This window comes from Chrysoperla carnea, chromosome 1 (assembly GCF_905475395.1).
Source record: "Chrysoperla carnea chromosome 1, inChrCarn1.1, whole genome shotgun sequence".
NCBI classification, from domain to species: domain Eukaryota; kingdom Metazoa; phylum Arthropoda; class Insecta; order Neuroptera; family Chrysopidae; genus Chrysoperla; species Chrysoperla carnea.
In genome coordinates, this window is record NC_058337.1 from 117,449,132 (window position 1) to 117,727,538 (window position 278,407).

The following is a 278,407-nucleotide window of genomic DNA, read 5'->3' on the forward strand; positions in this document are numbered from 1 at the left end:
AGCATACAATTCCATTATAATTGAGATTCTCATATAGCTCAAATCAAACTTTGGCGTTTTCTCGTAAGATTCAAAATTCCAAACTATCGAGATTTTACTGTGTTATTAAAAGAACTTTACGAAATGAGAACATTTTAATCAAATTCTTATTTCAAATTGAAGCAATCTTCCAAACTTTTGAATAAGGGAGAAACGATTAGTGCTTCAGGTAAAATTTCTGTTATTACCCACTATTCTGATTTTCAAGAACTCTGATTCCGTTTATTGGATCTATCCATTGTAACATTATTCTTTGGTGGAAGCGCAAGTAAAACAAACTTTTAATTCCATGATTTGTCATGAATAGGAATAATAGGCGTTAAACCTTAATATTGTATTGTATAAAGTGACAGTGGTGAAAAATCACTTTAAAAAGTAAAGTAAGACTTTCTTCTTACTATTCAGTGAAACAACTTTTTATAGTTTATCCAAATGCACTTCATATTAATTTACGATTTTTTCTTTCCTAGCAAAACTTATTTCAAATCCAAAAATGTTTGCGAAACTCTAAAAACTTCAAAATAGATTATCTTTTAAGCTTTTTTTTTTTTTTTTTTCACTTCCGTATACCTTTTGTGTCCTTTTCATATGATTTTGACTTTGAGAGTTTCTGAAACGCTTACTGTCTTTTATTAAAATTTTACCATGCTGTAAGAATTATAAGAATAAGACTGCATACTTATAAAATTCATTTTATGTTTTCTTAAAAAATTTTCACGTTCGCATCCCTTTTTGACCTCAAGCCAGTAGGCACGTGCTTACTTTTCTTTATGTATCATCATTCTTTGAAAGTATGCAATACAATTTGATTCTTTATCTAGAGACTCCGGCTCAGCCCGGATGGTTCTTGCTATGATCGATGAATATCTGTGTCGGTGTTTGAAGCTCATCAGTACTTTTCCTAGTATTGAATGTATAAGGATCCAAAACTGTGGAGGCGCAGGGAAAAAACTAATCTATAAATATGTTTTTTATCGGGAAGTTGTGAAGTTTAGTCCAGAAACCACAAAAATATTTGATTGTCAATTTTTCCCTGATGATGCACAAAATATTTTTCTTGTAAATTCTGTGCAAGTGGAAAACTGTTTTGTTTTGTGAGAGTGGAAAAACGGTCAGTCTCACACACACACACACAAACTTGCACACACACACATGTATACAAATACACACTCACTAAAACATGATCATAGAGAACTGACATCGGGAGTGGTATGAGTAGTTGGAGCATACACAAGAAGAGGAGAGATCTATATAACACACACTGTATAGTATTCTAGGTAACTCCGCCTCTATGGTAGAGTGGTGTTTACCAATGGTAATGAGAAAATGTACACGATATACTAGCACGATTCACAACGAACATACACGATACACGTTACCAGGGTAACTGAAACTCTAAGTTTGGGGTAGGCACTTAGTTTGGCTATATGGTCCGTCTGGTATACCTCGTTGTTGTGGAACCTGTTCGATGCGTGTTATAATATTTATATATTCATCATTTTAATAAAATTATATTATTTGTGTTTATTAAATGTTGTTTGTGTTTTGACTTGGGAAACTTGCTACAGAAAATTTATCCAAAAAAAAGTGTTACCGCGTTATGTTCACAACCGCGTGAAAATTATTTTCGGCGGAAATTTTTTTTAAGTGAATTGTGTTTTTTGTAAATTTTTTTCTTGTTTTTATCGCGATATCATCTAAAGAAAAATCATGTTCGTTGCTACGTTACGATTTAAATCGCGGTTACGTTGTGATTCAGTGAAAACTATTATTTATTGTACAAAGTTTTATGAAAATTGAATGAAAATATTTGTATGGTAGTGCTTACTAATGGAATTGATTTTTTAAAATATTTTTTAAGAAATTTTCTTTTTGTTTTTATTTAAATAATTTTTTTGTGAGTGCTTTTATTCTTTTGTTTTCGTTTGAATAATTTTCAGGTAAGTCATAGACTAATTTTCTTTATTTATTGTTAGGAAAATTGCCAAAAAATATTTCTTGATTTGTGCCCAAAATAAATAATGAAAAATAGGTTAGCTCCAAATATGTTTGCCAATGAATTTAAAAAAAAGCGTGGGAGATCCGGGAAATAGAAATTCAGAATTTTAGGGAGATCCGGGTAACAATGTATTTACAATTATAAGCGTCTGACCAATCAGCTTGAATCAAAAATATGGCGGTGAACAAATTTCAAACAATTATGAAATTTATCTTAAGCGACGGTTAAATATTTTTAATATATGGTTAATTTTTTAAATCCGTGTTTTTATTTTTACAATCTGTTTGCTTGATTAAATAATCATTAAATTATGTACAGATGATTAATGACATATTGATTAAATACATTAAATTTGTAAATAATTAAAGTTTTTTGGTTTCTTGTTATGATGTTAAAAAAAATCTTCTTTTATCAACATGTTTGTTTTCATATTTAAATTCTTTAAGATCATATCACGTGATAATTAAGATTGATTAATATTGACATGTAAGGTACAGAGTGTACCGAAACCATTGAGTCTATGTTTATTTTCTATTTTGAGTATAACGTGTATTAATACTCATCTGGGATAATTTTTTATTAAGGAAATTCTTACTATAACAATGAGTTGAATTTATCGGGAATTTTGTTTTTCTTTAAGCAATTACAATTTTTTTGGGCTTAAACTTTGGCGGTTAATTTTCCATGAAAGATTTCTTACAATAAAAAATTCGAAAATATGTAGTCAAGGATAACGAAAATTATTTTTTATTTATCAGAAGAAGTTTAATTACGGGAAAAAATGCGAATTTGGTTTCCATACTATTTTGAATCTCTGAAAATCTTGCTTATCATTTTTGGTTCTTTGAACTTCAATCCACATTCTTAGTTCATATTTGGTGCAAAATCATCGGTAAACCAATTACCTAGCCTATTTTTCTTGATGAAAACTTTATACTTTTTTTTGAACATATTTTGATGCGATTGTCTTTATAAATTATTGGAAATATTATTTTTAATTATCACAATTCAACTTATGTTTTCAACAATTTTCATAGAACTTTTTCTGCAACCGAATAGCAAATACCCTCTATGCCAGTAAGAAATTTCGATTGAAGATCTTTAATCATCGAAAAATTACGAGATTTTAGGCCATATATGCATTCTTTTTTCTTTTTTTAATGTATAGCATTTTAAATATGAAAAAAAAAAAACGCTTTAATGGAATAGGAGCTAAACTGAGCTTTGAAATAACTGACTCTACTATTGAGTTTAAATCGTAGCTTGAATTTAGTTTCTTTTATATAAAAAATTGTCTTGGACTTAAATTGATATTTGGCTAAGTTAGAAATATGAAGTTAGACTTTTAAAACATAAAAATCAATATTTCATACTAATCTCTGTTTAAATTCTATTAAAACTTCGATTTCGTAATTTCTGTCATATTTTTGTAAAGAATTGTTAATTATTAAAAAAAAATGTTTAGAAAAAAATTAACACATTCTATAAAGAAATGTTTAAAAGTTTAGATCCAAATTGTTAGATGTGACCTAATCTTTGAGAGGTGTTTTAAATTATAAAAAATTTTATTAACTGATTAAATTTTTACGTCTATGTATAAAACCACAAATTAGGCATGGCTTCGAAACGTTTATTTTTGTAATATTCAGTTTTTCTAACCTGTACCGGTCAAATCTTTTTCTAATAGATGTTGGCTTTTGGTTGTTTGAGATGTATTTTTTAAACTAAATTATTGTTCATCGAAAACTTAATGATCGGATTTTGATTTTGCATCATTTATATTATGAAAAACTTTTGCAGGGAGTTAGGCTGATCTTTCTGAAGCAAAAAACGTAATAATAGTCAGTTTTTGTAAAGGTATAAAGATTTAAGCTTTTTAGCAAAATCTCTTAGCTTGGGAGAAAATCTTAATTCTTCTCTGAAATTTTCTAATATTTTTGACTCTTTTTTCATGAATATTAGAATAAAGTCCATTCTTTTGGAAAATTTTAACAAATTAGTTTTCAATTGAAAATATTTATTTAGTAATATTTAAAAATCTACCCTTCCGTTGAAATCCAATACTTCAGTAACAGTAAAAATTGAGAGAAATAGCTAAAATTAAAAAAAAAAAGTGTCCTTAAATTCCACCTTCAAAGGGAAGTCTGCCCACAAATTTTTCGTTTTGAAAACTGTAATAGATAAGGAAATTTCAACAAAAAACCTTCTTTTTGAGTCGATGTTCTTTAAGTTATTTTACAAGTATATCCAAGATATTAAAATAATTTAGTATTGCTATTTCTAATATTTTCATTTATACTGAGATATATTATTTTCAAGTCTTTATCTCAGCTGTTATGCCCTAGTGTAATAACCTCTACATGGAAGTCATGTGATTTTCACACCATATATTTTCTTAAAACATTAGATCCGTGTGTAAATATTTATACATGTTATTTTTAACACATATACACATAGATTAATATTTGTAACACTCTTACATAGATCAAAAAAAAAAAAAAAAAATTTAGTTTTTTTTTGTTTGGTGTTGTTGCTATAATTTTATCAGATTAAATAAAAGATTGATTTTTTTTCTGTGTGTGTGTATGTACGTACGGGTACCTCTTATATTATAAATTCGTCGAACTACACACATTATAAAAAAAGCGTAAATGATTAATGAAGTTTTAATTTGATTTAATTATGTAACTTTTGTATGTTTTTAATTTATTATTTTTAAATATTTCATATTAAGGTGGTTTTCATTCTTAATCACAATCCCTTAAGGACTTGTTTCAATATTGAAATACTAATAAGCTAACTGCTCTTAATTATCAATTAAATCATCGATTTTGAAAATAAATATTTCTAATGTAATTGATATTGAATTACACATCAAATTGTAAAACATAGACTTTAATACCATATCAAAAATTGAAAAAAAAGTTAAAATTGACTAAAAAAATAAAGAAATTTTAAACTTTCAAAAATGACTGTTTATGTCTTTTTGAGAAATATAGTTTAATCTGAAAACTCCAGGACAACTCATAAAAGTACCATCACTTCTATAAAATTCCTCTTCTGGTCTAATTAGGAGTTTTTAACCGATCATGCGTTTTGTGTACTTCTAAAAGCTCTCAGCAACTTCGCTTGCTTATACGTGAAGTAACAATTCTTCACTTGAAGTGTTAAAAGAATTAGTGGCCATTCTTGCTTAAAAAGCTTTGTTTCAACAGTCTTTTAAATTTGGAAAATTTTAAAAACGAACATTAAATTATTTAAAATATCGATTGAACAATTGTCTTTCTTCTATGGTTTTAAGAGCCTGTTGAAGAAATTAACAAACTCGAAACGTTGTGAATTATTACAGAGAAATATAAGTTTTATCAAAAACACGATAAGAAATCAAAATTTTGCAGTTTTATTATATCTGAATATCACGAATATACTACCTTAAAAAAATTAAATCAATATTTATAAATTTTTGAAATTTTTTCTGATTAAATTTACATGAAATTTAAATTTTATTAAAGTCAATTGATTTTAAATGTGGGAATATCTGTGGGATTGTGATTTTTTTTTAAAAATATTACAAATCGGTTAAAAAATGGTTTTTATTTAAGAACTTTTTAATCTTTTTGTTTTTTAACGTACGTTGTTTTATATTCGTTGTCTACAAAGTGAAGTAAATTTTTTTTAAAGGTCGGTTCTGCATAAAAAATCCTTCAAAATATAAGGAAACCAAAAGTTACAGCAGACTAATATATTTTTTTTTTAATTTGAAATTTTTAAAATTATCAGGTTCTTTTTATCAATTAGTAATATTACAAGACGAACGCAAATCAAAATTTCTGAACCCAAATTTCTACTTTTGCATTTAACAGATGTAGTAAATTATACTCAAATTTATTCTCCATAGTTTTGCTTCTGCTATACATTTCTATATCAATAGATACTAAAACCAAAAACATTAAATATATTTTTTAAAATTTTAGACTTAGAAAACATGATCAAAATTATAATTATTTATATTATCCTATAAATAGATCCATTTTATAATAATTAAATTAGAAATTTAATGAAATACCTTCTATTCTTAATTTAACATTCTTAATAGAAAAAACTAATTTTTTACAAAAACAATTCAAATAATTAAACAACCAGACAATCGTTTATTTGAAACGTTTCGTTTTATTTAGGACTTCCTCAAGCTTAATACAAAATATTGTAAATAAATTGGATTTTTACAAATTTCGCACTCCTATAATTAATTAATTTTTATTCAGCAATTAAACATAAAATTCAAATTCAATATAGAAATTAATCCATAAATAAAATTTAAAACAAATTATTTAAATTGTTTTAAAAATAATTTAAATAAATTTTAAATTAAACAAATCTATTGATTACAGTACGTATTATTAATAATGTACATACTATATACAATATATTATTGGATATTATTATAATATCAAACTGTAATTATTATATTTTGTATGCAAAATTATAATTACATTGATATTATATGATGAGTCCTGTTTGGTAATAATATTCATAAGGATAATGGAATAATATTATTAGTTATAACAATATCAATAAATATTATTGATTATTTATTGATTTTAATGTAGTATAATGTCTTTTATCATTATCTAAAGTAATCAATTGTATTAATGTACTTTGATCAAAATCGTTTTTAAATATTTGAATTAAATTTGTTTCTTTTTTTTAAATGAGAATGTAGTCTGAGAACAAGGACTTTAAAAGTTCATATAAAAAAACTAAATGATTCAAAAAGTTATTAGATCTTCATGAATCCTATTATACATGACAATAAGCTTACTTAAATTTTACAAATTTAACTTATTTTAAAAGTTTTGAAATCAAGTTCGATATTCTCCTAGGTCAAATATCTTAAAATATAAGGACTATTTTGAAAGGTTGAAGATTGATCTTATCTCAAAAGGCGTTCTAGGAAAAATTTCTCCTACATAGAATTGTTCCCCATGAAATATAAAAGCATAATTATCCAGAGATTCTAATAAAATCATCCAGAATTCTATAAAATGTATGTCTGCTTCTCTGCGCCTACACCATCACACTGATAGTAATAATAAATAGGTATATTCAACAAGTAACTTGGTATTTTCGAAAATAAATACCGAAAAATTTAGTAAATTTACAATTTGATAGAGGCAAAACTCGTCTAAGCGGAATCAGATGGTGGAACCTTTAAGTATTTTAGAAGCTTTGAGTTATAAATAAATTTTTAAGAATTGGAAAATGCAATCATAAAGAAAATTATTATTTTTCGTTTACGAGAAACCTACAATGAATATTTTCAATTTTCTAGTTAAATTGAAGCAAATTGGCAATCAAAGAGTGTTTGCAAAATAATTTTGGTTAAAATAAAAAAAGTTAAAGAAAAATGCAAAATGATAATTTCTTATTTGTTTAAATCTAAATAAAAATGGTATTAAATAAGAATGAATATATTTTGAGCCTAATCCTAGAACAAATTTTAATTGCTCTACAGACAATTGAATTTTTGAAAACATATAATTACTTCGAATTTAATTATATTTAAATTTTCAAAAAATTTCGACCTTCAAATATAATTATTATGATTACATTTTAATACTAATATATTTAATCAGAAAAATTTTAAATAAATAATAAAAATTGTCAAATATATTCAAAGGTAGCGCGTTTCTAAATATTTATTTTTTTTGTTAGTTTGATTATTGATATCTAATAAAGTTATTGATATCTGAACAAGGCGACGGATATCTGTTTTAAGATAAACTTTTACATTGTATTTGAAAAATGTATGTTTTTAAAAATCAAAAACGACCTTTTGATAACATTAAATTTTATCATAATTTGTTACTAGGTGTAGAAGTTCAATCGAAATTTATTGAAAATCAATAATTATTCACAAAAATTATCCGTTCTTCTTAAATTTTTAGAAAATACTAAATAAAAACTGTTTGGATTAAGAAATCGATATGAGATGTTGTAATTTTTGTCATTTTTTTGTAAATTGAAACTAGGTTCAAATAAATTTGAAATCATCTAAATACATTTGTTTCAAAACACACAAAGTTTTAAGTTTTCACTTCCGTCGACAGTCCCCATGACAGATTATCTTTTTCTTTTTACTGTGGATATTTTTATAATGCTCGATTCCAATCAAATTTTTAGCTTTTTTTTCTCAATTTTTAGCTTTGACTATCCACTTAATTACTTAACAATTATTTTTAGAATTAAAACAAAAAGCTTAATAGTGACCAATTGATAACCGATATCAAATCACAAATAAGCAATTGAGATAATTTAGAGATAAAATAAAAAAATTATCAAAAAAATAAACTTCTTGATGGCATTTTTTTAAAAAGTATTATTACGGCTTTAGTTTTACCGAAAAAAATTAATTTTCACTTTTTTTTTTAATCAAAAATTTTTATTTTGTATTTCAGACAAGACAAGATTTCCACATATCGACAATTTTTTGTATACAAGTGGTCTAGTCAAACAAAATTTTTCATAATCCGGTCGAAGTAAAAATTTCGTTTTTTTTACTGAATAATGTGATTATTTATAAGACTGAAACAAACAAAAAATTTTGAAAAATCTACCAAGAAAAAAAATGGAATTGTTTTTTGTGTAAATTCTGGAATTGTAAATATTTTGGAATTGTCAACAAATTTTTTGGAACATTTTTAACCCGAGCGCGTGTTAAATTTTTTTCGAAATAAACGAAAAAATGTGTCGATAGCCAAAAAATCAAAGAAACTGATTCAGTGACTTTTAGTGATTTTTTTTATTGTATAAACTTTTAGTGTTAAAAAAATACAAATAAAACTATCAACCATGGAAATGTCAACGGAAAGTGTACACCATCGTTGGTACGAATCCCCACGTGTAAATACAACAACTAGTCCTGTACAAAGTGGATCGGGTGGACAATTAGACGGTGGTGTAGGACAATCAAATACGGGCACTGGTAGTGATTTAAATCCAGCCGTCGCTGAACATATGGGTGCATTCTTTTTAGATCCATCGAGTTCACATCATTCAAGAGCGGCGGCTGCACGATATTATCACCAAAGTATGCATTCACCGTATGCAGCGGCTGCTTCACATGGTGAGTAAAATTTTATTTAAGTCTTACGGATATACGAGCACCAGGGTAATTTTAGTAAAAGACTGGCTAAAGTTTTATAAAATACGAAAAGTAAGTAAGAATAAAAAGTTTCCATGTCAGGAGTAATTTTCAAAAATCGAAAATTGAAAATTGTGTTTAATTATTTAGCTTTTGAACCACAAGTCTAAACTTGCCTTGGCGCTCGTACAACCTCGGTAAAAATTTTTAGCATTAATATTTTCAGCGTAAATATATCAAAATTATATGCCACAGGATTTAAGCGATTTTTTTTAAAATTGACTGTGACTATTTCATTGGTTGAAATAAGACCCTCTTTATGTATGGAGACACCCCTGAAAGCTGAGGGAGGGACTCGAACATATGGCTTGTATAAAATTTGTGACATATTTGCATTAATAATTGTCCCGCATTTGTGCGTCTCATATTGTCCCCTTTCTAAATTGCTCAGCGTACGGTCTTTTGTGTCAGAAGGGCAGTGATACACTAATTTTTACTGGAGTTATCTCGTTACATTTTTTCAATAGTTATTAATCGTTACGTCAATAAGCCTTCAATTTTTGTCGTTTTGGTAAATATTACGTCTTTAAAAACGTCCAACGTCTTTCTTTCTTGGTAAATATTCTTGCAAAAATTCTTGACAATAGTAGCGACACTGCTTTAATTAAATTTCCCCATAAAATAAAACTTGATATCTTATCGCAACAAGTTTCACAAAAATATTGATCCAAAATCTCGATCTTTAAAAAAAATTTCAATCTTTGTTTAAATTTAATGATCATGCTTGATCTTCGGAAAATTATGGAACTATCTAAATCTGGCTAAACGTAAACATAAATAACTCATTTTGGTCATGCTTTTATGAACACAGGAGCTTTGATTCTTCGTACGAACCTTTTCAATGACAAGATCGAAGTGTCTGATTTCACTTAATTATTCCAACAACTGTTTGCTATAATTTGCCGTGTAATTCACCTTCTGCAAAGAAAAAATGGATATCTTAAAGCAAGAAATTTTTGATTGCATCAATAAATTATTTGTTCTTGAAATAAGAATTGAAAAAGAAGAAAAAATGATTTTTGCAAGATTTTGTTCATTGTCGCAAGAGAATTTTTGTTTTCTTTTTAGCAATCTCGAGCGAAGAATACCATTTTTCTTTGTGCTCTTCATTGTCATTGGGTTAATTGCTTTTTGAGTCTTTGAAACAAATACAGAACGAAAATTTAAATTTTTTTTTACATTAATAAAGGTCGGTAGTGGTCGCATAACCTTATCCACAGAAAAACAGAGAATAATATTACAAGGTTTCTAGAAGAGAGGATGGGAGAGAAGAGAAGCTTAATGAATATACATAATTTTTAGAATTAAAACAGATTTACTTTTCTCAATTATTATTACTAGTTAAATAATCGTAATTGTCCGGCGTGGTTTGCATGTCATGCACTAATATATAAATGGCGTCTTCTGTACTCGTATATACGCCATTATTATTAAATAAAATCAGGTTAAAATTGTAGCGCGCAATAGATTGTATGGACGGCTGAAACAAAGTCTGTTCGTTTTAGCTCAGTGTAATGCACAAAATATCAGTAAAACAATTCAGTGTTATTCCAAGTATCTTTTATCTACACTTTAGCTTATTACACCGTGCTAAAAAAAGAACAAACTTGTAAAAGATCGTGTAGGTACTTGAAAAAAGAAATTACAGTAAAATAGTTTTGTACATATAATAAATAGTAATTCGCTAGACAATTCTTATATATAATAAATATACTACTTGGAGGACAATTGAATAAATGATTTTGTCTGTCCGCCAACGCAACGTAATTCCTCAAGAAATTCCATTAAAATTTTTTATTCTTAACAATAGAGAAATATAGAATAATATATAATGTTTATACTACCAGTAGCAAAATACAGATCATGAAATTATATATATTGGGTGTGCCATAAAATGTGCTTTGAGATGTTATACTCTCTAAAAAATATTTGTCAAATTGTAATGAGATAAATTTTTACTAAAATATGGAACACAAAAGTGTAAACAAAGTATGAGGATTTCAATAGTTTTTTGGGATTGAGAATATACAACTACAAATATCACGATGGTCGAAACAAAACTTCCTAATATTACAATTCTATTTGCCATAACATTTATTTAACTATGTCATCTCAAATCGAAGGTAACGACATTTCAATAATAATTAAAAATTATTAGGTTTTTTTTCCAAATTCCAATAGTTTTGTAATTTAAAGGGTAAAATATAATTTATTCAATATTTCCCATCGCTTCCACCAAATTTTGAACTTGACAATTGATTACATTTTTTATTGTCATCAAAATTACATATATTTTCAATCTTTCAAACTAATATTACAATTAGAATTAGTAAAGAATGGTTTTAAAGATTTCATTATAATATTCGGGCAGAATAAAATTATCAAAATTTTAAAATATTCTCACATTTTAAAAATTTTAATCGGAATTGTTTCCAATTAACGTCAATCTTATCTTTGAACTGATAAATTAACAGAATTAGTAAGATAGTAAAATCTAAAGATTTTTCAAAAATATAAAAAAAAAATTTTTACTACGTGATTTTTATAAATTTTTTTATATCACAAATAATGTACTTAGCATTCAATTGAACATGAAATAAAACCAAATCAGAAAAGGTTCGTAAGTTCTAAAGCATCACATTTTTCTTCTACATTTTTCTGTTACATTTTGTTGAAATGGTGCTCTTGAACCGTGAGAACGAGCGTTTACCAGTCTGCGTCATGTTAAATCTTTGTTCACAAAACCTGAGGAATAAAAGATAAAAAAATATAATTTTAATTTTGCATGTTCACACTTCATAAAACAAAATCAATTAAAATAATTTTTAAAAAAATCGTACATGATTTAAAAACGATTAGAACGACTTTTTTACAATTTATATATTTTACTCAAAAAAAAAAGCAGTTAGACTTAGAGCCAGGCGTAGTATTTGACAGTTATTTCAGAAGAACAAAAAATTAGAATTTTCAAATCAATTCGAGCCAAATTAGTTCAATTTTTCCATTAAAGAAATTGATAATTATTAATTGAGTCTCGTTGAACAAAACTTTAATGTAAGCTTCAAAATAAAGCACAGTTTATACTTCCATAAGTTGATTTAATTTTTTATTCAAAATTTAAAAATAATTGATTTTAAAGAAAGGCCCTTTACTTTTAAATATGCAATTATCATCAATGGATTTAAACTTACCGAACAATTAAAAATTTTCCAAGCCTTCTAAAAGAAGGTATCGGCTATGAAGTCTTTTGTAGAGGAAAGAATTCTTCAGCATAACTTTGACAACATCCTCTCAAATTTCTAAACATTCTGAAATAACCACGAAGTACTACACTTGCTCCTAGACTAATATTTTGTTAATAAAATAAAAAAATTACAGAATACTTTTCATAAAATAACCATTAAAAACATAGAATATCTTAGGACATGTTTGTTATCTTATCGATAAATTAACAATTATTGTTTAAAAATGATATTAAAATTCAAGTGTAAACTGGTTACTTGAAATAGTTTTGTAAAGTCAAACAAAATCAAACAAACATTTAAACAACAAACTGAACAGAATGATAGTCTTATACTATAATAATAAGATAGATAATCAAATTGAAATAGTTTTAATTTATTTTTGTATAAATAAATAGAAGTTTTATAGAGTTGCAAACATGAACTTAGTTAAGGTAGCTGTTTAAAATTATCATAATAATAGTTAAGGTAGATCCAGCATGACAGAATAATCAGAGCCACCGTTAAATTGGTTGTTAAAGAAAAGTCACTTCATTTTGCTTTTCTTTTGGTATCTTTTGGTATAATAATAGGCACTAAAGCATTTAGATAGATTATATTTCAAATTGTATTATATCTTGGATACAAAATTGAAATAAATTTGTAAATTTATTTTAATATCCAAATGTAAAATTTGTAATAATTATTCAGCTAAATTTCAAAGCAATCATATACATATTAGACTTTTTTCATTTACAAAAATTTGATAATTTTTGGGATTAAATTCATTCGGGAAAAAAAGAGAAAGGAGAAAGGATTTAATATATTTCAAAATAGCTGAACGCAATTAGGGCATATATTACAACAATGTTTAAACAAGATGAGATTTTAGGGGGAAATTAAGTTTATTCTAAAGAAGATTTATTCTGAAAAAACGACGTAAAATCTGTTGAAAAGTGGTCTCAAAGTGAAACTACCTTAAATTTGTGAGAAGTGCTTCTTTATAGAATCTATAAATTTCTACAAAACTGTTAATTGCAAATTGAATATTTTCTACATAAATAATTATTTTGAAGATTAAAATCAAAATGTGTTAAAGCAAGGAAGAAAAACATTTAGCAAAATCTTAATTTACTTGGAAAAATATTTTTTTAAATTGTACCAGTGAACGCCACCCAACCTCACGCAACCTGTATGTACTGGCAATAAAGTTATGCACTTATAAGTGTAATAAGAGTCTAGATAAGATTTCGACTTCTCTTTTACAATGTCATTTGAAAAGAGAGAAAACATTTAGTTTTTTGGCCCTGATGATAGGTACGTATGGGCGATGATAGCTTACATTCGATTTTACTAGATCGTTTGTTTTTCAAAGTTAATTAGTGGGAAAACGTTCAAGGAATCTAAAATATCGTTTGGATTTTTTTTGAATTTGTAAGTTTTGATATTTAAATTTTGAAATCTAAGCAATTTAAAACTTTAAAAATTATATAATTTTACGAAAAAAAAAATAAATTTTTAGTGTTCTGGACCGAATCCCACAGACAATGTGCACACATAATTGTCACATTACAATATAAACAAAAAACGTTTTCAAGTTAATTAAATTTAATTAAGTTAAAAATAAAATAACTCTTTTTAACAACTTCTCCAAATTGATGACATTACCTTAGAAAATTTTTTTATTTTATAATTCGTACCTTATAATTAATTGTAATTATTATAAAAATATTTTAAATATAAAGAAACATATAAAACTAAAACTTTTGTACCGAAAATATTTATAAAAATATATTAAGGTGGCTGGTGTATATTGAGTGTTCCAAGCTTATAGTATAAGAATGGCAAAATGATGTAAAAACTAAATTTTTAAGTTCCTTTGCTGCTATTGCCGAAATCTCTCCAAAAAACTTTTCTAGAGTATGCCGATAAAAAATTTTCCCCCCTAAATTTGAGCTCTTATGTCAGTACCAACTTACAGTACTGTAAGAATTGCTTGGCGTTTACTACAATGTTGGTATGGTTTAAAAAAAGATACAATAGTACCTATATTAGCATAAGCAAAATTACAATATCGGGCTATCCACCAGCAGAATTGTAGGTATCACCTACCAGTAAAAAAAGAAATCATTGAAATTCCCTATTATCCACATACGCTATAAATGTTTCTTGAAGGGATTCTAAGAATTGATGGGACCTGGCGTTCAGATCCTCGATCTATTTTTCTAGGGATTGACTTATATCTAAACATGAGCCATAAAACTATAAATTTTTCTACTTCACCAACCACCTTAAACACCATATATTTCTTTAATTAATATTTTTTAACATACACAGAAATGTATGGTAATTAATAATAATTTTTTTATATAATAATATTATTTTTTTTGAAAATAATATTAATAATGGCTTGTTGCTTACAACATTATTATAATCAAAAGACACCATTATAACTAAATATAAATGTAATTACGTCCAATTATAGAATATATTTCACAATTCTTTAGACATTTATATCCGTTGTAGGTATTGTAGATATTTATTTTATCATCTTTATTGCAAATTTTTAAAGTTTTGTTTAGTACAAAGATTTATTAATCATTTTAAAAACATCTTAATTATTATTCTAAATAGTCATAGGTATATTTTGTATACTTTGTTCGACATAATTATTAAGAAATTTGTGCTAAAATAGGAGTATCCTGTCAAAAAAATAACTCCCCCAATTGTCAAACGGGGGGTGTTTTAAGTATAACGTGCCATTGTATCTTAATGTCTGTCTGAGGCATCCTAAATGATTGAAATGAACGACGTTTCCAGTTCGAGTTTAGGGTTCCGTACCGAATAACTACTAGGAAAGAGATCTTCAAACGGCAGATCAAAATTTCTTGAAACTGAGCTAAGAATGCTGTCGAAAAAATTACTTATCCAAAGTAACTACGAGGGCTGCGATACCACAAACGAACCGATCAAACCTGATTTTATGTCAATATGTTATAATATTATATCTGAATGCTTAGATCTTTAAAACTACAAAATCGATTTTGATGCGGTTTTTTTTACTAGATAAAGAGATTCAAGAGGAAGGTTTATATGTATAATACATGCATAATATAGTAGATAATACTGATAATTTTAAAGGTTTCTAATATGATGTCGTAAATACACACATTTTTATATACAAAGACATTCTGTATTATATTTAGTGTCAACATTGCACCCGTGCGAAGCCAGGGCGGGTCGCTAGTTATCATTTAACATTAATAGTACCAGCTAGACCTAATTTTTTGAGAAATACTCGTTACTACTGCAATTAAAGGCAGTAGAAAATAATACAAAAATCTGTATATGTTAAACTTTCTCGTAAATTATCTCAAAAATGCAAATTCGTCTTTAATAAAAAATTTAAAATTTTCTCCTACAAGTAAAAGATGTCAACAGACTTTTAAATTCCATAATTTAAACGCACTAAGTTCAGGGTTAACAATTTTATTTTCTCCTACTAAAAAACATGTTTTTAACACACAAATACAAAAAAAAATCTAAGAAGTTATTCTGAGTGATAAATTTATTTCCTATCGAGTTGTTTTTTTTCTTTTTTTTCTTCAAATATTTATAAAATATATTATAAAAAAATATACAATATTCTACATAAATAAATCATACGAATATTAATATGTATACAGGAGAATGTCGGCAATTGTGTTTTGTAAATAAATTATATTTCTAAATAACTACTTACTTACGATCGAGAACTCACCGTTCAACAAAACGATATGTACTTTATATAGGTATATACCTATGAGCTAGGCTGCAACTGCTGTTTTATGTTGGAAGTATTTATTTGTTCATATAGGTGGTTCAAAGAATCCAGAAGTTTAAAATTTTACTTCTGTTCGTATAACTGACAAACGTCACGAAAAAGTTCATTCGTCCCGAGTGTTCTTAGTCCCGGAAATGCCACGAAAATTGCTGATTTTAAAATCATTTTAGGATCATTATTTTAATGTTTTTAATGTTATTTTTGATAACTGGGAGTTCCAATCCACCAACTAGTGATAATAATTCGTACTAATTAAAACAAGAATTGGGCCAGATATCAGTAATTTCAATTTAGACTACTAGATAGCAATACTTGTACTTACCAGTTTTAAAGTCAAATCAAAATATTTAAATTCAAATCAGATAAATCGTCCCAGCTGGCGATAAAAATTCATACTAATTAAAACAGGAAGTGGACCGCTTATCATTCGTTCCAATTGATACCACCAGGATACATTTATCATTGGCTATATAAATTATAATTTGAGAAAGTTTTGCGGTTTGTTAATTACATTAATCCAAATCGTTTCAGTAGCCGAGCGAGTTAAGATACTTTACTTGCTTTGACAACTGGCTGGGACGTTAAGGCTTTGAATCCAGGCAGCGGCAGTGTCAACAAAAATAATTAATAGGGCGTTAAATTGATCACACTGTCGTCGCTTAAATAAGAACGAACTAACCGACTCCACCCGCATCGTAGCGTGGTCTGAGAAACGAAGGTTAAACCCCATGTTATTATTATTAATTAATTCAATGCGTAATTTTAATACGATTTTGACAGAAATTCGATTGCTTTACTGGCGTATATCAAGCGTTAATTATGGCAACCGCTCTTGAGTGAAAGGCAAACTGTATCTCTAGATAAGAAATAACGAAAGAAATTTTCGAACTTCAGTAATCTTAAAACAAGAAACTATCGATAATTTTGTCACCTCTGCCATATTTACTTACTTTCAAGAACATACATTCTATTAATTAGTACTATTTAATATTGTGTTCTATTATGAAAAGCTTGATTTTACCAAACGTAAATTTTATTGAATAATGGAAAAGGCTTAAAATGTGACACCGATGGTTTTTCTTTGCTCTATTTACCATACACTCTATGCAATAGAATCTGTTGATATTTTTGAATGACCTATACATACCATATAAAGTAATATTACATTTATCATATTGATATTAATAATGTCATAAATTTTATGAAAATAATAAAATAATTCCTTTTCTATTGCTCGTTTATCGTTTTGCTTAGCTACTATAACTATCATAACGTGTATTAGGTATTATTATTATATGATCATATATGTATATAAAATATAATATATAATATATGTAAAAGATGTACCTGAAGACGTTTGTGGTATGTGCATTTAGTTGTAGTCGAAGTCGAAGACGAACGAATATTTTATCTATTTTATATTTTATATTATTTTGAACAGATAGTTTAACTAAAATTTATGCTGTTTGTTTGAATCGTTTTGTTATTGTTATGTTTTTATTTAAATATTTTATTATTTGTGTTTATAATAAATATACTTTGTTTAAGCATAACTGGAGCTTACATTATTATACATTGTCTCCCATGATTACTAATTGGAAAATCATTATTCCGCCAAAAAGTCGATTTTGCAGTCGAAAACAGGCTTGATTCTTAAAAATGTAGCAATATTACTTGAAATGACTAGACTAACGTGTTTGTTTTCTTACAGTATTGTAAAAAAGTTTTGGTTTATTGCACGGTGCATACATATAAACCAAATACATGATTTGTAGTCAAATAATGTGTTATTTTTAGCTTTTCAATACCATGCAACTACAAAAATATGTAATTTATTTTGTGCAAGTGTTGCTTATAAATTTAATAATATAGATATCTCTCTTCAATCGTCAATACTCTAACTATAGTCGTCTCTGTTCATTAAATGATGGATCTAAGATGAACTCATGATTGAATTAAAATTTTCTTTGTATATCATCGACAACCTTATATTTTTATGGTATTATTATCTGTGAGCTACAAGATTGTCTTAATATTTTACATAGTTTTTTTATCGCATTCTATAGATTTTTTGATATAGAAATATCCAATTGAAAAGGATAACCTATGTGATTCATCATTTTTTCAGCCAACTTTGAAGGATAAAATAATAATAAAAAGCCCGATGACCTAGGAATTCTCCTTAAAAGAGTTATCAAATATTTGGCCTTGTAAAAGACCAACCCAGATGCCCCACCCACGAGAATTTTGTATGACAAATACCACCGCAATTATATCTTTAAAAATACTGTCTTTGAACGCATTTACCAATTTTCATTGTCTCTAGGAAAAAATTCGGTGAATTAAACGCAAAAATTCATTCCAAATTTCATATCTTACACAATATAAGAAAAAATAAATTGAATTAAAACCACTACGCACTTCATAATCCATATTTATTAAAATTGATTAAATAATAACATATCTCTGAAAAAGTCGAACGCATCACGAACGTGCGACATACCCAGACGTCAAATAATGTGCGGGCGCGCGCGTGTGGTATATAGATTGTCACACAAAAGTGTGCCATATATTACACCATTTAATAAGAAGAAAAAAAAGATATTTTATAAATAACAAAAAAAAAAATACTGTATATAATACTGGTATTAAATATGTTGAAATAAAATAAATAACTTATGACGATTGATGGTGGCGCGTCAGACGGCCACTTTTTCAATTAGTGTAAAAGAAGATGAAAAAAACAATTGCCGGCGCTCTATAGTCATTTATTATAATTATGAATAATATACACATTCTTGGAAATCATTTTGCTTCGTTCATTTGAAATGATTAAAGCTATATAATATTACTTAAGCTATATTTTATTATTATATAGCTTTGATATTTATTAATTGTATTGTGCACTGAGTTATACTTTTTTTTAAACTATCAGATCCACACATAACCTCCATAAATAAAAGTGTAAATCTTGAGTAACACCAATTCGAAAATCGCTCTTGGAATTAAATTTATTGAATTTTTAAATGCTCCTTATGGCACGATATTTGTTTGCTGGCTAGGAGTTAAAGCCAAAAAACTGCAACAGACACCAAAAACCAACATCTAGGTTACCTAGGACACTAAAACTTTTTCAATTGATTCAGGTTGCCATGAATTTTGAGAAAATGAAAAAATCTTTTTATAACTGTCAAAGTTATCAAAAGTTGAGGAAAACAGAGATAATTTAAAATAAGTAAAATGCAATTTTTTTGTTTTGTCATAATAAATATCCTAATCAAACCAAATGTAATGTACTCACATATTGGGTTGACTACTAACTCAGAAGTATGCCTTTTTTAATACTACAATTATTTCATACAGTAAAAACTAAAATTAGCTATAAAATGAAATTATTTAAAGAATCAAACAAGTATTTTATTTCTAAAATATAATATAATACCTTAAGTTTTTAGAAAAATATCTTGCAAATAAAAAAAAGTAAGCGCTTCATTTATAGCCCCTACCGGATGTACCACGAAACCACTCGATCTTTCTGTAGATAGAGGACAAAACATGAAATTAATAATTATTAACTCTGTGCGTGTGTGTGTGTGTGTGTGTTTGTGTTTTCAGTATTATCTTACTATTTATTTTTATAGTTTTTAAGTGATTTTAATAGATTTTGACAAAGTTTGATTTAATAGTGTTATTTGTATATAAAGTATTACTGTCTCTATAAGATTTATAGTTATATAGATTAAGATTATCATTTTTGTAGATCAAACACAAAATTTATATTTTGACAAATTTACACTCTAAATGTTCGACTTAATTATATTTTAATGCTAATACAGATTATATTTTTAAATGATTCTAAATATTACTTAATATCTCCGACCACCAGAGAAGTTTTACTCTAAAAAATTCCAAACCAAATTCTAATTTCTATTTTAGGGAAAGTTCTTGCAGTTAAAAAACGTTGGTAATTATTTTGGAATATCGTTTTCTCTGCCCAGTAATTCAAAATGCTTACAGATATCAAGAGTTTATTAATTGAACCTACCGACTGCGCCACTTAATTCCAAAACAATTTTTACATTTAAACGGAAACTTTAACTAAATCCTTTTCATCGCTTTCATAAAATAAAATTCTTTTTTTTATATTAAAAAAGGAAGCCAAACTAATTTTCAAAATCACTGCTTGCAATTTTATAAAGATTATTAACTATAAATTTATGGGTTCGCGTAAAAATACAGATAGTTGATCATGATTGTTTTATTAATAATGAATAATTTGAAAATGTGCAGTTTTATTTCTTTACGGAAACTCGTAAATACGAGTCCTTGATGAGAACAGTAAAACAGTAAAACTATATTTGGAATAGTAAAAAGGTAGCAAAAACAATAAAAAAATCACTGATTTCAATATTAAAAACGATTATAAACTATAAATTTATGAGAGCGCACTGCACCGCGCATACAGACGGTTGTTGCCTTGTTTAATATTATCAATGTACAAAATCTATTATAAAGACATTAAAAAATCTAAAGTATAAATAATACTTAATAATAAAATATTTTATTAATAATAATATCCATAAAATCAAAACCAGATCAATAATAATTTGTGCAAAAATATCTTTTTTTTTTAAAACCATATAATTATCTAATTAACATAAATTGTAATTTGTCATTTGTGTTGTTTGTTATAGATATTATATACTTTATTATATATTTATTATATAGTATTATTATTATTATATACCATAAATGTGACCGGCTTTGTGTAGTTTTATGACGTAATATTTATCATATCACATGTAATCAATGTACACTTATGTACTAAATTTAATGGAATACTATTAATACTTTGTAATCAAAATATTTTATTTATGTTTTTGCAAAATTTTTCTAAATAATTTTCACTCTATAATGTGTAACTTTAATTGTGGTCTGTTTTCTGACACACCATTGATATAGGAACTGGAAGAAAATGAAAAAAAGCTGCGGAATAGCTAATTTTGCATGCCTTTTTGGCAATAAAAATTATAACTCGTGGATATTTTGTTGTTGCCAACATCGCATCAGATATTATTCTTATATTTAACCTGTCAACACTCGCGTCAACCGTTCGCTAATTTTTAGCCGCTTGATGAAAGATTTACGGACGGCTTTTGCACATGCGTCAAATAAACTAACGAAATTACATGAACAGGCCCGAAAATTTTCGAAGTTAATATTATTTTGCTTGCAACTTTACTCTCGTGATGACAGAATTTCTCATAATTTCTGACTTGTCTTGAAAAAAATGCATTAAAGAAAAGTGTAGATATGATAAAAAATCTAAAAATTCATAATTAGAAAATAGATAAAATAATACGAAGATAGAAAAAGTTTCAACCGAGCGTGAGAAAATGCTTGTAACGTAAGAGTTGGGGGTTAAAAAAAAGCTCATTTACTATATTATATTTTGAAAGGGGTGCAATTAAAATGAACATGATTGTACCTTTATGAATATAAAATTTGTATTTAAAATATAATATGAATATTATAAGGAAATTAGAATGTTTTAGCATTAAATATATGTACGCTATATAGCTACAAACATTATTAATATACTATAATAGAACCCATTATATGATTGAACAAATAATCTTATAGGATATAATCTTTTAAAATAATCTGTATATTTTTTTTAAATTTATTAAAACAGTGATTTACAGTTACATTGGAGTTACAACTAATATGTAATCATGAATAATTGTTTTGTAATTATTATATTAGTTATTACTTATCTTATGATATGAGAGATATTTAAATAAAAATGGATAAAAATAGTAATAAATTATGAATTAATAAAAAATCTTTGGTTTTGATTCAAAATAAGCTGTTATTTAAGTAAGTTTGAAAGCAATTTGTCTGCATTTGGAAAATTACAGTAGCTTTGAATTTTTTTAATTTTTTCGTAATCGATAAATTGAATATAAAATAGTTTTTATAAAATGATGCCAAGAAAATTCTTTGAAAAGTTTTTTTTTGCAGTCCTGTTAATATTTTCTTTATGAAAAATCAATTGAATCCAATCGCGGTTAGATTGTTAGAAGGAAACTTTAAAATATCTGACTTCAAAATTGCTACATCTTGCAAAAATTTCGCTAAAACAGTACTAAATCTCTTTGCTCGTAAAATAATTTATTACAGTAAAAAATCCTTAACTTAAATTCTATTTGTAGGACAAGGTGAGTTTCCCAAAACTTGATTTCCTAAAATACTGATATGAAACCTGTGAGTGCGATCAATTTTTGAGTCGCAGTGATACTGTTTAAAATAAATTTAGAAATCTTTTAGACAAAATAAAATGTTTCCCTTATCATAGACAAGATCTTGTCCTTGTTGTTCAATCATTACATTAATAAAACAAACTATTGATTGATTTTTTTTAACAAAAAAGTAAATGATATAAAATGCAAATTGATTTTAGTGGCAAGGACCCAAGAAGCAGGGAGGGGGTTGATGCATGTGTATCAAACATTACGGATTTATAATAATGTTAGTCAAACAAAAAACAATATAATTCTATAGAATAATATTATGATAAAGGTTACAATTACTTCAATTATGAGACTTCGAATATAAAAAATAGTTTACTTAGAAACAAAACAGGTATGTCAACTAAAGTACAACAAACCATGATGGATATGACCTTTAAATATCTGGTCTCTAATATTCTGATTAATTGAAGTATTTTATCTATTCATTCATTCTGATTAAATGAAGTCATATTTGTTTTCTACGATTAATAAAAATAATTTTCTTAATTATTTTCTTGAAGGTTAGGTTAAGTTAGGTTATATTTTCTGTCCACGAAGGACACACTTAGGTTATAGCGCCCATTGTGATACCATATATGTGTTTTACCAACTTTTCCGATGATAATTTCATTTATTAGCTTTTTAATTTCAGAGACTTAGTGCACCTTCTTCATGCACTACACCAGCCCATCACAACTATTAATTAAATTATATTTTGTTGCGACGGTGGGAATCTAACCCGCTACCCTGATCATACCGCGGATGGAATTGGTTACGCCTTTACCAACTGAGCTACCAGGGCGACTATTTTCTTGTAACTGACTGAAAAATTCCAAATTAAATGTTTTGAATATTCGCTAGAATAAACTGTAGTACAATCTAATTAGGAATCTTGATATTTTATTCCCGTTAGAATGGTAATAATTCTAGAAGATCATCGAATTACAAATGAAAAATCAATGTGTTCGACATTTGATAGAATGGAGTGTCTCTTGTCGATCAAGATGGATAAAATCATTTTCCAATTGGCTTTTCGATGTTACTATAATGAAAAAAACAAACATTCATCAATTTCAAGAGTATTTAAAATATTTTCGGGCTCCATAAAAGAGAACGGCTCCACCTTCGTGAGTTTTTTGTATCTCTTTTGTAAGAAAATAGACTATCTTCTTATTTCTGGCTAAAGTTTTAACGGGGTGAGGTAATAATAAAGTTTTTTAAGCATGGGCTAATAATGTGTGATTTTCGAGATGAAAGCAATCACTTTCTATGTGAAATTTAAAAATAATACATGTTTTCGTTATTTGAATTGTTTATTCTTTATTCTTATTGTACAAAAGTAGATGAGTTACGATTCGTATACACGAAGCACTTATTATTATTAAAATTTATCAACAAATTATTTATTCTAAATAATATTGATGATGCAAAATTTATTTAAATCAAGAAAACAACTCAGTTAACTATTTTTGGAAAATTGATTACCCTTTTATGTTTTATTTGATTTTTTTTATTAAAAAAAAAAAAAAAACTTGGATGTTCTTATTTGATTATTTTTTATTATTTATATGCCAAAGATTTATTTATTCAATGTTGAATATCTTTTGTACAGAGCTGTACTAAGGATTTAATTGTTTTTTCTGGCAGAGAATTGAGTGCTAGTAAATTTGCCACATTACACATCTCGTTATTAAACCAGACATCATATCATAAAATTTGCAAAAAGGTAGAAGTTATAAATTCTCAAAGATTGTAGTTCGACTATTTCTTACAAAATAGAGTTCTATATGAAGTCACTATGGCGATTATCACAAAAGGCGGCAGTTTTAGTATATCTCCCTCTTAAATTCACAACCCTATATGAGAAAAAATTCTTCAACTTCATGATTTGTATGATATTAGGCGAAAAATGAGTGACTGTCAGTTCTGCTAGTCCTACTCGAATCGGACATAAAGATTTGCACATAAAAAGGACACAATTTCTTTAAACATAGTTAAGGAAGCAACTCTTGATCAAATAACATTTCAAATAAAAGAAAACTGAATCAAAATCGGTTCATCCGTTTAAGAGCTACGATGCCACAAACAGATACACAGATACGCAGATACAGGATTTAAACTTATAACACCCCTCTTTTTGGGTTGAGGATTAAAAATATATCTGAGTACCGGGAGCTCATTAATAATAGACGTGCAAAGAGTTGAAATGATATGAGTTTGTCGGGATTTTCACTAATTAAATCGGATATTGACAATTTGTTGATTGATTGTTTATAAATTTTTCTACTAAAATTCGAAGAAACAGTAATAAATTGTAAATTGAAAATAGTGAAAAACTTTGAAAATGTATATTTTTTCTTTTTTAAATTCACTAAAATAAGACAGAAAACATTACCCAGGTATTGTAGACAATGTGACTCTCTCTTCCTTTTCATGTATATAAAATTGTTTATTTATTATATTTAATACAGGTACCTTTAAAATCAATAAATCTTGCATGGAATTATTTATTATATTTTTCATGAAAATCAATAAATTACAGTTATTTATGATTATTTTAATTTATTTTCATAAATATAATACATACATAGATAGATATTATATATTTATTTTAATAAATCTATTTCAATATTCATAATAATTCTTCTTGCTTTTATTAAATAAATTATATTATTTTATATCATTTACCCATTGTTCGTAGACAATTATGTTCCAAACATAACTACTCGTTGTGTGCGTAGTCATGGTAGGGACAATAAAATCGATGCCAGCGCTTCCAGTGAAAAATTTAGAGGTGATAAAGGAGGCTGTTATGACTAATTTGCAATTCTTTACATGTTAATCTTATAGAAAATGTCATAATTATTGAAAAACACTAATTAATTAAACTTAATGCATTAAAAATTGTGAAAATAAGAAATCAAATTGAACAAATATTATTTTTCAAATGTAAATTATCATAAATATTTATTTAAATTTGTGAGACAATAATATAAAATTTTCAATGTAAGTCATAAATGCAATCCATACAATTATATATGCATCCATACAATTCTATAATTAAAGAAGTGTCGTAACCATGGAAACGTCTCCAATAAAACTCACGTGCGGTGCGAATATCGAGGAGATTTACTTCGTTACAATTAATTTTTTTCCTTACATTCTAAAAAATCTTACGAAGTTAGATAATTATGCAGTTGCAAAGGTAATTTGAGCTTGGTGGATTTTTTTTCCTAAAAATATGTACCCAAGCAAAGAATAAGTAATTTTAAACCCTGTTCCTCGTACATTTTTCTTTGTGTATTAGAATTTAAAACAATTTACCTTATTTGTTCAACGTTAAAAATATTCATATAATTTAATTTTATGAATTCTTTGAATTTGAAAATGGAGAAGAAAACAAAAAAAAAACATACGAACAACGTACCGAAAGAAATGATTAAATGAAATTATTATGAATCGCGTAGGTTAATTTCATTATAAAAATTTTTTTAACATAATAAAAAATGATAAATTGTTATACAATGATAATGTTTCTTTTTGTAACTTTTCTTCTTTCTTCTATCTTTTTTCCTTTTTATTTTAATATTCATATTCGTTTTATATATTCAACAAACCAAAAATTGTATAAAAATAAAAAAAAAAACTTTTTTCTTATTAATATAATTATTTACGATATGTTTTTAATATGTCTCACGTGGTTTGAAATTATTCAAAATTGATTACCACTGTGCCTAAAGGGTATAGATGCTCAATTGGACCGGAAGGGTATAGCTTCTCAAACAATTTTATCCTAATCGGAAACAAAAATATAATTGAATTAGAAAATTTTTAACCATAAAATAAAAAAATCAGGTTCATCTAATAATTGAGTCAATAGTTTTTGAAATATCGTAACAAAAAGCTTAAATTTCGGGACAGTTTTAGATATATTAGGACCGTTCATCAAATCGTCAAAGAACTGAATATTTATCTTTTTTCAGTCCTAAATATTCTAAATTATACCTAGACGGGAATACCTTGTTGATTTTACAAAAAAAATCTTGAATTATTTTGTTTTAAGTTCCAGATAATCAACTGTATTATCATAAGAAAGATATAAATAACACATCTCCTTGCAGCCAATCTAAGTCTCTTAATATACTTCAGAGCCTGTTTCTCGAAATACATCAGCCTCAGCGGTTCTTCTAGGTTATTGAATGCCTTTCCAAAGAATTTCTAAAAACTTAAAATTTACATTTCAATAGAATTTTATATATTTGAATAAAATTTTTTATGGGAGTTTCAATTCACTCGGGTATTATTAAAAAAAGAACAGAATCTTTTTGAAACATATTATAAGAAATTTGAGACAAGCACGAGAGTAACTTTTGTTAAACAAAAATAAAGAATAAAAATAAACCAAAAAACTTAAATGATATTTATACTACGTATAATAAAAACTTCAGTAACCTGATATGCTTATAAAATTATTTCAATTGCCGACATTAAAATGTCTACAGTTTCAAAACGAACTTTAATATTAAATATCTACATGTTATTAATTATGCTTACACATAATCTTATCACTTTCTATCTTTATTTAGTAACTTATTGATTAGATAAAGATAAGTACAATATATTTAATTTTTCTAAAAAAATTGTCAAAATTTGAAATTTTAATCGTTACATAAATAATTTAATTTCAAAATTTTAATTAGATTCCAATTATATGGGCTTGTATTTAAGAGTGACGAAATATTTAAAAAATATGCATAGAAGTTTAGTATTTTTTGAAGGTTGTTTGAAGGTCAGTATCTTACGTTTTAGTACAAACTCGCGGTTTCAAAATTATTTATAATCGACGAATGTTATTGAATTTGAAATTGATGATTTTTGGTTAGTCATTAAGAAAACATATCATCGCTAAATTTTACTGGGGATGGAAAAAATTCAGCTCTCAGAATTCAACAGATTAAACTTTCGATTCACGTTATCGGGTGTGTAACAAAATATTTGAAGCTCGTGGTACTATTAAAAACCAATATTTAAAAAAACGGCGCGTTGTTAATTTATTTAAGAATTGCTTTACGAAAATTTTTGGCTTGTAAATAAATCCAAAAAATATACACTTATTACTTTAATTAAATTGAAACTTGCCTTCTAGCATTATTTGAATTACCGATAGCACCCGGATTAAAAGTAACCATCGAAAAATAAGCAATTCTTAAAAACATATACCTCTGGGTACGTTTAAACACCACATCAAAAACCTGATGACCTAATTATTTGTATTTGTGTATATGTTTATATATAGCGTGTTTAAACGCAAGATGTAGTTGAATATCGTTGAAACGCAACAAAAAGGGAAAATTAGAAAGCATTCATGCGTAAGAAATGCGTGCGTGATATTTAAAAGTGTAAGCATTAATTTCATTTCTTACAGCACAAAAACAAAACATTTAATCATTAATTTTTTCTTTTTCTTATTAACCGACGTATTCTTTTAAATTATGCCTTCCCATTCATCATAAAATATCATTCCGAGTATGAAAAGTTTGTTTTGTTTTTGACAATTAATGATGTGCGAGCACTAAGGCAATTTTGATAAATGGCAATAGATAAATTACTTGAAAAGTAGTCATATTTACCCTTGGTCTGGTGGGAAAGTAATAGATGGATGATATGTTTTCATAGATCTCTCCAAAACTAGTCGGTGGGAAATAAAAATAAACTAATTAAATTAAAGTTAAAACTTTAATTAATTATTGCAATTGTATGAACACGGTAGTGGGGACACAAATTTAAAAAAAAATTATATATTTTCAAATTTGATGGTGAATTATGGTATAATTGACAAGACGAAAAGTGAGCATACAATTTTTCGATATCTGGAGTATCGTCTACATTCATAAAGTTATAACAAAATGCATATTCAAATTTGAAAATATGGTACAAATAATTTCAATCACAAGTCTAAACTTGCCTTGGCGCTCGTACAATCTTAAAGAGCAGCGATGCTTATTTTCTTCTTGCTTGTAGAAGTGGAACAAAATATGGCCGAAATTTAAAATTTAAATAACGACTCATGACTCTAAGAAACTAAAACGTTCACTGTCTTGGCGGTTAAACATAGCTTAAACTGCTTGCAGGCTTCTAATTATATCAGTGGATGCCCGGTTAGTATTTTTGGTTCGCAATAAAAAAAGATTAAAGAAATATTCAACCCTACAAAGCTCAACACAGCAAAATTCTACAAAAAATTTTTTGCCATAAGAACAACTCAAAATTTTTGTAGTAACAATCTAACAGAAAATGTAACAAATTATTATCTTTACGAAAGTCAGAGTCAACAATTTTAAGCTTAACTTTACGTTTCGGGTGTATTTTACTGCCATAAATTTGAGAAATAAGAGAGAAGATACATAGGAAAGAAAGAGTTTACTTTTGGTGGAAGCGACGATAAGTTAGTTTCATATATCCATTCAATTCACAAGTATACTCTGCACGACGCTTCCACCAAATAATTCGTAAAAATTATAATAATTATCTGATAATAAGGGAGGAGATACGTTGCAAAGAAAATTTTCAAAATTTTCTTATTTCTTAGTAAAAAATTGATTTACTATAGAACAAGTAAAAACAAACAATTGACTGAGTTAATTGTTGAAATACCATGTATAGACAGTGTTGATTACTCTATCACATTACACATACATACATGTCACACATATATAACTGATATTCAAATATAATAACAATACATATTATACAATTTACGCCTAATTTGCGCCCTCACGGGTAAACAATGATGTTTACGAAAAAATGTTTCAAGCAAAAGTTGGTTATTTTTTTATAAGGAATATTTTTTACATTTAAACTTTTGTTCTATCTCTAACGCTTTTGAAGATGGGTCCTACGATGGACCCAAGACCCAACTGACCTATGTTGCTCATTTGAGAACTCGACCTCACTTTTTACGTCCTGAGCACGCTGTAAAACCAAAAATGGACTAATTAGGTGATTTTATAAACACCTATACCAAAATTTTGTTCAAAGTATCAATATTTTTAAGCGTTACAAACTTTGTACTAAACTTAGTATACCTTGCATATTACATATATGCATGTATAAAAAGAAAATGAGTAAACACAAAAAGACTTCTAATCCAAAAAAACATACACTTCTCTATATAAATATAAAACAAAAACTGAACTACAAATAAAATTGAAGTAAACTTTTACACAAAAACGTATAGAAAAACATAAAAATCATTAAAAAAAAAAAAAACTAAAAAAACTAAAATAAATATAAAAACAAAAACAAATGAATATCATGTTGGAATTTCATATATAAAATAAAATAATAATAATAAACTTGTATGTACATATTTATATATTTATGTTGGTACCTATTTATTGCAGATACCTCTTTTTATATTCATGTATGTATGTATGTATGTATGTATTTTATTGAACAAGATGGCTGCCATCGACTCAAATAATAATAATGATAATAATAATAATAATAGTGTGAGTACTTCACTGTTTAGTATAGAGCTAGGCTAAAAGCTATTCTCTAGTACCAGCTAAGGTAACTAATATTTTGTGTATTATAGTAATCATCTATATAGAAAGGTCTACACTCTATATAGAAAGGTCTAACTGTTTTATCTATGTCTATCTGTAGGCCTTTTGTGTAGCAGGGATGTTATCCTTGATTTTCAAAATGGGAATTTTCTCCAAATGTTTCGCTCTTTTTTTTTTCAGTTTTCTCAAACAATGATCCAGTAAAAGCCACGTGAATTTCACCAACGAAATTCATTCACGATTAGCATAGTATATTTGTAAGGCCAAGAACACACACTAAAATTGAAAAACTTGTGAAAATATTACAGAATGTGGGTCATATGGAAAGGAAGATATGCCCTTTATCTACCAGGCAAGAAGTTTTTGTTCATCATTAGTTTTCATCTTCGTATAAATTCTTTATAGATCATTCGAAAAAGTATCTAAAATTTAAAAAATTAACATATTTATGTATAAGACTTATTATTCTTAAAAACCATTCATTAAATAAAAAAAGCTTTCTCTGGATATCGAAAGAGAAAGGGGTGGAAATCGCAGACTGTGGAAATGATTCAATTATCGAATTAAAATGTAAGAGAAACAGTTTTATATTTATTGGAAGTGAAATAAAAAGTCAAAGTGAAATAAAAAAATGTCATCTTGTCAAATGAATACTTTTCTTCCTATGAAAATTTATAACTCCCGACTAAAAAGAATAGTGATATATGTGTAACAAGTCTGTGTACCTGTCGGCGGCATCGTAGCTCCTAATCGGATAAACCAATTTATATTTATTTGGTAATTTGATCGAGACTGTTCTTGGCTCTAACAACTAGAAAAGAGGCAATGATCTTATAACGGATGTGCAGATTTTCTTGAAATATAGCTAAGAACACTTTAGATCAAAATAAATATTTAAAAAAAAAAGTGAAAGTTGGTTGATCCGCTTTGGAGCTACAATACCTCAAACAAATCGACCAGACATCATTTTGTGTCGGCCAGATATAATTAGAGCGTTTAAGACTAGCAATTAAACAAAATGAATAAGTTTACTTATGGTGGAAGCGACGATAAGTTAGTTTCATATATCCATTGATGTGGTAAGTGTACTCTGCACGACGCTTCCACCATTTAGTAAAAATTATAATATTTATCCTATAATTTAAAATGAAGAAAGATAATTTAAGTGAATCAAAGAATTTAAAAATCAATCGATAAAGATGAAATCATCAAACATGTATGGCGCCGTTGTAAAGCTGAGTCAATAAATTAGACTTTTTCATATTCAACAATTTAATTAAAAGCATTATATCTATGAATTAGAAGTATTAACCCACTGTGAAGTCTACATTCATTTTCTTAAATCTTTTTGACATGTAATCTTAGGTCATAGTGACACGCGTTAAGAAATCACTCTGTCTTTAATATAAACAGTTCACATAAATTATAATTTTATTTGAATAGGTTCTCTATTCAGTGGTTCACTGTCCACCTTCTTTTTTATTTTTTTTTACAAAACTCAAATACATACGTCAGTCAGTTCACTAAAACAATACACACATGCATACATACAAACGTACATAGAATCATGTATACCGCGTGTATTATTAATATTTGTGCACGACTACTAAATACAAGAGGGTGTAGAGACGTGCTAGACAGGAAGGAAACTTGATTGTTATCTGCATTACCGATTCATCAACATCATACCTATATTTATTATCGTTTCTATGCTATATCTATCCACTCTATACAGTGTATAAAATATCAGCAGCTTAGCGCAACAAACACACGTTTATATATGTATTAGTTAGAGAGCTGAATGTAAGAAACACACTCTGAAAACTTTTTGTCTAAAGATGCTTTGTATACTCTATACCATTAAATTCGGATCAGTTTAAAACATTCCTAGTGTACTCATAACAGGTATTGTTGTAGTAATGATACTGTGGTGCGATTTTAATGACATACAAATATATTAATTCCAAAAATAATTGAGTCTTGACGTAGGATATGGCGGAAAAATGAAATTAAGTAGGGAGTTTTATTTAATATGCAATAATAATTAATGCATCATCCTTCAAAAAATAATAATCTGTTTAATAAATCGTTTATGCTTAGGAAAAGGATAAAATATTTATGATAAGTTTTACATACACCAACGATAATTCAGTGGCAAAAAAACATATTGTTAGAATATTGGAAATAACCAAACCAACTTAAATAATACATGGTTATTTTAAATAAAAATGATGACTTCATTTCACCTATAAAGCTCAAATGTAAAGTTCGCATTTCAAATATACCAATAAACCTCTTATATCTTTTAAACTTATGTTTAATAATATCCAGTTTTAAGAAAAGCTCATCAATTTCACGGTGTTCATTTTCATCTGTCTTCTAAATCACTTAGAAGGTCTTTTCCAAGATTTTTAGGTTTTTCGTTACCGGAAATCAATACAGCTGATGACCTATCATCTCAACTCAAAAGTAGTTGAGCTACACGACTGTGTTACTTTCTTTGTAGAAACTACGAAAAATGAATTTTGTTTTCATGTAGAGTTTTCTACTCTCAGCTCTTGGACTAATACATAATATAGTTTAGCTTTAGAATTATCTATACTTTTATTTCGATGCACTCACGCACGCATTTTAAATTGACGACTCTTTGCTTGACTCTCTTTACTCTTGACGTTACACGATGCGGTCTTTGCCGTTTCGTTTTGTGGCTGCTGTTTTCATTATATGTAATAAGTATATATATATATATTATGTATATAGTACTCTTAATACATTGTATCTATGTACTGTTTTTATATCAGCAGGAATGAGTTTTGTTGTTAACCAATCAAATGGATAAATTTATTGAAAATGATGGTTTGTGAATTTATTTAATACGGAGTAAAATTTATTGTTCTTTGTTAATATTACAAATTTTTTATTTTTTTTATTTGCTACCATAAACTTATTACGTGGTATACTAGACAGGGCTATATATGAAGTTAATGCTGTAATTATTGAGCCAAATTTTTGACAGAAAAAACTCATTGAATACTCATAAAAAAGTATAGCAATCTTTGCAAGAGATTAATTTTGTGAATTTAAGTTAACTTAATTTTCTTTAAGTTAGAATATATTTACTTGCCATGAAAATATTTTCTTGCAACTAGTACTTTTGTTAACAAGTGAACTCTTTTCATCTATCACGATAAAAACTAGGGCGTTTTGATAGCTTAACGTAACGATAGCTTTTTGAATTTTTCATCATTTTTAATGAATTTTTTTGGTCATTATTTTAAAATTGATTTGAACGAAGCTCATTATCAGACTGACAATGAATGGCTACCAGCAAGGAGGAATCATGAATTTGTGGCGCCTTGGGATACTACTTAGGGGTCTGGCTAATTACTCAACCAATCTTGTCAGAAACTGTTTTCAATAGTCATTTAGGTATACTCTACAGGAATAGATAGGAAAATAAAATATCTAGGGGGACATTTGTACCCACGGGGCCCTGTAAGCCCTTATATAAATCCGCCTCTGGCTAATAGCTTTCGAAATTCAGAGAAATACATTAGAGTAATCTGATGATAGTTAGTTCTTTTATTCAATATCGAGATGATTTACTCAAACTTTGTGGATATTTTAAACTGGACGTATATTAAGAAATATCATAAAAATCTCCGTCTCAAGATATTTTATCTAAGCTTTTATAGTCTATGGTCAGCGATCAGAGGATATCAGCAAATATTTATCATAATTTTATTCTTTAAATCGTTATTTTTTGACTTTTCAAAAGTGTTTTATCTAAATTTCATAAATAAATATTTTTATTGAGAAAATATCTCTAATTAATATTAAATTCAAAGATTTTTTACCACAAATAGCTTAAACAGTTATATCAAAGAACTATTTCTTGCATAAGAATTCTCTAATTTCTTTATCGAAATGTTTTCAAATTCCAAGGTATTCGAAAATCGAAACACCCGCTGATATATCTATGGTATACATTAAACTTTTCAAAATACGTACCAAAACAAAAAAAATAATAGCAAGAAATATTTTGAATGGATTATGGCAGGCACCAAGCTGATCCATACAACATACACCTTACCCAAAAATATTTGTTTCAATAATCGAATTTAATTCACATTATAATAAATAAAATATATATTATGTAAAAATATTGATAAAAAAAGAAGTTAACAGTATTTTTATTCAATCGATAAATATCGATATATAGATTTTACTACATATATAGTGAATGGTATCGATCGAATTCACTATGTTGAGTGTGTATTATATGTTTAGTTATTTTTATTGCTGTTCATATAATGTTTTTTTTAGAGTAAAAATCCGCGCCGGTTTCGTTTTTACTTCTTTAAAAATTTAATACATATTTATATTAATTTATAATAAAACATTATATTCTTTATATTATTTTATATATTTGATGATTTAAGATATTATATAAACTGGGAACTTAATATTGATGATTTCTAAATTTAAAAAAAAAACAGTAAAATTTTTGTATACCTTTGACGTACCAACTTTTGGTCTGTGAATGATTTTCGCCAAGTAGCTAATTGTTCATTTAATGTTCCAAATTAACTCGCCCTTTGGTCGAATAAGAATGATAATTTTAACAAACTTTGTGCATTCCGTCAACCGTTTAAGATTTCAACTTTTAGATGCAAGTTCATATCTTCATGTCTCCAAAATCCACTGTACCTTTTTTCGTAAAAATATATCTGTGGGTGTATACAGACTTCATACTTTGAGAATTTGTACCGATTTCTCATTTAGTTATTGACAATGTAATTCAGTAAACAAAGTATCCCGAATAGGGAAATCTTTAATAGTTTCTTAATTTGATGTACCATTAATGACAATTCTCTTACTTTAAACTACGAATTTATCCCAAATTTCGTATTTGTATTATATAAGTACGCGTTTCGACCACCATATGTAGTCATCATCTAATATGAATTAGCCAATCGTAATTATTCTTATAGTGTATGTTACTCGTTGCTAATTTAGTGACGGTCGTATTTCCATAATATCTTGAAAATTGAGGAAAAAATAGAATTTTAATTCGAAAAATTCTAGGCTTATCATTTATTATCTACAGACAATACTTAGAATAATTTCAGTTAAATTATTTGGAAAATATCTGTTTTAATATTTATTAAATTGACTAAATTAAATGTGATCAATTTCTTGCACAGAATATTATTGATCACTTGTGTATTTCACAATATTGAATAGAAATATGTCTTAAATACTCAAACTCCAATTATCAGCTGATCAATAGCTGATGAATTGTATTCACAAATGAAGCTTATTGTAAAAGCGGAATCGAAAAATTAATATCTTTCTCTTAGAATCTACAATCTTTGTGACTGTATTGTCCGATTGCAAACTATATCATTTAAGACAAGGTAGACAAAACGAAATTTTTGGTTTTATAAATTAAATATTTATGACAAGCCAACTTGACGAAAATTTCGCTGCAGTTTGTCAAGGGTTAAGCACGTAATTAATATTTAGGCGGATCTTCAAAATTTGTGCGGTTTTCAAGTGTTAAATTTAACTTAACTTTTTTCCATATTTATTACTATTTTGTTAGGGCTAAATTTAATTTCCTAGACTATACTCAACTAAAACAATACATGTGTATTGTATGTATTTATAAAAATGATATTTGAAAGAAGAATTTTAGAAATGTACGTTATAAGCATACAATAAACATTAAAAAATTAATAATGAAAATCAATTATTTAAACGATCCATGCTGTTTGTATATCATGATAATACCTTACTGTTTTGTTACTAACTAACGAACTTATCGTACCTATATCGTATATGCTATGTAAGCGCACACAATTACGCAATCGTATCACGTGAATGTACAAAACAACTACTATACTACCTATCTGTTTCAAATATTTATTAATTTACCATGTGAGAGAAACAAGAAGAAGAAGCAGAAGCAAGCAATGTAGAGAGACAAGTCTTTTTTTATTTATTTCTTTTATAGTTATCAATCGTAGATTTTAAAAATTGTTTTTAATATGTCTATTGTGGTTTTATGAGTGGCACTTAAGTGACTTTTTAGTGAAATTAATGGCTTTGTACGCAAACCTTATATTCAAAAATGTCCAATTGGTGGCATAAAATCATGATGGAGTTGCGGATACTTTAATAAAAAATAGTTTTTGCTCCTTTTCTCTTTTAGAAGCTTAAATAATTAAGATTAATGCTGCTTAAATGCTGTTTTCCTTCATGACACCCAAGAAATTTTCGATTTACGAATATCCCTAGAAAATCTAAGATCAGTACATTTTTAATCAAAATGAGAAACTAAATTGATTATGGTCAAGATCAATGTCGCCTCTTTTAAGACAACCATAGGATTTTGAATTACGTCCAAGTTTAAAAATTTATAAAAATCTTTTCAAATAGTTAATTAAATTTCAAAAAGACAAAAATAGGAATTTATGTCCCATCAAGAAAGACAAAAATTGCAATTAATGTGTCACCACGCTGATTCTTGAAGTAAATGGCCAGTGGTAGATATATTTTTGAAGGAAAAGTGAAGAACGCAAATTCAAGGAAAATAACTCTGAGATATTACAAATTCTCTTGTTTCACAAATAGCTCATTCAGTGCTTTTGGATAGGAACTACTTCTTCACTTATTTTGTACGACGATTTAATGGTTGCCACGCCTATGTAATAATCATACTCAGTTCTCAAAAACGTTAGAATTTATATAAACCGAAGATTTTGCAGGGATGATTTTGATAAAAAGACTTAAGAACTCGAAAAAATAGTCCATATCTCCACACAGTTTCTGTTACCTGATTATTAAATTAAAAACAATTGTATTTATAATTAATAACGAGATAACTTATTGGTTATTTTAAGTTTTTTCTCATTGATTTATAAAACAAAACTTAAAATCATGTTGTTGCTACTACTACTAATAAAATAATAATATGTTCGTTCCATCCAAGTGCATTGCAATGGAATTTCAAATATGAATTTTATTAAAAAATCTATATAATATAATAAATTAATTATTTTTGTGTTTTTAATTGTGTTGGTTTGATTTCAATGATTTCGTGTTTTTTTTTTCATCTAATTTTTTAAAATCATTTATTTAAGGATTCTGTACCCAAAAAAGTGTAAAGTATTGTGACTGTCTTAAAAATTTCACTCTACCGAACCAATATCGTAGAAATCTTTATAAATGGATTAAGTTAGGAAATTCGAGTACTGCATGTTTTAATTTTACCACAAATAGGCATTTAAAGCACTGACTTGCGTTCTATAAAACTAGAAGGTTAATAATCTTTCACAAAAAAAAAACCTTATTGAAATCGGTCAGTAAATTTGGAAACTACTATGCTGATCCTTAAACAAGCACGAAAAAATTCGCGTCAAACATTACAGTTCCTATCATAATTTTTAATAGTCCATAGTAAACTATGGCACCTTGATGAAATCAATAAATGAACGCAAGCATTATGTAAATAAAATTAGTTAAAATTTAAATAATTGTGAAAAAAAATTGTTCGTCATATGTAAAAAAAAGAAAATTATAGTTGCAATAAATTATGTTTCTAACATAGTAGCAAGAAAATATTTCCTCGATTAAATTTTCTGGCATTAAGTGTCTCTTTGACTTAAGAAATATTTACTTGTTATAAGAACATCAAAAGTCAATCAACACATCCACTTTATAGTTATTGAAATCAATACCACAATACTCGAAATAAAATTTCATATTAAGAAATTTTATATAAAAAATATAAGTAAAAAACATACAACAGACTCACATTTTGTTATATTTCGATTATAACGTAACCATCGTCAGTAGCTTAATTTATTCATAAATACATTATAAATATTCTTTGCAAAGTTAAGAATAAATCTGTAAAACATCATTATGCAAATTACATTGTCATTTTTTTACCGTTTATCGTTTCATGTTTTCTAAAAATATACTCCAGAACCACCAACTATGAATCAAATTCATACTTTTCGTAAATTTTTTACATGATTTTTATGATCCCGTTACATATATTATACCTATTGATATTTTCGTATAGGTATATTTTAAAAATTTATTTAACAACATTTTTAGTAATTTAAATTCCAATATCAATTGTTTGAATTCATAACAATTAAAATAATATTTCTTATCAAGAATATTAATTAATAAATTAATATCGATATTTGTCATATGACACTGACTGACATAACCAGACACAGGATGTAAACGCATATTATCATACAAAACAAAAAAAAAACTATTTACCAGAAATTATTTTGACAATTTTATTTCATTATATACTGTGACAGTCGGGAGCCGCCCGCCCAAATCAATGAATGAATTGTTTTTCTTGATCTAAAATATCGAGAGAATTCTTAGATAATTGATTTTAGAAGAATTTCCGTTTCTAATTAAATAGATTACTCTTGCCAATAGTAAGTGAGTTAGTATTGTTTAAAAATAAATTGACGGTAAAGTTTGGAATTTCCTTTGATTGTCTAATCGAATTATTAGATAAGACACGTTTAGAGTTTTTATAGGGGGTGAGAGAATGATGATTCAATTGTTTTCTACTTTTCTTGTTAGAAATTCTATATTCGTGTTTTGTAACCAATTCGTTCAAAAAAATATTTTTAATAAATAGTTTTGAAACAAATTGTACATATTATTGTAACAAAAAATATTGTCTACTCAAATCTATCCTCTTAAAGTAACCATTTTCAACCTTGAAATGGTTTCTGAAATTAACGATGTTCCAGCATGGTATTTGCAGTTTCTATGTTAAAGCAATGGTACAATTTTTTTTTCGACAGAATTTAACGAAAAATTAAATTTAAGAATTTAATAATGCTTACTATTAATTCCCAAAGTTTCAGAAATTTTGACCGTTTAAAATGGGAAATAATTATGCCAACGTCCCAATTTCGATCAATTTACGTCAAAATTAATATCTCGAAAGTGAAAATTAATTTCTAAATTTTTTTTTAGAATTGTATTGTATAAACATTTTTTTCTACTTTTTCTTCAATATATAATAATATCATAAAAAATAGTGGAGAGACCGGACATTTTACATGCTTTAAATGGGACATGACCCTCAAAATCGCGAACTTTGTCTTTAAATATCTCGCGATCTAAACGGTCAAAAATTATGAAATTTTAGGAATTCATAAATAAAGCTGTTATAAACCCGAGAAAAAAAATTCGGCCAAATCTGTCGAAAAGTGATTTTATGCTGGTACTACCTTAATTTTAAAATATATTTTGGTAAAAATTAAAAGTTAAAAAATCGAATACTAGCTGGAACAACTTGCATTTTCATCAACGATTCATTTAAAAATCTATATTTTATTCATCAAAAAATATAATGAACTATATCCTCTCATAAACTATCAAAAAATGGTTTCTATATATTATTATTTTTCCTAAATAACATCCGGTTTGGTCATTAATATTATATTAGTTTTTTGAAATGAAGAAGTTGTAATAAAATAATTAACCTAACTAATTAGACCTCTGTTAAAAAAAAATTAAAAAGATGATACCACCTATTGAGTACCGGATAAAAAAAAAAAGATCATTTAAAAAAATAACACACTCCTACTCTTAGCACGATCAGAGACCCAACCACAATAAGATTTTGGTTTTGTGGTTTGAATTTGGAATGATTGACAAGGTGTTAAAAAACTGTTAAGAGCTATTATTAACTCATTTATTTAACATAATTTTAAAAAAATATCAATCAATTTCTTTCCATTTTGTTGCATACTTACTTCGATTTTCAAAGTAATCGTAGACCAATTCTGTGATAATGGCTAATTTCGACGTAACGCCTATATGTACACTGTTAAAACATGTTCTTAACTTGATTTTATATAATTTCTTGGCTTTTTTTGTTTTTTTTTTCTGCTCTTATCTTTTCGTACTCGAAAAAATTCGATAACTCATAGTTCAAATCAACTAGCTGTAGAATGGCGATGCTTGAAATCCAGGACTGTTGACGTTTTGACTACCTCTGAATCCAGTAATCTCTGTATTGTTTCCAACTTTTGTGATAAACTTCGAAATAAACCGATGAATAATATTAAATTCAATATATAATCAGATTTGATCGATTTGCTTGTGCTATCGTAGCTCCTAAACAAATGAACCGAGGTAAGAAGGTAATTTGATCGAGAGTGTTCTTAGGTATGATTCAAGAAAATCTAGTACTAGACGTTTGAAGACCATCAACTCTTTTCTAGTTATTATCGAGTATGGACCGCTAAACTCGAACTTCAAACATAGCTATGAATTGACAAATTGAATCACAGGGTTAAGTTGTAAACAGGATTATCCTGTTTTACGTAATTATATTCTAATTTGATAATAATAATTTGTAGTTGCTGAAGAAGTCTCAATAAAGAGACAAAACGTACAACAAGATTAATTGTAATGTTCTGATTTATTATTCCTAGCCCAATTTGCCTGCGATTCAATTTGTCAATATACTTTTCGTTTTGGACGTGATAAATAATTTTCAATAGCTATAAATATTGTCGATCAAATTTCCTATCAAAGTTTATCCGCTAAGGAGTAATAATACCACAGACAAATACGCAGATACGTTGTAGTACCCCTCTTTTTTTAGTCGTGGTTTAAAAAGTTATTTAAGCTCCTGAATAAAGTTGGGGGAAACGTGAGTGTTTCTCACCAAACGATTCAAGTTTCAATCAGATGTCAAAAATACCGTGACTGGATAGTTGCAAGCAAGCACCCCATGACTATCAATTTGATTTATTCACAATATGTTTTTTGATATATATATATATTTTTTTAAAGAGGACCTATTTAATTCATATATCATACATCCATAAAAAAATTGTATGGTATGACATAATAAATCTCCATTATCATAATTTGGTATATAAAACGTATCCCCACTACCTTCACCGTGAACCAAATCTCACTCATACAGACACACACACACACAAAATAATTCAAACAATGTGCATTCATTCATTTATTCAAATTATGGAATTATGTATAATTGTACCCAATTTAATAATATCAAACAAAATTGCTATCACAGATAAATATCTCGAAATCAAATTGTATCTTTCCGTAAATATATTTACAAAAAGGTTGATTTTCGCGCGCAAAACATTTATATATATATATATGTACCGTATATGTATGTATGTATATACTCATGATCCGGATTTCCGTTAAATCTACCACTAATCTGTGGGTTTCGTTTTTAGATTGATGTATATATACAAAACTTACCTATGTATATATGTATATGGCAGATATAAATGTGTATTGTATTTATATAAAAGTAAATCGGATTATTGTACTGGGTGATCGGTTTTTATTATAAAAAAGATTTCGTTAATTATCAACCATTTCTCTTTTTGCATTATACTCAAATTACTTAATCCCTTACCAGATCTTTGTCTTAAAACATTACCAGTTTCTAGCTCCTAAAGTTTATTATTTGAAATATATCAAAATACTCTGCGTCTAGGGTTGCCGCCTCACCTGATTTTATTGGAAGCTCCAGAAGCTGTGTAGTTTCTCTCAACTTCTGATAAATAAAAATATTTTTCGGTTATTTGTTTCATATTTAGGTTAATATGGCAGTTCTAAGTAGCTTTTATTTTAAATTTGAAGGATATTTTTATTTAAATTTTTAATAATGGAAAAACTGGGTGTATAAAACATTAAAAACATCGTTCAGTATTAATTTCACTATCCCCACTTTCTGGTGTATCTTCCGGCTTCCCGGAACTTGAGATGGTAACTCTAGCTGCTTCCATCACCCTCTTAACAAATAGTTTTCCCCAATGTTTCAGAGTATAAGTAATTTGAAGTTGATATCGACACGAATAAATATTCTCTACTTCCTTTTTTGTTTTCTTAAATTCATCCTTAAGGCACAGTTTCTTGTGATAATTCCAGTGGAATTGTTTTGTGCTTTTGTGAAGCGGTTGTCGGTCCAACTGCTATCATTCCAGCTTCACAAATTTCGAATTGAGATTCAAAATCTAGCATGGGCGAAAGTATTCATGTGCTATTCTTGAAAGAATTCATTAGTGAACAGATCGAGCTCGATCTTCTCCCCAAAAATTCTTCGGTCCTTAACCATTCTAGCCACCCTACCTACATGTTTATGTGAACACAAACGAACCTTATTGCCAGGTTTTTAAGGAAACACCTGATTCATAGAACTCCCTAGCATAATGATGCGCTCCATAATATAAGCAAACTGTTGCTGCTATGGGAAAATTTTCTTCGAAACTCACGAATATTTTTGTATATCTCTTGTAAGAGATTGCTCTTACATATGAAAATGCTGAATGCATACCTGGCTTTCACCCAGGAGGCTCGGGTTCGATTCCCGGTATCGGAACCATTTGATAACACCGAAGATGTATATTTAAATTATTTATTCATGTATATAAAAAGTTACATAATGTTTATGTATTTGAAGGAGATGCTTGCTTGTCGACATAAATGGTCGAACTAAATTATTAAATTTAGAATCTTATTGATGTAATCTTGGTTTCCATATAAACTGTTTTTTAGTGGATAACTTGATTCCATTACACTCTCAATCATCAACGAAAAGATCTGGGGCGAAATGTACTACTTCTGGATCTTAAGTTAACCACCTTGGACATATGTATTAGCCTGTTAAGAAGTAGCAATGTTGCCAGTATAGCTCTCTGATACTGAATATTCCAAGATGATTGAAGGGTTTTCCAGAATTATTCACATTTTTCGAAACATGATTAGAATGAATTCGACAATTAATTATGATTAATTGAGATATTATATTATCTTTGATTTATCTTCCGGAAAAAAATTTGACTAAATCATCCAATGAAAATTCTATAAAGGTAAAACAGACCATTTCATTATCAGATCTAACAGACAGACAGACGTACAGACAAACAGTGGTGAACAAATAGTGGTTGGTGCTATATATATATATATATAGTAGTTTATATCAGTTATCTAATCTAGATATCTACACACGCGATAAAGGCTATAATCCAGTGACAATAGCACGCTATTGTGGCCTTATGTACATAATTTCATTTGTCCTTTAGAGGTAGAGGTAAAATACATGGGAGTTATATAAAATGGCTTCCTACTGTATGTACGTACACCTTTTTATATATTATTTAAAAGTCCTCACTAATAATAATACGAAATATTCGCCCTGTTTTTTGTGTATGTAGTATTATATTTAGACACAAAACGGGTAAAACAGCGCACACCACTTGAGAACGACGCACCACCACTCACTGTGTGTATGTTGAATGAATGACGAACAGACAGACAGACTAACCCCTAAATATAGATTTTTCACTCTAGTATTCTTTTTTTAGGGTACACACACACAAAGGGTGGTTATATAAGGGTTAGAATGTATTTTTGTTAATGGTGTGTAGAGTAGTATCCAGGTGAAAAAGACTATATATACTGTGTTTGTATTTTTTGGGGTGGGAATTTAATATCAGAAATGAAACAGTTGGTATTAAAAAATTTCTTTGTGTTTCGATGTTATATTTTTATAATGGATTTTATGTGATATGAATTGTATGTCGTGTTTGGATCTTTATGTTTTTTTATTTTTTTTGACAGCGAAAAAAAAATGTGAATTTTTGTTTTTTTGTTCGTTTTGAGAAAATTGATTGCAATAAATTTTTAATTTATTGGAGAAGTTTGTAACGGATTTTCGTTTAAAAAAAAAGGAAATCGTGTGGGTAACATAATCGTTATTCGTTTCTTTTTATAGTCAATATAGGTTCTAAACGGTAACAAATAGAATATTACTATAAATTAGAAAGTTCATCCTCCATTTTTCTAAAAACGTTAGCTTCCGGAGTTAATGTGTCTTGAAAATATGTCATTATTGCTTTTGACTGAAATCATTTTTTAGTATTTGGCTTTCTAAAATTTCTTAATAATCCGATATTCTAGAAGAATATAAATCGTCCGGGTATCCATCTGTATACATTGACATTGATAGATACACTTCTAGAAATTGCTGTGAGGCTAAATTATGCGTATTTCAACTAATTTATCTTGCATGAGGCCCGGAAAGTTTTGATCGCGTGTGCAAGCTTCAACTTGTCGGATATTCGTCATATTATGTTGTTCTATTAGATAATTGAAAAAAAAATGCAAACAGTTCCGCATTTACCATTTAGATAAAAAATGAAATATTCAACATATGTAAAAATTGAGTAAAAATTCTCTAAACATATTTCTTCTGATATGAAGAAATCTTTGAAGGCTGATTTCTTTTAGTAGCATCAAGCCCTATAATTTTTAGCAATAAAATGAACACACGGTTTCGCTTGCACTCTTCTGCATTTTATACGATACCAATATTATTATTTATAAGAGCGAATATTATTATATTATATGTGATCTCAAAAAATATATAATATTCAATAGATATCTTTAGGCTCTAAAATATAAAATTTTATATTATATACAATAGTCCAACATAATTTATGTAATATATTATATATTCGAATCAATTATTAGTATTTTATTTGTCAGTTGTAATATACATCAAAATATTATGCTGTATATAAATTATTAAAATATGTTACATTATATTACATAGTCAACAACTGATAAATGTTTTGAATCTAATTTTTATAAGGAATGAACTACAAAAATATTTATAAATAATCGCAATTTTTAATTTTTTCTTAAAATCTGTAATCTTATATATTCGAAAATATTAATTAAAATAAAAAAATTAGTAATTTAAAAAAGATGTATTTTCCAATCGCCATATATCTGCTAGATTTCAATCGCCCGGTAAATTTCTTGCATCAGTGTCAATATAGGTACACTGTAAAAAAAATATAGTATATACGTTAGCTGTTTGAATTACGAATGGCATAGAATGGTTTTACGAGTCACGCAATCTTTTCGTTTTAAAAAGATCGATTTATGCAACAACTTAGTATCTCGAAACACTGAGTAGAATGTGTAATTTTTTAATTATTGTGATTTTTATTTGTCAGAAAAGGCTTTTGCAAAAAGAGTCACTAAGCTTGGTGCTTTAGTGCTCCAACAAAATATCTTTAGTAACAATAATAATGATATCTATTAATTACGCCATTAGCTCTCAAACTAAAATAATTGAACTGTAATTTTATAAAATACAAAAATGTCTTGTCAAAATGAAAGTTGTCGCTTTGAATACAAACAAATTATTCAAAAATACTAATTGATTTTTAAATAATCAATTAATATAAAATAACACAAACGAAAACAGTATGTGTGTTACAGAAAACACTTAATAATATAATTATAAAAATATAATTATTATCATAAATAATAATTATTAAATAATATACAAAACTCGTAGACAACAACAGACACTTATACATTACCCAGAGAGACGACATTAATTTGTTTAAATTCTAATTATAGTTTTATAAACACTAAAAATATTATTATAAAATTATTTTTTGTAAAAATATTTATTATGTGATATTATAAGTTGTACGTTCAATACTACTGCATGTACAAAAACTGGATGGCTCTTAAAATATAAACAGTATATCACAAATTAATCTGTATACAAAATTATTCATGCCACACGTGAATTTTATTAATGTACTAAAAAGACAATCTGAAAATTTTGTGAAAACAAAAATCCTATTTTAGTGTCGGTATGAGACAAGCAAACAAAATTTCCCGTGGAAAAATTAAGGGTCGCATTTATCGGCATACAATTTTTGAATATACCTGAGATGGAATTTAATACTCATTTTAATTACACCTTACAACTTTTTTCGTTTCAAAAACTTCTATAGAGCCGAACATTTTCTTTCAAGAAAATGTTACGTCAAGGAGATGTTTGACAACGCGAAAAGTTGATGAATATCTATTGAAAACTATGTTCAAAGAAGAAGGCCATTGTCTGATACTTACATTCAATTGCAATTTAAAAGGTTCGAGCGCCAAAAACCCCTGTTTATTGAGTGTTAAACAAATTGAATTCTGCGTTTTTTTACTAAAAAAAAAAATATTTCTTTTTATTTTAATTTATTAGTTTGCTTTCTTTAAGATTGAGGCGCTATTAAAAGTAGGTATTTTGGACTCCCTGTAAGTAAAATCATGAAAGAAAAGAAGTTGAAAATGAAGACAATCGTCATAAAGGAAACTTGATATGAAAATAAACCGTCATTTCTTAGGGAAAAGCTTTTTAATCGAAATATGAAGTTCACTATCGATCGAAGTCAAAACAAGACGATTCTTTCAAATCTTCTTCGTTTCTCTTATTCAATATGTTCGCTCTTATTATTTGTTAACTTTTTAGTCGAACTATATACTAGAATATTAAAACTAAGCATTTGACATAATTTCTTTATTTTTCGTGGAAAACTCGATAAATCAAATTCTTATCTTTCTACTAAAGGTAGTAAAAAGTGTCATTCACAAAAAAATAAAAATATAAGGAAAATTCACTTAATAACGTTTACGCAGGGCGACAGTCTGTATTTTCGATAAACAATAAATTTGTATGCACATACAAAAAGTTATTTATAATACATTTAAGTGAATTAACACTAAAGGGCATATATTGACTTGAATTATTTAGCGAATATGTAGTGGAAACGTTTTTAAACAAAAAAAAAATATCTCAAATATGCAACCAAGCAACACAGATAATAATGCACTCATATGCAAAAAAAATGTGTAACGTAGTATATACCTTAGGGCCTATAAAAAATTGTTACTTGGTTGTGCGCACAGATATTGACGGATAGATGGACAGCCGATCGATGGATCTTTTCTCTTCTGTTGCGAAGGCAAAAAAACAGCGATTTCTTCAATATATGATTTAAAGATCACATAAATATAGTAAGCAGGCTTTAAATCATATCAACCTGAGACAACTACTGCTGGGGAAAAATTATATCGAATATAAATGTTTTTTTATATATTTTTGAAACTGTTTAATCGGTTGTTTTATTTCTCTGGTTTTCAAGTTCTAAAAATAATGATAAATTATTATGATTCGCGTTTGTTGAACGAACGAACATAACTCTGAAAGCAGGTGTTTTTTGTTGTTGTTGATTTTCTGTATATGAAATGACGTAAGCACGTGCGCAGGTGAAATTTTTTTTGTTTCATATACGAATCATTTTTATTTCAATTCGTGACAAATATTATTTACGACAAATGTGTTCTCATTTTTAAAAAAATGTAAAAAAAAAATTATTTGATGAATATGAAAAAATATTATAATAAGTAGGGGATCGTTATTCTGCAGCTTCCATTGAGAGGACAAATTTACAATATCCTTAAAAAGAAAAATTTATAGACAGGTCTCTTGCCCGAAAAATAGACCGAGACTCTGGAAGCTCTTCATAAATTATTAGAATTCCATTTAAAATTTTATTAGCCTACTCCGATAATATATATAACTGCTAAAGCTGCTTCAACTTTATTATTTTTAAAACCTTGCCCAACACCACGTTCTTATTTCATCGAGTTCCATTAAAAAACTGCCACCTGTCACGCTGCTTCTGCTTTTCCATTTTCAACATTTTACCACGCAATTCAACTAGACAGTATGGTCTTGAATCCCATACTTTATTGCAGATACCACAATGCATTTACCCGGCATGATTTTTGGTTCGTTTAACAATACGCTATGTTTGTTGTCACATGCTCGTCATTCTATTATCCTTAACCTATTTTCTCAATTTTAATAAATATTACTGGTATGCCATTAGTTGCATCAGTGACATTACAGTGTTAAATACTACTCTTCGCCAGAAGTATTGTGGATATCACCACTCAAAATGGGTCTGACACCCATACTGACATCGGCTCAAGCGTCTTAACTGTTGGTCATGTTCCGATACATTTAATGATAAAACCATCCATGTTTAAAGTTTTATGAAGATCAAATCAAAATCATCGCAACATCGTGATATCAGCAAAAAATTTCTTACCGTGAACACTCAAATCTCGCTTTAATTTAGGGGGAACCTTAATTTAAAAAAATTTTATCATAAAAATAGCAAAAACTATTTACTAATTGAGCTTTATTTTCCATTTGTTTCAGCAGCGTCGAGAATGTCATCGAGCAATGTATGTCGGCCGCACTTTCACACACCATTACATCCATGGATGACAGACACATCAAAATTACATTCCACACCATGGGTGCCGTTTGGTCAATCGACTGGTGGAAGCGGTGATCCAGATAAATCACAATCACCTGGTTCACAATCCCAACCTACACAACCACATAATTTATTCAGTTTCCCCCCGACGCCACCAAAAGATAGTACCCCCGATTCTGTGATACCCACCTCATCCAATGCAACTTCGGCGTCAAGTGGCCAAAGTGGGCAAGAATATCAAAGTGCTGTAGCACACGCAATGGGTGTGTTTATGCATCATCCAGATAATCAAAATAATGGTCAAAATGGTAGTTCAACAAATTCGGGCAATACGTGTTCGATGGATGTGAAACCTTCGGCAGCGAATTTACTGAATTCGCAACAGAATGGTGTGAAGCAACGTGAAGGTACTACTTCTAGTAATCATTACGATAGAAATAATTTAGATGGCATGTTCGGTGGGTCTGGTACAACTAGTAGCGGGTCAAATAATTTACATACGGGTAATTCGTCGTTTGATCCAACAAATTATCATGGTACATCACCATACCATAGTTCAATACATCATCATCATTCGTTACATAATGGTATTTACGGTAGTAATTCAACAACAAATCATTCGTCGTCAGTGACTTCCATGAATATTAAACATAATAATAGTTCATCGGCACCAAATTCAGCAATATCACCAAACAACAAAGCGAATAGGAATAAATCGCGAACCAGTGCTGGTAAGCTATTAGTTTTTTTTTTGTTTTTTTTTTTTTTTTTTTAAGTTCTTTTAATTTATTTTTTAAGTTTTTGTTTTGGGTTTTTTTTTTGGTTTAACATTAATTTTTTTATGTTTCTGTACAAATTGATCTATTGGTTACCAAAACGGGAGATTTTTGGCTAATAAAATTTTCTCTATATTATAAAAACGAAACTCAAATATTAATTCTTGCCAATAAGGTTGGTAGATTACCAACTTTGAGTAATTCAAAGTAAATAGATCTAAGATTAGATCTACCAACTTTTAAGCAAAATTTGCTGAAAACAAACCTTTTTAAATCATATCTACCACTTGGACAGATTTTGGGTTGCCAACACTGGGTAGCACTATCAAAAATTATCTCGACAATTATACCACGTCTAGAAATTTCTGCAATAATAAAAGTTTAAAACAAATAATATAATATGTTTTCGTCTTGGAACTATTTTGATTTTTTCCCTGGCATATCCAACTTTTATTTAATGGGGTTATTTTATAAACAAATGCCCTAATTATTTTGTCAACAACCATAGCTCATTCTGTACTGACTTTTAATTCTATTTTAAATTTATTTTAATATTATTTTTTCATTTTTATTGTTTTTTTTTACAATTCACATTTTTAATGTGTTTTTTATATTTTTTATTTGCTTTTTGGCTTATAATTTTATGATTTTTAAATTTATTTATGTTTTTTTCTTCTTCTTTGTTTTATTGAAAAATTTTTATTTTCTGCTTACTCGTCGTGCACTGGTTGGTTTACTAACAAACAAAAAAATTATACATAACAAAACAAAGAATCGCTTTTCTCGTTTGTTTGTGTCGTCTAATATTATCTTTTTAGTTCGATTAATAAATCACCTTTTTTGTGTTTTTTTCGATGTGACAACTTTTTGTGTGTGACACACTGTAATTGTTTATTCTTTTTGTATTGCACAACACATAAATATTTTTTGAATGTGTGTGTACACAATTTTTTTTGTTTTTTGATTTTTGGTAAAATTTTTTTTTAATTAATGGGAATTCGCTTTGGTCCAACCCAAATAAATGTCCGTAATGAACGCATTCAGGCAAAACAGTGACATACAAAATAAAATTCAAGCCAGAAAAAATCTGAATAATTCGATAATTTCTTGGACATTTTCTGCTTAGAATTTTATTTCTGAGTACTTTATTGTTTGAGTGCCTATATACTACAAAGAGTCTTTACTTAAATCTTTTATTTATAAAGTCAAATGGAAGCCTCAAAATAGGGACACGAATTTGAGTTATTTTTACAAATTTGCAATTATGCCAACTTTAATTCATCATTTAACGCAGATGGTGTCTCTCTTCGATAGAGTAAACGAGTACCAATACCGACATACATGAAGATCCAGTCGTACCAAATTTTGACTGTGGATTTGATTTCTTGCAAGGCATGTTGATTAAATCTTTTTGCCACTTCAGGTGAAGAATTCTCATTTCACGGCCAGAAAAGTCATGTTGGTTTTGAAAATCTTTAGAAGTACGAACGATCAAAATTTTGCAGATTTGTTTCTTGGTGTATAACAATCATAGATCGTCTTTTACAAACACAATTTTTAATAGTTCTTTTTTTGGATATATTAATTCTTTTTTTATAAGAAACTTATGTGTTTAACAAACTGATTAACTTAATTACTTTTTAATGTAAATTAAAACAAATTTTTATTGTTTAATATTTTTAACTAATTGTTAACTTAAAAAAATGTACTTAACTGACAACTGACGTGATTCAATTCGCATAAATTATAAAAAATCATAATATAATTGATTTTTTTTTTTTAAATTACGATTGAAAAAATACTTTGAGGTATTTGAATTATTTTTTATCTCTTCATTAAAAATTGAATATAGTGTTATGAGTTTGACCATCTAAGTACTTATCAAGCTTATAATTGCATCATTAGTATTTCAAACAACTTTAACCATATATTTACGTTCGAAAAGAATTCGTTATCATGGGAACTCGACTTTAGATATCTATAGTGATACTAGAGTGATACCCACCCGCTTCGCTGGGTTAAAAGTAAAGATTGATAAAGATTGTTCTCGCTTATCCACTTTCTATAACACTCGAAATAATGGTAAGGATTGTTTTACACAGTTAAAATATATGTATGGTTTTCTATTTTCTTAAATGAATAATAGTCGTAATTATACATTGAGTATATCAGAAAAGATGGCCGTGAAATATTTTATATTGACTATTTTTACAGAAATCTGTAATTTATGGTAATGTCAACTTAAATTATATTTAATTTTTTTTTTATTAATATATCTAAATAAATTATATCTCATGTGTTATTCTGAAGTATGAGCTATATTGCTGTACAGTTTCATTAAAAACCATTCGCTTGTTTTAGCGTGAAAGCTTAACAAACAAACAAACAAACAAACAAATATGCTTACTTTCGCATTTATAATATATAGAGATAGAGATTCATCTACTACAACTTTTATTCTGGCCATATTTAAGCCAGAAACGGTATTTGGAATAAAAATTTAGCTGGAAAGATTGAAATGAGACCCTCTTTTAATGGGAAAGTTATTAACCAACTCTGATTTTCAAGTCCGATACTTCACGAGAGTGTTTAGGTATGGAGAGTTACAGTTTGTGTCAACTTATTTTCCAACCTAGCAGATGTGTGCAAAAACATTATATTCTCCAGTTGTTGTAGAGTATTTATAAAAACTACAAATTACAATAAATATTATAAGTAATTATGAAAAAAATAAATTACAATAAATATATGTGCTAAGCATAAAATCATATACACATAATTTTTTTTTTCTTTTTGTAAAAAGATATTTAAAAAAAAAAATGAGAATAATTAACATATTTAAATAAAAAAGAATTAAATGAATAAAAATACTTTATACGTATGTATTAATAATTTTTTTCTTCATATTTTAATAATTTTTCCTTCACACCTAAAAAAACAATAGCTTAGCGAAAAAAAAAAAGAAAAAATCTACACAACAAACGAACATATAACAGAAAAATATTAAAAACACAGAACGCATTCTACCATAACATTTCTGACATGCGTTTTAACAATGAATGTATCCAGGTTTTTTTCTCTACAAAACACTAATAATAAAATTATTAAAGGTTATTCCATGAATTGTATATTAACCGTCTGAAAATCATCTGAAAATTGTGTGAAAAAAGAATTTTTCGCTATATAAAGATGGCGAATATGGAGCGTTCCGAAACTATTGAAAAAAAAAACTTCCAGTGAAAAATTTTGGCTATAAAGGAGGCTGATGATTTATGACTAATTTGAAATTCTTTACATGTTAATGTTATAGAAAATGTCAAATGAAAATTATTGAAAAACACTAATTAATTAAACTCAATGCATTAAAAATTGTGAAAATAAGAAATTAAATTGCACAAATATTATTTTTCAAATGTAAATTATCATAATTATTTATTTAAATTTGTGAGACAATAATATTAAATTTTCAATGTAAGTCATAAATGCAATCCATACAATTATATATGCATCCATACAATTCTATAATTAAAGTAGTGTATCGTTACCATGAAAACGCCTAAAATGAAACTCAGGCACGTTGCGAATAGACGCATGTATTTGATATCATACGATTCATTCCCTGATAAATGGAATGAATATACTTCTCTGTATATACACACATATATATTTATGTATTATTAATTAAAAATGTATATACCTACAATTTTAAAAAAGATAGATAAATTTTTTAAATATCTTAAATTGTACAACAAAATATGAACAATTTTATTGTTTTATAAATATAATTTTTTTTTTTTAAATTTATACATAACAATTTTAAAATGATACAATTTTATTTGCCATTTGTACCTACATACATACAACGTTAATGGCTTTGTTCTTTACTGCCATAAAATCATAAAATAATGATTTTAATCTTTAAAATAATAAATGCATTTATAATAATAAAGATATCGAATAATTGCTACGCAATTGTTTAAGTATACGATATGGCTTAAGCATTTGATGTACTTCTCGAATTAATAATTGACCTAATTAATTACTGATATGGAAAATTATTTAATATTAAGATGCCAATTATTACTATTTGCTTAAATATTTATGAATTCATTCCTTCGATTTATTATCAAAGCTTAATTTTTCATTCCGTCTATGCTCAATAACAAAATTTGATGCATAGTTCAGAAAATGGGCCTCAAATTAAAAAATGGACCATAACGCGTTCATGCGTCTAATTGACAGCAATTTTTTTGTTTTGTTTTTCTTCCAGAAAGATAATGGAATAACAAATGAAACATTATTTTACCCGAACTTCAATATAACAAACTGTTCGTTAAACGACAATAAAAAAATTTCTATTTTTGAGGCTTTAGGCAAAACTCCGTTTTTTAAACGTCAGGAAAAACTATTTTCCATTTTTTGACTTCCGAACTTAAAAAGGGGTGTTCTTAGTTTGACCGCTATGTGTGTGTGTCTGTCTGGCATCGTAGAACCTGAACGGATTTTTTTGGTTTCATTTGAATGGTAATTTAACGGAGAGTGTTTTAATCTATGTTTCAAGTGCCAGAGCTTAGGTTTCCGTACCAGAAAAAACTATAAAATTGGTGATGATTTTTAAAATCGATTCAGTTTGGAAAAGCCATGACATATAATTTTAACATATAAATAATTACTATGGAAATGAATGGTCAAATAAACCTAGCTCAATTAATTACTATCAAAAAGTGAAATGGTAAAATAGTTAGGTAATTCAAAACAATAATTCAAATGAACAAAGTCAACTCAAATATTTCAATTTTAATTAAAATATTTGCAAAAATTTGTCTCAAAAAATGATAGCTCTCTAAGTATCATTTTTATCTCATCTGATGTCCTTGACCACCACTTTGATATTGATTAAAGAATGAGAATTGTAAGTTTAAAGTTTATCTGTGTGCCCGTTTGTTTCTCAGTGGCATCGTAGTTCTTAAACGGTCGAACCGACTTAATTGAGAACAGAAGTTTCCAAAAATCGGTTTACGAGGAATAAATTGCATTTATGGGGGGTTTTCTAAATTTTGTAAATTTCACTTGTTATTCGATTATCATTCTGTTAGAATTGCAGAAAAACTAATATTTTTATAATTAGGCTACAATCAAAAAATTCCAAAGCCCGGTGAAAATAAACATTCTCCGCAAGAACTAGTATTGTTTTCCTACGGCTTTTTCATTGTTTTTTGTTTCTTAATCATTTAAATTAGTTAACTTAACAAAAAGTAATTAAAACAATATACAAGGTAACAACATTCAACTGACTCATCCATCATATATGCCAGAGCTACGCTACGCAATGCCGACGGAAAGTCTGTATACGATGGACTTGACTGACTTGACTACTGTAAAATAAAAATACATATCATCATACTACACCTTCGCTGGTGAAAATAAAAAATTTAATTTACGATACACATTAAATAGACAACATAAGAAAACTAGCTAATAAAAACAAAAAATAGTATAGTAATGACGTAATATCCGTTAAACTATATAAAATACACAGAATCACGTTGAATATATTTTAATAATTATAAAAAAAAAATTTCATAATAATTATTTTATTTTTTAAAACATACTTCAGTTCAACCAAGCTTGTAAAAAATAATTATTTATACAAAAATATATTTTTATTTATTAAAATTGAAATTGAATTGCAAACATAAAAAAAAAATTATTTTATAAAAATCTATTTAAATGTTTTTTAAAAATGACTTTAACTTCTCTGTTTTTAAAATAATGTTAATTAATTCGATGTAACCTTAATTACCCTTTTCATTATTTGAGTACTGTTAAAAACTATGCATTTTTTTTTAGTAAAGACATTCTTTATCTCTTATTCCTTGCTTGATTCTCAGTATTTTTAGGTAGGTACTCTGAAAATGATTTAAACGAAAACGCTACAATCCTATTTTTTTGAAATTGTTAAGGACTTGAATTCTTAGGTATACTTTGTTTAATGTTCAATTTTTAGTTTATGTAAATTTCAAAATAATCTGATATCTCAGATGATTTCAAATAAGTTAGAAAGCATTTAAGAATTGATTCCTAGCAGATGTTTAATCTAAAGCCTTGTTAAAATTTCCCCAAAACAATCATGGATTGTTTTGAATTGTGTGGAATTACGTTCCACATTTATTCTATAAATTTTTAATCCACAACATTTTCCAAAAATTATATAATACAAAAAATAAATTATATTTTTTGTTACAAAAAATTTCTTACATAAAATTGGAAACAATTTTTAATTGAAAAAAATAAAGACCTTTTTATCCGATAAATAAAATTATATGTTTAGAAGTCTATTATTGCTTACATGTATAAGAAACACCCAATTCCGGATTAATATAGTACAAAAATCAATCAATATAATATACCTGCTATGGTACACTGGCCCCTTTAAATACAATAATATACTTTAAAATAACAGTTTTCAATCTCTTCTGGTTTCAATTACGTTTTTTGTTCAATTTTATTGAACTAGAAATTGTCATATAGAAAAATACATTTTTAACAAAAGAAAGAAAAAAGTAACCACTTTAAAAAATCAATTGAATCGGAATAAATCGATATTTAAAATATATACCGGTAAAATCGATTATTATTAGAAATATCGACTCTCAACTAATCTGCTACGTTATTTCTATTTTTTTCTTTAATAGGATTTAATCATTGTGCAATTTTGTTACTTTCGTTAAAAAATTTAGTTTTAATCCCAGGGTCAACTTAAAATGTACCGAATTTTTATTTCCTTCCAAAAAAAGAATTACTTTTTACTGTATTTTATGGTGGCAAAAATAATTGTTTGGATAGTAAATATAGAAATAATTTTTAATTCGGAAGTCAATAAAAAAATAATTATTGGTTGAAAGACAGGCATACAGAAGCGTGTTTTCGTGATGATGAGTAGTTGCCAATAATCTATTCGCACCGTGTGTGAGTTTTATTGGAGGCGTTTCCATGGTATTGATATACTACTTTAATTATAGAATTGTATGGATGCATATATAATTATAATGATAGCATTTATGACTTGAAAATTTAATATTATTGTCTCACAAATTTAAATAAATAATTATGATAATTTACATTTGAAAAATAATATTCGTGCAATTTGATTTCTTATTTTCACAATTTTTAATGCATTAAGTTTGACCAATTATTGTTTTTCAATTTGGCATTTTCTATAACATTAACATGTAACGAATTGCAAGTTAGTCATAACAGCCTCCTTTATAGCCAACATTTTTCACTGGAAGCACTGGCATCGATTTTATTGTCCCTACCATGACTACGCACACAACGAATGGTCAAAAATGAATATTCAGTGAATACTTGGATAAAAACCGATGTATAATATTTCGAATTTTTCTGCTATGTTTCTAAAAGAATGCATTCCTTTTCCATAAATGATGTATGCAAAATATTCAAAAGACAAATTTTCCAAATAGTTTACCATATTCAATCAAAAATTAAAACTTATACCTTTTGTCTTTATGATTGAAAAAATTATCATAGATATTTATGTAATCTTTGCAACTAATTAAAACTTAACTTACAATCATTGACTAATTGCAATTAAAAACAATACCCACCGCAGCAATAACAACAACTCTGGCTAAGATGGACAAGAATGACATTACATCAAATAAAACAATTACTAATAAAGCGAGGCGCCACAATACTGCCTTAAATGGTAACAATAAATATGTCTTACCGTACGCAGCGCTGCTAACTCTTAAATATTAATAGAATTACGATTTAATTGTATTTTATAAAAATTAATTATTATAAATTTATTATTTATAATAAAATAAAAAAAAATACGAATAATAATTGCAACATATCCCTGCTTTATTTATTAATAAATAAATTAAAATATGTTTATTATTTTTATATTAATTAAATAATTAATTTATTATAAGTTCTTTCAATTCCAATCAGTATATAATTGTATAGCGTACAATAAATGCATTTGATCAATTTTAAGGATTCCGTTTCATGATTTCACTCGATTGTGGAATTAGAAATTTGTTATGATCAAATGCACGCATTATGCAATATTTTTTTTACTCTCCAACCAAATGCGTGTGCCTGTCTGTCTGTCTGTGGCATCGTAGCGCCTAAACGATTGAACCGATATTGATGTTTTTGGTTCGTTTGAAGAGTAATTTAATGGAGAGTGATCTTAGCTATGTTTCAACTGCGAGTTTATGGTTCCGTACCTGGAACAATTAAAAAATAAGCAATGACCTTCAAAAACGGATCAGTTTGGAGAAAGCTCTATGGAAAAGGAAAATCTAATGGAGAGTATTCTGTGTGTTTATGGCCCAAAAACATAGAGACTTTTACCTCGTTTACATGAATCAATCAAATTGTATGAAGATGTTACAAAACCTATCAAAAACGGTTCTAGTTCTTACTTAATCGTTTTGATATTTGAAATTTTGTATAAAAATAATTGTTTTTACAAATAATATATAATAAAGTCTTTATTATATATTATTGAATACCTAACGGTAAATAATTTATAATTTCTGTTTGTTTCTGTAAATGAGTATTTAATGTCATTCCTTCATGTAACTTAAGTTAAGTAGGTAAGAATTACTTACACTACTTAATTAATAATTAGTAACAAAAAATATCATTAATTTGTTACATAATTATTATTATATTTCTAATGTGCATTAACAAACATTAATTAAATGAAATTATTTTGTAAATGACTTTATAAATATTTTTAGAAATATAAAATAAAAAAGAGAAATTCACTCTTTGTTTGATTTTTGTGGTTTGATGATGGTTTGAAAATTAATTTACTGGAAATATTTGATTGATTTAAATGAACAAAGACAGAAACTATGTCATTTCCTCTCCGAAAAAGGTTACATTTAATACAGAAAAAGCAGTCTAGGTGCGACTCGAAAGGCCCACACGACTAACTTCCCAGTGGAAAGGATTTTTTTTGTAAAATTTTTTTTTCATTTTCAGCGGAGGCTTCACCCCCTGCACCCCCCATGACGTTAAAACTATATAAATGATAAGTGATAATAGTGACTTTTATACAATTTTTCATTCAAAAAACGACTTGATCGATTTTGCTCAAAACCTAATCAGGTCTAAGTTACATAATTATGCGTTAAATAAAACTGGTCCCATGTCAATATCATCATTTGTTCTCGAGATATAAAGCTTATGACACACAGTAAAGTTATAACAATTGTGACTTCGACTTAAAATTACACGCCCATACCTGCTATAAAGTTGTTGGTGTCCAAGTTTGACGTCTTATGGCGACCCAGAAACATGGATACTTTGTCCTTTCAAAAACTTTCAATTAAAAAATTGATCCTTAAATTTTGTTGGAAAAATCAGTTTGTCATGCGACAACCGGTCCATTAATTTCATGGATCACTGGATTTAAACCTGTTTAAATCTTACTGCAATATTGACTGCATGATGTCATTAGCGATTTTTCCTTAGGAACTCTAACTTTAAATTATATTCAATCTCTTATGATTCTGAATTGAATGAATTATGAAATTATTAAAGTTAAAGTCAAGTTTGAAATAGAACTTGGGCACATTTTTTGGGCAAAAAAATATTATTTGATAACAAATGGTACAAGTTTGGTTCATTCATTTGAGTTTATTGAGATCAATCTCACGACCACTATATAAAGTAAAGTAGCAATTCATGACGAAGAAAAAGCCTTTAACAAAAAATATGCGCTTAAGATGATATTCTGTATTCTGAAGTGATGTAACGTTCTCATGAATAAACACGGTTTAAAGAAATAAAATGCGGGTTTATTTTGGTTTAACAAATCTCTCTAATAAATAACAAAAATGTATTTTTCTTTTGGAAGGTAATTTGATAGTGTAATTAATATGTCATCATAGTTATTAATTATGTAAATTTATAGACTACTTACTTAAGCCGATCTAAGATTTATTGATAAAAATATACACTAGCTATTATTTATATGGGTTTTATATCAAATCGAGTGTAAATATTAAAACCTATTTAGTGTCAAAATTAATTTAGATTTAGTGGAATCTAACGCTATTTCTGTTAATGTAGTAGAGAATATTGTTTAGGAGGAATCTGTTAATGTAGTAAAGAATATTGTTTTGGAGTTTAAAGATTTTTTCGATATCGACAGGTGGTTAGCTTATCTATTTCATCGGTAGATATGCTAAAGGTTCAAAAAACAATTAATATTTTGTAGTTTTTCAAGAATTGTTAAGAAAGTTTGTTGACAAAATCTCTGAAATTAATATTTTTGGTTATTATTTGGGATATCATCCTACAGGCAAATTTATGTTCAATCTGGGTCAAGGGTCTAATATAAAGATTAATACAAGAAATAGAATATAGTATCGTCATTTTTTCTAAATTTTCGATCTAAATCGTCATTTTTGAAAACTCATAAAGATACTTTGAAGTGCTGAATAGTATCTTCTGGTTTTTATTTTGTACAAGTAGCTTACAACTTGTAAAACAATACCAGCGTAACAACAACGCATTGAAAACTTTGATACTCACTTCATAAATAATAAGTTATATTGTTTTTTTCTGTATAAAATTATAAGTATGTGTTTTAAGTTACATAACACTTACTTTGAAGTGTTTGTAAGTGTGTATGTATGCATAATAAATTTCTCATAATTTATTTTTTATTTTTTTTTTTACATAAGTATCTAACTAATTAATTTTTATATACAAACACAAGATTTAACCATGGCCGTCTTAAGCACGTCCGTGTATTTTTATTATTATTTAAATAAGTACATACTCTTATAGCCACCTTCGGTCGGTTTCGAGGTATAATTAGATTGTTTATCAATGACTCATGGCACAATAAATATATGAAGTACAATATATTGAATTGTGAGTCCGAAAGAAACAATCTAATTGCAGTTCTGATTTGACTACATTATTTTATCTAGTACAACTTTTTACTATATAACAAGTGAAACTTACAAAATTTAAAAAACCCCCGACAAATGCGATTTATTCCTTGTAAACCGATTTTTGGAAACTTAACTATAAATGTTCTCATTCAAGTCGGTTCGACCATTTAGGGGCTACGATGCCACTGAGAAACACATAGATGTACAGATAAACACTTCAAACTTATAACACTCCTTCTTAAATCAATATCAAAGTGATGATCATAAGGACATCCGATGAGATCAAAAGGATACTTAGAGAGCTATCATTTTTTCGGACAAATTTTTGGAAATTCTTTTATTGAAATTGAAATATTTGAGTTGACTTTGTTCTTTTGAATTATTGTTTTGAATTACCTAATTATTTTATTATTTCACATTTCGAAATGAATTTTGCCATGTTTATTTGACCATTCATTTCCATAGTAATTATTTATATGTTAAAATTATATGTCATGGCATTTCCAAACTGAATCGATTTTGAAAATCACCGCCAATTTTTTACATTTTTCCGGTACAAAACTCTAAACTCACACATGAAGTAAAACAACAAACCTGTTCCTATATTTACATTTTTAAATTTTTTCAAAACTCTCTCGATTAAAAAATACAAATTAAGATAAAAGTTTATATTAACAGCTTAACAGCAATTCTGAGAGCCAGTAAATAAACCGGAAATCACCCTTTTTTTCAAAATTCCATTTTAACAGGTTCAATTTGTTCCAATTTTATTGTTTTACTAACCGAGATTTAAGACTATAAGGGATTAGTTAGTACCTTATATATAAAAAAATTAGTGCATTGCCTCAACATTTAATTATGAATATTATTTATTATTTGAACGTAGCCCGCCCACATCATCATATCCTATTAACACAAACAACACTACACCATATAATTTAGTTATTTTGTTTTTTTTTCTTCGTATAATAATTAAAAAAAACAGGATTTTTCACACAGTTTAAGTTGATAGACCATTGTATTCAAAATTTTTTTAAATGCATTTAACTTGTTATTGTTTTTTGCTACAAGAAGAATTTTAAAAAATACAAAGTTAATTCTTCACTAAACTAAAATGTATGTCTTTTGTTGTTTTGTTTTTTTTGTATGTTTGGATCATAAATCAGTGAATTGTTTTAGATATTAAAATGAAGAAGGTCATTTTATAAAAAAATTAAAAAAATATGAAAAAAAAAAATTATAATAAAATGAATTAATTAAAATAATAATACTGTTTTAAATATATTTAATTCGTCATCTTAAGAACAAACATCATTTCTATTACTAGACAAGATATTTGCCAATATTTAGTTTACGCAGTATGTATCATATTAAAAACATCAATTATAATCGAGAGACCATGATGTTAATAAATATCGCATACATGATTAAAAGTAAATAAAACGAAAAAGTAATAAACATCATTTCATTTACATGCACATGAATGGTTGATTAATAGGGAATAATTCTGATGTCAAACTGGCCATATTTCCTATAAAAATGTAAATTTGATACCATTAAAAAATTTGATAGTGAAAGTAATATTGATTAAGACGAAGAAGTAAAATGGAATTTTTTCGAAATTCAAAAATATTTCTGTTTGAAGAAATATGATTAAATAATTCGAAGAATAAAGTTATAATGGAAACTTTAGTAACCTGTGTTTAATTATCTGATGATGGTGGAGGTATCGGGAAGTTAAATTTTCCCTTAGTAATGGTGAAATTTTCCCTTCTACCTAAATCAAAAATTGTTCAATTTTTAAGAAATTTTTTTTAATCTAAAAATTTAAGTAAAGTTGAGTATTTTGCAATTTATAAAAAAAAAAAGAAGTATATGAAATTAAAGAAAATTGCTATATTATTAATTTTACGAAATTATTATTATTATTAAAATTTGATAATATAATTATTTATTAAATGCCTAAAATTATATTTATTTATATAAACCTTAAGTAAATTGCTTTTTTTTTAAATAAAAGGGGGAAGTATTTTAAACCAGATCTGTTTTACCTATGACCATTGTGAATATTAAAATAAGAAATTTAATGTATTCATTCGTTTAGTAAAAACGCGACCCTATCTATTTATCAAATATATTTATTGGCCCTACACGCAATATAATATCTGATATACTAAGTACACTACAAGTTTAATATAATCAAGAACAAATCGCCGAAGAAAGCCATTATTTAGGTGACGAAAATCATAATCATTTCAAGAGAATCAAAGAAACAAAACGAGATAATTTTTGATAAGATAAAAAAACAAACAATTAAAGATGTATAAACTACAAAGACCTTAAAATAAACATACCATTTGCTTGTTTAAAAAGAAATAAGAACCCTATATTTTAAGGCATCAGGGTGATGATGCATTAAGTTTTTAAAAGCGTTGGTGTTGCTGGTTTATTGGTATGTAATTTGTGGTTTAACTAATTTATATATTTTTGGTTTTAAGGGCTTATATAATAATGTATGTAAGGGTTCACGTTTTTTTAAATTTTATTTTCTGTTTAATACACGCTAAACTAGTGAAACTAATTGTTGTGGTTTTTAAAAGGTCCTGTTTATAACTTTTTTTTTTTTTAAAAAAGGTCTATCAAATCGATTTTGAAAGTTTGTTTGAAAAGCAAATTATAATTTTGACATCTCCATATGGTGGTCGACAATTATTTAATACGTTTTTATATCTTGTTTTATTAGTTGAACTTAAAACTACTTAATTTCTTGCGGTTAACTGTGCTGAAAATGTACTCTCAATTTTTCAGGTTTTTATACCATGTATATGAAATATACATAGTATATTAAGTTTAGTCCCAAGTTTTTAACGCTTAAAACTATTGATGCAACGAAAAAAAATTTGGTTTAGGTGTTCATAGCATCACCTAATTAGTCCATTTCCGTATGTCTGTCTGTCTTTCGTCTGTCGTCTGTCGTCTGTCCGTCTGCCATCACGATTACTCAAAAACGAAAAGATATATCAAGCTGAAATTTTTATAGTGTGCTTAAAACGTAAAAAGTGAGGTCGAGTTCGTAAATGAGCAACATAGGTCAATTGGGTCTTGGGTCCATAGGACTCATCCAATAAACCGTTAGAGATAGAACAAATGTTCAAGTATAAAAAATGTTTCTTATAAAAATATAAACAACTTTTGTTTGAAAAATTTTCTTGTAAACATCACTGTTTACCCACGAGGGTGCTAATTAGGTGAAAATTTTGTAGTATGTATTAATATTCGAAAATCAGTTATGTATGTGTTAAATACTGGCTATTTTAGAGTGGAAATCTTTCTTTATTTACGTGACGTAAAAAAAACAAACGATTGCGTCATCAAAACTGGTATTTCAACAATTAACTCAGTCAATTGTTTGTTTTTATTTGTTTTTTGTTTTTTTTAATTTTGTAAAATTTTCTTGCGGAATGTAAAATAAATCTTAATTTAAATTGTTTTAAAGGTAAAAGCAAAACATATTATTTTGTTACTTTTTGTAACAAAATGTGACTTTTTTTTTGTTTTTAACAACAAATAAAATTCATCATCCAATAGTAAGTAAAACTTTTTGACAAAGCTTTTTCCATTAAATGTCTAATTTAACATGGACTAAATTAACAATAAGATAAATTTATTTAAAGAATTAATATTATTAAATTTAACAAAACTACTTTTTAAATACTATTTACATTTAAAATTGGTCAATTTTCTAGTTCATTGATTCAATAAGTGGTTACTGCTGAGAGATGCTGTTATTTTGTATTATTGTCAGTAGGGTAAAATATACAGAATAAGGGATGTAAGTTATACAGAAGACAAACATATCATATGCCCTTTTTTAAATCCATATACAAACACACATGTACTCTCATTTAAGTGGTTTCTTGTAGCATGTTTTCTAGTTATTTTGTTACATTACTTATTTATTGTGTATTTATTGTATTCGATATAGAAGTTTTTAAGTGAAAGTTTATTGAACAAAACTAAATTGTTATTGTATAGAGGGGAATTAGAATTCATTGAATTTATGAACGACCTTTTAATAATCAATTTTATTTTTAATTGGGTTTGTGATTTTATTAGCTAAAAATTATTTTACCTCCAATACGGTATAAAACTATGTGCTGAAGGTAAATATGTTGGTTTTTAACAAGTCTTCTTCATCTTTCAGTATCCGAAGGTGATCGTTTTTTATCCCCGAACCAAAATAGGCCATATGTGCGTATCTGTCTGTCTGTCTATCTGTGGCATCGTAGTGTCTAAACGGATAACTCTTGTTTTAGTTATACACTTCTTTTTTTAGTTTTACTGAAAGATTGTCAAGCCATACCATCATTTCAATAAGTCCAAATATTGTATTTCTTCCTAAAGGATAACACATTAACCAAATACAGTAGAATCTCGATAAGTTAAAGTCCAAGGGAAACACAAAATATCTTAAGTTATAGAGGTTTTAAGTTATCAAGCGTCTATGTTAGGTAAAGGTTAATATAGAGGTATGTACATGTTTCTATGTACGCTAGTTAATATAGAGGTATGTACATGTTTCTATGTAGTTACTGAGGGCCTATACAGAGATTATTTATTTAAGTTATAGAGGTTGCGTATTTTAAGTTATAGAGGTTTTGGGCTCTGATGGGAAGGGAACATAGTATTTTTTGAAGTAACAGAGGTTTTTATGTTACCGAGGTTTAAGTTATCGAGATTCTACTGTATTTCTTCTCCCTCTGCTAAAATGGCTCTAAGCTAGCAAAAACCGTCAACATCGGTTTTGAAACCATAGAAAACATAAAAAATGTAAGAAATTTCAAGGCATTCCTATAATCGCTAGCATTTTCTAGGTATGTAAGACATTTTTTTTAAAATTCGTTAGGAAGACAAAAAACGGCCCTGCCTTGACGAAAACGAAAATAAGTGTAATTAATTTGCGAAATGATACAATTATCTAAAATCTTACGACCGAGAAAAATGATCTCATTGGGAAAATCAAAGAATAAAGTCTAGCAGTCTAAATATCAGTCATGAGCAGGCTTGAATCTTACAAGAAACCGCCATCCATGGAATAACTAAGCTTAAAAGAGTGATGCTAACGGTATTGTTATACATTACTATGGTTTATTAATAATCATCTATTTATTCAACTCCTGCATAAAATCTAATATAAGCTTGTTTGTCGTTTTTTAAATTTCAGCTAAGATTTGTCGGATAGCAAGATAATTTCTCGATAGATAAAAATTCTGACGCTTTACTACTTGGACCCTACAAAATTTTCGAACCTATGACTTCCGTGCATAGAACACGTAATAAGCTTAAGTACGAGAAGAGCGAGTTATTTGGCCTAAGTTCACGACATGGAACTGTAGACAAGTATATTATTGTATTGCCATATAAAATATTTTCTTCAACTGTTATCTAACTTGAATTATTTCCTAAAATATATAAAATTTAAATACATCCTGTACATATTATATTTGAGGTATAGTTAAGTAATAACAATCATCATAATATACATAGGTGACCAATAATTATGTTATCACTTTATCAATCTATCGAGTTGTAGGTAGATAGGAATAGCACACACATATATATAATGATTATTCCTATATATATTTATTTTATTGCACACGCTACCAGTACTATACGATATGAGGAATAATTATACGTTGAACGTCATTATCATTATCATCATCGTTATATGGTTGAATATCTAACTATTTATCTGTCTGTCTGAATGTCAGTCTGTCTGTTTATCTGATCTATTTGTTTATTTAATAATACAAACTGCTTTGATAAATATTAACTTAAAACATTTGGATATATTTTATCCATATGGATAAAATAACTATATCAATGGAGTTTTAAAATTAATCGAATTTGAAACCCCTTCAGTATTTACATAATTAAACCAAAAATGAATAAAATATGGATAAAAAAGATGTCGAATATAAATCTAAATCTTTTTTAATTTCAAGAGAGATTTTGAAGCTATTTAATTCTTTAGGATAAAAAAACCGAATATAAAAGGCTAATGCGTACTCCAAATATCACATATCAGTATTGACCTCTTGCTATAAATAGCACAATGCTGCCGGATACAAACATCAATAGATATCCGGGAATTCCATTTGCGAACTACAAGTTGCTCCTGAAAGAGGATACCTTAAAAAGGCCAATCTTATTTGGAAAGAGGAACGTTCTTGTGATACTAAAAGTCATATATGGTCTGAGTACAATCGTAGACGTTCCAAAGATCTTATATCACTTCCTAGAGCCTATATTAGCAAAATTGTTGCAACTATTACAGGACACTGGCTAGGCGGCAGGCATGCTGAAACTAGGAGCCTGACAGTGTATCATGAATATTGCAGTAGCTAGCACAGCAAGGAGGGGGAACAAACGATGTCTCATCTTCTCTGTCACTGCCCAGTGCCCAGCTCTTTCCACGAGAAGTTGACGTCAAAGCACTCCTGCTGTTCCTAATTACCTTTAAATGATTCATGGAGTAGTGGAAATGGAATCTAAGTGTGTCCCACCCCAGGACAGTCCCTCTAGGCTAACCAAATCTACCAGTACTGATTGATCAATTTAAACTTTTATTTTTCTTAAAGAGCCTGATGACGAACTATATGAAGTCGAAACTTTGCGTTTTATGATAAATTTTATTCAATGTTCAATTTTCTACCAACGCTATCATTAAATTTATCATGGGCAAGACAAAAAACTCAAATTTTATTTTTCTTTTCGAATAATTTAATCTCTTCTTACAAAATTCATCGGTTTCTAAATAATTTATGAGCTTGATAAATATTAAATAAATTCTGATACATTAAAATCCTAAGTTTCCCATAGTTCAATTTAATTACCCATGAATTCTACCATTAAGATCTATTTTTTCGAATATTTGAATGTTTGTAATCTTGAAACTGAATTCATTAACAAATTATCAGTTAAACACCAAAATTATTGGGTGTTTCAGATTTCCTATTCAAAAATTTAACCATGCAATTTTATATAATTATATGTATATTTTTTTATACTTGCTATTAATTAGATATTCATTATCTAACATTAACATCACGTGACATATATGAGAATATGTTGTTATATTTATATATCTATAATACAATTTGTATACATATACATATTATATGTATGTATACATGAATATGTATGTGGCTGTCTGTATAATAGGAGAAATTCAATTACAATAAAATTATTATTTTAATTAAATTGAATGTGAAATTGACTGATTGATTACCGTATTTTTGTGATATATATATTTTATTTTATTTTATTTTATTTAAAATTAATTTAATTATTAATAGATATTATATTCGCTACTATGGACATTATTATATAATACAAGGTGCTACTTAAAGTAATCAAATAATAAATATAATTGAAAAAATTTAAAATAAGATAATAGTTAGAGGAAACATTTTGATTTCGAGATATTACCCTGAAAAATATTGACGATGAAGTTTTATCTCAAAAAAAAAGTATCTCGTTTCAAGTTTTTTAATTTTTGTAAATTTTACACGACTTTAGGAGGTTTTGAGGTGGAGGGTTGCCGATTTTAACTTTTACTGTCTTTACTAATTAATTTTACAAATTCTTACATTAACACTTCTTCGCATCATCTCAAGGTTTGTATGTAGCTTTTAATCTTACTTTTGCATGTTCTAAACTAATGTCTTGCTTTGAATATAATGAATTGAGAAATCATTTTTTATTCAGGAATTGATTCACATATGCTAAAGTGGGCTGAAAAGGAAAAGTCTTAAAAGTTAATTTTAGCGAATTGCCGAAGAAATTGGAGCGCAAAGCACAAAATTTGAAATTTTTTCAAAAATAATTTTTTTTTTTTTGTATTTTTTGATCAGTTTTAAGCAAAAAATACTCTTGTGATTTTTTCTCCTGACGCTTAGTTTTCGAAATAAAATTCGATTTTATGAAAAATTTTTGAATCAAATTTGATCAGCTCAACAAAAATTTTAATCAAAATAATAGTTTATTTTTCTATTTTCCACGCATTAAAAGCAATGCAATTTTTTGTTAATAATCTTAATCAGGTAATATATTTTAAATATAATAATTTTGTATGTTTTATATCATTTAAAATAAGTGTGACATGTTTCGATCACATGACCATTATCAAAATAAATGATTAAGTACTTTAATCATACTTTATAATTCTTGTTAGTAAATGTTTGTGGAAAATAGAGAAATAAAATTGTTTACAATCGTAATACAAAATTGTACCTATAATGCAAAAAGTATATTTATAGAATATATGTGGTATAAAGTTAACAACTATTAATTTATGTGATTAAATTGCTATTTACAACATAAGTTGAATCGATTTGAGAGCTTGTAATTATATACATGATAATCATTAATAATATAAATACCATAACATGAACTTATGCTATGGAATATATAGGCTACATTTTAACGTTCATGAAACGCACTCGCTGTTATTTCATGTACAGTAATGTACGATAAATCTGAAATACTGTATACGTGATCAAAAAGAATATTCTTAGAGTGTTATAATTCTAAAGAACAAACTCAACTCAAATATTTCAATTTTGAATTAAAATATTTCTAAAAATTTGTCCCAAAAGAAGCAGGGTTATAAGTTTAAAGTGTTTATCTGTGCGTCTGTGTGTTACACAGTGGCATCATAGCCCCTAAACGGTCGAACCGCCATGATTGAGACCATTTTATAGCTAAGTTATCCATTTTGTAAATTTCACTAGTTTAATCTTAAATCAATTGAATTTGATAAAAAAAAGTTTCCTTAGCCAGAGTTTTCACGTTAGTTCGATTTTAATGCAAATAAGTGTACTAGTGTACACTGGTAGGTACAATTAATATAATATTTATAATAAAATTAATAATTATTTTCGATTATAAAATATTAAACATATTTTTTTTATAAAAATATACGACATCAATTTGGCTTCTTATTATTGGTTACATGAAAACTGTGTATATAAACTTTAAAAGATATATAATTAGTATTTTTTTACTGTAAATTGATATTAAATAGTAATGAGAGTTCGTAATATATTGAAGGGTTAAGTATACAATGATCCAAATACCAACACGTGATCTAAAAATTAATTCTTTAAATATAAATCAATCAAAAATTTACTTTGCCCTGTTTTAAAAAGAAACACAAATATCAGTAAAAATCTGGTTTAGATTTTCTAAAATTGGTAATTCTTGAAATCGACTGGAAACGTATGAAAACCACACAGATTTTGTTTACCTTCGAAGCTAAAACTTCCAAAACCAATTATTAAATTTTTTATCTAGAAATAAGATTTAAATCATCGATAATTAAAACTCCATATTGTATAATTTCATTATGATCACTTATATGTGTAACAACAGGTCTATACCCGTGTGTTCTGTTCAAATTTAATTGACAATTAAAACAGTTTGATTCATTTGTTGTTAAATTGTATAATTGAAGAACAAATCATCACACAATAATACAATTTTGTTAAAATACATAATTCATTCTTGAAATGAAAAACTACATCATAATTTATTAGACATTTTACTAATGAGAATTTGTTTTTTTTTTCCTTCTAAAAAAAAAAAAAAACCTGTAAAGTTACTCTTCAATGTGATACTGTCTTTAGAATTATTTGATCAATTATAATCAGTGAGGTTTTAGTGATGTAACGAGTATATGACTTGTTGAAAGACCCAAGTTTCGATCATAAATCAGATTTTATCTTTTAGGTTCTAATTTTCAATGTTCATCAAGTTGAAGTTTTTACGCAAAAACTAGCTTTTTTATTGCCTTTTTTCTAAGAAGTGGCAATAATTTTTCAAAATGATGGTCAAAGACATCCGATGAGATGAAAAGGATAATTAGAGAGCAATCATTTTTGGGGACAAATTTTTGGAAATATTTTAATTGAAATTGAAATAATTGAGTTGAGTTTGTTCTTTAGAATTATTGTTTTGAATTATCTAATTATTTTACCATTTCACTTTTCAAAATGAATTGCGCCAGGTTTATTTGACCATTCGTTTCCATAGTAATTATTTATATGGTAAAATTATACGTCATGTCTTTTCCAAATCGATTTTGAAGATCATCGCCACTATTTTAGTTTTTTCGAGAACGAAACCCTATGCTTGCACTTGAAACATAGCTAAGAACACTTTCCGTTAAATAACCTTTCAAATGTAACCAAAAAAATTAAAATCGGATCATCCGATTAGGCACTACAATGCCACAGGCAGACAAACACACAGACACACACAAATTACGGTCAAACTTATAACACCCCTTTTTATATTTCGGGGGTTAAAAATAGTGCACTTTCTCGTGTTTTGAAATCTTAATATCTACATTTTTAGTTGAAACAAAAATGATTTTTTAGAGAAAACAAAATAACTTCACAGATTTATTTACTGCTGACTGATATCTACGGTTCGTCTTATAACTTTTATCATCAGACATAGATCCGTAACACCACTAATATTCTACCAATATATAAATAAGTGTGTAGATATGTTTTTAAAACTTGTTTCAATTCTCGTATACACATTATATATGAATTCTGTATCTATAAAACAACATATAAACCTATAAGTATTATACATATATATGTTATAAATATAAAATAATATTTATCTATAATGTAATTTATATCCGTTAACGCCAGTAGTCAATTATAAATAATATAACTACATATGTTTTTATAGACTTCATACTTACTACAATTTTTAAAATATAATCATTTTGTAAAGTTTTTATTTAAAAAAAAATATTATAAAATTTATTGAAATATGTGGTGTTTGATCAACTAACGTGTCTGTGAAGTTACTTAAGGACGTTCCTCGGGAAATACCAAAAACATCTCCTTTTCTTAGGAAAATCTTTAAAGCGTTTATATGAATTCTCATTCATGCCTTTTATAAATAGGTGAATTTTTTAATACTCCTTACGGTGTTAAATTTTTAGATTTTGTAGATAAAGTTTGCGTTGAACTGTTAAATGGCTTATTTGCTTAGGAATAATTTGGAAAACTATAATATTCATTAGTTAATAGCATGAAAAATATTTTCCTATAAAGAAAATTTTAGCAAGCGGTACTCATTTTTTCATAAAATTCTTTTAAAGTTATGAATCTGCCTAAATTTGTGTGTTATTTCTTCTAAAATCTTCTATAAGTAATTTTCCCTACTTATTTAGGGGAATATGGTATAATATTTCAAAATTCCATCATCAAGATTTCGAAAATCTATGGTATATATCGAAAAAGCTTACTCTTAATTTTCGTCTAACTCTCCCAAGATCTATCATAGTTTTTAAATAAAATTTGAAACAGAAAATTAGTCTAAGGGAGTGAAAATTTCTTCAAAATAATAAGTTTATAATAGTTCTTAAAAGTTACGATAAAACATTTTTAGCTAATTAAATTACCTTCCTTTAAGTATTTAATCTCTTAGAATCCGAGATGTTGAAGTTAGTTCAATTTTGCGTAACTTTTAATAATAGTGATTCCGCAATTGTAACCTGGGTTCACAAATATTTCTGTCCAAACAAAAATCTCTTTTGGCTAATATATTTCGTTCAATATTTACGTAACGTCAAATTTAAACAGGTTTTTGTTAAAATATCAAATTAAACTAGAAATCAAAAAGATTATTTTGCATTTAGTAGAATTTTGTGAATTGTCTACGAATGAATACTAACAACCTTAAGGTGGCTTTACACTATGATTATTTATGCGAATGGCTTATGGAACTTTAAGGCAACAACCTCTAATTAATTCTAAACTGCATAAATATGAAACCTACTGTAAAGACAATTATAATTTTCATAAATTAATTTATACATAAAATATAATAAATATTATATTTTTACTTTCAAATATTTATTTATTTAATACCTATACGCAAATCAATTTCTAAAAATTGTTACTTTTATTGCTTTAAGGATATTGCAAAGTAAATTTATTAAATTCAATAAATTGTCGTTATCACTTTTACATGTATATAATTATAATTAAAAAAATTTTTTTTTAATAAAAAATTACTTATTTGTTGTTAGAGACTTTATTAGGTCCTGTAAAGTAGGTCCAGTTCTCAATTTAGACCGAAATTATTCATTTTGCTAAGAAAATACACTTGGAAAAATTTTCCGTATTTTTACAAGGAATTTATTTTGTTTAAAAGCAGAAAAAATTATCTAAGAAAATAAGTCTGCTAGTTCTAATAATTCGTGTTTTTTTAAATTAATATTTTATACACACAGGGTGTAAAAAATTGATCAAATACCAAGAATATTTAGAAGTGTAATTATATCGTGCATCAGACTGTTTGATAGAAATACTGCACGAATATTAGAACCTTGATATTTTAGAAAGAATGGTGATGTAGGAAAAGGCATGCATTTTTTACCCACTTCATTCGACTTACTTTCCTAGCAAAGCAAAAATAACAACCAAACTTCTCTCGAATCGATTCAATTAAGCTTTATAAAAATAAAGAAGCTATTTTGATTTTAAAAATTCAATTTTTTATTTTCATTTTTCAACAGAGGGTCGAGAATGTGTAAATTGTGGTGCAACGAGTACCCCGTTATGGCGACGTGATGGTACTGGACATTATTTGTGTAACGCTTGTGGATTGTATTATAAAATGAATGGACAAAATAGGCCGCTTATAAAACCAAAACGACGATTGGTAAGTATTTATTCTAAATTATTTTATTAATTTAAGTTCTTTAGATTCATTTTTCTTAAATATTGATAAGATTTTTATTTTGGACCCATTTTAAATATGTCAAAATTAACTTTGCTATTGATATTTTAATTTATCAAACTAGTGGACTGATTTACAGATTTAAATTCATAATGGTTGATGAAACCAAAACTATACTGCTGGAAATAAATACATTTTATTATAAAAATAGATAGATTTAAAAACTGTTTGAAAAAATTCATTTACTGCCCTGCACCACCAGCAAAAATTTAATCTTAAACTTACATCATCATGAAGGATTTACAACGGAACTTCGCCAAACTTGCTTGGCGTAGCGAAATTCTTGCTTCAGCTGTTCCAAGGCAATGAGTAAAAGGTTTTGTCCTTGGCAAACTCAAGATTCGATTTTGGGTTTTTAAAAAAACTAGCCACAATTTTCTTTTGTATTTCTAAACCTTGCACATTATCTTGAATATTTAGCACAGTTTCATTATTTTTCATCGTATTCGAAGATATCGACACATATACAATTAGATAAAATCAATATCTATAAATATCGATTATATTTTTTTTATATCGATAGATAAAAACAATTATATTAATAAAATAAAATGCGTATACCTATAAATAAATAAATTTCATGTACCTACGCTTGTTAAACATTTTATAGAACAAAACTCACCTCTCAGAGAGTACACTTCTCGTACTCAGATCCTCTCTAAATAATAATAAAAAGAACTCATGATACAGATCTTTTTTGCTTGCTATACATACACCGTACAATATAGATACAGATACAGTTGCTCTTTGACTCTTATCGATACGTTTAATCTTCGTTTTAGTGTGTGTACACATTTTGTTATAAATGTAACTACTAAAAATATGTTTTTAATTTTGTAAAACTACTGTTGCTCTAAAACATTTTTTATATAAATAAGTATATTCACTTAATAGTTTTTTACTTGTTTGCAATTCTTTAAAGACCGAAGAACAGAGAGTTCTATTCATAAAATGTAATAGTTGATCTATTATGTTTAAGAAAAATGAGTAAAAACATCATATTTCATGAAAGTATGTATTCGTTCCGTGTATGAGTTTTATTTCAGGGAATTACAATAGTAATGACACACTACTTTATTAATATATTTGTATGAAAACGAGCGTCAAGGCAAGTGACGACTTGTGATTAAAATTATTTGTACCTTATTTTCAAATTTGATAATGATTTTTGTTATAACTTCATGAATTTAGAAAAATAAGAAAACAATTTTTCGTTATCTGCCTTGGTTTTCGAAATATCGAAAGCTAAATAATTTAAAAAAATTTTCAATTCTTGATATTTTTAAAATTACTGCCGGTATCCAAAAATTTTATTCTTATTTTTCGTCCTACGATGTTCCCGAACACTTCCACCAAACATGTTCCCGGCCAATAGTTACATCTGATTAAAAAAGTATTCTCACATTTACTATAAATAGTTGCAAGTGTACGTTTCGTGACAGTTTGTCAACTCAGTTTGACAAGAAGAGACTTTTAAGAGGTTGATATCATAGTCTCGTCAAACATCCTTTTTATCCTTTTATAACGGTAATAGCGCAGGAGTTCTCTTACAGACTAAAATGAGAAGTTATTTGTTATTTTGTTGCGAATTTATAACTTTCTTAATACTACCTACTTTATTCACATTCCCATAAAAATTTTCGAGGTCTTTCAACTTCCAAAACAAAAACTTCATCAAAAAATTACTCTGTGTAATATATTGTGTAAGATTATACCCGCACGTGCTTTCACTTGCATGATTACACATTTATAACCTTTAAAAATTAATCGTCTATAATTTCTCTCCGTTTTTTTGCCGTGGCCTTTCTTAAAAGAAATAATATTTTATAATAATAAGGGATACCGAACTGTTTTTAACATAATTTATTTCCGTATGGTAAGCGAACACTTAAAAAAAAACGTAACAAGGGGCCAGCAGCGCCAGTGTGTGGCGGCTTACACACACAAACTTAATAGGTAGCTCTAACTGTGCATGGTGCGTTCACAGATTACGATATTTTTTTTTTTTTATATTATTGATCAAAATAAAACATAACCTAATTTTTTATTATTAACAAACCAATTTATTTTATTTTTTTGTAGTAAGTAATTGATTGTAATTGTATTGAATGATTTGACAAAAAAAATTTTGAAAAACATGATTCCGATCAATGTTTTTTGTTTCTTTTGGTTTAGATGTTTATCGGGAAACAGTTTGAAATACAACAAAAATTACTTAATTATTATTAATTACTGGCTATTGTTTTTTATTTCTTGTCTAAATATCAAAAAAAGGAAATTTTTGATTAGTCATTGCTATCTAATATTTTTTATATCGGTAATATTGCCGTGTAGTCTTTAATTTATTTTGTCCGATCAATTAGAAAGACTGAATTTTTGTTTTGAAAATTGTAGGAGACTTAATTGTGTCTGTCGAATTTTCTTAATTATTTTAAGTCCCTGATTGATAAAACTCAAAACGTGAAACTTTTTTGTAATAATTACTTTTTTGTAATAACTTTTAATAAACAAATGATTAATTTCCATGGAAAGGAGCCATTTCACTAGGAAAAGGCACACACACACATGAAAAGAGGCACACAAAAAGAAACAACCGCTGCTTTTCTTTATCACTGATAACATCGAGTATTGTTTCTTTTAAAAACACATTAATCCTTAAATGGTTACAAAATGTTCGCTTATGTTTTTTGTAAACAAAATTTAAAAAAAAAAACAAGGCTATTTTATTTTGTAAATTTTTTTGCATGCCAAATTCATATAAAAATTATCAAACAAATACATACGAATAATTAATTAGCATAATATTTAAAGTAATTAAGTACAATTATATTAAAAACTATCAAGCTAGAGAGCCGCGTGTAGCAGCAGGCGCAGTGTGATAGTATACGATTTTCTATTAAGATTGTCTGAATTGTAAACTTCAATAAAACAAGTCATGTTATTTTGTGTGATATATTATTTTTAAATACATAACCGCAGAATATTGGGAAAATTATCACGTAGCATTCCATCGAACAAAGCATGCAAATTTTTGAACCTTTTTATCAAAATGAGTGCTCAGTTTGAGAACTGTACGGTTTTCTATCTACGTCAATATATTATTTTTTAATATGTTTATATCAAAAGCTTTATTGAATCAGACAAAGTAGTCCATTACAAATCCTTAAAATTAAGCACAAAGAACTTCCCAGGGAAGTTGCGATAACTGTATCTGTTTGCGATAAAAATCAATGATAACTATATTTGTTTCATATAAGTTTATAGTTTGGACATTCGTAATAGAAAACCCTGTATTAAAAATTGAATAATAAAATAAATATTTATATAATTTTTAATGTTTATAAAATTATTATATTATATTATATTTTTATATTTAAAATATATTTATCATATTAATTAACTTCAATTAATAATAATTTTGTTTGAACATGTTAATTATAATTATAATTCATTTATTACTCGTACTAATAATTCATATAAATATGAAATACATTTTTATATTATTACTAAATCATACAGTAAAAGTGAATAAATCATTATTTGTTACCTCTGTGTATTAGAAATATTTGAAGAAAATAGTCGTATTTAAGAGGTTATGGGCCCAGGTTTCATAGTCAAACATATCCTTGCATGTGATTTTGTTTTTCAATTGTATCATTATTATTGGCTATAGATTCTTAAATTGGGATTTGGGAAGTAAGGTCTTGCAGGATAGAGAGAAGAAATTTTATTTTCTTATTTTAATTCTATAAAATTTTTGTACCTTCTTCAAAGTCAAAATTTGTCCATATTTGTAAATTAATTTCGCCGTCGTTTTTTTCAAAGTTTGTTTTCACACAACCTAATATAATAAATCATATTTTAAATTTTATTCATTCAGTTTCAATAAACGATATCATACACATTTGAATTGGGTTGTTGAAACCCACCTAGATTGGTTGCATGAAATTAGATATATATTATATTTGTTTTCCTCAGACCCTAGGCTTAGCATGTCTAAAAAGCCTTATCTGAGGTTAATTTTTCCCACAACTTCTAGTAGTGCCTTATAAATCATGGAACGAAAGTATAATAAAAATTCTAAACAGAAGTAAAAAAATGCTGTTTGTTGGCGATCTCGAGCGAAAGACTTGACGAATAACTATCCATAATACTATCCTAATATATACATGTTTAAGCTATGCTTTCTGAGCCTGGCTCTAAAACATTATACACATAGAGGTTGTTTTGCGCTCACCCAATATTTTTTACATATAAATATCAGTTATTAGTTACTTAGTAGTTAGCCGAAGCGGTATAGTTTTGGGTTTTTTTTTTTTTATATCAGATTGTCAAATAAATATTAAATTGAAATTCTTATGTATATTTAAAAATGATTTATTTTTTTAGGTTACTTGGTTAAATTAAATTATTAATTATTAATTTTCTGAGGTCGTTGTTTTGATAAAGATACCGGAAAACGACTTTTAGAAAATATATAGGTAACGGTTTTAGAAATACATTTGTGCAAGTGAAACTGTATATTCGATGTTTATAACGAACCTATACAAATTTTTCATTGAATATCATAGATAAATAAAAATGATATAGAAAGTACATTCGCTTGAATTATTATCTGTTAAAATAAAAACAGATATATTTTTAGTAATAAATACTTTATACTACGTACGACACAAAGTCAGACTATAGTGTGTCGGTCTATTCTATTCACACTACTGTTACTAAAAACTGTTCCGTATGAAAAACTATCATTAAATATAAAAAAAAGGTAAAACTAACACACATACTTACACACACACATTTCAGACTGATGTGTTTTGTGATAACGATCTCTTTACTTTACTAAAATAGATTATTTGGTAAAATGTGTTTTATTATAATCTATATTCTATTTAATAATCGTAATACATCACATTATAACTTCCATTATTGATATGTATAGAAAATATTGTTATTCGTCTTTTTATTATCCTCGAGAATCATAATGAGCACCACCTCGCACAAATATGGAACTATATAGGCTGTACCTTTATGCAGGAATTATTAATATTTTAATTTACTTTATATCCTTGAATTTTTTACAAGTAATTACTAGTTCACTATTTAAATATGGTCTGTACGCATTATTTCCTACCTTTGATTCAACTTTAGCTTGGTATTTAATGAATTATTGTCTTTATTTTTACATATTAGTTGGACTTGTGAAATCTTGTTACAACTAGTTTTGCTAAAGTTTCGCTGAGTTGGCAAAAATCGTGAAAATAGTTTTTAGAACCATAGATAGTATATAACAACTATCGAAATTCAAAACATCTTTTTGGGGTTATCATTTTGAAATATGAATTTATCTTTAAATTTAGATCGATTCAGTTCTCCGATATCAAGTAGTAAGTGAAGAACGACCGTTCAAATAAATTTAAAAAGTATAAATTAAATTTAAAAAACAATTTAATGGGGGATATCCGAATATCAAATTAGCCATATTACCCATAAAAATGTAAAACTAAACTTAATACCATGACAAAATTTAAAAGTTAAATTCAAATTTATTAAAAAACCAAGAAGTTATAAGCAATCAAAGATTACATTCAAAGGTTGCCTATCTTCTTCTAGCATAACAAAGCTTTATATGTAATCTCTATGGCAATACCCACGTATGACCTCACTAGTGGGTATCTTCCACTTTGTTTAATTAGGAATTTTAAACGTTCATACTAGTAAAGATTTTTAAAAACCAACTTCACTTTTCTATTCGTGAAGTGAGAATTCTTCATTTTAAGTGGAAATTTAGTCCGATCCGCTATTTTAAAATAATGATTTAATCAGTAAGGACTTCCATATACTAATATGATGGAAGTACATCAATACTAAAGTACAACATTATTGTAAATTATAACAATTAATGTCGCTCAGCCTTTTTTTTTTGAAATTTTATACAAAATAACTAAAAAAAATAATAATACAATAGACACTATAAAAAAAGAAATATGTATTTTATTAAATGAATCGATGTCTGTAATAATAAAAACAATCGTTAACGGTTTAACTTTTAATACCAGAAAAAATATATAAAAAAAACCTATAATAAAAATAATAATAAATAAAATTTGAACTCATTATTTTACCCTGATTGATGGATTAATTATGTTTTTAAATTTGCATTTCTAAATAAAAACTAATATAAAACTCAAATAAATTCAGGTCTTTCTTAATTTAGAAACATTTATCGCTGTATACTTTAGATGGAGTCGTTAAATTGTCATTCAAGTTGAATATTAATGGTTAATAATTTTTATTTTAGAAATAAAAAAATAAATTTATAAATAAATAAAAAAATACAATGAAAAATATATTTCAGTTCCGTATTTCCAAATTTAGTACGATTTAATTTTTTTTTATTCCATAGATTTAGATTTAAAGATTAAATTGTTAAAAAAAAGAAAGAAATATTTTTAATCGTGAATTATTATCAATATGTCGACTTGTTTGGGGTGTAAATTAATTTGGAGTAATTGTTTACTTTTTGCAATTAATTATGTGCAGGTGTTTTAAATGTAATTAATTTTTTTTTTGTAATATTAAAGAATTTTTTACTTTTAATTCGTTCTTCTAAAAGTAGGAAACTTTATTGTTGGACATAGCGTGAAGAATAGTAATAATGTCGTTTTAGGAAATGGTTGCACACACAAATGGTTTTTTTGTCGTCTATGAGTTATCATTTCAAAAATAAATAATGATTCAATTTTAGTTTCTTATGTTTACAACTCTGTAAATTAGAACGCTGTGAAAACTTACGCTTGTTTTAAACGTCAAATGTTAGTTTGAAACATTCCATTTACGATATTAAACGTTTAACTAACGTTCAGCAACGCTCAGATTAGTTACTTGTTCTGGACTTTTACCGAAAGAATATGGAGCCCCAGTGACCGAAAAATTCCCATCATTTGCGAGGAAATTGTAAGCATTGCGGATAGGGTAAGGTGTTTGTATGATTGTACCGTGCGTTTAGCCAAGAATACGCCAATTTCATTTCTTTTTGTAGAATTTTCTCTAGAGTCACGTCTATATCAACAAATCTACAATGTTGGATCGCCTAAAAGCTAATATTTGCCAAGTTATAGCTGAAATAGCACCTCCAAAACTTGCGAAAAGTTATAAAAAACTACCTTGAATGAATAAACCGCTGCGTAAGGTCCAGCGAAGGCTATTTGGCTGATACCATCTTTAAAACATAACAAGATATTTCATTTTGTATCTGCTTAAAAAAAATTAAAGTAAGGAAATTTAATTTGGATCACCTTTTTATATTAGCAAAGATACATAAACTCTAATGAAAGTGCAGGAATTTAGGATCAAAGAAATAGCACCGTTAATTTTGTCGTCTTAATTTTAAAACATTTTCATGCTATGAATAAAAAAGGTTGAAAGTTATATTCTTGTGTTATTATGATGATTATTGTTGAAATCGATTGAATATGTTGCTTAAACCTATAAACCGGACTGTTATTTTATTATCGCACACAGTTAACTTCACTACACTTCACTTCACTCTCGTGTGTATTAGTGTTAGCTGTGAGAATGTATGGTGGTTTTATTTTAACAACAACAAAACATTGACCACAAACATTATTTAAGTATTAAATCAAATTAAACATGAAATTATTTAAAATGTACCCTACGCCATCAATATAGTCAAAACATCTGATACTATTTATTTTTTGATTCCTTCAACGTATTTTTTGTTTGATAACTAAATGAAATAAGTTGATTTGAATTATGGTGGAAGCGCAAATAACTCGGATATAGTTATATATAAATATAGCCTATAAGTTCTTCCTTGCACCTCCACCAAAAATAATTTAATTAACTTTTCTCTAGTATTTCAAACTTAAAAAAAAGATCGAGAAGTGTCGTATGACACCTGGTAGGAACTATATTCCTTTCCTAGCGCTTACTTTTCTAATTTACAGCATATTTTTCTGAAAATTTAAGGTATTAATTTTAAAAGTCAAATACTTGTTTGATTCTTTAAAGAATTTAATTTTATAGCTACTTTTAGTTTTTACTGTATGAATGAATTTCAGTATTAATTGAAAACAGACATACTTCTGATTTAGTAGTCAACCCACTATGTGAGTAGGTTCCTTAGATTAGGTAAGGTTAGGTTGGATTAGGTTAGGGTTTTAGGGTTAGATGTCTGTTGTAGTTTTTTTGGTTTTAAGTCCCAACCAGCTAACAAATATCATGCGATAAGGAACCAAGTTCCAAAAACAACTTTTGTTTTAGACCAGCCATTCAATAAATAACTGCAGTTTTTCTATAAGATTTAAACCTGCTTTTGACTACCATAATTTCTTGTGAAGGAGTTGAGATTATAGCTGTGATGTAACGTACATTTTTCACAATTTCATGTAAAATTTTATTGATCGTATGTTCAAGTCCTATATATTTATAATAGCAAATAAAAAGTATTAAAAAAATAACATGATTCTTCTCAGACCAGTGCAATGCAATGTGTGTACCTTGTTTAGATAACTTATAACAACAACATATTAAAATAACAATAATAATAATAATAACATAGCATCTCCATACGTTCAACGCTTCAATATAAATACGTACCGTACACGTATAAAGTAGTGTTTCACGCTTACTGCGAAGATATTTTATAGCCAACGTTAATCCAACAACCTGCCCAATAAAAATCCGTATATACTTTCTTTATTTTATATAGGATGGTCCACAATAAAACTTTTACACTCTAAGACTCCTTTTAATCGATTGTAAGCAATTAATCTATGTCAATATTAAATTAATAGTCAGGAAAACCAAATCTCATGTTTTAGCGGATTTCATGTACTATTTTAGGTTATATCATAAAAAATACACTAATCATCAAATAAATATCGATTTTTATTGTTTTAGGATTAAAATTAATCAATATACCAAATTTAAAGAGTACACTACTGTCCCTTTCAAAAATTGGAAAAGTCACGAAAACATTTAATTTTGAATTTTGGTTAATCGTATTTTAATGAAGCTGTTTCCCTCAGAAAATGCGCTATAATAATAATAATAAATCCAAAGAGGAGTAGAAGTCCAGACGCCAATGTATCGATATCAATGTATATTTAAAATCGATTGATAAATATGAAAGATATAAGCAATTAAGTAATTTTAACCATATTTTTCTTGAAAAACAATTTTTGATATGTAGTCTCTGTGGCAGTTGCAATTTATGATGTCACAACGTGCCATTTTCCTCTCTTTCTATTTGTACATTTAAATCCTTCATATTTTATTATTTTTTTATGTTAACCAAAAATAGATTTCATACCATTTCTTGGCTCAATGAGACAGTAAAAAAATTTTAGAACAAAGGCCTGTTGGAAGCGTTGTTTCCAAAAATCAATATAAATCAATATATTTATTCTTGAACAATTGGAAAGGCAACTTTTCGGAGAAAAAAGGAATACAATTTTTAGAAAAATCACCTGTATATAAAGTAATAGTTATAAAATACTATAATGGCATTTTATTATTACAATTATTATTTTATCGTTGAGATATCAATATTTAAACTTGAGAGAGATCAAAGTATATGATGATGGGTTTTATTATTTACATACGTGGTTATTGCAAATATTGTTGAAAAATTTTTATTTTATATAAATTATTATTTATTTTATTTTTTGTTTTTTTATTTTGTATTTATTGTTGCGATTGTTGGTTGTTGCACAGAGAATTATATTGAATTTTATTTATTTATTGTTATTGGTTTATGCAGAAGTTCAAAGAATTTTTTTTTATTTATGAGTTTATGGGAGTTTTAAAATTTATATAAAATTCTTTTGGATTTAAATTAAATTGAAATTTTTTCAGTTTGCTTCTTTAAGATGAGTTTTAGCCTAAACGGTTTCCAACAACAAAAATTTGATGAGACTACTGAGGATAATAAAAACCCAAAAAATACTATATTTAGAGTATCAGATCAAATTAAGAGTATCAGATCAAATTTTAGAGTATCTCATCAAATTAACAAAACATGGATATTTATTAATTTGAAAGTGGACAGGAAATTAAAATGTAACCACCCCCCCCCCTAATCGTGGCTTTTTCAGCAACCCCGTACTCAGTGTTATTGAACACAAATTATTGCCTTCTTGCAAATAATTCTAATAAATTTTTAAATTTTGTAAATTTGATTTGTAGAGAGTTCAAACATAAATTAAACTTGTAAAATTCCTCAATGAATTGAAGATAAATCCACCTTTTTAAAAAAAGTTTAATTGCCTAATTGCTAGAAGCGTTATATTGACCTCTTTCCAATAATTTTATTGTCATTATAATGTACGGTTGTTACAATATCCTAACACAAAAACAGTGCCTAAAATTATATATCGTATTATGCAAATGGTCGAATAGTATTTTTTATACACATATGTTAAAAGAATAAGATACATAAGCTAGCCGCCTCCAAACAATCTGATTATCGACTTAAATATTTAAAAAACATAACTAGCACCTTTCAAACGCACCACAGATATTAAATTTATTGATATATTTATGTTTAATTATTCACAAGTTGATTACCCTCCAGCTATTAACTAGTTTTTCTTTATATTTATAGCTATCATAGAGATTTTTTTTGATATGTAGCTATTATTATAACTGTGACTATTAGAGTGTTTATGTGTGCACTTAATATTATTAAGAAATTTCCTAATCATAGTTTTATGGTTGATCGTACTGTAATCTGAAATTTCACAGTATAGTCGATTTATTATATGAAGTTGGAATTGTATCGAAGATTTATTATATCGAAATTTGAAAATTTTGTTTTATTATTTACTTATTTAGCTTTCGATATTTCGATATTCGTCATCGAAGTGGAAAGTAAGATACAAATAATCTTGGCCTTCGCGGTCGTACTACCATAAATCCAAAATTTTTCTAAATAAAAATACAATTATATATATTTATTTATTTTTGATAATAGTTTATATTATAGGAATAGTACCTAATATTTATCTATCAAATTATACTTATTAAATATTTGTAAATTACAGGGTTTTCTGTTAGTAAGGGCATTAACTATTATATCAAAATAGTAAATTTGATATATGTAAAAAAAAAAAGTACATTAATCAAATCGTCTCACTTATAATTTAAAAACACTTGTCGCGTTATATAAAAAAAACTACTTAGCAGTGCATAGAAAACATAAACACACTTCATAATTTATGAACAATTGTATTGAATGTACGCTGGTCGATGTTCAGAAACATATTGGATGTAGGTACAAATTTATTTTCACGAAAAGTATTCCTGATGTAGTAAAGTTATTAGAAAGAGAAAAAAAGTATTTCTTTTTGTAGCAAAAACGTGAACTAAAAATGTTCCAAAATTTCTTCTAACTCGTTTGCATTTCTATCCTTTGAGTGTTAAATATCGACAACTTTGAAAATTTAAAGCAGCTAACAAAGCAGATCAATGCGTCTACAACTTTTTTTACAACTTTATATGTCGTTGAAAACTGCCTCGTTTTTAGAAATATCTTAGGTGCTATAATTTTCGACATTTTTGCTATGAAAATAAAACTATAAAGAACTCTAATGTTGAAAGAGTCTAGCCTAAAATAGTGTACTTTTTCTATAAAAAATTTTTTAAAATATTCAATGACTTTTACAAAAATATTACTATTTTTAAATGAATGAATATGATATCCTCATTTTGTTGATTTTTCAACGTGTTTTCTCGTTAATATTTTAATAATATATCATCAAATCGATTTAAGTAATTGAATGTTTTGGAAATACATTCAAATTTGAAATATTATCAAATTATGATTTAGGTTTATTATTTTCTATTTTATAAAATTGATTCATTATGTAAACAAATTATAAATCATTTTTAAGTATATATTATCATATTTAAATTATTTTGATGTATAAGCAAATCGGCGCCCCTTTATTTCTATGTCATATATCGAAAATTTCACTTTACTATTAAGGGGTATAATTTAGTAAATCAATAAACGAAATACAATGAATATTAGAAAATGTTGATTATACCATGTATATGAAATATATCAAGGTATATTAAGTTTAGTCTCAAGTTTGTAACGTTTGAAAATAATGATGCAACCAAAAAATTTTTGATACTTATAGGTGTTCATGAAATCTCCTAATAAATTCGTTTTCGGTTGTCTGTCTGTCTGTTTGTCAACACGATAACTCAAAAACGAAAAGAGATATCAAGTTGAAATTTATAGCATTTAATTCATAAATGAGCAACATAGGTCAATTGGGTCTTGGATCCGTACGACCCATCTTGTAAACCGTTAGAGATGTAACAAAAGTTGAAATGTAAAAAATGTTTTTTTATAAAAAAATAAACAACTTTTGTTTGAAACTTTATTTCATAAACATCACTGTTTACCCGCGAGGGCATGAAAACCTTTGGTGAACAAATTTTACAGAACAAAATGGTAAAATAAATTATAAATCTTTTCCATTCGATTTCAAAAATTATAACTTTAAAATTAAAAACTAAGCGAAGGAAAAATCATTTTTATGGGTACAAAGCTCTTTTTCCCGTCTCCATATCGTAATAAAATTATTAGTTTGTTATTACAAGTGTGTGTATGTTATTACATGTTACAGTAAAGTTATTTTTATTAGATTTCAAATAAAATTTATTGTTATTTAATTCAAAATAACTATGTATTACAATCATATTATATCTTTTTCCTCTTAATAATAATAGATACAACTATTTAACTATCATAGCTAGCTATACAATTGAGCTAACATGTAGTTAAAACTTACAGTAGAGAATATAAATAAATATGTTAATGAAAGTGAATTATTGATTTAAAATTGAATTAATGAATAAATTAATTAGAATAATAGCATATAAATGATGACAGGGCTTACACAAATTTTTATTAACTACAAAAAAATGTTTACACCGGTGTGTTAGTTTTTTATATAATAACTAAATTTTGTTAAGATTGTTAAGATAATCGGCAACTGTCAATTTGTATTTTTGTCGAAATTTTTTGTTTTATCAATTAAAAAAATTGAGTTGTGAAAGTTATCAGAAGTTAAAGAAAACAGGGATAATTAATTTAAAGCAAGTACAATGCAATTTTTATGTTATGTCATGATAAATATCCTAATCAAACCAAATAATAATGGAATCACATATTGGGTTGACTACTATTTCAGAAGTCTTTTTTAAACTAATACTATAATAATTTCATATAATAAAAACTAAAATTAGCTTTAAAATTACATTCTTTAAAGAATCAAACAAGTATTTGAAATTAATACCTTAAATTTTCAGAAAAATATCTTGTAAAGAAAAAAGTAAGCCCTATATTTATAATGTACCAAGATACGAATAGGATATAGTTCCTACCGGATGTCCCTCGATACATTTTTCGATTTGCGATTTTTCTTTTTTTAAATGAGATTGTGGCCTTAGTTCAGGCAACCGAGCATAGAGACTAACTGTTTAGTATTTAGTGATGTCCAAATGTAGACACTTTTGATTTAGTATTTAGTGATGTCTAATATATTTCGTATTTAGTGATATTCAATAAATGTAGACAAATTTTTTGATGTGTTTGTTCCTAATCTTCATAATGAATTTAAGTTTTTATAAATTTTTATAATTATAATCGATCAATTTTGTTAAACCATGAGATTACTAATTAATATTGCTTACTATCTAATGTAAGAACGACCATATTAAGTATATTGTAAAATTAATAGTACCTAGTTGTAATATCTAGGTGTAACTTGGCTAGTTCAAGGTTTTATTACTCCTATTATAATATTTTTATTATTATTGTTGCATATTTAAATAAAAACATAATATATAACAGTATGTATATGTTTTTATAAAAAAAAACATTATTATTAAATAATAAAATATTTAGATATACATTACTTAATTACAATATTTTGATTTGTTTATAATTATTATTTATTTATTTAAATAGAAAAAAGTACTAATAAAATAATAATAACAATAACATGAATATATTATTATAATATTTAAGTTAACAAAAAGATTTATTGTTTTGTTGAATTTTTATATATAAAAACTAAATTATCTGTGACTGACTGGGATTAGGGGAATCTATTTCTATGACGTGATTAAATTTAAAATATTATATTTTTAAATTTAATTAGTATTAAATTAGTAATTTTGATGTATTTGTATATGAGTTTTTAATGTTTCTGTTTATATCCTTCAATTTGTATAAAAATATAAACCTAAAATCTAATGTTTTAATATATTCGTTGTGTGTCATGGTAAAAATAATGCCAGCGCTTCCAGTGAAAATTTTGGCGATAAAGGAGGCTGTTTGATTGATGACTAATTTTCAATTCTTTACATGTTAATGTTATAGAAAATGTCAAATTAAAATTATTGAAAAACACTAATTAATTAAACTTAATGCATTTAAAATTGTGAAAATAATAAATCAAATTGCATAAATATTATTTATCAAATGTAAATTATCATAATTATTTATTTAAATTTGTGAGACAATAATATTAAAATTTCAATGTAAGTCATAAATGCAATCCATACAATTATATATACATCCATATAATTCTATAATTATAGTGGTGTATCGTTACCATAGAAACGCCTCCAATAAAACTCACGGACGGTGCGAATAGCTAAATTATGTAGGTTAATTAGTTCACTAATGAGAAACTTCAACAAATTATTTTATTAAAAAATAAAAAACTTGAACTTGAAAAAATAATTACTTTAAATGTTTCGTAAGGCTTCTTCGACTAACTTTAATTTCTTCAACTTTACACATATGACAAAAATATCCATGCTGTTACAACTATAAAAATTTAGGAACATTTGACATTATAAAACAATAAAATCGTGATTTTTTGGTGATGACTTCGGAAATTCGAAAAGCTACATTACGAAAGCTGAAAGTGAAAAAAGAACTAATTTCATTCTACTTTTTAAATATTATTCAGAAGCATTAAACTCTTTTATGGAATGATTTATCATTGTATTTAATAACAGGAGCAAAAGACCTAAAATACCTGGTGAACCTACATGCATTGGATAAATAAATCATATTTGATATCAAGTATTGAATTAAAATAATAACATAAAAATTACATATAATTATTAAAACAAATACTTTTACAATATCAGGTAATTATAATTATTCTTTATTGATTATACATGAGATCTAACAAGAATACAAATATTTCTTCAATACTTTTTATATTGATAGGTCTAGGATCAGGCGTTGTAATTGAAAGCCATTTCAGAATGATCGAGAACTTTCAATGCGATTGTTTCGTTCTTTACATGTTTTATATTCAAGTGAGAAGATAATAGGCTTTTTTGTACTAAGAAGAAATCGGTTGGATAAAAGTTTCTAATGAATAACCATGAACTATAGATAACAAAACACAATATTAATTTTAATAAAATATAAGGATTAATATAATTTTAAAAAATAAATTATTTAAAATGGTACATCCATTCACGTGACAGCAAACACTTATCAGATGCACTTTGAAGGTGCTACATCACGCCATAGGAAGAGCTATGAAAGTATTGTATGTCACGGTTTGATGTCATTCAGACGGTTTCCATCAATGCATATCGTTACGTAAATCGAGCCTTGGACTAAATATATATATATCGTATTTTTCATTAAATTACTTTTTATCTTAATATCATCCTTGATAAATGTTCGTAAATTATTATTATTCGATGCACTAAACCTTTTTACAGACTGTCTTACAGGTAATGAAAATTGCCTAATCAGTTTCCAACCGTTGGGAAATAACTGTCAAATACTACACCTGGCCCTAATCCCATTACTTGTAGTAAGTAACAATGTAAGTACGAACGACATGGTATGTAATGGTATTAAAATTGGTTTTTATTAAGTGTTATTATGTAAGATTATTTACAAAAAAGAAAAAAAAAAAACTAACATCAATATATATATATTGAATATGTATTTATGTATACACGTGACTTTTACAGTATATAATATAAGGCTTTTTATTTATTTTTTATATTTGGTTTATTGTATGTGTATATATGGGTATAATACGTGTACGTACGTGTGTGCAATCGAATCGATACTTTACAATCAATAAATATGGTTAATTTTATATATAGAATGATTTTCTTACAAACCATTAAGAACAAAATATCTCTCTTTTATAAAAGTATAATCAGAATAGTTCCCTTACTAAAAAATCTCATTGATTATAACGTAAATAAGGCGCGTGAAGAAAGTTTTCTGCGGTGTCTGCTCTGGAAATATAGTAGAAAAAACAAGTAACTATACGTATTAGTTCAGTAAAATAATACATTGTGGTATGCAAAAGGTCGGGTAGTTTTGATTTTTTCCTATGTTGTTAGTGTTAGGCCCATGACTTAAAATCCAAGTTTTCCACCTCGGGGTGCCAAGGCGCGCTGCGGGGCGCGCCACTTTTTAATGAAATATCGAAAGTTTGACCATTCCTAAGTGAAATCTCGCGAACGGTTTATTTTACAGAATATTATTTTAATAAATTAAAGGGTAATAAATTTGTGACAGTTTAAGCCCAACACCAGGTTTGTAGCGTAAATAATGGCTGAAATACAAACCTTCAAAATAAACCAATTTTTCAAAGATTTGTGAAAATCGTGATTTTTTAAAAATATTTCCACAATATAATTGTTTAAATCAAACGCCGTATAAATTAATTGTGTATGTTAGTTTATTTGCTATAAAAGAATAAAAGAAAGTATTAATAAAATTATGAAAGAAAGAATGAAAAGTGTGTTTTTAGGAGTTATATATTAACATTTTTTTATCAATGAATGTCCTATTTAGTTAAAACAATACAGTACACTTTGGAAGTATTTGTTACAAATAACGATAACAGTATCTATTTAAAGTTTTCGCATTTTTGATGGGCCAGAATGGAAATGCTCAAGCTCTGCCTGATGCTCCTTGTTCTCTTCATCCAGTGGAAAATTTAACTCTCCTATATCTTCATGTTTAGAGTTATTTATTGACGCCAGCATGTCGTCTTCGTCTTCAAAGCTCCCCTCAAACGGATTTATTTCCGAAACGTTTTCGCAAGATTCTCCTAGAGAACAGGTGCATAGAGAAGAACATATAAGACCAGCTTTACGGCAACCACATGAGTTCTTGCACGCTTTTTTACAATTGCAAGATATCATTTTAAGAAGGGATTCAGGAGCTGCATCTCTGTCCATTTTGAGGGGAGAGAGCCCAAATCTGGTAGATACCCAGCCCCATTCAAGAGGGTTTTTCTCTTGACCTAGCCACTTCTGTATCTTAAAAATGATACTTTTAAGCAATAATCATGCACGAACATTCAGATCATTTTAAACAACAAATATGACAATAACATGACAATAGAATTAATTTGTTTTTACTAAACTACTAACACTCAGCTGATCAATTAATAATGCAGGTTTACCAACCTATATCATTGATCCCAATTATCTTAGTTAATTTATTTTGAAGATCTATAATTCAGCCATTATTTACGCTACAAACCTGGTGTTGGGCTTAAACTGTCACAAATTTATTACCCTTTAATTTATTAAAATAATATTTTCTCTAAAATAAACCGTTCGCGAGATTTCACTTAGGAATGGTCAAATTTTCGATATTTCATTAAAAAGTGGCGCGCCCCGCGGCGCGCCTTGGCACCCCGAGGTGGAAAACTTGGATTTTAAATCATGGGCTCAACACTAACAACATATCCAAAAATCAAAACTACCCGACCTTTTGCACAGCAACCCCATATTTTCATACATATTTACTGGATTATATGTCAAAGATTGGCTATCCAAAATACTTCGAAAACAAGCTTTTCTATAAACAAACATACATTCACTCTAATCGAGTACCAAACTTCACTGTATAGTATCAAGGTGGAACATTTAAATCTATAATCGCTCTAAGCTCGTTTTGTAGTCAAACAATCAAAAAATAACAAAAGTTGCGGAGTTTGATGGGGGACTTCATGTTCTGACATCAGATTGGACCTACTTCTTTGGGTTTCTTTGATAGTCAATTTAGATTCTAAACGATAAAAGATAGAATAACACTTTTAATTAAAAAGTTGATACACATAAAAACCTAAAATTTTTCATCTAACCCATTTTTTTTGATAGCTTCCGTAGAAAATGAGACCTAAAAATATGTCATTATTGCATTTAATTGAAAGAAAACACGCTTACTATGGAAAAATGCTTAAGTTAAAGTTGTGAAGGGCAATAGAGAACATTTGCCTGTGTCCATGACTCTTACCTACAATTATCAATAATCTTTAAGCGTATTTTTTTTTCGATTAAATACAATAATGACATACTTTTAAGTCGTCCGGAAGGTGGCGATTTTTTGAATGGTTAACTACAAAACGAGTTATTAGCCGTTAAAGATTAAAATGGTCCACTCTGTATGTTATATTCATTATGTCTACCTCACTCTATTTTCTCAAGCTTTTGGAAAATCATGCCTTTCCTCAATGAAGTAACTTTATTCAACAGAAAACAAAAGCACTCTAAAGACTGAAAACAAAATTGTCTGTGTTAGAAAGAAAAAAAATCTAAGTAACACCAAAAAGAAAACTTTTAGTTTTCATCTCTCCACAGTATCTTGTTGGGTTTTATAGTTTCTATTTTTGATAATAAATTTCTCGCAGCAAAACAAATTTAAATTAAATGATGTATCTTGAATGATCAGCACCATTAAAAGCTCCAGAATTTCGATAATGATTTTCAAATTAATCTAGTCCTTTATCAAGAAAAAATATCCATAAAATTCTTTAAAGAGAACACATATTTTCGTGAAAACTTTAATGTTGCTCCAAATAAATATTTAAAAGTAATATTTCATGATTTCTTAAACGAAAACTTGACAGCATCCCCTGTATATAAGAACAAAAATTAAAATAAACAATCAATATAACATAATTTTAATAACATATTTTGAATCTATCTTTCTGGCATTAAGTAAAGAAATAAAAAATGATTATATTGAATTGACTATTCATCTTACAATATTGAAAATATATGATAGTTATTGAACATATACACTACACAGATATAATTACATACCTGTGTGTAGTAACAAACAAACCAATATTAAAATTACCAGGTGCACAAACAATATCAGTATCTGTTTTTGCGTTCGATTCAGTCAGTCGATGCATTTTAATTCGCCTACTTTTTATACCATGTATGAAATATATCATTTCATAGTATATTAAGTTTAGTCCAAAGTTTTTAATGCTTAAAAATATTGATGTTACGAACAAAATTTTTATATAGGTGTTCATAAATTGATCTAATTAGTCCATTTCCGGTTGTCTATCTGTCAAGAAACAAAAAATATATCAAGATGAAATTTCATAGCGTGTACAGGTGTTTTTTTATTGAAAAAAAATTTGATCCAGATTCTGAAATATTTTTTCGTTCACTTTTACCGTTATAAATCTTTAAAAGAAAATATGTTTTATGGCATCAAACATTTCCGATCACTTTGTACTTTAATATAATTCAAATAATATTCAGTGTGAATTTATATTATTGCAAATATGATTATTTTGATGATATGAAATTATCATGTATCGTGTTCTTATTTTTTGTTTATATGCCAAGCCAAATTTGATATGCTTCAAATATTATTAACTTATTACACAAATAAAAAGTTGATTTATATAATAACTCCTCTTTGGAGATGAATATTATGAAATATTCCATATTTGTAGATGGTAATAATTGAAATTTCATTTCTCTTGAAGCATCATAAATATAAAATAAATTTTTAAAACTAAGAAAAATTTTAAACAAAATTTTGTATAAATTAAATTTAATTTCTTGTAAATGAAGTTCGAAAAATTTTGAGATCAAATAAAAAAACCTGTAGTCATATACAATTATTTTTATTATTTTAATTATTTATTAAAATATAGTATGTACTAACAAAAACCTAATGTAAATTCAATTAAAAAAATTTTGAAATGCAATTTTAATGTTCAGATACTATTTGCACCGTAAATGAGTTTTATTTCAGCAGTTTCCATGGTAATAACACACTACTTTATATTTTATTAAAAGACATATAAGTCTATGGTTTTGATATATGGCTTACATTGAAAATTTCATTCTATTTTCTAATAAATTTAAATAAGTTTATATGTTAATTTACATTTAAAAAATATTATTTATACAATTTCTACTTTGATATTTACTAATACCAATTACATGTAAACAATCGAAAAATTGGTCATATTCAAAATTAAATAAGTACCTTATTGCATAAGACAGCAGTGTTGCGATCGATTCAATTTTTTTTAAAAATGCGAAAAAAATCATCGATATTTCTTATTGTACAAAGTATTCAAAAAATTATTTCCTATCAACTACCGATTTTTATTCACCTAGTAACTACAAGAAGACCTTATTTATTATTACCAAATCAAATAATGAACCTGTTATTAACTATATGGTTATTACATATAAAGTACATGTTTTGTGTACATCAAATAACATGGTACATCAAAATTTTTGATGACCACACATATGTTTATAAATGTATGAATATAATTCATATTTTTTAATATGGTACTTGTGTGCTGTCAATGTACTCCGCCTACAATCAGTCAATTACAAATATTATTGATATTCCCCTCGTCAATCAAATGAAAAAAAAAAAGAATTATTGTTATTACATATACATATTTATTATTATATAATACTTTTATGTTTATTAAAAAAAATAATCATAATTCGTGTTGTATGTGTGTCCCTTTTCTAAATTTTTATTTATTTTCTATCGATTTATTTGCTACTGAAGATACTTGAATCGTAAGAATCGTTGAAAGTTCTTTAAAGTTCAATCTTCATATCACAAAAGTCAAATACGTCGAAAAATATAGCAATATAGAGACTAAAAGCTCTTTGCACGAAATTGTGCAAAGAGATAGTTTTCAATGACATAAAGTTGTAAAAAAATTGTAAATTTGTAAAGGCATTGAGCGTCTCTGTTAGCAGCTATAAATTTTCAAAGTTGTTAATATTAAACACATAAAGGATTGAAATTCATAGTATTTAGAATACATTTTTGAACATTTTTAGCTCGCGTTTTACAGAAAGTAACATTGCAAACAAAACTAGATTTATGTAAATAAACAAATTGAAGATGCTTTGAGTCTAAATAGGATGTAATGGACCGTTTTGTTTTCGAAAAAACGAACATTACTTTTTGTCGAATATTTATTCAAATCAAGAAATGAACTGTTCAAGCAGCAACGTTGCTCAATTTTCCTATGTGCTGTGACCATGTGCTGCTTGCTATACTATGTGCAAAGATGAGCAATATATGAGAATTTTTGTTTCAGCGGATGTTTTCAATTATAAACAAGAAGTTGTGGCTATGGCCGCTTTGACTTTGATCATTTATTCAAAACATAATATTAACCAAAATTATTTATAAAAGACTCCAATTAGGATTATAATTAATAGTGTTTTTCGAAAAAATGACACATTAGGAATAAAAAATCATTATACTTTTTGAAGTTCAGAAACAAATCAAAAAAAATCCAGCACAAAAACAAAAAAAATAATTTCAATACATACCAAAGAAGAGAATGTGATGGTAGTACCTAAGTATGTATATTTATTATACAAAAATAAGAATAAAAAATTTTCACATGACTGTTTTATAAATCTAACAGTAATTCGAAGTGACCAAGCGAAATATGGTATGAATACAAGACATAATATATTTAAAAAAGAATTGTTATGTGTTTGTGTCTGTTTGATGTCTGTATATGTCTGTCCACTAATATCATATGTAGATATTATTGCTTTATTTTATTTTATACAGGGGTGTTAATTATATCATCGTGCATAAATTAAATCATAAGAGTATAACAATTTATTATTCTACAAAAAATTTCATAGACAAAAGATTCTTTCAGTACGGAGAGGGGTGGGATAAATAAATAATTGAAAACGTTTATAGCTTTTATAACTACCCCTGAAACTAGTTGGACAACTCTATTAAATATATACATAAAATAATTATCAGATAGCACTTTTTATGGTCTCTATAAATACCATTAATAATCCGATATTATTTCCAGCAACCCATGAAATACGCTTTTTTAAGCTTGAGGTGAAGTTCAAGCCTTTCTACTGCCTAGAAAAGTGCAATTTTCAAAATATCGATTGCATACTTTGAAAAAGAAGTACAAATAATGGTAATCTCGAAAATTATCGAAAGGATTTGTTTTTGAAAGCAATATACTTCAAAATTCATCAAAAACTACCTTTTTTCGAAAAGACATATTTTGAGATATGTTTTTTTACCATAGTTAAAGAGAATTGAAAAAAATATAAATATACCAGGAGTCAAACCCGGGTCAAATCCATGTCAACTGTGCCACGAATCCAAAAGACCAGGGTTCGACTCATGATATATGTGTATTTTTTTCAATTATTTGTCTTTATCCTTTACTCCATTGTATCATAAAAAACACCAATAATAATCAAAAGACTTTGACGTTTAAATTTGTATACAAAATTTAGTAAACAAACAAAATTAATTACTACTTTTTATCAATCAAAACCACTCACTTTTTTTAAACATAAATCAGATTAATTTTGCAGATAGATCACAATATCTTGATTAACACTGTATACAAAATTGTTTAATATTAAAAACATACCAATAAGAGTTTAAATAAAAACCACAAGAAAGAAGCATGCCGCCTGGATTCACCCACAGGTCAATCGACATGGATAAGATGAGCTGAAAGATGTTTGGTGTATTATTGGTTAGGACGTAACGATACGTTGTCGTTTCTTTAGCTCTTATGTTAGTTTAATGGTTTTATAGTTTAGACTTATTATATTTGTGAGTGTATGTGAAGACCTGGGCATGAGATGTGATACATTCAGCCTTGACTTTTCTATCAATCGATATTTATAAATAATAAAAGAGATACTTTTTTTTGTGTGTTTATTTAAAAACGTTTAATTTTTGTTAAATCATCATTGATTACAAAATTCTAAATTTTTTTCTTCGTACGTTGTATTTTTGATTAGCCATCATGAGGAAGTGGAGACCGAGGGGGTATCAATAACTCATCGTTAATATATTTCATTTGGAAGATGTTTTAAGAATATGATCATCAACCACAAAAACATATTATGGGAACAGAATAGTTTTTGCTGATTAATTCGTGGAAATTTTTGAATAATTTAAAGACTTAGGTCACATACACATTGATTTTAACGGCGGTTGATTTAAGTAAGGTCCACTGCATTGGTGTTTATTTGGGGAAATATATTTATCATTTCCAAAATGGCAGGTTAGGTTAGGTTAGATTATATTAGCTGTCCACGAAAGACACACTATAGAGCCCATTGTGATACCATATATGTGTTTTACCAGCTTTCCGCTGGTAATTTCATTCATCAGCTCCTTAATTTCAGAGGCTGAGTGCACCTCCTTCATGCACATACCATGCACTACACCAGTCCATCACAACTATTAATTAAATTAATTTTGTTGCGACGACGGGAATCGAACCCGCTACCCTTTGCATACCGCTGAGCTAATAGGGCTACTAAAATGGTAATTTTTTCAAGAATTTTGAATGTGGGTTTTGATTAGCATATAATTTGTCATTTTTAGAAATAAAAGATTGAAGATAACAATTCAAGATTAATCAAAATAAAATCATTTAAAATATCCATAATTTTTTTTTAAAACAAAAATTTATGTCAATTCAATAAAGTTAGTTGTTCTAAAAATTAATAATAAAAAAAAATACATGAATATTTTCTCTGATATATAAAAATTATTCAAATTTATTAATCTATAAATAAAATCGTCACCTATAATCGAGTGATTTGTTACTGATTTTATCACTGATATTGTTTTGAAAAAAAAAAAAAAATATATTTATAAAATTATTATTTAAATATTCAAAAAACAAAACACATATTTATCAACACAAGAGAATGTGACACTTTTAATTGGCTGTTGACTTCAATTTTTTGAGTGTTCAGCTAATTTATTTGATAGGAATGAATAAATTTTATAAAAATTCGTGCTTGGAATTAGTGTGTGCTGAAGAATTCTTAAAAGTTTCTATGTACATTTCGCCAAAAAAAAAGAGTTAACTAAAAAAAACAATCATAGTTTTTGAAATTACTATAATTTTTAAGTTTGACCGCTATGTGTGTGTCTGTGTGTTTGTCTGTCTGTGGCATCGTAGCGCCTAAACGGATGAACCGATTTTAATTATGTTGGTCTCGTTTGAAAGGTATTTTAACGGAGAGTGGTAGCTATTCAAGTGCGAGCTTAGGGTTACATACTCGAAATAACTAAAAAATTAGCGATGATCTTCTAAATCAATTCAGTTTGGGAAAGGTATGTCGTATAATTTTAACATATAAATAATTACTATGGAAATGAATGGTCAAATAAACCTTCCTCCATTCATTTAGAAAAGTGAAATGATAAAATAATTAAGTAATTCAAAACAATAATTCAAAAGAATAAAGTCAACTCAAATATTTCAATTTCAATTAAAATATTTCCCAAAAATGATAGCTTTCTAAGTATCCTTTTCATCTCTTCTGATGTCCTTGACCATCACTTTGATAATAATTTAAGAAGGAGTGTTATAAGTTTAAAGTGTTTATCTGTGCGTCTGTGTGTTTTTCAGTGGCATCGTAGCCCCTAAACGGTTGAACCGCCTTGTTTGAGAACATTTTATAGCAATGTTCCAAAAATCGATTTACAAGGAATAAATCGCATTTGTCGGGGGGTTTTTAAAATTTTGTAAATTTCACTTGTCAAATAGTTTGTAAATTTACGAATTTTTTTTTATTTTAACATGAACCGTTTTCTTAAATCAAAATTTTATTCCCGTAAAAACTTGTTCCAAAGACCGAATATTTGAAATTAGATCTTGAATATAAAAAAAATACAAAAATAGAATCGTGAGAATTAATAATTTAAAAATTATTTAGAATTTAGCGGTTTTATACAGAATATATCCATCACAAAAAAATCTAATACTATTTAATAAAATATTTCTTTCAAAAAATTAATTAACGGATGACTAAATTTCTCAATTTAAAAATCAGAATTAAAAAAGGTATCAATTTCATATTTATTTAAAACAAAAACAAAAAAACAGACATACACTTAAGGTCATAAATTGGACCAAACTGGCCGATATAGATAATATAATAAAAATATGATATGCGTATTATATGTAAATATGTATAAAGAGAAGCTGGCTGGCCTCTCTCTGACAGAAACAAAAAAAACAAAAATTGATAGACCTCAACAGTCACACAATAATTATTATTTAAACTAGTTTTTTAATTTTCGAAAATGGAAGTCCAATCTATCAAATTTCACTAATTGAATTTTTATTTTGAAATAAAATAATATATTAATAACATAATTTTTTATAAAAAATAATTTGTCATGTTACACAAAAGACATTTTAAAAAAAATTGTTGATAAGAAATCTTGAGTTTTGTGACAATTTTTGTTTTTGTTGTTTTTGAAAAGGTCAATTTTAACAAGATATCGCGTATAGTTTGTTACGCATTCATATTTTATATGAGGTCTTTCACAATTCTGTTGATTGTATTGAAATTGGGTCCAAGAATTTTAATGACGCATCTGATATAAAGCATAAACAAATGAATCATATGTTCAAAAATCGATTTTGAAAAAAATTTGTTGTTATTTGCCCACGTAAATTTCGTAAATCTGTTGCTACTTAATTACATTTCGCCCTATTAGCTCAGTTGGTTAAGGTGTAACCAATGCCGTATGTGGTATACTTAGGGTAGCGGGTTCGATTCCCGCCTCCGAAACAAAATTAATTTAATTAATAGTTGTGATGTGATGGTGTAGTGCATGGTATATGCATGAAGGAGGTGCAATCAGCCTCTGAAATTGAGTAGTCGATAAATGAAGTTATCAGCGGAAAGGTGGTAAAACACGTATATGGTATCACAATGGGTTCTATAGCCTTAGTGTGTCCTTCGTGGACAGCCAATATAACCTAGCCTTAACTAACCTAATTTCATTTCAAAAGACAATAGTAGAATTTACAAGAAAGGTAGAATTTACTTTTCTATGAAAACTTTGACCCCACTTTCTAGGGGATCGAGTTATAGAATTCCTTTCTTCAGAATAGAAGTAAAAGTGTAATAAAATTCCCGCGTGTACAAATGAACCAACAATTCTACAGGTTCATTATAAACTGTAGATTTATTAAATTAATATTTTTCGTCCTATATTTTTTAATTAATATAAATTTACTAATCAAATTATAATATCAAATTAATAAAGTTATATTAAAAACATTCATAGAAAATATTGAATTATATTTATTTATTTATTTATTTAAAAAAAAATAGAAATTTATATTTATATTATATACTCGAAAATTTTATCATATAATAATAATCTTTATAATTAAATTTAATAATATGTTGAAAACTGTGTTATCGACAATATTAAAACACTCATAGATGTCTACATTAAATGTAGATAGGTAACATATTCAGATTCAAGGAAACAATACGCATAAAATTATAAAAAAAAATTTTTAACGAAAAGAAAACCGACTTCGAAAGAAAAACTTTTCCAAAACAAATTAATATGCACTAAAAAGTAAAAAAATAACGATAATATAAAGTAGTTAAAATTATTTTTATTTTTGGAGTCGGTGTCAGTCAAGTCGGCTAAAAAAGATAAATAATGCATAAAATAGAAATAAAAAAAATTTGCACACTCAACTTTTGGACGAAATATCTATTCACCAACCAAGCAAAGATTTTACTATTTTTATTACTTGTAGTAGTCATCAATCAAATAGGAATTCATGAGAAATGAATTGGGAAGTGAATAGAGAAAATTGGGAAAAAAATAAATAATCAAATTAAGAAATATTTACTCAATAATAAAATAATAAACAAATTATCAAATCTATTGTTTATGCATGACAACAGCATGGCAATAAATTTAATTTAATTTTTTTTTTTTTTATATATATAAAGCTTGTTAAAAAAATCAAAATCTACATACATTTATTTTGACATAAGTATCAAGATATAAAACAGATAAGTAATAAGATAAAAACAATTACTTAATTAAAAAAAAAATTAAAAAGTAAATAAATAAATAAATATACTACTCAAATAAAAGATTTATCATCTTTCAAGGTCATCGTTTAACATCATTTTTATATTAATAAATTTTTTTATTATAATATTAATTTTATTGTTTTTAAATCCACCTTCTTTTATAATCAAGTGTAAATTGAGTAATAAGTTTTTGAGACGGTTTTAAGTATATAGAGTTAACAAGTGTGATAATTTATTTTATTTAAATAAATTAATATTAATAAATTAAATAAATGAGACAAGATGTCTGACATTAATTATTCTAAATTTTAATGCAGTTTTCAAAATAGATTTTGCAAGAAAATTTATTACTCTGAAAGTAAAATTTATGTGAAAATTTATATCTGATTGTGGTCTATAGACTTGAAAATCTTGCTTTTTTTTTATACAGATTAAACCTCATAATATCCATATTTCTTCATTATATTTTTTGTAATTTTAAATATGAGCCCAGGAAAATACGTAGGTGCTTTTCAAAACATTCTACGCTATTTTTAAAACTGTTGCCATTGTATTAATAATTTTCCCTACATATTTCTGAAATTTAATGATTCTGAAATTGATGAAATTTGAAATTTGACGATACTGTAAAATAGTCATCGATTATCTGTCCTCGAAAAACCTTTTCAACTCTCTTAAGAGAACAAAAAAAAAAAATCTAACCTTACTCTGTAACATATCCTCAAACAAACCCTCTATACAAATAACGCCACAACATTTTATACCAACAACCATACAGGTATTGACTTTTCGTTGCGTCGTCGCGACAAATAACACACAAATACGACGCCATTATTGTTTCATACATGTGTATGTATGATACCTATACAACAAGGCGTCGTTTTTCACGATTATTCATTCCTATAATATTTTATTTACAGGTTGTATACGATATATCTACGGCGCATACTCATTATTTATCGTAGAAAAACGTTTGGAAAAAATATATATATCTATACGGTTTATATCATAAACATATGTGCTTTCAAGAAGCGTATATTTAAACCGCATCTTAAGGGGTTCATAAGTCATTTAAATTTAACTTTCGAAGGTATTGTTTCCTTAAAAGTGTCTATATCTGTAATTCATTATTAAGACAGAATGTAACAATCGTGATAGACGTGAAAGCAAATTTAATCAATTTGTGCATAAAAGTTATATTTGTTTTCTTCAAGAGTTTTTACGACTGCGAACTAACACTTCTATGAATCACGTTTACTTCGTTTTTTACCAGTTTCTAAAATTAGCACCTCCGTAATAAAACTCCATCAATAAAAACATTTTTTTTTTATTTAGTTTCAACTTCTTTATTTCTTAAAACCTGTACAAATGCTTTAGTTGTTCTGGGCAGATCTGGAGCTATCATTGTTTAATAAGAACCATAAAAGGGGTTAATTTATCAAAAGAGCACTTCTCTTAGTCCCAAAAATACATCATTACTAGCATTCTTCCTCTATTTTGAACTTTTTCAGTGTTCAAATTGATCGATTTACTTAAAAACGAAAATTTACTTTAAAAATTGCTGTAAAATTATTCCTTTTTTTTAGTTCAACCACAAGTCTGTTTATTAATACTAGATACACTTCCATTCTAGATCCCGACCAGAAAATGAAGAAGTAATGTCTTCGGCAGATTCATCAGCAGTGAGCTTTCTCTTCCGTTTCCTCTTTGTTCCCTTGTCATATTCTTTGACTATTACTATTTTCATTCAGTTCGGAAATTTAATTATATGTAATAATGATTATTACCATTTTTGGACAAAAGTGCTTGGCTACGGAGATATATGCCGAAATGGTTTTTTCTTAAAATGGTGGCACTCCTGTTCTACAAATTTCTTGGGATTTTGTGAATGTACATCCAACTCCTGTAATTTAGTATATTATGGACTGGCAACAATAGTTGCCAGTCCCATTTTTCCCATTTTTCCGATTAGAGGCTTTTCAATGATTTTACATATTGCAAAAGTTGCAAAAACCTTACAGTGATGAAAACTTACACAGAATTAACGCATCTTCGTTATAGATACACAGATCAATATTTGTATGCGCCTCACTTGCTCATCTTGTATCCAATATTATACAATGAATGACGCTTTAAAACTTTACTTAACCCATAGCGATAAATGAATAAATCACTTTATTGAACAAAAATTTATATATAAGATATTTTTTGGGTGAGTAGCCCAAGCGAATATACACGCAGTTGTATTAAATGAGGTGTAGTACAGTTAACGCCTTCTTATGTTACGCCTAGACCATTATTTCTGTATTTTCGAAAGTGTCAAGAATATTACCTTCTATATATAATATAGGTAAGTAATACTTACTTATATTTGTGTGTATTCAATTCAACTTAAGTACCCTAAAGGCAGAAGTATCAAAAAAAAAAAATAATAATAATAATATTAAATAAAAAGAATTAATAACCAGCATTTGTGTGACTATACAATAGTAATAATTATTAGTTCCTTGAATTTGGAAAATTTATTATCATTGGGTTTTTAATTCATAAACTAAGATGGTTTTTGTACGTACGTGGCACAATAAAAAAAGAATTTTCTACTTCTGAGTTCAGCTAGCTAAAAAAGCATGTTTTTTAGTTTTTTAAATTATTATTTAATATTACGGAAATTAATTTGCGCTTGCACCAGAATCATATGAATTATTTGCTTGTATTATAGTTAAAATCGTGATTATAAAATCATTAAACCTGAAGATCCTGATCAAACTTATTAAATTTTTGTATCGCTAATAAGCTAATCGCGTATAAGCTAATAAAAACATGTTCAAATACACGTACGAACAGGATCTTTGAAAACTTGGACTGAAATATTCTTCCAAAACTAAGAAAAGTGGTAATATTCAGAAAACAAGCTTGAATCAAGTCATATTTTCTTGAACCAGAAATATTAGAATAAAGAAAAGGAATTTCTCAGTGTAAAAGACTATTTCTCTTAGATTTTATGAAGGGAAAAATAATCATTGAATCTTGGTTTTCCTGTACATAAAGTATAGGTTTGTTTAGAGAAAAATTGGGTAGTTTTTTAAAGATAAATTTGATAAATATATTGAAATAGCTAATTAGTAATTAAGCTCTCGTTTATGAAACGTTCGTAGATGAAAGCTGTGAAACTAAATGACCGAAATATATACAATAAGCTCAAACCGTTTTTGATGCCAGATGCTATGTTCACTTTTTTTTTGTCTACACTTTTATTGTCTAGCTAAGCTTCTTTGTGTCTCTTCCGTTATAAAAATAAGCTACGAAAGAAGTAAGTATCTACCCACAAACAAATCGTTTGTGGGTAGACCTTAGCCCCGTATAAAACATCTTTTAGTATATAAGACGAATCAAGGAAACCTTAAATCATTTTCAATTTTTTCTATGATTTATTAAATATTTATTTAAAAAAACTTTCAATTTCAATGATGTAATTATTTTAAAATTTGATCGTTTTATTATAAGGTTAAAGTTTGCAATATTTTATTAGTCCCAAAAAAAAAACACATATCTATTTCCATCTCTGTTTTATAATTATAAATATATGGTTAAAGAGAGAATATTTATTGACAATTGATGTTAATTATTACACTACCTAAGGTCAAACAAACCAACAAAATATAAATTTTTTCAATCATTAGTGTTGGTAATTATGGGCGGATAAATTTTTTTTTTTAAACAAGCTATTTACGCGTTTATGATTTAACTTCTAGTATTCTTTGAATCGTGGCTGCTAATTTATTATTTGAAAAAACTTTCTCCCTGTCGATTACTTAAAACATGTGAAAAAGACTTGCAGAGTTTAACTTGCAGAGTTTACAAAAGTGTTTCTTTTTGACCTAAAACACTGAAATAAGTGCTACTTACCCACCGGTAGCAGGAAAACGGTAATTTGCTCTTAAGTTCAGCCAAATCAAATTTTGAGTAACTTGAAAACTCGAATTTTTGTAAGTTCTTGTTGATTTCCTACAGTGTTTGCATTAATTTTTGTGTCATATTTGCAAATAAAAGGATGAGACGAATTTAACTGTTTTCAAAATCCGTGGAAAACTTTTTAACGTCGATATGTTGACCGCAGTATCTCCAGAACGTTCGTTGTACGCACAAAACAATCCAAACGTAAACGTTTTCCCTCTGCAAAGATGCGTTAGGTTAGGTTAGGTTAGAGTGGCTGTCCTGAAGTAGGACGCACTTGGACCATGGAGTCCGTTGTGATACCGAAAAAAGGTTGGCTCATCCTCGGTCACTGCTCTATGAACCATTTTGAGCTGTTTAAGAACAGCAGGAGTGCTTTGACGTCAATGGTCTTTAGGTCAGAGAGGTCGTCAAAGAGAGGCTGGCTCAAATGAGCTTATCTCCTCATGGAAAGAGCTGGACAGTGACAGAGAAGATAAGACATCGTCTCCTTCTTCTCCACACTGTGACAGCTCTTGCAATAGTCGTGATACACTGTCAGGCCCAGGCGTCCAGCATGCTTGCCGCTCTGCCAGGATGCGTTGCTCGGATACACATTCATGAATATGTATGTGTTTCATTTTTTAGTATGGTTTGAGTTTTTTGCACATTACAATACACAAAATGCAGTTTAACCAAATTGGCAGTTAAATTGCATATTTATAAAAATAAAATTAATAAAACAATTAATTAAAATAAAAAAATTCGACTTGTTGGTAGGTATGTTATATTTTTGGTACAATTATGTGTGGTATAATTTTATTTTTAAAATACTCCATAAAAAAAAAACTCCTCCGTTTATTTTTTTTAGAAGATCAACAAACCAGATGATCGATCAAAGTCATCAATATTAATAATCAAAGTCAATTTGATATTAAATAAAATAAAAATTAAAAACAAAAAAAACCAAATAAAAGTTTTTAAATACTTTGTGGCTTTTGTATATACACAATCAATGAACAAAACTATTGGCGTTTGGCTTCTTAAGTCTTTTGTAAATTTACCCTTTTCTTTAACCAGATAAATATACGTGCAAAAGGTATTACTAATGGGGTTATTTATCGTCATCTTTGTCTTACTTTATTATTCAATTAAGACTTCAATTTTAATGTGTCATTTTTTTAAATATGATTAAAATTTCTTTCACGATAACTGATCGATCGTTGGAGTAAGAACGGTTGAAAGAACAAGTCATGGAGAATGTGACTTTCTTAGAAATCAAATTTTTATATAAAGGTTCTACCATGGTTAGGTTAGGTTATAATGGCTGTCCACGAAGGACACACTTAGGCTATAGAGCCCATTGTGATACCATATATGTGTTTTACTACTTTTCCGCTGATAATTTCATTTATCAGCTCCTCAATTTCAGAGACTGAGTGCACCTCCTTCATGCATATACAAGCATGAAGGCATATACAAGCATAACGTTTACGTTTTCAAGAGAAAACGTAAACGTAATAAGCTCAAAATGAACATCTGGTTAAGAATCCGTGCACCAATCAATTTAACAATAAAAAGATATCGGAAAGATGTGCAACATTCATTTAATTCGATTGAGAATGTGAACCTACATAAAAACGGATTCAGGTTATATGAAAAGAAAAAGAAAACAATAAAATAGCCTGAGGGATTAATTGACTATTAATTAATCAAATATTACTTTTATTTTTTATATAATTATTAAATATTATGACCTTGAAATCCGGTGCATAAACTACCAGTGCATGTTTCATTCTTCTGTTTTAATATAATATTTTAATTGACTATGAAATAAAATAATCTTTTTAAACACGTCTCGTTTTTTTATGATTACGAGGGTACATAAATCTTTTCTACTTGGTATCGAATTATTTCATTGAAGTGAAGATATTTAGGATGTTCTTACGTCATTAAAGAAGCATCAGAGCGAACAATATTTGAGAATTATTTTTATGTATGGGTTTCATTTTTTATGATTAAAAGTGTACATTTGGATAAAAAATTGTCAAAATATATTTTAATTAATAAATGGATTTTTTGGTCTCAAATGACATTTTTATATTATTTTAAAATAAAAATTTACCTACATTTTTCGGTAATAAATTTAACGAGGTAGTTTAGTCCCAGGGCTCTATAGTCAGCCAAGCTAGCATTGGATAAGTTTGCTTATTAATTATTTTTGTATATTTGTGGAAAAAATAATAGATGTTTTGTGTCATCACTATACATTTTTATAAGGCAGTAAAAATGGAAAAAAAAAAACAATGCACTGAAAAAATGGAATCAAAAAATTACTGAAAATTCGTTTAAGTATGAAATAAGGTGAAAACATTAATGGTTCGATTGTCTTTGTTTCAAGCATGAAAAAAGACTGATCTGACTTTCAGTGTTTCCCAAATTGACATGAGAATGACGATCATGAATAAGTTTTAGAGTTTTTAGAAACAATATATTTCTTGAACCCTGCTTTTAAGGTATTTTCCATTTTTTTTAAATCAACTAATTTTCTTTTATAAATGGATTTAATTTAAAATCACTTTGATAGAATTTGAAAAAAAAAAAACGCCATAATGGGGTGTCCTGAAATAAAACTGTAGGATGAAGTCGTCGTCCATTTTTTTACCCGATGCACTTACGTCCGCCTATGATGCACATGTGAGCCTACGTACACGCCATCGTAACATTGAAGCTCCCACGTTCACTCTCGCAGTTTCTTACTACCCCCCCCACTATCTTACCGCTACAACGCGCTTCTGATTGGCTTCCTATTTTAATTAATAGCTAATTATCCGATGCAGCATGTACGTTCGTAATTTCGGAGACTCCCTGTATATTAATCAACTTTTTAATTTAGTTTTTGTGCTAATTTACTCGAAGTTCGAAGTTAATAAAATCAATTGAATCAATAATTTTCCAATCTGATTTCCTTATATCCATGTCGTTGTTTATGATACGGAATACCATCGATACGATTAACTAAACGTATATAACGGATGATGAGAGCGATTCATTCAAGACAATATTTATTTTTTTGAAGAAAAAATAAAAACACAAAAAAACTTAATAAAAAAAAATATATATATAAATAATATAAAATAAAAAAAAGCTTCGTTTTTATAAATTATCGATAAAATAAAAACAATAAATTGCAATGACAACAGTTGAGAGAGCACTAGTGAATCAGGTAACAAGTTTTTATAAAAAAAACAACAGTTTTTAGTTGTTTTACGTTAAAAACACACAAAACTAACAACATAAAGCCAAAGAAATCGTATAAAAAACAACAAAACATCAGTTTTAATACGTTTTTTTTTTTGTTTATTTTAGAAGATATGGCTCTCATAGTTAGAACAACTGAACGAACGGATACGATAGATCTTTTTTTCTAAAAATAAAAAAATAAATTTTGATTTTTTTTCCCTGTTAGTTTTTGAATCCAATTCTTCTAAAATTGATTTTGTTCTTATTCTGTGTTGTTCTGGTTATCTCTGGTGGAACATTGTGTAACATGGAATAAGGACTTATGTTTTTAAGTTTTTTTGAATGTTCACACAGTACTACAATCTAACAATATGGTTGGCTCAGTTTGATTTTTTTTTGGGAATAATTTATTAATAGAGAAGTATTAGATGCATTGTTTTATAACATTTATACATATCTACTCAAAAATATACAGGCTGTTTGTTTTAAGATGCCATATGTTTAAAACTCGAAAAACAATAAAAATTCTTCAAGTGAAAAATGTTGTGTGAATAGGCGAAAGTTTAACGTTGGCCTATGTTTTCAAGCTCAATGAATAGCTCAATCTACTCCATAACTGGTAATTGGTCGATGAAATCTTTAAATTAGAAAGTTGTTATCGATTAAAAAAGTAACATTTTTTGTTCGAAAAATTTTTCCGCAAACCGTATGGTTTAGGTAAAACGGACTAAAAATAATAATAATTGTTTCTGCGAAATCAAAGCACTCTTCGAAAAAAACTTTCCAATAAATCCAATAATAGTGGTTTCTTTTTTGCTATAAAGATAGGCGAATTAAATTGTCAACTAACGAACTCTGCTATAAACATACATTGATGAGCTCGAGAAACCAACAGTGTTAACCAATCCGAACAAAAGCTTTGAGTAGCTTATAGTAGCAACTGCTTGTAAATCTTAAAAAAAATTTTTGAAATTGTAAAAATATGGTAGATTTAATTTGCTGTGTATAATGACCTTCTTTAGGAAATTATATATTGCGAAAGGCAAATTGGGAGGATATTAGGATATAAATTAATAATCAAATTGCGGATCTTATGCTTAAAAGACTTTTTTTTTTATAATTTCCTTGACATTTTCATTTATTAAAGATATAAACATATTATTTTCAGTCCTAAATCAAAATCAATAAAAATTTTTTTTAAGATAGTGAACACATTATCAACCTTGTAAACAAAACTTTAGGTATAGTAATTATAAACTTTAAAAAATATGATTTATTGTAATCTGCATACAGTAGCAAATGCATACCTTCAAATGTACAAAATGTACCAAATTGAAATTTGTTATGTAACAATAGCGAAATATTTGTGCTTACTTAAAATCACGGAAAACTTTTTGATAAAAATTTTATGCTTTAAATTGTCAAAGCTCGGTTGTTGTCAAAGTCTTCTCAATTTGTTGTAAAATTATTTTACAACCTAAGAAACAAATTTTTCATATTTTTACAGTCATTAATTCGAAATTTTGAAAATTTTTATGATATTTGATGACATCTTCGTTTTTTTCAAAATAATTTTATATGCTGCTTTATAAACTTTAAATTTATGCGTTTTTTATGTGAGACAGGTGGTAATACAGTTTTTTTTTTGTTTTTGTGTAACGATACTTTTTTATTGACTTTATTTTTTCAAAAAACAAAAAAATACATGACGCTACATAATTCTGTTTATTTTTTATTTTGTAATTAATTTTAATTTTATCTTCATTTATTTAATGTTTTTTGCTGTAACTTTTAACGAATATATGCAAATTACTTGTAATAATAAAATTATATTTTAAAAAAGTATGTCGAAGTATGTCACTAAAATTTTATAGCGCAAATGTTGACATGGTAAAAATTATATTTTTAAATTTTAGACATAGCATAAAATTTAATGTATTTTATAACAGCTTTTCGGAACCAACGAAGAAACGGCACCAGGCATACATATTATCAAAGTTTCCAGATTCATAAACCATAGATTTTTTTATGTAAAAACTTGTTTAGGCGGCTTAGACGATATTTAATAATATTTGGAAGAGTAAAATTTTATGGTTTCGCGTCAACAACATGCTATAACACCGTAACCTAGGAAACTAAATTTTTTCAATCGGAAAAGCGACACCTATGTACAAATAATTAAAACTATTGGCAAAGTGATTCTGATCTTTGGTAACTTCTGATTAATGTTCATAGATGGCGTTTATTATTCATACTATGAAAAATTAAAAAAAACACAGTTATTCCAAAGTTTCCACATTCGTCGACAGTTCGCATTACTGACAATCCTTTCTATTTTTGTAAAAATTTCTTTTAAAACATTTCAAAATTTTATATCTTTTATACCAATCTTAACTGCTAATTTAATTTATAATTGGCAAAAGAATTCTTAATTTCCAAAAAATGTATGTAAACACAATAGAAAAATGCAATATATACCTCTGTTTTTATGGCGTAGCGTAGATGTGTTTTGAAGAAGTGTTTTTTTATTATTTAAACAATTTGGTAAGGTATGTATGTTTTTTGGGTTGTCACATCAAAAGTTAGACACAAAATCAACTCTGACATTGATGAACACTTTTAAAACCGAAAGAAATAAAAATAAAAATTTAAACTTTTGTTGTAGATATTCAAAAATTTAAATTTGGTAGATACGATCAAAAACACACAAAAAAACAAAATAGATTATAATAATGCAGCAAAGTGGCTACTGAGGAAGGCATTGCACTTCTTTCATCTCTATGGTGATCACGTGGGGGCCTTGTTATCTCATTAATATACACAAAAAATAGTGCAGAATAACATGAAGAAGTCTCACATACATAAAAAAAATTTGATTTGGATAAAATGTGTTTACAATTATAAATAAAAAATCGGTGGTATGTAAAATACTCATGTGACTTCCATATGCATTAAGGTTAATGTTCATGCGAGCTTCGAATTGTAAAATTTGTTAATGACTGCTTACCATACAGTGTAATACTATAAAGTTCTCACATAATTTGCGCCCTCGCGGGAAAACAGTGATGCTTACGAAAAAATGTTTCAAACAAAAGTTGTTTATTTTTTATAAGAAATATTTTTTACATTTAAACTTTTGTTCTATCTCTAACGATTTACAAGATGAGTCCTACGGATTCAAGATCCAACTAACCTATGTTTCTCATTTACGTACTTGGCCTTATTTTACGTCCTAAGCACGCTAGAAAAATAATTTCAGCTTGAAATCTGTTTTCTTTTTTGAGTTACCGTGTCCACAGATGGACAAACCGACCGTGTCCACAGATGGTCAGACAACCGGAAATGGACTAGTTAACTGATTTTGTGAACATCTACACCAAAATTCATGCATTCGTAGCATCAAGCGTTACAAACCTAGGACTAAACTTATTAAGTATACCTTGATATATTCCATACATACATGGTATACAAAGCCGTGTGAATCGTCTCATAGAAAACGTATCAGAAAAACATGCGAATACTATTTCAAAGTCTATGTATTACACGATTTTGAAAATAAGAAAAAACAGCTTGGTTTATGGAGAAGACGATCATGATCGTTGAACGAATCGTATACACATACCGCGGTTATTTTTATTTGTTTCGACTTTAAAGACCCTCTCCATTTCATTGATTGACACATGTGAAGTGATTGACAATTGAAGATTGATAGAATTTGATCTTAATCGGTTCAATACATACGCAGTAATCTTTGCCATTTTATCAACAAAATATATATTATCTGTGTTGTGTGTTTTGTTCGTTTGTTTGTGTTTTGAATGCTTTTGTTTTATTATTATTATTCACGTATTTGTTTTGTTTGTGTTGTGTAGTGTTTGTTTGAAAACATTGAACCCCCATATTGTAGGTAGCATTCAATTGTTTTTGAATTTTTAATAAAGTAGTATAATTCCAATCTTCTTCCAACACTCAAATCATTATTCTCTCGTAGGGGGCAATGAATTTGAAGGGTTAAAGTGTACACTTTTCTAAAATTAAATATTTCTATAAGGAATAACTTTCTTATTTAAAATTTTCATCTATCTCTAATTAATTATAAATTTGATTGATTGCTAAATGAATCTCAAATTAAACATCTAATTCCACAACGTTTTGCTTGGAACATTTTTTTCCAAAATTTGTTTTTCTGCTTACTTTTTTGTTTCAAGAAAGGCTTTTTCGATAGTAAGTATTCATTTATAAATTTAGATTCAAAAAAATTACTGCATTAAATTGCTTTGTTTGAAGAACACTGAAGAAGCAATTACACACTGATCATGCCAAAGCGTCGTTATACAAATCGTTTTGTATAAAACTTCAAGTGAAACAAAATACCTTTTTACCGTGAAGAACATTTTATCCAAATGTAAGTAAGTCAAGTAAGATATTAATTTACAACACTTATTAATTAAACGTTTTTATACAAAACGGCTTGTTTGATGTTACCCAACACCGATCAAAAAATTTTCTTTGGCAAGTTTTATAAACGGAGAGACAGAGCCGAGTTTTGCTCGTGATCTGTAGTCTTTCCATTGTAGTTGTTATTACGTAAAGGGGTGTGAGGGGTTTCTGTAATGGCGGATAACAGCCCTAATACCCCTGATACGGAAATGGGGGGTGCGAGGATTAAAATGAAAATCTGCTCATGATATGTTATATTTCTGGCCTTTTTCTAATATAATATAAGTGGGCAGATGAGTAGACTTTGCTTAAGGAGTAAGAAAAAGAATTATAAAAATTATATTTATTGCTATGACACTTCATAAAACAAGGTGAAGGAGATAAAATTTATGGCCATCTGTTCAACCAAGGTATTAGACAAGGTTATCTGTAACGATTTATTTCATACGTTGAGATGAAATGTCCTATACTTCTCTGCTAAACTCTGAAATCAAGATCTCGATTAAAAGAGTTGGGATATGATCAGCTTAAAACGTTTCATAATATTTTTACAAAAAGTTTTATTAAAATCCTTTTTTTCACAGCCAATTATGGTCTAAAAAAGTATGCCTAATATCCTAAAATTACCTGTATACCGTTAAAACAATTATTATTGATCACAAAAATTGAATTTTTATATAATCGAATCCATTCATAAAATTTCAAGGTAAACTAAAAAAAAAAAATTTTTATAATATATCCTCCTCACCAAAAAACTTTTACAATATTGTTAATTTTAAATTATATATTATTAAAGTCCATCGATGAATTTTAATAATAGTAATAAAAATCGATAATCCTCCCCAAAAAAGGTCACTCTGAGATTTTCTGTAAAATTAAAAGACCTATAGTCTTTTAATATATAAGACCAAGCAAACATAACAAAACGTCACTTAATTACATCCTTTGATAACTGTTTCTCACAAAAGAGTATGCTGTAAAAAAAAAAGGATGACTCTTTCAGAGCAAGTGGTTTTATTTTTAAATCAAAACACAATATGAACAGTTATAAGACAAAAAAAAAATGTATCGTTCGATTTTATAATTAACTTTAGTTGGTTGTATTGGATGAAAAAAAATCGATATATATTAAAAATTTCGATCACAACTATTTTTTAAAATAAAATAAAAAGTATAAAAAAAAACTTTTACTAATTTACTAGGGTTGCTCTATACTTAAATGGAATTCAATTTTCATTAATTTTTCGATTTTTGTCAAAAATTTCCATTACTTACGGAGAATAGAAAATTATGCAAAATTGTATACCCTGTATATATGAAATATATATCAAGGTATACTTATTTAAGTCCCAAGTTTGTAACGCTTAAAAATATTCATAAAAACATCTAATTAGTCCTATTCCAGCTGTCTGTCTGTGCGTCTGTCCGTCCGTGGACACGATAACTCTTAAAATGAAAAAAGTTACCATGTTGAAATTTTTTGGCGTGTTTAGGACGTAAAAAGTGTTATTTAGTTCGTTAATGAGCAACAAAAGTCAATTTGGTCTTAAGTAAGACCCATCTTGTAAGCAGTTTAGAGATAGAACAAAAGTTAAAATTTTAAAAATGTTTCTTATAAAAGAATGAACAACTTTTGTTTGAAACATTTTTTCATAACATCACTGTTTACCCGTGAAGGAGTCATTAAAACAAAACTTTGTTGTTTTCATTTTCTCAAAAAACTATAAAATATAAAGAGTTGAAAATTTGTCAAAAGGCCGCCATAGTTGTGTTGGTTTTTTTAACTCTTCTAATTTATACAAAATAATGCAAGGACTGACATTCAACATTTTCTATGCAGGGTATTTCTTCAATTAAGTCAATTAATTGTTTGTTTGCACTTGTTATTCATTAAAAAGTGGTTTTGGATTTATTAGCAAACACATACAAGTCAGTTTTTGATTGCGTTTTCCTCAGATGCAGTGAAAGATAAATTTTGATAATGAACTATTTTATAGAAAATTTTACGTCTTCGATCGGTATAACAAGAATTTTATTGCAAGTAGTATTCTGCAGTCAAAGTCTTGCAGTTGGGCTCACTTGATTCTACTGATTGAACTCTACATGTCACCAAATTTTACCTCGAAATAATCAGTTTTAAATGATTTTTTTAGTAAAGCATGTGTACTTACCTTAGTGAAAGGGCAATCCTAGTATTTAACCCATATCCACGATGTTAGCTGTTGACTACAATAACATACATATAGCTCTATAGAAATAAGGGCATGATATAACATATACACAATATATTAATAGTGTTCCGCCTATCTATTTAAATTTTGATTTATGACAATAAACAGGTGCTAATTTCGTATATATTGTATGCGGTTACATTTGTGGTTCATTTCTCTGCTATAGTTTCTTCTGCTACAGGTCCTAGTATACATAATATAATAAATAAACAGTTTTTACTATCATCCATATGTGACGTCAAAAATGTATGTATATACGACAACAGACGTGGAATTTATTACGAAGACCGTACGTACGTATACGACATTGCTCTTCACATGTAAAATGTCATTCGAATTTTTTTTTCTTTCTGTGTAGAGGAATAAAACAAATATTAATTTTATTGCTTCCGTATTAAATCGTATGTCGTATTATTTGTTACACGGGTGCGTTAATAACATTGTTTTTGTAACAGTTTTTCTGTTTTGGAATTTGAAGAATTTCGTATTTTATTGATGTCAGTAAAAATAGGATCTACAAAAATTTGGATTCTATTCTAGAATTTTTTTTTATAGAAAGTTGAGTAAAAGTTAATGTAGATATCACAATATTTCTTTGAGCGCTTATAAATCAATCAAAATGCACATCTATTCTCCATCAGGGAAAAATTGATTGCTGATTTAAAATCATTTTAAGGACGTTTAAGCGTGTATCATCCAGTAATTTCAGGTAAACAAATTGAAAAAATATTTTTGTAAATTTCGATAGTGAATTATGTTATACTTTGACGGTGTAAGACGAGAAGAACTTATTTTTAAGAACTTATCTACAATTATTTTAAAGAAATATTTTTTTTTTTAAATCTGTCCGAAATGTTGAGAATTTCTCTCATCACGAAAGTAAAGGTGTAAGATAAAAAATATTTACTTTGGAAAGTTTCAGAAATATGGTGAAACTAGTTTGAAACCCGCCCGCTTCACTGAGCTTAAAAGTAAAAAACACCGCTTTATAGCCTCCAACCTCTCTTGGTATACACAGTTTTCAATTTTGTTAAATGTAAAATAGTTATAATTTAATGAGTATATCAGAAAAGTTGTCCATCATTTGTTTGACATTTACTATTTTAAATTTTTACAGAATTCTTTAATTCATGGTTCAAAATGATCATCATATATCTGTTCCAATCTATAATCATCATTTTGAATTATAAATTAAAGATTTCTGTAAAAATTTAAAAAATGGGAAATGTCAAATAAATTTATATATAATTTTTTTTTTAACATATCTTTATAAATTATATCTCATTTGTTATTCTGATATATCAGCTATATTTCTGTATAGTTTCATTAAAAACCATTCGCCAATTTTAACGTGAAACCGTAACAAACAAACAAACATGCTTACTTTCACATTTATAATATATGGATAAGTTTATAAATTTTTATAAAATTGTGTAGAGGTTATGATTTATATAGATAAAAAGTATTTAACGCGCGAAATACTTGACGATTATGCAGAACGCTTGAGAAAATCACTCATCATGCGATTAAAAATTACCGAACGGTTTACTCAAGTGCTGACGGGTTAAAAATTCTGTTGCATGTTTTATATGAAAATATTAAAAATATGATGAAAAAAAAAACACATATTGCAAAAGTTATACAAGACAGCTTTTAATAATATTTATAACTGTTGATTGACGCAAAATGAATAAATTGTGGATGGTAATTTATTACCCCATATAATATTGTGTTGACTTCACTCACGTACGTTTTGCCCTGTTCGTTCGTTAGTCTCGAAGGATATTATAAATTAAATGCGTAACACGCAAAATGGAAATGAAACTACAGAAAAAAAAATTATTATTATTATTTTTTTTTTATACTAAAGCAATGCGAAGTCACAAGTTATGGCAAAGTATAATATGTTGTTGTAAGGAAGATTGTTGTGAAGGGGTTCTTGATTCTCCATTCTCGTTTCACCGCTCCATGATCCCGGATATCATATGTTAATATCAAATATATATTGAAAACGAAATATTTATAAAAAAAAAAAAAAGCGGTTACACTTTTAATCGGCACGCTATTTCTCGTTGTAAACCCAACAACAGTCTTTAGTAAATTTATTTACATTTTTTAATAATTCTTCAAAGTTTTAATGAAGTAACATATTTTGTATTGTATTTTCGTGACACTAAAAACTTGAACCATTCAGAAAAGTCAATATTTTCTGCAGCCCAATTTTTTTTTCAACAAAACAATATATTCTTGAAATTCCTGAATCTTCAATTACAAGTATTCGCTCCGTGCATGAGTTTTATTTCAGGGAGTTACTACAGTAACCACACTCTACTTTATTAATATTTTTGTCTGGATGACACATATAAGTCTATGGATTGTATGTATGTTTTAAATTGAAAATTTAATACTATTTTCTAACAATTATTTATGCAATCGTTATTTTCAATTATTTTAATTTGACATTTATGATACCATTTACATGTAAGCATTTGGAAATTAAAATTTAAGGAAAACACATTTATTGCAAATTTTATAAGATATCAGCCCTAATCCCCTGCCCCTATAATTTCTCCAGATATAGGTAAGTTTTTTCGATTTTCTTCCAAAAAACACCAAAAATTCCGTGGGTGCAGTCTTTAGGTTGAAAAAAAATTCTATATAAGGCTGTGAAAATTTGGGAGTAGAATGCCCTAATCTTAAATTGCAATAACGATTATTACAAGATCAAAAATGTCTACACAGGACATGTTCCACTAGAAAATGAAAAAAAAATTTAATTTTCGCATTAAGCTGGAATTGTAAAATAGGATAAATCGTATAGTAATGGTGCACTCGCACATCCAACGTAAAAAATTTCACTTATCTTCATATACAGAAGGTTCTATTCTCACAAGTAGTATGTTAATGAAACTAAATGTGGATAAGGTTATCACAAGATAAAAATTGTGAATTGTGTCTACAAATTATTTTGAATTTGTGTGTACCTACATTTTTGTTTTAATTATTTAATTTGAAATAAATAATTTGTATTTTATTTATATTTTTTTTAAATTTTATTGTAATTTAATTGTAACAGGAAACGTTAAAACTATTATAGAAATGAATAATATTTTTAATTGACATTTTATTTTTTACTGATTTGATAAAATAAATATTAAAATATTTTATTAAAATAATATGATAAATATTATGTATTTGATTCTCCGAATTTTAATTTCTTAATTACATGTTTGTATGTTTTTCGATCATTCGAGATTTCCTTCTTGAATAAAAAATTTCAGTAAGAAATTTTTGTGATAAGTTTTTTTAATTTAATTCAATAGTCTTTTAAATTAATTGATTTTCTCACGTTTTATGTTTAGTTCTTATTCTTAAACTGCCACGCCGGTTTACTTTGGCTATTACTTTTTCATAATTCACGACACTTGATGAACTCAAATGTTTAAGTTTTTAAAATCATATTACTCTTTCAACCATTTTGGAACAATAAAAGAAATTTGACTTCAACAGATTGTAATTCGGGGAGGTTGTAAAGAAATTACTAGTCCTGAGAATCAAAACAGAAAATAGTACTCAAATCTTCAAGAAAATTCACTTTTGCCACCATAAATTGTATATTTCAGTTCGGTAAAGCTATTTCTAATTCAAAATCAGTTCATACCGCCAAATAAATACCGCTTAAAATAGCTGAACCTCTTAAACATACACTCAACGAACCAATAGAGCCTTAAAAACATTCTATTTAAAATATTCATTTCAAAACATAAAAAAAAATAAATTAAAATGAATCTTTTTTTACCGCTCTGCATTTTAACTAAAGTGACGAATCCAATAAATAAAAAAAATTGTATTAAGCAGTTCAAAAAAAATGTCAAAATGCTTTTAAGATCACAATAGATTTTTTTGAGAAATGTCAGTTCATTTCTATTGTATAAGAAAGTTTTTTTTTTTTTATAGATCTATCATAGCAAGAAGACCTTGCTTGCTATGATGGTTATGGGTGTTTATTGAAAATTATTCTATTAGTTAAGTGGTTTATTATTATATACTTATATACTGGAACTCTTTAATACTTTAATGGAATCTCTTTAAAGTTATGGAATCCATTCACCTTATATGGAACGCTTAGTGTATACAAATACCAATAGTTTGTTCATAAAGTTGTTGTTTGTTTTTATCTGATCAATTTTTTTTTTAAATATTGTTTTCTACACTTTTTTGCTCGAATAATTAATTAATTCAAAAAAAATTGCAAGTATTTCTTGATGAAGAATATTTGTAAAAAGTGATATATTTGGTTTGATATCTACATTATTTGAATAAAAATATCCTTACTAGCACAAATACTTTGAATACATGAAAATCTTATTGATTTTGAAAGCAATTGGTCAAAGAGATTAAATTTGATTTTGAGAAAATGATTTTCACCAAAATATGAAGCAAAAATTCCCGATTATTTGCTATTTTCTTAAGGAATGTAAAATCGAGAAAGCTAGAGAAAAACTGAATGAAACCTGATATGTATGGGATAATTTTGATCGAAAAGATTTAAAATAGATGAATTTTATTTCGAGAGTTGCACTACGAAGATATACGAAAAGCTTTTATTCCAGAGAGATTCTTGAAATATCTTGGAAATACTTCTGATCTCATCGGCTGAATTTTTATTGAGCAAGCTGGATATTTCATTTGACGATTTGCTGAGTACAGTGTCCAACAGTCAGAAAATACACAAATTTAACAAAATTAAAAATTTTTTGTTGGACATCCCGTATTCAAACTGCATATCCTGATGCACTGAAATATAAACATTTTAAAAGTTTTAAGTCAGATTAAACACCCACTTTAACTTCTGTAAAGAGTCATAAAATTTGACTTACACCTTCTATTGTGACAGTTTTTATACTGGACATTAAAAAATAAATAAAAAAACATTAAAAGCCATGAATCTATATAAATAATATTAAAAAATATAGATCATTATTGATATTTGATCATTTTAAAAATTGATTTAGACATTAATAGGTGTATATTATGTTTTTATAAATATATTAAATTAAAAATTAGGTCATTTTTATTGACCAAGGGACACTTAAAATTCTTCATAAATTATATTTTAATATATTATTTGACTATAAAAAAATATTTAAATAAGGCAACTTTAAAAAGCAACGTTCAAAACAGTTCATATATGCTCATTAAAGACTTGGTTCATTTGTACTTCTCATAACAATATTCAATATATCGATAACTATAAAATTTATTAAAAATAAATAAAAAATACAAATAAGATATAGAAGAGCATTTCAAAAACATGATGAATGTTTTTGCCGGCAAAATAATAAACAGCAAAAACAATAGACATTTATAATAAAATAATAAACACACACACACACAAACGTTACCCACACCCAACAAATATACTGTCACACTCATTTACGTTTATAATCAATCAATGTGCGCCCAGACACATAGGCATAAACTAATATATAAAGTATTCGATCATCAGCTAAACTATAAACTAACTAACCGTATACGATCGAAGAATGAGAAACGCATAGATTTTTACAATTGATTATTATATGAAACTGTTTCTGTGTTTTTTAGTTTCTTTTTTTTTGTTTTTTTTTTTGGGTAGTGAATTTTTAGAGTTGATTAGACATGAAATATTGATTGATCGATCGGATTTTACAATTGCAAATGCATATATCAAATACCTATGTACGATTTTAGTTTTTTTTAAATTAGTTTGAATCAAGTAGGCTTAGATTAATTGATAATCGACAATGCAATTCATGAGAGCAAACCTACTCGTTGTGTGCAAAGTAAGTGTATGGAGAAGATAATTTAATAGTTTACAGTGCTTTTTTCTAAGGAAACTTACAATAAATCACACTTTTTATTGAAAATATGGCTATTTTTCAATTGTTTACATATAATCGGTATAGCAATAAGTTAAACTTGTTGCTTAGACATTGCTTTAATACTATTTTTCAAATGCAAATTAAAGCTTATTAAAAATTTTTAGAAAGTAGTGTTGAATTTTCCTTGTAAACCATATATAAAAACCATAGACTTATATGTCCATCTATAAAGCTAGATTTATAAAGTAGGGTGTCATTACCAGGGAAACTCCTGAAATAAAACTCAAGCACAGTACAAATCGTTTTAAGAAAAGAAAGTGGTTGTACACGTCTGTCCAAAGCTCCATTAGTTATTACCATTCAACTTTCGAGGTTATATAGAATTAAAAATAGAGAATGTAGTTTGAGTGTCCGCTCTATGAAATTTTTTCCAAAAAATTTTCGTAACGTAAATTTGGTATTCTCTTTCACAAATACAATACTTTCTGCAGTACAGATAAATTGAAGTGTTCCCTGCCCGAAATCTTGAAAATTATTACTTCAAATCTACTATCAGTGATGTAAAAACATTCAAATCAGTAAAATGGTATTACATAACATAATATAATGTAACTACACTCCGTAATCAAGAAAAACAATAAAACGACCATAAACTGAATGATATGCTGACTAAACAAAGATAATCTTGATTTCTAATAATAATTAAATAAAAAAAATTTTCTACACAAAACGATTGAAAAATTTGTATACAAGTGAGATAAATATATAAAATTCAATATAGCTTTCACACTCACACAAATGTCATGAACAGAAGAAGAATATATAAAGTTAGTTGATTTACAAAAAATAAAAGAAGCAATATTTTCTTTTATATATTATGATAGCTTTATCTTTTTTTATCTTTTATGCATGATACAGTAAGAAGTAAGAATAAGAGCTATATAAAATAAGATAAACACTATTAAATACGGGTGGATAGCTTCTTTACTTCTTATAGCTTGCTTTAGCTTTGCTATTGTGAATAAATATAGTGGAGAGTGTTGTACCAAGTACCAAAATTTACATGTATGAGCTTTTTTCAGTCCATATTTAAAATATAACAGTGGAAATCGTCTTTATTTATAGCACTACTATTCCCACTACACTATACAGTTTCAAGAAGAATTAAAAAATGAACCATGGGTATAGAATCATATAATGTATGGTATTGAAACATTGAAAACCTTATAAATTTCTCGTACGTCGTATTTTCTTTATTGAGCGCTAATTTACAGCTTCAACTGGTATTATAACAAGCTCGGTGCCAATACACTTTCACTTATACCTACGCTAAACTGAACATGGTAGCTCAATTAAAAGAAGTACATAATTGTAATATTTACTGCGTACCAATTATCATTGATTAGTGGTACAATACGTTGTTTGATTTAAGCTACATGAGTATGTGTCTTTTCAAGCTTTATCTTCTCGAAATTTTAGCTTGTGCTTAAATTGAAATAACAAAATAACCAGTGATTCAGGTAGAATATGATTTAAAATACAAAAGCTTGTAAAATACTGAAAAGGGTTAATTCTATTTTACTAAAAAAAAAAAAAAATGGAGCATTCTCTCTCTCAAATAAACCTTTTATTCAGTAAATTTTGTCTTCCTACGCTTGCTACCTCATAGATACCTCTTTCGATTGAAACTATATAGTGATTAAAGGTACATTGTATCCAAGGTATTACACTTTCCCCTATATTCTAGATTGGAGTGTATTATTATTGTGTTTAAGCTTCGTATGTGTGTATGTATGTATGTATGTATGTATGTATGTGTTATCAGTATTGTGAGATCACTATCCAATTAAATCTGACAATAGAATAATGTTCGGTGACATCGGGTACACTCCATGTCAAAACAATGTTATATACAACTGAAAATGCTATAAACATCGATTCGATTTAGTTGGGTAGTTAGGTAGATGGACACACACAAAAAAAAACCATTTTAGGTTTCACTAATTTTTAATTGCTAAAAATAAAATTTTGATGGATATTTAGAGACTTTAATTAAATTGAAAATAAGAGATAAGAAATATAACTTTTATTTTTTGAATGACACAAATGTTAGGGAACCTATTTTCTGTTACAGATATGTCGTTTAAAAGTATCTGTCAATATTCAAGGGGAATTATTATTAAATCTTTTTTTTAAATTTAATTATAAACTCAAATGTTTTATTCACTTTAACTCATGTTTATTTTTGGACAATTACTGTTTGAACACGACGAGACGAAAAGTATATTTCAGTTCTCGAAATTAAAATTGATAATTATTTCTCAATTATGAAACCTTATTTAGATTAGACAGAAAGCACATTTTTTTAAGACCAGCTCAACTATAACGCTGTAGTTAATACCTTCCAAATTTGCATTACCTGGTAAATAAAGTATCTTGAAAGCTAAGTGAAATTTTTGTCACTTTTCATAACAATATATCACAATAGGGAATATCGATAATTTTTTAAAAGTGTCATATGTTACATAATAAAAGCTCATTCATGTAACATATGACAGAGAAAAATTATTTTTCTAATAACTATAAAAACATCTAAAATTAAAGCCAGCAAAGGTTTGTTAGTATCTTTTTCTAGTGAAACAGAATTAAGGATGAAGTTCTTAAGTTCTCTCTGTCTAATTAGTAGTTTAAAATGCTTAAACTATCTAATTTCTTGGTCAATTTTAATTTTAAATTCACTTTTTGTCATTGTTTTTAGGGTATTTTCATATTTTGCGAAAAAAATCATCGAAATTCGTCAGTGCTTACCATTACTTACTTGCGCTTCCACCATATTTATAAAATTACTTGTAAATCAATAGAACTTCAAAGCAATGAATAAACATAAAGAAAGAAAGAAGCTTATTTTAGATGAAGTGATTTTTACAAATGTTTTCTTATTAAACGTTTTAAATTTCCTGCTAAACGAAAGTATCGAATTACACTGTAAGATTATAATTATTAGATCATTATTCTTATTACATTTTCAATACATGTTCAATACATTTTAAATATTAAAATTGATTAGTTTCGATTTATAAATAAATTGTGTATCATATAGTATTTACACAAACGATACGCATATAAACGATACATATATATATATATATAAAACCTAAAACAGATACTATTAAAATATATAATATCCGCAGAAGCCTGTTTTACCTACAAGAAACGCAACTAAACAATACAATTAAAAACTGAAACAACAACTATACCATACAATACATGAATATTTTAACTATGCAGAAATAAACTACAATAAAAAAAATGTTATTTAAATTTTGACACACCTACTATAAAAACATAGGTATATAAAATAATATATTGATCTATGAGGTTTGATACAACATAAAAACTACAGTCAAAAATATCACTCATTCAATGTTAAAAAACGTCATCGAAACTTAATTGTCGAAAAAGCAATATTGGCTAAATAAAATTCCAGTCTTCTTATTAACACCCGAAATAAAAAAGGGATGTTATAAGTTTGACCGCTGTGTGTGTGTGTCTGTGTGTGTATCTGTCTGTGGAATCGTAGCGCCTAAACGGATGAACCGATTTTAATTGTTTTGCTAAGTTTTAAGTGCAAGCCTTTAGTTCCGCATCCGAAAAACCTAAAAACGTGGCGATTATGACATATAATTTTATCTTATAAATAATAATTACTATGGAAATGAATGGTCAAATAAACCTGGCTCAATTCATTTCGAAAAATGGTCAAATAATTAGGTAATTCAAAAGAACAAAGTCAACTCAAATATTTCAATTTCAATATTTTCAAAAATTTGTCCCAAAAAATGATAGCTCTCTAAGTATCCTTTTCATCTCATCTGATGTGCTTTACCATCACTTAATATTGATTTAAGAAGCAGTGTTATAAGTTTAAAGTGCTTATCTGCTCATCTGTTTGTTTCTCAGTGGCATCGTAGCCCCTAAACGGTCGAACCGACTTAATTGAGAATATTTTATAGCTAAGTTTCCAAAAATCGGTTTAAAAAGAATAAATCGCATTTGTCGAGGGTTTTTTTAATTTTCGTAAATTTCACTTGTAGTGAAAATTGTTATTTCTCAGTTGATAAGTGAGTTTTCGTTAGCATATTTCTACTTGCACCAAAAATTCCATACAATTACAATTATGACTGAGTGATTCTTTTAAATACAACATAAATATCACTTATTGGCAATTTATTCAATTATATTCTTGATTGATATAAAATAAAAAATATGTTATCTTGTCGCAAATAACAAATTCTTTTTACACAATTTATACCTAGTTAGTAACCTGTTTTACCGACATTGCCTGTTTTTTGTGCTTCAAGTATTCAGAATCAACCTATATAGAAAAAAAAGGATCTTGTTTTGTGCTGTTTCATGCTCCATATTTATTAAAATCAGCTAGACTACTTATATATAAATAAAACCAAATTATATTTCTTTTTCTACATATATAAAATATAAACAATAGACATAATACATACACAATTTACAAAGAGAGCTGCTCTACGCAAAAATATCTTTCTTAACCCTTAACTTGCAAAGTGTACTCAAAGTACCAACTATCCTAATTATATCATTACGCAACATTGATACAACAATACTACATGTAAACTGTTTTTAATGAAGCAGGCCGCCGTTCTTCTTCTTTAAAGAATTTTATTTTATAGCTGCTTTCAGGGTTTACTGTATGAAATTATTGTAGTATTAGTTTCAAAAAGACATACTTCTGATTTAGTAGTCAACCCAATATGTGAGTTCATTAAGGTTGGTTTGATTAGGTTATTTATTATGACATAACATAAAAATTGCATTGTACTTACTTTAAATTATCTCTGTTTTCTTTAACTTCTGATAACTTTCACATTTCAATTTTATTTAAGTAATAAAACATAAAATTTTGACAAAAAATACAAATTGACAGTTATTAAAATATTTGAATTTTCTCAAAATCCATGGCAACTTGATCGAAAATCGATTGAAAAAGTTTTAGTTTCCAAAGTAGAATAGATGTCGGTTTTTGGTGATTGTTGCAGTTTTTTTTTTTTTTTGGTTTTTACTCCCAACAGGAAACAAATATAGTGCGATAAGGAACTTAATTCCAACAGTTTCAAAAATTATTTCAGTGGTGACTAAAATTACAGAAAAAAAAAACTGTATGGATAGCATATCGAATTGATTTTCAATTTTTTCAGCCAAGTAATAGGTATTAATTACTTGGCCATTCACAAACCTTATGGCAGTATTTTATAATGTCAGGATAAAGCTTTAACCTCAGGATAAGTCAAAACTTTCACCGAAGTTCTTTGTTAACGAAACAAAATTCGTTGAAGTATTTTTATTATAAAAGTAATTTAATTATTATATAAATAATAAAACTTTTAGAGAGTTGTATTCCATTGATGCTTCTTAGCATGTGTATAATATTGCCAAGTAAAATATTATCCAGTTATGATTTTCAATAATATCTTATAATAAAAATCTTTAAAAAGTAGGTATGATTATTTCAAATAAAGATGATTCTTTCTACACAATACCATTTAAGAGTTAAAAACAATATTATATTTTATAAACTTAAAGTAGCTAAAAACTATAGCTCCAATAAACAAAGATAAAAAACAACTTATAATAATACTACTTGTGTTTTATTCCACTTGTTATTTGTTTTAACCATTTGTTAAACAAAACACTGTTTGTTATAAAATAATATTTACTTTTTTTTTGTTTTTTATTTTTATTTTTTTTGTTCAATTTATTTATTATTTTAAAATGTTTATTTTATTATTTATAAAAAACAACAAAAATAAAAAAAAATGTGTGTATAAGAAAAGAGATAACAGTATATTTAAGAAATAATTTGCTTGAATGTTCGGTGAATGAGATTCAATCTAGATAATTCAACAGATATTTTGTCAACATGGGAATTTCTTTTTCTTCAAATTCATAAAAATTATCTCTAATGGTTCAATTAATTATTCGCTGTTTTGCTTTAAAGCTAGATCTGTCAAATTACAAACTGCTACAGCATTTTCTGCCTAATTAGAGCTCTCTAAGTTCAAACATTTCTCTAGAACTCCATCTCCAAAACAAACCTAGCAGTATACTAAATAGAAATATCGTGTTAATGTGATATTTGATGCTAGAGAATCTAGCAGTATACTAAATAGAATTAGCGTGTTAATGTGATATTTGATGCTAGAGAATCTCTCGTCGATGTATGAAACTAAGAATAAGAAAGTTAGGGAAAATACCAGAAATTATTCATTTTCGTACGTTTATTGTACTGTCCAATACAGATAACAAATATTTTTCGCTATGAAAATGACGAAGCAGTTAATTTTCAAAGATGTGAAGTGACACAGCAGTGCTAGATAGCGTGATAATATCTGCAAAGTGCAATTACTGTAAGTTCATGCCGGCAATGTTTTATATAACTGTCATCATTATCCATTTTAGAAAGTAGAGATCGAACTTTACAAAACTCTTTCAATAATCCTGTTGTTGAATTGGCCATATTACCCATAAAAATGTAAAACTAGACTTGATACCATGACAAAATTTGAAAGTGACATTAGAATTGATTACAAAACGATGGAGTTGTAAGCAATCAAAGATTGCATTCAAAGGTTGGCCATCTTCTTTCAGCAAAACAGTTTTATATGTAATCCCTATGGCGATACTCACGTTTGCCATCACTAGTAGGTATCTTCCTCTTAATTTAATTAGGAATTTTAAACGTTCATATCTTGCATACTAGTAAAGATTTTTAAAACTAACTTCAATTTTCTATGCGTGTAGTGAGAATTCTTCATCTGAAAGTATAAAAAATTTAGGCCGATCTCCTAGCAAAAGAGCTACCACAATTTTTCAACAAGTTTCTATCTATCAATATTATATTTTGTGTGTAAGTTAAATTTAATGTTCGTTTGTTGTATATAAATATCGCTATATTTGCTCTCAACGCTATAAAATAATATAGTTTAGCTACATTTAGCTCTCTGTATAGTAGTTGTTACAAAAGCAAATCTTTAATTGCAATTTTACAAATGACTAAACTCATTTAATTGCAATAAATCTGTCCTTTTCAATTACAATTTATGTGGTAATGTATATTATTTTATTTAGTTTATGTATTACTTACTTTATTATTGTTTATCTCCGTTTATCTAATTGTATTTACCATGATATTATTTACGTATTTAAGGGGGGGGGGTGATACTACACTGATTTTTATATGTAAATTATAATTTTTGTAGTTTACATAAACTTTATCTTAAGGGAAAAAACTGTAAATTTGTCCTTAAAGCTCAATTATTTAATTAATTTTACAATCAAGAATGCATGCAGGACAGATAGATCTTTTAAAGAATATAATTTATTTAAACTATTCTTTTCTAAAATTATTATTGCTTTGAATTGAAGAAAATCCCTTGAAAATTGTCTTGGTATGACACTTAATTAATTATCGAAATGCCTTTCTACATTTTACCAAACGAAAATAACCACTGTCGAAAATTGAGACAGAATTCTCAAAGTATAATGAAAATGCAAAGCTCATTTGGAGAAAAAAATACTCGCTCGTTTGGAATAAAAACAGTGATTAAGCAGAAATCGGCGGTTCCTTCCTTCGGAGGATAACGTATTTCACACAAATTGTTTTCCATTGAAATAAAAGTATAAACAATTGATGGTTTTTATTTAAAAAGCTTCTAAGAAAAGTCTTAAAATTTTTATAAGAAAAATGATTATAGATTCTGGTTTGGGAAACCTTATTGGTTGATTTTGAGTAAATCAGTAAAATCACGAATAATTTGCTTAACTATATTTATCATTAAAGTTGTTTTCGTAGTAAATAAAACTACAGTAAGATGCGTAAACTAAGTATCAGAAAGTGGTGAACAAATAAATAAATATTAAAAACCATAGTAATTTACAGCAATACTTTTCAAGGATGGGCTTTCTAATAAAAAAAACAATACACTATTTTAATGGTCTAGACATTCTAGAAACCTTTGATGAGTTTGTAAGATTTAAGCGTATTTTTTATTGCCACAATGAATTCTTAACATCATTAGTGAGTTTCCCAATAGGCCAGTAGTTCACTTTTTATTAAAAAAATGATACTTTTAGTCACATATCAGTTTAAATATCCTTTCTTTGTGATAATATTTCCCATAGTTATAATTAATTTTAAGTGATTTGTTTTTGTAATGTTAGTTAATTTTGTTTTTTCTCTTTTTTGAATTTGTTGCAGTCATTACAAAGTGCGGCGCGAAGGGCGGGTACATCGTGTGCAAATTGTAAAACCACAACGACAACGTTATGGAGGCGAAATCAAAATGGTGAACCTGTTTGTAATGCATGTGGATTATATTACAAATTACATAATGTAAGTTTTTAATTTTTTGAATATATATATTTATAATTAGAAGATATATCTTGGGAACTCTTTATTACAGCATTAATTTGTTTAATTAAGAGATTAATTTTAGATTCGTTTGGAATTCACATTAGAGAATAAGATGTAAAAATATCTTTCAATTTATAAAAATTGATTATAACGTCATCATCATTTAATCGGAAATTTCTTAGTTCAATTAAAAATAACTTGTGTCCAGTTTATTAACGTCATTAATTTTATTACGTCACCTGACAACATTTGGAATATCGTGCTATGCATTTTTTATATTTAATTTCCTAGGTGGAAAATTGTTGTATTTCTTTTCGAAAATCATAAAAGTTATTCTGTTTTGTTTTTTCACAGCAAAGCAAACTTGAACCAGTATATTTTAAAATAATATCTAATTACTTTGAAACTTTTATCAAATTTATATAAAGAACCACTTTCTTTTATTTCTATTTTATGTATAATTTACCTGAGGTGCACTCAGCCTCTGAAATTGAGGAGTTGGTAAATGAAATTATCAGCGGAAAGGTGGTAAAACACATATATGTTCATGTTTACCACGACTTGTTTTTTTCTGAGATGATATGGGTGGCCTCGAACTTGACATTTATAATAAAATAAAATATGAATAACAATAATTTTTCAATATAAGAAAAACACAAATCATTTCTATAAACATGAAAAAAAAAAAAAACAAAGTTATTTTATTTCGAATTTGAAACCTGTTGTTACCAAAGCAAAATAAAGTTTTGTTAGCTTAACTAACTTCTGTCTCTAAGTGTATGATTCAAGGGTTTTTAATGCACGTTTTTATTTATGTAAAATCGTGACAGACATATGTAAATGAAGTGATTCTTTTTTAATTTAATTAATACAATTACGTATATATAAATAAAATAGAATGAAATCACACAAGTATTTATTTATCACACAGATGTTTATAATAAATCGAGATCACTGACTGTTTGAAATGTTCTAACATGATCAATAGCTTCCATATGTAACATGGTTAGCGATGATTCATTCAAAAACTTCTTTTAATTGGTACAGGCACTGGGAAAAAATAAATGCTAGTGAAATATTTTCAGGAATTAGTTACAAAAAACTAAAAACACTAAAAAGCTTTAAAAATACTGTAAAATCAATTTTATTTATCCTTCGAAAAGTGTAGATTTTCCTGTTGTAATGTTAAAGCAGTATCAAACAGCTTAAAGCAGTATCAAACAGCTTAAAGCAGTATCAAACAGCTTAAAGCAGTAGTGGGCTTGCAAATTATGGCTTTCTGGCTCACAATGGCTAACTTTCTAAGATACTTAGATTAAAATATAATAATAATTTATAATTAATAATCAATTCCGATATATTTTTTGGTGGAAGAGCTGAAAATAACAGACAAGAAATTCAGTAAATAGGTAATATCGATGATTTTTTTGTTACCTAGTAAAACCTACTAAGAGCTCATTCATGAAACAAATAGCAGAAAAAGATTATTTGTTAAGATGAACAACTATAAAAACAACCTGAAAAAAGCCATCAAGGATTTGTTTGCATCTCTTTCTAGCAAAACAGAATTTAGCATGGGGATCTTATGGCAAAACATGACGTCAAATATTATGCCCGATGTCTCTGTCTAATATCTGATCAATTAGTACCTACTTTAAATTCTTCTGTCATGCGTATATCTAGGCGGATTTTAATTAAACTTTTTGTCATCTCTTTTACGGGAATTTTACCTATATTTTGTAGAAACGAAAAAAAAATTATCGATATTCCATATTTCACATAAATTCGCAGCTTGCATCTCTACAGGCATATTCAAGATCGCAAACGATTGATTGATTGAATTTCAGCCAGGACGTAAATCTATTAAAACGCACAGGATATCAAAAACGACAGGAACACATTTTAACAAACAATATGCCCTTTTTTTCGAATCAAAATACCATAGTACCATTTTTTTCATTGAAATATTTTTGTCATATATAATTGCTCAATTTAATTCCCCTCTTCACTATACAACAATAAAATAATAAGTTTGCTATAGTAGTATGCCCATTTTTTTTGAATAAATAAGTTAAATACAAACAAAAATACATTTGTTGCATAATAATGTGTCTTTTGTAACAATATTTCTTTGTAACAATAATAAAACATTTTGTTATAAATAATAGGCAAATAGTTACCTTAACGATAGGTGGTACCCAACTTTACTTTGTTACAAGAAAAACATATTAAATTACCATACTTAAGTACCCTGTATAATTGGTGGGTACTTACTTACTCTCTGTAAGTGAGTCGGGTACTCTTAAAATGAATTTGATAGGTATTTGTTTATTTTATAAAGGTAGGTTTTTTGATATATTCTTCAAGTATGTTTGCTTTTTGAATAAATGTACCGACAAATCATGTTTCAATTTCATCAAGTTTTTTTGATATTTTGAAGTGTTTTCTTTTATATTGTAAAAGATCCAGGAAGAATAAAAGTTTATTTTATTATTATTATAAAAATGGTTGGTGAATTTAGTCGGAAGGCTTTTATATGTAATCGAGAAGAAAAATTTGAGCATATATGGACAGTTTGTCGCCCTATTAGCTAAGTTGGTTAAGGCGTAACCAATTCCGTCCGCGGTATGCTTAGGGTAGCGGGTTCGATTCCCGCCCTCGCAACAAAATTAATTTTATTAATAGCTGTGATGTGCTGGTGTAGTGCATGGTATATGCATGAAAGAGGTGCATTCGACATCTGAAATTGACGAGTTGATAAATGAAATTATCAGCGGAAAGGTGGTAAAACACAAATATGGTATCACAATGGGCTCTATAGCCTAAGTGTGTCCTTCGTGGACAGTCAATATAACCTAACCTAACCATACCTATGGACAGTTTAAAATGTGAATGAGATATGAATAACAATTTTTATAAATTATCGAAAAAATATTAGCTTTGAGGAAAATTAAAGCTTAATTTTCTGTGGAACAATCTGTATCGCATGATCTTATTCAAACTATACTGTAATTAAAACTTTGACTCCCTTATGCTTTAAATCAATTATTCGACACGGGTCCGTTATATTTAAAACTCCAAGTTGATAACAGTAGCTGGATATCTTTTGTAGATGATTTTTTAATTGGTAACCCGTCAGCACTCGCATCAACCGTTCTTTAATGTTTAGTCGCGTGATGAAAGATTTACTCACGAGTTCTGCACATTCCGTCAAATATTTCGCGATAAATATTCTATAATCTTAACCACTACATAATTTTATATAATCTAGCTCGACTCGTGAGGAATTCCACTCCCGTAGGTACCGCAACCCGTGGTAATTATTTTTTTGCTTTACAGCTTACATAATGAGAGGAATTCTCACAATTTCTGAAGGAATTGAAATACAAATATTTATTAAAACTGTAGATCAGAAAAAAGCATAATTCGAAAATAGATCAAATTATACGAAGATAAAAAAAGTTTTAACCACATATACCATTTGAAGTTTTAAATCGAGCGTGAGCAAAATGCTCACAACGAAAAAGTAATAGTCCCTGTTGATTTTTTGAATAATTTTTGCTTCTCGTCTTTTTGAAATGTGGGAATATTTTCGAAGAATGTGAAGAACCACAGTCGGTGGCAATCTAAGACTATTTATCTCGAAATCAAAAAGGAATCTCTTCATTAATATCAAAACAAAAATGAAAATTAGATATATTTCGTTCATACATATAAAATAATGATTATAAATAAATAAATATATATATAAATTGTGTAATATAAATTTCAATGTTTAATGTAGCGTTAAAATCGCCTGCTGGCATGTGCTGCTTGGCTTTTAGCTTTACTCACTCACTGTTAGTAAGAGTATATTTACTCACTATAGTCACTGTATATATGAATAAAGTAGATTATTATATGTCCGGATGTTATCAACTAGCTGTTGTGTATACACCATACATACATGTATGCATACCCTCTCCCGGAACAATCCAGAAATAAACAAAACACTTGTATACATTTCCTTCTAACATCATGTTATATTGTATAGTTTAGTGTTTTCTATGTGTTTGTATTAATTGGTTTGCTATCAAAAGCATTTTGTTCACACTTCTTATCATACTCATTTACTCATTTATTATTCTTTTAATAAATCGATTTTGATTTGGATGGAAATTTTTCATCGAATTTTCTTTAATGTCATTTTGCGTTATTAACAAGTAACAAGTGTCCATCCAAATGTTTAAATTAATCGAAAAGGACAAATATCTTGATAATTAAACGTAGAAAATAAATTTTCTATTAAAAATCTGTACAGCAATATAGCTCATATATCAGAGTAACATATGAGATATAATTTATAAAGGTATATTAATAAAAAAATTAATAAAAAATTTAAAATTATTTTAATTTGATATTACCATAAATTACAGATTTCTGTAAAAATAGTCAATATAACATACTTCACGGCCATCTTTTCTGATATACTCAATGAATAATTACGCCTATTATACATTTAAATACATTTAAATGAAAAGAAAACCATACATGTATAAAACAATCCTTATCATTATTTCGAGTGTTATAGAATGGGGATAAGCGAGAGCAATCTTTATCAATCTTTACTTTTAAACCCAGCAAAGCGGGTGGGTATCTTTCTAGTTTATTTAATAATTAATTTAATAATTTTATGACGTTAATATATTTAGTAAAATATTTTATTGATAGATTTATTTATAGAATAATAATAAATAAAGAAATCACTTTATTTAAACAATATAATTATAGGTAATAAAAAAAAATAATAATAATTAATTTTTTTAAACTAGTTTGATGGTTGAAAGATACATGGAAAATTCTATATAAAATATAAATGGGAAAAACAAAGGTCAAACATGTTTAACCTTTATTTTTATGTAAGAAGAATAATGATGTTAAAATAGTGACATCATTTAAAAGCAATTGGAGGTGAAACTCAGTCCTTTCCTTGCATTCTATATGATACATACAATTTGTGTTCGATGGTTAGAACTAGAAGAAAATTCGATGGTTAAAACTTACTTACCTAAAAATTTTCTCTAATGATTTAAAAATTATTTTATTCTATTCGTATTCTCTTAGAAATCAGGAAGTGGTTTATCTGAAAAGTTTGACTCACACCTTCATTTACCTGGAAGTAACCGTTTTGCAAAAAGGCTTTTCAGAAATTCCGAAAAAATCGAGAGATTTTTTTAATTTATTTTTTCCATAAAACTCAAAAGAAATTTACTAATTTTTAACCAGAAAACTACAAAAATCGTAATCAGATTCTTTTGTATCAGTACATCCAATCAACTGATTTTATGATATTTTATGAAATAAGATAGCATTTCAAACAGAAAAAACCACTTTTCAACACCGATATTATTAAATATTACTATCATAATTGGTTAATTTCGATAAAATCATTATACCAACAAAAATTAAAAAATAAAAAATTTCTAAAAATACTTAAAAAAACAACTACCTATAAAATTCCTTTCAATAACTCCATACAAATAAATAAATACCTTTGTAAAAAAAAACTGAAGCCCGTTAATGAAGTATTTTAATTATTTAAAAACAGTAGAAGGAAAAACAGTCATAAAATATCTACCTACCTTTACCGTCCAGTGATCACTAATATTTGATCTCCATCTTGATAGGAACCACAATCAGAAAGTGTATACAGAATGTTCGATTTACATCTAGGCATATAAATATCACGAGTATGGACAGAGTACATGCGTTAAGCAATGAATCTAAGTAAGAGGTATTAAAGGTGTTATATGAAAGTGCAAAAATGAATTGTATCGCGGATTATCTGTTGTAGTTCATCTATTCAACTAAGAAACTCCTACTCTCGAAGCGCCTTATCACTATCTCAACGCATATCGAAGCTTCAACACATGACTATAATACCTCTCACTTAGATGCATTGCTTAAAGCATGTATTCTGCCATACTCGTGATATTTATATGCCTAGATGTAAATCGAACATTCTGTACATATATAATCGTATTTCTATCTTTATCTTACACGAAATATGTGTTGACATGTTTATAATAATATGTATAAACAAAATATATATTCATATATAAGAATCCTGTCCCATATATGTTTTTTATAGATAAATATTTGTTGGTATTTTGGGACATATCCAAACATATCTTACATGATCTTAAATAAAGATTATTACATTATTTTTAATATGTGACTGACCATTGGGCACACATATAATTTTGTTTATATAAAGTTCAGTTGTGATGATTCACTTGCATTTAAAAGTTTGAAATTATATACACACGGTAAACTCTTCTCTTCTCGTAAACGGGGCTGTGAAAATTCTCGTAAGCGGGGCTGTGTTTTGAATTGTTTTTTTTTATTCTCCTAGAAAAATATTTGAATAAAAAATGTGGTTTTATTCGATAAATATTTCAACATATACTAAGTTTAGTTCCAAGTTTGTAACGCTTAAAAATAATAAAAATATTGATGCTACAAAAAAAATTTTAGTATACGTGTTCATAAACTCACTTAATTAATCCATTCTCGGTTGTTTGTCCGTCTGTGCGTCTGTATGTCTGTCTGACAACACGATAACTCAAAAACGAAAAATGATATCCAGCTGAAATTTTTACAGGATACTCAGGACCTAAAAACTGAGGTCAAGTTCGTAAATGATCAGCAATTGTTAATTGGGTCTTGAGTCCCAAGGGCTCATCTTGTAAAGCAATAGAGAAAAAGTTTAATCGTTAAAAATTTTCCTAAATATTATACAAAAATAAATAACTTTTGTTTCTAACATTTTTTCGTAAACATCACTGTTTAACCGTGAATCCGCAAATTATATAGTATGTATTATATGGGAATATCAGTCATGTGTGTGTGACTTGTATGTACCTATGTGTGCCTATCTAAGAGTAGCTATATCTCTTGACTTTTTATGGCGTGAAAACACAAACGATTTCGTAATCAACACTGTCCATACATGGTATTTCAACAAATAACTCAATTAATTGTTTCTTTTCACATGTTTTCCTATTCGATTTCCATAAAAAATGGCTGAACGTCAATCTTTAACGTTACCTTTGGTAAAGAACAGTTTTTTCGCAATGGAAGGAAATTAAAAAAATTGAAAAGCTACCTTTTAAACTGAATTAAAGATAAAATAACAAAAAAAAATTTGCATTGTTCAAGAACAAGAAATTTTTGTTTGAAACATTTTTTTCATGAACCTTAGCTTGTAAAAATATAGATTTGGTACATTCTTACAAGTATAGTTGCACTAATATGTTAATGATTAAAACGATATTTCTAACTATTTTGAATTGAAATAATTTTAGTTCAAAAATCTATAATTTTTGCTTCTATCCTAAAACTTATAAATTGTTTTAATAAAATGTATCATCTGAACATAGCTTTATAATAAGTTATATATTAAAATACATCTGATATTTAAATTTCCAATATTTAATTTGAAAAATCCACCTGAATATTTGGTTTCAAATTTTTTTTATATTTTAAATAAATAAAAAAAAAATTCAATCCATCTATTTGAACCAATAGAAAGATAAAAACATCTTCTATACATGATATTAAATTCATAAAATTTAAACATTTATAAGTAAAAATAAAAGTCTCTCACCAATGAGAACATCAGAGAACAGCGTTTATGTGTACAAAGATGTGGTTTCACTGATAATCTTTTGTGATGATTACTGATAGAGCTTCTGTTTTTTTTTTTTCTTAAATAAAAATAAAAAATTTAAAAATAATTTTGTTTAAACAAATCATTTAAACTTATTATTATTATGTGATAAACAAATCATTTAATTTATTTTATTTATTTATTTTTTAATAAAACCAGTTTTGTTTTTGTTTTTTTTGGTTTGGACATTTAATTATAAATTCTGTTTTTAGTCACCTCCAAGAATTTTGTGTATAATTACTATAACTATCGTCTTCAATGATTTATTGAAATAGTTTTCAGAAGTTAAGTTTTGATTTGATGGGAAATTGAATTTATTAAAATATACCAAGAGCCAGGCCTGCCAAGTTTTGATCGTGAACTTCTCATGAACATCTTGTATTAGTATACATTAGTATACATTGTATTAGTATAAATTAGCCTTGTTTTATTATAAAGTATATCTTTAAAAAGACTTTAGTATAAAATTTATACGTTAAAAACTCAAACTTTATCAGCTCAAATCTAAAATTTTAGCACCGTAAGGGTATCAAAATTTACGTGCTTATAAAGGACATTAAGGAGAATGCATATAAATGATCTAAAGACGACCTTAAGAAAACGTGATTCCCGAGAAACGTCCTAAAGAAGTTTAGAAGCTTATCCAAAAATTTCTTGTATTTTCTAGATGGTTGGATTTTATACTCAACTAAGTGGCGTGCCTGTAGTACGACACTTTCAAATTTTAAAGTAACGTACTTAGTTTAGTGTATACGGGCAAGAGTATACGGTCGGAGGATGGTCAATTAACTTCTTAATAAAATAAGAAAAGAAGCAGATACTAATAAAGTTTTAAGCTGGAGAGACAATTAAAATTTTCCGGGCCATTATAATTCCATGCAGTTCTATTGCTTAAAATACTTATAAAACTGTAAAATACAACAGTAATTAACGAATTCCCCTGCAAGAATTAAAAAAAATGCAAAAACTGTGTTTTTTTTTATTTATTTTTTCCTTAATTAATTTAAAAATCATTTAAATAAATCGTTTAAAATAAAATAATATTTAATTTTTTTTTTTTAATTACATTTTAAATGTTTTGCAACTTTTTTAAATGTGTTTCAATATTCAGTTTCAAGCTTCGTAGAACACTTTTAAATAAAACATTTACAACTACAATCATGTATTATGAGTTTGTTAATTATCCAAACGACATGTGCCGCATCGCACAATTAACATTGGCAAAGTATTCAAGTATTAATTTTTTTTTTTAATAAGTGTACTTTTTTCACTTCTTTGAGAAAGAACATATAATACACACAGATGAAGATGATGCTGAGACTTTCAGCAGAGAATGTGACTATATTATAAATATCATCTTATTATTTTAAAATAATACAATCAACACTACTGTTCTTTAAAATGTATAAGGGTATTTATACAATTAAACTGTTTGTAAGGTCTGTTTTGTCTTGTTCAAATTTAGTAATTAATACAGGTTTAATAGAGAATATATCGATGATTTTTTTTATCTAAAAGTTAAATTAAAATTAAAATCGGACAAGAAATGCGATGTTTTAAGTATTTTAAATTACTCATTCAACTGCAGATATTAGACAGAGGTTTTATAGCTATACGAAAAATAACTTTTCTCTGTTGTTTGTTACATGAATCAACTTACATTAAAGCAAAAAAAGTCATTGTTCTTCCCTATTGGTTCATTATAAACGGGGCCATATTTAAAACAAGGCCAGGGCCCTGACGTCTACATCACGGCGAACAAAATTATTCATTATTTTTGGTGCTTCGCTTTTTAATACGACAGTTTTCATCATGATGTAGTTGTCAAAGAACTTTTATGTCACGTTCGAATTTCCCGCTCGATGCTAATGGGTTGAAGAATGTATTCTGAATCATACTTGTGTAAAATTCATTTCTAATAAGTAATATTTGAATTTTCCACACATAGAATAAGAAGATGCATTGAAGATTTGATTTTTTTGTACTGAATAAATTTAAAAACTACTGGACGGATTAAATATTTCACCAATAGAAAGCTACATTATCAGCGAGTAACATCGGCCGTATTTTATTTTCAAATAAATTATGATTCCCCACCAAAAATTAAAACTCTTGAAGATGTGAACAATAGTGGCAATAAGTTAGAGAAGGGGAAGTGAAGTCTATAACGCGGTAGTCTAATTTAAACGGTTGAAAAACTGCTAGTATACAATAAATTATGTTTTAGACTTTTTTCGAAAACGCAAACAGCAAGAAAGAGCGTTTATTATTTTTAACTATTTGCAACAAATTCAAAGCTAATGTAGGAGTAATTTTAAGATAGTTCGAAAGCACTGAACAAGTGCACAATTAACAAAGCTATGCTTTTTGAGAACTGTGACAAACAGCACTTGATATCTGAAAAAGCGATATGTTGTAACGATGTTTATTGTGCGACAATAGAAAACTTTTTCGTACACGTCGTTTTTGTTTTGCTGAACAAAGAGTTGAAATAGTGTCTTAATAGAAAATTTCATTAATTTTCTTTGACAACTTTCTCAATGTTATCGGATTTTACAAATAATTCTTAAAATATACACAGATTTTTATATCTACTACCAGTTAACGACGATTAGTAATTTTGGCGTATTGATTCCATTTTTAATTTTGTATAAGATAAAACACACCTAATTTTTAATGCAACATTGTATTACAAATGATGAGCCCATAAATAACATTATTATGATAATTAAGACAAAGATAACAGATATAAAACTAAAATACGATAAACATATATAAAATCATGATTAATGTTATTTCGTTGTCTTATCTTTTTATCAATTTTCAGTAGTTTTAAAATCACACAAAATCAGTGACTGAATAAATATCTTTTTAAAACATCTATTATAGCACACGGGGTGATTTAAATATGCCAATACACACATAAATATGCCTACACAATAATCGATTTTTTTTACACTCAACTGGCGCCATATTAGTATGGAGGTAAAACCCCTCAATCGAACTGTAATTATCTCTCTTGATCAGAAGTAAAAAAAAAAGTGCTGATATATAGCATTTTACTATCTAAGATATTATCTGCACACACAGTCAAGTGACTTGTGTGTATATAAGTTTTAATATCTTCCGTATTCAAGTGTTTTGTCGCCGTCAGCTAATCAAAATGAAACGGAAACTTTAAGTATAATAAATTATATGGAATTGTTATAAGTAAGACAAAGAACGCAACATGTATTTTTACAGAATGTTGCAGAAATACGGAATGTTATTCCTAGCTATAAGTTGTTTAGTTGGTACAACCATCTTGGGGTTTCACCTCTCAATTTTTCCATACAAGGAACTTTTGGTAGCATGTAGACTTTGATGATTCAAGATATTTGAAATAAAAACAATTAATCCTATCGATTTAATGAACATAAATTTCTCTAATTAAATATTAGTTGAAAAAACTATTTTATACGATATATAACAACGATTTTATCGTAAGAAAGCGTGGGGTGTTAGATTTCAATTAGTGTAAAAATCTTATTGACAGATATTGATAAAAGTAAAGTCATTATAAAATATCTTAAAAAGTAATCCACGGTTTTTCACGATAACATTATTTTTTTCTTAATCACGTTATTACTTTTTTTTTAAATTCATATACATTATTTCATATACATTATTTTCTACTTTTTAGTTCTGATATGTACAAAAGTTTTTTTTTAGATTTTTAAAACTATTATTTAATTTTTTACTTTTTACTTCAGCCAGCTACAATTCGTGTTTTAAAAACTATTATTAATATTATGGATTGTTATCTGCGCTTCCACCATCAACGATTTTTTAGTTAATCGTTGATTCTGAATATCCTGATCAGGATAATCGAACAAACTTATTAAATTATTTAATTGTCACCGGTTCTTCGTAACTGTACGAAGTTTCAATTCAATCTCACTTTTTAAAATGGGTGAAAATCACGTTCAAAGATTCCGTTACATAGATTCAAAGTCAATAAAAGCTTGTTAATAAGGAGCAAAAATTTTGTATTTGTATAAAGACAAAATTTATAAGACAAATGTGTTCCCAAATTCAAGAAAAAAAAAAGAACTTGTAAGGAGTTGAATTTAGTAAAAATGCTTGAATGCTTGGTACAGAAAAATTTACTTTTAGGACTACCGAGCTAGATTTTACTTTGCCATTATGTTTGAAAATGTGACTAAAAAATAATTTTTGTCGGTGAAATATTATTAAACTTGATTTAAAACATTATAAATTTTGATTTCTGCATAATGAAAAATTTTTTAAAAGGTGAGGACAAAAAATATCTTAGCTTAAATTTTCATTTCATACTTATTTTTAATTATTTATTATTTAATTCTCGGGATATAAAAAAAATTATAAGTTTAAAAACTTAAAGTAGAAGAGTGAGTTGCAATTTATTATTAACTAACGTAAATTTCAAATCAATGATACTTCGATTAGGAGTGAATGAATACTGCCAAAGTTTTTCCGACCAAGAAACAAAAGCCCTTTTCCTAAAACACTCTGTAGATTTGTATCCATTATTATATTCCTACAACACTATACAAACCGGACATAGATAAAATGTACGCCGGCTCTTTGTGGAATGTGTTTATGTATTATGTGAATATATGTATGAATGTATATGAGTGACTGACTCTAAATGGTCACTATTGCTGACCGATGGGATCACTATGATGTGTATTTGTTAAATAGGAAATAACAAACATTCTTCAAAGGAAAGGAAAAAAAAATTAAACTATTTTTGTTTTGTGTGTTGGTAGTAAACTAACAATAAACATTGGCACTAAATTATGTTGACGGAAATGATGAAAAATTAAAATGTAAACAAAAATTCAGTTTTCAAATTTCAATTAGAGTACTAAAAGCTATTAAAGATTCCGAGTAGAATATTTTTCATTTTAGAGTGTAGGCAGACAGATTCAACTTTTGGTTTTCGACCGAAGATGGCACCAAAACTTGAAAAAAACTTGGGAAAATATATTTTTTTTTACGAATTAAAATACGGTTAAAGGCTTAAAAGATGCTATGGCGTTGAATATATAGATGATATTCAGAAACTATAGTAATTTATTACAACACGGTTCAAATATACGAATTAACTGTCTAATAACCTTTGCTACACCTTGATGTCATCACTGGATTTATAAATACAAATTATTGTAAAAATCCAAAAATATAAATAATTCGCAAATTAAATCAGCAAAGTTATTTGTTCGACCCATTTGCTACTCTGGCCAAAGTTTTATTCGTTAATTGGGGTAGTTTTCTACTTCTTAAGTTCGTTCTTTTCTCTTTAGTGAGTATTGTTTTCGAAACAAATCTATTAATTTTCGATTTCACCAAGGATTTTTGAGCAAATGAGTCTTAAATCTGTCCTTATTTAATTTAATTAGACGTTGAAACTTAACCACAAAAACAACTATATTTAGAAATTTTAAAATTTCTTAATTACAATAAAACATACACCTTAGTCCACAAAAAATGAAACGATTCAATTCCAATGTTTACCCAATACTTTGCATGAACATTATTTGCATTCAATTTTTAATGAACATTAATATATCTACTTACAATTTCATCTATCGATTTGAAAAACATGTTTTTGTATTTCAATTATTTTGTGTATCAAGTTAAATATTTTAAATGGAGGTATTTGAAATGTCCGTCTAGTATTTTGTAAGATGAAATTTTTTTTTAAAAATTATCTGCAGCTTGTTTAATATTATGAGAATAAAATTCCAATAACAGTAGCTAGAAGAGAACTTAAGTTTAAGTCAAATAGCTACTTGCTTTTAAAAGTCATATACAAACCATATGAGTTTAAAGTCTGAACGACAGCCAGTCAAAGATAAGAACCCATTTTGATCGTTTTAATAAATATATTTCCCCATTCATTCTGTCGTATCTAATTTAAATCCGTGTTTTATTCAAATGTTTTATTATATTCTGTGTATCATATGATCGATTTACTCTTATAAACCATACATTAAATACCACTTATTAAAATTTAAATAAATAAATTCATTTTTTACTAAATCAAGTAAATCATTTTGTATTTTCAGATGAGAATTATTTTCTATTTTAGACATTAAAATTTTTGTTACTTTAACTGACAGCAAGGTGTTTTTTTTGAAAATAAAACTGTCCTTAAAATGTTTTGTAAAAGTAGAAGTATTTTGACCCAGACTATTGGCACCAGTAGCATAAAGTTTTCGGATTATTTGCAATTAATCGAAAATTTGTGTAGACGTAATTCTTTAGGAACTTCGATAACACTGATAATAAGATTTACCGCACTATAGACTCGATACAAATAAAGTGCGATCTAATGAATAGGCTTACACAAATTTTCGGCTTCTTGTAAATGATTCTAAGAATAGTTTGCCAGCTTTAAGACTATTCGGCCTCATATAAATTTAAACAATGATAGTCCTTCTTTAATTTTATCGAAGTTGTCAAATCAAAATGCTTTGAAGTCTGTTTCTAAGTTTCTAACAATAAAAAAAAAAAAACGTATTTTTTTAAAAGCATCTTTTTAACAACTCTTCCCAACGCTTCCATAATGTTTCAGTTTGATTTCGTAGTAATACATTTCAAAATTCTAATAATGAGTGCTTGAAAATCAACTTTTTGAATTTTTTTACATAGTTTCGAAATTACGAAAATTAAAAAATATTTCCGGATATTTACTTCGCGTGAATCGGACAATTACATTACATTTTTTCAACACTTCTACCAATTTTAATTTTAAACATATACCTACAGAAAATTATCATCGATAGATAATATCAATAATAATTATCTGTAAAAGTGGCGGTAAAAATTCCTTTCAAAAAGTTAGTTTGAATAATCAAAAATTATAAACATTGTCAACAGCAATAAACACGATAAAAAAATGTATTTAAAGACATTTAATCGAAATTCTTAAAAATTCTTTTTAAAAATTATTATTTTCATAAATTCGATCGGAGACACCGACACAAGTCTCCCCTTGAGAGGTGCGTGGTTTATTCAAAACCAAAAAAAAAAACAACAACATAAATATTGAAATTCGGTAGAAGAAGTTTTCAACAATTTCATTTAAAATAGGTAACAACAGATTGTTTGTGTTTTTGTAGTTTAAAGTTTAAATTTAAAATATGTGTCATTACTGAAAATATCTTTTTAAAATCTTGATAAGACTTTAAAATTTATTTATAAAATTATTATATGACTACATTTCATAGCTTATAGTGTCTTTCTGTTTTAAAGATGTTCCCTTACTTACCGGCATACTTATAACAAATTTAATAAAATTTCTAAACTATAAAAATTTTTACACGACCATTTACAGTCATAAAATACATACATATACAGTCATTAGAAAATTAAAACGGATGTTCTCCGGTAGTATTAGAAAGTAAATATTTGCGAAAATGCAATTAGAATAATATAAGTATCAATGAAGTTTCATCAAATTATTTCAACTCCCTTTAATGTTACCAGTCCTGGAACCTATTTAGAGAATTTATTTTATATTGCTTATTGAGCTTGGGCAGGGACAAAGCACGTGTTGCACCTGAAATATCCAAAACCGTGCCGCCTTGAAATGAATTTTTCCATGACTTTGCTAGTCATTATATGCCATAAATTGTTCTTTCCCCTTATGATAACACAAAATCATTGTGTTAGAACTGAATAGTCTATATCCAAAATAAGGCACGATAGTCTGTTGTGAAAATTTTCAACACTAGACATGCGCGAACCTTCATTTGTCAAGTTTGAGCGAGAATAGTTGTGGTCCATATTAAAAATTACACAAAAGAAAGTTTTAACATTTTGTTTAGCGTCATAAAACATTTATTTTACATTCTTTCAAAAAATATTTCTCTGTTTTCAACTTTTATATGACACATAAACTCATTTTTGTCATTTTAAATCAGAATCCAAGATGTATTACAACGAAAAATATAACCTGTTTATGTCAAATTATTTTGATATTCGGACATCATATTGTTTCGATTTTGACTATGGCTTCATGAATGATTCATACATTCTTTTAACCTAAATGATTTGTAGTATATCCTTAGATTAAATTTGATTTTAGAATCAGTCTTAGTAGATCTTTTGGCTTCAAAGGTGCTCCAGAAATCCTGCAACTCATATTTATTTAATTCACTTAAGTGGAAATTAATCCATCCAAAGTTATGGTGTCGTTTCCAGCTTCCCGATCTTCGTGATAAAATACTGAGATTGCTATTGGTAAAATTGTATACGGAATCCTTACCAAAAAATATTAATTTAATTACAAAAATTAAATACCTCAGCACCATTTGCATTACAGTTTTACCGTCATATATTTCTTACATGAAAACACGATTTTTGTCACATAAATTAAAAACATATCACGTTTTTTGTTTCATACATATCCTTGGCAAATATTACTCACCCATTTTTTCAGTGAACATATGTATATATAAATACCTGTGTACACTGCAAACATATCGAACACATAAAATAATAAAAACCGCAAAATAAATTTTCTCACGGCATATTTTTATTAGTTCTTCTATGAAATGATCATCTTCTCCAAAAAAAAGCAAGCCATGATGGAATTGATATTTAGACGTCTGACCACTAACTTTTAAATTTTTAGAAAATTTACTAAACTAGGAACGAAACTAGAGAAGCTGTTACCAAGGTAACATCTAACAACTTTTTCGTGAAAATTCCTTTAGAAAATGGATTTTCTTTCAAGCGTCGTGTATTTTCAAAGGTAGAATATACTGATTATTCAAATCAAATTCAACAATGATTTTTTCCGAAATTTGAAAGAACGCGATGTTTGTCATCAAACATTTTGAATAAAGTCTCCCCTGAAAGCAAATCTTTCGGCTCTTATAGCTGAAATTTCTGTCCTTGATAAAACGAGTTGCTAAATTTTTTTCCGACACCATTCGCTGTGTGCAAGGTAGGTGGAGGTATATTATGAAATTTGCAATAAATGACACGTTTTATTTAAAATATGACTTTTTTTCGATTGTTTACATGTAATTACTATAGTAAATATCAAATGTTTGGAACCTATTTAAATTTGTAAGAAAACAATATTAAATTTTCAATGTAAATCATATGTACATTGTATACAAACCACAGACTTGTAAGTCCATCCATAAAATTATATTTATAAGGTAGTATGCCATTACCATGGAAACTCATGCACGATGAAATAAAACTCATGCACGATGCGCAAATCAATTAGTAAGACCAGATAATGGGATACATTTTGCTAATTATGAATATTTCAACTCAACAGAATTTTAAAATTTTATGCTTTAAAAGACTAAAATCGTAATTATTTTAAAAATATTTGCCACTAACAGAAAAAAAAGGTTCGGACTCTGTATTCTGGACTCTGACCAGGATGTATTCGATAACATATTGACAAAACTCCAAACGAACAAATTTTTGATTTTGAGTTTCGGAATCGAAACAGCAACTTTTAGCATGGCAGAAAGTTAAAAATCTATGTCGCCCGTACCCATGTCTACAATATTTCTTCTTTAATACCAACCTTAAATCATATACATATCATATCATTTCATAATAAAAAAATAAAATTTATAGTTAATTTTATTATTTTAGAGGTATCTCTCAATGTGATCATTTATCTCTTGTGTTTTGAAGTATCGATATAAAATAAAATGAAAAAAAAGTAGTAATAATAATGATAATAATATTTATTAAATAATAAAATATAAATAAACTTACGCTTATACACGCTACTAAATAAACATTCATTCTATCAATCGAATTGATTCTTCTATATACAAGTACAACGATCAGTGTTTTATTGAATTGAATTGTTATATAAAATTATTAGATAATAAAAAAAATACCAAACCACTAAAATATTAATAATTATTTTATGGATTTGTGTTGAGTGTATCACATTTAAAATGTGTTATGTAAGACAAGTGACTCAAACAATAAATAGTCCTAGTACCATTTCATTGGTTTTGTGGTAAAACGGTAGATGGATGACGATTTTAACTAGTTGGTTAAAATAAAAAAAATAAAAATTATTTAAATGAAAGTTAAAATCTTAATAAATTATTGAAAGGAAAAAAGAAACCGTTCTGCCCGACTGAAAACTTTGCTTTAAAAAAATATATTTTTTCAATTTTGATGGTGAATTATGTTATAAATCAAAAATATAAGACGAAAAGTAAGAATAAAGATATAACCCATTTACTTAGAAATTAGGAAATATAATATAAAATTTCTCTTACGTAATGTATTTATATTTGGTACACCCCATATCTCTCTATACAAGTGTATATGGTATTATTAATATTAAATTCAGTGTATACATAAATTTTTTTAGTATGTTCGATAGATATTTTTAGTTTGTGTGTTGTATCTTCCATAAAGAGGTACATTTGATTGACATATTATAATTTAATATGATGTTTAATATAATAAAAAAAGAGTTTTGGATACTTAAAAAAGAAATATATATATGAATGTATGTATATATAGATGTACAGAAAAAAAAATAAAACAGGGACACAACTTACACAGAACGCGACGTTATACAACATAACAACAAAAATAATAAAAAAATTTGGACATGTCTTTTGTGAATGTAAAAGTACAGTGTGATTTACTAATACTTGATCTGAAATCCATTATACTTTGTATATTAAAAAGAGTAATTATTTAAGGATACATTTAAAGGCTTGATTTTTTTCTATATGAAGTTGAACTAAGTTTAAATGAATTCTGAAAATTTTATAGGGCTTGCCCGATTATTTAAATAAATAAACGACTTCAAATGTAAGCATATTTGACGTCTTATGGGAAAACGGTAGATGGATGATATGTTTTAATAGATTTCTCCAAAACTAGTTGATGGAATTCAAAAAAACTATTTAAATTAAAGTTTTATTGAAAAAAAAACACTTGCACCCATCTAATTAAGGATGTTGGAGTACGGAAGTGGGGACTTTATAAGAAATATATATTTTCAATTTTGATGGTGAATTATATTATAACTGGACAATATAAGACGAAAAGTTAGAATAGAATTTTTAGGAATATGGAATAAGTTTTAAAATATCGAAAATTTTGTGTCATTTTCGTCTACATTCATGAACGTTAAAATTCATCAATAAAATTCATTCATAATAAAATTCATGATCAAAGTTGAAAATAAGATACAAATAAATTAAACTCTAAGTCTAAAATTGCTCTAGCGCTTGTTCCACCTTAACAGCACTATAAATTTTGTGCATAATGAAAGCTGTTCGTTTGAAAGAGTATTTAACGGAGAGTGTTCTTATATATGTTTCCAGTGCAAGTTTAGGGTTCCGTACCATAGAAATTTGTCGCGCCTTTTTAAATTTTGTAAATTTTACTTGTTAAGTATAAAAACAAAAATTACTGTAAGTTAAAACTTTCTAACTTTCTTCGATTTGTAATTTTCGCTTCTACATTATACATTTTAAAATATATTCTTTTCCAAGACTTGCATCATAAAATACTAGTATTTTAACACCTCAATTCACGGTTGATTTAATTTTCTAGAACTGTATCTCAAGAATATTGTATTTCTCAAACATACTGCTTAAATTTTGATTGAATTATAATAAATTACCCTGTACATACTATAAAAATAAAATACCTTGTTACAACTATCAACTTTATTTAAATTTAATTGAGGAATATACATATCATACATTATATAAAGACTATAACATAAATAAATAATATGAAAAAAAAGATGAGATATTTTTTTTTTAAAAACGTTGAGGCATCTCAAAACTATGTCACTCAAAATACTTGACATTATATTCATATAGTATGGTATGGCTTTATATCATATTTTATTTTATATTAAAAATATTTTTTTATTGCTTCTTGTAAAACTTCACCTGAAACACACAACTGTCGTGCTACGTTATTTAAATCATAAAAAAAATGAAGTCAGTTTGCAGTAGCGGAACAAATTCTCTAAAATGAGACAAGAATCAATAATTAATTGTCAAAAAAGTGTTTGAGTCGAGGAAGACGTCACGGTTATAAAAGTACAACAGAAAAATTGCTCGCTAATTTTGTTTGGGCAAAGCAATTTGTTCCCTTGGTGACAAGGAAAGGACTGAGACAAAGTTACAATTTGTATTCAAGCTCAGGTTTCTCGTATTTACAGAAAAAATTTACAGCCAGCGGCAGTCTGATCAATTATAATTAATGGTCTGATCAATTACAATTCAAATTGACACACCTTGAAATATGATCAGTTTCAAACAAAAGTTGTTGTTTATTTTAAAGTGTAGTAAGATTTTATAGAGAAACCCTATGGTCGACTTTTCCTTCAAGTCATCTTTTTGCCCTAAAAAAGCTCTTGACTTTATAGCTTTTTTTTTCGTTTCTAAGCCGGGTACACAGATTTGTGGAAGTAAACAATATTCCTACTTATTCAAAATTTAAAAAGTTATAAATCCGTAACAAAAATTGCAGAGTAAAAATATTTCAAAAATTAAATAAATCTCATTAAATATTTTTATTAATTTTGTGTCATTAACAATAAATTTTTCAATGGAGACAGTCTGTATAAATTGTTAATGACCTCTAAGTAGATACTAAAATTAGATGTTCAAAAATGTTTGTAAAATAAGTCATTAAGGATTTTTTAGTCAAAAATTATATTTATAAATGCATAAAAATTCAACAGACAATAGAAGAAATATAATTTACCTAGGTCATACTTGTAAAATTGTCTGAGTTTTAATTATTTTTATTTAAAAACTTTCACCAAAAATTTTATTTTAAACATTTCGATTTGTATAATTATACAGAATTCATAATAAAATCAATGATATTAGGAAAAATGCAATAAAAATTATGTTTCAATTGAATTTTGAAAATTTTCGGTTAACGAAAATTTTTAAGGTATTTCTATTGCAGTGAGAGAAAATATAGCAAGCAACACGACAGCACATAAGTAAATTGAACAACGTTCTGGCTTGTACAATTAATTTTTGCATTATACTGAATATTCGCCAAAAGGCAAATCATTCTTTATTGTTTTTTCTTAAACTAATTACATTCTATTTAGACTCAAAGCATCTCTAATTTGATGATTTATAGCAACGATACTTTCTGCAGCAAAACTTCCTTTAGTATCATGGCGTTAGAAATACCTTAAAAACTATTCTAATAAGGATGAATTAATTTTTTGGTGTGTACGCATTGTTATAATTTGTCAACACTCCACTGTCTACGTCAACTTGTGAAAATGTGAAAGTGTTATTTTTAACACATATTATATGCACAAAGAGAAATAGTTTTCTAATAATAAAAACCATAATAAATTAAACTAAAACTCGATTATGACATATTAAAATAATTAAAACATTAAAAACTTTATTTTTTTTTTATACATTTTGATATTGTAAATAACCAGGCCTTACATTTTGATAAATCAATCATTAAATAGAGATACCTATTTAAGTTGACCAAAAAAAAAAAAAAAAAAAATCGACCACACCTTAAGCTAGTTTTTTTTTTTTTATATGAATGAAACTTTTTTTGTTCGTAAGTACTCTATTTTATTAACTTAAATATCTTGTGGTTTCTTTTATGTGGTTAAAAAAATAATTTTTTCTTTCATCGGCATCATTGAATAGTGGTTAATTTGTGAAACCACAAAATTTAACAAAACAACCTGTTTACAAATTTTGATTTTGTTAAAAATTTCAAAAAATCGCCAATGAGTATATACAATACATGAATCGACTAGCTAACGCGAAGTTGTGTCGAAATGCATTACTTATACTTTTAGATATTAACATGTGCTCCTGCTCTGGTATGAAAATTGTACAAAATGAGGCTTAATTTTTACCCTTTCTACAAGAAATTCTAGTTTCCAAAAAAATATAAAGTAATTGTTTTGTTTTTATAAGTTGTAACTGCTTTTTACTAGTGAAATTTGATAATAATGAATGGTAAAAAAATGAATATATTTGAAATGCCAACAGTAAAAATTATAAATAAAATAAAATATTAAATAAAAAATAAAAAAACACAGTTATTCCTAAGTTTTAAGTTTTCACTTCCGTTGACAATCCCCATGACTGACTATCTTTTTTTTATTCCAAATCGCTACCTTTGAGATGTAAAAATGAAGGTGTAATTTAGGCATTAAAAAAATAGATACTAATTTTTTCATTTTTTTCTTAATATAAATTTCTTCTTTAATATTCAAATCGTAGATCATAATTAAATTACTAATTCTTTGCTATTAACAAGTTGCTTCGATCGCGCATCACACACATGGATTAGTTTGTGGTATGTGAAAATTTCCTTATAAATATTTAATTCAACGATTCAAATAATACTTTGTGTTATTAAATGTTTTATTGATCAGTTATGGATTGGAATGACATTATTTAGTATTTTAATGAATATATTATTAATTGAATAACTAATGAACTTAACATTACAAATACATACAATAAATACTTATGGACCGTGTGCTCATAATGAAGCGAAATTATCAACATTCGTTTTACCTGCCGTTTTGAGAATTGAGAATTGCTGAAGGCTAGTTCGATAAGTTAGAAATTTAGTTTGAACCGTGATTCGTGATTTCTATGATTTTTTTTGTCTGTCATATTTGTTGAAAGAAAGTTATTGCAATTGTCGAAATGGTTGAAAATGAAATAGGAGATTGGATTAATTTTTTTTTATCACTTCAGATGAAGAATTCTCACTTTACAAATAGAAAAGTGAAGTTGGTTTTTAAAAATATTTATTAGTATGCAAGATATGAACGTTTAAAATCCCTAATTAAGGAGATAGGCAACGTTTGAATGCAATCTTTTATTGCTTATACCTTCATCGTTTTAAATTTTTATGGGTAATATGGCCAATTCGACATCAGGATTATCTTCTATGATAAAATACAAAACCATATTTCTACCCTCATCAGATGCAAATTGTCGTCTATCTTTTATCATATGAGGCAACTCCTAAAAAAAAAAAATTCAAATCACGCTAAAGCATGGTAATTTTAAAACTTGATTTCCAAAATTTCAAAAAGACTTAAAAAGGGAGAATAATGGAGATTTCGCTTCGTTCTTGGCACATGATCTATAACAACAAATACATACTTACAAGATATTATGAACTAAAATCTAAAATTTTACATCAAATAAAATATACCAACATAGTGGATGTGTAATGAATTCTAATTTAATATTCTAAAACAACATAATAATCTAATCAGGTAATAGCAAGTTTATGTAAATTATGTATTAAAAAATTATGTATATTTCATTCTAGACATATTGGTTCCAATATTTATAATGTATAATAATATAATACAGGTTGCTTTTGAATCGAGAATCGATTTCAAGAAGCATTTCAACTTTCGGAGTTTTTTTTTTAATCACCTACATTGATTTCTTTAAGCGAGAACGCACAGGCAGCAATTTTTATCAAACTGATTGTCTTAATGCAATTTTTTTAGTAAAAAAGCTTCTTATAAATCTTAACGAATTATAAATGCATCTACAAGAGTCGGATCTACCAAATTTTGATCTTACACTGAACTTCAGCGAGTTTGTTCAAGTTCTACATGAGTAATAGATGAAAATCATCCTTTTATATTCGATGATTCAAAAACTTAATGCATCTCCTTAAATCATTAATAGCATTATTTTAAAAAGCGCTCGTGATTTAGGATGTTACCATCGATTGGCTAGAATTTTATTAATAATTTTAACAAAAAAGCCAAAAAAATCGAGCGAAATGAAGACTTTTAAACAAACTGTTCATGTGAGTGTAACCGTTGTGATTCAATCCTACTTTAAAATTGTCAAATGTTGAAAATAACTTTCCCTGACTGTTCTAAATACGGCTATATTAATTAGTTATTGTTTTAAAACATAAATCTGTGACTTAGAAGTAAAATATTCTCACTGAGTTAAATATTATTTTTATTAAATTCAAATTCAAAAAATTAATTATAGTCAATATATCTTTAAATATTAGTTTTTCACTTGCGTATTATTACCAGAGGGTTTTTCTACCTCTAACCCCTAAATTCTACGTCCGATTTGAAGCAATCATTACACAAACACGCATGCGTACACACAGATATCAATCTAAAAGTGGCGTTAATACGTTGTCCTAACAATGAAACGTAAAAATATTCTGAAAATCTCGATTTTCGAATCGAAAACAAGAACTTCCTTACGCTTGGAAGTTAACAATAATTGCAATATTGTCTTAATAAATTTCTATATCTTGAAGGTTGACTGTAATTTCGTGAAGAGTTTGTATATACCGCCTACCTTATCGACATATACAAGAAGTTCAGCGCCATAAAAATTTTAGCAGATCTAGATCTTAATTAATTGAATTTTTTTAGATTAACAAGCCAATTAAATTGTTTTAGATGTCAAATATATAAATACTAAAAAATTTATTGTTAAAATCATATTAATAATTTTTAATGATTTACGCTACAAGTTCGTTAATTAATTCATTTGAACATTTATACATTTATACATTTATACATTTGAACATACATTTGAACACAAAAAACAATGAATTGTTTTGAATGTGTAATTAGGTATGTTTTATCACCTATTAAAAACAAAGTTTTTTTTTTATTACAGTGAAAACGGTACTTATACATACATTCTTTTAAAAATCAAAATTAAAAATTCATTACGAGATCTATGAAGGACATTAATTTTTGTTGTTTTAATTTAAACTTTAAACAAAAAAAGTCGTAAAAATTTAATTTTTTACGTGTGGGTTATTAAATTCCTATAAAATTTATTTTGTGTTATTTTTTGAATTATTCGTTGTAGGTAAAAAATAACTAAGTAGTAGTGAATTTGAATCACGTTCAAAAAAAATAGCTATTAAATAGTGTTTTATTATAGTTTAAATATTTTTATTTAATTTAAAACGGATATTAGTTTTCTAAGATATTCGAAGAATATATCAATTAAATGTGTTTCTGTCTGAGTCTGAACTTATGACTCGCTTCTTTACGCAATTCTTCCTTATTTTCACAACACCTCGCCAAATTTGTCGGAGTGTTTCAAATTGTATCGAATTTTTTTCTAATTTCAAGCTATTTATCGTTTATTTACCCGATAGTGAATTACAGATTAGAGAATCATTATATGAAAATTGTGAGTCAAAAGTATGGAAAATTAAACTGTCAAAATATTTTTTCTTATTTGTTTTTGCTAGCAAATTATTTATAAAATTTAAAATTGTCCTTCAAATGATATGCCATAAATTTTTAGTTAAAAATCTGTCTCTAAATAGTATTATAAACATAAATAATTCACATAATTATTAGCTTAAATTAACTAATTTACAACTTATCTTATGTACTAATTAGTTATGTTTAATAATAATTGACCTTTACAATGATTTAACAATACACAATGAATACGAACGAATTCAAAGATCTAATATCTAAGATCCTAGTTTAAAAAATATTAAAAAATAACTGTTAATGTCTTACAACAAAGTTTATTATATTTTATTCAAAGGCCAGATTGTCAAATTAATTGAGTAACTCCAGGTTGTCAAATCTTTTTCATATAGTCTTATACCAGTAAAATATTTTCCACGGGTTATAGAACACTTCCTGGAGCCTTCACTTACAAACTAGGTAAAAATACTATTATTTTCTATTGAAATCTGGAAAACGTTCAATTTTGAAATATGGACTAAAGAAAGATATCCACTTTGATAGCCACACATTCATAACTGATATTCCCATATAATACATACTATAAAATTTGCACCTTATTTGCGCCCTCGTGAGTAAACAGTGATGTTTACAAAAAAATGTTTCAAGCAAAAGTTGTTTATTTTGTATAAGGAACATTTTTACGGACAGACAAATGGACAAACGGACAGACGAGAAGAAGGACAGACAACAGGAAATGGACTAATTTGGTGATTTTATAACAGCTATATCAAACTCTAGGTGGTATTATCAATATTTTTATGCGTTACTAAACTTAATATACAATGATATATTTCATATATGCATGGTATAATAACACTGTGATCGATGAATTTCGTAAAAAGCTTAAAATTATTACCGATCGCTTGATCATTGAAAAAGAATTACAAAAATTGTTCTAACTCAATTACAAAAGTTTATTATTAATGTTTATAATAACAATAATAATAAAAAAATAAATAAAAATGGCTTAAGGCTGACCACAAAACATAGTATCTAAATAATAATAATAATATTAATAATGACTATGACTGCTTTTGTTTATTGTTTAAATAAAGTAGTAAATTTTATAATAATAGATAATTATTTTATTAATAGTTAATTTTTTTTATCTACTTCGTACATAGTGTTGTATTTTTATATATTTTTCGGTTGCATAATTTTAAAGTGAAACTTTAAAAAAAATATAAAATATTTGAAAAGGAAACAGTAATTCATATTAAAACTAAAATTATATTATCCATGTATGAACGCATATACTTTTATTATCGTGAAATTAAGGTAATTCGTATGAAAACCATTTTTTAATTAGTTTATTTTTGTTTATTAGGCGCCATAGAAATTTACCTAGTGTAGAATAATTTTGTGAGAAGAAAAGTATTTCTTTGCCACACATATCGTGAGGTAATAATGGCCAAACCGTTAGAGAGAGGAAAATGGTGACGAAAAAGGTCTTTTTTGATGAGTGTGTTGTACTAATTCTATCTGTGTGGAAAATGACAAAACTTTTGTAGTTTCGTAAATATTTTTAAAATTATTAATAACATTGATGAGCACCGAGTGAAGCCAGGAAGATAGGCTTTGATTTAAAATTTTTTTTTTCAAGTTTTAATAATGATATCAATTTAAACAAAAAAAAATTAGCTTTGTAAATCACTTATATCTATAAATGTGAATAACCAGTTCATTAAATATTTGTAAAAAAACATGTCCAATTTATATATTGAATATTAATAATTAATAAATGTATGAAGCGAACAATTTTATAAATAAAAAAAAAAAAATAAATAAATAATAATACAGTTTTATATAAATGATATAAAGTAATTAATTATATTAATATAAAATTATTAATAATATTAATGATAGGTGTAATATGTATAATATACAGTTTAGTTCAAAATAAATAATCCAATTTATAATTCAACTAGCTTGATACCCACCCGTTTCGCTGGATTTTAAAGTATAGACTGGCACAAAGACCATCGCGTTATAGCTTTCACCTTCCTTGCTCTCACTTATCCTCCTTCCATAACTTTTATAATAATATGTACAGTTTTCAATTTTTTTAAATAAAATATTCATAATTCATTGAGTATATCAGAAAAGATGTTTTTTTTTAAATTTTTATTGTTTAATATATCTTGATAAATTATAGCTCATGTGTTATTCTGATATTTGAGCTATATTATTGTTAAGCTTCATTAATTCATTATTTTTTGCGTGAAAGCGAAAACAAACAAACAAACATTCTTACTTTCACATTTATAATATAGAGGGATGCAAAATTAGAAGTCTTGTATGTATTCTAGGATTTCTAAGTTTTGCTATGAATAAAAGGCTAAAGTAATATTTTATAATTGTTTTTAAACACTTCGTTTATCGACGTCAAGTAGTTGTTAAAGAAAAATAGCAATCAAAAGCGCTTTAATTTTTAAAAAGGGAAATTTTTTTATGTATGATTTGTCTTCATAAGTGCATTAAAGGATGTTTTAAATAAATTGTGTTCAATTTTATAGAACTGAACTATACATTGAACAAATAATATTACATATTAAAAATTTTTTAAATATATTTTTGTGTTTGCTATTATAAATTATGTGTCAATAGTAAAGTCTATGACATTTCAATAAGTTTTATTTTAATATTTATTATTAATTATATTGTTCTGATTTTACAGTTCTATATTTTATTTATTTATATAAATAATCTTGTTTGCATTACTAAACAACAACAATTTTAAGTAATACAGAATGTTTGAGAAATAGTACCATAAGTAATGTGAGATTACTTACATCGAATAATCTGTTATTCGAAGCCAGCATACTTTAATTAATTAGTTTAAAATTTGGATTTAATGATGACGAATATGTTATTTTTATTTAGCAGTTTGAATAACTCGAATAGAAAGATTTGAAGATCATCCCAGAAGGTGGTTGACTGAGTTAGATAGAACAGAAAAAAATCTTAGAATGGAACAATAATTTTTTTTAAACTGAAGTCTTCAAGGAGATTTTGATGGTTAAAACCATACAAATGGAGTGAAGATTAATTCAAGTACCTAGTTTGAATTTTTTCACACATATATTTTCTGAAACACTCTGTTCAGAATTATTAATCGCTGCTTTTCTGCTTTATTTAAAAAAAAATACTTGTAAATTGCATAAAATCATTCAACTATGTAAATATTATTAAATAAAGATGATTCTATATCAATTATTAAGATTATTTTGATTTATAGATCATTATATTTAAACAATTTCTGTAAAAAAAATATTTTCAAGATTATTATTACAAAGATTTATTTTCTTCCTACGTTAATTAATTCTAAAAACTCATTAGAATATTTCTTTTAATAAATAGTTCAGAGAATACCATCATTGTCGAAGAATTATAGCTTATTAGAGGCGTGGAAAATGCTTTTCTTCTTAAATAAAAATTTTCCTACAAACAAATTGTTTTGTATGTAAATTAAAATGTATCTATTTTTATCTGAATTCAAGTGAAAATTTAGTTATTTGTATAAATATTCATAATTCTTAAAATTTTATTGTATAAACAATTCTATAAATTTAAAATTTTCTAGGAAGTTTTTAGAAAACATTTTCAATTATAACGAATGTTTATATTTTTCTTTTACCTAAACATCCCTATAAAAAACTACAATAAAGGAGGTTTTCTCCAAGATAAAACCAAACTGATTTCATTCCTTTTGCTGCTATGGAAATTTTTTCATGAATGCAAAAAGAACCGAAGTCGTGAAAAATAGCTTGGGATGAAATTTATTGTCTAAGATGTAGTTCGTTTCAGAAAAAGTTTATTGGCGGAAAAAATTGGAACGATTAGATGGAAAAAAGAGAATTTATTGCCAATTTGTCGATCAGACCTTTATTTTTCTAATATATCGGTTAATTTTAGTGAAATTTTTAATTACTCTTAAAAAGGAAAATTTTGACATACTCCTCGAATAATCTTCATAAACAATTAGGTAAGGTTATATTGGCTGTCCATGAAGGACACACTTAGGCTAACACACCTTTCCGCTGATAATTTCATGAGAATTGGTTACGCCTTAACCAACTGAGCTAATAAGGCGACATAAACAATTAGTTTGGGGCAATTATAAAATTTACTCGTTAGTTAATTTTGCGAAAAAACCGCTTATTACAAAATACAGACAAGACAGGAAAAAATTTCAAGCGATTTTATTCAATATATACTCATATTTATCCGTATCAGAGATCAAAGTCCTCTCTCTACAATTACAGAATCATATTTATTTATACAATAAATTCTTTATGACTCAGAATCATTAATATTAAACAATTATTTATAAACATTTATTATTTTTTCTCTATTTTGTAAATAGAAGAAAACAAGTAGCAAAATACAAATATAAATAATTTTATTTATAGTTTTTATAAAACTATTTTATCTATGATGTATTATCAATGAAAAAATATTTATATATATTTAAATTTTTAAAATATAATCAATTCTGACAAATGTCATATTGATATCAATGATAAATTAATCATTTTACTTTTTATTTCATTTTAAAATAATTTAATAATATCTTCGTATCATTACATTGGTTATTGTGATGTAATCGAACTAACGTTTACAACTTTTGTTTGTATCTAAATAATGAAAACAAAAAAAAAACAAAAACGAAAAATAATTTATTAACTGTAAAATAGTACAATATTAATCATTTGAATATAGTTTTTTGAAAATTGAATCATTTAAGTTACAGAATGTAACAGAAATAATGGCATACATTTTTTTTTAAATTCGTTACACAGGTTAAAAGTTTTTATAACGAAACTACTTTCTGGGATAGAGGAATCTGAAGTACCTCGAAACGAAATTTACATTGATTTGTTTCTTTATGAATATATGAAATATATCAAGGTATACTAAGTTTAGTCCCAAGTTTGTAGCGCTTAAAAATATTGATGCTACGAACAAAGTTTGGTTTAGCTGTTCATAAAATCACCTAATAAGTCCTTTTTATTTTGTCTGTCTGACAATACCATAACTCAAAAACTAAAAAAGAGAGACGTAAAAAGTTCGTAAATGAGCTACATAGGTAAATTGGGTCTTGTAGGACTCATCTAGTAAACCGTTAGAGATAGAACAAAAGTTTAACTATCAATAATGTTTCTTATAAAAAAATAAACAAATTTTGTTTCAAATATTTTTTCGTAAACATCACTGTTTACCCGTGAGGCTGAAAATTAGGTGCAAATTAAATAGTATATATTATATGGGAATATCAGTTATGTATGTATATGTGGCTATCTACGAGTGGCCTTGTTTCTTTACTTACAGGACGTAAATAAAACAAATCGTAATCAAGACATGATATTTCAACAACTGACTCAACCTTTGCGAATGAAAGTGGTCAGAATATTTATGGTCTTATTAAGATTTTTTGTACCAAAATTTTGGTGTGTACTTCATTTTATTATGAATTCAAGTGTACCAAAACTATCAAGTAAAACATAATTATTACATATTTTTATTTTAATAAATAATTACAAACGGTAATTGTAAGAAAAATGAATATGTATGTATGTATAAAGAATTGAATGTATTATATTTTATACATCCTCACTCTCCGTCCAATTTATTGCTAATGAATCTCCTCAATTTCAATCAGGCCAAGGGCAGAATTATTGTTTAACAATTATTATAGGACGATCAAACTCAACAAACAACAAACAAATATAATATAAAATAGAAACAATAGTATAGTTGAATACTATATACTACGATTGAATAAACAAAACATATATAAATTTTAAAAAAATAATAAAAAATATTAAAAAGCTACTTTACCTTCTCTCTTGAGAGTTCAAATAGCTATTTAGTACTTACCTTAAGCTACATTTCTATAGTTAGTTAACTAACTTAACTTATTGTTAACGTTGAGTTTTAGCTTATATATATCTAAGTAACGTATCTCTTTTGATTACTTAATTTAGTAATAATATTATTTTAAAACTATCGTTCTTTTAAATCTGTTTTTACTTTTTTCTCAATGTTTTGTTTTCTTCTTATTGTGTGTATGTTTTAGTGATGGGTATAAATCACTTATCGTTCGAGCTAACCTTTTTTTTCTTTATATTTTCATACTTGTCATTAAACTCATATTTTTTCCTGACAGAAATTTAGCATCTCGGAGCAAATAACTGAAATCTTGGCGATGATCGAATATCCGGTGACATGCTCCTATATGTAAAAGTCAGTTTTGCGCGGTACAGATGAGTATAGGTGAGAATATGAATGGCACCCCTCTTGGTGTCTCACCCTTGCACCAGCAAATATCTACGGCTCTATACTTGCATAAGTATTCGAAACGAATTACATAAAAGCCGTACAGAAAAAAATCCAGTATCAGAAGTTTCAAATCAAAAATTTTTTTCATTTTCCGTCAATTTCCGATGCCCTATGTGATTTATTTCTTTAGCATTTATGTAATTTGCATTGAAGAGTTAATATCTAGCAACCCCGCAGATATTTGCTAGTGCAACATTCATATTCTCACCCTTACTCACCTGTACCGCACGAAAGTGACGCCATAGTGCTTAAACTTACTGTTCATACAGGAGAACCTTTTTCCTCATAATTCCTGGAGGGTCATTGGTGTGAAACTTGAATGTGCCAAAATGCAAAGTATTATCTTATACTCCAGAGGGTTGGTTGCGTTGTACTTGGCGCTGGTTATATGACTATAAATTGAAATATTTATTATCTATCGGGATGAATTTATATTTAGCGCTCTAGACCAAGCATGGGCGAATTATTTTAAGTCGAAGTCACCATTGTTATAACTTTATTGTGTGCCATAAAATTTATTAGGTGTCACTTTTTCCAAGTCCGCATTGCTCATACAGGAGGAAGCGAGACGGAAATACGACTCTTCTTCCTACCTCAGTTTTCCTAATAGTAAGGATATAGGTAGAAAAAAAATGTTGTCTCTCTGTCTTACTCGTATTTTTGGTTGACACTGGTTAGTTGATCACTGTCTTACTCGTATGTTAGTTACAGAAGTATGAGGGACTTCTCTAAGCCACGTTTACCCATGCCTGTTCTAGACCCATCACTAAACAACAACCATACGTATACATTATATCTTATAAAAATGATTTGCAGTTAATACAAAAACAATTTGTTTTTATGACAATAAAATTATGAATGCAAGTGGCATATGATGTCGGAACACATCAAATACTGTCTGTTTGTTAGGTTTTTTACTCTTTACTATTGTACATTTTTTTTAATGCTTGTATAATGTGCGGGTGGTTATGTTAGCTTGCATATTCAGTATTTCAGCCAAGCAGCACACTGCATACTGCACAAACCATCCATCAGGCATCAGCCACAAGTGCATTGGCATTTAATTTTACACATTAAACACGTAAAGTTCATCAATTTTATCACACAAGACAAGAGTTAATAAAATATTTAGTTATTTAACGTATGGGAAATTAAAAAGCACACAATATTATGCGTGTCTGGTCTGTTTGTTCTCTCAGCCAGTCCGTTTGTCTTGTGTGTATGATATTGGGATGAATGAACGTACTATAAAAAAATACGCACATAATTTTATTTTATTAGCGCGTTCGATATGCAATGTCAATTGTCGTCTGGTGATTGATTTTATTGTTGTTTTTTTTATTATTATGACGGAATTTTTTGGTGTAAAAAAACAATCGTCTATGAAACGTATCCATGATTGATATCAATTCTGTAATTTTCAACTACCCTTTTCTAACATTCGTAAGCTGTATTCCTATTTATGAAGAAATCACTTTTTTAGGCTTACACGATAAAGTATAATCGTTTGTAGTTTTAATTTTGCAAGTTATGTCATTTAATGCGTCGTTTTCCTATAATGTCATACTGATTGAAGAACAAGAACAAAAACAATCAATGATATTTTTGGGGAATTTGATCGTTACCGAATCTCCTGGGTGAAAGATAACAATATACTTCTTACGTTTTCCTTCCATTGAAACAAAAACTGCTATTTATTACTACGATCCTATAATAAATATTCCATTATCAGACGCCAGAAATTTTCCCAAGCCATTTTTTTAAAAGCAGTATTCAAGTTTTAACACGCAGGATTAATGTTTACTGAACCCAAATATGTAAAGCATAGCTTAACACACTTAATTAAAAATATTTGTAAATAAAATGATATAAATATGTCTAAATATGTAAATGAGTGTCCGATGTCTCGTCAGATTTAAAAAAAAAAAATTAAATTCAAAATGTACATCATACATGTCGACTCATTTCCTTGATAAAAACAAAAATAACTAATGAATTATTATTTATTGTTCAAATTCAAATCAGTGTTTTTCTTTTCTTCTAAACTCAAGTTTAATTGACAAAATATACTATACTGAATGGCACGGCGAATGAGATAATAAAAATAAATAATAATGTGACACCATATTTTTAATTTTAAACATAGCATGAGGAGATAAAATTTATAAAAGCACACCATCAAGTATCATCAATTAAAAAGTCTTGTATCACTAATCAATGTATAAAAGTACTTAATTCGAGGATTCTTTCGTCCTTTGTCATCGATCAGCATGCAACTTACCCATTGTCAATGAAATAATTAGGATGCGGCCGCGGCGTATTGTATTAGACAATTTAATTCCGCGGTTACCTATTCGAAAAATTGTGGAGTTTCCAATGTTTTAATCGCGTATTACTTGAGATGTAGTATTTTTTTGGTCACTGTCATTCCGTCACTCCGACCTGAAGTCCATTAACGTCAAAGCGCTCTTGCTGTTCTTAAACAGGTACAAATGTTTCATGGAGTAGTGGCTGGGTATGGGCCAACTCTTTTTCAGTATCACAACGGACCCTATGATCTAAGTGTGTCCTACCCTAGGGTAGACACACTAACCTAACTAATTAAAAGGTAATTCAAAGTGTAAAACTCTTATTTTTTTAACCTTCGTTAAGGTCTGTCTCATTTGCTGAATCTCTCAGTGTAATTACCCAACGAATAACACCTCAAGAAATCTTCATACAGTACGAACAGCAATAAAAAGAAGGAAAAAACATAACCTTTGTTTTTTTTTAAATAACCTTTTACATTACTCATTAAATACCTAAATAAAAGTTTGTTGTAACTCTTACAGGAAATTTCGCAAATGTACGGTAGATATATGAATAATAACATTAATTTAAACTAATTAACCTACTAACTTAATTATTACATTACTATTATTTTGTTTTTGAATTTTATTTGTTTTTTTTCTTTTTTTGAATTATTGATTTTAGGTGGAGCATATTTTTTTTCTTTTTAAATATGCTTTTATTTATGGGAAGGCATAAATATTGTTTAATAAATTATTTAAATGTGTTTATTACTAATTAAATGGACAAAAATATATACAGGACATTTTAAGCCATTGGTGCAGGTTTTATTAAAATTTTCGACTCTTAAAATCATTGTTTTCTTTCTGAGGCTTCTTTAAAAATTTTAAAATGCGATTTCAAGCATATTTGAAAGCCGAAATAAAATACGTTCAATTAAACTGTGAGCCTTAAAAACGCAATTTGATTCTTCTTTTACGTACTTACCTCAAATATTTTCAATAGACCTAGAAAAAAACCCTGATTCGTAGAATTCCGCTATAGAAGGTTAATTTAAATCCTTTATTCGTTCGAGTTGTCAAATTTTAAGTACTCAACACATCGTATAGATATTTCCTCTTTGATTTTGAATATACTACAACATTTTTAACCTTTAAACCAAATAAAAGATGTTATTAGTTTGATATGTCTGTGGCATCGTAGTCGTTACACGGATGAACTGCTTTTGGAATTTTTTGCACTGACTGACCTTTGCCTACCTTCACCGTAAGCCAAACAAACAAGCTGGTCATGTGTCTCTTATGGTTCACGTCATCAAGTTCCCAGATGATGAAAATAACTTTCTATAAGTGCCTATAATTTTCATAAAATTGTTTTTCTGTATATATTAGAAAACATTATCATCATCAAAATTTCCAGTTTCTTAATATTAACATGAGACCATTCTTCAAAACTCAACAACTATCTATACCTCGGCTGCTTGGAGAGGTTTAAGGCTTTGTGTAATCCTTTATAGCGTCATTTTAATAATCATCCTGTGTAAAACTAAAACTATAAATATTATTTATAAATAATAATAAATATATAAATAAAATATTAAAAGACTACTAACTCTGCTCAGCTACTAAACTAAAGGTACCAACTTACATTTGTAAAATAAATTTAAAGGCGTTCTTGTTCGATATAAATATAACATAAATAATTATTGTGTTTTTTTTTGTACACAGTCTATACACGGTCTCTAATCTAGTTTCCAATTAAAATAAATCAAAATTTCCAATTTGAAATTATTATTAACTAACTAAAAACTAAAGAGAGTTCAACTTCACTTACATAATAATTCAAATCAATTAAAATTCTATTTGAAATTATTACCTATTTATTTATTTTTAACAAGGAGCTCTCAGTTCTTACAATTAGTTCACATAAGTTTAGAGTCAGACGTAGTATTTGACACTTATTTTGTAAGTTATTACCTATATTGGTCATGTTTTTATCATTGTTTAGAATACTTGAGTTAAAAAAATTAACAAAATCTTTTTTATTCTTACTTATTATATGGCGACGTTTCGTCAATACTTTTCGACTTCTTCAGGCTGCCTACAATTAACAATAATTTATAAAATACTTAGACAATAATAAGAATCAGACAAATTAATTTTTACAACAAAAATTTTCATAGCAATGGACTTTTCTCTGATTGATGAATTTGCATTTAAGGCGATATTTAGATAAAATAAAGACATTTGAATAAAAAACGTAAAAATCATTTTATCCCACACTCTTAAAAGCAAGGTTCATGAAAAAAATTGAAATTTTTAAAAGGTCAGAAGTTTTTTCTAATGTTGGACAAAATAATTTTTGGTTTTTTTATTCAATTATTTTCTTATTTGAATATCGTCAATTTGTTGTGTGCGTTGTCATGATAGGAACAATAAAATCGATGCCAGTGCTTCCAGTGAAAAATCCTGGCGTTAAAGGAGGCTGTTATAACTAATTTGCAATTCTTTACATGTTAATGTTATAGAAAATGTCAAATTAAAATTATTGAAAAACACGAATTAATTAAACTTTATACAATTATATATGCATCCATACAATTCCATAATTAAAGTAGTGTAAATATTAAATTTGAAAATTTTATTAAAACAACCCTTTATAGTGTCAAAATTCCTCTTAAATTTCTAGTCGTTCTAAAACAACAGTCAAATACTACGATTGACTCTAGATATATAATTATGTATAACAAGGAGCTAGTTCTCAGTTCACAGTATTTATTTATATAAATAATAATTTTTGAGTTGTCCTTTCATAAATCATTTGAATATTTAAAATATTATTATGAACCAATGTGTGACCATAATAATTCATTTACTGAAATTGAATTGTTTATATTTATTTTTTTTAACTTTCTATTTATGTTTTTTCTGATTACCTTCTGTAATTGTAGCATTTTGTACCGAAAAACACAGTGTTCAATTTTCTTTTGTTTTAAAAAATATTTAATATTGCTCACAGAAATTTGGTGGTAGGGAGTAATCAGTAAAAAAAGTTCAACTTCTTGCAAATTCTAATAAAAATAAAATTAAACTTGCTAATTGAAATGAATAGAAATTGAAATAATTGAACTTGAATAAACAGTCGGAAAACCGAAAAAATATAAATATCCTATGAAAAGCAGAAATATTGGGAGTATTTACTCCGTATCGTATTATAGAAGTATTATACTCTTCAAAAAGTTCGAAAAATTGTTCGGAATTTGGAATTTATAAATGGAATTACAGATTCAAAAATATTTTATATATGATATTCGACACAACGATGTGTTTTTTGTCTGACACAAAAAAATAGAGAACTTGCATGTTTCTTAATTTTATTTTTTTTCAAAAGTTGACTAAAAATTACAAAGAAAGATATTTAAAGTGCCGTAACTTTATACCTACATGTTTGTTTCATTTTTTCCGTCGGTGAACAAATATGTATTATTTTTATGTAAAAGGGTCAAACCAGTAATAATTCCCGTAGCATTTATTTTAAAAACGAATACCGTATCTTTGACGTATTAACCTTGATGCACCACTTAATTAATTTTTTTTGTGAACACATACAAACAAATATAGAAATATAAATTAATAAATTTTTTGACTCATTGACCACTTCTTGAGACCGCTGCCTGTTGTTCTTGTCTGCTACCGTTACCTTCATATATATATACTTTAAACTTATACCTTTTAAATTTGATTTACATGTTAAGTTTAATATTTTGAATTGTTTATGAAGTTTTTATCTATAAATTATGGTAACCAAATTTTACTGATAGGCAAAATAAGTTTAGTTCATTATTATTATTATATTTTTATTATTTGTTGTTGTTAACTAGATAATATTTATAATAAGTGAATGGTTTTTTATGTGTTCAACCTAAAGGCAATTATGTCATTATTAAAATATCATTTAGAGAATTAGGTACTATATACGATTTGGATCAAGTAACTATATTGAAAAATCGGCGATATTGTTTTAAATTGCGACATCGATTTGTGGTCAATCATTACAAAGAAACCTTAAATGTAATTCGATATCTATTAATATAGACTAATATTGTATTTGTGTGCAAATACCAATTCCTACTACAATTTTCTTTTAAAATATCACCAAATTAGCGACGGGAATTGTATATATTAAATAAATTATTACAATTAATTGTTTCATACTGAAGATGACTACATTTCTGTCGAAATACGCATTTCAAATTGAAACGAATTTGATATATTTTCTCTAATACTTTGAGCTCTCATTAATTATCTTTGAAGGTTATTTATTATATCTTTAACTTCTACCATTTAAGGTATTTAATGTTTATTTCCAAACGAATCTATTTGGAAGTTATTTTTGTTCAATTTTCTAAAATTTGTTTTTTATTTACAGGTAAATAGGCCGCTTACAATGAAAAAAGAAGGTATACAAACCAGAAATCGAAAATTATCGTCAAAATCGAAAAAGAAAAAAGGAGGTTCAGCGTGTTTATCATTGGGTGGTGTAATGAGTGATATGATTAAACCATTGGATCAAAAGGGTGCATTTGGTGCAACCGGTTTTGGTGCTTCAATGGGTAAGTTAAAAATAAAAATCATTTTATGTAACTCTTCTCGGGTGATTGTAAATGTTTCGGTAAATCTACGAAGATTAAGGTGGTATAGACATATCGATAGACAAATGTAGAGTCATGAGCTATTCTATTGTGGCCATGAAAGATTCTTATTCATCTGCCTACCAATTAAAGAATAATTTTGTTCCGAAAAATTTTCACGCCACAAAGGGGGTTTCTAGTTTCTAGCAAGAATTGATCATGGACCCTTTTGTTCAGTTTGTTTTAAAGAATTTTTGTCACCAAAATATTTAGCAAGTTGACCACAAGCCCGTAAGTTATCGTTACTGTTTTATTACTTAAAAGGTGACAACATTTACTGTTATGTTTACAAAAAAGAAAGCAAAACAAACGAAAACACTTTGGGCATATTTTTTTAACTAAATATTTATTTTTAATTTTTTCAGGTAACAATCATCATCATTTAAATCCTGCAGCATTACATCCACATCATGCGCACGCGATGAGTCATTGGTATCATAACGGTGGCTCTGTACATCATCATCAAGGTTTTGTTGCACCCGGTCCACCTCCACCAGCACCTGCATCTGCGGCTGCATCATATCATCATCATATGACAAGTTTAAGTGCTGCAGCAGGTCTAGGTCTAACTGGTGGTAATGGAATGGTAAGTTATAATTATTAACACAAAAATTTTAGCTAAAAATAAAAATCCATTAACTCTCAACAACAACAAAAAGATTCGATCGTTGTCTAAAAGTAGTTATTAGTAAATATTTGGTTAATTGCATGATCGACAGTATGATAGCTACTGTGTATGCCAAAAATAAAGTTCTGCCAACAATAAAAAGTTATATAATTACCTGTATATATTCGCTCAGTCGTGAATATTTATTTTGTGATCTTCAAAGTAAGGTAATGGAACCATTTAAGGCCCACTTAACTTCAAAACGTCGTAAATTCTCTAAATTACTTCCACAAAAGGTTTTTCAGCACGGTATTTGCAGTTACTATGCTAAAGCTGTTTTAGAATTTTTTTCGACCGAATTTTACGAGAAATTAAATTTAAGAACTTAAATTAAAGGCTTACAGCTAAATCTCATAGAAGAAGTTTCAGAAATTTTGACCGTTTAAAACACGAGAAAATTATGCCTACGGTCCAATTTTGACCATTTATTTTGTTCAAAAGAAATTCCTTTCGACTATTCTATTTTTTTTCAATTCTGTAGAGAGAATTTTTTAATATCGTAAAAAATAGCGGGGAGGGTGAGTTTTACTTGCTTCAAATGTAGAAATCGCGAACTTCGAGGCCTCGCAGTTAACAGTATTCTGTGAAAAACATAAGCCAAAAAAAGCTTAAAAAACTTGTTTCAAATTTTTGAATTGCAACTTTCGATACTTAATTGGCAGAACTTTGAATAAGAGCGTTGCCCTTTTTTTTCTTTTGTAAGGAACTCGAACTTTATGATAAAAATGTAGTTGAAAATTGCAGTATAATAATTTTTATTTATTTATTTTTTCAGACGGGCTGGCGATCCGAATACACGTGATAAGGCTACGAAAATAATTAAGAAAAATATGTAAGTGAATTTTTTCTAACAAAACAAGAAAATTTAGAACATTTTTATTAAAAAAAAAAAAAAAAGAAGTAATTATTTTATTGTAATAAGAAATATCAAAAAAAAAAAATTTTAATAAATCGCAAAAAAAATTATAAAAAATTAATAAAAATAAAAAAATATAAAAAATAGTTGAATTTATTAAAATGAAAGAATAGCCACCGAATTTTTTGTTTTTAATTTTTATTTTATGTCATATAAAAAACAAAAAAATGTGTAAAATATGAATTTTAATGACGTTTATTTTTAATTATTCTTAATTTGTACAAAAAGTTTTTGTGTAAAATTTTATTTAATTAATTTTTAAAAACTATTTTGTAAATAATTCAAAATGTATAATTTAAATAAAAAAAGCAACAAAAAAATGGAAACAAAAATTATTAAATTAATTTTTTTTGTCAAATACAGTACAAATAAAAAATAATATTAAAATAATAAATTATTATAGGATTTTATTAATAATTTAATTAAATAAATTATGTAAAAAATACATAATTTTTTTTTCCGCAAAAAAAATGGAAATAACATTTTTTTTTTGTCATATCATGATTTAAAAAATTCATATAGTTATTGTATTTTCAAAATTTCATTCCATTTACGACCGTTTGAATCGATTTCTTTTGCGATATTCTCCCTCTGGGGTGTATGTTTTGATTTGATTATGGTCTTGAAAACTGTGATGGATTTCATGTCATAATAATTGGTGATTGGTTAACAAAAAAAAGCTCTTTTACTGATGATCGATTTAAAACTAAATTATCGTATTATGAAAATTAAATTATCCTATTGAACCAAAATTTCACTTCAATTTGAAGGCGGAAAATTTAGTTTTAATCCACGATTATTTTTAGTAATTGCAATCGGTTCGACTTGTAATAGTATCATCTGATTTGTTTTTACAATACCATCATCAATTTTGGTTCCCGAGGAATTCACTTTATCCAGAATTTAGTAAATGTAATGAATTTATTGACTGAGAAAATTTGGGTTAGTTGTGTTAACAATCTGTAAGCCTAAGAATCGTTTTAAATACAAACGAAATGAAAAAATTCCTCTTCTAAGCAAATGTTTTATAGATCTCAAAATAACCCCAGATTTGTATCAAAGTCCTTATAAACTTTGTTTTTAGAAATGTGCAATTTTAAATAATTTTTGTTTTAGATTTTAAATAAATATGTTTCTTTTATTATTCTTATTTAGAGATATGACGAGTTTTTATATTTTCCCTCATTTTAGCACAGATATTTAAATGTGATATCTAAAGGATACTTTTTTATAATTATTAATTGTGTGCCATTAAAAAAAGATATTCAGATAATAGACATCTAATAACCGAGTTAATTATGTCGATTGGTCTTAATTAAGAGTTCAAATTTTAAATCTTCTTAATTTAGACAACAAATTTTTAATTGGGCATTAATTTTTAACAATGCCAAATAAAATGACTATTATGAGAAAACTAAATTGATATTTATTTGAACTCATAACCAAAGAAAAATGAATTTAAAAATTCAATTTTCTGCATAATAGAAAACTCATTTTATTTAGCATTTTCTCAAGCTTAAGACTTGTTTTTTCAATTAAAATCGTCGTGTCGGTAAAACAGTTAACAAGTTCTCTTTTTTAATAAGAGTAATAGGAGAAAATATGATTAATTATAATTATTTATATTCAACAGAAGATTAATTATCATGTACACTTTATAAAAAATAATTATTTAAAAAAAAAAAAGTTTTGCTATAGTCAGGTACAATTAATATCATCATACTCTAACACATATTTGCAGTGAGCACTAATTAATTAGGTCCCTTTTTGGTGAACTTTTTTAGAAAAAAAGTGTATTTATGATAATTAAAATTTTTAAAGGCTGTACCTTTTTATTTTTGTTTTGTAAAATAATTAATTATTGTATTTTTTTTTAATTTTTGTAAATATTGTAAAAATTATTGAAATAATGACCAAAATTATTGTTAAATACAACTTTGCGCTCTTTTAAACAAATTTGAATTATTTATAAAATTGAAAACTGTGTTAAATCAAAACGAGTTTTTCACATAAAAATAGACAAGTGGATTTTAAAAAGAAAGGAACTTAACAGCCGTTTTGTCTTTTAGTTTTCGTGGTTTAATACACAATTTTTACAGGAGGAATACACTTGCTATTTTAAAAGGATTTTTAATGCCAAACTGCTTTTAATATTTGGATACTAGCGGCCATAATTTCTTCGATAGATATTTTTTTATGGGAAAAAACAAAAACATTTGCTATATTGATATTACTTAAAACATAGATGTCTATCTTGAACCTGGATTTCTAAAGCAACCAAGGTAAATTATAAGACATCCATGTAATTTTACGTACTTTAATCACTATATCAGTACAGCAAGTAATTTTTTTTTATATAAAACAGGGTAGAATAACTGATTTTTTCCCACAAAATATATCTACAAATATATTTTTAAACAAAATTTTAAAAAAAATCTTGCCAAGGAAAGAAAAACGAAAAATATTTGCACAACACTGTTTTGAAGTAAAATGATTTTTAGACTTAAAAAAATTGTTTGATTTTATGGTGAATTTTGTAGAAATATAATTAATTGAACCAGAAGCGAAAAATAGAGGGCTTCAGTACCTAATTAACTCAAAGACTCAAATTGCGCAACAGCCCCTCGCATTTTTTTATGCAACATTCGTATTTTAATTATTCATTAAGAGCTTGATGAAGAATGTGATATATCCGAAACGTTGCGAATTTGTAAAAAATAGTTAAATCGTGAAGATGAAAATTATAAAATAAAAAAATAATGTGAAAAATAGAAACGCCCAGTTTTGGTGCAAAACACGCGAGTTTTAAACAAATTGTACATTCTACAAAAGTCACCATCCCGATCGTAAATGCGGTTGGGTTTTTTTTTTGTATAAAATTCCCTGCAAATATATGCAAAAAAATATGCAAAAATATGGAAAAAATACATTAATTAATAAATTAATTATTAATTATTATTATTATTATTATGTAAATGTATATTGTAATTATATTATTAATTATTATATGAATAAAAAAAAATTGTAAAATATTAAAATAAATAAATAAAAAATTATATGATATTTTATTGATATTATTAACTGTAATAAAATACAAAACAAAAATCAATGAATGAAATTATTAATTTGAAAATAAAATAAAAAATTAATAATGAAAATAAAAAAATAAATGATTATTAATTAATAAAAGAAAACAATTTGTAAATAAAATAAAAAAATGACTCGATGTATGTAATGATTTTTTTGTGTGATAATATATATGGATATTATTTAAAAAAGTATTTTTGTTTTATTATTTTCTATTTAGAACCTTAGACATCGAAAAAGGATTCTGTGTACTCCTTTGACTTTTATTATTTTCTATTTAGAACCTTAGACATCGAAAAAGGATGTTGTGTACTCCTTTGACTTATGTGTATTCCTTCGAACCAAGTATAGGTGCCTCGTTTGGATCCCTGATGTGTTAAGATGTATTTCATTTAAAAGAAAGTAAAGTGAACTGCAAAGACAAAAGGTAATTCTTCTTAGTAATTATGAGGAAATAATGGAATAAAAAAATGGGTTAAGGGATGTAAGAGGTTTGTATGGTGGACAATAGAATTACATTTTTTTCTCAAAAACATTCCTATAAACCAAGGGCGGTAAGGCTAATTTGTAATTACACCCTATATATTATAAATGTGAAAGTAAGAATATTTGTTTGTTTGTAACGCTTTCACGGAAAAACTGTACAACAATATAGATCATACATCAGAATAACACATGAGCTACAATTTATAAATATATACTTTTTAAAAAAATTTCTAAAATATATATATTTTAAAAAGAATGCTGTACAAATTTTTAATAGTAAATGTAAAACATTTCATGGCCCATTTTTTTCGGTATAGTAAATGAATTATGGCTATTTTACACTGAGAAAAATCAAAAACTGTGCATATATTTGAGCTGTGTAAAACAATCCCTAAGTGTTATGAAAGGGGGATAAGTAGGATCAAGAGGTGGAGGCTTTAAAGAGGTGGTTTTTGCTTTTAAACTCAGTGAAGCGGGCTGGTATCAAGCTAGAATTAATATATTTGCTCGTATTAAAACATAAAATATCGGAAATAATTATGTATAGAAGGCCCTGATAAATAATTGACTCTCAAAGTGGGTAGACGACGAAATGAATTTGAGAAAATTTCTGCTATAAACGTTTCCATGCTTTGCTTACTGGACTACGATTTTTACATTTTGACTGTATCAAATCGAGCTATTATCCAGTGCTTGAGGAAATGTTACATAAAGATGAAAAGTTGAAAAATGGCTTTTTGACTTAATCATGCGGTATGTTTTATCTCACTTGAACCAATTTCCTAGTAAGATTTTTTTAAGAGTTTAAATGGTAAGTATAGTTTAAAACTTTTAATTTAAGGTTTTGATTAATCGTTTGTTGAGAGACAAGGAATATTTACCAAGAGAGCTAATTTCGTGTCTTTCAAATAAATTTGGATTGGTAAGTATAGAATATAAATTACCAACGGTAAGTAAAATTTTGATGCAAGAAAAAAATGAAGCTTTCTTTTGAAAAAGCAATCTATCGCCATAGCGATTCAACAACAGCGCTTCCAGAGAGACAGGAGGTAGGAATGATCACACTCGTAAATACATTTTCTATGTTATAGTTCTCTTTAATTATTTTGATTACCGAAAACACTATAAATGTTATTTAATTTTTTTGTATAAAGTTTAATATCATTACTACCATGCGTGTGTTATCACATATAAAATCCAAATTTGATGAACTTCCAAGTATAATGGCTTAAGAATACATATTATTTCTGGATCATCAAGTTTTTGATATTATTTTTGATTGATATTTATATTTTTTTTTTATTCAATTTTAATAGAGTTTTGATATTCATTTTGCTATTATATTACAAAAAGCAGGTGTATTTATTATGAAAATATGATGTTATTTATTTTTATATTTTTTCGAAAGGTGGATGTATTTTATAGGTTTTGAATCAAATAACTTGGGTATAATAATAATTAATTATATAAATTTATATTTATATTTATTTAAAAGACGATTCAAATTATTTAAAATATTTTTGATTGGGGTTCAAAGATTTTTAAACACGATTAAATTTTCGGTTGAGTTGTGATCAATTTTTTAAAATAAAATTATCTTACTAATATTAATTACTCAGGATAAAAATTAAAATTGCGTGGGCTTTAGTCAAAACGGGAACTAGTAAGTGTTTCGAACATAAGAGAAAATTAATTTTTGTCGGTAGAGGAAGCTAAAAGTTCTCACTGCAAAACTAGTGAACTTTTTACTTTATGATTTGAAAAAAAGAGAAAAGTCTACATCAGAATAGGGTCTACTATAAGTACTTTAAATAGGGTTTTTTTTTTTTTTTTTTTTTTTTTTTTTTTTTTTTTTTTTTTTTTTTTTTGTAAGGAGGAGGGGAAATCTTGCATAAGACATCCTCGTGGATAGTGTCGAGATTCCTACCGACTAAAACCCCTCCTCAATCTAGTAGTTCGCATTGGAACCGCGTTAGCATTACTTCAATGCGAGTACTGTCTTTAAAATTACATCAGGTTTTCTCTCTGCCTTCTTTTTCTTTCGTCTCTATAATGACACGCACTACTTCATAGGCCTTTATCCATTCGTCTCGTGACAGTAGCAAGCTTTTCATCATGGATTGCGAGGTGAAAGTCTCCCCTGTTTTCCTCTGGAATGTTTCTCTGGCTGCTTCCCATCTAGGGCAGAAAAAGAGTGTATGTTCCGCGTCATCTATCTGATTGCAGTAAGGGCATTTATCGGTTTCGGATCTTTTTCGGTCAAACAGAAACTTTTTGAAGCAACCATGACCGGACAGGGCTTGAGTCAAAAAGTAGTCCACCTCTCCGTGTGGTCTTTCGATCCAGTTTTTGATATTTGGAATTAAATTCCATGTCCAGCGACCATGGATCCCAGATTCCCACCTTTTCTGCCATTTTTCCATTGTGCTAACTTTGACTTCTTCAGTAGGCCGACCTTCATAGAGTTGAAGTCTTTCATCCACTAATAGGTCTATCGGGGGTATGCCTGATATAACACCAGCACCTTCAGCTGAAATTGTCCGGTATCCGCTGCACACTCTGATGCAAATGATCTTTTGCAGTCTCACCATCTTTCTCAGCAGGTGTTGTTTCTTCATCGCTTGTTGCCAGGCAGGAGCTGCGTAAAGTAATTGAGAATGAATTACGCTGGACAATATTCGTCTTTTGGAGGCTCTGGGTCCTCCCAAATTGGGCATGAGGCTCGATAATGCTGACATGGTTCTCTCGGCTTTCTGTATAGTCTTGTCTAGGTGCACTCCAAAATTAAGTTTGGTGTCCAACCAAACACCTAACTGCTTTAAAACCTTGCCTGGACGGATTGAGACCCCTTGAACCTCAAACTCAATGAGACCAACGTTTCTTTTAGTTGTTAAGAGAACTGCTTCGGTTTTCTCTGGTGCTATTGTCAGTTTCCTCTTCTCCATCCATTGGACCACTCTTTGAACGGCAGTATTTCCGTGATTCATTAGAGTTTCCTCGTTGGTTGCTACCACAGTCATAGCTATATCGTCAGCGAAACCCACTAGCTCCACTCCTATAGGAAGTTTCATTTTCAGTAGGCTGTCGTATTGGATATTCCACAAGGTTGGGCCTAGTATAGACCCTTGTGGTACACCACTACTGACTTCCTTCTTTGTGACCTTTCCTTCTGCTTCTAGTATTATTTCCCGTTCCGACAGATACGACGCTATTAAACTGATAAGGCTTTCATCAATTTTCCTCACCCTTAGCTCATTAAGAATGATCTGCCACGAAGCACTGTTAAAGGCATTTTTAACATCGAGTGAGATAACCGCACAGAGGCGCCGAAATGTCTTGGAGAAGGCAGCTGCTTTTTGTGCTGTTTCTATAACTTTTCGAATAGCATCAACTGTCTGTCTACCCTCTCTGAAGCCGAACTGGTTGTCTGCTAGGCTTCCGGTACGGTCCAATTCCCTTTTGAGCCTTATGAGAATTAAGTGTTCGTACAGTTTACCTTCGACATCGAGGAGGCATATAGGTCTATATGAACTAGGGTTTTCAACTGGCTTATCCCCCTTTTTCAATAAAACAAGCTTGGCTCTTTTCCATTCCTTTGGAAACTCTGATCTTTTTGCCAACGCGTTGTATATTTCAAGAATATATTTCGGCTTAGTTTGCGCTACTTCTTTTATTATTTCAGGTGGTATGTTACCTGGACCAGGAGCTTTGTTTTTTTTGATCTTACTTGCTGCCACTTCTAGTTCTTCTTCCGTGAAGTTTCTGAAATCGGATCCTTTAATGGTATTAAAGTTTACGGGTTCATGTATCGGAAAAAGATATCGTACAACATTCTCCGTGGCTTTCATAGTCAGTTGGGATTTAGGTGGGTTCCCAACGAGTCTTTTCTTCACAATGACGTATCCCTTACCCCAGACGTCCCTATTAATGTCGTCAAGTACACTTTCCCAGATTTTCTTTTTCGATGTTTTGATGCAGTTGCGTAGTCGTTTTTTGTAAAGGGCGTACTCTTCCTGCAGGACTGTTTTAAGTGCAGTATCGTGTTTTTTAGCAACCCTCGTAAGCTGTCTTCGTTTCCGGATGCATTTCTTGCGGAGTTCTGCAATTTCGTTGTTCCACCAATACATGGGCTGTCGCGTCTTTGTCAGTCCTTTCTTTGGCATGCATGCATCGCATATTTTGGATAACGTGCCCGATAGTTCTTTAGCCGGTTGTGTGATTGTGGAATATTTTACAAAATCTTGAATGGCTTGGGATTTTTTGTCCTCGTCCATTTTCTTGGTATTCCAACCTCTTACTATTTTTTTCACATGACGGTTCTTTATGTCTTCCCTCACTTCAAAAATGATATAATTATGGTCACTCAGAGATTCAATGTCACTTACTTCCCAGTGAGTGATTTTTCTTCCAATTCCTGTCGTTGCTAGAGTCAAATCAAGTATCGAGCCGTAGCCATTTCTTTGGAAAGTCGGTTTTTTCCCTACATTTTTGACGATTAGGTCGTGTTCAGCTATCCATTCTGAAACCAGTTGTCCTCTTGCATCGTTCGCCATCATTCCCCATTGTGGGGATTTTGCATTGAAATCTCCAACAACTATTGCCTCAACGCCTCTTGTTCTTATGCAGTTTCCTATCTGCTCTAGTATATCCGATAGTTCCTCTATTTTCTTGTTTGGAGATGCGTAGCATCCATAAATTGTAAATGAGGGCGTAGTAACATAGCAGAAATTTTTACCACTTCCTTGATTCTTAACAGCAATATTTCGGTCCAATATTTTTATTGCTGTGTCCAAATCAGCATCGTATATCCAGTCATTCTTATTTGCAACACTTTAAATAGGGTTGGATCAACGAATGGGCAAGTACGTCAAACGTCAATTTGATCTGGTCCATAAATTTGAAAAAGAAAAATCGAAAAACCGTAATAATAATTGTGAGCTTAAAATTACTGACTCAAAATTACTGAATACGATAAATTTATCTAAGAATACGATAAATTTATCTATTTCGTCAGTGAATTTTAATATGTTGGTAGAATAGATCACGAATCTTGAACACGTCGCGAAAAGAACAAGCACTTGTATCTCTTTTTTTAATGCAATTCGAAAAATTGACTTGATCAGACCAACTCAATGTGAATCTATTTTTATTCGAACGTTCTAGGAACAGTATATTTTCGCATAGTTCAAAAGAAATCTGTTAAATTGTATGGCGAAATAAATTTTGAAAGGTAATTGTATTTATATTTTGCAAGCATTTATAAATTTTCTACGGTTCTTTCCATTCCTTTGTATACGAAAAGCTCGTTGATTTTAAAATGAACTTCAGTCTTGTTAAAAACATCAAATAATATTAATAAATTATTTATAATAAAAATATTTTTAATTAATAACTAATTTTCCTACTTCAGCAATTTTTATTATTAAATAGCATAAAAATGCAAATAATAATGAAAACATTAAACGTTAATTACGTATAATTATTTATATGTAAATTATTAATATTATTTATTATGCATTCTTTTTTAAAAGCGATCATCCAACAATGCGATAAAAATAGCACATTTTTTACATTTTTAATTAATTTAATTGCTTGAATTGAAATGAAAATCACCTGAAAAATATGTGTAGATAAAAATTTCGAAAAAAAAGAATTAAAACATACTAATCTAATTAAATTTTCGATTTCGTAAAGAAAAGACACTATTTATATTTGTACAACATGGATTATTCTGATTAAATTGGCAGTGTCGCATTTATCATTTTGGGCAGCTTAGGCGGCCACCTAAGAGCCTCCACAAAAAATGGGCCATTTTAGCTATGAAGAATTCTACAAGTTATTAACTAAACAGAATTTAAAAGAATCAAATTTACTATTCAACATATCACTGAAATCTTATTTATTTATGATGACAACAAATTGTGCAAGCTAATCTTTTTTATCACGTATATATGAAACATATCAAGGTATACTAAGTTTAATCCCAAGTTTGTAACTAGAGCTTAGAAATATTGATGCTACGAACAAAATTTTGGTATAGGTTTTTATAAAATCCCTAATTAGTACATTCTCGATCGCCAGTCCGTCTGTCTGAAAGATACCAAGTTCTCAATCAAGTCGCTTATCCGTTTAGGGGCTACAATTCCACTGAGAAACACACAGACGCACAGATAAACACTTTAAATTTCCGTCTTAAATATATATCAAAGTGATGGTCAAGGACATCAAATAAGATGAAAAGGATACTTAGAAAGCTATCATTTTTTGGGAAAATTTTTGGAAACATTTAAATTGAAATTAAAATATTTGAGTTGACTTTGTTCTTTTGAATTACCTTATTATTTTACCATTTCACTTTTCGAAATGAATTGAGCCAGATTTATTTGACCATTCATTTCCATAGTAATTATTTATATGGTAAAATTATACGTCATGTCTTTTCCAAACTCAATCGATTTTGAAGATCATCGCCAATTTTTTATTTTTTTCGTGTACGGAACCCTAAGCTCGCCCTGGACATAGCTAAGAACACTTTCCGTTGAATTACCTTTCAAATGAAACTAAAAAAATTAAAATCGGTTCATCCGTTTAGGCGCTACGATGCCACAGACAGACTCACACACACAGGCACACTTCCATAGCGGTCAAACTTATATCACCCATTTGTTTAGTTCGGGGGTTAATAAAAAAAGAGAGACTATCAATTTTTGAATGAGTTTCAATTTTGTGAAATCTTTCAGTTGAAGAAAAACCTATAAGCTCCCGAGCGAAGCTGTGAATATATTATGACAGTATTAATTTTATTCACAGACTGAAAAAAATTAATGTTTTACATCGCTGTAATAATTGCATTAAAATTATACAACCTCGTTTCAACTTAACTAACAGATTGATTTGTTTTTTGTTCCACCCTGTAATTATACACTATTTATTTAGCTCACCCTACGTTCCATGTATATTATAAATAAAACTAAACACATATAGTGTCATAAATGTATTGTAGTGATTAAGTATATCGCATATCTAAAAAGAAAAGTCCATCTTATATCGCCTAGGCTATTGTCCGACCAAACTTAATGTCCTGGAAATATATTTTTATATCTAATACATAATGTTTAGCCGTCTACTTGGACAGAAATCACACCAAATACTTAAGGATTTATGACCAGTAGTAGAGCTATAATATAAAACCAAGTGTCGCAAAAATAATCACTCCTTTTTGGAGGTTAGAAAATCTCGTTATTACTAGGTATAATTTTTGCCCAAATAAACCTATTTTGATTTATTTTACCCTATATTGAATTTATCTTTAATGATCTTATTTTTGGGTACATTGTTTTATATCAAAATCGGGAAACATGTTTTGTGATTTTTTACACCCGATCTTAAAACAGTGTTTTAAGTCTGACCACTATGTTTGTCTGTCTGATTGTCTGTGGCATAGTTGCTCCAAAACGGAAGAGCCGATTTTGAACTTTTGTGTGTTTTGTTTGAAGGATAAATTAATGGAGAATGTTCTTATCTATGTTTCAAGGGCGGGTTTGGTACCCGAAATGACTAAAAAAGAGGAGGTGTCCATCAAAATCGGTTCAATTAGGATAAGGAAAAAGGTATATTAATGGAGAGTGCTTTTGGTTACGTTTCAAGTGCGGGTTTTGGGGTCCGAACTCGAAATATTTATAAGAGACTTTTTAAATTTTGTTAACGACTTTACTTATATTTGATTTTCGTGTTTCGATTAGGAAATTTATAATATTGAAAATAATCATTATTTGAATTATCTCTATTTAATGAAGAAACAAGAGTGATGATAATTCTGTAAATTTACCAAATAGAAAAATGTATTCGAAGAAACTTTCTGAAATAAATTCAAGGAATCGCTCTTCGAGTGGGATTCTAGAGGATTTTCCGTGGAACTGGTTTTTCCGTTTTTTCAGAAGTTCTTTTGAAACAAACTATAATTTTCAGAAAATTTTATCAATGCCCGTTTTCCATAACGATGGTGCGCGATCAATAATAGGAACATCTTTCATTGGGATGTTTAATTTTGCGATACCTTGTAAAAATTCAATAAAATATGTTGTGTCCAAAAGAAAATTATTCAATATTATGTGGATCAACTATAGTATATCGTATAAGCAAGCAGTTTTCTTTTTTCACAAATCCAATTTTCTCATATATTTTCAATCTTTTCTCAAATTTGTTATAAATTAAATCAAGTATAAATTTTTCAATTTTTAGTAAGAACAAAGTTAATAAAAAAATTTTATTTTATTCTCTTTAAGAAGTAATCCTTTCTTTTTTTGTTGTGAAAGTGAGTGTTGTATATAAATCAAATAAGGAGTATCCTGATATTAAAAAAGGCTTTTTAAAAGTTTTTCGTTTAGCATACCTCGGTAGTAGACTCGGTAGTGGATTTATATAATCAAAAAAAGTATTCAGCAGAATAAGCAACTAAAAAATAAGCAAATTGCCTAGAAAATAGTAATTATCTGATAGTTTTACATTCTTAAATTGGACTAAAAACAAAACGGTATGAGATATCAATATGATTTTTTTTTTCTGAGCAAAGAGGAGTGTTTTAAGTTCAGCGTGTCTACTTCCTAAATAGATAAACTGATTTTGTTTTCGTTTTTTTGTTTGAAAGGTAATTTTTTCGAGAAAGTTCTGAGCTACGATCCAATTGTTACTTTTGAGTTCCGTACCGGATAACATCTAGAAAAGAGGCGATGTTTTCCAAACGATTGGCCAGATTTTCTTGAAGCATATCTATGAAGTCTTTCGATCGAATTACTTTTTAAACAATCAAACAAAAAATCAAAATCAGTTCCTCCGCTTAGCAGCTGCGATGCCACAAACGAATCGATCAGACCTGATTTTTTATTGAGGGTTTCTTTAAATTTTTAATTTATGTGTTATTTAATTTTAAACATTGTAATTTTTATCTTCACAAAATAGATTTCTTATGCAAAAATTTCTTGCAGATTACTGCAAACTTTCTCCATTTTTTTAAACAAAAACACAATGGATCAACCGACTGACGGATAGATTGATTATAAAAATATAAATATAATAAATATGACTTTAATAAAAATCATTTTTCATTTTTTAAATGTTAGGTAAGTTAAATAAGACGACCTCTTTATGTAGATACATAATTAGTTTGTTATTTTTAGTTCGGTGTAGCACCTACACCAAATGTAAGTAAACAAGGATCGAGTTATTTAAAGAATAATAAAATTTTTCTTTTTACTTACACTAAGTTTGGTACACTCAGCTGAAAAGAACGATCTTATAAAACTTTGCTTATGAAAATCTCTATATATTATAAATGCGAAAGTAAGCATGTTTGTTTGTTTGTTTGTGACGCTTTCTCGCTAAAACTAGCGAATGGTTTTTAATGAAACTGTACAGCAATATTGCTGATATATCAGAATAACACATGAGATATAATTTATAAAGATATGTTAATAAAAAAATTTAAAAAATTTAAAAATTAATTTATTTTGACATTACCATAAATTACAGATTTCTGTAAAAATAATTACGACTATTATACATTGAAAAAAATAGCAAATCATACAAACATTTTACCTGTGTAAAACAATCCTTACCATTATTTCGAGTGTTATAGAAAAGGGATAAGCGAGAGCAATCTTTATTAATCTTTACTTTTAAACCCAGCGAAGCGGGTGGGTATCACTCTAGTAATATATAAAGAATACGTAAATAAGAAAAACAATTAATAATATTTGTAATTACTGTGAAAGCCATGTGTGAAAAATGTTTTTATTATAATTTTTATATTTTAATTTTTTTTTTTTTTTTTTTGTATTTGTACTTTTTTTTCTCTGAAATAAAAATAAAGAAGAAAAAAAAAAGTTTATTATTCATCATCATACATTTTTAATTATAATATCGTAATTAAAATTAAATGTATATATATTAATAATTATGTGAGGTTAATTTTATGGTTTGACTTCCATAAATGTTGTTATCAAGTTTTATGGATGACCAAAAATAAAATTTTCTAGAATTGATGTGATTCTTTCTACTTGCTTGTTGGAGGTAATATTTAAAATAAAATTTAATAAAAATCCTTTTGTATGGACAAGCTTTCATTGTACTAAAAAGTAAAAATAATTTTTCTTATAGTCATTAATTATTTTCTACTTTTTAGTAGGTACAATAAAAGCTTGTATATAACAAAGGAAATTTATAAAATTAAAAAAACCCCTCGACAAATTTTTCGGGTACGGAACCCTTAACTCGCACTTCAAACATATCTAAGAAGACTCTTCATTAAACGACCGTTTTGCTTAAAATTTTTTCGAAACTGAACCACTTTTGAAGATCATCGCCAATTTTTTAGTGTTTTCGGATACGGGACCCTAAACTCGCATGTGAAGAACATTCTCCATTAAATTACTTTTCAAACGAAACCAAAAAAATTATAATCGATTCATCCATTTGGGCTCCACGATGCCACAGACAGACAAACACACGCACAAAGCGGTCAAACTGTAACACCCCATTTTTGTTAGTTCGAGGGTTAATAAAATGTCATTGTCAGCTGTTACCCTATTTACATATGCATGCAAAATTTCAGCGCAGTCAGAAATCGAAATGTGGATCAAATTTAACTTGCAAGATTTGATTACAAACAACGCGCAGGTGAAACTAAATAAAGGCTTGAAAGAAATGAAGGAGATTGTTATGTCGAAAATTTTTCGTTTCGGAGGTTTCGAAAGAGCGCCTTCGAAAAATACGTTCTCTCGAAGAAGTTGAAGGAGTTGAAAATTATAATTTTTTACAAGTGAACCATTCGTAAAATTATTATATTTTTCATTATCATTGTACATCGACTTAAATGTTTAAATTTGGATACAAAATTTAGTAAACAAACAAAAAAGAATAAATAAATATGTAGGTTTTTTTTCAAACTAGACCTTTTTCTAAAACTTGGCTTTAAAAAAAATGATAGTTGATATTCGATTACACATTATTGACACTAAAAATAATTTTATCCTTTATCCTTTTTATTCGATTTATACTACATAAAACGTACAAACTGAAGTGAGTAATTCTTTATATTAAACTAAATAGAGGTATTGTAACGTCATTTCAGTGTATGTTTTGTCTTTGGTAATGTTATAGAAAATCAATCAGAAAGTTAAATCCCCAATAAATATATTCTAAACAAGATAAGAATGAAATAAAAGGATAAACATTTCAATTTTATTTATCATTTTATTCATTCAAATAGAAATAAACTTATACATACATACTACCTCTTTATTTTTAACCCTCGACTAAAAAGTTGGGTGTATCTTGTATGTCTCTTTGTGGCATCGTAGCTCCTAAACGAATAAACCGATTTTAATAATTTTTTTGTTTGAAAATTAACTAGATCAAGAGTGTTCTTAGTTATGTTTCAAGTGCTAGTTTATGAATTCGTACCTGATAACAACTAAAAAAGAGGTGATAGTCTTCAAACAACTGAGCAGATTTTTTTTTAAACATAGGTTTGAACAGTCTCGATCAAATTAGTTTCAAACAAAACAAAAATGAAATGCACAGACGAATCGATAAGACATGATTTTCTTTCGGGGGTTTCTTAAAATATTTTATTCTAAGAGTGAAATTATCGATGAAGTGTGTTTGGGGCTCGCAGAATCGGATTTGGAGAAATGCTCGCATAAATGCGATTTTGTACCGAAAATTTATTTACCAAGCCATATTATTGATGATTTGACAATTTGGATTGTCGTTTATGATTTAAATTGCTTTTTTGACCCTAAAATTGTAATTTTCCAGTTGTCGGACGACTGACATCTGCCATTAGAAGAAAATGCCTCAAATGCCCATAGCTAATGTTTTTGTCTCGTGTACAAAGTTTTATCCCATTAGTAAAATCTTTAAAAAAAAAAAGAAACATGTCGTGGGACACCCGGTAGGAACTAGATTCCTTTCTTACCTTGATACATTATAAATGTAACGCTTACTATTATTTTTTCTGAAAATTTAAGGTATTAATTTTACCATTAATTTACTTTAAGTTTTTACTGTATGAAATAATTGTAATATTAGTTTAAAAAAGACATACTTTTGATTTAGTAGCCAACCCCATATGTGAGTACATTACGATGGGTTTGATTAGGATATTTAATATGACACAAGATAAAAATTTCATTGTACTTACTTTTAATTATCTATGGTTTTTCTAACTTCTGATAATCTTCACAACTCAATTTTCTTAAATGATAAAACATAAAATTTGAGAAAAAAGAAAAAATAGAAATTGACAGTTATAAAAAGATTTTTCCTTTTTCTCAAAATTTATGGCAACCTGAATCGATTGATATGCATTTAGTTTCCTATTATTGCAATTTTTTTGGTTTTAACTCCCAACCAGAAAACAAGTATCGTGCGATAAGGAACATAGTTCCAAAAGTTACAATAAACTAGACGTAGTCATTAAATTGAATTTCCGTTTAAATATCTTTTGAAAAGTCCCTTCAGGCAAACTTGGAGATGTCTTAATCAATTTGAAAAAAGTCGATTCCCTTTCAATTTCTATTGTTAGACTAATAACAATAAAAAACTTGCTTAGAGAAGTTAATTCACTTAACAAACGGTATCGAATTGGTTTAATAAACCGTTACAATTCTTTTTTTTTTTAGAATAAAGTCGTTGTAGGTATCAGCTTTGGTCATCATTTCGTTTTTTTTTTTCAATAATCATCATTTTTTATGTAGAATATTAAAAAATAAAAGTGTATGTATTTTTTTTTTTTGTGATAGTGGAATATGTTAACACCTGTAGCACAAAAATTGGTCAAATAAAAGTGGTATGGTCAGGTGCAGCATTCAACAATCCATCTATGGATGGGGCCAACGAACAACGGGTTGATTTTAATAATGGTATTATATCTAATATTTATTATGTTATTAAAGAAATATTATTATTGTTATTAAATTTGTTTTGCTTGATTATGGGGCAACAGAATATACAAACTATAAAAAAACCCTGCAAATGATTCAGAAAAAGGTTTGTTATTTTTGTTCATTGATAATTTCCGTTCTTTTTTAACAATGCAAAATAGTTTTATTCAGGCCATGAAAAAGAATTTCGGAAGACAGAAATTGTAGCTCTGTAAAAGTAGCTTTTGACTGCAACTTTTAAACTTCCAAAATTGGGTTTTTTTAATTTTATATTCAAAAAATACCCATTTCATTAATTCACTGGTAAAACATTTCAATATCAATCAAATCTAGTTATAGAAACATGAAATTTGATAAGGCTGGATTAAACAGAAAGAGAGTGTCTTCATTTTGGTCCACAGGCCAATGCGTTGTAATTTTTAAGTCAGTAAAACTCAAGACTCTTGTCTCAACATACGTTGAGACAAACAAAAGTTATTACCAAAAAAAAAAAAAACTAAACCTTACCAATTTCTGAATTGAGAAGTTGCAATGAATGAATAATTCACCCAAAGCATGTTTAAGTTTTTTTTTTTTTAAATTTAAAATACCTTTTCTTTTATTAATTATTAATAAAAAAAAATAGTTCCATTTTTTGAATAAAAAAACGACTTGTTATTGGTAATGACGTATTTACACCCGTTGAAGCAGTGATCTAATCGCAATCACGCTAATTCACATTTTTTAGCTTGTTTCTATGGAAAGTTATATATGCTTGCGTTATAATATTGTGAAAACCAGTTGAAAGACAAACCATTTATCAATTTTTATATTATTTTATCATTTCCGTGCGTTCTTTCGAAATCGATGTGTTGACGTCACCTTAGTTTGAATTTATAGCTAAGAAAAACATTTTCAATTGTAAAATATACAAAAAAAAAAAAATAAATAAATAATAATAATAATAATAATAATAATAAAATACAAAAACATGCAACTTTTCTATTGTTATTTTAATTCCAGAGCCTCCTGATATTAATTATATTAATTGCCAATAAATAGTAATAAAATTATTACGCTGGTACGTAAATCATGTAGATAATAATTTGGATTAATTTTTAGAATTCAGTATTACCTAAACATATAGCTCTAATTTTCACGTAAACTTTTAAAAATATGTTTATACCTTGAAACCTTCTTAAATGATACATTAATATTAGCAATGAATTTCCTGTCTATTTAACAATTTTTGTTAATTTAAAAATTTGACTGACAATGAAACTTAAAAACAAAATTATATAATATTTTTTTAATAAATAATAAAAATTATGTATGTCCATTTATTTTTTCACTCATCTCACCACCACTGGTTATGAATTATGGGACAGGTGACCCGTGTATGTTAAGTAATTAGATGAAGGACTCAGGTGTACACGTGCCGACGATGTTTTCATGATGATCAACAAACTTCACCTGCTTTAAAAGACTATCACTATATGTAGTAAGTAAGCAGTGTTATTCTTATATGATATTACCTTTACTTATGATAATAATACTTATATGTATCTCTTGTTGCATTTGGAGGTTTATTATTACATACATAGCAGCTTCACCTGCCTTCTCGTCTTCATCAATTTAGTGGGCTCTTAGTTGGCTCTTTTATGGGTTTACTTTTTGAGGGGAATCTAAAACAATCTATTTAACGTAGTTAATTACTATTTAATAGATATATTTTTTTAAATACATTAAAAAAAGCAATAACGATATTTATAGTTGAATCAAACCACATACTGAGCTTATAGTACAATAAATAAGCCGGAAAAAAATGTCAAAAGTGGAAAAATGGGGAACAGCACCGATTTTAATGAACTTTTTTTTTACGTGTTTTTAGGACCCCAAGGAACTTTCCGCTTAAACTAGTCAGAAATGTACGTAGGGCCCCGACGAGGGGCATTTGCGGCCCATTAACTCTGTCACGTATTCCAAAAATCATGCCATTTTTGACCCGAACTTCCACTTTTTGGCACAAAAACGGACAACTAAGTATTTATCGTCCAAATTGTTATCTAGAAGGTATTTTGGTCACTGATAACGAATCTGATGTCAGATAAACGGATTCTGTCACGTGTTCCAAAAACCGTGCCCATTATTTGCTAAAAATTGTACTGTTTAAGTTTTGGTAAAAAAAAAAGGCAAACTAAGTATTTATCGTCCAAACTTTGCTTTATTTGGAACTTTTAGCCGTTGAAAACGAATCCGAAATCGAAGTACACGAATTCTACCCATCTTCCAAAATCTTACCACTTTTGGCTAAGAATTTTACTTTTTGAGGTATATATCGTCAAACTGTGCTTTAGGAGGTATTTTCGGTGGCTGGTTGCGAACTCGATGTCAGATTATACGGTTTCTGACACGTTTTAATAAAATCGTGCCAGTTTTGGTTTAGTTTTTTGGGTACAAAAACGGCAAACTAAGTGTTTATCAAAAATGATTCGATTTTTGGAAGGCGTCATAGAATGCGAGTAATCGGGCATCGGATTCGTAATCAGCGGCCAAAAATACCTTCAGGAACAAAATTTGGACTGAGGTTTTTTTTTTGCATATCATCATTGATAAATTTGACTTAGATCGGCTTGGCTGAAATATAAAAATTAAAAGACAACAGTACCTTTATATTATTTTAGCAGCTTTTCGTATGAATTATAAAAATATTTAAGGTCAAAAATAGAGACAGGCCATAGAGAAAATGCACTCTGGGTTAGGCAGGAAAATAAAAATCGACAGTACTTCGAAGTCACACAAGCAAATCGAATGAACTCAAAAACTCGGGATTAATAGGAAATTTGAAATAACAAAATATTGTATTATTCATACCGTGAAAGTATTGGATAATCAATAATATTTTTGGATCCACTTTCTTCAAATCGAGATAGTGTTTGAAATTTTAATCAGTTTCAACAAGTTCTTAACAGTAGAAAAAATATTATACTGAAAATTATACAATAATTATATAATTTTACAAAGGATGAGAATCGATAAACTGAAATAATAAACCTTTTATTCCAAGATAATTCATAATACTTACATATTGTTTCTCATTGGAGAGGTATTTATATTATTTAAATTAAAATATTAACATTTTGTTTATAACAAAACAAAAAAAAATACATTTTTATAATTCATAGTAATTTTTTAATTAAATTTATTAAATTAAATTTAGAAAATAGAAATAGAAAAAAAGTATTATTTTTTTTGGTAGGTATGTTAGATATTTCTTTCTATCATTGAAGAAGAACAATTAAGAAACACGGCATGAAATATGATGACATGCATGAAATAGCTAACCAATCAACTTAAAAATCGATTTATTACATTTTAGTTTTTATTTTTTTTTTTAATAATAACTTAAATTTATGCTTATCATTGCTTTTGAATATGTATATTGTTTCTTCCATATATATGAGTCCATTGAGTCCATCAAATCCATTCCATATATCTCATCTGAATGATTTTTATCATAAAAAATAGATGTTATAGTAATTATTTAAAATTTAAGTTTTATTTTAATTTATTTATAAATAATATAATTATTAATTTATTTAAATAAGTTTACGTAAAAAATTTGATGAGGCGTCATTACTCATTACGTCCAACGTTCTACAAATTACTATTTTTCAACCTTATGCTAGGATTACACACTCATGCAATTTACAAAAATTTGTTTTAATTTGCACAAATCGTTGCACGTGAACGAAAAACATGAAGTTTGCGCCTACAAATAGTAGTCTAAAATCTTTTTTTCAACTAGGTGCATGAGAAATTGGAATATCAGACAACAAATTAAAAACAGTTTCGGTCGGAGATGTTACATATTCCAATCAAACAGGTACGCAAATTTGACTTGACATTTGACAAAATGGGATCTTAAAAGTTTTTAACGCCCAGATACTAGCTAGTATCTGGACAACTATTTGTAGGCGCAAACTTCATGTTTTTCGTTCACGTTAAAAGTCTAGACTTTTAAACGAGTGTTTATTAAAAGATACAAAATTGCATCAAAAGAAAAATAGTTTCTTCAGGATTTTATGTACATTAGTTGATCTTGCTTCAGAAGCAGATTTGTGCAAACTGCATGATAACCTAAAAGTCTTTAAATAGCTCTTGAACATCATAAGAAGAAAGCATTTTCTTAATTCTTTTTTTTGAAACTAATTTTATTTCAGCATAAACAGGCTTAATTTTCTATTAATTTTTAATATAAACGTTATGCTGAAATTACTGTATTTCATTGCGCCACCACCATAATTTATTGTTTTATATTTTACTTGTTGAAAAAGGGATATTTCAGTAGTTTGCTTATTACAAAAACCGATAACTTGATTAGTTACGTAAAGTGCATTTTTGAGGCTCCAAAACCAGAAAAAAGTTTAGTAAAATAAATCCACATGATTGTCAATCTTTGTGCTTTGTATCGGAGGTTGACCGAACTACATATTAACACAGTTGTGCTTAAAATAAATTATCGAAATATGATAATGGAATGGTATGAAGAATACATACATTATTGTTTTAGTACAGGATTATTCAATAAGATAATACCACATAAATGGTACTACGTAATTTTTAATTTGCTATCATTTCAGACTATACTATCATTACAGATACGTGTAGAGGTGGAAATTTTGTTTTTCCGAGCTGCTGTACCTTCCTTCACTCTTCCAAAGTTAGCCACGTAGCCATATTCCGTGCGAACGAAAGAATATTACAAAATAATTTATATAAGTGGTAAAATAATGTTGAATAACCCTGTACAAGTATAGCATACATATTATGTGCAGTCTATGGAGTTTTTCAATATTCAAATTATTGCATTTCAAAAAACAATTTTTCTAATTTATTGAAGATGTTAAAATTGTAAAAGGTATAATGAACTGTGTTTACGTTAAAAACCACATATTATATGATTAAAATAAATAAAAAAGTCTTTCGACCGTGACAGGACTCGAACCTGCAATCTTCGGATCCGAAGTCCGACGCCTTATCCATTAGGCCACACGGTCTTGTTGGAAAACTGTCTTTTTTTACGTATTTTTTACAAAAGTTACATGTTAAATTTATTGATTTCTGTTCAATTTAGAAATAACAAATTCTATGTATCACAAATTAAATACATAATTCGCAATTTGTTACAAAAGGAATATCTGTTCGTAAAAAAACTATTCGTTAATTTGGATGACATCAAATTTTTTTAATTCAGTTTAACTTTGAACAAAAAAACCATATCGTTGAAATTAACGAAATATTCGTTAAGTTACACATAGTTGTTTGTTTAATTTTCAGATGTCTTACTTAAACTTTGCTTGGGTCACATAAACAACGGTCTGATGGTCAATACTATCTAGCTGAAACAAAGATAGACATCAAGGAATATGACCAGATCTAAAAAGGTTTTCTCATTGAATTGCCTTTATTAAATTGATTTCGTACCATCGTTGCCTTTTTTTGTCCGCTTGTTACTGTTAGAGAAGCTTAAGAATTTTTTGAAAGTACAGGTAATTAAGTTATTTTACAGTTTTGAAAGAAAAAGTTTTCAGCAAAAACTAGAATTACGTAGATTAATTCCGTTCTTTAACGTTTATTGCCTCGATTGAAAAAACTATTCGCGGTTAATCCTTAAATTCCTGATTATGGAAGGATTTCTCTAAATTAATACATAAGCCACAATGGCAAGTCCTGTGGTAGACTTATCTTCTAATTCCCAACTAGCATCCTACATTGATTAAAGAAGTTTATGTATTAAAAGCATTTAAATGATCTGATGTTTATAAAAAGGGAACTCCATTTGGTATTTTAATTGGTAGGTTTGCCAGTAGATGTCAGACCAGTAATTAAAAGAGAGGTTAGGTGTTTGACACCTCGATACATTGTTGTTAAATAGATATAAGGCATGCTTGTAAGTATATATATTTCAAACTCGAATTGACTAAGTACGTTAAAAAGGTACTTTATTTAAGAGATATATTTTATATAAAGATACTTATCTTAAATTATTTAAATATTATTGTTTTTCTATCTTTGTTCTTGTTTTTATAATTAGCTATCTCATTCATTTGGAATGTTTTTTTAGGCTATTGATATATTTACACGTGAAAAATGTTTTATAATAAAATTTAGATTTAGGAATAAACGAATTTTGAAAGAAATACTGAATTGAAACCACCACTAGGATATGTGCCCCTAAAAAATATAGTAATATTTATTTTCTAGAACTTCGCTTATGATAAATTTTCCATTTTTCGAATAGCAACAGAAAAAAGAAAAAAAACTTCAAATATGTGTTTAAGAATACTGATAAATATATTTCCGTAAAGTTTGCAAGTTTAATGAACAAGTTTGTATTCATTCACTTGATTTCTTGTTTTCGAATACACGTTTCATTCCCGTATGTTTTATTGGGACCAAATTAAGTTATATATTTTTTCAAAAATGCTGGAAATATGTTTTTTATTCAAATAATATTCGGGATAGGTTTCAGGTTAAATAAAACGCTCCATTCAAATTTAAGTATTTCACGTGAAAATTACAGAAAGCATTATTACCGACGTGTTAACGTGTAACCTGACTTGGATTTTTTTTATCAACAGATAAAAACTATAATAATATGTTTCACATGTGTTTCATGAAATTTTACTTTGTGAATTATATTGGCACTTTCATCAAAAATTTACAGTATCGCACGTATGTATACCTATATTTATCGATTTTTTTGATAGCGAACGCGAGAAGGTTGGCTTCATTTATAAATATAAATAATGGCAGCAAATCATATAAAGATGAGTCTTAGAGAGGCGGGATACAGTTAACTCCTACTTTCTATAGTGTGGATTGTGAAAGGTCATCAGGGCAACTGACCTTAGGTTATCAACAGAGATGTATTCATAAGAAATCACATTTTCTTGGCCCAATCATCGAAAATACTTTTAATAATTTTTCATTTTGTTCTCTTCATACTATACAAAATTAAAACAAAGAACACAAATTTAGGAAGTACATTTTTACATTTTCATAATTTGCAACCATTGAATTGACGCTCCGAAATAAACATTCAAATTTTGGTGGAAGTGCAGATAAGTTATTTTAATTATTTATTTCGAAATTTTATTTATTTTTATTGGGAAACAACGCATTACTGACCTTTTCTGTATGACATATCTTACGTAAATCTGAGTCACTAATATGGAAATATTTGCATGTTAATTCTGTTTTTGAGTTTTACATTGTATACAACAAGTTTTATTGCAAAAGAGTTAAATTTTATAACAATTTTGTATTAAATATTTTCATGAAGTGGAAAAAAATAAAAAAAAAACTATCGCCCGAGCAGGGACTTGAACCCTGGACCCTTGGATTAAAAGTCCAATGCTCTACCGACTGAGCTACCCGGGCTGTTGTAAGAATCATCTTAAAATAACAGTACTATCAACATTTATTTATTTCCTTTAAGTTCAAAGTCCACCTCTTATATTTATCAAATAAACTTTTTCGTGAATAAAATCGTGATAATAAGCATTATAATAATATATCGATATAATTTTTTATATATCACATCCACTTACACCCTCTCGTGGTACCGATTATTTCTCACCAAACTATTTTTTTTATAGGTATTAAAATATTTTCATATTGAAATGATCTATTGTAAAAAAAAATTCTATTTATTTTTAATAAAATGAAATAAAGATAATAATTTTGGTGTTATTAAAACTATATATATGTTTATCTCACTTGCACTCATTAATACAGAATGTTTCAAGAACATTTCAAAAGGGAAAACTTTGCATATGATACGACTTTTTCTAATGTTCAGAATTTTTCAAGAAGAATCGTTCAACCGAAACCAAGAACGATTTTTCTGAACAACCTTGAAGTCATGTAGGCCGTGTATTATTATTTTTCTGTAAATTAATTTTGAATTAATTGATTCCAAACGTATATTTTGCTGTAGTTTATAATATTAACCGACAATTCGACGTTACGTCAACCTTTGTAGCTTAACTTGTAATTTGATAGCGTTGTAAACAAATCTTACAATTAATTTTTCAACTTCTTTCAAATTATCTAAGCCTAAAACTTTGAAAAATAAAAGACAATCTGGCTTTCATATTATAGTATTTAGCCGAAAATATACTACAATTTAACTGAAATTTTATTTGGTGAAGACCGAGCGAAAAATATTGTTTTCATAGCAATATTTTTTTAAGCCTCATATTAGAAAATCATATAATTAGCGGGGCAGCACCTTTTTTATTAAATGAAACTTAATCAATACATACCTTGACCAATACCAAATTTATTACTTAACAATTATTTGTCAGCTATGTTTTTAAAGACCGATATCTGAAATATAGCGTCATCTAGCTTATTTGAAAACGCAACACTTTCGCAAAAAGTAGTATATAGGAAGTTTGGTCGCCTCGCCAAACCTGTTACTTAAATTTCAATTCAATTTTGGTTTTAACCCCCGACTAACAAAGAGGGATGTCAAATAGTCAACGTGCCTGTGTATATCTGTTTTTGTGGGTCTTCCTGTGGCATTGCAGCTCCTAAATAGGTGAACCAGTTTTATTTTTTTAAAGGTAATTTTATCGAAAGTTTTCTTAGCTATGTTTCAAGTGCGAGCTTAGGGTTCCGTACTCAATAACAATTGGAAAAGAAGTTTAAAACGGTAATTCACTTATGACTGATACACCCGGTATGTTACCATTGTAATGTACAATATGAGTGTATGTAAAATAAAAATAAAAAAACAGATATTTATCGATATGTTGTGTTACTTAAATATAGGGTTTGATAGTAGCGGTATGTTTACACAAAGCTTTATCACTTATTTATTATTTTTTTATTATAAACATATTATTATTGTTATTATTATTATTATTGGCTAACGCTAAGCTAAAACTTAATAATAAATCGTTAGCTTATTATTGCCTATAACAAGATCTTGTTAAATGTAATCTTATACATAATATCTAATATGAATTCATACAATGAATTTTAACTTATTATTGTTGTAATAAATATGGTTTTTATATTCAGTACATGCAGTGCAAAGATGGTACTGGTTTTTAAGGCATGTTTTTGAAAAACGAAGATAGATTTTTGCAACAAGTGCAGACAAAAAATTTAAATTGGATAACAAAATGCTGTTTTTCGTATTTTTGGTCAAGTCTGTACTTCAAATTGAACTATCAGCTAATCTTAGAAAACTCCACTCGATTTTTCAAATTTAATAATAATAATCTCTCAATCAAATAGTATTTCAAAAATAAATTTTAACAAATAAATCTCGGTTTACCCGTTTTGGAGCTGCAATACTACAGACAGTCACACAGATACACAGATATATATTTAGATAGACAACGCTTTATTTAACCTGGACCTCATAAGTTTCCTTCAGAATGTTTTCATATTAGCATAATTTGTTTAAGATTATTTAACACCTATAAATAACATAAATATTTAATACCTTTTTTTAAGATTTGGTTTATTCATCGGGAGCTTTGAATTTTTGTGAATTTTACACGATAAAAGTTCGACGACTTCTATTGTGTTTGTATAATATTTATCAAAATTTATTGAATCGTATGAATTTATCTAAAAATTTCACGATAATTCTTAGAATAAACTGAATTCTTTACACTCGTCTTTTAAACGTATAATTTACAAAACGCTATAAAAAATCACTACACATGCTACATTCTAAATATAAAATAGACTTTTTTTTAAATCTTGTTAATTATTCCTGAACCTTAATAGTATCAACATCCACAGAAAAAAAAATCGATCCTAAAAAAAAAATCTATATCTAAAAATCCGCCCACGAATTAATTGGATATAGGCACTCTCTTATTTTATTTTTTCTTTTTTTTTTATCAATTTCATTTTGTAATATATTCTTGTTAACAAAAATAAAAAAAAAAAGTAACAAACAAGGAATTTAAACCATATAGTTAAAACTATGGTATACCTGTAAAGGCTGTAACGCTGTAACATACCCATTTGACCATGTTAAATATGTATGTATGTATGTTTTGGGACAAAAAACCAAAAGAAGTCAACACTTTTAAAATCTTTATTCCCACATTATAATATTATATGGGTATCTATATGGTATGCTTAACATACCCACCAAATGTATGTACGGAGAGTTCTAAAAATATTGAAGTTGAAATATTGGTTTATTTTTAAGCTTAAATTCTTGAAAATTAGATCTTGTAAATTCCCTTACTTTACAATTTCCCCCATCATATTTAAGATATTTGTGATGATATATTTTAATAATTGTTTATTCATTACTAACCGACTTCAAACAAAAGCGGAGGAGGTTATCAATTCGACCGTATTTTTGTTTTTTTTATGTTTGTTACCTCAGAACTTTTGACGGGGTAAACCGATTTTTATGATCTGTTTGATTCTTTATCTGTTTGAAAGCTAGTGCTTTAAGTTTGGTCCCATTTCATTTCGGTACAGTTCGGACAACTGCATCCATGAGAAAACCATAATAGTCTTAAATTTGCATTAGGTATGCACGACAAGAGTACGAATAACTCAATATCACTTCGATGATTCTTTCTTTAGTGATAAGTTAGTCACTGTACTTTAGATTCACTAAAAATCAAAAAATAAAATCAAAAAGAAAACCGACTTCAAAAGGACAACTTTTCCAAAATATATTAAAAAAACTAAAAAGTAAAAAAATAACGATAATATAATGTAGTTAAAATTATTGTTATTTTTGGAGTCGGTGTCAGCCAAAGAAACAACTCTGGCAGAACAGTTTTCTACATCAGCTTGGCTGACACCGACTCCAAAAATAACAATAATTTTAACTACATTATATTATCGTTATTTTTTTACTTTTTAGTGCATTTTAAAATTTTTTGGAAAAGTTCTCCTTTTGAAGTCGGTTTTCTTTTGTTAAAAATTTTTTTTTCTAAAGTTATTTTTCGAATATCTAAGTATAAAAATAACCAAGATAAAACTATCAAGGATTTGTTTGTATTTTTTTTAGTAAAACAAAGCTAAGCATAACAGATCTTATGGCAAACATAGTATATGACGTCAAATACTATGTCCGATCTCTCTGTCTAATATCTGTCCATCTAGTACTTGAAAATGCTTATACCATCCATATTCTTTGGTCGTATTTTTATTTTAATTTCATTTTTTGTCATCTCTTTTTCGGTATTTTCATATTTTGTTAAGAAGTACGAAAAAAATCGTTAACTACGCAAACAATATTTAATTTGAAAAGAAAAGTGTTAAACTTTAGAGTTACCAAAATCTTGAACAGAGAAAACCAACCAAGAGAGAATATAAACTTGAATTCTACAAAGCATGCGATGAAATAGATCCAGCAAAAACATTAAAATTAAAAGAATAAGATAATGTGGGAAAATACATAGAATTTTAACCTCGGAAGCATTTCGACAAGCATTTAAAACTGTCAATGGTATTGTAAGAAGAATAATTTTTCAGGTATTCATGTATTATTAACTACAGGAAAATTGCTATCGAAGGTTTGAGATGATTCTGCTTCTCTTTAGTATGATGTAGACCCACTGCGCTGCATTCTATATTAACCAGAGAACAGTATAGCAGAAAATCTCTTCTAGCTTATTAAATTCCCTGCAGTGGCTTTCAATTTTCTGAGGCTTGCTATGACAGGACAATCTTGCGTTAACTCCTATACAAACTATCATATTCTTGTTGATTAAGTTGTCACTAAAATTTTCTCAACTTTTTTTATATTATTTCATATATGTAATTTCAACATAGTCCCTTCCCAATTTTAGCTATGCGAATCTTCTCGCCCCATTTTCTTCTTATAAAGTGATTAACAATCCAACGCAAGTAACACTTGTGTTCTGGCTATTAGAATAAATTTCCAGAAGTTATTTGATTTCTCCTTCAATTTTGCACAAATCCATTATAACTTTAGCTATATAATCAGTTACTTTCTTAGTAGGTACCAAATATAGAGACAGGACACTTTCAATTAATAAAACAAGTTTTTTAATTCATGTTTTTGTAATTTTTTGTCTATATCTTCTCTTATTTTGTTCCTTAATTTTTTTTGGTCTGTTTTTATTAACTTTTTGTTTTTAGTGTATTTGAAAAACTTGTTACCTTTGCCTTTTTTTGGTTTATAGTTTTGGTGACCACATATTTTGAATATTTAACAAAACTATTTTGTGAATATTTTTGTGGATTTTTAATTAATTTATTTTGTACAAATAGAAAAAAAATGTCACTTGTTTTAAAATGAAACGTTTTTATTTCAAATTTTATGGGTAAATGGTTCTTTTTCCAAATGTTTCACAATGAAGATATTCACTCACAATCATAACCCATCAGCCCTCGCAATATCAGCATTTTGCTCACGCTCGATTTAAAACAAAAATAACTTTTATTTTTCAAATGGTTTAGATGGATGTAACTTTTTCTACCATCTTATAAAATTTAATCTATTATCGAATTATGAATTATTCAGATTTTTTCAATCCACAGTTTTTAATATCCTTTTTTCAAGTCCTGTAGAAATTGTGAGATTTCAATTTCTCTCATCACAAGAGTAGGTTAGGTTAGGTTAGGTTAGGTTAGGTTAGGTTAGGTTAGGTTAGGTTAGGTTATATCGGCTGTCCTCGAAGGACACACTTAGGCTATAGAGCCCATTGTGATACAAAGTATGTGTTTTACCACCTTTCCGCTGATAATTTCATTTACCAGCTCCTCAATTTCAGAGGCTGAGTGCACCTCCATCATGGATATACCATGCACTACACCAGCCCATCACAACTATTAATTAAATTAATTTTGTTGCGACGGCGGTTTTGTTGTTAGGGTAGCGGGAATTCAACCCGCTACCCTAAGCATACCGCGGACGGAATTGGTTACGCCTTAACCAACTAATAGGGCGACCATCACGAGAGCAAAGGTGTAAACAAAATATATGAATTTCGGAAATTTTCGGGCCTTTTCGTGTACTTTCGTTTGTTTAATATAAGTCGTACTCAGTTAATTAAATAAACTCAATAAATATGTAGAAGTCATGATTTACAAACTTAAAGAATATTTAAAGATTACCGAACGTTTGACGCTAGTGCTGATGGGATCATTGTTATTAATAATTATCAAAGAGTAGATTTACAGCAGTGAAATATCAAAAAATTGGATTAATCGGGACTCCAGGTAAACGGAAAGACTAGAAATCGTGCCCGAAAGAGTATCCTAGTTAATCATCAACTACAAAAATCAATCGGTCTGATTCAGTAATCAATATCATTTAGTACCCGCAAAATATATGAATCAGATTTGTCTTTTACGGATGTATCTACTAGCTTAGGAAAACAAATCTCAAAAGAGTATAATGAAAAACTAGTAAATATTAACAAAAACAAAAAAAACCACGACGATATTTTAAAGCCGCCTCATTTTCCATACCTATCAGTGTATTGAAACGATATCAACAAGAAATTCATATTATCAAAAATTTAAAATTCAAAATGATACTGAAACGATTGAATCTACAAAAGAAAACTCGTATACTTAGGATTCCAACCATTAAAGTTTTTCATGTATTGAAAAGAAAATTTAATAAGTACATTTTCTTTTATAAATACACAATTACTGTTCATAGACACGTTTTTGTCATATTTTCTTTATAAAAGAACTTTATGAAAATTAAGATTTTCTTATTTAAAAACAATTTTCTTTTTACCATCTTTATGTACAAATATGATTAAAGATATATCGAAGAAAGGGGAAATTAAATAAATATTTTTTACCACAGCAGTAAAGTGGTAAAACAATTTCGCTATAGGGTACGTTACTGACATTAGGCAAACGTATATAGAATGTTAAAAAAATAAGTGATACAAATTGAGTTTCCGGACTTTAATTTAAAAAAAAAAAAGTAATATTAAGTTAGTTATATTTTTATTAACCGAAAGTATACTCCATTTAATATGAAAAATGATGTCTAGCTAAATGGCCGCCTTTGGACTTTCTGCATAGATCAATTCATTCGAGGTAATTTTCTACGATGCCTTTTTCTTCTTCCAACATTGTAGGTTAGTTGATATTGACGCGACTCTTACTAAAGCCCCACAAAAAGAATTCCAACGGCGTACTCTTGGCTGAACGTATGTTTTGTTAAAGCACATGCCTTATCCTATCTCCTTTGCTTACAGTCTCCTCGAACTTTTGGGCAAGATAACAGTATAACAAGTGTACTGTTTGAGCATGAAGTGTTATTTAAACGATTCATATCGTAAATGGAATGCTTCAAACCAACATTTAAAACTTAAATCAATCGAAAGTATTCACAGCGTTTTAATTTACGCAGTTGCAAACATAGGAAACGGAAATTAGATCACCCATAATTTCTAAGGATTTTTTATACTGCACCTCGCGTTAGCATATTCAAAATATTCCCTGAAATTTTTCTTTCAATGTTAGTTAGGTTACAAATTTTGTACCAAGGACTAAACCTGCCAAATTATCATCAAAAAAAATTCTTGTATTAATTATGTTGGTAAATAAAGCAGGGGGTATGAAACACACCATTGGTCATTGCACAGACTCCCAAACAGTTGTTTGCAAATTAAACTAAATTTTTCATTTTGTTTCAAGAATATTTCGTTCCTTTAAAATATCATCCATTGAACATATTCTAAACAACAGTCAAGAGACTCGAAAGATATGGAAATAATTATTTTTAGTCCAAATTTTGACCAAAGCGAATGAAGTTTTTGTTAGATAGAAAATTCTAGTCGACCTATAGTAGTTTAATACATTTCAAAACGAAAAGATTCAGTGCAGTGAATATCGTATTTACCAATACACATGAATCTTTTCTTTCAGTTATGTATTTTTAATTTAGTCTATCCAGGGTCCCCAATTGAAGATTGACATTCCTGTATATAAATATTACTAAAAGGATAAAGGTATTATGAGATAGTCTTCTATGAAATAAACTTTTAAAAACCTCAAGCTTCTTGTAATCTTAGAAAATATTAATCAATTTTACGTGCTTTTTTCTTTTATCGAATTTAACGACTATTTTAAAAATATTCATAGTCACAAAATCGATTTGAATATTTCCATCGAAAAAAATAATTTTATTTGACAAAAGTAAACTAAAACAACTCATTAAACAACTCATATAAACAAAAAGCGAAAATACCAAGAGTGTTAATTGTTTAAATACTATTTTCTAACATTAATTAAAAAAAAAATAAACAGTACAAAAATTGTAAAATATTATTATATTATTGTAAGCTATATTTTTATTAATCGAATATTATGTATGACACTTCTGGAGCTTCAGCATTAGTTAATTTGTTCGAGGAATTTTCGATTATTTATATGGATGTTGGTTCAAATCTCTATGCAAATTCGTCAAAGGGAGATATCAGAAAGGCCCAAAACTTGCAAACGACGCCTTATTGATAATTTCGGATCTCCCGCTAGTCTATCACTCATAAAACCAATATTTTCAGATGAACGCTGCGATGATATACTCCTTCCGTTTGAAATACCCTCTTCTAATTTCATTTGTGGAACTGATGACAATAGAAGGAAATGCTATGCAGCCCTTTCATGGCTCAAACCGAAAAATATAATTTTTCTTATCCTAAGGTTTTTTTATAAAAAAAATTATAGAATTTGCTAATACAAAAATTTCTTTTCAAATAAAGAATTGCTTTTGTATTGTATACAGAAATTTGCACTACCTAGGTCTATATCAGTAACAAGATACAATTGCCGCAAGTTAAACAATTTGCAAATAATTGAATTTTGCATTAGGTATATTTAATAACAATAATTGCAGTTAATAACATTAAATATTATTAAATAATTAGAATAATATATAATAAAATATTATAAAAAAAATTAAAATAAATCGTAATATTATTTAAATAAGTGTACACAAACATATTAATTAAATGTAATATTTCATATGAAATCATGTATAATATTTGTTAAAAAATTAATATTTGTAAGATTTATGTTTTATAAAGTATGTCAATTATATGCTTTGTATTTCTTATAACTATATGATTATTAATAATATTTAATAATTATATTTTTTTATTATTATTTATTTATATTTTTAAAATTAATAATATACTATTGTAAAAAAAATGTATATGTTTATAATAAATGTACATGTATATATTAAAAAAAATTCATTTTAATATTTTATTAGAGACATGTTTACAATGAATGAAACGACTTATTATTAAAAAGCACATAATTTTCATATAATATACTTGCTACTCTGAATGAAAAGTCATTAAGCTTACCTTTGTGAAGCCGGGACTAGCCGCTAGTCGATAGATATATATAAATGATTCCCTATCTTCAGGTAATCGAATCACGCATGAACGAATGGAACATTCAGGCTTCATCTTTTCTTGTTGTGTTAATTGTTACCAAAAGAAGGTTTGTATGAAAAATTAAGTAAATTGACCGGAACATTAGAAAAATTAAGAACAAATATTAAATGCAATAAATGGTGGAAACGCATATAAAAAATGCAATACATTGCATTTTACTATGTAATTTGCATTTATTTGCGCTTCCACCATATTAATCTAGAATTTTGAACGGGTACCTGAATAGTATTGAGGTATTATTTATTATTATTCAGGTATTGTGAATAGGTATTTATTAGAGCTATATACGAGCGCAACGAGCTTCACTACCAAAGATTTGAGCCAGATCAAAAGATCGAAGGCCTGTGCAAGAGATAATAGTAGAATTTGTGTTAAGCGGGCAAGATTGCGAGTGGGCCTAACGGACTAAGCGGACGCGCTAAATATAGTATAGCTATTAATGAATTGGAGCTGCAGGTTAATTAAGATTATTAAATAAATTATATTAATAGGGTTTATCGTTAGTCAAAAATAAATCATGAAATTTGAAAAATTTATATAAAAATATACTTAAATATTCTGATTTCGAGTCAAAAAAGCATATTTTTCTTTTTAAATATTAAAATTAAAAATTGTAATTTTTAAACTGTACATCACACGACCTAAAACGCGGGTTAGTCCTGCTGTGGTGTCATAGCGGTATTAGTCATAGACCATCAGTTAGTTCAGTGTAGACAACTGGGTATAATATATACATAGATAATAAGTATTTATATTTATTATAATCACATGTCTATGAATATATCTGTCAAACTTATTCGTGTTATTTCGTATAGTGATACCCATATTACGTCATCTAATTGGATGCCCGCGTTTTTGTCAGTTTAAAAAAGGTTTAAAATTTAATTTAAGTTTTTGGAAAGAAATCGTGTGTATTTTTCCGAAACAAATTTTTGGTGGCTTTTGATTAGCAAAATCAACATTTTGAAGTACTTCAAAAATAGTGGAATACCCTATTGTAGGAATCAAGTAACTGAAGCGACATTACTAAAGCTGATCATTATAAACCGGGCACAATTTATTTAAATAGACAGGAAGATGTTCGTATGATGAACAGTGAGTGCTAAGGTAATTATGTAGTGCAATTTATTTTTTATTTATATCTATATGTTTTTTTTTTAGTTTTTGCAACATCATTTATGACTCTTAAATTAATTTTTATTAAATTTAAATTTATTGTATGATATTAATAATAATAAAAACATAATTCTACTTCATATTGATATTAAGTATGCATATTAAATAGGCGAGGGAATTAATTTAACGCTGCGATCTGTTTTTTTTCTATTGCATAGCTCAGTAGCGCTTGCTTAAATAGTCTCCTAGCTTTTTGTTTTATTTCGATATTTTCGTAGAAATGTTCAACTTGACCAATGCATCTAAATTAAAGTATATTCCATATGCTGGATGTGTAAGGTGTTCCATTTAAGACTTTTCTATACCCCAAAAAAAATAAACTTTTTTTAAACAAATTCTAAACAAAATTGTAAAGCTAAAAGAAGTCAGCATAAATGGGTGATTCCATACTCCATAACACGGGTTATACCTTCTGCTTGAAACACTTTTTCAGAAAGGAATGCATTCAGCAGAAATCTAAAACAACTTTTATTTTTTATGCTTAACGAGATTAACGTGGCTATTACGAGTGAACTTCCTTAAAAAATAATTAAAGCCCGATGAAAATTTAGTAAGTATCGCTTTTAATATTGTTACGTACTTAATTTTCCACAACAAATGTATGACCGTCGGTTTTTATTATGTAATGTAAAATAAGATATGACCATGAAAATTTATGAAACGTTACTGTAAACTTCTTACCTATAATAATAATAACAACACTGTTTATATTTATATTACGTAATAAATATAATGTAGAATAATAGATGATATAAACAATTAAACATTTTATTTATATAATATATGAAATTAACAACATATGTTGTTAAAAGTAACCATACTAACGGATATTCAATGCTAATCATTTGAATAAATTAATATCATATTATATAGACTAGAGAGTACCTCTACGTACTTACATACTTTATAAAAGCATATTAAATATATGTATCTATTGCCAAGGAGCATAGTAGATGGATGAATGGACCAGCTAAATCGACTGCAGCGCTGTTTTCTTATAAAATTTGCAATAGACCATATGTATCTACTAATTTTAAAAAAGACGACTTTTCAATTGTTCATATTTAAATACCATATTATGTCAAATTAAAATTATTGATCAAGTGAAATTTACAAAATTCAAAAAACTCCTGATTGATTTTCCGGGTACGGAACCCTTAACTCGAACTGGAAACATACCTAAGAACACTCTCCATTAAATTATCTAGCAAACAAAACAAAAAAATCAAACCAGTTCATCCGTTTAGATACTACAATGCCACAGACAGACAGACAGACACACACGCACACACACACATAGCAGTCAAACTTATAACACCCCTCTTTTTTTAGTTCGAGGGCTAAAAATAACAATTAATTTAACTTTTTCCATTAGAAATTATAATTTATAACTATATAAGAGACGAAATTGGAAAAATAATATTTTTTAAACGGAATTTTGGTTAGAAACCAAATACAAACCTTAGACTTATATGCCCACCCATACATTATTATATTATACTAGCGGCCCCGACGGACGTTGTCCCGTAAAAACGTAACTCCAATTCATGAATACCTATACTACGTTTAGCCTGTCCGCTAAACCCATCCCGCTAAACCCCAATTTAACTCCTATTTATTGGAGTGGCCTGACCTTCGACCTTTGGCCTGACCTTTGATAGTAGAGCTCGCTGCGCTCGCATATGGCTCTAATAAATGCCTATTGACAATACCTGAATACTATTAAAAATACATAGTACACATAGTATACATAATGTGATATGATTTATATGCGCTCCCACCATTTAATGAAATTTCATTTTTTTGGTACGGAGCCCTCAAATACAGTTGTACTGGACCAAATTGTAAATCTAAACCATTCTCGAATCTCCACGAACACACACAAAAAATTTCATCAAAATCGGTCCAGCCGTCTAGGAGGAGTTCAATTACATACACACGCACACAAGAAATATATATATTAAGATAAGGAAGTGTGTGGTTACTATGATAACTCCCTGGAATAAAACTAATGCACAGATCGAATATCGAAAATATAGGAGTACAAGAATTATGTTCAATAACTTAATCAGAAATTGATTGGTATAAAATAAGAAAGAAAATATAAGAACCTGTGCTCAATAAAACGCCAGAATGAGCCGATACTAAGAAGAGAGTCTTCAAGTCTGTGAATATTTAGGTCGAAAATTCATGAGAAATTCATGATTTATCATGAAAGCTCATAGCTTTGTCGAAAAATATATTTTCACACAAAAATTTCAAACACTAAAATAGTCACTTCTGTCACTTTTAGGCAGAATTGAGAAAATTAAGTATCGTGATTATAGTTACCATAATTCGGTCTAAAATTGATTAAATGTTTTTACACGCAGTATAATGTCTGCCATGATGCTACATTGTATCACCGGTGAAAAATTTGAGAGAGGTTTTGATAGAGCGAGATATATTATGATAACTCTATCATTAGTTGTAGCTTTTTATTACCAAAAAACTGTTTATCTGAAAGTGTCTTTATAGTCTTCCATGAACAATTCTAAATCGGGATGAGGAACTATAATCATAGCTATATAGCGAACTATAATCACGAATTTTGTATGATATTTTGTTTACTTATTCTAATCCAATTTATATATCTATTACATGTTTATAAACTTTAATTTTTAATTTGTTTGATTAATAAAAAAATATAATACATACAATTTAACTTTGAATCGAATTAAAAACGCATGCATTCTCATCCCATTTACATTTTAATTCTCTTACCCTTGCACTCTTTTTAACTCTATCACCCAACATATATAAATAAGAATTAGTGAAGTTTAAAGATTGTTGAAAATGATAACCAATGGTTAAAAAATTAACACCTTTTTTAAAAAATATCGGATATAGGTATATTTTATTTTCTATCTATTTCTAACTTATACCCAATAAATAAAGATAAAGTTAAATTTTGTTACATATTATTGTTTTAGAATTTTTCGATTGGTTTTAATATATATTTTTTGTTTTTGACATAACTGTTAATTTTACAGGGTGAACGTAATAACATCTTTGTAATCCGGGTATCAAAAATATTTTACTCTCTATTGAGATAAATATTTTGCCACACGATAACCGTTGGCTTAAAACACGGCTTAAACTGGGTTTCAGCAAGGGTTGAATAAATAGATGGACATTAAGAAACCATAGAAGTTTACAATAATAATCTTACTAATTATAAATAAACAGCTAATAAAAATAGATCACAATAGCTCCGAGGTACCTGATGCCCAGGTTGAACATCATTCTCGTTTTCCTCATAAATTTATGTTATTTTAACATGATTTTTAATCATATTTTTCACGTAATAAATAACATTAATTCAGGGGGACGATTCTGTCGTGATCAGCGACTCCAAACCTCACAAACCTCCGAGAACGAATTTATACTCGGATACCAATTTTTTTGCTTTTTTATTTTAACATTTAAGTATGCTAACAAAAGCCATATTGACTGCTTGGTGTCATTAGAGAATTTACTTATAGCCCGTATATTATTCAGTAAGTTGAATAGTGGTAGTAGGTAATGCTTAGATTTGTAAGCGGTTTAATGCTATAAAAGTCTTATCGGTCTTTTGAAGGTCTATTCACTAAGCCAACTTTTTTGATGAAACCACAATATTATTGCATTTTTCATGATATGGGTGGAGTTTTCCGAATTTCGATAGAAAATTCAAAGCTACTTTCTTTTTTACTGTATCATTCTGTATCCATATAAAATAAAAGACACTAACACTTTTTTTTGTCTCTATTCAACATATATTTCGGTATCGCTTCGGTTACTATGACTACCCAAGTGTAAACGTTAAAATAACACTGTTATTTTTGATGTTTTTAAAAATGTATAATAGTTGTTCAAAATAACACTATATTTATTTATAAAAACTACTTATTTTTTATTTTGAAAGTTAAAATTATTCTAATAAAAAAATCTGTAAAACAATCCATTATTATAATTAAATAATTATGGATTAAAAAAAAAATGCGTATTACAAAAAGAAAATTGGACGGAATGAAAATAATTCCATTGGGGTCTTTTAATGGAGTGATTCAATACAGGTTTTCTAAAAATTAGATACTTTTAAAAAAAAATTCTATTTTAGGTGATAACAGTACCTTGGAAAGTTCTAAAAACAAATTTTTTTTTTCCTAAATACACAACAGCCAGTTTTTCAAGATTCTAATTTTTATTGCATATAAAATTAAATAGCGAATTCGTTTTCGTATAGGTCCAAAAAAGCAAAAAGTTAACTTTCCCAATTTCCCATGAGTATTTACCCTTTGAAAAAGTTCCAAAATATCAATTTTTGTTTCGATTTCATGAAAAATACTTACTAAGATAATTTTGACTAAAATATTTCAAAAATCGTGTCAAAAATTTGAAAGGCTGACCTATGTATTCCAAAATGTTTGCTAGCCAATTTTTATGGATTCATATTCTATATGGTTCATATATTGAAAACCCTAAACTTGATTTGTATTTTATCTAGCGAAACCATCAAATTACATTAAATTCAAGTTTTTATCAAAATGAGAGGAAAAAGTGATTTTTTGAATTTTTCTAATTTTTGAACGAACAAAACATTTTTTTACTTCCGATTTTCACGAAAGTTATTTTCTACGGTTTCTTTGACACAAATATTTCAAAACTTGAACTCAACTTTTTGAACAGCTGACATTTGTTTTCCAAAATATTTGGCTGCTAATATCTCTTGATTTGAATTGTCATTATAGAATTTTGAAATCTTGAAAACCATAAGTCTTAGTACATTTTTACAAGTGAAATCGTTTTCGTCTGGATCAAGTTTTTATCAAAAAACAAGGAAAAGTTTTTTTAGAATTGTTTCGATTTCTTAAGGAGTCATTTGGAAAAATTCGAAAAAACAAAATTTTCTTTTCACAAAAACTATTTTTTTTGATCATTTTGTACCACTTATTACAAAAATCGTATCTATTTGAGAGTCTAGCAAATATTAGGCAGCCAATTATTCTGGATTGGTATTTCGCTAATATGAAGATAATATCTCGAAAACCATAAATATGAGCTAATTTTAAATTTCAGGTTTTATCAAAGTAGGAGACAAAATATCATTTACTAGTACATGAAACAATGATGGATGCAAATTTTTTTTCCTCCTAAACAATTAGAATCAAAAAATAAATTCAAAATTTTAAGTGACCCGAATAATTAGACTTATGAATTATGTACAAAAAATAAAAATTTTTTATAAATATGAAGAATAAATAGTTAAAATTTATTACGGATGGTAAAAGAATTATTAATAATTATGCAAATATTACAAATCATACTCAGATATGTTATTATACTACACTTTTTAATTACATACAAAATTATTAACATTTTAGTATTAAAATTAGTTACACTGTCTACACCATTTTAGTGATGCCGCTAAACATGATTAGTTAAAAGTAACTACGACATCAATGTTTATTGACTTTCTATTGAGAGAATGAAAATTTAAATTCAATTTACACTTTATTATTCGACTATTCAAGGGATTTATTTCATAGATAATAAGCCCTTGTCAAATTGTTAGAACACTTTCAAAAATAAAAAAATTTATAGCCAAACTCGATAAATTCCATCAAATTAAAAAATTTCTTAAAATTAAGCCCAGTTTATGTCTATACAAAATTGAAAGCCCTTGATAAATCTGATAAGGATAAGTTTTCTAACTTCATATAAAAATCTTTTCTAAAAATGACCGAGACTTTGGTATACATAGACTTTTACTTAATAGTCTGCCTCCTACTTAATAGACTTTTTTTTTCAGTTTTTTTAATCTTTTATCGATAGTATAAACAGCGTCAATATCCAAATGTAAACGCTAAAAGCAAAGTTGTTTTTGGAAAGATACTAACAATTAATGTAAGTGTCGTTCTGGTCCGATTTACAGCTCATTTTTCAAACTAGGGAATGTCAAATCTATTTAAAGGTGTCGAACTCAAAAGAAAAATGATCGCATTGTATCGGCATCACTATAAAATATGAAAATTTGATATTTGAACAAGTATGTTACGTCTAGTTACTAAGTATGTAACACTAAAACAACTAAGTTAGTGGAACTGATTTCAATTTTTACTTATTATTTAAAGATTAATTACATATTAAATATTATTGTAAATTTTTAATATATTAAAATAAAAATTAAAATAAAAAAAACATTTCGACAATATTTTTGAAGTCATTATCATCACATTAATCATATTGTAAGATTAAAATAATTATTTAGGTAACTTAACATGGTCAATGGAATTACAAATGTTTTAAATCTAAATATTATATCATTTGAAAAATTAATTCAAAAAAATTATTCGCACCGTACGTGAGTTTTATAGGAGGCGTTTCCATGGTAACGATATACTACTTAAATTATGGAATTGTACGGATGCATATATAATTGTATGGATTGCATTTATAACTTACATTGAAAATTTAATATTTTTGTCTAACAAATTTAAATAAATAATTATGATAATTTACATATGAAAAATAATATTTGTGCAATTTCTTATTTGCACAATTTTTAATGCATTAAGTTTAATTAATTAGTGTTTTTCAATATTTTTAATTTGACATTTTCTATAAGATTAACATGTAAAGAACTGCAAATTAGTCATAACAGTCTCCTTTATATCCAAAATTTTTCACTGGAAGCGCTGGCATCGATTTTATTGTCCTTACCGTATGATTACTCACACAACGAATATACATATTTCCAAAAAGTGCTTAGCCAGCACTTCCTTTCGTCTAGGCCATAGTTTTTTTTCTACTTAAGGTAAATGTTTTTATTAGTTTAAATTAGACTTAAAAAAAATTCAAATAAATGAAAAACTCGGCATGAAACTATAAAAAATTCACTTTCATCATTTAACAATACGTGCTTAACTAAATACCTGTGTATGCAAGGGGTTTAGACTAAGGAATTTAGAATCTAGAATAGAAATATTGTTTTTGTGTGAGCCGTGTATTTTTTAAGTATATCATTTCTTTATCAAATACATAATTAATGCATTTTAACAAAATATTAGTATGTAAAATTACATCTAATATTACACCTACTCAATTACTACGGAAATACATTATTTATTTTGAAATTATTAAATTGTCATTAACAGAAAAAGAAACTAACTACTAACCTTAACAGCAAAAACTACTTAAAATATTAATTGTAATCTTCACATGACATCTATGTAATAAACAAATTTGGTTCTTTGAGGTAATTTTTTGGTTGGAGTTATCTTTGTTAAAGAACGTGTGACGGATACATTCATAAAAAAGCACTACTTGATCAAATTGGAAAAAACGATAATTTCCTGTTAAAATTGATGTCTATAATTTCTAGACATACTGTCACTCTGAATGTTTTTGGATCAGATAATGAAGAAGTAGCTAATATCTTCGGCAGATTCATCTTTTGTGACCCTTCTCATTTGTATCTTCTTTGTGAACTTTTCCTATCATTTGCCTTATGAAACAAGGCAAAAGATATGGTGACACAAGGCGTCTTTACTTGCTTTGACTACTTGCTGAGAGGTTGCGGGTTCGTATTCAAGGAGCGGTAGTGTGAAAAAATAGTTAATGGGGCGATAAATTGCTCACTCTGTCGTCGCTTGGATAAGAACGAAGTAACCAACTCCACCCACATCATAAAATTAATTGTATATTCGATGTAGCTTAAAAAATTAATAAAGATTAAAAATAACGATGTGGTCTCTGTTATAGACGTGGTCTGAGAAACGGACTTTGTAGCCGTTGCATATGGAGGTAAAGAACATTAAAGAATTTAATCCCATCTAACTTGGAAAAAGAATTGTTGAATTTTAAGTTGTTATTTTCGGTTGTTAAACATTTTCCTAATTTTTTTCTTAATTAATTTATTGCCGGTTTTAATATAATAATAGTTAATTTTATTTGAAACCCTAACTGAAGGGACTCGATGATGAAATTCAAGGTTTATGAATAATTTTGGATTAATGAACTAAATTCATATCCGTATGTCAATTAATTATGCCTAGCCTTGCAAGTTTGGTGTTTTCTTTCAAGCAGTTCGAAAAATTTTTGATCACCCTCATAAGCTTAAAAAATATTATATTAGTATCCATTTTTTCTAAAGCTTATCATAATTGTATTCTGTACTCGCATTATGTTGAAATTAATTAATTTGTGTAATTAACATTTAATTACACCAGTTATAATTTAAATGTATAAATAATTTGTTACATATCTTATGTTAACAAATCTTACGATATTACCGAGTACCAAGTGAAACCTGTTACTGTGATTGCGACCATATTATTAACGAACTACGCTTATTACTTAATTACTTGCTATAATTACTTTGATAAACTGTTATCATTAATATTTTCTTAAGGAATTAATTGAAGAATATAAACTTAAATCAATATGCAATTTAAATTAAATTATCAAATTAAATGAAATATCATTAATTTGTATACTAGAAAGTATAAAAAATTGGGACACCTTATTATTAATTAATATCCTTGAACTGTTTGCCAAGTGCAGAATTTATTCATTAAAACTCTTCGTGGGATAGAAGCTAAATATTTTTGACAAGTTTGAAATAATGATTCACGAATAATGGTAATGCGTACACATTTCAGCCTAAACAATGACGGCTAAATTTTTGTAAACCATTATAATATGCAAAAAAGCATAGCTTCCTAATTTTTGATCTTACATCTCTTTCAAAAGTTCACAGAAAGTCAAATAATTGAGTTATAATAATGAATTTTCAAATGGAAATTTTTGGAGTCAGATGGAAGTGCCTAGTGTGATAAATTAGTGTGTCGTTTTGAAAATGTGATAAGAAAATGATTATTTTATCTGCTTAAACTACTTAAAACAAACTAAAGAGAATTAAGCAACTTGCATTGTTTAGTTAATTAATTGTAAATTGTGTTTTTAAGTAAATTAAGTTACTATTTAGTAAATCTAATTTAATTTCTAATAAGTTTGAAGCTCAATCTAGGCGAAGACATTATTGCAGCATAGTCTTGAAATTAATGATTGCATGTTGAAGCATTGCCAGAGGAATTTTAACCACTTCTTGACTTTTTCAACAACTACTCACTCCCACCTATTAAAATCAATAAATGAACTGAGATATTAAAAAAGTTTATAGTATCAAATTAAGAAGGACTTATTTTAAAAGTAAAAACTTTTAATAAGATGTTGCAGTATTTTTAATGTTAGTCATTGCCAATACCTGTCAGTGTATTCTAAAATAAAATAATTAAAATTTGTATAATTAAAATAAAATTTAAAATAAAAAGTCTAAAATATATTTATTTTAATTGATAAGATATTTTGTGTTGTGTTAAACGGAAATAATTAAAGTCTTTAATCAGATTATAATACACAAAACGTTTCTTTCGATTTCTCGTGATTTTATTTATATATTTATTTATCATTAGTGATTCTAAAGTGAGACTTTTTTAATTAACTACACTAGAATTTGTAAATGAGATTTAAAACATAAATATTTTTTTAGGGGGAGTGCAAAGCTTTGGTTTAAAGTCCATGTGTGAGATGGCATAAATTTCATAACAAATTTTGTTATTTATTTATTTTAATAATAAAATCCATTAAAAACTTGTTAACTATTAATTATCACGTAAAATCTCAATTTAACTAGTTTTATTATATAATTAAGGAGTTTGATTAACAAGATGATCTGTTTGTTTTGAATGATTCTAGATCAAGATCCGAAAAATGCATTCCGTTCACTATCTAAGAGTCCGGAAAATTTTTGATAGCGCCACGTATAATAGAAAAAGTGAGGTGGGCCATCATTAGAATAGGAAGGTGATTCAATAACGAATGCAAAAATCAATTTGGCCGGATTGACTTTTGTCGTCAATCACTTCATCAAAAATGTTCATAGTGTGGGAAAACGAATAGGTTTTAGTCAACTATCTTCTTGTTAGGTTGCAAAAACTAACAACAATAATGAACATTTAAGTTGGTAAGGCAGTGTCTCGTTTTTTGAAGTGTGCCCTTTTCTCTCCGGCGCTTACTCCTGCAAAGACAAACAATGAGACCATTCATAGCCTTTACAGTAAACGATGTGCCATTCGATGGAATTTGAATTCAAGTAATTGTCTTAGCTTGTTTGTCTCTTGTGAGTCTTTTATTTCGCCACCAATAAAAGTTTTTTTCTCGTCAGTAGCACCTGCGGTTTTCATTTTTATCTATTATTTTACCAATAATTTTTTTGGTATTACATTAGGTTTGAATAAAAACCTATTAACATTCGAATTTTGAGTACGAGCTTGCAGAATAATTTCTTTAGTATTCAATTTTTTTTGTCTGTCTAAAAATCAGTAAATATCAGCTATCGCAATCCTATTTTCGTTTTAATTTTTTCAAATTGTCAACTAATATTAAATCACTTTATTGATACCATATTTCAAGTACATTTCAGAAAAGTTAATACAAAAAATTAACATATTTCACATAAGTACTTAAAATAAAAAACAAAATAACATGAGAGAAATATTTTTTTCCAACAAAAAATAAAAAACAAAATAAAATATTCAATGACTTTTCATGTATTTTATGTTGCTTACAAAAAAAAAATATATACATATATATATTGAACGTAAGCTTAACTAAAGCGAAACTGTATAAAAAGAGCTCGAACACAGAGAGGCTCCATCACTAAGGACAAATTTTTCACTCATAAGAAGTTCAATATTGAAATGGAAATTTCTCACATTTTTAAACTGAATATTGGACTCGCCAACTAAATTTGGTTGTAACGGTAAACAAAGCCTTAAAAACTGCAAACAATCATTATTTTCGAAATGAGAAAGGGGTAACAAGGCCAGAAAGTTATTGCCCAAAAAAGATACTTCCCTGACTTGAACCCATATATATATATTCTAACGAATTAAAAGGAGCTGTGCCAGTCAAAAAAGCTTTAGAAAGTCGAAAAAACTGTGTTTTTCCTAGATTCCTCTCCAAATTGGAAATCAACCTTATAACACCGTTCCGCATAGGAAATGACCCTACATGCCACGATCATCATATATCCCCAAAGTCTCGTCAATAGACCTCAACTGTGGCCTACGATGCATTGAATAAGTCTACATTTTCGGAGAAAATATTACGAAAAAAAAAGTAAAATTGATTAGTGCATTTGTAATGTATGTATGTGTATGAAAACTAGTGGTAGCTTTTACATAAAAATATTGTATATTCTAGCCTAGTTAATCCACAATGACGGACATGATCGTTTATTTGCGTGATTATTCTCAATAGAACAAAGCACGATATAGTTTCATATACGTATATGTGTTTATTGAGAATGTATAGCTTAAGCTTTTCACTTCATTAGTACACAATGTACCAGAAACCAAGTTTAATTTATTAAAATAATATTGAGATTTTAGTCAGCATGCGTCACTTGAAAAATTATTACCGTTTTACAAGAATCCTGACCATTCAGCTCCCTTTGAAAAATCAATTCAGTATAGTGACTACTGCAGAATACTGACTGAGAGGTAAGCCAGCTGAGAACAGTATTACACTATTACTTTAGAAGCTGCCATAGCTATTAGCTTATCATATACCTATCTGTTCAAGTACTATCCAACTCTGGTATTCTTTGGCGACAATGATGTTCTGCCGTTCATGAATTTACGGCTACTTGTGAAGGGAACCATTTATTCAGGCCTCACAATGAATTTATTATCCCTAGGCATACACTGCATCTTTGCCCACTAGTTCGACAAGACTAGGTTTGGCTGTGACTGATCTAGATGAGTTTTAATCCAATTGGTCTAGCTGCAATCTGACTATAAATTATTCAAGCAACCTTAATTGAGTTAGTTGTTGCTTTCGATTAACTTAGTTATCATTCCACGATATAGAAATGCTGTTTGAAGACGACGCTCGCTAAGTTAATCAGTTCGAAATAGATCCTACCCGACTATAGTCAAGGCCATGAGTAGCCAAACCTAATCTATTGCTAAGTGGGAATAAATTATCGATTTCCACCAATTCAGCGTAGTTGAAAGTTCGCCTTAATTGAAGTACCTCAAATAGGATCAATAAAAAAAATATAAAAAGAAGAAAATGCAAAAGTTTGGCTTGACCAAAATGGCTGAAGCATCAAAAATCCTTAGACGAAAGAAATTCATTTTAACAAAGCTTTTAAATAATTTAGCACCACCATCGTCTATACTAAAATGAACTTGTTTGGGAAATATCTGTGAGAATGTATACTTATAGTACAAGATCCGAATTAGGGTCGACCTTCACCCATCTGTTTACCGAATGAAAGTTATTTTTTATGAAATGTAAAATATTAACAAATATTCCTGTAACGGGTTGCCTTAAAAAATATGGTCCAGACCATTTTTAATATAAATATCAAAACTTGGAAAGCTTGTAAACATTATTTTTGACCAATATTTTGTGGCCAATCATATGCCACCGTAATTGTAACAAAATTATCTTTATTTAGATATGCGAGTCAATGAATTAACAGATGCACGTAATTACTATTTTCAACTTGTATAAATGCGATAATAGTGAACGAAAAATATATATTAACATAGCTGCTGCATATTCTTTATGGCTTTTACTTTCGAGTAGATCAAAATTCGTAAGATATGCAAGTCAGTGAAAAATTTCTAAAAATTTTACTCTTGATATTTTCACTAAAAGTAGTCTGGACCACATTTTTATAGGCAACCCATTGCAGGGATATTTGTTAACATTTTATATTTCATAAAAAATAACTTTCATCCGGTAAACAGATGGGTGAAGGTCGATCCTAATTGGGATCTTAGACTATTTAGAAAATTGTGTATACGATTTCGTAACAAATATAAATATATAATGAGTTTTATCCACTATACCTGTTACACTCTGTTACATACAGGTGTACATATTTTCTTTTTAGCCACCTAGCACAATATAACAAAATAACATCAGCAAAGGTTTAATAAAATATATTTTATAGTTCACATGTTCAATTCAAAATTATTGTAAGTTATTTCATAAAATTTTAATTTTGTGACTACTTCACATTGGCAAAACCATTCAAGAACCAATCCAAGACAAGATGCAACTTTCCTCTGAATTCCAAATTCACAAAACTCTTTATTTCTTACAGCAACAGGCAAAATTATATATTTCTGGAAAATAAAATCTCGCTCACTTTTCTCACAGATACTACCCGTAAAGATATACAAAATTGATCAGTAGGATTTTACCATTTAAATATGGTATTATACAAATTTTCGAAATTTATACTATTGCTACGAAATATGGGAAACTTAACTGATGTGAGTTAAGCTTTAGACTAAACATATATAATATATATTTGCCGCAGATGGATTTCCAAATCAGTTATTTTACATAGCTGTTAGTTGTATAACAAAACAGTATCGTTATGCAGAACAGCTAAAAAATCTTAAGCGGTGGTTCGTAATTACTAAACTTTAAGACGAAAAGTTGCATAAGCGTTTTTCATTTATCAATGCAGCTGATCAACGATTAGAGGCTATGTAGTAATTCAAAATTATGGGAGGTTTAATTAGAGGTTATGAATAACGACATGAAGTGAAATGTCTGATGAAAATTTGTCAAAATTAATGAATAAAACGAGTAATATGTATACGTAAAAATGTAAACATTGCATATTTGACTCAAATGAAAACAGTGACTTTAAAGGCTTTTAATAAAAATTTATCACAGTTATGGGAAAGTCAGTGTCGGTGTCCAAGTAAAGAGTTTGATTTTTGTTTTATTTGTAATTTATTTTACTTTTTTATAATGTTTTTATTTAGGTTTTCCAAGCTTAAAAATACTGTTTTCTATATTCATAAGCTGTTGAGTTCATTCAAGTACGTAATTAATTTTAACACTTTTTCGTGGTCGCCATACCTACACGATATTATGTGGCTGCAGGCAGTGTTTCTAGAGCTATTTTGTTTAACATCTAAACTTGGGTTGTAGTTTTGTTAAACGCAGTGCAATCTAGATGCATATCATCAGAGAGTATATGTATAATGGAACTTTTTTGTAAAACTGATTCGGCGATCCATCTGCGACACATACACTATTATAAATTTGTACAACAGTTTCAAGTTCGTATGTACGTATACATACATTCATATTATAATAATACAATATTCGAATAGATAATGAAAGCTTTTCTCTAACACCTACTTTTAAGCTTTAAACATAAAGCGCTCGTTTCTAATAACAAACACATATATATGTTAATGAGTCCAATTAAAAATACATGCGATTTTTAGTACATAAACACGCATCAGTTTAGTTATACGAAGCTAATAGCTTATAATATACTAAACTAAGGTGGTAATTTGTTATTACTTTCTCATTATTAATATAATAAGTAGAGATAACAAAACAAACTCTAATGTGTACGGCCTTTATAGTGCAGAGCAATGATTTCCTGATTAAGTGCATTAACGCTAAGCTTTATTAATGATGTATTACACATCTCGGGAGCAAAAGGAAAGAATGCCTACTTGAGGCGGAAAGCGGCTATTTCTTTTAGCGTAGCGGGATGAAGGGTGACACTCACACCCGAAGAAGAGAATTGAAAAAAATACACGCATACCAGGAGTAGAACCCGGGCCTATTGAATTCTTGCCAACTGCTTTAACCAACTGGGCCATAAGTACTTTGGACATAATAAGTAATATTTTCAAATATTTTTTACTTGTGTTGTTTGTAATCATTACCTATCTTATTTATTTATTGTATTTCTTTGTTTACTAAATTTTGTATACTAGTTTTGAACGTTTAATTCTTTTGATTATAATAATATAATATTAGTTTTAACACTCAAAGTTGAGCTAACACGCACTCTTATTAACAGATGTTCGAGCTTCTTTTGATTTGATTGCTTCTGGTTGTTTCGAATAAGGAGTACAGAATAACAAGTCAAATATCTGTTAACATATATTGACTGAGGAAATGACCATACAATTTACACTACCCATCAAACGCTGGCTTAAAAGTATCGACGAGAGGGGAAAAAAAGTTAGACATAGATTAAAATTTTGGTCAAGAAAGTTGGATAGTCTATTTTAATATCTGCAGCAAAAAAAATTTTTTTTAATCTTTCATACAAATTAAAATCAAAACGTTAAAACTATAAAGCTTCGATATCAATTATCGGTATGATTAAAATAATTTCCTATCAGAACACTACTTACTTCTTATAATTAACAAAAATACTTAATTTTCATAAATCATCTTTTTTTGTTTAATAAATATCACATGATTTCCGGTAATTTAAAATTATCGAATCAATTTTTTATGAAAACTTTGAAAACTATGGGTACTGATTGTTACTATCGCCTACCGGTGCAACATAATAACGTACCTATAGAAAATATAACTAGAACAAAAATTTTTATATGAATCAAAAATTAATATCCCCCAAAAAGTTTTTAGTAATAAAATTTAATTTAAAATTTTAATCAAAAATGTATATTTTGCACAAAGACAGGTATTCTATAAATATATAAATATCAAACCACTGATGTTAACGCTTGATTTCGATTGCTATCACACTGTAAGTATGGTTAGTAAGTGTTAGAAACAATTACTTAATAATTAAACAAATACGTTTTTTGATAAACTAACTAACTGTTTAAATCGAAAATTCGATTTACAATGGTATAAATAAAGTTTCTAAACAGGATGTCTGAGGATAAATGAGAAGAACAAACCATTCTTGCTGCAGTTGCATTTTAATTTTGTTATGCTAACAGTGATTACACCACAAAACTATTATCAAAATTTTTTCAGAATGAAACGAGTAGATTTTCATGGATTAATTTTTCATTTATGTGAGTCCGAAATGCTTATGCAGTTGTAGGAAGGAAGTCCGCCAATATTTAAATTAATATATTCATCTAACAAAGCGATCCTGCTTTGACAAAGACATTTGTTGTTCCGATAATATAATATTTTTGTTAAATAATTTTTCCACAGGAGTTTAAAAGTAATTTAAATATCCACTATTCAATCAAATTTCGATTTTTCTCTAATTTCCTAGATCAATTTTTGTATTACCTATATTAATACGTATTTCGACTATCATGTAATCATCATCAGTATAAACCAGCTAATCGTGATAACTGTTATATTATAGCGTATGTTACTCGTTGCTAATTTGATGACGGTTTGCACACTGATGTTTAAGATCAAAATATAGTACAATACCTTTTGTAAACTCTACCGCCTAGCTTAAACTTTACCTATAATACTTCATCTAATAATTAAATACATCGAAATATAAAACATACGATATAATATATTTGTTTTTCATTTTATCACATTAGTTTTTTAACAAACTGTCTGAAACACAATGTAATCAGTTTTTAAAATGGTTCATTAGCGTGAATCACGTGCTCTTTTTGGACCAATGATATTCTAGTATTTTGTAACATGCTTTTGACACTTGACAAAAATTATATTTTTCTCAATTATTATCTTTGATCATACTTCTCCGAGTTTTTACATCAAATTCTTTGAATTTATTTATCGCTTTGTGTTGATGTTAAATTTTAATGCGAATACCCAATCATCAAAAGCTCCAGGCAGGAATTCTGCATCATTGAAATATCTTTAAGTATAAATCTGCATAAACTAGAAATATAAATATAAACAAACAATCATGTTTACGTTATATTCTATATGAGATATTTTCAACAAAATATCTCTTCTATTATTACTATAGACGAATGTTTCACCAGATAAATATTTAGTTTACTATACATAAATACATGAAAGTACTCAGGTGTTCTACATCATAATATCTGTATAGAAAATATTATCCTTTTGTATATATCCATTAAATTATCCTTGTTTTCTTCTTCCAGAATTCACATATCTACATATATACAGAATGTCCTATCACCTCATACATAAACTTGTGTATTCTTGTGATATTTAAAAGTAATAAAGGACCCTTCATTAATCGAATAAAGATTTTCGTAAGGATAATTTTGACATCTTCTAGCCCCATGTAAGGGCACATAAGACTCGAATCTTCTAACGTAAGATTCTTTCCCATTTTTCAAAATTATAAAATGTTTTTAGGAAAGGAAAAATTACATTAAAACTATGTTATTTATAAAATTTTAAATGGATAAAAATGAACACATTTTAGATTCAAATGTAAATTAAGAATCAAAATTTTGTAAATTAAGACGTAAATCGAAATGTTTATAACAGAATAAAGAAAACTATGCGGCATCCGAAATGGAACATTATTTCTAATATTAAATTTCGACTTAACAAAGATTTTAATAAATTTTGTTTGTTTGCGACGCTTTTATGCAAAAACTACGGAATGGATTTGAATGAAACTTTATTACAATTTAGCTCATACATCAGAAGAAGAATAAATTCATTGACATTTCACTGCACCAATTATGGGCATCATTTTTGAACATAAATTTCTTTAAAAATGACGAACAAGATACAACTTATGGTCATCTATTCAAACAGAGTTTTCTGATATGCATTATAAATATTTTACGAAGGTAACTCATATCAATCATTTCAGATACCTTTTTATCTAATCAGTTTTCGATACTTGTAATTGAAAGAAACATTTTCGATACTTAATTCAAAAGAATACGATTTTAGAATTTAATGGTTTGAGACAGAGGACACCCTATATTTAACGTATATAAATACGTAGAGATATATAAATTTAAATGAACAAAAACAAGCACATCTACACTTCGTTCAGTTTGTTCCTTCTGAAATCTAAACTGACAATCATTGTTTGTTTCTGGTGGTCACAAACAATGCGTTTCTGATTGGTTGAGTTTTCCAATATTATAATAATTTGTTCATCATACCCCATCATCAGCATCATCTCTCGTATGATGATGATATTTTAAACTAACTAACTGTTACAAATAGTTACCGACATCATTTACCTCATACTCCTGATTAACCGTTTTTGAGGTGTGTATTATAACCCACACCCTTTCTAACTCTTTTCAAAATCGAATATTTTCCAAACTAAATACCACATCACTTGTATAATGTATGATTGTGAGTTTGTGCATAATTAATCGGTTTTTACTTCAGATTATTGATTTAGAAAAAAGTTATTGATTTAGTAAAAATTCTAACTGTAAATTTCATGATTAATACCAATTCGAGAGCTACTGTTCTTAAAGTAATTGCGTTATCCATCTGATAATAAATTTATTTCACGCCTGCTAATGAAAGTTTACATGAATTTACAGCAATATAGCATAGTGTTGATTTGATAGGGTATCGAGAAAACAATTAATTTTTGATAATCCCTATTTTTGAAAATTTTTTCTTTGAATAATGTTCTTTATTTGACTAAACTTCTTGATTTTGCCTTCTTTAACACTAAATAAGAGCACTTTGGTCAAGTAAATTGTCAATTAACCCTTGGTTATTTCCGGGTAGTCTGTAGTTTTTAAATAAACGGCTCTTTTCTTCGTACATTGTTAAAGTAGACCTCACATTTTTGTCAAGCATTTTTATAGCAGTTCTAAAAAAATTTTTATTTTAATAATCCTATTTTCAAGTTCTTTTTAAAAAGTAAATGAAGTTCTGTAATCACAAAAATGATGTAACTAAATCGATACAGGATAATCCAAATTGAGTCTCCCTTCTAAAAAAAAGTTCATAGCGCAAGAGCTACGTTACCTGAGCGAATTCTTTCAGTCATTGAAAATATAGCACATTTTAGTACACTCATTCAGTACACTCCACTTTATTAATTCGAGATAATTTTCTATGACTTTTCACAAGTTTCGGGAGCTATAATTCCGACTGTAACTTGACAAATAAAAGCTTTTAGGTTCCCCAAGGTTACAGGTTCGTTTTTATGTAGGCAATTTTTAAGAAAATCACAAAAAAGAAATCCAACAGCGTATTCTTGGCTAAATGCTTACAGTTTCCACGATCTTTTGCACATTGATACGTTGTAAGCCATAATCCTCTCGTAGTATTCTATACACAGTTCTTACAGGATTGTTATTTTGTTGGATAAGTGTACAATTTGAGAGTTGAGCGTTTTTCAGTGTTAGTTAAACTATGTATATCGTAAATAGAATGTTTCAAACTAATATTTGGCGTTTTAAATAAAATGTGATTAATACAATAATAATGAGCTGTGGTAATGTTAATCGGGAAAATTTTACTCCCAGAACATAATTTCCTGTAATAAACAATAAAGCCACTGTTCGCTGCTTTTATTATATTTTCAATAATAATATGTTTCTAATATTAGTCGACAAAATCATAAAAGTTTTTTTAGATACTTTTAATGAAGATAAAATGTACCTAATTGGTACATACAAAACAAAACATAAACCCTATCATGTAACAAATCCCAAACACCAGGAATAATAATGCGATGATATTCATGTGATGATAGGTAATGACGATTGAACACACTTGATCAAAAAAAATTGAAAATAAACTGAAATAAAAACAGATATTTTGCATATTTAAAGACGCTACATGATGAAAAAAAAATTTTGTAAAAACAAGTGAAAACAAACAATTGACTGAGTTAATTGTTGAAATGCCATGCATAAATAGTGCTGATTACTCTATCACATTACACATACAATTGACGCCTAATTTGCGCCTTCACGGGTAAACAGTAATGTTTACGAAAAAATGTTCCAAACAAAAGTTGTTTATTTTTTGATAAACAATTAAACTTTTGTTCTATCTCTAACGGTTTACAAGATGGGTCCTACGCACCCGTAGATCAAGACCCAACCCAATTGACCTATGTTGCTCATTTACGAACTCGACTTCACTTTTTACGTCCTGAGTAGGCTGTAAAAACTTCAGCTTGATATCTTTTTTCGTTTTTGAGTTATCGTGCCCACAGACGGACAGACGGACGTACGGACAACCGGAAATGGACTAATTAGATGATTTTATGAACACCTATACCAAAATTTTGTTAGTAGCATCAATATTTTTAAGCGTTACAAACTTGGGACTTAACTTAGTATACCTTGCATATTACATATATAGTAGAGTGAAATTACGCCTTGTGTATGGATTAAAAGTTCGAGCAATGAAACTTTGGGGTTTTTCTTTTCACATCAAAATAAGTATTTTTTGAAATTTTTTACTTTCCCGGAGTGGTGCAACATGTTTAAAAAACAAAATGGCGTCAAAAATGAAATTTTTTCAGAAATTTTATCATTTTTATTTTATATTCGCAAAAGGAGACATCGGTGCATATCCAAATTTGGTAGGTTTGTAGTCAATGTTAAGAACTACTCCTCATATTTTTTTGGTGGGGTTTCGTCCCTTCCCCTCCCAGTTATATATATATGTATACATACATATGGTAAAACAGTTCATTTGACTGTAACTTGAAAAATATTTGATTGATTTTAATGAAACTAATATCAATAGTAGGTTTTATTACTTACAACTTTCGGTTAAAATTTTAGCGAAATCCGTTAAATATTTCGGCCAAAATTTCCAATTTAGGGAATTGTTTAAAATGGCTGCCATTTTATGCCATTTTGTCCTACGAGGTTAAATTTTTTTTTAAATTGTAGCATTTTTTATTATCTTTCGATTTTATAATTAATGACTTACCCGTAAAATGACTCCTTGATCCATATTTTTGCGAAAAACGGAAAATTTAACACTTTCTGGAAATAATTGTTTGGGGGGTGTATGGACTGGCTTTGGGGGGTGTTTTTTGCTTTGGCATGAGAAAACTATTTTTAAAAGAGGTCTATATGGTTTAAAGCAAAATTTTTAAGTTTTAACCCCCGCGCTGTAAGGGGGAAGGGGTGTATGAAATAAATGTATCTTAAAAGATTTTAAAAAGAGGTCAAAATAGTTTAAAATGCTAAAGTAACCCAAAATTTTAGCTGTGTATATTAATATAGCACTTTTTACAACATCCACCCCTTCCGCTCCCCCTTTCATATTTTTTGCAAATTCAAAATTTTTAAGATGTATAAAGGGGCTTTGGGGGTCGCTGATCTCGAAATTTTGGCCCAAATGAGTACACCCCCTAAAAATATTACAATTGTTTTTGATAATTTATTGCAAAATTCGAGATCAGAGACCCCAAAAACCCCTTTATACGTCCTAAAAATTTTGAATTTGCAAAAAATATGAAAGGGGGAGCGGAAGGGGTGGATGTTGTAAAAAGTGCTATATTAATATACACAGCTAAAATTTTGGGTTACTTTAGCATTTTAAACTATTTTGACCTCTTTTTAAAATCTTTTAAGATACATTTATTTCATACACCCCTTCCCCCTTACAGCGCGGGGGTTAAAACTTAAAAATTTTGCTTTAAACCATATAGACCTCTTTTAAAAATAGTTTTCTCATGCCAAAGCAAAAAACACCCCCCAAAGCCAGTCCATACACCCCCCAAACAATTATTTCCAGAAAGTGTTAAATTTTCCGTTTTTCGCAAAAATATGGATCAAGGAGTCATTTTACGGGTAAGTCATTAATTATAAAATCGAAAGATAATAAAAAATGCTACAATTTAAAAAAAAATTTAACCTCGTAGGACAAAATGGCATAAAATGGCAGCCATTTTAAACAATTCCCTAAATTGGAAATTTTGGCCGAACTATTTAACGGATTTCGCTAAAATTTTAACCGAAAGTTGTAAGTAATAAAACCTACTATTGATATTAGTTTCATTAAAATCAATCAAATATTTTTCAAGTTACAGTCAAATGAACTGTTTTACCATATGTATGTATACATATATATATAACTGGGAGGGGAAGGGACGAAACCCCACCAAAAAAATATGAGGAGTAGTTCTTAACATGGACTACAAACCTACCAAATTTGGATATGCACCGATGTCTCCTTTTGCGAATATAAAATAAAAATGATAAAATTTCTGAAAAAAATTTCATTTTTGACGCCATTTTGTTTTTTAAACATGTTGCACCACTCCGGGAAAGTAAAAAATTTCAAAAAATACTTATTTTGATGTGAAAAGAAAAACCCCAAAGTTTCATTGCTCGAACTTTTAATCCATATAACAGCCTTTTTTTGCTTAGATTTACTCCAGTAATATGCATGTATAAAAAGAAAGAGAAATTAATTTCGAAATGGCTCCAACTGAAACTAATCATAATACATTTAATATATTATATTACATTAATATTACCCGTAACAGTTTTCTGAAAAACTTTCTTAGGGCAATTTTTATTCTATCGTTTCGGAGAAAAATCGAAGAAGAGAAACAGGTGAGGGAACAAGGTTAAGATAACTAAAGTTATACGGACAGGAGATACTTAGAGAGCACTATTGTGATATCATTTTTTTTCTAACTAATCATCTTGTATATTCTGTTCAAGAGAATTTAACTAAAGCACACATACCAGGACCGAAATTCAAATTTCTTGTTTTTATGCCAAGTAGATCATATGGGCCATAAATTCTTTACGAAATGCCTTATGAATGAAACATTACCTTATGAATTTATTATTTATGCTTGTTTGTATACAAAATTAAATAAACAGACATAAGTTATAAAGAAAAAAATATTTATATTACGTTTGAGAAACTGCAATTTTTGGAACTCCCATTCAAAATAAAACTCGCAACTCGCAAAAAATATTCTTTATAAAGAGATATTTCCACCCAATATTCGTCTTGCCACCTTATATTGGACGATTCTATTGGGAAAAAAATAAATTGTGAGGTTTAAGCCTCAATAAGTCAATTCGTTCGAATGACGACCTTCGTCTAAAAAAAACGGTGTTCGAAGTCTAACGTGCCTGTGGCATCATAACTCCTAAGCGGATGAACCGATTTTAATTTTTTTTGTTTTTTTTGAAAGGTACTTTAAACGCGAGTGATTTTACCAGATTTTAACTAGAAAAGCGACGATCATCTTCAGACGTTTGAGAAGATTTTCTTGACTTACAGCTAAGAATACTCATCAAATTACCTTTCAAACAAAATAAAAAAATTAAAAATCTGTTCATCCGTTTCAGAACTACAATGTAACAAACGAATCGATAAGGCCTGATTTTAAGTCGGGGGTTTATTTAAATTTTTAATTTAATATTATTGTCTTAATTAGTTTACTGAGTGTGTATCCAGATGTTATTTTATTCAATTTTCATGAGGGTAGATTCAAATATTTCTACACCATATTCTACAAATCTACCTGAAACGCAATCAGAATGGTATGGGTGGATATCATGAAAACATTATTTTTCTCACACTGATACACACACATATATAGTCACAAACTTGTATGTGTTTCATCGATGTTTATTGAATTTTTAGTTCATTGTTTTACAAACAAAAGGACTAAATATAGTTATCAGAACGTGCCACATATTTAGTGGGAAGTAATAGGTTGTTGCTATAGCTAAAACCTACTCAATATGGCTACTACTACCTACCTATGTGTATACATAGAACGAATATATCTAACAACCAACATATGTCTGTTTGTCTGTCCGATTAGTGAATGTTCTAACTACTCTAAATGTGTTTATTTACTCATATACAATAATAATATTTGATCAGTCTGTCTGTCTGTCTGTCTGATATATCATAATATGTATAACAACATGGAGGTAGAATGGAGGTAGAAGTTTATGATGTAGTGGTATGAGGATATTTTACCTACTAACACCTCAATCATACAAAATATTTATTAAAATGTTGTGTGCACAAAATGTTCCAAAAAGTTTCGAATGTTTTCTTATTCAGCTTGGTCTACAAGCATGCCCAAGAACGCACATATGTTTTTTTATTGCTTTGTCTATTACACACATACTTTATTTTTTGCGGGATAGTAGCTCTGGTCGATTATTTAAGTTTGGGACAAAAATTAAATTCGTTTACAACATCAAAATTATTTCCTGGTAATATTACTTTTATCGTGATGTTCCCTAAAAAAATAGCGTCATATGAAATTGTTTTTCAAATTGGAACAACAGTTACCTATCAATGGAAAGTTTCTTTTTTATAAAATTGAAGAATGTTGCATTTTTTACCATATATGAAATATATCAAGGTATACTAATTTTAGTTCCAAGTTTGTAACGCTAAAAAATAGGTGTTTATAAAACCACCTTATTTGTTCATTTTCAGTTGTCTGTCTGTCTGCCCGTCTGCTCGTCCATCTGTCTCTGAACACGATAACTCAAAAAGGAAAAAAGAAATCAAGTTAAAATTTTTATTGCGTGCTCAGTACATAAAAAGTGAGGTTGAACTCGTAAATGAGCAGAGTCAATTTGATCTTCCCATCCAATCATGTAAGCCGTTAGCATTGTAAAAAATGTTCCTTATAAAAAACCAAACAACTTTTGTTTGAAAAGTTAAAACTGTCTGTACATGGTATTTCAACAATTAACTCAGCCAATGGTTTGTTTTTACTTTGGCTACACCTACGTGGAAAAAACAAATTCGAGGTTAGAGCTATAATTCTGAAATTGTGATGACGCAAGAGACGATAGAAATGAATTTATACGAGCATATGTTAAGTATAGTAAGAATCCTTCGATTAATTTTCGGGGAACAGGCTACACATATTTGGGACATAGGCGATAAATATTCGAAATGCAAACGAGAGATTTCTCAATCAATACCTATAAAAAACCTTATTACTTTTAACTTGAAAATGAAAAAATTAAAAAGTGATTTCTGACTGAAGAAAGATTTTTCATTGAAGAACAATGATGATTTTTGCCTAAATATCCATTTTGGAAAAGAAAGGCGTAAAAATAAAAACACTTTTCCGAACAAAAAATCCATATGACTAAAATGTTACCAAAAATTCTTTTTTTACAGTTTAAGTATCTTTGATTCATGAGAGAAATTTTGAGTTTTGAGGTTTCACATTCAATCCGATCTCAGTAGAAATTTATATTTTTAAAACCATACAGCACTTGGAATTTAGTGTGAAATCTTTATATGGAACCATAATTTCTTTTTGAAAATAAATTTTAAAACACAAGGTAATATTCATAATAATATTGAATATGATTAGTATAAATAAATAAAATAAATATAAAAAAATTCTATAAATTGATAATAAAATATTAAAATGTATATTTTTAATAAATTAGATTGTCCTATATATATTTTAGTTTTTTTTTTTTTATATTTATTTTTTTTAATATAAAAATTTAATATATTATATTATATATTATTTATGATATTGTTCAGGTACTAATAATGCCTTTTTTTAGTTATAGTATATTATAATCAATTTTATGATATCGAAACGATGATGAATTTAAAAATAAATGTAATAAATATATAAATAAATAATGAAAAAAAAAAAAAAAAACAACTAGGAAATTATATTAAATATATTAAAAAAAATAACTGATTACTTATATTTCAATGTAATATGAATACATTTTAAAGTTGACAAAATTGATCAAATACCAAAGCAAGTCGAAATTGGGTATTTGAATACATAAAATTATTCATGGACTTCAGATTTTATTTTAATTTATTATTAAATTCCATATAAATTTGAAAAACAGTAATTTATAGTTTAAAAAACTAAATAAACTCGCTTTAAGACACTAAAAATTGGAAATAAATTTTAATGTTAATGCAAAATTCATCAAATGCGCGTATTTGTCAGATATCGACCATCCTACCGGATGATGTTCTTTTTGAGAAGTGAGTAGAGTAGACACTACATCACCAAATGGTTGATATTATTGCCAAAATTAAACAGATTTAATAAACAATATGTTAGATTGGTTGTTTAAACATTGTTTATACATACAACAACATTACAAAAACAAAACAAAAAACAATGATCAGTTTCAATTGAAAATGTTAAACAATGTTTTGTATTTTTCCCCATTTTCGTCGTTGGTTTTGTTGTTCTGTCAGAGTTGTGGATGGATTTTCCATTGTTTTTGTGTGCAGATATCAGGGTTTAATAAAAAAAAAAAAAAAAAAATAACCAATCTCTTTTGTTGACTATGATGGACTTTTTATACCATGTACATATGAAATATACATAGTATATTAAGTATAAAAATATTGATGCTACGAAAAAAATAGGTGTTCATAAAATCACCTAATTAGTGCATTTCCGGTTGTCTGTCTGTCTGTCTATCGTCTGTCCGTCTGTCTGTCGTCTATCATTACGATTACACAAAAACGTAAAGAGATATCAAGCTGAAATAGTAGTAGTTGTATAGCATGCTGTGGACGTAAAAGGTGGGGTCTTGAATCCGTAGGACCCATCTTGTAAATCGTAAGAGATAGAACAAAAATTTAAATGTAAAAAATGTTCCTTATAAAAAAATAAACAATTTTTGTTTGAAACAGTTTTTATTATATGGGTATATCAGTTATATATGCGTGACATGTATGTATGTGTAATGTGACAGAGTAATCAATACTGTCTATACATGGTATTACAACAATTAACTCAGTCAATTGTTTGTTTCACTTTTAAAATAAAAATATATAATAATAATGTTTGTATAAATATAATATCATTTATTTGTTTATATACATCCTCAACATTTATATTTAGTTTCTGTTCTTTGAAATAGAAAAACATCTTCGCCTAATATATTTTCACAATTAATAAGTTGAAATGGTAATCTATTACATTTTCCAGGACTTTTCTTCTTTTAATTGTGAAAAATGTTAGGAAGTTTCAATTTGCGTTCCTTTATTAATGGTAGGATAGCATCACAACATAAGTAATCGTTGACAATGGATAAATTTATCGACGATTCCCCTTAAAAAAATTGCAAAAATTCGGGAAATTTTTTTTATTTCCAATTTCGATAAAACTCAGTATATAAGGTAATTTAAAATTGATCGAAATAATCCGTATCTCGTAACTCTTTATACTTTTTAGATCAAAATTACCCCATCCACTGAGTTTCATAAAATTCATAACCAAAAATTGTATATGACAATATAAACAGTATTATTTATAATTTTATTAGTATATAGCTTCAATACCATTGCTTCAAATATAAAGAAGCATTCATAATCAAACCAAGAATGATTATTTTTTGAATTTTGTAAATATTGTGTATTAAAAAAACCTTGTTAACATACCATAACACATGTTGATCTATATTTGTCTATTCGCTCCGAGCGTGAATTTCGTTTCCATGACAACGATACACTACTTTAATTATAGAATTAATGGATGCATATATAATTGTGTGGATTGCATTGAAAACTTACATTTAAAATTTAATATTCTTGTTTCACAAATTTAAATAAATAATTACGATAATTAACATTTGAAAAATAATATTTGTGCAATTTGATTTCTTATTTTCACAATTTTTAATGCATTAAGTTTAATTAATTCGTGTTTTTCAATCATTTTAATTTGACAGTTTCTATATCATTAACATGTAAATAATTGCAAATTAGTCATAACAGCCCACTTTATCTCCAAAATTTTTCACTTAAAGCGCTGGCATCGATTTTATTATCCCTACCATGACTACGCACACAACGAATAAAATTATTAACATGCAGCTCCCATATACAAAATTCACATCTCCTTTCGATCCACTTAGAGTATGGATTTCCGAAAATTCCTTCTTAATGCTCACTTACGTCACTTAAGGAACGTGTGTACAAAATTTCAGGCTTCTAGACCAAGCCTTTTCAGCTGTGCGTGGATCGATCAGTCAGCTTTCATTCTTATATATATAGTCTAGAGTGATACCCACCCGCTTCGCTGAGTTTAAAAGTAAAGATTGACAAAGATTACTCCCGCATATCCCTTTTCTATCACACTCGAAATAATAGTGGGGATTGTTTTACACAGGTAAAATAATTATTTTTTTAAATGTATAATAGTAATTATTCATTGAGTATATCAGAGAAGATGGCCTTGAAATATTTTATATTGACAATTTTTACAGAAATCTGTAATTTATGGTAATTTCAAATGTCAAATTAAATTAAATTTTTTTTTTAAATTAATATATCTTTAATAAATTATAGTTCATGTGTTATTCTGATTTATCAGCTATATTGCTGTACAGTTTCATTAATAACCATTCGCTATAGTTTAAGCGTGAAAGCGTAACAAACAAACAAACATGCTTACTTTGGCATTTATAATATATAGAGATATAGATTGTACAATAATAGGATATACTATTTATTTTGAAGTAGTATATTAGAACTTTATCCTCATTTTTCTACCAATTTAGAAATAAGGACAATGGATAATGATAATTCAAAGGATATGAATAATGGATAATTAGGGTATACAATGTATATATGTGTGTAGAGTATAATGTATATAATTGTATGTTTAAACTATTTGTCATTTTATAAATAAATAGCATAAATTATATTGTAAAATGCATCGTAAACAGTTTATTATAATACTTTTAGTTACTTTATAGAATAAGGTAATATAAACTTGTATGAGTTTTAGTTTCTAATGTATATGGAATTTTGCATTATATATTCAAAAAATTGTTTGTAATATAGGATGGTTATAAGTATTTAATTATAGTGATTTTGTGTTTAAATAGTTACCGAAACATTCTAAATACATCTTTCTTAATTTTTTAATACGATTTCCTTCTTATTGGAATGATCGTTAATCGATCGAGGAGATAATTGAATTATAATATTGTCGTGTTTGTTTGATTCTATAGTTCATAGTGTCTTCAGAGAACTCGAACTTACATACTTAAGAATATTTTCGATCTTACCTTTCAAGCTAGCAAAAAAAAATCAAAATTTTCTTGGGAACTAAGACGCCACAGACAGACACACAGATACATGGACACAATAAACTTGTAGCACCCCTCTTTGTCAGTCGGGGGTTAAGAAGGGAAATGAAAATCAAACAAGTTTATCCTTAGATTTTATTATTTTATTTAATTGTGTTTATTTGATATGCCTGACGCATGCAACTTTTCCTATGTAAATTACTGTCCATCTTCCCATTTTCGTCATTAACTTTCAGATATATATAGCGAAAAATTTATCACACAATTCATAAAAATTCGGTTTCTAGTAATGCAAATGAAGGCCATGGCAAAAAAAATGAAAAACTTGAGTCTACAGTTTTATGCATACAGCGAACTCATAATATTACACCCCTTGGTGTCAAATATACAAATTCCAACTTCACCAAAAAGTAGCTTGCAAGAAAAAATTATTTGATGTGGAAAACTTGAAACTGAACGTTTCCCAACCTAAAAATGATTTCGTTTAAACAGGTTAGAAAAAGGTAGTTTTTGCATGGACGTCATTTAAGTTCTGCATTGAGGTATACATCAAAAATTATTCTGAAATCCTACTACAGGAAAATGAACACCATAAATGATATTACTCTTACAATGGTATTATCATAATGTTTTTTTTCGACGATTTTAACTTATATCTCAAGAAACAAATAAAAAATCTAAATTTTTAAATAAACACTCGATGAAAATGGACACATCGGCCTCAAACACTAACTTTACTTTTTTACGTTTTTGAGAGTTGCGATTTTCTGCTAAGCGGAGAGTTTGATGTGAAGCAGAACTCGTTCTAGTAGTATATACGCATTTACCCACCTGTATCCGTGCATTTCGCCTAATATCGCTGCTTATATCCTAAGGCTGTTAGTCATAAAGAGCTCATTTAAAATCTTCTATCTTGGACGTGAATCTAATCCCAAAAAGGTTCTCTTACTTAACTTGTTTATCCCACAGGAATGGCAATATTCCTTGTTGTATTTAACGAAAAATATTATAGAGCTTACTATAATTTAAATTTATACGTGTATTAGATTATTGTCTCAAAGAAAGAAACCATTTTGTTTGTTTATTGACCATTACTAATATATATCCACCTTGCCCGTCCATAACCTATATATTAGGTATCCATAATAAATTAAAATTTTTTAATCACACTATAAATTAAATAATAACTTTAAAATATTTATAACATTATATATAAAATATATTATTATATATATTATAAATATATACCTATATACATACATACATAAGTATACAACTTATGAATGTTTGTAATGGTTAAATTGCACGCAAATATATCATACATATATACTTAAACAAGTACAACTACCTACCATACAACAAACAGTCTTTAAAACTTACTACAATAATAACAAAACAACAACAATAACAAAACAAAAACATGGGTGCCATATTGTTAAAACACGCACATGAAAAACAGAAACATAACCTAACTAACTAAGTTATTCACACACAACACACATTGCTTGCTTGTTGTTATTCTCTTAAGTGTTTTAATATAAATCACAAGTTTTATTGTTTTATTATTTTATAGTTGGTACCAATGGAAAATTTTTATTCGTGGAACTCGATGTTTTCATACTACCTTAATAAGCGTTTAATAAGTTATAAGATGAATCTAACCCAATTTATCACAGGAGATGATTATACGAATCTATGAGGTTAAGATCAATCTCAGGGAGTGAAAATTTCAAATGAACAGAAAAAAACGATATCGATTACGTCTTTGTTAGACTTTGAAATCTTCGGACAAGGTTTTATAAATGAAAAGATGAAGAAAATGAATATCAGGAAAATAGTCGTCAGTTTTCTTAAAACTTTGAATCATTTCAAAACAAGGGCTAAAGAAAGGTGAATGTATTTCAAGAACCGAGCAGAGAGTTTTGAAGATTAGATCCTGGGCTGAGGACCGTCTCTGCTGATCAAGTCCTTAATGTACCCTTATCTGGGTGTGAAAGTCTTGGTATATAGGTACAATAATAGGTATAAAGATGAAAATTAGCTTTAAGAATTACCAGCTTCATGCACTCTACGTCTTTTCTCAAGTTAATTAGAGAATTTATTTTCAATTGCAACAATGGGTTCATTTCCACCTGTACTTTTCACTTTCTGAAGAACTTATCGCTTGAAATTTAAAATTTCCGGGGGCTAATGTTAACTACATTTCGTCTGTTTTTGCTTGCATAGTTTTGTATGCATGGACCTTAAGTTATTTTTTTGTAGTGACTATCTTTAACGTTCTGATATGCTTCCTTTTATTCGATGCTTATAAGATCTTTTTTGCCCTAATATCTCTTTCCTTTCTAAATTTACTAATTCAATTTTTGGGTTCGTTTGCTCTTACATGCTTCTTTTCAAACAGCTAGTAAAGATATTTAGATATAAGTCATCGTTCTTCTTCGATGGCATGATTTTCTTTGATGTGTGCCTATTCGTATATATTATTACGACTTTCTAGTCTTTGTCCGTAAACTTGTCCGTATATATGGATGCTTAATTTTTCTTTATCGCTGTATTTCCAGACCTTTTTTTAATCTAAGAACTTTATTTATTAAATAAATGAAATAATTGATGAACATTGAAGGCATCGTTAATTTTAACGTTATTTGAAGGAAATTTCGGTTTGCAATTTTAAGATGAATGTAACTGCATTACTGAGATCTGATTTGAAAGTTCGAAATTCATATGCAGATACTATCAATATTTAACTAATATAAGTCTACCCAGCTGCAATTCGCTCACAAAGCAGAAAAATTATAAAGCATATAAAGGCCATTGTCTATTTTATATTAAACTATTTTTTGTTACAGTCGAGAAAATTAATAAGCAAAATTATCCCTTTAAAAACTTTCAGAAAAACAAAAATCGTTATCAAACGCAAATAGACTAAAACAATTAGAAAATATTACAACAATAAAATATATTTACAATATAAACAAATTGCAATAATATGAAAATAGTTTTGCAATTTTATATAACTAGACTTAAAAGTACTTATTATTATTAGCAGGGAGTAAAGGACTGATTGTAACTTGTAGCAAAATATCTTTTTATTTTAAAGTTTTACAGAAGAATGTTCAAGTAATAAAGTTTTATAGCTTAAAATATACTTTACTTTGTATGAACAATGTAACTAAACTATGTTATATATTATATTCAAAAGTATTATTATGTATACAAGCTAATTATGTTCAAAATAAAGCTTCATTTATACTGATATCGAAAAAATGACGTAAGATCCAGATTGAAAAATGATTATCCAACAACAACGTATAAAAAAAATTTTCATTAATTTGCTTAAACTTTTCAGTTGCATGTTTAATTAATTCCTTGTGACTAAATTTTTTTAAATTAATCGCTATGCTACAGAACAAATCATTGTTACAGTCAAAATCAGTTGTAACCACATTAAAAAGACCAACCAACAAGAGATGTCTTCAAATAGATTATTATTATTCCCGATGTCAGACTACTTAGAAAATATTGGCCCCAATATTTCAACGAACCCACAAAATAATTTGTGGTGAACTGTTACGAAAAGCTCAGTTAGTATGCTTGACATATTGTTAGTAATGCTTGACATATTTTTTTTTTCACATTGTAAAGAATTTTTGTAATGTGTTATATGAATAAATTTAGCAACTGACGATGTTTGCGCTGCAATCGAAATACTGACAAATGTAGGTCTCTTGTATGGCATTTTTTTTATTTTTTAATTAAAATTTCTTAATATACAATTTTATTTAAAGTATCGTAGTATTTATTTCTATAATTGCACCTTAACTCAAATTCAACAAAAAATTCATTGTTATATCTTTTAATATTATTTAAAATTTGAATCAAAAAATCAAATGCATTTTGTAAATTAGATTCAACGATACTTCTCGCCTTTTCTTACTCATATTAATGCTAGTTTCGCACACTAACATGCGACTGATGATGACATCACAAGATGAAATAGAATTTTTAAGCGCGTTAATTTCAACTTCCCGCGCGTTTGCCATATTTGACGGTCGTGTGGTCTCGACCCAGAAAAATTAATATATTCATTGTAAACACTCCATTAAAATTAGAATTATAATAATATAAAAATTAAAATATTTTATTTTACTTTTTTACTTTAAAAGTATACTTTGTAAATACACCTTCGTACCCGGAGAATTGAACACGGTTATTAAACAGAACAATTATATTGGATGACTATCATAATGTAGCCACCAGCTAACTTTACATGCGTGTGTACATAATTTTGCAAATTTATATTACAAATCGTACTAAGTTGTAAATTTGTAACATTTTTATAGCATTTGGAAAAAAAAAAATATCTATTCAATTGCATGAAAAAAAAATAACACACCATAAATGTTTTTGTAAAAGTTAAGTTTTATTTTATTATGTATATTTACTAATGAATTTAGACTAAATTTAGTATATGTACTTATACTTACTGTTTCTTTAATTTTTGCAGCTACCAATTTCTGGTTTTTTTTATAGATAATTAGGGATCTAAATACATAGTCTAGTCAACAAGTTCAGATTGGTAAAATATAGAAATTACCATAATTTTTTAACCGACGTCAAACAAAAAAGGAGGAGATTATCATTCGACTGTGTCTATATTTATTCATTTTTATGGGTGTTACCTCAGAACTTTTGACTGGGTGAACCGATTTTGATGATTCTTTATCTGTTTGAAAGTTGGTGCTTTCCGTGTCTCATTCTGATAATCTTGGTCCAGTTCTGATAACGGCATACGTGAGAAAAGCATAAAAGTCTTAAATTTGCATTAAGTATGCACGACAAAAGGACGAATGATTCAATATCACGAAAACCGATTTCGATGATTCTTTCTTTAGTGACAAATTAGTTAGTGTACTTCAGATTCACTAAAAATCACAAAATAAAAAAAATCTTTTAAAAAAAGAAAACCGAATTTAAAAGAAAAACTATTCCAAAATAAATTAATATGCACTAAAAAGTAATAAAATAACGATAATATAATGTAGTTAAAATTATTGTAATTTTTAAAGTCGGTGTCAGTCACGCTAATGTAGCAAACTGGTCTGTCAGAGTTGCTTCCTTGGCTGACACCGACTCCAAAAATAACAATAATTTTAACTACATTATATTATCGTTATTTTATTACTTTTTAGTGCATATTAATTTATTTTGGAAAAGTTTTTCTTTTGAAGTCGGTTTTCCTTTTGTGTCCTTTTTCCTTCAAACTTTTAAATTAAAATATCATAAAAAATATAACCAATAGAGAGCCCGAATTTTGTCGACACCCGACATTATTTTTGCATGTGTTTGAAATTAGAAACCATTAAAAATTTTCCGAATTCTATACCTACTTAAAAACTTTTCTCTCCTCTGCTGAATATTATATGGCTGTTTCTGGAATACATTCTTGCATACAGTTTATTCAAAGACAATCCTTTTACAAAGTACAATTTTAAACAAAAATGTCTTTTTACCCAGGGTTTTGGTGAAACAATTTATTTTAAATACTTTAAAAAATTATAGTTTATCCTATTAACTCACCCGCACATTTTCATAATAAAATAGGTTTTTTATAATTTCTTTCTTACTTTTTTTTTTTGATATTTACCGACGCACTTAAATTTGTAAGTAAATGTAACCGCACTTCATGTTGGTATGTTGACATTTTTTCAAATACCGCTCGCTCCGTTTACCTTTTTTAAAGAGAGAAAATATGATCACGTAAATTTAATTCTTTGTAAAAAAAAAACATCTTATTTCATTCACAATCAACTTACTCCTCTGTTCTTGTTTTTCAAGTTTATTTTTGAATTTTTAAGTGTACATTTTTTTAATTTTTTTTTTGTACTTTGTACATAAATTCCGCTTGATATGTGCGCCTTTTTTTGATAGTACTTTAATGCATATGTGCCTTTTGGCGAATAAAGATTATTTTCTCACGATTGAAATGAATAAAATTAAGATTTAAAAAAAAAATAAATTTGTTAGAAATATTTTTTTTAAAGCTTATCTTAATGAAAAATCTTTTTCAAGCATTATGGTAATAAAAACAAATAATGTGGGTAGGAAACATCAAATAACAGGACTATAAAATTGCTTTAATGTTTCAAGCCAAAATTATTTTAGTGAGGAATTAATTTGTGGAAATTAATTGTAACCTAAAGACCAAGATCTGATCCTGGAAGTGGTCCAGATTTTTTTTTTATTGGTAGTCATATAAGTTGTTGAAATTTCGTTAAAAAAAGTTCTGGTGCAGATTCACGATGATTTAAAAGTTGTTAAAAAATTCGTTTTACATGCACTGATAGTTTTTACCAGATTTTTTTTTAAATTGTAACTATTCATGGCCAACGATCGATTGATTCGAAATCATGGCTTAGCGTTTTTAATTTTGCTTGCATAACAGCCTATAGTAAAACTGACAGATTTGAATTTCTAGATTGGTATTTTTAAAACAATGTAATTTTCGAAATATATAAATATTTACCAAATATTTCTTCATTTTCTTTCCTGGAATGTGACTGGAAATACAATCTTGAAAATTTAGGATGCTCAAAACATACCATGAGTCTATATAGTGGTGAAAAATATCTATGATTCTTTTTGTCTGGCTTTAAGAATATTCCCAAAGTTTGTTATGAAAGTGCTTTTAGCAGCTTTCAGATTTTAGTTTTTTAAATAAGCAAGAATTTATTCGTTGTCACTTTTGTGATTCAAATTTGTGGAATTGTGTAGGTATTTAGATTTTTTTGTTATTTCATAAAATTATCCATTTTTCAGGTCTTTCGAAAATTGTAAGCTGTCCACACTTTTTTCACTTACGTATTATTTTGTCAATAATTTTTTGTTATCCATATGGGAAGCAAAAAACGTCGAAAAACAAAAATCAAAAAACTATAATCTTCCTTTTCTAATCTCTATAATTTTCCTTTTTTAACACCCGAACTAAAAAAAAAGGGGGTGTTGTAAGTTTGGTCGCTCTGTGTGTCTGGCACTCGGGTTTTCTGTCTGTGGCATCGTCACGCCTAAACGAATGAGCCGTTTTTGATTTTTTTTTGTTTCGTTTGAAAGGTAATTTAATGGAGAGTGTTCTTAGCTATGTTTCAAGTGTGAGTTAAGAGTTTCGTACTCGAAAAAAACTAAAAATTGGCGACGATCTTCAAAATCAGTTCAGTTTGGAAAAAGCTTTAAGAAAAAAGGTAATTTAATGGAGAGTGTTTTTAGATGCGTTTCAAGTCCAGTTCATGGTTCTGTACCCAAAAATTTGTCGGGATTTTTTTAAGTTTTGTAAATTTCACTTGTTTTAATTTTCTCTATGAGCAAACTTATATGCTTAAAAAGTTTTAACCTTTTCGTTACATTATATGGACTCATGAAATAAAATGTTTGTATTTTAGCAAATTGATACCTAACTAACTTTTCTTGTTGAATAACATTTAGAATAAATACATTCCATAAGTTAAAAACACTCGAATTTCGTACTTTTCAACAATTTTCATGCAGTTTATGGTGTAATGAAGGCAACAATAATAGTTTCTAAATTTGTATTAAATGAAAACTTATTTTAATATTAAGAACACATTTAAAATATTGATTTTTTCTTTTCGCGATTATATATGAATAATTTCATTAAATCTAATAAATAATAAATAATTCATAACCTATAATCAATAAATTTCTAATTTTTCATTATTAATTATAATTAATGATATATCAATTAAGGAATATTAATCAATGATATTTATCACAAAAATTCTTTTTTTTTATATTATATTATAATAATAGTATAATATACTTATATGAAAGTTGTTTTATTTTATAAAAAAAAAGTGGACGGTTTTTTAACAGCATAAATGGCATAAAATAATTTATAATGTCTTTATGGAGTGTATGGTATGTTTATACAGCGTGATTTTGAACAAAATGCATAATTTAAATTTAAAAAAAAAACCTTCGACAAAACATCATACTGAAAACTTTGTCGCATTTCAAATCTTAAGTCTTAAATTGGAAAATTATTTAAGAAAATTTATTTAACCAGTAATCATATAGGTACCTAAACTTGTTGCCACGAGTTTCCTTCAACATTCGCAAAAATTCATGATTATTTATCGACTCACAATGAAGTTAAATTTTCATGGTTCTTCCCTTTTGAAGGCAAAACGGAAGACACAGTTATTATTATTATTTTTTTTTTTGAAGGATAAGTTTGGTTATATCGAAATTTAAGATTAAAGCTGTCACAATAGTGTCGAATCTATAGAAATTGAATTTTAAGATTATCGTGTTTTTTACGACTTTTCTTGTTTAAAAATGTATTTGTAAAAAAAGTGTTTTTGACTACCGTGAAAAAAACAGCATGAGGATTACAACTGTAGAAATATTTGAAAAAGGCTCTTATTTTTTCAACAGTTTTTTCCGAACTTGACACTGGGGCCACGCTTTAAACTTCCTGTCACGTACTTTCATGTAAGCCTTGTGTGAAAATAAATGGCTTGTGTCGACAAAAAAAGCGTTGAAAAATACAAAAGTAAATAAACTCGTTTTCCATAAACTTGGCACTGGAACCACGGTTTAAACTTCAAGTTTCTTCATTGTCGAACTCAAAGTTTTGTCAATTCTTAAAAATTCATTCGAAAATAATCATGGATATTGAAAAAATATAATTGATTTTGTTGTAGGCTTTGTGCGGAGAATCTAGAACATGGAAATAGAAACTAAGCGAAAACCGCAAAGCTCCTAGTGATAAAAACACCAGACTGTTAAATAGTACCAAAATTTTGGCAATAGGTTCCATATCGCACGATAATTGTTTTCTGATTGGTAGTAAGCAAAAAAACTGCAGTAGGTCTACACCAAAAGCCGACTTCTAAGATACCTTAGAAACTCAAACTTTTTCAATCGATTCAGGTTGAAAAAATGCATAAATTTTTGTAACTGTCAATTTGTATTTTTCTGTCAAAATTTTATGTTCTATCATTTAAAAAAATGTTCATCATTTAAGTACAATGCAATTTTTATGTTATGCCATAGTAATAATTATCCTAAAAGTATAGTACTCACATGTCAAAACGAGTATTTTACTTCTTGTAAATAAAAAAAGTAAGCACTACATTTACACAACCAAGGTACAACAACAAAGGAATATAGATTCTAGTGGGTGTACCGCGACGCCTCTCGATCTCTTTTTTCTTTGTTTAAAAATTTCCACACGTGTGCCCATTGGAACATCGCACAACTAGGCCAGTTTGCCATAGGAATAATCCACCTTTGACATCATCTAAATGTCTTGGAATGTCCATGTGAGTGTCGACATATTACATGAACTCAACAAATTAGCAAATAGCTAGCTTGTACTTCGAGAGTCAGAGCTACTATAGAATTGCTGAACATACTTCTATATAGAACAAGTGCGATATTTTAATAAGAAAAATTAGAAATTAAAGTCGAATTAAAAGTTAAACTTCATACCTTAAGCATCCAAGGAGCGTATAATATTGCAGAAAATTATGAAAAAAATTAATGTTTTCGCATGTATTTCAAATCACTGTATACCACAAAACTATATTTGTAGCAGCATAAATGGCATAAAATAATTTATGGTATACCAGCAAAATAGTAGTGTGTTTTTGTTTATACACGAATATATACGAATAAAAAAAAAACATTTTTACACTCGCTGTTTAAGTCTGGAAGTGTGAAAAAGACTTTATTGTGTAAAAGAAATAAATAAAATGTTTATGATTTTAATCTTGAGGGTGTTTTTATATTTATATATAAAAAAATGCCGCAATTGTGTATAGTGTTGGTTCGCGCGGCCAAGTAAAACTATTGTCACCTTATACCCATATTATATACATCTTAATAAATAACAATTTTTAACATATCTACACAACAAGTATAGCGATGAAATTATTTTTGTACTTACATAAACAAGTTAATCAGTTTTGACCAGAGTAAAAATTCACGCGTATAAAACTCACCAGTTCAATAACAAAAGGTTAATCACATGAGAATTTCTGTGGGGAAGAAGAGAAAGATAAAGGGTGGAACATCTGCTGTACCGATATCCGGCACTGGATATCGGCTGGAAATACGGCGTTCTGGTTAATCACAAATGATTTCATCAGCGGGAAATATTATGAGGAAGATAATAGGATAGAACATCTGCTGTACCGATATCCGACACTGGACTTTGTTTGGAAATACGGCATTCTAAGGTCTCAGGCAATATTTTCTAGAGGGTTGTATTAAAAGTTGGAAATACCTTTCAGTAAACATTTAAAAGAGTATAATGGATTCTTTATGCACTGCTGAGTGAGGTCTTTTACTCAACCTAACCTAAATAAAAAGTAGTATAAGGGATTCAAGTTATAGCAGCCGGACTTCTGCAAATCGATACTTCTGAAACATGGGGCAATGCATTACGTTATTTTATTTGCAATAAAGTCAGGGGCACTAGATATTTTTCCCCAAAGAGCCTAAATCTCCATATATTACCACCATAAGCCCAAACCATGAAGGATGTAAAATTTAAATAATGTTAAATTTTAAATTTTTCTAAAGTACCAATTCTATATATAATTATAATAAAAATTCCAATATCCTGTATCATGAAAAAAAGACGCTTTCCCGACTATAAATGTATTGAGAAATGCTCATTATTTAAATGTTATCTGTGATTTGACGAAAACCTGCTTATAACTTGGGTCACCCTGTATATAATTAAGCCAACTATCCTTTTGGAACATAGAAAAAATATACTATTGGAGGAGTTAAATCGTTAAAAAGTAAAAAAGTATATTCGTAAAAAAGTAAGTTTAAGTCCTAGACTTAAGTAAGTTTAAATTTAAGTTCAATCAGTTTTCAAAATGCAAACCACAAGCAATATTTAACAGCTAAGATATTGCTTTAACTCTAGTACGAAATCAATTATAACTTCTTCGTACCACAACGTAAAAGAAGAATTGGCAAAAAATTTCTTAGTTGAGAAAATATCCGTTTTGAACAATTTTGTAATGAACATTTTTCCATATTTAATCGTAATAAACAGGCATGATTAAATTAAAATTACCTAGAACAAATCTATGATTTTCTATCAAATGACAATAGCAGGTGGAAAAATAATATGATTTTACTATGGAAAAATTATTCATGAATAAATTAGCACTTCTAAATAAGTCTCTACTCACTATGTTTGTAATAAAACGAACTGTGTTCGGTGAAAATTACCCTCCGAAACCAAGTCAATAAATTTCTGATTATGTAAACTATTAATTATTGTAAAAATGATATTCTTCGAGTTTTTAGTGACAGAGGAATTTCAAAGTTTTTCTCGCTCTGTTAGAGATAAAAATGATAAATTCTAGCTTTTAGCAACTTTCGTTAACTTGTTTTTTCATAACTGGGGTTTGTATCACCGATAGGTCGATAATTTGAGATTCATCAAACCATTTTTTCTTTAAGTATTTTTTCATGACACAGGTATAACATAATTTAACAAATAGCACATGGAAAACACTTCAAAACATGAAGTTTTCGATTTTCGAATTGAAAACATTTAATTTCCATCAGGAAATTGACAAACGTATGATGTTTTAATACATACATGTGTGTGGTAAATAGTGCGCAGTCTGATTTCACATTTTTCATAATTAAAAATGCATTAAACGTTTCACACTTTTTATAACTTATAAAATGCGCATCGGTTTTTTTTTTAGCAAACACACACAAACATAAAAGAGTTAGTTTTTTCTGTTTTGTTCTGTTTTAATAAAGTTAAAAAATGATTTATTCTAATCACATAGAATTAGTTTTACTATGATTGTGAATTAAAATGTCCGTGTTTTTGATATATAATGAACACATTATACAATCAATAATATAATTCAAAAGTTTTTATACTTAACTTACTTATATAAAATAAATACCACCTATAAATATGTCTAGTTATGTCGTTAATATATTTAATCAATGCGTTTATTGATTGATTGATTAATTCCATTTTATACATAATTAATCGTTAATAAATGGAAAATATTGTTCAATTATTCAATTGTTGTCTATCAACTCTAGATTAAGAACTAAATATTCAAATAAAAGTAGTTCGGTTAAATGTTAGCAACAATTAGAATCTCCCAAATCAAGAGCACCTTAACCAAAATATTTACTTACTTACCTAGCCAAAGTAGCCATGTCTACCAAGTTCTTCCACTTCTTCGAGTTCGCCAATTTGAAGAATTAAAAAATATGTGATTGCTATCCAGTATCTTGAAAAAAGTGACAAAATTATTGGCCCCCGAACATCAGAAAACTAAGACGGCAAAAAGGGTATAAACCCGCATCAGAGGGCAATGATTTGGTGTAGCTTGTTTCCAACCAGACACCATTCGAAGATTCAAGCAAGAGAATAAAAATTTTTAATTTAAAATTTACCCATATCGTGTGTCAATCTGGCCAATTAACATAAATAACAGATGCGCGTTTAAACCTGTTATTAAATTAAATTACAGGTTTCTTCCAACAGTAAATTTGAGCCCAAGAAATAAGGCAATAATAGCTCTACAAGAATATATTTATTCGTAGAGGGGAGAAAATTGAAATATCAGATTGTTGAATGGCAAATGGACATCTCAAAATATCTTCCCTGTTAGAAATAAATTTCAAATTTTTTCTAAACGAACATTAAAAATTCAAGTAATTTTCTATTTTCTTCATTGTTTGAATGGACAAACGGAATAGAAAATTAGTTTTTAGACTGTAACTGAGGCCAAGTATCGAAGTTGTTTGTCTTGGTTGTCAAAACAACTTACTTGCCCTGAACTGTCTAAACCTAGACAAAAATCCAGAAAAATTCAATTCTTAATTTTTACAACGGTGAGTGTATTTTATTTCTGACCAAATGAATAGTTATTCATAACATTCAAAAACTGTTTTTTTTTGTTGGCACTTTTGGTCTTAATATCTACACCGATTTCTAGCAAAAAATATAGGCCTGTGGATGGAAATGAAAACTTAAAACTTTGAAATAACTGTGTTTTTTTTTAAATTAATCAAAGTATAAATAATTAAAATTTCATGATTTGTAAATTGAATTTATTCATGTGTGTATAAAAAACTATTATAAATAATAAAATAAAGCAACAACAAACAATGTTTTCAATCGGTCACCAATCCTAGCACTAAATGTGCTCAATGTTGCCTGACATCAGTAATCGGGCGAGAACCGTTTTTTCCAATGTGGTATGTTATGGAGCGTGATGATGACGCGAATTCCATGATTTTTGTTCACCCAATAAGCACTTAACGTATCTAGAGGTTTTCATTTCAATAAAACTTAATAATGTAAATCCTTTCCAGTTCTTCGATAAAAAAGGACTCGAATATAAATTTTTTGCATCTCTCTTATTGACTGACTCTCAATGCATAGGAAGTTTAAATACTCTTTGATTATAACTAAACACCAGTTTTTACTTACAATCATCAATTCTGAAAGATTCATTTCGAATACTCACTCAACTATTTTCAGATAAGATCCAGTTCTTCGATAGAAAAGGACTCGAATATAAATTTTTTGCATCTCTCTTATTGACTGACTCTCAATGCATAGGAAGTTTAAATACTATTTAATTATAACTAAACACCAGTTTTTACTTACAATCATCAATTCTGAAAGATTCATTTCGAATACTCACTCAACTATTTTCAGATAAGATCCAGTTCTTCGATAGAAAAGGACTCGAATATAAATTTTTTGCATCTCTCTTATTGACTGACTCTCAATGCATAGGAAGTTTAAATACTATTTGATTATAACTAAACACCAGTTTTTACTTACAATCATCAATTCTGAAAGATTCATTTCGAATACTCACTCAACTATTATCAGATAAGATCCAGTTCTTCGATAGAAAAGGACTCGAATATAAATTTTTTGCATCTCTCTTATTGACTGACTCTCAATGCATAGGAAGTTTAAATACTCTTTGATTATAACTAAACACCAGTTTTTACTTACAATGATCAATTCTGAAAGATTCATTTCGAATACTCACTCAACTATTATCTGATAAGAAATATCTCAATTGTATGTCGCCGACTGACGACTGTGTTTTATGTACATCACACTTAAAACTATTGTAAAAAATTCTTATTATTAAGAGAAAAAAAACCGAAGACAATGTAAAATAATAATTCTCAAATAGATACCGATAAATACCGACATACAAGCGCATTCATTTCCGATCAGATTCATAGAAATGGACATTTTTTTCCCTACTGTTTGTTGTTGATAGTATGGCATATAAATATTAAATAAAAACAAAGTGTGACTTGGAAGGCACAAGAAATACACGTTGGAATAGGTAGAATAAAAATGTATTGTGATAATTATGAGATAATAGAAATAAAATAGTTATTTAACTAAACATATTAAGGAAGAGTGTTGTACCTTGGATCACAATTTTTATTTAAAATTATGTATTTTTAAATACATAATAATGAAAACCGTCTCCTCTTATAGCACTATTTGTCATTAGATATGTTAAATAACTACCGATAAATGCAATTAGTTTATATTAGTGATCCGAGGTACAAAACTAATATGTACAATGGATCACACTAGCGTTTTAAAACAAACCCAATCCCGGCTAAAAAGTTAAACCAAAAAGGCTCCCTACAATATGTGATGTTTAATAGCCTTACAAGATTCTTTCTTAGCTTATAAAAAAACAACTTCAACTGCTGATTTCATTGACTCAGGACAATCCTCAACTATAACAAAAGAAAAAATAGTTGTTACATTAAGTACCTATGTTCAATATGTTCAATTAATTTCCACCTAATGTACCTGTGTTTATTGAGCACTGGTAGATGAGGTTTTATCGATCCAAGGTACATTACGGTGCATTTTTTATCTGGATCTCAAAATTATACAATGATTATTTTTAAAACTGAAAATGACCAATAAGTGCGGAACCGTTAACTCGCACTTGCAACGTATATAAGAACACTCTCCATTAAATTACCTGTTTCCTTAGAGCCTTCTCCAAACTGAACCGATTTTGAGGATCATCGCTTATTTTTAGTATTTCCGAGAACGCAACCCTAAACTTCGACTTGAAACATAGCTAAGAACACTCCTATTAAATTACCTTTCAAACGAAACAAAAAAATCCAAATCGATTAGGCACTACCATGTCACTATAAATAAATAAATAGACAGCAAAATTTTTTGCTTTCATAAAAAGTTTTTATTTATATTTTACTTGAAAACAAAAGCATATGTACAGCTATTTTCTTAGGTGCTATTACTTTGATAAATTGGATTTATCTACGTTTAATTGCTATTCTAAATCTATCATTCAAGTAACTGAAGAAAATTTCAGGACACATCTTCAAGAAGATACAACACTTTATCTTACACAAATACAATCACATTTATACACACAATCTTCAGGAAATAAGTTCTATTAGTTTATTAATTTTATTTTTTAATTAAAATTCATTAAGATTACTTTATAATATATTTACCTTGTGTACGTTTTCATTTTTGGATATTAGGAAGCAATAAAAGTGATCAATAGCCAAGAATACATTCAGAAGATGTTCGATCTGACTATATTTGCGATTACATCCTTATTTAACATTTTCTACTATTCATTTTAATACGAAGGCAATATCTTTCAAAAAAATACGTTTTAAAAAATAAAAGAATCATTTTATATTAATTGATGATTAATACGAGCATATTTATTATAAGCTGTAGCATCAGAAAATTAAAAAAATTAAAAATTCGATTTCAGACCATTGCTCTCCCTTAAAGATTTGATAGGCATTTAAGCTAGCATTTTACTCAACAATTTTTGTTCCCAGAATTTTAGAATAGCGAATAGAATTATATTAATAAATTTTTGAATTAACTCTAAATCAACTTTTTTTGAAAACATTGTCTTGCTACGTAAGTTAAAAATGTTTGATTGTGCTCTAAAATTCCGTTTCCAAAGTCTAAACTTACACACTGAGAATTAATGATGATGACAGAAATATATTACGTTTTTTATTTATTCCGAACAGGAAGGTACTTAATTTTTCATTTAGTTTAATTTCGTTACAATGTTTAATTATTAATTCAAACCATATTTTTTGGTCAGTCTTTTAATTGACCGCCTAAAAAAACACATTGTGCAATTTAGACATTAATTTAAGCTTGAGTGGATTAAATAATTTTACTCAATTGGGTCTACAGATACCTCAGTGTATGTTTATGTGATATTAAAGACTAATTATTATTCAAAATTTCCCACACACCGTTCGTTGAGTATATATGCAGCAATAATGATGATATGCCCCCTTCGAGTAAACACTATTGTGAAGAAGATGTGTATTTCCTTTTTTTCATATACACAAAACTTAAGTTAGTTAAGAACTATGTCTGGATGTTATAATATTACACACTAAAAAAAGTATATTTAATATTAATTTACTAATTTACAAACAGTGGCGGTACCAAAAATACAATACGTTTATATTAGCCTAACTCGTAGATTATATCAGCTCATACACAGAGTATTCTACTATGAAAAAGTACTTCAAAATGTTGATTTTCCTAAGAAAAAACCACAAATAATTATATTCTGGCAAAATTAACACGCTTTCTTGCCATAAAATTAAATTAAATTTTAAACTTTTTTATTCTGTCAAAAACACCATCCATTTTGGTAACGTAATATTGGTATTATCAACAGCCATTACTTCAAAACATTTGGAAGTAGTAATTCATTATCCCCATAGCGTACCAACTCGTACCATAATCCACTTTTTTGTTGATTCTTGGTCTATTTTTCTGCGTTTCTTATACTTATGTCATTAAAAAAAATATGCTATTTGTTTCAAAAATTCACCAAAATCATTACTTTGTTTACCACACATTAGGTAATATAATGAAAGCATATTAATTTTTTTGCAAACAAAATCATTTTCATGTTTTAAGTAATTATACTAATAATTTTTCTTTTTTTTTTTTTTTTGATTCTGTCAAAAAATCTTCTACCACACTTGTCACTGTGTCAATACTTTTGCCTTTATCAGTTTTTACCTTCTTATTTATTATGTCGTTAGTGGTTATTATTTACAATTTAATAAATAAATAGGTACAAATTAAATTCACTGACGAAAAACAGAGTTAAATTAGTCAGATATGTTCCCAGCTGTTTACACTGAACTGGCAGTGAATGCCATAGAATATTATACAAATGAGAACGCCATGGTCCAAAATTTACGATATGCTAAATGAAAGAGAAGACTGCCAGTTAGTTCCTATGTGTCCTTGTCTAATCTATTTGTAATTGGCTAGATATTGTTTACATTATACAAAATCACTATGCATCATATGATTATGACATATGACTACGGCAAGAACACTTAAGTCAAGTAGTGAGCATTTAAACAACATTTTTTGCATAAAATGTCTAAGCTCATAAATCGCAAATTACTTTGAAACGTTGAAAATTTTTTTTTCATTCAAATTTTAAGAAGACTCTTTCTTTTTGAAATACCCCTTATTATGCCTTCATCAGTTAATATTTGGCTACCGCTAATGGTTTTTTCAAAAATATAGTACCACTAAAAACTAACCTAATTATGTATTGTGTGTTAACTAACCGCGATATAAATCTAAGATTATTATTAAAGATATCGAAGAGAGTATATATAGAATACCTAGTTTTATATATATGTATATAGGAAACAGATGCCTTATTTTTCTGAACGTATTATATGTATAGTGTGTAGAGGGTACCTTCAAATGTCCAGTTTTTAGTTCGTCCGGCTTATGTCCTATGAAATATATTCAAAACGAACCATCTGTTTATAAAAATAAATGTTATGTTTGTATTTATTTTGATAGCTTCACGAAAATTATTATCAATTTAAAATGTGGTTAAAAAAAATAACGGTGGTAAGTTTTTGGTGTTACTTTTTGACTTTTTGCATGACTTTGATGTAAAATTAGATATACCTATTTGTGATTTTCACCTTTCGCTTTTGAATTTTTGACCCCAAACTGGAGTACAAAGCTGATTTCTAGTATGAACTTTTCTTAGGTATGATATAATTTCCCTGTATAAGATAATATCGATTGTGAAGAATGTGGGTATTTCGAGAATAAATTATCTTTTATTATGTCTTTCTATGTCTTCGTTCCCCAAAACTTTCTTCTGTTTTAAACCCTTTATTTAGAAGTTTCAATGCTTATAAATAAATAGTCCAATTGAAAATGGATATGATTTTTAACTTATTTTGGAATTCCAATTCAGAAGGCTGAAATTTAAGCATTTCTTCACCCAATCGTAGTAATAAGAATGAAGTTTCATGTTTTTAAGAAAATTTTGAGCCAAACATCGGTTTTGAACTCTCATTGAATGACACAATAAATAAATTTCTAAAGTGTTCTAAAAATTGTAAGATTTAAATTTTATAAATATAGCAATAACTGAATTTTTATATCCTGTATATATGAAAAATATATCAAGGTTTACTAAGTTTAATCCCGAGTTTGTAACGCTTAAAAATATTAATGCTACGAACAAAATTCTGGTATGAGTATTTATAAAATAACCTTAAGAGTCCATTTTTTGTCCGTCTGTTTGTCTGTGTGCTCAGGACGTAAAAAGTGAGCAATAAGTATAGGTCAATTTTAGGTATTTGGTCCGTAGAACCTATCTTGTAAGCAGTTAGAGATAGAAGAAAATTTATAAATTCCTCATAAAAAAATAAGCAACAATTGTTTGAATCATTTTTTCGTTCACATCATTGTTTATCCCTGAGGGCGGAAATAAAGACAAAACTTTGATGTTTATTTTCTACAAAACTATAATAGATAAGCAGTTGAATACTTTCAGGTAGATTCAACTAGTGGTCTTGGAAAAAATCCTCGAAAAACGAAAAAAAATTTAGAAAATACTCGATTTTTCGAAATTTCGAAAAAAAACTGTGAATAATTTTGTTTTCTTTTGAAAATTTTCTATTGGGATTCAACACTTAAGCGGTAAGCCTTTTTCTTTGACGGTAATGCTAGAAGATTGAAACTTTTTGCACGTAAAATTAGCACGTGAAATTTCAATTTAATACTTTTCCACCAATATGGTTCATTGACGACCTTATTGACGAAAATATAAGAAAAGTATAACAATTACAGTAGTAAGATAATAAGTTCTATTTCACGGATTTCTTGTAAGTTTTGAAAGATACAATATCAAAATTAAATTTTAAAAATAAAACCTGATAATCGATAATTTTTTGTAGTATTTATAAAAAAAAAATAATCAAGCATAACAAATTAATTGATACAGATGTTAAACTATTTAACCCTTTAAATAAGAAGTGGAAAAAAAAATTCGATTAGTTAAATAGATATTTAAAAAATCTAAACAACTATTATTTCGATCAATAATAATTGATGAATACATTGTTTTTATTTCGATGTGATCAACGCATCTGAATTATTCTCAGCGCTCCAGTCCACTCTCTGCTGTAATATTATTCAATATTTAAAAGATGCTGATTTACTGATAAATACTTCTCGTTAACACCATCTATCTATCAACCATATGATATGTCTGTTCAGTTCAGTTCATGTCAAGTTAATCGGATGTGTACAATGTACAAGATGGTGCAGAGGACTGAGCGATTTTAATAAACAACTACAAAATAAATTCTTAATTTTCCCAAATTGTTTTGTAACTGTCACAGTTAAGGATGTGCGAGCGCCAGGGAAATTGTGGACTATATAATTTTGGAGTATATATTGAACTTTACAAGTCTTAATCAATTCTGAAAATTTTAGAGGGTGGTATGACGTCCATATCCAGGCACACAAATTATTCTAAGGGATCATGTTATTCATCACATTCCGCAGAATTTGAACCACTTGTTGTTAATTCCGTTCTTTCAGTGCTTCAAATTTTGGGTATCGAGGCATAATTTCACTCACTGTTGGTACCTATTTTTACAGTTATTCTCACAAGAAAAAGTCAGAAGTAGTTTGATCCAAATCATGAAAAACTTTAGTATATTTATCTTAAATTAAAAATACAATTTAAAATTAACTTAAAAATTCAATTGATATAATTTTCTTAAATGCTTTTTATGTATTTCAAGATGGTAAAATTTATAGGGTTTTTATTTTATAGCATTTTAAAATCGCACCCTCCTCTGCACCACGCTGTATTTGTATACCATGTACATAACCAGATTGATTGGTCCTCTGCATGAGATTCTGAAGAAGGTGTTGAAAGAAATTACAATTTATAATATACAAAAAACACTTTTTTTTATCTATCGTTTAATCAAATATTATTATAATATTTGGAAGAGAAAACAAAAAATAATTTAAATAATTTGTTGGATCTCGTTTTGGAACGTTCGAAAAATAGATTTCGATGTTACATAATCAAATCTTAGAAGAAACATTTGGCAAACCAATTTAAGGAGGTCATAAATTGTAAAAATATTTTCATATTTAAAAGGCTGACGATTTAGGCTCAAAAGTTGTATTGATCTACACAATATTGGAATATCTAATTTTGTTATCCTTTCTTCATGTGAGCTCTACTCGGGCTTTTCGAAAATTCAAGAATATTTGTAAAATTTATAAAGGAAAAAAATTTCAAAGTTTGTCTGATCGCTCTGAAATATTGGAAGATATGTAATTTTGTTATCATTAGTTTTTGTGGGCTCTATCAGAGATTATAGAAAAGTCAAGACAATTTGTAGAAGAAAAAAAAAATTTATTTAAAATGGCATCCATTTCCCGAGAACTTTTGAGAAAGATTCTTGCAAAATGGTAGAAAGATAATTTTTACGTTGTCTTACCTTAAAAAATAAAAGGTTTTGTTTGTTTGAGTCATTGAGAAATTTTTCTTCGTTAAGATTTGTTTTGTAAGATTCCTTTTATAGGAGTTTAAATAATGTATATTATATAAAATGTACCTGGCATATTTCTAGTCCGAAAGTGTAATCAAGTTGCAGAGAATTAATAACCATGCATTAAGTAAAATTAATTCGACTTTCCAAATCAAATATGAAATAATAATTCCTATTAAGAAGAAAAGAATTGCAGGACCTACGAAAAAAAGAAGCTTTTGGACGATAGTTATTCAGGCTTGGTTTTTATTTAACCTAGAATTACATTTAGGAACCATTCAAATTGTGTGACTATGGTCAATTTTAAGTATTGTTTCACAATCATTCGGGTAAGTAAAACTTGTATTCTGATATGGAGGTTCAAATAATTGTCACGGAAATTGACCAAAAGAAAAATTAAATGTTTTGGAAAAAAATTTTAATTAGTTAAAAAAAGAAATGTGCGTTTTTGTTTTAATAAAATTCTAGAATATGAAATTCCTATAATTTTATTATCTATAGTACCTAAATAAACAAACAAACTCAAATTAGGTGTTAATTAGTCTGTTTATTTATGAAATGAATTAAAAAGCACGCGTTTGTAAATTAAAAGAAATTTGATGAGTTACGAAATTTCGTCACGATATGATCTCTTACACACACACACACACATGAAATTAAAATCACTACTTCTATTTTTAAAACATATATAAACAAACACTTAATTTTTTTAATTATCATTTTGAATTATCATCTGACGATAAAAATATTATCTGAAGTAGATAGGTTTATGGGCAGCCCCAGTCAAATTAACCTCTTTTTTTATTTTGGTGTATTAATCTTGTTATCAGATCACGATGTGTGTAGATGAATAATTTAAGATATTATTTTAGTTAAACTGAGAAATTAAATCAAAATAAGATATTCCCCTTTTTTTTTTTTAATAATGTTTGAATATTGAATTAAAAATGGTAATTTTTTTATTTTTGGTCATAATTTTGATTTTTGTATTCTTATCGAAGAAAAAAGATACAAATAGAGCGGTATTAATTATGTTTAGTTTCCTTCAAACAACAATTTTGACTCACTTCGATAATTTTGATTCAATTTTATTTTAAGAACGATTCAACGATTTTTCTTTGATGTAGAAATTCGATTTGGTCGCGATACGAAGGCGATATTTACCTCTTATTAGATGCGTCCTATTATTATTGATATTTTTTTGATTGAAAAGGAATTTTTTTGCGTTTCATGTTTTTTAATACATTGAAAGACTGGAAGGAGTAGGTAAGTCGACAATTCCAAAAGACACTACCTTCGCATTAAGTTAAAGGGGCTTGAGAAGTGTACAAATCATAAAAAACTGCAAAAACCACATTATTTCCACATTAAAAAGGAGAAAAGTGGGCTGGGAAATTGGCATCCCCAAAAGATTCTTTCTTATGACTAGCCCAACTGAAACTTTGAAGAAGCTGTATAAACGCACAAAGCCTTTAAAACGTCGGAAAAAGCGAAAAAATAAAAATGAAAATTGCAGAAAAAAAACCTCTCGTAGCATGGTTCTGCCTAAATTACAACCCTACAAACCGAATTTCAGCACATTTAAAATAAAAAGGGTTGCTGGAGATGTCCAGAAGTAGCAAAAGGGGCTGCTACTTATCATTTATGTCAGTCCCTTCCAAGAAATGGTGTCGTTTAAGAGAGAAGCACAAAATGTGTATTTCATTTTCAGCCTTTTCATAAGAAAATCTGCAGAGATCGTTTCCTGCGAAATTAATTTGTTCATATGCTTATTGAGCTTACAATAACCAAAAAGTAGGCCAGTAAGTATCCTCAAATAATTTCAAAAAGCTCTGAAGCCGATTTTAATGGAAAGGTTTTTTACAAGACCTTTACATTTTATTGACCCTGAATGTTTGCCCAATAGTATAGTTGAACTCGTTTTTCATCCATTTATTTAGCTTTTATTGTGCTTCTTGATACTCCAAGAAGCTGTTTTGATAGCCATTTAGGGTTGTTTCCCTACTTTAACCGAAAAGTTCCACCTTTCGCTTCAGCCGTTATATACATGCAGCGTTGAGTCAAGTTAAGAAGTGCCTCCATACAAGGTGCATTAACAATTGACTATGTTAATTCTATTTAAGCAAGAAATGGAATTCTAAGAAAGCTATACTTCTAGATTTTTTAAATAAATCACCTGAAGGAAGTGCATTTTTTTTAAAAATCAAACTTACTCAGATTCTCTCACGAAGTAAAACGATGCTGTGTGACTTAAAGAGATGCTGTACCTATATGTATCGAACAAAGCGAAGAAATCTGAATGTGCCACCTTAAGAAATATCTTTAAAGTGTTGTGGGCGTTTGTTACTCAGATAGAAACAGGTGTGCCTATTGGTTAATATAAATTTGTTTAACAGATGTTTATGGAAGCTGCTGGACCAGTAGGAGGAGTTTCATGTCAGACCATTAACAATTCATTCTTTAAGACTTAAGTTTTTTGTAGTTGTTTTTTTGTATTTTCAAGTGCACATAGGGCATTACGAGAACATATAGTCTTTTTTCAAAGATTTTTTTGGTTTTTGTTTTTGTTTTTTTTTTTTTTTTTTAATGTGAATATCCTTTAAGCAAATTTATTTTACATTGGTTGGTAGCACTGTGTTCTGTTGTTACAATAAATGTTCTGGGTAATAAACTTGCAGGATTTTTTTTCTGCTGTTGTTTGATCGATGCGTGATAATCCGTGTACGAATATTTAACTTTTTTTCTTTTTTGCTTTGTGGTATAGAATTATTTTTTATGATAGGTTTTTGTTACTATAATATTTTTTTCTGCTTTTGGGTTGAGAATATTGTGGCAAAGATTTACAATGATTATCTCATCGATGTGTGTAACAAACTTGTAGGATTTCCGGTTTTGTTTTGAATTAAATAGTGTTTGTATAAGGTGAAATGTTTAAGCAGAATTCAAAGCAGGGTGTAAAGAAAATCAATAATGGTGACAAGCAACCAATATGGCAATCCAAATCAGCCTTGTATCTTAAAAAAATCAGTAGTGGTCTATGGCTAAACCATTAAAAGAGTAGACAATTTCTAATTAGAGAGTGTTGTTGTAAAATGCTTAATATCCAGCTATTATTATTCAAAGTCTACTTAAACCCAATTTAAAACTGTTATGGCTGTTCTATATTAAGGAAAAGGATCTCGCATACCTAGATGATTTTTCTAATATGCTAATACATGTTAAGCGTTCGATCTTGGAGATATTTTCACGTGATTCCTCAATCCCCTGTGGGATCTATATACCCTGTCCCGTTTTCTGAAGTAGATACTGACTGAAATCAACCTTCTCCTGTAAGAATAATTCAGGATTTTTTTTACTTCTTAAATTTCATTTTGATTCAAGCACAATGGGATTTAAACCGCATCCGTTTCTCGAACAGTACGAAAGCGATCAAAATATATATACTTAGTTTGAATATTGGGGAATTTTTTTCAGTAATCTAAAAGGATTTTTGAGAAATTTGACTTAACATAGAATAACTTGATGTTTAAAATTGTTATCCGACGGCTGGGAGAACTACTTTTAATGTTTGAAATAAAGTAAAATAGTTTTTCTTATGAGTCACTCTTATTATTATTATTACGTTACGATTTCTAAAAGCTGGACGCGCTTAATAAAAAACGTATGCAATTCAAATATGGTGGAAGTGATTGGAAAATCAGGTCATATTTACCATATTTTCACCCGATTTACATATGCGCATGCAAAATATTATGAGTTGCCATGAAATAATTAATATACGAATTTTCTATGAATGTGATCTTTAATCCAATACTTTTCTTGGCTCAAGAAGATAGAAAGGTAGATCAAAATTTTCAAGAAAAGAAAAAAACTTTCCGCTTCAATAATATAATATATAAGTAAATTAATTTTTTCTGTTTAATATTCCGGCTGCCTAAAACTGATGGATAGTAGTCAAAGAGTGGTTAAAAAGTTCTTTTACGCTAATGGTATATCGCTTTCTAGCGTAGTAAAGGGTAAAGAAGTTCTGATCATGTCATAAGTAAGAAATTATTGTTATTTTTAAGATAAATTGAATTTTTCCCTGAGTGCAATTAGCCCTAAACATTACAAAAAAATCTGTTGATTTTATGATCGCGCAAGTAAATTTGCTAGATAATGCTCGAGTTCGCATCTAAATCTCGCAATTTGCGAAACATTTTAGGTGAAATAAGATTTATTCATCCAATGGTCAAATCTCAAATTTCCATTAACTAAATTGAATCGAAACTAGTTGTGAATTAGGAAAATGTGTAACAAATTATAAATCAAATAAATCCCAAAACCTTCTAAATAAGAGTTTCAGGTGATAATGTTTTTTTTCTCAAAACAAAAATCGGGTTTATTTTACAATTGGGCGAGTAATATGTGAAATGTCGCCTAAAAACTCAAAAATAGCTATCTACACTTTCAAGCAATATGATAAGATGGACATTATAAGATGAAAAATTACTGGTCATAATTTTGAGAATTTCTCTATCCGTAATAATAAAATTTTTGTTTAAAAACTTCTAAAAAACAGTCTAAAAATACTTAGTCTTCAGTGGCTTAGTAAGAAAAATATCAAGGTAAAGCTTTTCGTAATAGACTTTTCAATTTTTCTTTGGTAACATTTATGAATAATAGTGTAATAATACGATTAATATTGTATTTCATAAATTTTATCTAATTGACATAATAAAATCTTACCATACTTAATTAAAAAATTAATTACTGAAATTAGTACAAAATGTTTAATTATCTACAAAAATTAATCCAATTTCTTAATAAATAAGGCTTTATAATAATATCGATTTGTAATAAATATATAATCATATAAATAATAAAGACTTAATAAAAATATAAAAAAGTAAATTAAAAATTTTTTTTGTTACTATATTAATAAAATAATTTATTTTATATTGTTCAATGAATTTTCAAGAAAAAATGTTCAACACAATACATAATAATAAACAATAAATAAAAAAAACTTGTACACTATTAGGACACAGAAAACCGAACATTTCTGTAAATGGAGAGTCAAGTTATTGACTTTTCCAGCTAACTTTTGAAAATATCTAATCTGATTTTGCAAAATTTGATACCATCAAGTAATTCGATGCAAATGATATTTTTGACAAAAAAACATGTTTTGAGAAACAATATATTTGAAAATAGAATCAATTTTGCGATTATAAATCAATTAATTAGATAAAAGTGATTATTTTTTTGATAAGAAGTTCCAAACCATTCCAAGACGAGACCTTCGAATTAAGAAAATGTGAAATGGCAAATGAAATTGTTCCGAAAATTGGGTCTTACTTCATGTGCAATTGTTTGTGAATTAATGTCAAATCAATTGCAAAGAACAACCGTTTTTAACCCCCGAACTAAAAAAAGGGGTGTTATAAGTTTGACCGCTATGTGTGTGTGTGTCTGTCTGTGTGTCTGTCTGTAGCATCATAGCGTCTAAACGGATGAAGCGAATTTAATTTTTTTAGTTTTGTTTGAAAGGGAATTTAATGGAGAATGTTATTAGCTATGTTTCAAGTGCAATTTTATCAATGTAAACAAGCGTGATTATATAGAGATATTCTAATTTCCTCGTAGAGAAGAAACTCCTATTTCCGTCAACAAAAGAACGATTATTCATACGAGATGATAATTTGGTGAACAGTTTTGTAGTGATAGTACTTACTGCCGATTTTGAAATTAAACTACTAATAAAAATAATATAATTCTTAACAATCGTCAGGACATCGGAAGTTTGTAATTTTTGCAAATGCCACATTGTTAATAAATTTTAATTTTAATGCATTTTTTAGTTGCATTCTCCTTTATGATCCTAAATGAAAATGACACATTTTCAAACCAAGAAATTAGTATAAACACTTTAAAATTATAATTTTTCCTATTCATCTCAATTTCAATCAATATCTTCGTGTATGATATGAAAATAAGAAAATATGGTTTAATATTTTTTCCAGTTTAGTTTCTACCGGTATTAATAACTCATTATTTATACCTTCCAGTATATTTATAACCAATAAGGAAGTGTATTCGCATTTGTTGTTATAAAATTATTATTTAAAATAAAGAATAAAAAAGTTAAGGACATATTTAGATCACCTGCTGATATTCATACGTACAGTTGAGTGTTTTATTTATAATTAAGATGTTTATCTCACCAACATATACGTACGTATTGTATATCGTTATACTACAATAGTTTATACGTAGTACCTAGTGCTGCACTTATAAAGTGCTGAGGAAGGTATCCACTGAAATCGACAAAACATAAACGAACGAACGACAATGAACATTTTATATAAAACTTCACTTATTTATAGTTGACTGAACTAATATGGTCTTAATAATATTTTATTAATATTCCATTTTTATATAAATGAGTGAAATGCAATTTTTTATGACACCTAATTCCGAACAGTTAATTACTAATTTTGAGTTGACTCAGTAAAAGTTTGTGCTTTCAGACTCCGAAAAACATACTGCTATTCAATTATCTTTTGTACATAGCATTACTTCATAAATGATAAGTGTTGTAATTTTTCAGGCATATTTTTTCTGTAACAGTAAGTAAACGCTTGTCACTTCTGTCATTGACACGGTAGATAAAACTTATAAACAAAATTAAAAGAAGTATAACTGTTTAAATTTTGTGTCATGTGTTCTCATGCCTGTATGCAAAAAGTATCAAGTACGAAAGGAGCTCTATTAGGTAGAAGGCAACATAAAGCACGTCATAAAAACTTTTGTCACCAGCACTGACGGTGTAAGTGACACATTTTACGGACGTTGTAATTATTCTGATCACAAACTTTTCTCCAAGATACTAGAAAAAAAATGTTCGAGTGCGTTAAAAGATCTCTCAAAAGACATCAGGGAGTATGTATTGGAGCGCACTCTTCGGTAATACCTATTTACCTTTAAGATGGTATATTCTTGGCATTGAAATTCATTTGACACACGTATCAAATCACCAAACTTAAAAAGGGGGGGGGGTGTTTCAACCAATTTCAAAGAAAACAAGTGACAGAAAATATAAGCTAGGGAATAACAACTAAAATATGTCACAATCAGCAGATAACGAGCTTTGCAAATAGTAAAAAATTGTGATAAAGACAGTCTCAGAAGCCCAGGAGTGAAGAGAAATACAGCGCAGACTACTCTAGAGGCAACCCTATATCTACACTTTAGCGTAGATTTGCCAGGAGGCTATTGACAAAAGTGTGCTGTAGGTCTCCGGGGAACCAGTTAATAGAAACCAACCAACTATGGACACTCGAAAAAAAATGGTGTAGATAGGTACGACCAAAGGCTGTTCACATGCAGGCGTCCTAAGCCGTCTTACGAACTGTCCTCAAAATATAAGACTGAGAAAATATAGGAGTCATGATGAAAAATAGATCAATGATTACATAAAGATGTATGTGCTCATCCGACGGCGGATAGTGAATTTATTGATTCGGAGGTGCTCGACCTTTAAAAGTTTTGTTGACTGAAGAAGGATTGCAACTCCTCATATACTACCTTTTTTATAATATAAATGTAAAAGTAACTCTCAACAACGGCTATCTGTCTGACTAACTTTAACTGAATAGGGTGTAATACGGTTAAGGGGTCAAGGATATTGTGGGTACAAAAAATCAGATGATGGAGGATAGAAGACTGCGTTTGTTCATTAAATATTGGTTGCATTCATCGAAACAATCTTTGCGATTATTTTGAAAATTACTTTTAACGAAATTATAATAATTTAGCATTGCGGGTAAATGACGTCTAGTAATTTATAAATGGAATAACAATAATAATTACTTCAATAAGTAGTATATATAGGAGTTATATGTATATATATACATTTATATTAATAATATTCATTGAATTAACTGCTTTTTGAACATATTAATAACACATATTTGAATGACAATCAGTATATGTGTATGTTATATGTATAATAAATATAAAGTAGGTATAACGAATTCTCAATATGTTATCTGATATCATTTAACAAAATAATTAATTTTTTACTGAGTAATTACAAGCAAAAAATCATTTTTAAAACAAGACACTTAATAAATAACTAAATCAGTCAATTCCAAATTAAGCATTAAGGCATGTGGAGCACGAGTTCAAAATCAATATATATTGTATTTTTCTTAAAAGAAAATTCATATTTACATTTTCAAATGCCAGATCTCAAATTTACATAAATTATTAACTTCGTAAATAGATCATGGGGCAGAAAGGGTGTTGTGCAAAATGATGAATACATACATGAAATTTCGTGAGTAGCTTACTTAAATTAAATCTAAATTAAATCCATAAAAATTATTCAATTTGTCATAATACTAAAAGTTGCGAATGAATATAAGCATTGTTTGAATTAGTTCCTTATGAATTAATTTTATTCCATATATACTAAATATTATTAAATAAAAAATTTTCAATGCAATTCAATTCTCAAATTGCAATGAATGAAAAAAAAATCAATTCTTTTCAACTTATTTAAATAATATACAAATATTAGGTCAATAAATAAATAATACCTATTCTTTTTTTTATTTTAAACTTGAACTTAGTAAGCTAAAATGATTAATAATTCACAATAATTTCAATACCAAACGGTGCAAAATTTCAAAACAAGTAGAAAAAATTCAATAATTTTGTTTTTAAGATTTCTAATGCATCATTCATAAAGGTTTCGATAAATTTTTTGTCCTCACAGCCAATTTTATTTCTATGAAAGACAAAATGAAAAAAAGGAAAAATTGAAAATCTTAATAAAAACTGAAAAATGGCTTGTTCTATGGTTATGTATTAAAAATTCTTTTATAGCTTTCCTTCGAAAACTGGTTATGAAAGAAGCAAATAAAATAATTGAACGAATTTAAAATCAGAATCAACTTAGTAGCAAGCTTCAACATTCAAATACAGGCAGGTTTTAAAAGGATCCATGTAAGAAAAGTATCATTTTTTATACATAAATGACATAGAACAAGTTTTCTTTTTCGGATTTTTCTCTCGATAAAATATTTTCGAAATTTTTATACTTAAATATCTTCTTTATCAATTAATGAAGAAAAAGTAAAATATTTTCTTAATTAACCGTACAAATTGAAAAAACACGAATTTTTGTCCAAAATTTTGTCTTTTCTTTTAACGACCTTGACTTAAGTTCCCGAAGTACCGCCCGGAACTAAATAGGATATTGAACTTTAAAAATAATTATAAAAATTGTTTGTTTGATACCAAAAAATTTACAATCTTTTAATTTGGAAATAATTTTTGATAACAAATAATATCACGCAATGGGGGTTCCCGAAACAAAAAAGAAACATTACACTAACAATTTTTACCAACATAACACGGAATATGCTCAGCTAAGCAAATTTAAGGTTGTACCTATGTGTATTCAAGCCTGCTTTGGATTTTTTTCTGGTTTTTCATTCATTTAGCTTCAGTTTCATTGTTTGGGAACTTAACATTTCCTTAGATTGCTATTCAATCTAATAAATACTAAATAATGTTTTTTTTTTTTTTTTTTTTTTTTTTTTTTAAATTAATACATAACTATATTAGAATTAATAAATATTAAAATAGATATTAATTTACATAAAATAATTATTTTAATGTTTTTTTTCTTTTTTTATAAATTAGCATATAATAATTTTTGTTCACAATCTAAATGGTTATTTGTTTTTTATTTTCAAGTTCAACAGCCGATCAATCAAGGTCAGTCAAACAATATTTAAAAGAACGTATAAATTATAAAAAGAAAAAAAGGTTTTTTTTTTTTTTTTTGGAAAAATTGCAAAAAACTTCTTTCTATACCATGCATATATGTAATATACAAGGTATAATAAATTTAGTGCCAAGTCTGTAACGCTTAGAAATATTGATGCTACGAACAAAATTTTGTTATAGGTGTTCATAGAATCACCTAATTAGTCCATTTCCGTCTGTCCGCCCGTCCGTCCGTCCGTCTGTGGGCACGATAACTCAAAAACAAATAAAAGTATCAAGCTGAAATTTTTACAGCATACTCAAGAGGTAAAAAGTGAGGTCGAGTTCGTAAATGAGCAACATAGGTCAATTGGGTCTTCCTACGGACCCATCTTCTAAGCCGTTAGAGATAGAACAAAAGTTTAAATATTAAAAATGTTCCTTTAAAAAAATGTAAATTGTATAGTATTTATTATATAGGAATATCAGTTATATATGTGTGAAATGTATGTATGTGTAATGTGATAGAGTAGTCAGCACTGTCTATACATGATATTTCAACAATTAACTCAGTCAATTGTTTGTTTTCACTTGTTTAACCATATTATCGATTTTTTTTTTTTAAATTTAGAAGGTTTTTATAGAAAAGAATAATTTTGGCAAATACATTCTTACAGTTAATAAAATAATTTATTATTATTTCGCAGATCCTGAGAAAATCCCAATTGGAGGAAGAATAGTACGAAAGAAAAAAATCCATCTAAATTAAGACTGCAAACAAATCTTTATAAAACTAATATTTTTAAAACATCTTTTCGCGTTGTTTAATATTTTCGCTTAGTTTAACGAGATCAAGTTTGCAATAACAAAATATGTTGAACTTCTAATTATTTCAGAGCTTTGAAATAATAAGCACGTGAATTTAATAGTGAAAAGGCAAGAAATATAAAAAATAAATTTTCAAATTACAAAACTATATTTTTAGTCAAGGAATATTTTATTTTTTTCAAAAATAATTAATTACCAATCATGAAAATATTTTAAAACAATAAAAATCAGATATTTAATGATTTTCTATACCTAATGATCGCGTGGGAATTTATAAATATTTTTGGTTATTTTTATTTTCTATTTTTTTCTTAAATATTTTATTTACAGTGTGATTACTGTAAAACGTTGAAATCAAGATTTGAAAAAAAGAAAAAGGAAACTTTTTTTGTCAAATTCGGGAGTGGTATAACAAAACGGTTTTTAAGTTTTATACCATGCCCGAATATTACCTTGGTAAATTTTGATTTTTTATTTGTTTCTTCAGATTTCTAGTGAAATTATTGCAGTAACAAATGCAAAAAAATGCGGAAAAATTCTTGAAAATGGTACTAAAAATCAAAATCCATGTTGTGTTATCATGTTACGTGCAAATAGAATGCGCGAAAGGTTGCTGTTTTGTTCTTATTTAGGACTTTTTTGGGTATATTTGTTTTGAAGAGTACCTGCTAACATTCTTTTTAATATCTATTTTACAGAGGTTTTTTGAAGGCTATACCAATATTATGAATCGAAATTAAACACAAAAGATAATCTTTCTAGTGGCTGGCTTGAATGAAATAGAATCTGAAAGTAGTATTTCGACCATTTTATCCAGAAACTGGATGCATAAACCGACAACATTACGACAATGGTTTGATTCCAAATTGTCTTAAGATTGTGGTTTATCGGCATAATTTAGTTTCACATAGCCCCAAAGAAAACAGTTCCTAGGTGTGAGATCACACAAATGGTATAATTTTCTAATTATTTTGAAAACGGTTGTACTGACGTCGATCTAGTTATGAGGAAATAGCCGATCGTACTGAACACAAACAGTCTACCAGCTGTGTAACGCCTACTGGGGAAACATTGTATCAGTCGTTTTCATGTACCTAAAGCTTTATTCGAGCCGGTCACGGTGCCATTACTCTCATAATCATATTTAAACGATATGAAATTAGTTTGGCATTATATCAGGGCGTTTAAAACTATTTTTTAGATATATTTGGCAAGTTTTTTAAATCTTTAATCGTTTCGTTTGCTTGCGTTCTCATGAAGTGTTTTACAATAAAATTTTTACTAAACCACCTGTATAATTTTTTATTTTGTATTTCGTGTGATATACCTGCAATAAATAAGTAAGAAGTTTGTTAACTTCTTGTATTTCTTATTAGGGTATAGAAGCCACAACCAACCATACGAACAAGATGACATGTCATTTAAAGATATATAAAATACACACTAACTTAAACTTCGTTAGATCATGATGATGTCCACATTAACAAAACTGGACACTTTTTTTTTTATATTTTTGTTTTTAAGGGGTTGCTATGCCAACGTACCTGTGACTGTGAATTAACTATGTAGTAACTTTTGTTTTTTTAATATTTTTAATAGTTTTTAGTTGGGTTTTTTTTTTTATACAGAACATTGTACATTGTTTTAGTACTTCTGATATAATTTCTATCGCTTTTCGATTTCACTTCTCAAATCTCTTACATTCTACTGCAAAATAGGGCTGTTTGCTTAGTTTTTAACCGACTTCAAACAAAAAAGAAAAAAGTTTTCAATTCGACTGTATTTTTTTTTTATGTTTGTTAGAACTTTTGACTGGGTGAACCGATTTCTATATCTATTATGATGATTCTTTATCTATTCGAAAACTTGTGCTTCCCGAGTGGTCCCATTTCAATTTGGTCTAGTTCTGGCAATGGTATCCATGTGAAAACCATATAAGTCTTAAATTTGCATTAAGTTATACCTATTTGCATTAGTGTTTTCAATAATTTTTTTATATGTTTGTTTGTGCAAAGCCTGAAAAAGCTATAAATTAAATAACGAAACATTGCAATTGGAGGCAATTGGAGGTTTGCTGATTGGTGCTTATTTCTTTGATCCAGAACACCTCTTATTCTGATTATAATGGAATGAATTAAGAAAGGGGAAAAACAGTGTATGGTAGCCCAAACTTAAAAAGCCTTAAATAAGGCTTTTCAATAACTGCACGATGAGCTCAATGATTACAAACAAAATTGAAAATTTTTAAAAATCCATTAAGATCTTTCATAAACTAAGGTGCTGACGTCTTAAACATTCACAACTACGGCTTCTGCTAAGAGTTTTCAAAAACATTTGACGGCAGAACGGCGATGTAAATTGCAAATGAAGTATAATTGTGAAAGTTGAAAAAAGTCCTTACAAATCCTTAAAAGTCCTATTTCTAAAATTTTGTCAATGGGGGCATATTACGAACTATAAAATAACCAAATCACTAAAGTAATGTATGGAATATAGATATCTAAACTGCAAAAAATCTCCAAATTTTTCAAAAATAACTCAATCTCTTCGTAATTGCATTATTTTTAATCAAGGATTAGGTATTATATTATATTGGAAGTATCAAAACTATAAAGGATATAAATAAAAAATAAAAACACATAGTACAGTGGAATGTTTTGTTATTAAGGGGGTGCAATGAGTTATTGAAGGTAAACTTTATTTTAATGTTTTATTTTTTATTTTTCCCAACCTTCTAAATAATACACTCATGTTCAAAAATAAATGAAGGACATCGAAACCGCTTTATTCGTGTCTTGTTTGCACACATTGTAGCACTTATAGTTGAACTATTTCAAAAGAAATACCTCAAATAGAGGAATATTCTTTATTTTGATTAGTTTTAACTTTGTGAATCTTGGTTCTTTACATGGTCACGTCTTGGACGATATGTTTTCTTTTTGAAGACGAAACTGGTTAAAGTATCGGATTGCCCTCGCTTAAAGCCCTACTTAATAACCTTCTATAAGTCAAGACTGAAATTCCATCAGCTCTATACATCTAAGCTAACAGATAATTACCTAAGATATTTACTCGTGGAAAGCTATATAAATAGACATGCAATTCGCGGAATGGCTAGGTTAGCGGGATTTGATCCCCACCGCCACAAGAAAAATTCATTTAATTAAAAATTGTGATGTTCTGGTGTCGTGCGTGGTATATTCATGAAGGAGGTGTACTCAGTCCCTGAAATCGAGGAGCTAAAAAATGAAATTATAAGCGTAAATACGCACTTCGTCGGAAGGCAATAAAATCTAACATATATAAATAGATGTTTTGGAAGTAAAATTTCCGCCATAGTCCCAGTGTCCATTTGTCTCGAACGCCTATAATAGATAATTTTCGGAGTTGCTTATAATCTTCATGAGATTTATCAATTTTATGATTCATAACTGGACTATTATTATGACTATTTTACATCTGAGATTCAAACTAAATGGGACAATATGACTTTTAATGAACCCTTGTGTACATATAAAATTTTGTAATATTAGTCCATTGTCCATATACAAACCATTAACCAGTTGTAATACACTCAAATGTCCGTTTGTCACAAAACTATCCCTTCCATATGCCCGTTTTTCATGCAGTTCTGTCCAAAAAGTCATTATTATATGTGTTAAGAGTTAAGGGATGTTTGTTTATATCTATAATTTTAAAAAGTATAGATGTATAAATAAATACCTATATAATATAATTCTTTATGGTGACATTATAACGTCCAATTCTTGGTATTATTAGAAGATATACTACTAACTAACTGCTTGCTACACTTGGTAGGCTGTTGATTTAAAAAATAAAACAAGAAGTGAGGTATGTAATCCTCAGATATCATTCCAATAACTTTCTCATTACGTAAGTCATGTATATTCTTATTTTCCAATGATGATGATCAAATCGGAGCCAATCATTACTTTGTCATAGGATTAAAAATCGAGCTTTAGTTGGTCAATCTCTCCCCAAGCATGGCAAGCCTTAATAAATAGAGGTTTGCTTTACTATCCCTTGCCCAAGTTTAGATCAGCTTCGATTTGCCAAGCTGTAGTACGCCAGTCCTTGCCCAAGTATTGATCAACCACAAACGTGTCTGTTGAAAGCCTGTATTGAATATACCTGGCTAAAATGCGAAAATCTAAATTAAATTTTTCACATGTACCTAGGCTTGAACGGAGACCAGAAACCATTCTTGGATCAATATTGGGACACAGGACTTTTAAACGATGATTCAATTTTGATACATAATTGGGCTATTCTAAGTATTAAATCTGACCCAACACTTTATAATCTTCAGCCAGGCTAGCACTTACGTTGCCCAGATTGATTAAAGATATAGTAAGGCATGCACTCCAGTGTGCACTAAATTTAGCAGAACTGACTTCTGTTCAGATTTTAATCGAAAACGCTACCCCGGCTACAATTATGATACATTCAAGAAGTAGGTACAGCACACGAAAGAAAAAATGAAGCGTTAAGACTAGGAATTAGCACGTAGTTTTCCACACCTGCCAATTCTAGCTAAGTTTATTAAGGTGTAACTAACTCCATAAGTGGTATACCTAGGGTAGTGGACTCGATTCATAGTTATGATGGGCATGATAGGCGTGTAGCAAATGTTATATGCATGAAAGAGTATTATCAGACTCTCAAAATACTGTAGAATCTAAAAGAATCAGCGACAAAGATGGTGAAACACATGAGTGTTTTACCATCTTGCGTGATAGATACCAATGTCTAACCACAAATTTCAATAAAATATTATAATAAAATTAAGATTATTATTACTGAGAAGTTCCAAATTTTAAATTTTAATTTCTTATTTTATTTTTAAATTCTACGAAAACAACTTAAATTCAATTTTCAGGATGCTGATAATAGCTTCCTATCAGAAAATGAAGTATTTAATTTTTTTTTTTTAATTTGGGTTTAAATATTTAAAAGTGTGTTCTTAGTTTAATTTAATTAGTTTGTTCATCATCATAGAAGCACATTTAGTGATTTAGATAAAAACAGAAACAGTTGTAGTTTTTGGTTTTAAGTCAATGTTTTTTTAAAAGAAATGTAAATAGGCATTAAGTCCACGAAATATTATATAGAGTGAAAAATATGATTCCATTCTATTCTATTGATTACATGAATAGAAATAAATTTTTGATAAAATATAAAAACAATTTTTTTTTTACATCTGAAATTGAAATAGAGCAATTTTTATTAGTAATCCTTCGAATATTTCGCTAGTTTCTTTAAAGACGACTTCGCTAGTCGATTTTTATACGATGTATATATGAAATATACATAGTATATTAAGTTTCGTCCCAAGTTTGTAACGCTTAAAAATATTGATGCTACGAAAAAAATTTTGTTATAGGTGCTCATAGAATCACCTAATTAATCCATTTCCGGTTGTCCGTCCGTCCGTCCGTCCGTCTGTGGACACGATAACCCAAAAACGAAAAAAGATATCGAACTGAAATTTTTACAGCGTACTCAGGACGTAAAAAGTGAGGTCAAGTTCGTAAATGAGCATCATAGGTCAATTGGGTCTTGGGTCCGTAGGACCCATCTTGTAAACCGTTAGAGATAGAACAAAAGTTTAAATGTAAAAAATGTTCCTAATTAAAAATTAAACAAATTTTGTTTGAAACATTTTTTTGTAAACATCACTGTTTACCCACGAGGGCGTTAATTAGGTGCAAATTTTATAGTATGTATTAATATAGGAATATCAGTTGTGTGTGTGTCTATTTAAAAGTGAATATCTTTTGTTATTTACGTGACGTCAAAAAAACAAACGATTGCGCATCAACACTATCTATACATGGTATTTCAACAATTAACTCAGTCAATTGTTTGTTTTCACTTGTTTTGTTTCAAATTAAATCTGTTTATAATGCAATTCGTTCAGACAGAAATTTCGTCTGTTGATTGTTTTGTTGTTGAAAAATTGATTTCAAGACGTCTGAATTTTGAGTACATCTTTTTCTTATTTAAATTAAGTTAGCATGAAGTATGCCTAGCATTTGAGGTCGGATGGGTTTACTGCGATTACTGGTGCGAATTCCGAAAAAAATTGCAAAAATTGTTCATTTTCAAATCATTTTGAATCGTTTCTCAATTCTTTTAATTATAACTAGCCTGTTTTACCTGTGCTTACACCGTGCCAAATATTATTCTAATATTAAAAAAAAAAAAACTTTTCTTAATTGAAGAATTTAATTTTAATGATCCTTCAGTATTTTGAAGCATAGATTTGATTATAAATTTTTTGATCTTTAATCTTGAATAAAATTAGTGAAGATATTTAATTTATAGAATTCTACTAATTCTTATTTTCAAAAAATAAAAAAATTAAAAATAAATTATTGATTGAATATCGAATTTTAATTAACAACCAAAAAACACCTTCCTAAAGATATATTTTTTAAAAGAATACATAGCCATAAAATTAAACTAAACTAGGTAATGAACAACAACAACAACCTGAAACCACATCGCATGTTTTACAAAAATTCCTTAATGTTATAGCAGGCAGGTAACCACATTATAGATAACAGAAACATATTTTTTGGGTTATCAAAATACAAGCTTTTTTTACAATTAAGATCATTGTTTTTATAATATATAAACATGTAAGTTTTAACTATTGGTAAATCATAGATGTTAATGATTTATTTAAATTGCTAACAGTAGCCCTTTCGTTTATTGAAATATACAATTGCAACCCAACTTGTTTGCGACAGTTGTACAAACAGTTTTTATACAATTTTATAATCATCTGTATTAGTTTCGTCGACCACCAGAATGGAAAACCGAGCGATATTGGTGGGTAAAACAAAGCCCATAATAATCATAAAGGGAATCATGTTTGCTATGTGCAAACTTTGGTAATAAAGTTTTCCGTTGATAACAAACAAAAGCAAGCCGAAGGAAGTATACCCTTCTCATGTTAATATGACTTTACGTAGATATTAATAATAAAGCTCAAGTTCCTTCTCTTGCTTTTAATCCCGCATTTTTCCTAGCTTCAACTTCTTATCTCGTAGAATATGCAACAAAATATTAAATTAGCTTTTTTTTTTAAAGTTCCTAATATTTCGCAATGAACAGCAAACAGTTTTAACACTTTGTCATTGAAAATGTGTTTAATCCACGATTCGCATGCATACAAGACTGGCTGTATTTTTGGTTAATACGCAACGGTTTTTGTCTTGCAAGTCTTGGTTGGTCCCGCATTTATGTAAGCAAAGATAGTTAATTATAGAAGAACCAAAACTGTTATATGTGTAAGTTAACGAGTGAACTATAAATCTAAAGACAAGATTTTGTCTTGGTGCTTATAATTAATTAATTTCTAACAACAACTTCATCCTAATTCCAACTTAGTTTACAGAAAATTTTATCGATATATAGCAGAGAGCCGACAGTTGACTTCAGTGATTTGTCGGAGTAAATTCCCGTTTTTTCGACACACTACCTACATTACTTTCATTTTAAAATCAAGTTTATGATGTGAATAAACGAGGCTGTAATATCGAATTTTTAAAGATACTATGTCAAGACATGGCTATAATTCGCTAACTATTACTATTGTGAGCTGCTATAGCCACTGTAACGATTTCCCATTCTCTACATCTCAAGAAGAACAATAATAACGCGTCCGCTTTATTCTCCTCGTGCACTCGATTAGTGATGAATTTATATAAAATCTAAGTAATGTATTTTTTGTTCCATTAAAAATCTACACAGGATTGCTAAGACTACATAGTTCCTGCATAACGATCTTACAGACCACTGCACTAATACAGGAACAAAATAAACCTAGCACTCTAAATTCATTACACTCATCTATGTTATACATCTACCATATTGAATACAATACAACAAGTACACTCACTTAGGTTGGTATGTAAAAGTAAAGCTATTAACTTGTTATAGTTGATGATAAAAACAGTAGTTATTATATATTTCACGCATAGACCTAAAAATAATTTCTATATAAATTACAGTAAATAAAGTTATTGAATTAATTTTATTTTAATTTATACAATTATATATGTATTCTTCTTATCTTGTAAACGATTATAGATATTGGGCTTTTCCAGCAAAGAGTAAGTCTATCTAGTGCTTAAAAGAAGAAACATCACTGTTATTGTAGGAGTATACGTAAAAATTTTACTGTATAAAGTCGAGGTGGATTTAAACTTTACAGTTTTTGTCTAGGTTACAGGCCGTTAGGCGATGTAGGTACTGTCTTGAGACCCTTGACTACAAGCAATATTATACAATATCAACTATATGAAAGAATAGCTTATATAGATGGCAAAGTTTTCGAGAATTTATTTTAAAACAGCTGAATTTCGGATATATTTTTCTTATTGAACATGAAAAATGTCTTGTCCTTGAGAGTAGTTGCGTTTTTCTCGGGATGCGCGGTAGAAAAGCAACGGAATTTCTGTTTGGCAAATTAAAATGGACTTTTTAATTATAAAATTAAATCTTGTTTAAATCAGTTCCACATTATAATCATTGGAAAACGTTTTTCTTTTTTAAATTATTATAATAAAGTTTGAGCGATATTAGTAACGGTAAAACTGTCCATTATAATTTGTATTGCTGAAAACATGGCAAATGTTTCTAGGCAAATTTTTAAAAAATTCAAAATAATTATAAAATAAGCAATTTTCGCAGCTTTTTAGGCAATGTGCACCAGTAAACACACTTAACGTTACGTCTGTCATGAGCCAGGCGTACTTCATTCCTAGCTAGAAATAACTATAATCCAGGCGGTTTGAAATCCAATCTTTTGTGACGCTTATAACATTGAAATTTCAAGCTTGAAAAGTCTCTATCTGGTGGTTAAAAGAAGAAACACCATCATCCAAAAGTAGAAGTAGTTTTTAAACTTAACTATTATAAGGTTTTCGTCGGGGCTACCGACGGTGGCTATTTTACGGAGCCGAAAATTGCATTACAATTTAAAAACAGAACCATATGAATGAACAATTTGAGGAGCCATTTCGTTTTTCATCCATGACACTTATAACCTCAGAAGAAAACTGAAATTTTTGAACATCGATGGCCCCGAGCTCAGACTTACTATGAAAAACTTATTGCAAAGCTCCTTAAAGATGAAAATTGCACTACAATTTAAAACCTGAACCATATGAAAGAACAATTTGAGAAGCCATGTCGTTTTTCATTCATGACATCTGTACCCTGAGAAGAAAACTGAAATTTTTGACCACCGATGACCCCGAGGTCAGACTTACTATGAAAAACTAATTTCAAAGCTCCTGAAGTATCGAGAACTAACTGCATTCAAATATGTCTCATTTTATTTATATGTCTAGTTTTTTAGATAGAAAAATTTTCTTATAAATCAGGAAGAAAATATATACAGCGTGTTCTGATTGACATTTCACTAGGTAGCTAAAGTTAGAGCTTTGACGGAGGTTTAAAGCATTCATTCTATGAAATCATTACAAATAAATATATCTAGATATAAAAGACTCTTTGTACTTAAATAATAATACATTACAGGTCAAAAATAAATAAAACAAGCATGCTAAATAAAAAAATCTAGCATTGGTTTATACAAAACGAACTCTAACGAGATGTATTATGATTTCTAAGAAAAAGGACTTCTTTTTCATTTCTTCTACAATAAATATGTATATACAAAACATATGTACAAGTTTATATAGGGTGTACTTTTATAACATTAATTGTATGATATTGGACTCACTTAATTTAAATATTTGGATGGATATCTTTAGTTAAAGCGCATTTTCAATATTTATGAATTTTCAATATTTGTTTATTATCGCCCCTACCACCAGCTTGGATAATTAGAATCAAACATAATTTCTTGTCAGTATTTAATAATAATGAAAGCCAGATTCGTTATAAAAGTCTTATGAAATATAATTTACTCTAAATATAAGTTCTTCAGAAATTTTGAGAATTTCTCTCATCACGAGAGTAAAAGGGAAGCAAAATATTAACTTCGGATAGAAATATGGTAAAAATAGTTAAAGTAAATTGAATTATTTGGATTATTTCTCTGCTCGAATATTTTCACCCTCAAATATCATTCAATAATAACAAAATCAAACTATTTGTAATTAGCTAATCCACTAAAAAATAAATGTATGTAAAATTATGTAGAGGTTATGATTTACAAAGTTAAAGAATATTTGAAATCGTGAAATATTTGACGCATGTGCAGAATAAGTGAACAAACCTGTCATCATGTGGCTAAAGATTACCGAACGGTTCAAGCGAGTGCTGACGGATGAATATAATTATAATGGCAATTATTTTCTTTAACTTCCTGGTCTAAATGATATTAAAAACGGTTTTTAATTTTCATGAACGCTCAATAAACGCTTTTTCTAAGCATCCTGTATACGTATTTTTATATATTATGTACAAAACAACTGATGTCCCCAACGATAACACTATTAAAAAACTACATCGTTCAGACAATACTATTTCATGTTGGGATGCAAACGAGAGCTATTTACTTTAGCTATGAGGACAAAATGTTGGTAAGCATTTATAGAATATACGCTTCTCTATTTACTTTAGCTTGACATAAAGTTCTCTGAAACCAAAAAACGATAGAATAAATATTTATTATTTATGAGACTTACTGTCAAAAAAGCGAAGATAAAGGGCGATGCTTAGCACCGGGTGTCGAGAGAGAGTTTTCATAATTTATCTTTAGATCATTTTTTCTGTAAGTTTAATATTTATCGAGACATTTGGCTGTAAGAGGAAAACACATTTTCCGATAATAATAATCTATAAATAAAATATAAGCAAAATAAAAATAAAAAAAAAGTCATTGAAAATAAATTTTACTGTTATCAATCAATAAATACAATAAGTGGAATTAAAAAGATAGTATTCTGGTCAACAAAAGTTATGCCAATTTCTTTTGATAAAGAGAGATGAAGATTTCTTTCACCCAAGTTTGTTTTATTTAACTTGATTGAATATTTAATTCAAAAATTGAGCAGAAAACTAAAAAATTGAGTAGAAAACTATTAATTTTCAATAGTTACAAATCGTTTATTCTCATCAGACTGTTCACGGTCACCCCAGCCCCAAATTGAAGTCGAGTGCGAGCCATCGCCCGTTCGATTAGTACGTTTTTTTATCATATCATCGGAAACAGTTTTCAAATCGTAAGCCCAACCAATTTTAGCAAACAGTTTCAATAAAAACGCTGTGGAATTCGCAAGACCACTACTTAATTCACCAGCTCTATAATCCCATGGAAATGCATGATGGTAATTATGCCAACCTTCACCCATAGTTAGCAATGCGACAGTTAAAGTTTCATAGCCACTATTGCCGCTGCAAAAATTAAAAAAAAAAAAGAAAAGATTAATATATTTAAGAAACTTTGATGTTGTTTTTTATTTAAAATGCTAGATAGAGGATCTCTTGGATGGAAAATCCAATACAGCAGCCAAAAGTTTGTAATACAATAATCCAAAATATATTTTATACCCAAGGCTGTGATTTACTATACCCATGTCATTGGCCACCATGAAATTTGTATGATATAGGTACGTGATTTGTCATTGCATTTTTATTTGTATCTAACTATGTTATTTTGTCCAATATTTAGGTACAAGCTGAAATGAGACTGTTCAAGAGAGAGTGTAAATTTGAGTGCCTATATGTAGACACACATATACATCTTTACTCTCATTCATTCGGTCCCATTTCTCTTTGTATAGATTTAAAGTTACGTACGTGTCATATGGTTGGGTACCCCAACGATGGGCCCAACTATTTATCAACAAAAAGAGATGAACTGTAACCATGTAACGCAAACAGACAGCAACAAACCATGCGTTTGTAAGGCTTTCATCCCAAAAGTACCAAGGAATTATCGTTGGCAAAAAAGCGAATAATAAAAACACCAATTGCAAGTAATATCTAAAAGAAATTAAATTGTTATTAATAAAACCTTTTTGTTTTTTTTAATACTTTATCAATTAAAATTATAACGAAATGTAGGTATTTTCTAGATAATAAACAGCTAGTTTATTTAAGTTTCTAAAATTATCTTTTCTTGTGATATATTATTTTCTTTTCTTTGCTTACTATAAAACAGGTAAGTCTAGGTAACTGTCGAGGAACAAGTTTGGAATCATTTTCATCACTATTAACCGAAATGTGAATTTAGAATATTCACGGTTAATTTAAAATGTATATTATTTATGCAAATTGCATATTTTTAAGTTCTTATAAATCAATTTAGGTTACAAAAATTTCTGACGCTCTAACGAATCGAATGCAGAAAAACGCATTCAAATCTGTCTTTCTGTTCAAATTTTTTGAACTTCATTAGTTTGATTTTAGTAATAATAACTGTTTCAATTTGAATTTTTAACTTGTTCAATTGCCAAATTGATCTCTAGTTGTAAATCTAAGACTAAGAGTAAAATTCTTTTAATGCCTTTTAATTGAGTATCAAATATAGAATCACAGTTACCTTATCTGAAATCTTACAAAAGGATCATTTTTCAAATCCGACATATCAATCAATTTTCGTTTAGCCACTAGTTCTGGATGTGGCTTAACCATTAACCAACCTATATGAGCAAAAAAAAATCCACGTCTCGTATCATGTGGATCAGCGTCTGTGTCACTATATTTATGATGCATTCGATGATCTAGACACCATATGTAAATGGAGTTCTAATAAAATTCAAAATTCCAAGTTTAGCTTTCACCTTACAGAAACTTTATTTTAGGATTTACCTGAAATGCGAGAGTTTGTAAGATCATAAATATTAATTTCAATTGCCATGTCGCTTTATATGAACGATGTGACCATAAACGATGTGTTCCAGCTGTGGCGCCAAAGAATGCTGCCAAGTGTAAAACAATTGCTAAAAAAAAATTACTTACTTTAAAAATAATTGTGATAAAATTAAAATTTATGTAGAAATATACTTAAATATTCTGATTTTGAGTCATAAAAGCTCACTAATTTATTAAATTAAAACAAGTGAAAACAAACAATTGACTGAGTTAATTGTTGAAATACCATGTATAGTTAGTGTTGATTTCTTTATCACATTACATATACCAACATGTGACACATACATAACTGATAATCAAGTATAGTACATATTATAAAATTTCCGCCCTAATTGTCGCCCTCACGGGTAAACAGTGATGTTTACGAAAAAATGTTTCAAACTAAAGTTTTTTAATTTTTGATAAGGAACATTTTTTTACATTTAAACTTTTGTTCTATCTCTAACGGTTTACAAGATGGGTCCTACGGACCCAAGTCCCAATTGACCTATGATGCTCATTTACGAACTTGACCTAACTTTTTACGTCCTGAGTACGCTGTAAAAATTTCAGCTCGATATCTTTTTTCGTTTTTGAGTTATCGTGTCCACAGACGGATACACAAACAAATAATACAATCTTATAAGTGACGTATATGTTTGAAATAAACAATGTTGTTGCTATGCAAATAATTGATACTATGTGTTATATATATATAACATATCAATTATGTTCTGAACTAATTTGCGCTGTCAAGGGTAAACAATAATCTTTACAAAAAAATGTTTCAAACAAAAGTTGTTTATTTTTTTGTAAGAAACATTTTTTACATTTAAACTTATATTCTATCTCTAACGGTTTACAAGATGGGTACTACGGACCCATGACCCAATTGACCCATGTTGCTCATTTACGAACTTGACCTCACTTTTAACGTCCTAAGCACGCTGTAAAAATTTCAGCTTGATATCTCTTTTCGTTTTTGAGTAACCGTGACCACAGACGGACGGACGGACGGACGGACGGCCGGACGGACGGACGGACAACCGGAAATGGATTAATTAGGTGATTTTATGAACACCTATACCAATTTTTTTTTGTAGCATCAATATTTTTAGGCGTTACAAACTTGGGACTAAACTTATAATACTATGTATATTTCATATATACATGGTATAATTATTACTCTGTAATTTTTAATCTCATGTGATATATGACCTAAATCACGAGCTGTCATGATGTGACATCCCATAGGCAAAAATAATACCCACGAAAATGAATTTTTAAATGGGTAACAAAACTAAAATTTAACTTAACGATCATTACATATAGGAGACAAACGCATCAAGTTATTCACGCAAAAACAGGTCTCAATCTCATTTTAGTAAGACACAAAAATCAATCCAAGATTTGACATATCAATTCCTCTAACTTATATATCCAAAATTGTATCCTTACTTACCGAAAACGTTTGTTAACAGTTTTGCTGATGTAAATGATAAATATATTCCATAACTTGCTTGAATATGGAATACAGTAAGAAACAGAATAAATAGCCAATTATATTCGTATTTTCTCTTTCGGAGTGGTGGATTAGTCTTAGTTTTCTCTTTCAATAATTTCCGATGGAGTAATTCTTCATACTCATTTTCATATAGAACGGATTCAACATTAGTTGGATTAGGAGACATTTTTATAATTAAATTTTCTGCTTTAAATTTCTAAAATTTAGTCCACTTAATCCACATGACACATTTTTTTACAGATTCTGTTGAGAACTGACGACAAAAAGATAATAATTTATGAAATATTTATTAAATTTTCAAATAATCGTTGAATTTTCTAAAAAACAAACGTCCTCTAAAATTAATTTTTATTTTATAAAATAGTTAAAGTCATACCTATGTTGCCAGTCTTGTTAATTTACAAACACAAAATTTTCCGCATACAATATGCACTGAAAATGATTGCTCACACGTGGAAACATAAAAATCATTATATACTCTGAACACTGAATGTGGCTTCTATATAAAAATACTAGCTGATTCACGCCCGCTTCGCTGGGCACACTAACCATTTGGATGGGAATCTATACTTCTTTTATTAACGAAATGTTTAATTTCGATTTAATATTTATTGTAAATTTTTATAATTATTAATTTGAAAATATAACGGCAGTCAGTAAATACATAGCATTCCACATCATCTATGAGGTACTGTGTATTGGGATGCGTTCCCGTTATTTATTGTGGCGGGATCCACAGTAGGCGTTGTAAGAATGCGGTTTATAGCGATGTTTGAAATAATCGTACTTCTCAAACGTTATAGCTGCTTTTTGTGCCCATGAGAAATATTTATTGGGAACGTTTCCTGATGGGTTTTAAAAAGAACGACCAAAAGCCATTATTGGTATCTCTTATGAAAACATTTGGGATTCTTTTCTTAGTGTAGACCAATTTATTCAAGGAATCAAATGAGACTGATTATAGAAAGTTTACGCTCTGTTAGAAAATCTCTTTTAATGTTTTTGCCCAATCGTTTGTATGGAGAAATAACAAATTTGTGTTATTGAAAAAGGAAAATTAATGTTTTTTAACATAATTCGACTATGGTTCTTACAGATCAAATTATCAACTTCATGGTATTATTGCGTTGTTCGTTATTATCACCTAAACTTCAGCTCCATGAGAAAATACGGTGAAAACAATCCTCTTAGTACTAATCGGCCAAGTTATGACAGATATGATCATAGATATCATCGTAGGCTGCTATCCAAGATCCTGATGTTTTAATTAAATTTTGCAACGGGTTTTCCGATTTTTA

The 278,407-nt window shown here is 27.8% G+C and overlaps 2 protein-coding genes and 2 non-coding genes across 6 annotated transcripts; 1 reads left to right on the forward strand and 3 right to left on the reverse strand.

Annotated features, from left to right (window-relative positions):
* Positions 1–8,859: 8,859 nt before the first annotated feature.
* On the forward strand, positions 8,860–168,152 carry LOC123300043 (GATA-binding factor C-like). 3 transcript variants are annotated; one of them, XM_044882514.1, is made up of 7 exons: positions 8,860–9,164; positions 48,287–49,078; positions 72,680–72,825; positions 128,142–128,276; positions 166,367–166,550; positions 166,994–167,214; positions 168,071–168,152. In XM_044882514.1, the coding sequence occupies exons 1-7, from the start codon at positions 8,891–8,893 to the stop codon at positions 168,095–168,097; spliced, it is 1,779 nt and encodes a 592-aa protein (XP_044738449.1). In that variant the 5' UTR covers positions 8,860–8,890; the 3' UTR covers positions 168,098–168,152. The 3 variants fall into 3 exon arrangements, with proteins under 3 accessions (XP_044738449.1, XP_044738465.1, XP_044738457.1); XM_044882530.1 differs by having other exon boundaries at positions 48,287–48,754; XM_044882522.1 differs by having other exon boundaries at positions 48,290–49,078.
* A 21,542-nt stretch (positions 168,153–189,694) lies between these two features.
* On the reverse strand, positions 189,695–189,767 carry Trnar-ucg. The gene has a single exon. It is a non-coding gene; the product is annotated as a tRNA-Arg (tRNA).
* A 2,313-nt stretch (positions 189,768–192,080) lies between these two features.
* Positions 192,081–192,153, reverse strand: Trnak-uuu. Its single transcript has one exon. It is a non-coding gene; the product is annotated as a tRNA-Lys (tRNA).
* Positions 192,154–273,605: 81,452 nt separating this feature from the next.
* LOC123296835 (acyl-CoA Delta-9 desaturase-like) lies at positions 273,606–277,557 on the reverse strand. The gene is made up of 6 exons (XM_044878508.1): positions 277,486–277,557; positions 277,047–277,362; positions 275,543–275,673; positions 275,274–275,479; positions 274,529–274,714; positions 273,606–274,123 (listed from the first exon to the last, which is right to left on the reverse strand). The coding sequence occupies exons 2-6, from the start codon at positions 277,273–277,275 to the stop codon at positions 273,811–273,813; spliced, it is 1,065 nt and encodes a 354-aa protein (XP_044734443.1). The 5' UTR covers positions 277,276–277,362; positions 277,486–277,557; the 3' UTR covers positions 273,606–273,810.
* Positions 277,558–278,407: the final 850 nt, after the last annotated feature.

Excerpts from the sequence above, each read along its gene's own strand:
- LOC123296835 (XM_044878508.1), bottom strand. The coding sequence starts at position 277,275 with ATGTCTCCTAATCCAACTAATGTTGAATCCGTTCTATATGAAAATGAG. Across the intron at positions 274,715-275,273 it reads TTTGTAAGATTTCAGATAAG|ATATTACTTGCAATTGGTGT; the intron begins GTAACTGTGATT and ends AATTTCTTTTAG. Across the intron at positions 274,124-274,528 it reads GGTACCCAACCATATGACAC|CGGCAATAGTGGCTATGAAA; the intron begins GTACGTAACTTT and ends TAATTTTTGCAG.
- LOC123300043 (XM_044882514.1), top strand. The coding sequence starts at position 8,891 with ATGGAAATGTCAACGGAAAGTGTACACCATCGTTGGTACGAATCCCCA. Across the intron at positions 9,165-48,286 it reads TGCAGCGGCTGCTTCACATG|CAGCGTCGAGAATGTCATCG; the intron begins GTGAGTAAAATT and ends CATTTGTTTCAG. Across the intron at positions 128,277-166,366 it reads TATATTACAAATTACATAAT|GTAAATAGGCCGCTTACAAT; the intron begins GTAAGTTTTTAA and ends TTTTATTTACAG.